This window comes from Bombyx mandarina, chromosome 04 (genome assembly GCF_030267445.1).
Source record: "Bombyx mandarina strain Sakado chromosome 04, ASM3026744v2".
Lineage (NCBI taxonomy): Eukaryota > Metazoa > Arthropoda > Insecta > Lepidoptera > Bombycidae > Bombyx > Bombyx mandarina.
Window position 1 is genome coordinate 12,197,164 of NC_143211.1, and position 288,358 is coordinate 12,485,521.

The 288,358-nt window shown below is 37.0% G+C and overlaps 19 protein-coding genes and 1 long non-coding RNA gene across 32 annotated transcripts in view; 10 read left to right on the forward strand and 10 right to left on the reverse strand.

The window, feature by feature from the left end:
• The first annotated feature begins 19,930 nt into the window (after nt 1-19,930).
• tilB (touch insensitive larva B) lies at nt 19,931-21,428 on the forward strand. Its single transcript, XM_028186205.2, has one exon. It carries the CDS (start codon nt 19,951-19,953, stop codon nt 21,238-21,240), a length of 1,290 nt encoding a protein of 429 aa, XP_028042006.2. The 5' UTR covers nt 19,931-19,950; the 3' UTR covers nt 21,241-21,428.
• A 226-nt stretch (nt 21,429-21,654) lies between these two features.
• Nucleotides 21,655-50,792, reverse strand: LOC114251803 (annulin). Of its 2 annotated transcripts, none has more exons than XM_028186193.2 (12): nt 50,354-50,792; nt 33,975-34,199; nt 31,905-32,183; nt 31,241-31,392; nt 29,185-29,425; nt 28,286-28,446; nt 27,534-27,719; nt 27,039-27,149; nt 24,643-24,822; nt 23,606-23,806; nt 22,651-22,893; nt 21,655-21,984 (listed from the first exon to the last, which is right to left on the reverse strand). In XM_028186193.2, the coding sequence occupies exons 1-12, from the start codon at nt 50,478-50,480 to the stop codon at nt 21,796-21,798; spliced, it is 2,295 nt and encodes a 764-aa protein (XP_028041994.2). In that variant the 5' UTR covers nt 50,481-50,792; the 3' UTR covers nt 21,655-21,795. The 2 variants fall into 2 exon arrangements, with proteins under 2 accessions (XP_028041994.2, XP_028041995.2); XM_028186194.2 differs by lacking the exon at nt 50,354-50,792 and adding an exon at nt 41,055-41,289.
• Nucleotides 50,793-58,811: 8,019 nt separating this feature from the next.
• LOC114251815 (hemocyte protein-glutamine gamma-glutamyltransferase) lies at nt 58,812-63,146 on the reverse strand. The gene is made up of 8 exons (XM_028186213.2): nt 62,420-63,146; nt 61,477-62,324; nt 61,203-61,398; nt 60,630-61,038; nt 60,288-60,552; nt 59,923-60,207; nt 59,721-59,846; nt 58,812-59,644 (listed from the first exon to the last, which is right to left on the reverse strand). Exons 1-8 carry the CDS (start codon nt 63,054-63,056, stop codon nt 59,492-59,494), a joined length of 2,919 nt encoding a protein of 972 aa, XP_028042014.2. The 5' UTR covers nt 63,057-63,146; the 3' UTR covers nt 58,812-59,491.
• A 5,709-nt stretch (nt 63,147-68,855) lies between these two features.
• Nucleotides 68,856-71,120, forward strand: LOC114251808 (transmembrane protein 231). 3 transcript variants are annotated; one of them, XM_089740361.1, is made up of 5 exons: nt 68,856-68,915; nt 69,249-69,418; nt 69,586-69,714; nt 69,852-70,080; nt 70,724-71,120. In XM_089740361.1, the coding sequence occupies exons 1-5, from the start codon at nt 68,867-68,869 to the stop codon at nt 70,981-70,983; spliced, it is 837 nt and encodes a 278-aa protein (XP_089596487.1). In that variant the 5' UTR covers nt 68,856-68,866; the 3' UTR covers nt 70,984-71,120. The 3 variants fall into 3 exon arrangements, with proteins under 3 accessions (XP_089596487.1, XP_028042003.2, XP_089596488.1); XM_028186202.2 differs by having other exon boundaries at nt 68,877-69,073; XM_089740362.1 differs by lacking the exon at nt 68,856-68,915 and adding an exon at nt 69,039-69,151.
• A 176-nt stretch (nt 71,121-71,296) lies between these two features.
• LOC114251806 (mitochondrial import inner membrane translocase subunit Tim21) lies at nt 71,297-72,581 on the reverse strand. The gene is made up of 3 exons (XM_028186200.2): nt 72,090-72,581; nt 71,689-71,871; nt 71,297-71,510 (listed from the first exon to the last, which is right to left on the reverse strand). Exons 1-3 carry the CDS (start codon nt 72,435-72,437, stop codon nt 71,364-71,366), a joined length of 678 nt encoding a protein of 225 aa, XP_028042001.1. The 5' UTR covers nt 72,438-72,581; the 3' UTR covers nt 71,297-71,363.
• Nucleotides 72,582-73,725: 1,144 nt separating this feature from the next.
• LOC114251813 (solute carrier family 66 member 2) lies at nt 73,726-87,663 on the forward strand. Of its 3 annotated transcripts, none has more exons than XM_028186206.2 (6): nt 73,726-74,248; nt 74,339-74,475; nt 74,843-74,968; nt 77,230-77,446; nt 80,378-80,510; nt 82,496-87,663. In XM_028186206.2, the coding sequence occupies exons 1-6, from the start codon at nt 74,046-74,048 to the stop codon at nt 82,550-82,552; spliced, it is 873 nt and encodes a 290-aa protein (XP_028042007.1). In that variant the 5' UTR covers nt 73,726-74,045; the 3' UTR covers nt 82,553-87,663. The 3 variants fall into 3 exon arrangements, with proteins under 3 accessions (XP_028042007.1, XP_028042008.1, XP_028042009.1); XM_028186207.2 differs by having other exon boundaries at nt 74,891-74,968; XM_028186208.2 differs by lacking the exon at nt 74,843-74,968.
• Nucleotides 87,664-90,085: 2,422 nt separating this feature from the next.
• Nucleotides 90,086-123,337, forward strand: LOC114251807 (ubiquitin-conjugating enzyme E2Q-like protein 1). The gene is made up of 6 exons (XM_028186201.2): nt 90,086-90,237; nt 109,346-109,994; nt 118,341-118,533; nt 119,453-119,654; nt 120,223-120,467; nt 122,267-123,337. Exons 2-5 carry the CDS (start codon nt 109,864-109,866, stop codon nt 120,456-120,458), a joined length of 762 nt encoding a protein of 253 aa, XP_028042002.1. The 5' UTR covers nt 90,086-90,237; nt 109,346-109,863; the 3' UTR covers nt 120,459-120,467; nt 122,267-123,337.
• On the reverse strand, nt 122,262-125,556 carry LOC149503151 (uncharacterized). The gene is made up of 2 exons (XM_089740370.1): nt 124,909-125,556; nt 122,262-124,490 (listed from the first exon to the last, which is right to left on the reverse strand). The coding sequence occupies exon 2, from the start codon at nt 123,833-123,835 to the stop codon at nt 123,530-123,532; it is 306 nt and encodes a 101-aa protein (XP_089596496.1). The 5' UTR covers nt 123,836-124,490; nt 124,909-125,556; the 3' UTR covers nt 122,262-123,529.
• Nucleotides 125,557-126,290: 734 nt separating this feature from the next.
• Nedd8 (Nedd8 ubiquitin like modifier) lies at nt 126,291-127,169 on the reverse strand. The gene is made up of 3 exons (XM_028186203.2): nt 127,009-127,169; nt 126,806-126,936; nt 126,291-126,540 (listed from the first exon to the last, which is right to left on the reverse strand). Exons 1-3 carry the CDS (start codon nt 127,024-127,026, stop codon nt 126,456-126,458), a joined length of 234 nt encoding a protein of 77 aa, XP_028042004.1. The 5' UTR covers nt 127,027-127,169; the 3' UTR covers nt 126,291-126,455.
• Nucleotides 127,170-130,618: 3,449 nt separating this feature from the next.
• LOC149503152 (uncharacterized) lies at nt 130,619-136,099 on the reverse strand. The gene is made up of 4 exons (XR_016325810.1): nt 133,042-136,099; nt 132,794-132,865; nt 132,217-132,337; nt 130,619-132,125 (listed from the first exon to the last, which is right to left on the reverse strand). It is a non-coding gene; the product is annotated as an uncharacterized LOC149503152 (long non-coding RNA).
• Nucleotides 136,100-136,214: 115 nt separating this feature from the next.
• On the forward strand, nt 136,215-142,294 carry Tango6 (transport and golgi organization 6). Its single transcript, XM_028186196.2, has 5 exons — nt 136,215-136,454; nt 136,784-138,795; nt 139,019-139,241; nt 140,978-141,129; nt 141,961-142,294. Exons 1-5 carry the CDS (start codon nt 136,403-136,405, stop codon nt 142,273-142,275), a joined length of 2,754 nt encoding a protein of 917 aa, XP_028041997.2. The 5' UTR covers nt 136,215-136,402; the 3' UTR covers nt 142,276-142,294.
• LOC114251805 (uncharacterized) lies at nt 142,284-162,634 on the reverse strand. Its single transcript, XM_028186199.2, has 6 exons — nt 162,410-162,634; nt 148,022-148,176; nt 146,206-146,434; nt 145,218-145,482; nt 144,446-144,648; nt 142,284-143,959 (listed from the first exon to the last, which is right to left on the reverse strand). Exons 1-6 carry the CDS (start codon nt 162,495-162,497, stop codon nt 143,694-143,696), a joined length of 1,206 nt encoding a protein of 401 aa, XP_028042000.2. The 5' UTR covers nt 162,498-162,634; the 3' UTR covers nt 142,284-143,693.
• Nucleotides 162,635-164,486: 1,852 nt separating this feature from the next.
• On the forward strand, nt 164,487-169,326 carry LOC114251810 (tetraspanin-7). Its single transcript, XM_028186204.2, has 5 exons — nt 164,487-164,650; nt 165,300-165,488; nt 165,917-166,078; nt 167,073-167,201; nt 168,866-169,326. The coding sequence occupies exons 1-5, from the start codon at nt 164,573-164,575 to the stop codon at nt 169,019-169,021; spliced, it is 714 nt and encodes a 237-aa protein (XP_028042005.1). The 5' UTR covers nt 164,487-164,572; the 3' UTR covers nt 169,022-169,326.
• Nucleotides 169,327-171,055: 1,729 nt separating this feature from the next.
• TfIIFbeta (transcription factor TFIIFbeta) lies at nt 171,056-174,007 on the reverse strand. The gene is made up of 4 exons (XM_028186212.2): nt 173,317-174,007; nt 172,974-173,185; nt 171,722-171,847; nt 171,056-171,431 (listed from the first exon to the last, which is right to left on the reverse strand). Exons 1-4 carry the CDS (start codon nt 173,591-173,593, stop codon nt 171,258-171,260), a joined length of 789 nt encoding a protein of 262 aa, XP_028042013.1. The 5' UTR covers nt 173,594-174,007; the 3' UTR covers nt 171,056-171,257.
• Nucleotides 174,008-174,758: 751 nt separating this feature from the next.
• Nucleotides 174,759-177,020, forward strand: LOC149503153 (uncharacterized). Its single transcript, XM_089740351.1, has one exon. It carries the CDS (start codon nt 174,926-174,928, stop codon nt 176,429-176,431), a length of 1,506 nt encoding a protein of 501 aa, XP_089596477.1. The 5' UTR covers nt 174,759-174,925; the 3' UTR covers nt 176,432-177,020.
• A 4,613-nt stretch (nt 177,021-181,633) lies between these two features.
• Nucleotides 181,634-190,541, forward strand: LOC114251800 (uncharacterized). Its single transcript, XM_028186191.2, has 7 exons — nt 181,634-181,868; nt 182,547-182,752; nt 183,489-183,717; nt 184,185-184,366; nt 184,871-185,009; nt 186,950-187,080; nt 187,564-190,541. The coding sequence occupies exons 1-7, from the start codon at nt 181,827-181,829 to the stop codon at nt 189,869-189,871; spliced, it is 3,237 nt and encodes a 1,078-aa protein (XP_028041992.2). The 5' UTR covers nt 181,634-181,826; the 3' UTR covers nt 189,872-190,541.
• Nucleotides 190,542-192,928: 2,387 nt separating this feature from the next.
• Nucleotides 192,929-196,709, reverse strand: LOC114248938 (growth hormone-inducible transmembrane protein). 4 transcript variants are annotated; one of them, XM_028182374.2, is made up of 8 exons: nt 196,527-196,709; nt 196,228-196,425; nt 195,496-195,601; nt 194,616-194,757; nt 194,340-194,515; nt 193,679-193,839; nt 193,315-193,447; nt 192,929-193,228 (listed from the first exon to the last, which is right to left on the reverse strand). In XM_028182374.2, exons 2-8 carry the CDS (start codon nt 196,415-196,417, stop codon nt 193,141-193,143), a joined length of 996 nt encoding a protein of 331 aa, XP_028038175.2. In that variant the 5' UTR covers nt 196,418-196,425; nt 196,527-196,709; the 3' UTR covers nt 192,929-193,140. The 4 variants fall into 4 exon arrangements, with proteins under 4 accessions (XP_028038175.2, XP_028038176.2, XP_028038177.2 ...); XM_028182375.2 differs by having other exon boundaries at nt 196,228-196,435; nt 196,527-196,708; XM_028182376.2 differs by having other exon boundaries at nt 196,531-196,693.
• Nucleotides 196,710-197,769: 1,060 nt separating this feature from the next.
• Nucleotides 197,770-203,193, forward strand: Noc2 (Nucleolar complex protein 2). Of its 3 annotated transcripts, none has more exons than XM_089740345.1 (7): nt 197,770-197,937; nt 198,073-198,172; nt 198,273-198,502; nt 199,012-199,198; nt 199,559-200,385; nt 201,211-201,423; nt 201,790-203,193. In XM_089740345.1, the coding sequence occupies exons 2-7, from the start codon at nt 198,115-198,117 to the stop codon at nt 202,333-202,335; spliced, it is 2,061 nt and encodes a 686-aa protein (XP_089596471.1). In that variant the 5' UTR covers nt 197,770-197,937; nt 198,073-198,114; the 3' UTR covers nt 202,336-203,193. The 3 variants fall into 3 exon arrangements, with proteins under 3 accessions (XP_089596471.1, XP_089596472.1, XP_028038168.2); XM_089740346.1 differs by having other exon boundaries at nt 197,803-197,829; XM_028182367.2 differs by having other exon boundaries at nt 197,867-197,982.
• LOC114248929 (axonemal central pair apparatus protein HYDIN) lies at nt 202,857-260,071 on the reverse strand. Its single transcript, XM_089740371.1, has 80 exons — nt 259,851-260,071; nt 259,103-259,312; nt 257,865-258,063; nt 257,311-257,449; nt 257,071-257,195; nt 256,597-256,779; nt 255,702-255,910; nt 255,305-255,542; nt 254,458-254,662; nt 253,287-253,354; nt 252,988-253,208; nt 252,266-252,499; nt 251,489-251,610; nt 250,788-250,974; nt 250,425-250,574; nt 249,544-249,737; nt 248,862-249,127; nt 248,195-248,637; nt 247,934-248,119; nt 247,784-247,859; nt 245,925-246,718; nt 245,670-245,840; nt 245,178-245,360; nt 244,858-245,067; nt 244,644-244,783; nt 244,409-244,550; nt 243,835-244,052; nt 237,459-237,608; nt 236,539-236,595; nt 236,035-236,129; nt 232,672-232,812; nt 232,111-232,320; nt 231,637-231,824; nt 231,328-231,560; nt 231,089-231,250; nt 230,959-230,999; nt 230,805-230,876; nt 230,501-230,700; nt 228,839-229,093; nt 228,635-228,745; nt 228,390-228,507; nt 227,272-227,437; nt 226,678-226,809; nt 226,409-226,532; nt 226,166-226,334; nt 225,869-226,095; nt 225,597-225,796; nt 225,286-225,528; nt 224,540-224,722; nt 224,043-224,334; nt 223,723-223,971; nt 223,316-223,634; nt 223,059-223,201; nt 222,873-222,976; nt 222,426-222,792; nt 221,762-221,868; nt 221,505-221,673; nt 220,606-220,722; nt 220,417-220,516; nt 219,565-219,756; nt 218,646-218,835; nt 217,621-217,789; nt 216,429-216,721; nt 215,521-215,713; nt 214,889-215,110; nt 214,199-214,365; nt 213,922-214,109; nt 213,356-213,599; nt 212,913-213,093; nt 211,385-211,554; nt 210,610-210,742; nt 210,169-210,314; nt 209,273-209,408; nt 208,578-208,730; nt 207,871-208,038; nt 206,059-206,283; nt 204,771-204,992; nt 204,017-204,162; nt 203,216-203,396; nt 202,857-203,085 (listed from the first exon to the last, which is right to left on the reverse strand). Exons 1-80 carry the CDS (start codon nt 259,944-259,946, stop codon nt 202,945-202,947), a joined length of 14,913 nt encoding a protein of 4,970 aa, XP_089596497.1. The 5' UTR covers nt 259,947-260,071; the 3' UTR covers nt 202,857-202,944.
• A 2,565-nt stretch (nt 260,072-262,636) lies between these two features.
• The window catches only part of LOC114240044 (uncharacterized), a 30,961-nt gene continuing 5,239 nt past the window's right edge, over nt 262,637-288,358 (forward strand). Inside the window, exons 1-17 of one of the 3 annotated variants that reach the window (XM_028170494.2) lie at nt 262,637-262,896; nt 264,205-264,447; nt 266,165-266,313; nt 268,815-268,901; nt 269,249-269,608; nt 275,479-275,767; nt 276,286-276,714; nt 276,797-277,308; nt 281,526-281,654; nt 281,734-281,904; nt 282,236-282,589; nt 282,671-282,794; nt 282,890-285,480; nt 285,858-286,055; nt 286,513-286,740; nt 287,150-287,290; nt 288,025-288,176. In XM_028170494.2, coding sequence (XP_028026295.2) covers nt 264,225-264,447; nt 266,165-266,313; nt 268,815-268,901; nt 269,249-269,608; nt 275,479-275,767; nt 276,286-276,714; nt 276,797-277,308; nt 281,526-281,654; nt 281,734-281,904; nt 282,236-282,589; nt 282,671-282,794; nt 282,890-285,480; nt 285,858-286,055; nt 286,513-286,740; nt 287,150-287,290; nt 288,025-288,176 — 6,137 coding nt within the window. In that variant the 5' untranslated portion in view covers nt 262,637-262,896; nt 264,205-264,224. The remainder of the gene's footprint in view (nt 262,897-264,204; nt 264,448-266,164; nt 266,314-268,814; nt 268,902-269,248; nt 269,609-275,478; nt 275,768-276,285; nt 276,715-276,796; nt 277,309-281,525; nt 281,655-281,733; nt 281,905-282,235; nt 282,590-282,670; nt 282,795-282,889; nt 285,481-285,857; nt 286,056-286,512; nt 286,741-287,149; nt 287,291-288,024; nt 288,177-288,358) is intronic. The other 2 variants (XM_028170496.2, XM_028170495.2) reach the window with 2 other exon arrangements.

Genomic DNA, 288,358 nt, shown 5'->3' on the forward strand with positions numbered 1-288,358 from the left:
AGTAATACCTAATTCTCGATGCGCCGTTTGTTCAAGCAAAAGGTCACATAAAAAGTTGCGTATTTACTGGTGGTAGGACCTCTTGTGAGTCCGCACGGTTAGATACCATCACCCTGCCTATTTCTGCCTTGAAGCAGTAATGCGTTTCGGTTTGAAGGGTGGGGTAGCCGCTGTAACTATATCTATTGAGACCTTAGAACTTATATCTCAAGGTGGGTGGCGCATTTACGTTGTAAATGTCTATGGGCTCCAGTAACCACTTAACACCAGGCAGGCTGTGAGCTCGTCCAGCCATCTAAGCAATAAAAAAAAGTCTTCGTTCATATTTCGTGGTGAAAATTCAACTTATTACCGTTGACTCTAGGTCGAGACTATACAGGTATACCTACCTGTATTAACCTAATTATAACTATACAATACCTATAGTTATAATTAGGGATATAAGAAATACTCCTGTATTTTTTTTTTTAGGAAAGCCAGAAATATTCTTCCGTGACTTCCGTGACTACGATAACTCGTATTTAGAACGCCTCACATAATATGATGACAATAAAATAACGCGTAGTCAAATCGCTTAAGTTTTTTCCCTACCTATTCGTTGGTAGCTATTCCTGCTTCTCGCGGACGGTTAGGTGAACTCAAGGGCTCAATCTGAGAGAATTTGCTAACGCTAGCCCTGGTGAGAGCAGTGCTTCGCAGAATCTACCACCGAATCGGAATCGCTACTCACTGTGAAGATCCGATGAGAAACTCAGTGGGTTGTGCCTATGGGTCAGTCGTGTAAGTGGTTTTTAGTATATAGTAATCAATAGCTCGCGAAAACTGAGAAAAAAATCTATTAATAAAAATAATCATTTTTCATTCAAAACATTTGACATAGGCACAATTACGAAAGAGTTCATCGAGAGTAGTTTATTCTAAAGCCACACGAGATGTGTGCCAAAAATGTTCAGTGAAATCTCACGCTAGACGAATATGCAGCGTTACAATATATCGAACGAGTGAGGATAGTGATTCGTACACAGATAGGTCCCGGTCTCTAATAACAATCATACAAATGTTTCATCATCATCAAATCATACAACACTCACGCGCTAGCGTCTATTTGCGCAAAACCTGAAAAATATTGCATACTTAAAAAGCTATAACTCTCCTCGTGAGGCATTAAGGGGCATTATGAGGCACTCGGATGTTTTTCAATTTGGCGAAATGGCGTCTTGTGAAGTTCGACTTTATTGCGGAACTGTCTTGAGAACAATGATTGAACATTACTCTATGTCTGCGAATGGTATTGTCTCCTTTCAAAACGTACTAGTAGATATAATAAGCTTAAAACCAATAAACAATCGTTCAATATGTAAAATGAAATATTAAATTTGAGTTGGTACGACCAAATACTAAATGGTTTTAAGAAAAATGTCAGGTTAATATCGTGCCTTATTTATGACTTGTATAGGTATATATGTACCTACATATAAAAATGCGTGATACACTTCATTTTCAAACCTTCATTAGCAAACTGTCTCTTATTACTGATCATAATGAAAAGGTATTTTTGATAAGCCAACATAATTAATACTATGATTTACTTATCGTTTTTCTTAAAACTGGAATTGTAAAGCAATTAAATAAATTAATTAGTTTCGTACATGATTTACCTAAACTAAAAAAAAGAGTAAAAGAATGGCTTTTATTAATATTTTTTTTATAATTTAAATGCTAAATAGACGGAGAGTCAATTTTTTTTTAAAGATATCATATGCCTTGAAATACTATAGTCATAGTCATAACTAAGCATCAAACTCCATGGTAAATCATTTCAAAACTTCAAGTGATTACATATTATTATTTTATTTACAAGAAGGATGGGCACAATAACAAAAATCATTAAACTACGAATCAGGAGCCAACAAACGCCAAAGAAAATAATTCCTCAGCTCAACTTATTCAAATGACTGTTTAACCTACCCTTGTGCTCACATTCGTCCCGTCGAGCACAAAGAAGATCAATAATAAATCAAACATAATTCGATAATACCGATCACAACAATGCCATGAATGTCGGAACTTATAATTCATTCTCAAAATCAACACTAGAACCTTCGTAAAATTCGAGATATAACATAGAAGAATGAATGTGGTAGAACCAAACATAAAAAAAAGAACACGACTATTGTGTAAATCAAATGTGAAAAATCCGGAACTATTTGCGGTGAAATAGCTAGCGGCGCCCTTTTTTTTATATTTTTTTTCTTCGTATGTCGACTTTAAAATCTTCAGATTCTTTGCAATAGCCACCAAATCTTTGTCGGGAACGGGACCCGCACACATGGTGACGAGCCCACACAGGACGACGCCGATTGACCATCTCGAATGAGTAGCGAACGGACATTTTGAATAACATTCGCGATTCATAATCCACTCTAAAACGACGGAGTCCATAACAAGACTGATACTGTAGGTTGGTCACGCTAAACTTTTGTGATTAGTAATAGCATGTTTTTAATTTACTAAACGTCATCACGGATCCTCCTGATCCATTAACGGTGCTTTTAGGCACTACAAGCACCGATTACCGTCCTGGTCAAACCCGTCGCTTGCGACGAAGGGCTCGACGAGCGAAATAACCCATAGACACAGCCCACTGAATTTCTCGGCGGATCTTCTCAGTGGGTCGCGTTTCCGATCCGGTGGTAGATTCTGTGAAGCACTGCTCTTGCTAGGGTCAGTGTTAGCAACTCTCCGGTTTGAGCCCCGCGAGCTCAACTACTAGTTAAAGTTACGCTGAAATAGCCTCTCAAGGTTATGAGATTAGGTAGGAAAAAAATAATAATTTACTAATCCAATTATTATTTTTCCTTTACTGAAATCGTAAAGTAGCGTTGTTTCGTGTAAAATAAGGGCTATCAAATGCGAGTCGTACCCAAGTACCAAAGTCGCTCAACTCGCGCGTCAACCGTGAAATGAAATGTTCGATTGACAGCTTGTGCGGTTTAAATCAATTCGGAATTCGATTTTCGAACGTGTCGCCTCTAGTATAAACATTTGTTTTCAAGTTTGAGAAATGTCGTAGTTCGAATCTCAAAAGTAATGGACGTGTAATATTTTGCCATCGCTTCTCAAACATTGAAGAGAAAGCGTTTCAGCTATTCGACAAATGCTAAATCGCATACAACCACATAAAAATGGAGGACATCAATCGCATACGTCTTGCTACTTGAACGCTTGACGCGGGTTACCAAAACACGAAAAAATATTTACGTCTGCATTCGTTTACGACGAGCACGAGTAATAAAACGTATTAAAAAAAAAAGGAAAAAAAAAAAAAAATTCATAGTGCGGTTTGAATATTTCAATAAAGAAAGAGTGAAGATAAAAAGGCTGTGTAGTGGCTGGCTGGCGGGGTGAGGCACACAACAAATCGCGCGCATTATAAATGACAAATGTAAGCTGTGCGCGCGCGGTGTCGGGTTGCGCCCACCCGCGCGCCGGATTAGTTTCAGCTTACTTTCCGCTTTGCTCCCTTTGCCCCTGCACAGAAATAGCACTCGCCCTATGCCCCGAGATGTCTGCCTGCTATCAATACTCGACTTTAACCTGGCCTATCTAAAAAAGTGTTCGACATACGAAGCGATTACGAGTAACTAAGCACCGATGAGTTTTTAATTTAGATTATCTCATTGAATGGTTTTATATTGATGCACATAAATTGTTTGGTTAGTAAATTGCTGCTTAGACACTGTTTAGAGTCATTTACCGGATCCCACAAGTATTAATATACCAGTACCCAATTTATTTGTTCAAGCTGTACGCCCTATACCATTAGTAACTACGCAGATGTATAAATTTTTTATATTTGATTTTTTATTACATGAAGTTATTATTTATTCCTTCGTCATTAAAATCGGTGAGTTATTAAAAGTGAAGAAAGAAATTACTTGGAAAATTTTATACAAATGCAAATAAAAATCTCAAACAAACAAATAAAGAAGAAATAATGGATGTAAGTTCTGAAAGGACAATGCGTCAGGAATACAGATAGTGGATTTAATTTCAACAATTGCCTTGTGCTTTCACGGTCGCGGAAGCTAATCCCTTCGAACGATTCTCACTTGAAGGTATTTAAGCTTTTATCGGGGTGCGATCATAAATCGGTGCGCAGACGCAAGTAATCCCGCCCCCGCTGCGCCCTCGCCCTGCGCCGCCAGCTATAAACAGAAGTCAACGTGTTGGACTTATAAATCGTGCTCTTAACTATTGTATCTCACGCCACAATAATGAAGTTAGCTCGTTCAGGAAGAAATACGGTCACCACGTGGGTGGCCGACGTGGTCGGAATAAATCTTTACAGATTATTGCATATACGTATTCGACTAAATATTTTTTTGTGCGCGAGCGACTGTCACCCCTGACCTCGAAACCCGATAGTCAGGAGCGACTTTTTGGCGGGAACGCGAGGTATGAAGTTGTGTGATTTGTTTTATTATGTCTATTTGGTGTTTCTTCAGGTTTAAATGTGTAATAACGGTGACTTATTAACTGTTTCTGTGATCTGAGAAATCTGTGAAACTGCACAAATGTGGGAAAATAAAACAAAGCCGCCGAACGTAGCTTCTCGAGATCCTCTAAAAAGTCCACTGAAAAAGTCTCCGTAAATAGCCACCATTTTACTGAGATTATATTTCATCCCATACCATCCTATCTCATTTCATTTCATTTCATTTCATGCCATGGCATGCCATGTTTCATATTAATCAACTTAATTACATTTCACTACATATTATCATTTTTCATATATATAAAAAAGTTATAGTGCAGATTTCATTAAAATTCAAATAAGACTTGATCTAAAGGTCTTAGTTACCAGGTCATAAAATCGCGAAAAACAAAATATAGGAGAACAAGCAAATATTGTTCAAAAATCGATTTGAAAAATGATCTCATTTTGAATGATTAAATTTCTACACAGATCAATGATTGAATTGCGGCCTGTTCATAAATTATTAATCGCGACTTAAATTTGGGCTGTTCGTGAAGTGAGAAAAGTCGTGACGAATGTTGAGCACAATGCGTGAAGGTCTGCGCGGAGAGGCGTGCGTAATCGGCCCTATAAACAAACACTCGCGGTCAACACTAAAACTGATATATTTCACCGAACTTTTATATCCCTTCGCTCCAACTTTAAAATATATTACTTTTCTTTAGCACCTTTTGTATCTTTTAGTACGTTGTCCCGGCTTTTATGGGCGCAGTCGGTTCGTAAATCATTGTAGTAGAAGTGGTACACTCGTAAACAATACTTCCTGCGGGGAGGGACGACGGTGTAGCGTCGTCGTGCCCTACGAACATTGGGGCGAATTCTTGTCTCCGTGTAATTATTATTAAATTGTACCCATACGAAACATATCCTTACGCTTAGGGGGCGAGCAATTGAATGATTAGCCTTATATCGTTTCGGGACTATAATTTTTTTATTAGGTACAACGATTGGTAACGCACTACACAACTTCCAGCATCTTTAATTTTTTTTTTTTGCAAATCTACATTGCTTTTTTTATAGATTAAATTTTTTTTCGTCATAATCTTAAATTTATCCTTTAGTTTCCTCGTTTTTTATTGTTACCGTCACCAAGTAAAAATCATAAGAGAGCTTACATTAACAAACTGGTGTACAATCTTAATACATTGGTTTTTGATCATGATAAACTAGACCTCACACATCTTTAGCCACTCAGCAAAAATTAAGAGAGCTTGGCTGGGAGGTGTTAATGCATCTGCCGTATAGTCCTAACCTTGGTCCTTCAGATTTCCACCTGTTTCGGTCTCTTCAGAATTATTTAGGCAGTGTCAGGTTACCATCATCAGAGGACTGCCAAAACCAATTGTCGCGGTAATTTGATCAGAAACCTCAAAATTTCTATAGCAATGGGATTATGTCCCTACCTACGAGATGGTAAAAAGTTATCGAACAAAATGATACCTACATAGTTTAGTTAAATGTAAATAAACAATATTAAAAAATGTTGTGAAATTTCTTAAAAAATGCGAAGAAACTTTTTTCCCAACCTATTATTTCTGGATTTATTAGTCCGAAAGCCATCGCCTGAAGAGATGCATACCATAGCATAATTTACCTTGTAATGCAACTTTTACAAAAAAAAATTTTTAATACCCTTTAGATAATTTCGACAATATATTTTTTTTTATACTATTTAACACAGTATCTTATAGATGACGCTTAGCTGTAAAATCTTGCAATTTAAGAATCAGTTCACTGATACATTAGGTGCATCGTAAAGATTGAAATTTCTTAAAATGTGACTATAAAAACAAACGTAAAGGAACATTAAGAAATAAAAATCGTAATAATCGTTAACAAAAGAAATAATTTTCAGTTAAGCTGAATGTGGACATTACATTCCCGATAACCGTTAATCTGGCGACGGACGCGACAGTGTTGTAAATTAAACTTTATATCATTTTTAATGAGTGCTCGAACGAGGTTTTGATTGCGGGAGGCTCGAGGCGTCGACAACTCAACACGACGATAAGGTGACATTTAACGAAACACACACAGCACACACACAAAGCAATAAAAAAAAACACACACAAAAAACAACGTCCAAAACAAATTCGTCTCTCGGCCGATCCGGGTGAGAGAACTCGCAAGAAAGAACACAACCTTCCGAACTAGATAGACCCTATTAAAAAAATATTTTATGTGAATTCCTGCACCGCAAGTGCTTCATTTAACAAACTTAAGGTCAGCTCATATTTACGGGCGTCATCGATAATTGTTGTATATTTATTCGTTAACTAGCTGACCCGGCAAACTTCATAGTGCCTCGATCGATAAATAAAATATCTAAACTTTTGTATAAAATAAACTTAAAACAAACAAAAGGAATCCGTCCGACAGGGGACATCAAAGGAAAAACAAAATTGTTATATTTATTTAATTCCGTGCATTTCATATTTGACTACCTTTTAAGCCTTTTCTGGACTTTAACAAATAATTCAAGACCAAAATTAGCCAAATCGGTCCAGCCGTTCTCGAGTTTTAGCGAGACTAACGAACAGCAATTCATTTATATTTAAATAGATATAGAAGTTAGATAGATTTTTGCCTTTGTAGGCAGACGAGCATACAATGTTATTGTCGCTCATGGCCGTCAGCGATGTTAGAGGTACAGTCAAGTTGCTGTCTACCGCTGAGTACTAACTCTCCATAAGCCTCATTTGAAGAAGGACATGCCATAGCGCTCGGGAAACAACGTTGAAGAGAGTTCATTCCAGAGCCGAATGGTATGTGGTAAAAAAGATATCGCTTAAATGGATATCGCTTAGATGGATATCGATAGCGGTTCTAGATAGTATGGATGAACTCTGCTCCGTCGGCGGGAGGTATTATGGTAAAAAGAAGATGTCGGGACCATCCCGAACAATTCCTCAACGCACTCCCTTTTAAGTGTTTGAGAAACGTTTTTGTTCTATTGGGCTTATTTTTCCCAGACAGCGCTGTAGACGACAATATAAACAATGTAATCATTGCATTTCTTATTCTGAATAGTGCCAAACAATGTGTTGTTTAAGTGATTTTTGTTCGAATTTCGTTTCGTAACTAATTTAACGCTTATTTGTGTTTAAACAGCTAAATAAACCGTGAAACGAGACCACAAAACGCGCTAAGACCATCGAGCGATAACAAAAAGACTGCCATTAATCTCTCATTGTGCCGCGTCGGTGAAACGTACCGTTTTGTTTGCGGACTCGTCCCGATTTACTGACATCACTTCGTTTATAGCTCGGCATTGTCCTTTAACCGACTGGGTGTGATCAGGAACAAAGACCAATGCAAATGGCCCGAGAATAACCAACGATATATCATATCACGGGCACTGTAGATACACAAATCGTAAATTTAATATCGGATTAATACGCGAATACTTGTTTAGGTGTTTGGTTATAGATTTTTTCTTTACCCTGCATTATTAATAAGGGAACGTTTGCCGTGTATAGAAGTCGAATAAGGAAAGGAATTTGTATGAAATTGCTTCGGTTTTGTTAAAGCCGTTTTGATCCCACGAACGCCGGTCCCTTGGGCCGAACCCGCTTCTCGTGCTTCTGGATTGACAGCGCATGACATGTGACGGCCATTGTCGCGCTGACACGTTGACATTGTCAAAACTTGACTTCTGTCCGGATTCGGAATGTAATCGTAAACACGGAAATATTACCCGCTTGGTGTCGCAGCGGACAGCGGGACACAATACAACAACAAATTAAATAATAGAATAATAAAGTGGATTTATCTGTTGCACTGCCGACAGTTAAACAGCTGTCGTTGTGCGAACTATTTATAACAATAATATTATTTTTTAAGGCTGTTTTGGCGCTAATCTGTCTTCGTTCTTATTAGCACAAATGCGTTTTCATATCATGCCGCTAAGTAGGTATACGTCATGAAATTATTTACGAATAATGATTGAAACCTTAAAATATGAGTGCAATACTCACTACGTTAGGCTTTGTGACAGTAATCTGTACCTGTGCGAGAACAATGTACTCATGCTGTAGTATACAATAAAATCTATTAAAAAAGTAGCTGACCCGGCAAACTTCGTAGTGCCTCAATCGATAAATAAAAGACCTAAACTTTTATATAAAATAAACTTAAAACAAACAAAAGGAATCCGTCCGACGGGGGACACATCAAAAGAAAAACAAAATTGTTATTTTTATTTAATTCCGAGAATTTTCATATTTATCTACCTTTTAAACCTTCTCTGGACTTCGACAAATAATTCAATACTAAAATTAGCCAAATCGGTCCAGCCGTTCTCGAGTTTTAGCAAGACTAATGAACAGCAATTCATTTTTATATATATAGATACTATATTTTTTTTTGAAGAATGCTCCATCGACTTTTACTCCATCAATAAACGTGAACATAGCGCACGTCAAATTAGAAAACAGGCTTCACTGAGCATTGCTAACACTCGTAAAGTCGAATAGAAAATATACGTCTGTTGTGGGATTTAAAAGCGATTACAAAGAAAATTAAAGCTTAGAAACAAATGAAGAGTCTTGTCACCCCCCGCTGTCTCGCTGCGAGTTCCTCCAGTTGTCATCCCCGTCTCCTGCGGAGCTTCCACCCCGGTGACAAACAGACAATTTAACTGTTCAACTCTAATGTTGTTTAGGGAATATTCAATGGCCGAACAATCCGCTTTATTTATGGTCTTGTTGTGCGCCCACAAAGAATCGAAAGATAGAGAGAGAAAGATATATTTTAAATAATTTTGAAGCTATACCATTTCCGGACGTAAAACAAATCAAGTTTTTAGAACATATATTATTGTTATGACACAATATAAAATTTGCACAACGTAAGCGTGTCAATTTATATGTGTGTGTGTACACATAGTATATATAATGTTGATTAGGTACCTATATCCGTGTATGTGTGCGTAAATGTAAAAATTTAAACTATGAAATTTTAAATTTTAATGTACTTACTGAAGAAATCAGCATCATCATCCTTTCAGTCTGTTATCGTCCTTTGCTTTCATCAGCGCCACTAGCTTCAATCTTGACCCAATCTTATCCAGTTCTGACCCGCGAGCTGACGAATGTCGACTCATAGACCTGATTCAAAATAGATCAACTTGTCGTTGGAATAAGTAAATGTAATTTAATAACCACAAAAACATTATTGTATCTTAAGCCGAATTAAAAATTTGATTATGTTTTATTCTTTGGACTCCAGTGTGCTTAGTGCGAGTTTTTTAACTTTCTCGATCACGTAAAAGTTAACTCATATTTGTATGGAGAGAGAGAGAGAGAGAGAGAGAGTATTCTTTATTGTACACCAAAAACAAATAAACAATGCGATACATGAAAAACAAAAAAAGTACAATTGGCGGTTGGCGGAGTTGGAACGTTTGTCTATGTTTGCCGCTAGGAGCGCTCTAACTGCATACTGATTTGAGTTAACTTTTACTCTATCGAGAACGTTAAGGAATTCGCACTAAGCACACTAGTCAAAATAGTGGGCCAAAATCAAAACTATATTAAAATTCTCTTATAATTAACTAAATTTTCTCTTTCTATTTGTATTTACTTCAGTAAACAAAACATCGAATTCAATTGTAGTATTACACGAATTAATAACGTTAAGTCTATAATGGTATTCAGTCCTAAACACGTGTTACATACACGTTAGTTGTATAACTGATTGATACCTTCTAGAATTTTCTTCGGTTTCGTGAGTCGTAGACATAATTTAAAACTTTTACAGTTTTTACTGTCGTCATGATATTTTTGTATATCGACGCTTGAAAGGCAAACGTGACTAAGCGACAATGCGTGAACTTTACAGTAGACTAATATAAAGATGAAATACCCGAAAAAAAATTTTTTTTAACGAATCTAGCTGTAGGATTGAAATGATTTTAATAGACCTAGAAATATATATTTTTTGCGCATCGAATATGGTTATTGCCTATCATATAAGTACAAAGCAGTTATTGTCGCTTAGTCACGTTTGCCTTTCAAGCGTCGTCATCATTCTATCTGGTTGTAACTTTAAAGTATTCGCAAAATCGAAACGAAATCGTAAATGTACTTTTAATTGTAAATAGGGTTGCCACCTTTTTTTTGTAGATAAAGTACATTGATTATTTATAAGGAAAAAAAGTACATAGTATTAAATAAAGTATGTACAATTTATTTTTTATTATTATTATATTTAAATACATTTTTTTATTACCATTGAACAAATTAAACAAGAATTTGTGATAATTAATGACAGTGACATTGTTGGCATTTGAGGTTAAATTGCGGTCAGAATATTTAAAAAAAAAACGAGTGCAGTGATGTAGCTTTCGCGAGTGGCCGCATCGATTGAGTAATCGATGTATTTCGCTTAACGAAACAATACATATGACTAAACTTTTCAAAATCCCAGAGAAACCAAATCATGTCAAATAAAGTATTTTCGTGAACTATATTGTTCACATAAAGTATAGAGTACAATTACCTGAAATAACGTACAATACTTTATTATAAAGTACGGGTGGCAACCCTAATTGTAACTGACCTGCCTGCGGGATATGAGCTCCGGCATCGCTCGTCCGAGTTTAACAACGAACTTAGCTCACTGAGTTTCTCGCCGGATCTTCTCAATGGGTCGCGATTCTCTCTCTCTCTCTCTCACTCTCTCTCTTTCTCCCTTCTCTGCTCTTCCTAGGGCTAGTACTAGCAAATTGTCTCAGGTTGAGCCCGTTAGCTCACCTACCGTCCGCGAGAAGCAGGAATAGCCCCTTAACCTACCAGCCAGTAGGTAGGAAAAAAAAACAACGTATTGATCAGACAACAATACAAAACCGATTATAAAACACCACCATACTGGCATTAAAGCTTACTCATAATCTGTTTGAAGTCAAACAATTATTACAGTATCTATTTATAGGGAGACGCCCCTTCTATTAGCCTCAGTTTATCTGTTCCGATAGAGACGAGGGGTCTCCGCACTAATCCTCCGGGGAAGTGGCTAAATATCTTGTGCAAATAAACATTTGGCTTGTCCCATTGTTAGGCCGAGAGCGGAACGAATCGGATTATACGCAGTAAGGTGACGCGACGTGGACACCCTACTTACTTTGTGCAAGAAAGATTTATATCGTTTGCTTCAAATTTCATGCGTTTAATATTCGTTGTATTATTAACTTTATTGTGGTAACACTGCTGTTGCTGTAGACAGACAAAAGAGTTAACGTTCGATCGACTATTCGAGACATACTAATGGTAAACTATAATAATACAGAATCACCAATAACTTGCTAAGATTAATTTATGCTAAGCTTAATCTTACACTTCCAAATAAACAGCTATACCTACTATGGAAGACAACGCCCTCCTAAAACAATTATGATACAATAATAATAAAAATCAAAAAATCGAATTTTAAATTTAAATTTATTAGCTTAAATAGAACATATGATAAACATTTAAGCTACGTATAAAATACATTTAAAATTAAAACTGAAAATTTAAAAACAAGAAGTGAGGTAGTATGTTTTTTTTATCTATTATTAAGAAGAAACAACAACAGTACTATTTAAAAGAACGAAAGGGCCAATGCTTCGCGATAGAGACACATCACATATCTACTTAAATTGCTGTTTCAATAAAATAAACTTGGGTAGAAGTAAATTGTAATTATTGTAAATAATAATTATTGTAATTGTAAAAAATAATTGAAACGTAACAAAATACATTTTATTTTTGCTGAATCATGACAGAATAACAATGAAGCCATTTCGAAGAAAATCCATTTTAAAGTCAATGTTTTGAGTCCACTCTTACTCTTCTACCCACTCTTTTATATAAAAGAAAAAAACCGCAAAGCTAGATAGGCAGGTTAAAACCAATACCTACTGGTGCGGGCACTAAAAACACCCTATTTTCAGTAATTAAGCACATTTATAATTTTTTGTAGGCTTGATTTTATTGCACGATGATATACCATCATCGCGGAAGTCGTTCGTGTACACCTAGTAAGCAAATATTTCCTTATTAAAAATTGCTTATGGGAATTTAATACCCAATACAATTCACAGTCTCATCACCTTTGCTACGACTTCAATTGACAGAATTCGAATAACTGCGAAAAAACACACAAAATGATGAAATAAAACACTTCATATTTATAAAAGTGAGTACTCAAATAAATCAGTAAATTTAACATGCGCTTCGATTATCTAGGAATCCGTGTGCTGTTTTTATTGAACTTTCGACTCTTACATAATTTTAGATAAGTGACTTAAAGAAATCCCCCGAAAATGTTTGCATTATACAATTCGAAATGTCCGATTTGAAAAGCTGACTTTTATCCGATCTTTCGCCTCTAATATCTATAGCTCCAAGTATGACCTAACTAAACATACCAGTCAATATCCGATATATTTACATTTAAGTACCCGAAACGTCACGTTTGAGGATCAAGTGACAAACAATGGCATTATCATAGTGAGGCCGGGAGCAAACGCCAAGAGATAACTCCGCCCATTGCCACTCGTATTTGTGACAAGTAGAATATAAAGTATGGAAATTTAGGAATATTTTCGGTTCGTTGTACGTTCGCTACCCAAAAATATAAAAAAACTAGTCAAGTTCGGGCCAAACTTAATTGGAGGGTTCCGTGATATTCCATAGCGAGGGAGCTTTATGAATTTCGTTTACTACAAACTCACGATTTTTAGACAAGTTTTTATATCCAGTTTTGAAATTATAAAAATGTATACTCATAAAGTTTTCTTCTAATTTGCTCAAAAATATCTCTTAAATCGGAGTCTTTTGTTTACGTTATGATTCTTTGATAAAGTTTTCTAACTTTTAGCAACGTACTAAAATTCATTATAGTTGAGTCAATTGAAACTATATGCCACTAGCCTTATGAACTAAATGACTGGAAAAGAGAATGATCTTAATAATTATTCCATTTTTATTTTTTGTACGGAACCCAAAAATATTAAAAACAAACTGCGCAACAAAATTCCTTACGCTTCGGTACAATAATGTATCGTCTTGTTAATTTAAATCATTTACCAGTTAGGACCGGTATTCCGATGGAACAGAATTATCATTGTAAAAAAAAACTGTTTAAACGTCACAGATATACCATGAGATGTTCCAGAAAAAATACTTTGACTCTAATACTGTAAGATGTCCTTTGAAATACGAATCGCTTCAGTAACACAAGAATTACGTTATCAATCGTAATGTCACGAAGCTTGGTTTTAATACCAGACAGAGTCTGTGTCAAGTACACGTGTAAGAAAAGTGCAAATGCCCTCTTGTGTATACGAATCAATAAATAAAACGTTTCACGTGATTTCGTTTCACTCATCCGTACGACTAACAGATAAAAATGACTGTAACGAACAGTGTGCTTAGTGCTTAGTGCGAGTTTTTTAACGTTCTCGATAGCGTTAAAGTTAACTCAACTTTGTATGCAGTTGGAACAGCACCCCTAACGTAGACAAACGATCCCATTCCATACAATTATGAGCTAACTTTTACGCTATTGAGAACGTTAAAAAACTCTTGCTAAGCACACTGATAGAAAGTCTGCCGGCAAATGCGACGCGCGACCGAAGATGACATAGCGCATTGCGAGGAAAACGTTGCTCGCTGCATGCCTATTCATGAGTAGCGACGCCGCGACGGCTGCGCTCGCGCCCCCGTCTCCCCGCATTTGAATAAATACAATTAACTTGTTTGTTTTACTCGCCCCGACACGCCCCGAACGAACCGACCGCGACCACTTCCCTACATTCTTCGATGTCACATTCTGAATGTAAATACGGACCGCAGTTCGTTCTTGGGGATTTTACGTCGGATTTTTGTATGCGTATTTCTCTCTGAAGCGTGCAAACTAATGGCCCACCTGGTGTTGAGTATTGTTCTATAGTGCAGCGGCTGCCTTACCCTTCAAACCGGAATCAATTACTGCTTCGCAGCAGAAATAGCCAGTGTCGCAGTACCTATCAGCCGAATGACAGAACTCACGTGCTCAGCGCGCCGCATAGACGCGGAAACCTCACATGAGATTCGGCTATCTGCGCGATAAAAAATAAAAACACAAGTGGCAATGCCTACCCGTACGGGCTCACAAGACAAGGCGTCTTGCGGCTACCAGTAAATCCGTACTCTAATAGAAAACTGCTTGACTGTGCCTACGGCATTGCTACGGTGACTCTGTACCATCAGGTAGACCGTTAGCTCGTCTGCCTATTACGACAACAAAGAAAGAATAACTCACAATCGCAATGGTGTGTAACTATTGAAATCACTCATGATTAGCATTTTCTTCGGTTGTCACGAGACATATGTAATTTAAAGAATACTTTATACGACTTAATCTCACCTTTATGTTTATTATAATCATTATTTCCGTGTACTTTTATAGTTATTTGTGGTCACGCATGTCTAAAAGTTTTTTTTATTGTCGTTATACCCAGACGAGCATATGGTCCACATGATGGTGAGTGGTTAGCGTCGCACATGGAGGTCAGCAATGCCAGAGGCGGTACCAAGTAACTGGTTTCGCAGGACCAAGTAGTTGAGTTCACAATACGCCGCTACCGCACATTTGACGACAACTGAATACTGAGCCAACTGAAATTCTTAAAGTAGTTCTAAATATCACTCGTGGTTGCGATCACCGATTACTAAGTCATTGGGTCCAGAAAGTTCTTGAGTGGCGACCGCGTACCGGAAGATGTAGTGTGGGTAGGCCTCCCACAAGATAGACCGACGATCTATTGAGGTTCGCTAAGATTCGCTGGATGCAGACAGCCCAGGACCGGTCTTTGTGGCGAGGCTTAGCTATGTCCAGACGTTAGTGGACGTCTGTGGACTGATGAAAAGAAGTCGATAGTTTGCAATAAATCACAAAATATCTTAATATGTTTTTCCTGTAATTTTTGTAACGACTGCAGTATTCGTGTTTCACAAATCTATACTAATCTATACTTCTATACTAATATTATAAAGAGGAGGAAAGATTAGTTTGTTTCTTTGTATTGAATAGGCTCCGAAACTACTGAACCGATTTGAAAAATTCTTTCACTGTTTGGAAGCTACACTATTCCCGAGTGGCATAGGTTATAATCTTTTTTGAAAAAAATTAGGGATCCTTACTAAAACTCCAATAATGTAACCGAAGGTGTAAAAATATTACCTAAAATATTCTTTACATCACGTGCCCTGCGAAAAGTATTGATGTAAATGTACTACGACTTTGTAGAACACATTATTATTTACAAAAAGTGTCGCGACAGCATGTGTCTAACTATTATAGCTATGCCGCAATAAGTGTTCTTTTATTTAAAAAAACTAGCTTTTGGCTGCGATTTTGTCCGCGTGGAATAAATAGTTCACAAATAATGCTTTATTTTAACAAATTTGGTTAGCAACAAAAACGTTATAGTGAGCCAACCTTAACATATAGACATATGCTGTCGCGGACTTTTTTTTAGATCTTTTAAAGGCAATTCTGTCATACATTATTTTAGCGAAACTTTAACCGTTTCTGCAGCGCACGCAGCGGAAGCTCTCAAAAGGGATTAATACCCCGATTTTGAAACATTCTTTATTGGTGCTCCGCTCACATTGGTCTTAGCGTGTTGTTATATAGCCTTCCTTGATAAATGAACTATCTAACACTGAAAGAATTTTTCAAATCGGATCAGCAGTTCCTGAGATTAGCGCGTTCAAACAAACAACCTCTTCAGCTTACAATATTAGTATAGATAAAGCAACGTCAAATATCGTTAAATTTTTTGTTAAAGACCCGAGCGGAGCCGGAGCAGGACGCTAGTCAAATAATATATGCAAAATTTAAAAAATATATATTGCTAAGGTAATTTTCGGCAGCGGCCAGTACAAAGGCGAAGGCCGGCAGCGGCGCGCTACTCTGTTATTATCTCAACACCATCGCACTCACTTCGCTCATATCATTTCTTTTTCATAGCTTTTATTCTTTCCTCCCCACAGGATGAAGGAGAGCTACACCGATCATCCTAAACTTAGATTCGGGGGCGTATTATTAGCGATTAATCATTTATTTATACAGAATCGCCTGCGGACATTATTCGAAACATGTAAGCAGATGGAATCTGCATTCCTTATTTCATTTTTTTTATATTTACATACTCAGAAACACCCAAGAAACTAGCGTAAAACTTGTGTCGCCATCAATTATTCTAAGGCCGCGCGTTTAAATGATAAATATTTCAATTAATGACTTGCTGCCCTTGCCACTAATTTAATGTAAATTTTAAATAAGAACTAACGAAGGTAGTATTACTCCGATCCCAATCATGAATTGCCAGAGCAACGAAAACTTTGAACAATAGCAGTTAATGTAATTGATTTGTTTGCTTGCGATGCATTTGGAGAAAATTGTCGCGGCCGCGGACATGATTGTGTGAAGAGTATCGGCAAGTCGCCGCGGCGCCTTGTAATTCGATATTGACCGGTAATTATTTACGTGAGAATAGTCGGACGAGGCCGTCTTCGCTGCATCCCTGCTGTATAGCCGGAACGAATCGTTGATTGCGCACACTGAGATGCCGAGGCCTGATTGCCGCTTACGCTCTGTTGAACAACGCACGGAGTCGACGGCTCCTCGAAGCAAACTTCACGTTACATACTCGACACGTCATCGTTCACTCAAACACGGTACCGATAAATAAATAGGTTTTTTTTCCTACCTTGCTGAGAGTCTTGAGAGGCTATTTCAGCGTAACCTTAACTAGTAGGTGAGCTCACGGGGCTCAAACCTGACAACGTTGCTTACACGAACCCTAGCAAGAGCCGTGCTTCGCAGTATCTACCACCGTATCGGAAACGCGACCCACTGAGAAGATCCGGCGAGAAACTCAGTGGGCTGTGTCTGAGGGTTAATTTACTTGTCGAGCACTTCATCGCAAGCGACAGGTTCGACGAGAACGATGACCGGTGCTTGAGGTACCTAAAAGCACCGTTAGTGGATCGGGAGGATCCGAAATAACGTGTTTGGGGCGACGTCGGCTGCTTTCCATTCTGTCCGCAGTATCTGGAATGTGGGAAATGGGACGCTCCTTTTTAATCTCTGTTGTAGCTACACTACGTAGCTTTTTTTTCCTACCTATGCTGATAGCCTTGAGCTGTTGATATCAGCTTCGCCCTAACGTGTAGGTGAGCTCACGGGGCTCAAACCGGAGTGTTGCTAACACTGGCCCTAGCAAGAGCAGTGCTTCGCAGAATCTACCACCGGATCGGAAACGCGACCCACTGAGAAGATCCGGCGAGAAACTCAGTGGGCCTACGTTGCTAATGTCGACAAACGAATTATTTGAATTATTTCCAAATTAAATATGTCACGGTAATGTGTAAAACAAATTTTAATGTTGAATATGTTGACATATTCGCTATAGTCACTAAAAATAACGTAATTTACAGAATATTCATAAATCAAATCACAGCCATAAATTTTGATTATCATACTTCTAGAGAGAGAGAGAGAGAGAGAGAGAGTATGACGTAACGAGAAAAAAGTTGTATTAAACAAACAAATTAAAACCTAGCCCGATACCTAATTTGCCCAATTGACTTTCTTGTGAGAACTCGTAATGCGCAAAATCGACTGGAACTTGAAGCTTATTGGGAGATGAAGTAACCACTTGGACCGGCTTGCTAATGGCCCGGAGGCCTCCCTAGTTTCGCCAGAACGAGCGGCCGAGCACGGACGAACCAGGAGGGGAGAAATTTGGTAACAACCACCCGAGCGCCTCCGAACAAAGTCTCAATGCTCAAGGGTAGTAGCTGTTTGGCGAGTTCATCTATTACTGGATCGAAATCGCGACCCGGTGAGAAGATCCGCCGAGAACCTTCAAGTAAAATTTATAATTCATTATGGACCGTGGTACTTAGGAAATTAGTTTAATAATTCACACTCGTATGTCATACCACTATGCATTTACATTGGGTATTTTTTTATTTTTAACGCAAACATCTACTGCGTTAAATTACAATGATTTTTGAACGTTTTCTGACATTAGAATAATTGTTGTAGGTATTATTAATTGCCTAATTGTTTAACTGATAACAAGTCAACGGACGATAATCGATAGTTTTTTGAATCAAAAAACGATTCAAACTCTATTGTGCTCTAATAACTACCATACATTTAGTTTTAATTTGTTTTGCTCGTAAAATTCGGTAAACGTACAAATAATATAACCAGGCAGTCTGACAATTAAACCAATACAGCGACATCTATCGTCAAAACAAGGGAATCACCGATCAAGGAATGAACTTGAAATACGTATCCCGATTATTTATCAAATAAATCGCTTGTATTAAAATTTAATAACCGACTAGACCACTAAGAGTTTGTTTAAACAACAAAATGTTGAATTAGCTGCTTCCAATAAGCGAGAACGTGGTTGGGTGAGGACCCGGGGAGCCGGCCGCAAGCCCGGTGGCGCCCCGCAGCGCCGGTCCCCTAAACACACACAGACCGCGGGGCGCCGCACCCTACCCGCGCCTCGCACACTAATAACTCCGTCTTTCCCTGTGCCATGCTTTATTTCACTCCCGAGTTTTTTCCTCGACTTTGTTTTTTCGTCCCGTGAAGCTACGTCGGACGTTTACAACAAAACAAGTTCCTGATGATAGCAATCCTTCATCTTCATTGTCTTTTGGCAGTTTCGTCGAATAATATATGTTGTGCTCTGTCGACTTTATATCCGAACGTCATATTATAAATGGCGTCGTTTAAAATATTTTAATACCCTCTACATCAGGGCAATATTAATTTAGTACGGTCGAGTTGAGCGTTCTCGATGCCACCGCTGGTATGTTAAATGACGGATTACCGACCGGCCGAGATCGAAAGATAACCACATCAAATCTTGTACATTTAGTATGAACGCTCTGCTACCCACCTGCCGTGTTCATATAAAAAAAAAATCTGCGTTATTCTTTGCCGTTTCATACTCTCTGTTTTTATTAATCTCGTTGGTCACGACGAGTACGTGACGCTACTATTAACGCCCTACATTTAAACTTGAGGTCGAAATTTCGACTTTTTTGTATAACCGCTTTCTCTTCCTACCAACGCGCATGACACGCGGGATTAGTAGGCAATTTTCGATCACTTCACACACATGCGAGTAAGCCATCTGCTCCATAAGTATTCAGTTCTTTTTGCTTTGCATGTTACGAATTCGTTACCAATAAACAGTTTCCAGGGAAACAGTGACATCGATACTCAATATGGTGTGACATTTTGACACAATTCATTTGTATTTTGTTTAAAAGTGATGATATTCTCTGTTTATAACATTTTTTTAGCAGAGAGAATATACAGAAATCATCACTAAACTCTTGTGGAAAATGGTGAGAATCACTGTTGAATTAGTGCGAAAAAAAGCTGAGCATCACGACTGCCTGCTGGCACCATTAGAAGAAATTGCACTCCATCAAGAAAATATCGAGAAAATTGAATTTCTACAAGATTGGTGCCCTAAATTAAAAATACTGCTAATGCAGAGCAATCTCATAGCAAAAATAGAAAACTTGAACAAACTAAAGAATCTTGTGTACCTTAACTTAGCTTTGAACAACATCGAGATCATAGAAAACTTAGAACGATGCGAATCGCTGCGTAAGTTAGACCTTACACTGAATTTTATTGGTGATATTGTGAGCGTTGAAACACTTATCGGTAACTACAGTCTTGAAAGTTTATATTTAACTGGCAACCCTTGCACCGATTACGATAACTACAAGAACTTTGTTATCGGAACCCTACCCCAGTTGACCAGCCTGGACGGCAAAGATATTGAAAGATCCGAGAGGATCATGGCCTTACAAAACCTTCCCTTCATACGCTCTGATATAGTGTTCGAACAAGAAAATTATCGTCAACAGCGTAGAAAACAAAAATCTCGATTGGAAAAAACTATCAAAGACAAATGGGAAAATGAATATAAAGACATGGACCCGGAGGAAAGAAACAAAAAATTCTGGGCCGAAAAATGTGAACATGCTCCAGAAGTTCGTTACGAAATTGAAAAAATGCGTAAGCTGAAACTAAAGAGCTACGAAACGGAAACAAAACAAGAAGAAAAACGAACTTACAAACTATTCGCTCCAGACGGTAGACCGTTCAATATAAACCAAGCAAAGATCAATTTTGTTTTCGACGACTCTGGCCCAACTTATGTCTTGGATTTAGCAGTTTACAAACACTTAGATACTAGTTTACTCGATGTTGATGTCCAAGCTAATTACGTGAGAGTCACTATAAAGAACAAAATATTCCAAATTCAACTCCCACAAGAAGTGGACATCACTAATTCTTCAGCTCAACGATCTGAAATCACCGGGCATTTGGTGATAACAATGCCAAAAAGTAACGCTTGCATTATAAGTAGAGCGAAAAAAAAGGAAACTGCCGAAAAAGTCCAAGCGAAGTCCAAATCGAAAGTAACTGAATACCTCCGATCCGGACAGACTAAAAGAGAATTTCTTGAAATTGGACCAGCTGACGATGTTTTAGATTTCACAAACATGACCCGACCGAAGTCGACACCGGCTGCCATTGATCCAAGATTGTATGCAAGTGAAAAGAAGCCATCAGCCGATTTTGTTGACAATCCTGAAGTACCACATCTCATTTAAGCTATTGATGCAAGAATTTTCAGGTACGAAATAAAACGTTAGATGTATTTAGCTTAAACATTTATTTTGAAGTATTTTGTCAGCTACATGCATTTCGGTTTGAAGGATGGGGCAGCCGCTGTAACTATACTTGAGACCTTAGAACTTATATCTCAAGGCGCATTTACGTTGTAGATGTCTATGGGCTCTAGTAACCACTTAACACCAGATGAGCTGTGAGCTCGTCCACCCATCTAAGCAATAAAAAAAAAAAAAAAAAATATTTTTTTCACTGTTAATTTTTTTTCAAGTCATTATAAATGTAATATCATTTTCAATGCCAAATCTCTCGCGTTTTTACCATGGTTGACTTTCATACCCATGTAAGTTCATCGAAAATAGCTTATATTGTTTAAGTAATAAAACACATTACCATTGTATAAGTAATTTTGTATTCAATAAAATAACAAACTATAATTAAGTTTTACATGTTAAATAAATGTAAAATAATAAATAAAGAGCTGTTATCATAATTAAAACTATTCATTTAGGTAATAAATGTTTAAAGCTGATAAATTAGATTTGCCTCGTTTCTACAGTTTCAGAAGACACTCCGTTGGTTTCAGGCATTGACACAATAAAAGATAGAAATCCGTCAATATCCCGTATTTCTTTGGATGTGAACTTGGCCGAGATCTGATGTCTGCCTGCCCACGGAGGAGTAAGCTTGAAGTTAGCAGTCGCAAAGCTACCAGGTGCCACGTTCTAAAAAGCAACATTTGGTTTTATTAGATTCAAATAGTGACATCTAGCGGCGAGTGTACTAACTATTTGGAAATAAAATGTAGTTAAAAATTTATTTTTGTGAACGTTTTCATTTTGTTTTAAAAGAGTTACCAAAGATGGCGCTTAAGGTTTTATGTTTCAAACTTATTTTATCCAAACTAAACAAGTGATTATTTAATATTTGAAATGCACTCTCAGCCAGGATGTACTAATAAAATTTCTGACTCTATTCTCTAACTTAAATGTCTAAATTTTTCATGTCCATATTGCCCATCACAAGGTCTGCTGTCCTGATCAAGATTGACTATAGATAAGCCGTCTTTTTTTTAATTTAGTTACCTACTACCAGGAACTTGGAGGGGTTATTCTGTGAATGTATAGCGAGCTCACGGAAATCAGTCTGGGAGATTTTGCTAGCACCGGCCCTAGCAAGAGCAGAGCTTCGCTGAATCTACCATCGGATCGGAATCGCGACCCATTGGGTTGCTCAGGCGACATCCTCAGTGATTTGGTATACTGAGCGGTAATATTACCACAGGGCAAATAAAAAAATGGGAATAGGAACATATTGTCTCCTGATTATCCAAAGTGTACGGGCAATGCGAAGAAGTGTTAAGATTCTATATCATAATTTTTTTTACATACCTCGTCTAATGCAATTCTGAGCTGCTCATCCAAACCTGGACCTTGAATATAAAACTTGCCGTTCTTCAACGGAATAGGCAAGGGATTCTCCACTTTGATGTGAACGGTAAACTCTTGGCGGGAGACCGGTTTGCCGTCAATCGTTATTTTGATGTCAGGATTCCGGACCCGGAAATCGTCCTGAGCGAAGTAGTCGAATTTTCGATCTACGATCGTGACTAGGCATGCGATGTTGAAGGATGCCTGCAAGCACGGTGTTTTTATTTTATTTTGTTACAAATAAAATTGTTTTGAATTACAATATCAATACACAATATTAAGTATATTACTACTACGCGAAAAATTTGACTATCTACGTATCGTAAAATACATAATATCTAGCTGACGGAACGGACGTTGTCCCAATTTCAATGTTTGTTATGATTATTTTAGAAACATTTGAAATTTACGTCCGGTTTTTTTTAAACAAATAATAACCCTAAAAAAATATTATTATTACTTTGATTGAGTATATGAGGCACGATCTTAATCCACACTTAATTCAGTAAGCGATATAACTTAAAATATTCTTTGATAGCGCGAGGGAATTTCATTCAGAAATAGACTCCATGTTGGAAACTCACGAATTTATTAAGTGACCAGGTGAAAACTCAGGGTTCAACCTTTTGTTAGATGTTAACTATATAACTTTTAATTCACAATATTTTAAATGCATAATTTCAAAAATGCACCTATCTATCTTCAACTCAATTCAATTATCAAAAATTTTGCACTTAAAGGTGTCGCGAATTTTTAATGAATCAGTACGTCGCTGAGTAAAAATATTAAGAGCCGCTGTACTAAGCCATTGACTATGGTATTACTTAAACTAACAAAACAATAACATAACAAAACAATCGACTATTTGCCCTGAAGCAAACCACTACTACTCACCACCACTACTACTACTACTGACCTGATCAATAAGCTTTTTAAAGTAATCGTCGAAGGTGACCAGCATCTGCACTTTCTCTTTCTGTTCTGGCTTGAGTTTCATGTCGAATTCATATCGCTTCACACCGTCTCCGGTGACGCCGGCGTACGTCACTGTGTCCACTCTCAACACGCCTTTGACTTGGTGTTCGTTAATTGTCGAACGATTTTTCATGTGCAAGACCTGAGAAGAGAATCAGTGTACTGATTTGATCTAGTAATTTGGAGTAGGTACATTACGCTTAATTGGAAACCTGCTCTATTTCTGAATTACTTTTTTCCCCTCCCTAATCGTGGATAATCTATGCCCTAAGGAGCTATCAAAACTACGCGCGGGTAGGTAAGCGCATGGAAATCAGAAAGCCCTAATAAGAGCTGCGCTTCGCTGAATATACCACCAGATCGGAATCGCGAAGCAAATTCTAATTTTTTCCAAAATATTGTTACATTATGTTATTATTTCATCGTTGGAATCGTTTGGGGACATGTGTTACGTATTACTGTAGAAAAAAATCGTGATTCCATTGGCTTCGGCATATTCGCATAGCTAATCAATATTACTCTTTTACTTTTTTTTTTATTCCTACTTATGCTGATAGCCTTGAGAGGCTATTTCAGCTTGACCCTAACATGTGTAGGTGAGCTCACGGGGCTCAAACCAGAGTGTTGCTAACACTGACCCTAGCAAGAGCAGTGCTTCGCAGAATCTACTACCGGATCGGAAACGCGACCCACTGAGAAAATCCGGCGAGAAACTCAGTGGGCTGTGTCTATGGGTTAATTCGCTCGCAGTGTTTTCAGCGTATATAAATTGATCATGTAAATTATATAACATTATCAATAGAAAACGGTGAACAGGCTTTTGTTTATAATCCTATAATTTTGTTTCGGTGCTTGTTGACGAGATTTGTGTGTTCGAGCTTGCGAAATCGGATTAGCACGTCCAGGTTCGTTTATGGGTAACGTAGTTCAAAGTCTATTGAATCACAGGGTGGATTAAAAAACAAAAAAACAGCGTACCACACTGAAGTCCTGTCCGATCTTAATGTCGTCTCTGAGATCAAACTCGAAGGTGACGTCATTGAAGGCATCGTTCAAATAGTACCGAGCGAAGATGTTCTCTGATTTGCGCAACGCTTTTTCCATTGTCATTCTCTCTTCGCGCGTTCGTTCCGGGTATTTGTATGTGTCGGTGATGTCCTGTAACACAAGTTTAATTATAACTAGCCGACCCGGCAGACTTCGTAGTGCCTCAATCGATAAATAAAAGACCTAAACTTTTGTATAAAGCAAACTTAAAACAAACAAAAGGAATCCGTCCGACGGGGGACACATCAAAGGAAAAACAAAATTGTTATTTTTATTTAATTCCGAGCATTTTCATATTTATTTACCTTTTAAAACTTCTCTGGACTTCCACAAATAATTCAAGACCAAAATTAGCCAAATCGGTCCAGCCGTTCTCGAGTTTTAGCGAGACTAACGAAAAGCAATTCATTTTCATATATAAGTATATAGATAGAAGATAGATATATTTATAATTGAATGTTTTTAAATTGCTCTAGATAAGCTCGCGAGCTTACTGACAGGATAACGTGAATTCCGCCAGCCATTTTGTGACTTGTCATAGAAATCTTATTGTTATTGTATTACAACAGATACGTCCTACACTAATAAGTAGAATAGTGATGTACCCGTGCGTTTCTTTCAGTTGACCATCCCACTAGTAATTACGTAATAATTATGAAGAAAAACAAGCATTTTTTTATTCTTTAGATGGGTTGTAGAAAGCACGGCGCACCTGATGTTAAGTGATTACCGAATCCGATAAACATCAACCGCCACCCACCTTGAGACCTGAGTTCTAAATCTCAGTTTTATAGTAAGAAAGCTGCCCCACCCTTTAAATGCATTACTACTTCGTGGCAAAATTAGGCGGAGTTGTGGTACCTACCCAAGCGAGCACACAAGACGACCTACTACTTATTCCTAGTTACTGTATCTGCATGTTAGAAAATTTACTTTAATTCAAACAAATACAATCATTTTTATTGTGAATAAATCGTATATAATGTTGATGTCATTGTTAATTAATGCCATACAAACAACTCTCTATATAAAAATTATTTCCAGTCGACCTTTCCGTTATGACATCATGACATTTTCATTACCTTCAATGAAATAATTATTTGTTAGATACGTCTCTGATGACTCAAACAACAAATCATATACGATGAAAATGATGCTTGGCAGCTAAGTTTAGATTTGTTTCAACCTGCCATTTAGCCATCACATCATCGTATTGTATAAGATTAAATGTCATCAGATTATTTAGAACAAAACAAAAATATAAACATAATCATCGGACATTCAATTACACAAAAAATTTAAAGTATTTTCTTTACATTTAAAACAAATATAATATACAGAGTTCTTTATAGTTCTTCTTCATTCTTTCCTATACTACCCTCTGCTGGGGTGTAGGGTTCGAATCAAATTCCTCTATTAACTAACTATATTATTTATTTTTATTATTTATAGTTTTATTAATTATATACTCATAGTTGGCTATATTAATATACTGGGTTTTAGAAGACCGCTTCCGAAAACGAAACACAGACTATAGTACTAATGACACCTTTGATGATGGGACGGAAAAAAAATCGATCCTGATTTAAAAAAATAACATATTTTTAAAACGTTTAGCATTATTTACGCTCCATTATGTCAGTATATAAAAATATATTACTTTATTTTAAAAAAAAAACCAGCAATGGAACAGTAAATCAAAAACAGCTGATGCTCGGATCAACGAACGCCCGGGCGCGGCGTTTCTTTTACACGCACACCGGCGCGGCGCTGATACCGCGCTCCCCAAAATTAACAACTTTGTAGGTACAAAAATTTCGTTTTCGGGAACAGTCTCCTTACACCCAGTATAACCAGTGTAATGATTTTTATAATATAACGACACCGCGTTGAACGAACCTCAAGGTCCACCTCGCGGTAAACCGTTTTCGGAGTCCATAGACATCTCTGCATGAAATCCGTAACCCAGACAGGCATTATATATAAATATGCTATTATTTTGTTTCGAATTTACTTCTAAAATTAACTCATTTTAAAATGTAAATGTGCAATAAACCTAGAATACGCAATGGTTTACAATTTAGCGCCATTAATACATACAATGTTTTACTAACAGACACCTACGTATAATAATTTCATTATTTTATAACTATTAGTAATCTATGAATAAATAATCTTTAATTATGTACCTGATATGTAGACTTTATAGAATCAGTGAATAACACGTAAAGTATATAAATAATATAAAAATGTATCAAAATTAAACACATAAATTCAGCTCAGTAGATTTAAATATAGAATTTTTTTAATTGAGTTTTGTAGTTTACCTCTCTTTCCATTCTTCCAATCGCTTTAGTTGAGATATTCTGCCCGATAGAGGTGGTGTCACGTGCCATTAACTTTAGTGGTTGAATTTCCCCAGAATATTTCCATAAAATCTGTCGGTAAATAATTATTGTGTAAATATTTATTTAGATAACTAGACATGGACATTAGCAAAGAATTCAGTTCTCTTTTCCATAGAACAAGCATAATATATATTATGCAATATTACCTCTCTGCAAGTAGATTTTAGCACTTTAAACAAATGAATAAGATAATAAATAAGAAAATTCTTTTACGCCAACTTTGAATTAAATGTCTTACCTATTGCCATATTGATACTCAATTAATCCCAAACCCAAGATGTATGTCAATTTAATTACAAAACCAAACCAAACCAATCTGAATGAACGAAAACAATTCGTCCAGCTAAATTAATAATAATTATTTTTCTTATTAATTCAAACATAACAGTCAAAATTTAAAACAAATCTACTCACTTTATCAGCGTTTACTTGTGCGAATACGTATGTAGCATCATATGGCCGCTGTAATTCCCCGTCTAAAATTGCTTTCAACGAAGCCGGCCCGCACCGGAATTTGTCTTCTGAAGTTTCTTGTGGAGTAGCATCCAGAGCTTGCCAGCCTCCGTATTGGGGGCCCAGATCTGGCCGCTCCATCCATACCTTAATTAATTGAAATGTATATAAGATTCGAGCGCAACCTTCTTCATAGCTTCAAGCTTTAGTCAGAGATTATAAATTATAATTGACTGACTCGGTGATGCAGTATTTAGCGGCCCTGATGAACAGGTTTGTTTGCTCTTTGTTTGTGTGTTTACTACCTATATATATATATATATGTATATATCAGTCTCTAGTGCCCATAAGACAGGGAATCCTAATCGGAGGCCGGATGAGCGTGCGTGATTTGAACCCATTAAAAAAATTATTAAAACTACCACTTTACGGTGGAATTCTTGTCCAAGCAATCTCGCTTTTGCTACCAAAAAACCCGAGATTAAACTATAACAGTAGTTTTAATTGTATCTACGACTCGCGAACACAAAGATAATACAAAATTTTAAGTTCGATCAAAACATGAAATTAATTATATTTAGGTTATAATAATTCGAAATTGAAATTATATTGATTTACGTAGATTTGTTTTGCATCGACAACCCATAAAACTGCTTTTTTTTCTTTATAAATTTAGAATTAATGTTGTCTTTATCATTGCACTTAAAACGTACTTCATTCCAAACGTGGTAGTTCCATACGGAGTCTCGAGTGAATTCGTCCATCGTATTTCCTTCCTCGTCCATGATTATGTCAATCGTGAGGCTTCCTTGACTGTCGTGAGCTGCATCGTAACCAGTTACCGGCCTGCAGGGAATTCCGAGTGCCCGACAAACTGCAACCACAGAAAATGCAAATATAACTTAATGCTTGGAAAGAACTTAACAGTAAGCAATTTTTTTTTAAACCAATCAATAAATCAGCTTTTTAATATAACTTAACGCTTGCAAAAAACTTAACAATAACCTATTTTTTTTAAATCAATTCATAAATCAGCTTTGTAGTTATTTGAACATGGTAATTTAAGCGCAAGGCCAAAGATACAGGTCGTAAAACTAGACGCTAAGTCAAACAAGAACATGGATGTATCTTACAACGTATCCATCAAATGAGATATGGATAAGCAGAAAGTACATTTAAGTAATTTTACCATAGAAGAAGGCTAGTAATATGCAAATTTTTGTGTGAATCATTCCTAATTTGATCCCCTCGTTATTATATTAATACATCCAAATTTCACTTTCGTTCGATCCTCTTTTTTGTGTATTCATTGTCGTGCAAACAAATTTAATGACCTTCATACGTATTTGTATGGGTCTTACAAAAAAAAAACAGTCAGGCTAAATCACTACATAGTATAAAACAAAGTCGCTTTCTCTGTCCCTATGTATGCTTAAATCTTTAAAACTACGCAACGGATTTTGATGCGGTTTTTTTTAATAGATAGAGTGATTGAAGAGGAAGGTTTCTAAGCATAATAACATCCATTAAATAGTGGAGAAATCAATAATAAATTACAGTTTCCGAAGCGAGGCGAGGGCGCGTCGCTAGTATCCAATAAATTCAAACTTACTTGTCGTTAAAATTCCGGCGTATACCCAACATTGGGCGTATTTAACGGGCTTCTTCTTCTCGTAAAACCTCTGTAGGATCGCTAAAGAGCCAACCCACTTCAAGGGATGCGTTCCTCCGTCGTAATCACTCAGCTCTTTGCCCCAATTTCCGAATAGCACCCCGTTGTCGTCTTGCACGTTCACGGCTGCCGAAAGAGCTCGGGCAGTCCGGATGGCGCTACTCCTACCGCTTCCTGTGACCTGTAACGTTCAAAATATTATAGAAATCCGATACTAACAGTAGCCGATGGGACAGAAGGATCCTTGACTGGAGACCACGTACTGACAACCGCAGTGTGAGACGGCCACCTATCAGATGGACCGACGACCTATTAAAAATCGCTAGGTCACGTTGAATGCAGGTGGCAGCAAATAAGACGAAAGTTTTATTAATAGATTGTAGATATAAGAAAAGTAATTTCAAAAAATCTAGAATTAAGATGAACAATAATAACGTTGTAAATAACAAGTAGTACAGACTGTCTAAAGAAGACTGTTTAATTATTTTTATTTTATTATACAGTATTTTTACTGATAATTTATTTATTTTTTATCTAAAAGCGGTAGATGAGTTTAAGATTCGGCTGATGTGCTGCGGTCGCCGCCACTCGTCACTTGTACCTACCCCTTCTTGAAACATAGTAACGTAACATTTCGAACAACTTTTAATAAAAACCATTCCATTCCATCCCGTTCCCTTCTATTGGCGCCAACTACTGCCCCACCGAGTCAGTCAAATCATATCAGTCAATCAAGTCATATTAGTATTACAGCCTAACCCATAGACACTGCCCACTGAGCTTCTCGCCGGATCTTCTCAGTGGGTCGCGATTCCGATCCGGTGGTAGATTCTGCGAAGCACTACTCTTGCTAGGGCTAGTGTTAGCAAATTCTCTCAAGTTGAGCCCTTGAGCTCTCCTACCCGTCCTAGCCTCTTAGCAACCAACGAATAAGCAAAGATAAAAAAAAAATTACAGTTAACTAATACGGGTAACTACTTCATTGCTGTATCAAAATTAAATTGCAACGTTACAACGCTTAGTGAGATCCCATCCGATGAATTTGCCACGGAATTTGTATGCTATAGCCACCTACGCCACTGAACATTAAGTCGATGGCATACGGTTCTAAAACTGTTCCGCAGTAAATATAGGAATACGAGGCTATCTGCAAGCTACCTATGGAGGCGGATAACACACCCTATCCGTAATAACCTTTTTTTTTGCATTATTCTGCGAAGACATAAATAACATATGCAACTATCGTTTAACACAGAACTACTTTTTGTTATTGTAAATACTTGGTTTTTAATAGTACCTAATGAGTAAAAGATTTAAAAGATTTCACACAATCTTCTGACAGTGCAAAAGCGTCTAGTTTAGTACGCTTATTCAATGCGATAAATATGCGAGTAAGGTCGGTGACTATCGACTCGATAATTATTCGATTGATCGTTAGCTTAGTATTGCGGTCGTAAGTCGTTCTCGAGACAGCGAGACTTATTCAAATCATTTTTATCTAAATCAAAACCAAACAAATTAAGATATAGTTACCAGAGACTTATTGAGAGACTTGAGTTAGCAAATTTATCTTTATATTTTTATTTCCGATTTGATTTCAAAATGCTAGCAAATTAATAATAACGGTAAAACATAGTACAAGTTTTTTTTTAAATGACAGTAAGTAAAAACCTTTGAAGATTTCAGTATGTAATGGAACGTTGTGTCTATTGATTAAAACTAGAGATTAAGAGATCTAGAATCTAGAATAACTATTGGATTAAAATTATCTGTTAGCAATTATAGAATAACTTTTCTTTCAAAAAAAATATAAACATTAATCTAAAAGTCTTAATTCAAAAAAAAGGACAATCCACAAAATAGTTTCCTTAAAGGAAAATTCGACTTAATGTCGCTACTATCGAGATTTATCGATTCTGAACGTTTATTACTCATCAATGTATTGTATTAATTGTAGGCTAGGTATTGTATTAATATTGCGTATGCTTCATATTACCTTCCCAACTTCCCTGACTAGATAAAGAGCACAGTCTAAGACATCTTTTTCAAATTGCGCGTAGTTCCACGGTGTCGGCTTAATTATGTTGTACACTCCTCTGAACATAAGTCCTCCTTGTTCCAATACATATTCATCTCTATGACTCTCACCTGAAAATGTTAACGAATATTTCAAGGGTCTAATACTAAATTCTACAAATTTAACTTCGTGTTATTAAACGTGTTTGTTAAATTAAAATGTAAAATCGCTGAAAGAAACTGAAATATATCGAACACTTTTAGACTTTCCTAATAATTAACTCAATAATGGGTTTCAAAAACCTCTAAAATAACCACTGAAACACTCTTATCTGGTTTCTATATTTGTGTATGTAACTAAAATATGATTATGCAACCCAACTGCACCAATGTTACCTGAAGTGTTAATGGTATTTGAAGTTAACTTAATTACTTATTAAATACACGAAAACCCAGTAAAATGGCAAGGCGTACCTATTAATATAAACTTAAAATATTGTTCCACTTTAACTCGTACGTCGGAAATCAATAGAACGTCGAACTCACGATATAAATAGTTTTATCGAAAACAGATGCAGACTTAATATAAACTGTTTTAACAGAGAATTGAAATATTATCAAGAGATATCAAGAGAGAGTAATACCTGGCATGTACACAGAATCGTTCAAACACCAAGGATTGAACAATACGTAGATTGGCAACGGGTGAGTGTAACTCAATGAGCTACCCCCAATGAGCTTTGTGTCAATGTCAACTTTCCAAGCGGCAACGATACAGTCAGCGGCCGCCGTCACCGACACCATGAGGTGAGAGTCCACTTGACTCTCATAGACCGCACTCCACAATCCAACTGTTTCAGAGCCTCTTTCCAATAGAGGCACGGCTGCGGACGTCCCATCTGAAGGGCCACGCTTTTCGATATCTGCCAATCAGAGAATTTCGTATAACGTATGCTTCACGAGGCCAACTGGTGGTAGGACCTCTTGTGAGTCCGCGTGGGTAGGTACCACCGCCCTGCCTATTTCTGCCGTGAAGCAGTAATGCGTTTCGGTTTGAAGGGTACCGTTGTAACTGTTTATATACTTGAGACCTTAGAACTTATATCTCAAGGTGGGTGGCATATTTACGTCGTAGATGCCTATGGGCTCCAGTAACCACTTAACACCAGATGGGCTGTGAACTCGTCCACCCATCTACGCAATAAAAAAAAAGGATCGCAGTAGATGGAGAGCACATGAGAGATTGATGCAGCGGGGGAGTCACGACCCTCAGTAATGAGGAGAGCAAGGAAGAGGAGGAATACCAGACGGACAGCAGCACGTTTTTTTGACAGAAGAAAAAAAGACTACCGGTTATCAAATATATTTGCTGTTTTCTGATTTACTAATTCATTCACTATTATTCAATATTGTTCAAGTTAGTCATGACTGCGTAGGACGATTGTTTACATAACACCGTTTTTTCTTGTAACGACTTCTATATTTTATTTTGCCTTGAGCCAAACATTTAGATGCTTAGACTAGCTAATTGGCAGCTTGTGTCTAAAATATAATATATATATGGGCAGACCAGATCAGAGCTCGCTTGGTATAGCCTGATTTTTACTCGTGGTAGGATGTTTTGTGAGTCCGCACGGGTACCACCACCACCCAGGTACCACCAACCTGCCTATTTCTGCCGTGAAGCAGTAATGCGTTTCAGTTTGAAGAATGGAACAACCGTTATATTACAATTGAGACTCAGACCTTATATTTCAAAGTGGGAGTCGGCATTCACGTAATGATATCTATGGCCTCTTGTAACTGCTCAAGATCAGATGAATCGTGGCTCGTTCACTCGTCTATGCAAATAATAAATTCTCTAATCAAATAGATTAACAACTCGACCGTTGGAAAAGAAGGCATAATAAGCTGCGCCGCAGAAACACAGATGCTACCAAGGCATGAAGGCTCTCGTACTCAAGGTATGTAGTGGGTATGTAACCTAATGTAAATACAGATCAACCATATAGAGTATAATCGTGTGGGGCCTTTAGTCTCAGGCTCTAGATAAGAGGAATTAGTGTAATAATCCGTAACATATTTAGGCGGTGAAGTGTTTATATTTATATACTTTTAATGACCTTTTTTGGTCGGACGATGGATATGAGCGCTACTCTATATGGTGGGCCCTTCGAGAGCTAATAGATACTCGGTGCGATAGAATATCACAAGCTGGCCGCCAAGCGAATAATTACCCTACATATTGTCCTATTTCAGATGAGCTCAATCATATATTTTAGTTCTCTTGGAGTATGTAATTACAATTGATTTTTTTTTCCCACTTATATTAACGTTGTGCTCAAGAACCCCGGTCACAGTCTTGCCTTTTTTTCCTACTTATGCTGATAGCCTTGAGAGCCTATTTCAGCTTCTCCTTGACATGTAGGTGAGCTCACGGGGCTCAAACCAAAGTGCTGCTAACACTGGCCCTAGCAAGAGCAGTGCTTCGCAAAATCTACCACCGGATCGAAAACGCGACCCACTGAGAAGATCCGGTGAGAAACTCAGTGGGCTGTGTCTATGCGTTAATTTACTCGTCGAGTCCTCCGTCGCAAGGGACGGGTTCGACGAGGACGGTGACCGGGCTTGCCTAAAGATATGATCTCTATACAGAAAATCACACGTTTTCAGAAACTGCCTAAAACACAACCGCGGGACAGTGGATTTCTTACCAGACACATAGAAGATGAATGAAATAGCGTCTTTATCTGGATCATATGCCCTATTGAGCAACAGATCAAGCGTGAAGGGCTGTCCTCTGCGGACAACTAAACATTTTTTTTCATCCCTGGTCATCAAATTGTATCTGCTGGTGTGGTGATGTTCTCCATTGATGTCGGTGCAGAAATCAATGTTTTGCACTGATAAGACACCTTGTCTTGTTCCGTCGATCACATCTGTAAATAACGTTTGTTTTAAAATTAATCGCACCAAGATACCAATTCTAATTTTTATTTTTATTTTTTTTATTGCTTAAATGGGTGGACGAGCTCACAGCCCACTTGGTCTTAAGTGGTTACTGGAACCCATAGACATCCACAACGTAAATGCGCCACCCACCTTGAGATATAAGTTCTAAGTTCTCAAGTATAGTTACAACTGCTGCCCCGCCCTTCAAGCCGAAACGCATTACTGCTTCACGGCAGAAATAGGCGGGGTGGTGGTACCTACCCGTGCAGACTCACAAATCCTACCACCAGTAAAAAAATTATAATATGTAACAAAAATGCATATATAATGCGAGCGAGTTACAAATAAATACACTATAACGTACATTAAAGATCCATATGTTACTATACTTTATTACGATAAATACATATTTTATTAACAATTTATCAACAAATAAGAACGATTTCTGAACCTACGTTTCTTATTTCACATTTACTTATAAGTAACACGTTTGATAAATACGATGCCACACTAGATAAAAAACTTTAAAAATACCTGGCCGATACATAACAGTATGTGCATTCATTTATTTATTCAAAACAAATAAAAACTTCGAATACATTTAAGTCGTACGTCAGACACCGTGTGCACATTCCGATAGAGGCACCCGTCACGTGCGGACGTGCTCATCGACCACTCGATTGCCCGGCCTTTGTTCGCCCGGCTTTTGTTAGCCCGGCCATTGTTCGCGCGGCCTGTGTTCGTGGTACATCTGCCGACCAAGTGTTTTTTTCTGGAAGTTTTTAATTGTTTTGTTTCCTTTTGTTATTTCTGTGTTCGTGGTACATCTGCCGACAAACTGTCTTCCTGGAAGTGTTTAATTGTTTTGTTTCTTTTTGTTAATTCCGTTTTGTTGTGTTTTTTTTTCTTTGTACTGTAGTAATCGTGCCGCATCGCCACCTGTGTTCAATAGAACCGCTCAGGTCCGAGAATTTGGGGCCTCGCCGCAAGGCGAGTGTTTTCTAAGACCCAGGGTAGCCCCACCTGGGCACGTAGCCATCATGGACGCTGTATTTGCGGAATTTCTCCGGCTTCGCTACCCAAAGCTCACTTCCGAGTTTCAGGCCTTCAAGGCCGATCACACCGCGAGCCCTCTCGTGGACTCCGCCGAGCTCGCTGCTCCTGCGTCGCCTGTACCTGCGTGCAAAGCTTCTGCATCGAGCACCGCAGCCTCCGTCGTGCCTGCCGTTCCCGCGTCGCCTATACTGGCGAGTAAAACTGCTGCGTCGTCCGCCGTGGTCACCGTTCCAGCAGCGCGATCATCCGCGGCCTCCGTCGCACCCTCCAAAACACCTACTCGTAGGTCACCTGCGCCCGCCTCCTCGTCCTCCGACTCTGACTCGGAGATGGAGGTCGACCTCGCCCCCGCCTCATCGACGGATGGATTCACCCTGGTGCAAAAGGGTAAGAAGCGTGCCGCGGAGTCTCGAGCTCCCGCGGCCGCTAAAATTAGCAAAGCCGCGAACGCGTCGCGCCCCCGCCCTCAGACTCCCGTTGCGCCTCCAGCCCGTGCCACTCCGTCGCCGCGTCCGGTGGCACAAAATAAAACCCAGACCCCTCCCCCGGTAATCCTTCAAGAGAAGGCAGCTTGGGAACGAGTTTCCCTGGCCCTTAAGGCCAAAAATATCAATTTCACGAATGCCCGTAACCTCGCGAACGGCATTCAAATTAAGGTTCGAACACCCGACGACCATAGGGCCCTCTCTTCTTACCTCCGTAAGGAGCGTATAAGTTTCCACACGTATACGCTCCAGGAGGAGCGCGAACTCCGTGCCGTTATACGTGGCATCCCTAAAGAGTTGGATGCCGAGCTCGTTAAGGCCGACCTTCTCGAACAAGGCCTACCGGTTAACTCCGTACACCGCATGCATACAGGCCGCGGAAGGGAGCCATATAATATGGTTCTCGTCGCCCTCCAGCCTACCCCCGAGGGTAAGCAAATATTCAACATCCGAACGGTCTGTAGCCTTTCCGGAATCGCAGTCGAAACCCCACACAAGAAAGGCACACCTAGCCAGTGCCATAACTGCCAATTATACGGGCATTCTTCCCGTAACTGTCACGCGCGCCCCCGATGCGTCAAGTGCTTAGGCGATCACGCCACGGCCCTATGCACTCGCGATCAAAAAACCGCGACGGAACCGCCTAGCTGCGTCCTGTGTCGAACACAGGGTCACCCCGCAAATTACCGCGGATGCCCCCGAGCCCCTAAAATAAATCGACGCGTCGCCCGCCAAAACCGCCTCCGAGCTTCCGGCCCAGACATCAAAGCCTCGGCACCCTCTGTGTCGCAGGCTAAGCCAGCGTTCGTTTCGGCGCCGGTGCCCAGTGTCTCGGCCTGGGCGAAACCGCTGCCGTACACGAACACGGCTACAACTCCCTCCTCCGCGATTCGTCCCGCCCCCGCGACTCGTCCCTCTCCCGCGACTTGCCCTCCGACCGCGTCCGACAATCTCGCTTTAGCGATCGACTTCTTTCAGTCGATCAACTTTGAGCGCGTTAACGCTTTGGGCGACGCCATTCGCGCTGCCTCCACTGCACAACACTTTATCGCCGTTGTGCAAGAATACGCCGACGTATACGCGTCATTAAATACGTACGTCCTCCCCTCACTCCGCCGGTAATCAATGGCGTATATAAGTAGAATAAAGCCCCTATCCGTAACGATAGGATTTTTTTAACGCTTACGGTCTCGCAAATCAACGTGATCAGGTTTCTGACTTTTTGCGTGACCATCAAATTGATATCTTTTTAGTGCAGGAGACCCTACTTAAGCCCGCGCGCCGTGACCCTAAAATCGCGAACTATAACATGGTCAGGAACGACAGGCTCTCTGCTCGTGGTGGTGGTACCGTCATTTACTATAGAAGAGCCCTGCATTGCGTCCCGCTCGATCCTCCCGCGCTCGCTAATATCGAAGCATCAGTGTGCCGAATCTCACTGACGGGACACGCGCCGATCGTTATCGCGTCCGTTTATCTTCCACCGGATAAGATCGTTCTAAGCAGTGATATCGAGGCGCTGCTCGGCATGGGGAGCTCTGTCATTCTGGCGGGCGACCTAAATTGTAAACACATCAGGTGGAACTCACACACTACAACCCCGAATGGCAGGCGGCTTGACGCGTTAGTCGATGATCTCGCCTTCGATATCGTCGCTCCGCTAACCCCGACTCACTACCCGCTAAATATCGCGCATCGCCCGGATATACTCGACATAGCGTTATTAAAAAACGTAACTCTGCGCTTACACTCGATCGAAGTAGTTTCAGAGTTAGATTCAGACCACCGTCCCGTCGTTATGAAGCTCGGTCGCGCTCCCGATTCCGTTCCCGTCACGAGGACTGTGGTGGATTGGCACACGCTGGGCATCAGCCTGGCTGAATCTGATCCACCATCGCTCCCGCTTAACCCAGACTCTACCTCGTCTCCTCAGGATACCGCTGAAGCCATAGACATCTTAACGTCACACATCACCTCGACATTAGATAGGTCATCGAAACAAGTTGTAGCGGAGGACTTCCTTCGCCGCTTCAAATTGTCCGACGATATTAGGGAACTTTTTAGAGCTAAGAACGCCTCGATACGCGCCTACGACAGGTATCCTACCGCGGAAAATCGTATTCGAATGCGTGCCCTACAACGCGACGTAAAGTCTCGCATCGCCGAAGTCCGAGATGCCAGATGGTCTGATTTCTTAGAAAGACTCGCGCCCTCTCAAAGGTCTTACTACCGCTTAGCTCGTACTCTCAAATCGGATACGGTAGTAACTATGCCCCCCTCGTAGGCCCCTCAGGCCGACTCGCGGCGTTCGATGATGATGAAAAAGCAGAGCTGCTGGCCGATACATTGCAAACCCAGTGCACGCCCAGCACTCAATCCGTGGACCCTGTTCATGTAGAATTTGTAGACAGTGAAGTAGAACGCAGAGTCTCCTTGCCACCCTCGGACGCGTTACCACCCGTCACCCCGATGGAAGTTAAAGACTTGATCAAAGACCTACGTCCTCGCAAGGCTCCCGGTTCCGACGGTATATCCAACCGCGTTATTAAACTTCTACCCGTCCAACTCATCGTGATGTTGGCATCTATTTTCAATGCCGCTATGGCGAACTGTATCTTTCCCGCGGTGTGGAAAGAAGCGGACGTTATCGGCATACATAAACCCGGTAAACCAAAAAATCATCCGACGAGCTACCGCCCGATTAGCCTCCTCATGTCTCTAGGCAAACTGTATGAGCGTCTGCTCTACAAACGCCTCAGAGACTTCGTCTCATCCAAGGGCATTCTCATCGATGAACAATTCGGATTCCGTACAAATCACTCATGCGTTCAACAGGTGCACCGCCTCACGGAGCACATTCTTGTGGGGCTTAATCGACCAAAACCGTTATACACGGGAGCTCTCTTCTTCGACGTCGCAAAAGCGTTCGACAAAGTCTGGCACAACGGTTTGATTTTCAAACTATTCAACATGGGCGTGCCGGATAGTCTCGTGCTCATCATACGGGACTTCTTGTCGAACCGCTCTTTTCGATATCGAGTCGAGGGAACCCGCTCCTCCCCACGACCTCTCACAGCTGGAGTCCCGCAAGGCTCTGTCCTCTCACCCCTCCTATTTAGCTTATTCGTTAACGATATTCCCCGGTCGCCGCCGACCCATTTAGCTTTATTCGCCGACGACACGACTGTTTACTATTCCAGTAGAAACAAGTCCCTAATCGCGAAGAAGCTTCAGAGCGCAGCCCTAGCCCTAGGACAGTGGTTCCGAAAATGGCGCATAGACATCAACCCAGCGAAAAGTACTGCGGTGCTATTTCAGAGGGGAAGCTCCACACGGATTTCCTCCCGTATTAGGAGGAGGAATCTCACACCCCCGATTACTCTCTTTAGTCAATCCATACCCTGGGCCAGGAAGGTCAAGTACCTGGGCGTTACCCTGGATGCATCGATGACATTCCGCCCGCATATAAAATCAGTCCGTGACCGTGCCGCGTTTATTCTCGGTAGACTCTACCCCATGATCTGTAAGCGGAGTAAAATGTCCCTTCGGAACAAGGTGACACTTTACAAAACTTGCATAAGGCCCGTCATGACTTACGCGAGTGTGGTGTTCGCTCACGCGGCCCGCACACACATACACACCCTTCAATCTCTACAATCCCGCTTTTGCAGGTTAGCCGTCGGAGCTCCGTGGTTCGTGAGGAACGTTGACCTACACGACGACCTGGGCCTCGAATCTATCCAGAAATACATGAAGTCAGCGTCGGAACGGTACTTCGATAAGGCTATGCGTCATGATAATCGCCTTATCGTAGCCGCCGCTGACTACTCCCCGAATCCTGATCATGCAGGAGCCAGTCACCGTCGACGCCCTAGACACGTCCTTACGGATCCCTCAGATCCAATAACCTTTGCACTAGACGCCTTCAGCTCTAGGAGCAAGCTTAGGGACCTCGGTAACCGTACTCGTCGAACTCGACAAAGAGTTCGCCGTGCAACCTAACCCATGAATCAGCTCGCTGAGTTTCTCGCCGGATCTTCTCAGCGGGTCGCGATTCCGATCCGGTAGTAGATTCATTCGCGAAACAATTGCTCTTGAGTTGTTAGGTCTCCTTCGGAGGCGCTCGGGCAGTTGTTAGCAAATCCCACCCCTCTTGGCTGAGCCTTTGCTCGCCCACCTGTCCTGGTGAAACTGGAAAGGCCTACGGGCCACCAGTAATCCATCAATCATAAAAAAAAAAAAAAAACACCGTGTGCAGCTGTGACAAAAGTCTGAAAACGTTCGTCTAAATAATTTCATCACAAATGCTTGTATTGACTGAAATGTTCGCTAAATTTGTACGGACAATGTTATGTAATAATAGATGTACACTTAAACATATATACTTATGTATGGTTATACAGTAGGCAGCGGCTTGGCTCTACCACTGGCATTGATGACGTCTTTTTTTTTCCTACCTATGCTGATAGCCATCAGTGGCCATATCAGCGTGACCCTAGCGTGTAGATGAGCTGTCGGGGCTCAAACCGGAAGTGTTGCTAACACTGGCCCTAGCAAGAGCAGTGCTTCGCAGAATCTATCACCGGATCGGAAACGCGACCCACTGAGAAGATCCGGCGAGATACTCAGTGGGCTTTGCTGACGTACACGAGCGACTGTAACCACTCACTGTTAGGTGGGTCCATGCTCATCTGCTTTTAAGGGCAATTAAGGAAAGTAATATTGATAATTATTATTTTTTACACATTCGTCAGCCTCGGTCATCAGCTATTCGTCTCTCCAATCGAACCGCTAATAGGTTTTGGCCCGATGCCGAACCATTTCAATAGCCACCTTCCGTCAATATTGATTTCAAATTTATGAATCCTTCAAAACTTACCAAAAATTAAAAGTTAATTGACATTCGGTTATTTCTGAATTCGGAAATGTCTTCAAGGTGTCACTCGAGTAAATTTAGATAGAAAAAAAAAACAATTCCTCAAGAATTTTACTTTTATTCTTGATGAAATGTAGATGACCTGTCTCCTTCTCTCTACCCCTAACAACCATTTCATCCGTTTCAACCATTCATTAAGATGTGAAAACTTAACACACAAACAAACAATCTCATTGTCGCATTTGTAATATTATAAATAAGTATGATGTAAAGTTCTTGAGATTTCATTTGTTTCTTAATTTGAAAAAAATATTTTTTTTCTGCATTCCCAAACAATCAAAGGGCAGCTCTATAATTCTTATAATGTTTTAAATTGACAAAAAAAGTATGTTCTAAAAAGTTTTTACATAAAGTCATTTGTTTACCTGGCTTAAAGGGCACCATAATATATTTACGGCGTCCCCCAAAGTAATATCTCCACCAGTTCTTAAGTGCTTCCATGGTTCAATCTCAATTAAATCCGCATTTAAATATATCGAATAACAAAATCACTATTTCGCGCACAGAACCATACCAGAATATTGTTCGTGTCGTGCTAATTGCTTGTGTATACGTGCAGTTCTCCTAACATGCCGTCATGGACTGCGCTGGTGCCGTGGGACTCCAACACTCCGTGAACAACTTGAGTGCTGATGTCATACAGTCAATAAGAACCGAAAAATCTTTGAATCTTTAGCGAGAAATAAGATCCGTACATTGACGGTACCAAGGTTAGAGCCCATTACTCATTCATTTAACTGTATCCAAAGTATGTCATTCAATAATTTTTATAAGATGACATTATGAGAAACATACAGGAATGTCACTTCATCATATTCATAGGGCACTAGTGACTAAGCTTGGTAATGCTAACAAGCTTACTACATCCAAATCGTTGTAAAATTTTATTAATTATATGTATGTTTTTCTTACGTTAAATAACACCAGAACAGAAGCATTGCTCTAGATCAACAGACTAATTCACGCGGCTTCGTGTTAAGTGGCCATTGAAGCCCGTAGGTATCACAAACCGAATGCGGCCCACCAAAAGCTATTAGATCGAAATTTCGACTCGATTGTGGAGCGGCTGTCCTTTTTTCAAACCCGATTATACTATTTCTTCGTAACAGAAATAGGTAGGGTCATGGTAAGATTATCTATCGGTACAAGCACCCCATGTTTTTTTTTGTTTTTTCCCCTAACTATTCGCTAGTAGCCTAATGGGCTATTCCAGCTACGCTATGACTAATAAATGAGCTCTCGGGGCTCAACCTGAGAGCATGTGCTAACACTACCCCAAACAAGAGCAGTGTTTCGGAGAATCTACCACCGGATCGGAATCGTGACCCGCTGAGAAGATCCCGCGAGAAACTCAGCGGGCTGTGTCTATGGAATTTATTTGTTTACATGATGCTATGCGACGTGGAAATCGTTTTTACTAAGAAAAATGGATACTAGCTAATTTCAGTCATAGTCGCATCAGTCGATACAAACAAATTCTGCGTCTTACCCAATAGACCACAGACGCTAGCATGTCCAACGAGTACTATAATTTTGAGATAAAACGAACGAGCTTCTTACTTTCGCAATTTCTCCCGTTATCGGTTATAAGCTTGTATGCATTGTCTGTAAATAGATTCCAACGCATTCGTGAAGTATGTATGTTTGATAGCGTAAACAACGCAACAGGTTTTGCAAATTGCGGCTGCCTACACGGAATACTGGTTTATCATTGAACCAGACGACGCACAGCGCATCTGGATTTTAAATCATTGTATACTTTTACTTTCGGCATTGGATTCCATTGAAAGGAAAAGTAAAATATTAAATATGCGCGTTTTTTCCGTCTGTTTACTTTAAAATTAAAGAGAGAGAGAGAGAGAGAGAGAGAGAGAGAGAGAGAGAATACACTTTATTGCACACCAAAACACAATTTACATTCAAAAACAATCAAAAAAAGCAGATACATTTGTACAATAGGCGGTCTTATCGCTAAAAGCGATCTCTTCCAGACAACCGTTTAATTTATAGAAATTCTGGAAAATATAAAAAATATAGCAGGTATGTTGCGGTGTACTTTAGATAACACATTATTATAGAAAATATATACATACAATAAACAAAATATATACCGTTTACATATAAATCAGATCATTTCAGTAATAAAACTATTAGTACAAGTTATAAAATTAATTTTGTAACTTATAAAATGAATATCTTGTTAAATGCAATAGTTATCGTAATATATAAAATAGTTATCGTGAACCGCATAATTTTTTACGAATATTTTTCTAATAAAAACAAAAACTGACATTTCAATTTGCTTTATCCGCACGGGTCTATATTATAGATTATTCAAAAATATATTCAAACACTGCAACCAATCTGACCTCGTAAATAATAAAGTTAGTAGCGAACAATCTGTCTGTATACGGGTTAATTGGTGTCAATAGTTCTCTTTCTTATGATGATAACTAAGCTATTTATTGCCTTGCATTTCTTAAGCTACCTTACCTAATGTATCTAATTTTTGTACATGGATGTTCTTTCGTCTTCGATAGATAATTCGATTAATGTATCTTGAATCGTCAACAGGAGAAAGTGAAAAATACAAATAAATGGTATTCTATATGTTTGCCAAAGTCAATTGAATTTTGTTATTTATTAGAAAATCAATTAAATACATATGTACATAAATAGTGGCAAAAGAGCAACTTTAGAAATTTAAACTTTTACGACGTAACCTCGTCGTAAAGCCGTAACCTCGAGACGTAAATAAAGTCGGAGTCAATGAAGTCTAAAATAAAACATAAAAAAAGCGACCAGCCTTCGATACTCCAAAATAAAATGCGTAATTGAAAATATTATATATCACATTAATATATTTAAAAAAAACCGTAGGGCAGCGGTAAATACAGACAATAAGGTAAACACATATTTGCTGTAGTTTTATTAATCAGAGGAAACATGGGAATGCGTTTCTTTGGGCGAAAATAAACGCGCGTATCGTCTTCAATTAGCTCGAATACACTACATTATAATAGTACTAGCGACCCGCCCTCGCTTCGCTTCGGAAACACTAAAACACACATGAAACCAAAAAAATAAATTTTTTTTTTTTTTTAAAAAGTAGCCTATGTTCATCAGGGACAATGTCGGCTTCTAATGGAAAAATAATTTTTCAAATCGGTCCAGTAGTTTCGGAGCCTATTCGAAACAAACAAACAAATCTTTCCTCTTTATAATATTAGTATAGATAACGATTGTAACGCCAATATTAGTCATAGATTTTCTAATGAAACAACTCTGTACCGCTATGATCTCGTCGCCAATTTTAGCCAGTGACCATATGTAATACTTGAACACAATTAATTTCATTGAACAGAAACATTTTCTTACATTTATAGAACTAATTACGAGAGTGGGTGTCTATTACTATACTGGGATAGATCATTGCCGTGGAATATTATGCGTTTAATAGGTTTTTCCCACACACACCGCAAGCAGTCACCGCGTGGGTATTGCGTGGTGTCTTTTCTACACTTTGTGTGCATAAAATGAGCAATCAGCTCGAATACCTTTAAGCGCAACTCACTCAAATGTATTCGCAAATGTATTTGAGTACAACATATGGAAAGCTCGATGATTCAACCAAAACATTTACATGTTATAATCAAAGGCATGTTAAACAAAGCATATTTACGGCACCCGATTAGAGAATTTCTTGGAATACTGTCAAATTATTTTCTCAACTTAAAACAATAATAGAAACGAAGTTAGTTCGTTTGTTTGAGATTCTTTCACGCGCCTTCTGTACAGAGGACCGACGACGATAATTATCGAAGAGTCTTACTATTGATCTCAGTAATTGACAAATGTTATTGCATTTAAGAATTACAAGCTTAAAGAAGAACGTGATTGCGCGGTTCAACTAGTAGAAACTTCTAGAACATTTAATAATCATATATCATGAATTTTTCATCATTATTTATTATTACGAATGTTCACATTGTCCTATGAATATAATGCTTGAACATCAAAGTAGAATGCTTCTGACAATAAACCGAACAGATGATAAACGTAAATTTATTTTTGACGTCTATTTCGACGGATGAATGTAGCTGTTTTAATTCAAGTGAATCTATTGTCTCGTGACCTACTTACCCGAGGGAAAATAATTTAAAAAGTTAGCTTATTTATCGTTTTGGATCTGTGGTTTTTTGGAGCCCGTCTGTCGATGGTACTTATTTGACATTTAACAAATATGTTCAGTGTGCTTAGTGCGAGTTTCTTAACGTTCTCGATAGCGTAAAAGTTAACCAACCATTTGGTATGCAGTTGGAACAACGCCCCTAGTGGCAAACGTACGCAAACGATCACATTCCATACAAATATGAGTTAACTTTTACGCTATCGAGAACGTTAAAAAACTCGCACTAAGCACACTGGTGACATTGAAACCAAAATAAATAATCCGAATTTGGTTGTGGACAGGCAAACGCGAATATTATCGACACGGCCCGTCTGCTCACCGGTTGCTGGTGGTAGATAGCGCAAAACCCACAGACATGAGAGCGAAGTCTTCTTCTTAGTCTAATACTTCATTGCTGAAGGTCGTGTCCCTGAAAGCCCTTTGTGGCTCTTTGTACCATCAGCTTCCATTTGCTTCAGTTTTCGACTTCTCTCAAGGCGTTCGCAACAGAGAGTCCAGAGAGCGCAGGTATCTGATCTGACCAACGGTTTGGTGGCCGGCCGGCGGTTCTTTTCCCTTCTACCTTGCCCACCACAGTCAATCTTTCAAAGTTGTCTGGTGGCCGCCGAGCAATGTGACCAAAGTAACCAAGAACCTTCTGGTAGCAAATCGTCGACGGTCTCGTTTCTATACGAAGTTGCTCGAGGACATATTTGTTTGGTCTTTTGGCAGTCCACGGTATGCGAAACATTCTTCGCCAACACCACATCTCGAACGAGAGAAGTCTTCATTGTAATAGCAATACTCAGAACGCAAGACCCCTCTGCAACAGAATTCTGCCCGGGCCTACAGTGACAACCGTTCTGTAGTGTCATTACGCAAGTTAAATTCATCGCGATGTTTGATTTTCACAACTGAAATGCTTTGAAAGAGATCATACCGAACTACAAAACCCCCCTGTCTGATTTAATTACACTCTAAAGTAAAGACAGTAAATGTTGGATTGATTAAAATCTCGAAAATATTTCCAACTTCTTAATATAAAATGATTCAAGGACGAAATATTAATAAGTGGAACACCTCTCTATTTGGAGTTTGAGAATTGAAAGAAACCATTGTCTTATTGTCACAAAAACTACAAAAATTTAATGGAATACGAAAATAATAATTAGATTAATAAGTAATAAAAGCTTTTAATTAAAAAAAAACCAGCGAGTTCAATGCTCGTTAAGTAATACGTATGTAGTATTCATCATTTTCCCTTGTTTACATGAACTTATTACTCGCCAAAGTGATTCAAATAATATAGTTAATGCTCGCTAATGAACGAACGAATGCAGAGAATTCGATAATTCCTCAATGAACTACTATAAATACGTTCATTTATACCTACGTAATGAAACGTAATATTTTAATTAAAAGTTGTCACTGAACTTCCTGTACGTCTCAGTTTCAGCTGTGACTCATTCGCGTGCACTAAATCAAAATTAAAAACAAAGCGACGGCCTTTCGTTTTGTATTTCTCTCTTCTAGCTTCATTACTTTGAATTAAATAAAATTATAATTTTAATTTTTAAAAAATAACACATCGTTTCTTTGCCGGAAACAGGAAATTCTGTTTTAAGCAATCTCTTGCCATAACTTTTTAATGAAATGTATTGACAAACTTTATGAAATACGATATAAAAACAGCGCTTGAATATTAAGCACAAACTATTATTTCAACGCTAACGCTGTTGGTAGACACTGTTTCATAAATAATTTCGATAATGGTAGATTTAAAAACCAAATTCTTTCAGCCAAGCGAGTAGACCGAGTTCCTTTGAATACTAAAGTATTATAAGGTTGGGGAAAAAGTTCTACGTATTTTTTAAGAAAATTTACATTTTTTAATATAGTTTATTTTCATTTAACTAAAGTATGTAGGTACCATTTTGTTCGATAACTTTATGCTAATATTAAAAACAGTTCATCCGACACGGCTGTTCCAATAATAGACATAGTTTTTTCTGATGCACCTTGGCTCATCTAATTGACTGCCACGGATCTATTTAAGTAACAATACGTATTAAGCAACACAGCTACTATTGTATTACAGTGTACGTACACAAAGAGCTATTATCCGTCTCAACTGCATTCATCAATGATGTTTTGTTAGCATCTCAGCAAATGGTGCGGACACACCGAACCGGTTTGCCTTGAAGAGCGGAAAACCTCCGAGTCAATATGACATGTATGCCATAAAGTTCACACGAAATTATGTCAGGAAAATAAATATTTAAATAGGTGTAGCTCTTTAACAGATTACAAATATTTATGTGCTACGAACCGATGTTTCTAATGCATTTGTTGGCGTCGCAGTAATTTAACTTAGGAAGGTAATTTTGTTTTCTATGGCCCGTGTATATTTCTACTAGAATATATACCTTCTACTATAGTAAATATATTCCATATGTAGTGTAGACCACATTCTTTAACTTAATGTGCCCAAATTTTTACCGCTAGTACCGGCTGCAAACCAGTACCAGTCGCTTGTGTGTGGTCAGCAATATGCTAAGCCGTAGTGGGATTAGCTAATTTTAGAGTTAAGAGCATAAAATATATTCTGCGTGTTTTTCTTCTTATTTTTCCCTACCTATTCTATGGTAGCCTAGGGGACTATTCTAGTTAAGTCCAGACGGGTAGGTGAGCTCACGGGTTCAACCTGAGAGAATTTACTAACACTAGCCCTAGTAAAAGCAATGCGTCGCCAAATCTACCACCGAATCGGAATAGCGACCCATTGAGAATTTGTTTTTTTTTCATAAACGAAGCTATGTCACACAATTAAGATATTTCCGAAACAAACAAAAAACATTACGATTTCCAATTTGTATATTCATTTATTGGTTTCTTTGTGTTTTTTGTCGTAAATGGTAAACAAAACTCAAATATTATAATATCGATTAAATTTATTACAAACTCGTGCGCTACCCACCTAATAGCATAATTTATGATGGTAAGAATGTTTGTAGGAGCCCTAGGACTAATTGAGAAATTACGTCATAGAATTTCAGGTTTGTGCATTAACTATAATTACATTTAACTGTATTTATGAGTTATCAACACTCAATCAACATAATATTATTAAGTTTAGACTTGCCGTAGTCCTGCCAATCGTCGTTAAGACAGCTCAACTGTATGACTAATTATTTAATCAAACAGCTTCTGTGCCCTTTATTATACGTTGCTGATAGTCTATTAGAAATTGTTACGCAGAAGCTAATAACACATTTACAAAATCACCAATCGTGGAGAAAAACAATTGCCGACAAAATTATTTGTTATTTCTATTTAATCAAAATATCCAATTACTTGAACACAAATACTTGGAAGTAATTCTAAATATTATAATAAGTTAATTATATACTCATTGGTCCATTAGTACTACTTCATATCATTATACTAATACAGAAGTGCTAATGCTATTTTATAGGCTTATGGTTTTTATACCCGTTTTAGGCAGACGAGCATATAGCTCACCTGATGCTAAGTAATCACACATGGACATCACCAATAAAAACCGTATCTCATAGAATGAAACTGTCAAAATCAGCGGATTTTTTTTTATTTTTTTTTTTAGCTTATTGCTTAGATGGGTGGACGATCTCACAGCCCACCTGGTGTTAAGTGGTTACTGGAGCCCATAGACATCCACAACGTAAATGCGCCACCCACCTTGAGATATAAGTTCTAAGGTGTCAAGTATAGTTAGAATTACAAAAAGTTAGAATTAAGTTAGAATTACAAAAAGTAGGAGGAAATTGCGTAACAGACGTACGAAAAAGTGTGTGTAGGTACGTCCCGATTCGTAGCGATAGCGCCCTAAGCACGTCATTACGGATCCTCCTGATCCATTAACGGTGCTTTTAGGTACCACAAACACCGGTCACCGTCCTCGCCGAACCCGTTTCTTGCGACGAAGGGCTCGGCGAGTAAATTAACCCATAGACACAGCCCACTGAGTTTCTCGCCGGATCTTCTAAGTGGGTTGCGTTTCCGATCCGGTGGGAAATTCTGCGAAGCACTGCTCTTGCTAAGGTCAGTGTTAGCAACACCTCCGGTTTGAGCCCCGAGAGCTCACCTAAACGCTAGGGTAAAGCTAATATAGCCTCGCATATCAGCATAGGTAGGAAAAAAGTAGCGATAGCTTTAGACTATTTTGAATTTAGATTCCTAAAAACAGTGTTCAAATATCTTCGTTTGAATGTAACACAGTCTTAAAAGTGTTAATCAGATAACAAACAGTAGTAACTTCTGAGACCTCGAAGAGCGTGCAAATGGGTTTACCATTAAAATGTAAAATAAACTACGCTTAGCCTCGCATGCAATGAATTAAGTGCATAGGCATTTTCGTTTTAATTTTGTATTAGTTATCTAGTAACGATACATTGCTAATTTTACAAAAAGTCTACGAAGTAAAATGAGAATATAATCAATTCAATCGTAGTCAATTAAATATGCACTATTAAGGATTTCTCATGAATTAATACTGGTCAGATCTAAATGGAACCACACGAGGAACACTAGCTTTCAAATAAAGAAAGAATGGTTTAAATCTTTGTTTAAATCCAATCTTTTTTCAAAGAAAGAATGAATGATTTAATAAAACTTTTTTGAAGACGTTTAAAAATAAACGTCACCTGTCACCTATTAATTCTTCATTGATAGTGTTTTAACAATAAAATAGTTTACGATCTCGACTGAATAAGAAGCCACCATGTAAAATCTAAATATACCGCTCTATTATAATAACTTGTGCACCTGCGGTATGTTATTTTATAACATACGTGAACCTCCACACCATTATTAAATTGATTGAAAACAGACTGTCCAAACAAAATATGTACATTGCCAGTGAATTACGTTTTTGAACGATAAATTTTTTGCATTTGTTGTTTTGTTTTAACATTCCCATTTGCCATGGCAATACCAATGTCATCAGCAGGCTCTGATACGTAATTAATCATCAAAGAAATCCTCAAATGGTTTGACTGTACCTTTTGTATTCCGCATACATTAAATGATGTATTTGAAAATCGTCTGAGTGGAGCAATAGCATCAAATTTATTTTTAGCTTCAGAAAGGCGATAAATAAAAAAAAAATTTTTTTCTTAAATCTTACACGGCTTTGTGACGTTTTATAGTATGATTTAAAAAAAAAACAAGTTTGATTTCATTTTTCGAAATAGAGCGTAAACAATTTAACATTCTACAGCTGATTAAATACAAATCACAAATTAATATGTTTTTGATGTCGAAACCTCTATCGTGATCATTAAAAATATCGCTAATTACTATTCTCACTATTATTATATCTATGTTTCATTATATCAGTGGAAAGCCTTTAAAAATTTATTACAATAAAATAAATATTTGCGAACATGATGTCACACTGACTTCCAAAATTATCATACATATCATACATCATCATTGAATTTAGCCTTGACCTACCGTTCGAGGAATCCAGTTGCGGCGGACGCGGCAACTCCTTGAGGTCGTACGAGTCTCCCCTGATCCCCCTACAACACGACCATTGCCCGGGATACCACCGTGCAAATTTACTCTTAACAGCACCCATGGCGAGTACACTCAATCCACAACTAAATTCATGTGTACACGAAATCTATTTTAACAGTTTCCGATTCACTTCAAAACCAATTAACGCATTTCTAAACTCCGCGAATATTAATTAGATCAGAAGTGGTTTTTCGAAGCGTTCGAACGGCTAGCCGAAATGTAAACAAAACGATAAGCTCGTATTAGAAAATAAGTGGTTTATGGTTTTAAACAAACAAACACTGCGTGAAGTTACGTGAAAGTTTTGTTATTTTGAGAACGGTACGACGTGGACGCGTGCGTACCTTGACGCGAGATCGGTTCGTCTGAGTTGTAAGCGGTTGTAAGCTAGAGGATACCTTCAGCCGCTCACAGCCCTCTTATCAGTGACACAAACTTCTAATAAATTATTTAATTATTAATTAAAAACTTTTATGACGAGCATAATTTATGATTCACCGTAATGGTTACGTTACTCACATTTAAGGGAATAATGACAATATCTGGAGCACCGACGTCACACGGGAATTTACTGTCATGTAATCGTAAAACAATGAATCGTCAAATACGTAAATCTTGCATTTCTGATGAATTCGATGACGGAAATTTACGTCTTTTCAGAGAAAAGTAAAAGATGCGTTCGCAGTCTTGTGGGGAGTGTGAATCTAAAGCGGTTCTTTTTTTTTAAGAATGAAGAATTACTGATAGCCCGGAAGCCTTCCCAGTTTCAACAAGACAGGTGGGCGAACAAAGGCTCAGCCAGGAGGGGATGGGATTTGCTAACATCTGTTAGCAAATCCCATCCCATCCCATCATTGTTAGGTAGCTGCCTGAGCGCTACCGAAAGAGATCTAACAATTCACGGCAACTGTTTCGCGGGTGAATCTACTACCGGATCGGAATCATTGAAGCGATTCGCAGAGTAAAAGGAGGCTTACGATAAACATTGGAGCATCGTCAAATATCTTTAGTTTAATCGTGAATCCAAGAAAATATTGAGCCACTATTGTCGGTAGTCGCTATTTCTTGAGATTAGTGAAAATTAGTACACTCCCACCCGTTAACTACGATGGGTTAGCTTTACCTATAAGCTCTTCAGTCAAAGATCTTGTATTACACATGGATTCCACATTCCATTCGTGTATCCACATTTTAAGCGTTTATCGAACTTCTACGCGGTTTTTTTCACCTTATGAACCTTATTCTTCTCAAGATAATGATGATGCATTTACAAGCTTTGATCATACTTATAATCGACTGTGGAGTGTGATGTGATGTTTGCTAATTCGACCTAAATGCAAGCCGCCTGGATAAACACGATCGCCTTCCTAACAACTGCTCTCGATTTATCTTTAATCTTTACAAACACTCTAAATAACAAGATAAACGCGTGGTCATAACGTGTTTACTTACCATTCTCGAATATTTTTTCTCCCTACACATTAGTACGGCAAATTACATGCTCTACTACACTTCTTTCTACACTGACATTGACTGAGTCGGTGGTGCAATAATTAGCGCTTCTGAACGTTGCGCCGAGGGTTGTAGGTTCGATTCCCACATCGGCTAACATTCGTGTAATGAACAGGTTTATCTGGGTGCTTATTATCTTTTTATCTTATACCTTTAAACGAGCAATTCTTGTATATTAATATATACTTATATAATCTGAATCTCGGAAACGGCTCCAACGATTTTCATAAAATTTAGGGGGATTTCGGTGTCCATAAATCGATCTAGCTACGATTTATTTTCAGAAAATGTTGTTTTATTCGTGTTTTCAATAATCAACTCTTCCCGACATCTGATTCTATTGGCGAATAATAATACTATTTTTCTTAATTGCGGGCAACTAACCGTTTTAAAGACACAACAAGATGGCGTTATCAAAAAAAAAACGAACAAAGCTCGGTCATCATCTAGTATATTTAAACATAGCATAGCATAGCATATGGAAACAAAAACAAAATTGTTATTTTTATTTAATTCCGAGCATTTTCATATTTATTTACCTTTCAAACCTTCTCTGGACTTCCACAAATTATTCAAGACCAAAATTAACCAAATAGGTCCAGCCGTTTTCGAGTTTTAGCGAGACTAACGAACAGCCATTTTATGTATATTATAGATAGATAGAGATTACTGATATGCGTAGTGGATGCATTTATTTATCCGAAGACTAACAGCATAAGAGCAGCATTATAAAGGTATTCCAGATATAAAATTTAACAAAAGGGGTGCTGCCAATCAGTGCTCGCTGATACCTAGTATTTACATTATACAAACAATTCGTATTTTTATGTGCGTTTATTAATAAATATTTAACGAAATTAATATTTTCATGGTCGAGAAAAATTATATGTGTAAGCAGCTTTTTGGCTCTATGGGCTCGTATTAAACAAATTAATAAAATAAGAGACATGCCAAATCATTCGAGAGAATCGTAATAATGATGAAGTTTAAAGAGCATTAAAGCTTATCTTATTATTTCCATTATATAATAAATTCATACAAAGAATAAATTCTCATCGCTTATAATCTCGATTCTTAAAATTTACTACAGGAGAAAAACCCAATGCAATAGTCATTTGACCTCCGAGTTCGATGAATAATTTACATTGGAATTATATTTTTCCCTAATCCAATAAAAATAAATCACGCATGTTCTAAATATCGCATAAATTAGCGTTTAATTATTACAAAAATTGTCTTTATTATCCTGGCCAGTGTAAAGACCCCCTCCTGCACTCTCATTACACGTTTTTACGGGTCCTCCCGACCATTAACAGTGCTTTTAGGTACCTCAAGCGCCGGTCCCCGTCCTCAAGGCTATCAGAATAGGTAGGAACAAAAAAGAAAAAAAAAACTTCGTTCGATCCCCCCAGGCGGCGGGAACAGTAAGGGGCGGGGTAAGGGGGTCAGAGTAAAGGGCCAAAGTGATCAATTTTTTTGCATTGTTATCGATCGATTGATGTGCATGTAATCATGTCTTCTCACTTGCTCTTCTTCATCCAAACTTAGAATGAATACTACACAGGTAAATATTTTAACCCGTATAATTTTTTGCCAGGACATCGAGATTGAAAATATAATTTGAATTTTTTTAAATAATTCTAGTTTGGTATGCAACTCAGTAAGATTCATGAATGAACAATTAAATTACATTTATTTATTAAGTTTTCCCATTTATTTATTTTATTTAAACCTTTTATGATTGTTTGTCTTTTAACTTTATTATTTGATATTTATTTTCGTTTGCCAAGATACCATTGTACTCTAAGATAGATATATAACTATCTTCATAATGCCACTTGTACTGGCTATGACAAAATCGTTCCCGAAGCCAAGACGCTAATAAACCAATTCTTTGGTTAACACGGAAAGCGACATTCAGACACTCAGTAATTAATTCAACAATCATATACATTAATACCGTTTTCTGCCTCTATTATGATAACTTGCTCCCTTTGGATTCGAAAAATAGAAACTTTAACTATATAATAATAAAACATAATATTTATCTTACCTCCTTTAGAACTGGAAAATGCACTATTTTTTCGAAACCACGCACGAAAACACGAAGCCATTATATAATTATTAAATAACAATTATACTGTTTGTTTTCACGAAAAAACTACGTGTAAACGAATCTGCCCCTTGGCTAAAACTAAAATTAAAATTTGAAACCTATATATTTTATACCAAAGGAATACTAAACCGAAAACGTATTATCCAATGACAGCGAACAAATACCACACATTAAATTAGTAATAAATATGATTTATTTAACGTTAACAATAACGTTACCTTTCCTCTGACCTATTAAAAATCATTCTAATGTGCGTAAGTAATACATGACGTGAATCATTTTTTTTTTTTCGATCAAAATTCATAAAATGTCAGAGACTTCACAGATTTTCATTTACGTAATTTTGATTATTCCAAAACATTCAGTCGGTTAAAAAGATAAGTGAGAATTAATTCAACTGGTCGCACGATTCTAATTTACATATGGAGTTTCTTGCGATATGAGAATAAATCAAAACTTTTTCGACGGGAATAACAATCAGTCTTCTTACGTAGTTTCAGCTTTCATAAAAAAAACATGAACTGACTATACTAGAGTACCTACAATTTAGACAGGCTCGCCATATTCCGCCATAATATTACTACAAGGAAAACATCGTTTTTATCATCAATTCTATTTCCAACGGTCTTGATTTAAATCCTTTGAACGTTATATCCAGCTATCACTTTCAATACTTGCTTCCTGCACTACCTGTCTTACGGAACATCCTAATTAATCTAATGAAAATTTCTTAAGTTTTATGGAACGGTTAAGGGTCTCTAAGTTAGCACGGCGCCGCGGCGCCTAGAGCATGTCATGCGTTCTAATAGTGATAATAAATAAGTAGACGGCCATAATGTTAAGTTTTTTTAATTTTATTTTATTGCTTAGGTAGACGAGCTCACAGCCCACCTGATGTTAAGTGATTACTGAAGCCCATAGACATCCACAACGTAAATGCGCCACCCACCTTGAGATATAAGTTCTAAGGTCTCAAGTATAGTTACAACGGCTGCCCCACCCTTCAAACCGAAACGCATTACTGCTTCACGGCAGAAATAGGCAGGGTAGTGGTACCCATCCGCGCGGACTCACAAGAGGTCCCACCACCAGTAAAAATAAGAAGATGACGGCCCGACTTAACTATGATGAAGTGAGAAATATTCCGTTCTAGCCACGTTTTTGGGGATCGAGCAATGATCGAGCATTATAATGCTGAGTCTTGGCGAAAGGGTCGTGCTGGATTATGGAACTCGTTGACGTTATAACCGATTCCACCACAGCACCTAGCTCGATGCTTTTAAACATTTCTCATCAAAATATATGCATATATGATGTCTAATTTTTTGAAATTATTTTATCTATTGCGTCTGGTTGCAACGCGTTAATGACCCTAAGTACTTATTTCTCTGACAAATAAATTAAAATGCTACACTGGGCTTGTGTAGACAATTTATTGTTTGACATTTTTATAATGACATTACGATTAGTGGTGCTAGGGTGTCTTGTGAGCCCGCCCGGGTAGGTACCACCACCCCTTCTATTTCTGCCGTGAAGCAGTAATGCGTTTTGGTCTGAAGGGTGGGCTAGCCGTTGTAACTATACTGAGACCTTAGAACTTATATCTCAAGGTGGGTGGCGCATTTACGTTGTAGATGTCTATGGGCTTCAGTAACCAATTAACACCAGGTGGGCTGTGAGCTCGTCCATCACCAGTAAGTTGCGTTCGCAATGTGCTGATAATACTCAGAGAATGATGCTGAGCCCACATAGTTTCTTGTGGGATCTACTCAGTGAGTCGTCATTCCGATCCGGTGGTATATTCTGTGAAGTGCTGCTCTTGCTAGGACTAGTCTTAACAAGTTCTCTCAGGTTCAGCCCGTGAGCTCACCCGTCCGGGCGTACCTAGGATAACCCTTTAGGCTACCAGCAAATTGCTGCAAAAAAAGCTGCTGCCTATTCGTCCAATGAAACTCATTCTCACGGCATCCACGGTTGGAGATAGAATGATACTAGGCACCACGCAGCCAATCTGTCCAACCCTCCACTGTGGAAACCCCTTAAACTATTTAGTTCTTGGAAAGATATTGTTAATTCCCTAATACGGGATTCATCACATTCGATTCAAACGAATCATAACAAGGACGGAGTACATTTGCTAAGAGAACAGTCACCGCATATTTCTGATATAACTGAGCTTGACGCCAAACGTTGGCCAAAGCACGTTTCACGTTTTCTTCAAAATAAAGTTCGCTTTGTTTCGCTATTTGCGTTTGGTGAATCGTGTTAAGGTCTTTTTATGAGTCAGAAAGAGAATTTCGGGTAACTTTATAAAATCTGAACCTTAACCCGCATACTCAATCTAAACGCATTCATTTCCTTTTTTTTCTTTCTACCTATGCTGATAGCCTTGAGTGGCTATTTCAGCGTTGCCCTAGCGTGTAGGTGAACTCTCGGGGCTCAAACCGGAGGTGTTGCTAACATTGACCCTAGCAAGAGCAGTGCTTCGCAGAATCTACCACCGGATCAGAAACGTGACCCACTGAGAGAAACTCAGGTCACTGAGGTCACTCTATGGTTTAATATACTCGCCGAACCCTTCGTCGAGCCCTTCGACGGTGACTGGGATCATTTCCTTAAGACAAATAAACGGTATCGCGGTAAAAGCCCGTATGAACTCACAATACTTACGATCTGTCGAACTATATTAATTATACTACTATTCTACAGTTTATCGTAACGTGTAATTATTAAATAACATCGATTGCGCAACATTAGAACTGTTTATAACAAGTTACAATGATTCGATTCCTAAAATAAGGACATGAAATATTTACGCAATTTCTCCAACGTTGTGAAATAATTACGCGCTCATCCTGTTTATAGGTTACTCATTGTTCTTATCTTCAAGCTGTGGCTCCATAAATTCATTATAATATGTTTTGTTCACGTTCGTTTAATGTTCACATTTTTATGAAAGAGCTCAAAAACCCCTTTTGATGTAGAGTGGTTACCAGAGCCCATAGATATCAAATGGTTTTTTTTTTTTATTGCTTAGATGAGTGGACGAGCTCACAGCCCACCTGGTGTTAAGTGGTTACTGGAGCCCATAGACATCTACAACATAAATGCGCCACCCACCTTGAGATATAAGTTCTAAAATCTAAGGTCTCATGTTTTAGTTACAACGGCTACCCCACCCTTCAAACCGAAACGCATTACTGCTTCACGGCAGAAATAGGCAGAGCGGTGGTACCCACCCGCGCGGACTCACCAGAGGTCCTACCACCAATAATTACGCAAATTATAATTTTGCGGGTTTGATTTTTATTACACGATGTTATTCCTTCACCGTGGAAGTCAATCGTGAACATTTGTTGAGTACGTATTTCATTAGAAAAATTGGTATCCGCCTGAGATTCGAACACCGGTGCATCGTTCAGCACGAATGCATCGGAGGTCTTATCCGTTAGGCCACGACGACTTTACTTACTAACAATTACGCTACGTTAACTGATCCCGTGCTGAGATCCTAAAGAACTTGTGTTGCAGGTATCAGATAACGGAAATAAATGTAAGATTTTTATTATACACATACATATCTTTAATATACATCCATAATCCTGGAAAAGACATTTTATATTTATCATACAAATATCATCCCTTGGCGGGATTCGAACCTGCGACCCCCTTGTCTAGTTTTTTTTTTCTACCTAAGCTGATAGCCTTGAGAGGCTATATCAGCGTCGCCTTAACTAGTAGGTGAGCTCACGGGGCTCAAACCTGATGATGTTGCTAACACGAACCCTAGCAAGAGCCGTGCTTCGCAGAATCTGCCACCGGATCGGAAACGCGACCCACTGAGAAGATCCGGCGAGAAACTCAGTGGGCTGTGTCTGAGGATTAATTTATTACTCGTCGAGCCCTCGCCGAGCCGAGCAAGCGACGGGTTCGACGAGAACGATGACCGGTGCTTGAGGTACCTAAAAGCACCGTTAGTGGATCGGGAGGACCCGAAATGACGTGTTTGGGGCGACGTCGACTGCTTTCCATTCTTTCCGCAGGATCGGGAATGTAGTTACCGGCGGCCACGATGAGAGGGTTCTCGTGTCGTGCCGCTTTATCGAAGCGGTTGTCTAGTGACCATGTCAGCTACCACTACACCAAACGGCCGGTTAAAACACACCGCCGGCTTAAGCATGCAGCCAACCACCTAGAGATATTAAGTACAATTGTATTGTGTAAAGGTTGTCAGTCAAACACGACACGGTCACACTTTGAGATGTTAAGTCTATATCTCAATTTAGTTATCTATCCTGCTTTTGAAAGTAGAATGCTTGATAACTTCGCGACAAAATTAGACAGAAACTAGATTTTGAATATGAAATTCGTCCCGTTAAACAGAAAGTTCTATTGAACTTAATATTGAAGAAAATTGTTGATCATGAATTATTACAATTAAAATTTTCACAATCATTAGGGGTTTAAATTTCATTTTAACAAAACGTTTTTGTAACGAATTTTATAGAACGAATATTATGAATGCGAATAATATTGAGGATGTTTGTTAAATTTTTAACGCAACAACTACTGGTAAATTTTGGTTGAAACCATAATGCTAACATATTATTATATACTACGATACGTGGACAGAAATTTATGTTTATTAGCGACACTGTTACGACATTTTTGTCGTTTCATTCGTTTAAAATAAATAAGACATGTTACCAATGTTGAAAATAAGGCAAGATATGTAATGTTTACGTATTAAATAAATGACATAAGTTGCAGTGAATGCATTTTATTTTTGAGATCCCAAAAACACACAAACACCGTGCAAATAATATTATTGTGAGTACATTTGAAATATCAAATACATATTAAATCAATATATAATACCATAAATATATTGATAGTATATATTAAATCAATATATACTATCAATTTAATATTATAAATAAAACTTTAAAATATAATTAAAATCGTATAAATATATGTATATATATATTAAACTTAATTTTATTTAAGACTAAGCTCTTTTCGTCGAAGAGTCGTTATTAAACACAAATGGCACACAAAGCATCGGTTTTACGATATTATAATTAAAAATGCAATAATATTACTATTTTTAAGTTACAAGTCACTCGGTGATAAACGTGATTAACATTTTTTTAGGTTTATTATTTCGTAACGTGCTGGTGAAGTATGATAAACAAAATCCATTAAACAAGCCATGTCGTCGTCATAACATAGTAAAGTAAATATAAAATTAAAATAAGTTAATGCCATTTGTACGTTCGATAACTAAATTAAGCGGATTTAACGATAAGTACTTCTTCCTCCTGAATGTACAAATTTTGTTCAGGCGCTACATATGAGACGAAAGAGCGGTCCATCTGTAGCGCTGGAGGGGAAGCCGGCCCCGGCGAGGCGCGCGGCGAGGGCGCCCGGGGCCCGGGGGCTAGCTAGCCGCGCACGGTCACCGACGTGCATCCGAAGATCTCGTCCATCTGCCGCGACGAGAACGTCACCACAATGCGACGCTCTCCCTGGCGCCGCGGCACAAACTTGTCTTGGTAATTCACGAACTCACCAGGCTTCACGTCACGGAATCGTATCTGTTGAAAGATCATCATTTTTAGTTCAACGCATTCTTTTACTTTACCGAAGCTATGATTGATAATCTAAATTTACCTGTCTTGGCCTTTGAACACCGGGTCCTTCGAATGTGAAGTAACAGTCGGTCAGTTGGACATTCAATGGGTTCTGGAAACTAAAGGTGATTGCGCATTCTTGACCTACGCACGGCTGGCTTCTCACCTAATATTTTAAATCAACATGTATTAACACAAATCTGTTATCTTGTTTTCCTGTTTACTAACGGCATAATTCTTACCTGCACTTGCATGCGTGGCTTGTGCAACGGGAAGTCATCTTCATCAGACCAAGCCTGGCGAGTTTGTTTTACATAAGCCATGGCATGCACCTTCACCATGGAGTGATCTACTAGTTTATCCATGTATTCTTGAGGAGTCACGTGAAGCTTCAATACTTCTCGCTGTCCGGCTCGAACGATGAACTCACCCTGCGCCCTTCGCAGACGCGAAGCGATCGCGCCAGTGTAGTAGCATGAAGATGCTGTTAGAACACACCAAATGGTACGATCTTCGTGAGATTTGTTCTGTAAAAAACCGTAAACACTAGACGTTAGTGGGTAATTGTGTGGAGAAATAAAAAATAGTTTTAGTAATTGAGTGTTACCTGAATGTTCATGGTGCAATCAAATGGTTGTCCGTAAGGCACTATGTCAATATCCATGAGGTCGAAATACACATCCTCAAAGTTGCGGTCTGGGTACTCATAGTACTGTTGCAAGCGTTGGTATCCGCGGCAAGAGGCAATGATAGCGAGACGCTCGGGTGACGAGCTGTCTACAGTCTTATATTCGTGAGTGATCTCCAGCATGTCACTCTCTCCCTCGTCATCATCGCGGCTTGGATTTTTCGTAAGAATCTTGCGTCCGACTCTGAAATAGTAGTCGCAAATTAATATTAATTCAGCATTCCCAGTAAAATGATAGGGTATATTATGTTATATCCTTACTGGTATTGATTAGAGGCCATTCTAATGAATCCCCATTCCGAGTTTTCTTCCTCTTGGAAGTGGCAAAGCTCAGCATTTATTTGGCAGTACATAAATGGCGTGTCATATTGGAAGCCAACTTCACCTCGGCGAACAGCTTCCACACTAGCCGGCCCACAGTGATAAACAGATTCAGACTCCTCCTGAGGTGTCGAATCAATGATCTGCCAGCCACTGTACCCTTGTGGTAAGTCCGGTCTTTGCATCCAAACATCATTCCAAACATGGAAATTCCAGCAAGAATCATAACAGTCTTCGTCCGGACCATTCGGTACCTCATTTCCGTCGCGGTCAAAGTATTTGTCCACCGTGAAGGTCCTGTTGGTATCATGAGCTGATACATAATTCGTTACTGAACGGCAAGGAATACCTGTGAAATGCATAATTTAAAAAAATACCTGTAGAGATGAAAAACAAACAATTTCCTAGCTAGGTGCTAAATCTGTTATTGTAATTCTTCAGTTTATAATAATAATAATAATAATCTAATTGCGACTTAGCCACTAAACCGGCAAAAACAAAACAATTAGTTACCAAGAGCCCTGCAAATAGTCACAACCAAACCGGAGAACACCCAGCATTGGCCGTACTCAACAGGCCGGCCGCCGTCGGACAGGTAGCGTTCCAAAATCGCCACTGAACCTGTCCAAGCATGAGGTGCAACACCATCCTTGTATTCACTATCGTAGCGACCCACCATTAGACCATCATCATCATGGTTGGCATTGATCTGTAATGATTTTTGTTATTAAATTTCGTCAATTTTGATATCATTAGAGGATATTCTAGTGATTTTAATACCACTTACCATTGACGAAATAGCTCTGCAAACACGGACAGGGTTACCACGTTCAGAATGTTCCAAGCCGCTGCGCTCCAATAAGTACATACAGGCAGGCAATACCACATCATCAAACTGTCCATAAATCCATTTGCGACCCTTGGGTTGACGCCAGGTACCACACCAAATTTTGCCTTGCTCATTAAGTACGTACTCCTTTCGTGATGATTCATTATCCATGTAAACGGGATCTTCGCGGCACCACGGGTTGAAAAGAATATAAACATCTTCGTCACATTTGTAATCGTGTCGGTTGTCACGCTGACCAAAACGATTGGTCTGCACCCAGCAGTTCCACACGCCAACGGGAGCAGTAGCGGGAACGTGAACTTGGAAGGTAATCGTATTACCATCTTGACGCTGGATACTAATGTCCCATCGGTCCATATCGTGAGCGAGTGCAGCTAAGTTTTGCATTGACCCGTGACGTGATCCGTGACGTGATCCGTATCCACGTCCAAATGAAGAGTGCTGAGTAGTTCCTCCATAGCGCTCTATCATTGGTCTATCCATGGGTCCATGAGGACTAAGTGGACTATGTTGGAGTGGTAGGGGCTCGTTGCTAAATGAGCTGCGACGTACTCCGTAAGTGGTCGTTTCTCTCATGCCACTCATAGGTCCCATGGAACTCATTGTACCCATGGTACCAATCGTGCCCATTGTTGCCATTCCAGTGCTTGTATCTTGCATACGAGACATACCCAAACCCATGCCCATACCCATCATCTCCCGTGAATGTTGGAAAACGCCCTGTTGTGTGCTCCAGTTTACGGGCAAAACAACTCGAGTACCTTTTGTGACACTGGGCTTTGGACCTGTAAATTAACAATAATTATCGGAAATAGAAAAAGCTCTTATTTTGATGTTACAGGTGTTAATAATATTCGAAATAATTGAATAAATTTCATACCAAAACAGAACACGAGGCGAATCATATCCTGTTGTTTATCATATGTCCTATCAAAGCGAACAGCAAAGAAGAAGTTTTGGCCTCGGCGAAGAACAGGATTTGGAAGAATGTTGTCGTTGACCAGATCATATTGTTCTGTGTGGTGATCTTTGGAGTTATCCCGAGAGTAGAACTCAGTTAACTCCACTTTAAGAGGTTGCTGTGAGTAGTAGCTCTGTGGTATCATTTCTAACGTATCCTGTCGACGACGACGTTCATTCTGATCAGCCATCTTGCAGATCAAATTATGAGTGTATTGAGTGTTAGGGCTGTTTCTCATGGAATGTTTCATGCGATGCAGCGCGCCAGTGCTGTGTGAGCGACCGGGACGATGTTGGGCTGTAGGACCGGCTCGTTGCATCGGCCAGCGACGTGTTTGACCCGGACGCTGGCAAAAGCTCGAAATGTTGTAGTATGCCGACAAGCCAGGAACGTAATTAGATGGCATTCCACCAATTGTCATCGGTTGTTCTCTGGTGCAGCTCATCGTGCTCATTCCTGTTGTTATGCCGGTGATTCCACCAAGACCCATTCCGGTCATGCTGGAGGTCATGCTTGAGGACATTCGGTCCATGCTAGATCTTCGGACCATGGACATCTTGGCGTAAATGCTGTACGTTTAGATAAGTTTGAGTTCTTGTATAGAACCTGACTGTGCTTCGGGACGATTCCCGAGCGAATGGTGCTGTTTGCTTGTTTGGGGCTGCTTATATACTATGGTCAGCAAGTACTAGACAATTTAATGGGAAGGTATCAGTTGTCGGGACGGGCGCCGCACTCAAAGGCTTGTAAGTCTTCTATTGTCTGTGCTTACTCAAATGTGCACTAACAAGAATACCTGAAACTAAGTTTGGCTACTACACAACTAACGCTTACCAAGATATAAGTTACATATTTGATATAACCTGTGAATTACAATAATATTGTTAATTTTAACAATAAGTCATTTTACTTACATTTCCATTTAAAAATAAATATATACAACTGTTTTTCATTACAATTTACAAAAAATCTGTATAACTGTGTTTTAATTTCAATTATAAAAACTCAATGTTTTAGGATTAAAATTGAGTTATTCACACAATCATCTTTTAGATTATAACTATAATTTTTTTTAGCCAAGACTAGAACGGTCGTCAAACCTATTCGTTTTTTGCAAGTCATCATGCGCAGGGACGTCTTAAATTAGGCTGGGGCCCTTGGGCACACAAGAATTTGCGGCCCTTTTGGAAAGTAAAAAAAGATTTTTTTACTGAGTATGACCATTTATTATAGGTAATCAAATACAGTATGATATAATATGTTATTAATGACATAAGAATGCTGCTGGTTTTTTGGTTACGATTTCGATAACGGAAACCGTTATCGTGATCGCTAGATGGTGTACTTAGTAAATTAGGAAGGATGCGTTCGGAAATATTATTACCTAATAGTACAGTAGGAATAGGCGCAGTTATCGATATAATGGCGTAGTATATGCCTTAAAAATACCTTCTGATAAGATTACTGATTTGTGAAAAAAGTGTAATGTGCCCGACAAAAATGTTTTGAGAATAAATGTGTGAGAGAAATTGTCGGTCCTTCGGGGCCCCTGAGAATGGGGGCCCTGGGCACAGGCCCCGTGTGCCCTTATGGTAAAGACGGCGAGAACTCTCGGGGGCGAGTCTCCAAATGGGGTGAATTGAACTTGGTTCAATTCAACCAAAGACACAAGTTTGCGCGTTCACTGCGAATAAGGACCCCTTTGTCATGACGCCGCAATTCCAAGGAGTATCCCTGCAACCTTCTGAGAGTATCGGGATACTTGGGGTTGACATTTCGAGCGATGTCCAGTTTCGGAGTCATTTGGAGAGCAAAGCCAAGTTGGCGTCCAAAATGCTGGGAGTCCTCAACAGAGCAAAGCGGTACTTCACGCCTGGACAAAGGCTTTTGCTTTACAAAGCACAAGTACAGCCTCGCGTGGAGTACTGCTCCCATCTCTGGGCCGGGGCTCCCAAATACCAGTTTCTTCCATTTGACTCCATACAGAGAAGGACCGTTCGGATTGTCGATAATCCCATTCTCACGGATCGGTTGGAACCTCTGGGTCTGCGGAGGGACTTCGGTTCCCTCTGTATTTTGTACCGTATGTTCCATGGGGAGTGCTCTGAGGAATTATTCGAGATGATACCGGCATCTCGTTTTTACCATCGCACCGCCCGCCACCAGAGTAGAGTTCATCCATACTACCTGGAGCCACTGCGGTCATCCACAGTGCGTTTCCAGAGGTCTTTTTTGTCACGTACCATCCGGCTATGGAATGAGCTCCCCTCCACGGTGTTTCCCGAGCGCTATGACATGTCCTTCTTCAAACGAGGCTTGTGCAGAGTATTAAGCGGTAGGCAGCGGTTTGGCTCTGCCCCTGGCATTGCTGAAGTCCATAGGCGACGGTAACCACTCACCATCAGGTGGGCCGTATGCTCGTTTGCCTACAAGGGCAATAAAAAAAATCAATCTGATTCCGTCCGTAGTACATATTTCCAACTACTAGAGTTGAGAGAGCAAACCCTAATTATTTTAAGGCGATCATCAAAAATACAGTTTAAATCTCACATAGAGAAAAATAATACCTATCACGCCATAGCTATAAATGTGAGTACTTTGCAACGAGTGTCGTGCCTATTTATCTATAGGTATATTTTGTTTACATTAAAATGCAAGGAACATCAAAGGTGTCCCCGTCCCTATGTGGAGACGTAAAGAGTTTGTTTGGATTTAAAATAAAATATATTGGGTTTCAACTAAGCCAGATTTACAATCCTGAATATTTTGTATTACAATCCAATATCCAATAATCCAATTAGAATCGTCCAAATATTTTCTAATAAAATAAAAGATTGGGTTGGAAAAAATCGTACTCACGAACGACTTCCATAATAAAAGATAAAATAAAGCCCCAACATAATATAGATTTTCGCAATTTGTGGTATTTCGTAAGGGTAGGTAGGGTAGGAACCTTGTCAGTTGCCCTACCTGTTTTTGCCAAGAATAATTCGTATCGGCTGGCCACCCGTGATACAGAATAAGAAATGTGATTTCGACAGTCCCTCAATATGGGTAGCGGTATCTGCCATAAGCTATAACTATCTGTAAGCCCCTGTATCCACTACATATTAGGTGAACCATAAGCAGGTCCGCCTACCTATAGTAAGTAATAAACAATGTCGAAGGGAAAAAGTTTACTTAAAATTTTTATAAATTATTGAATCAAATTCATCAGAAAAAATTTGATAATTAAATTGTGATTCTCTATTGCTTCATAAAGTATTTTTTTCACTTTAAGTTCAATGCCTATTTTCAAAATATTGTTCATGCAGAAGAACAAGTTAGGAAGTACACGTTCCATAGAATTAAAATGTGTTGCTTTTGTTTTGTGAGAAAACAAAAGAGCGGATGGACAGGCTCGGTTACTGAGCAAGGTTTTATCTCGTTTGTACTTAATTATAGTGGAATTAATTTATTCATTTTAGCAAGTTTATAACTTATTACCTACATATTATTTTACTGTTATTTTTATTTCCGTAAGTTTAAGGAATTTTGTTATTGTCTTCCGCCGAGAAAATGTTTAAAAAAATTGCGTAATAAACAACCGCAAGCCAAAGCGTATTACACTTTTAGTACTAAATCTTATATCGCCCACAAGACTACAATTACATCAGTATTATCTGGATTCAATGATCTTTTACTGGTGGTAGGACCTCTTGTGAGTCCGCACGGGTAGATACTACCACCCTGCCTATTTCTGCCGTGAAGCAGTAATGCGTTTTAGTTTGAAGGGTGGGCAGCCGTTATAACTATACTTGAGACCTTATAACTTATATATCAAGGTGGCTGGCGCATTTATGTCGTAGAAGTCTATGGGCTCCAATAACCACTTAACACCAGGTGGGCTGTGAGCTCGTCCACCCATCAAGCCAATAAAAAAAAAATTAAATGTTTTCAATTTTAAACATTGAAACAAAAAAAACGGCGGCTCAGCAATTAACTGTGCTTGATAATAATTCCAGATATCATTAACGTTCATTAGCTACGAATTTCGTAAAATTTAAGTAGGAGCTACCATCCAAAAATACCTAAATCTATTCGGTTCATTTGTTTACGTAATAGCTAGTTGCGCACGACAAGAAAATCAAGATTTTTTTCGTTTTGTCTATTTTTGTTTATTTCGTAATAATCGCCTCCAAGCAACAACACAGCCTAATCTTTAAATTGGAAAAAATGGCTTCTTTGCGATAATAATAAGTAGGATTTGCATTCCTATCGTACATTTAATAAGGTTATTGATTAAAATAAATCAAAATTTATAATATACGATCATTAAATCCCCACGGATTGCCGAAGACCAGATTGCTATTTCGCAAGATCCATGCAGAGCAGTTGAGATCCTCTTCTTCGATGTCCCTCGCTGGTCTCCAAGTCACCAAAGGGAGGGAACCACAATATATTGGGCACCAGAATTTAGGCGAGATACCTATTATCATAGCATTTCTTGTGTAAAAAGCAATAAATGATTTAATTTTTTGAATATTTAAACATGTAGGCATGCAGTAACAATTATTTTGTTGTCACGACAATTTTTCTTCCTCTATCCCACTGCCATAGATGGTGAATTTAGAATTCTTCAAGACTCGTAATGTTTGTCTTGTTACTTATTATTAAGTATTTTCCATATTAAATTGACCATCTTATTACCCATCATTGAGAGTTAATATTAGAATATTAGTTATTAATACCAATATAAGTTACAGTGAGTAGATGTCAGTGAATTCAAAACATCAAAACGCGGGACTTTCATAGTGCACTTAAATATAAAAAGTACATAAAAGTTCACTAGGGTACCGGAACATTTAGAAAGCTAATAGGTATATATGTATTTAATAGTATATTAAATACTGTATTAGCGGAAAAGCTTAATTCATAGGCACCTTGAAACGAAGTGTCCGTTTGAATGGCCGGCATTATGAACCGCCTCCCTCACTTTGTTTACGCCAGGGCAAGATAGTTCACTTTCGTAGATGAATGAATGAGTTCACGGTTAAACTAATGCCGGCCACTCACATGCGCGCAAATATTCGTACATTGTACGAATGTTTGAGCGCATGTGAAGGGCCGTCAAACATTCATTCGCAAACTTAGCGGCTGTGCAAATGGGTTCGGTACTCAATTTGCGAACCCGTTTGCGCTTCCTCCTACACTTGTTTACGAATGTCTCACGAATTTCTCCTCCTTTTTAATTCGTCAATGGAACATTGAAGAGAAAAAGAGTTTTGAATTCTTTCCCAGACATCATTAACAGCCATGCTGTTTTTATTTGATTTCTTTTGATGAAGATACGCTACGCAGTAGACGTCACGAACTATGAAAATAGCGATACGTCCGTTACCTTCGCAATCGTCGGCGCAACTGGGCAAGCGAATGTGTGGGAGACTACGCGAAGGTTCGAGGTTCGCGCGCTTTGATGTCTGTTAAAAAACCGACACAGCTTGGAAAACCACGAATGCAGCGAAAACTTTGCATAATCATTTGCAAATGTCGTTCTACACTTGCGGGTTTGCGTATTCGTGCGCATGTGAGTGACCGGTGTAAGATTAAATGGTCGTTTCGTCCAATAGACAACACAAATTCCCTCAACCACAACCCTGGGCGTCATAACATTAAGCTATGGTGCATGTAGAAAATTACAATAATAAAATATATATTTTATTCTTTAAAAATAAACGATAAATACCTATTTATTCTGACTCTAGAAGCATAAGGTCGGATGTACATTTTACTGAGTGTCTCCGACAGAAGAGAACTCGTATAAATATTGAAGAAATTTGGACTTCGTTCTCAGAAAAAATCTAAACTTTCATAATTTGGTGAACGTGCTTACGGTTTAGCTGGAGTTGAGTGGTTACGGGAGCCCATAGACATGACGACATTAATAACGTCCCACCTTCCTTGAGATATGAGGTTGATGTCTCAATGTTATAGTATAACGGCTGCCCCATTCTTCAAACTGGAATGCATTATTGCTTCGCGGTAGAAATAGGCAGGGTGATGTAAGTATGGACTCACACGAAGCTCCACGACCAGTAAAGATTTATGATTGTTAAAATGATCATTAACCATACTAGAATCAAAGAGTAGAAAAATGCTATACCTATATGTAAACAAGAGCTATAGCTCGCCTTTTGACCAGTTGATGTTGAATTATATTCTATTATTTTCTATTCTATTTCTTTATATTCCTTAATTTAACGCTTCTAGAGTACATATCTATTTTTGATTCAGGAATTTAAAGTTTGCATTTAATTGTAAAAAAATTCAGAAAAACCCTCTGCCATAAAAAAGTCGTTGCTTAGCAACGGTTTGTTTTGCAGGTCAATGCTAATGATATTTAACATTTTACGCATAATAATACACCGAAAACACTGTAAATTTTATATTTTAAAATGAGCTTGTACAAATTGTTTAGTTCAAATGTCGAAATACAGTATAAAAGTACCTTCCTTTCCAAAGCCATGTTCTTTACTGTTTTTACGTCTATGTTGAATATTATACTGCCTTTTATTATAGCTCAGAAAAGTAGAGGTTAGAACTCCAATTTAGCCTTGCTAAAATTAGCTGAGTGAACCATGTCCAGAAAATACTTAACAGTATACAGAAACGGTTCTATTATCGTTAAAATTAAATTATTTGAAATAGCCAGTAATTACCGAATAGATATCGAAATATAAGATCGTAATACAAATATGTATTTTTACAGGGCTCTGGGTGAAATATCACAGTTTTTATGAACAGCCAACTGTTCATTTTACGTATGAGTATGTATTAATAGTCGAAACTGAGGATCCCAGTAAACCCATACTTTGTACAGAAATTGGATTGTTTGGTAATGATAATGAAGAAACCTCTGAATCATGTGCAGAAATGCAGGTAATGAATTTTTATCGAAAGAATTGTACTGTGTAAATACAAATTACATAACTATATAGACAATGAGTTTGTTATGAAATAAGACTAAAGACACTGTGTAGTACATTTTATACTGATAACATGACCAACTACAGATTTGACAAATTCTTAAAAACATGTATTTCCAGGTTCAAGAAAATGATTTCACTGGAGATGGCAAAAAGGATGAGCTGTATATTAAATTTCACCTAAATATACCACCAGACAGAACCGTGTCTTCTATTTTATTAATTTTATCTCTTGATTTTCAGCTGAAGGTATTTTTAACTATTTTTGACATTTTAGATATTTAATAAAAAGTACTAAATCTTTCCTGTTTATTTATATTTTATAAATAGGTGCTTTAAATATGGAACAAATACTTTAATAGAATCCTTTTGTTTTCTTCTTGCAGACAATATGCCCTTTACAAATGCAGAGCTTGGCATTGATTACCAAAGAGTTTGTAATACCACCATCAGAATTAATTTTTCATGGGGATCTAAATTTTTATCAAACCACTCACTTACCTTGTGAATGGTTTAATCAAGATACGAAATATAACAGATCTTTATTTGAAATTGAAAAATGGGAAAGTTACATGTCTATTGATCATTATCTGTCTGATTATTTTTATAGAGAAGGTAAGATTATTTATTTTTACAAATATACATTTTGTGCTTATTCATATTTTAATATTGGTAACAGCATTGAAGACAAAAATAATGTTGTCCAGCCACAGACAGAAGGCCATAAACCTACAGTAATTTTAACACAAAATTGTAACATTTATCCTGAGTTAATAAAGATTTGATTGTCAATGATAATCCTTCTTTAGTAAGGCAAATAAACTCAAGTTACTTAATAAAAAACATAATGCTCCGCTGTCCATTGGATCAAAAGTAATCAGGTATTCATTCTTTCAACAGCCAGATAATAGGCCAAAGAAAGTTACTTAATAATAGTTTGTCTATTATTTTTCATAATCCATCCACAGTAGATCTACACTTCCTGGTTATCCCTAATTACTATACCATTCGGGCGCATTGAAAGTCCATACCAGTTACAAGTCAGTTATACAGTTCTGCTATTATTTCTGTGGTTCTGCTGCTGCCATTCATTTCAGTTTGAAGTGTGGGTTAGCATTTATTGATACGTCAGCCTAATGTGATCTGCAGAGTAGCATTCAAGTTCTAATGTTACCAGAGTCCAGTAACCACTGATATAAGTAAACCTACAGCATATTTATTCAACTACATTCATAACCAAAAAATAAACTATTTTCAGTTACCACAGAAGTCAGAACGGTAAATTCTAGAACCTACAATGGCCAGACAGATTCTATGACTATTCAAGTTCATCTAAGAATTCCAGAGATGCAAATAAGATACACTCCTAGTATACTACAAGAGTTTAAGTGGGCTTGGCCTCAATATCTCTCTTTTGTAGTCATATTCCATTGGTTCTTCAATAAAGTTAAAGAATTTATATTTACCAATCGACTTCTCATGTCATGGAAAGTACAATCTTGGAAAACATTTGAATGACGAACTTATGTAAGATCTATAAAATTGTACTGCGAAATAATTGATTTGTGCCAATTTCTAGTCTTCACTGTAAAATTCACTTTAATTATTAATAAGGATAAATATGTTTTAATGTTTGCAATAAAATGATATTATAAGCATTAAGTTTCATTGGCTCAAAGAATTTAATTAATAAGATTAATATTCCAAAACTATTCTTATGGTGTCAGAAGAAGGTATAGTATTCTATATATTTTAAAGATTTCAATATGAAAGTGCTTACTATATGTTTATTTTTTAAACTAAAACTACATAATAATATGAAACGAAACAATTTTATTTTGCTAATCATTTATTCGATATCTACTTTACTATTTACATGTTACATGGTTAATTTTATATCACTGAGTGAGAGTTAAGGTTGGAAATGCGATATCAGGTTTGGTATTATCTAATTCAGCTCGGTTGTCCTCAATTATAAATGTTTTTCCACTGTAGTCATCAAGTTGTACAAGCAAATATCTGCACATATAGTTTCCATAATCATTCTGAAAAAACAAATAAGTGTACCGGTGTATTGGAAAGATATTAAATGAATTTATTAAAATAGAAAATTTTAAACAGAGATTATAAGAAATTGATGAGGTGTATACAAAATATTCAGATGCATGGTGTTATTTGAACTTTTAAGTTGTTAAACTACATTTCCATTTAAACAGAACTTACTTGTTTCATATCAAGTTCGACAACACCTTTATTTCTTATCCCTTTAATATAGAATCTCATTCTCATATGTTTCACTCCATCTTTCTCATATACTGCATGACTGACATGGGTACGTCTTCTCCTAGTTGTTTCTTCTCCATAACCTTTTATTGGTGCACCTAGAGCATCTTCTACTCTAGGATCCTGCAATCGACAATAATTTAATAAATACTTGGTAAACAATACTTTATATAGTGTTTGTTTCCCCTGTTCATTACTTACTTTAATACTGACTACTGTACTGCATTCTGCATTATGCAATGCTAATGATTAATTATATAGAAAAATTTGACCTTGTTTATTAAATAATCTGTAAATTTATCATAATGTAAACAAGATTTCTTTCACACAAGGTAATTTACCTGTTTGCACTTCTCAAGAGCTTCTGAGTAAATGCTGTTCGGACTGTTACTTGAGAACAGTTCTCGAAAAACGTAAAAGAAAATCACACCTGTGACTCCGACACCGAGAAGTATTACGCCGGTGTAAGAAACAGTTTTTGTAGTTTCTTTGATTTTTTCTCCTAAGGGTCTTACATCTGTAGATACATGGGAAGCACTTTCCTTGCTTTTGGATTTAGTCAAACCACTTTCTTTCTCAGAAGAGAAGTAACGGGTATTAGTTCTAAATTTAGTTTGTAATATGGCAGGAATCTTTTCAGTGGTGCTACCGTTCCGTAAAAGCGGTAAAAATTTTGATATTAAAGTCATCGTTCACTTTTAAGTGTGCTATTTAACAGAATGGTTAAAAAAAACTCAACCTCCTTATTGTTATTTCATCGTCAAAAATTTCCTATAAAGTTGATAAAAATAACCTTAGTTATTTACTTAATTTTGAAGTTTACGTAGCTATCATTACTATCAATCAAACTATCTTATTTGTTAATTAGTCAGGCAAATGAAACTTAGCGAAACAGCCACTTTTGTTACACGAAAAAGAAAATGTTAAAAACAATAAAAAATATAAAATATTACACTACTTAGAAAATTACTTACTAAAGAAATGAAATAGAATTTAAAGGAGTTCAGATGAGATAAAATAAAATACTCAGTATTTTACTGAACAGTAGAAACGTCATTGGACTTTTCGGAAAAAGCTATGTTAAGCAAATCGATTTCATTTTTCTATATTTGTGCTTTTTCACCGATACTACAAAGCCTATAAGCGACTAATATTGCTCGTTAAAATCTGAAGAAGCATCAAATTAAAAAAAGTAAAACCATTCTCTATTTATAAATGGACATATCCAATAACATAGAGAAAACTCTTCGATTAGCCACTCTATATGTAGTAGGTAACTAATTTATAATATTAATAGACTTTTTGGCGGGAACGCGAAGAGTGAAGTTGTGTGATTTGTTTTATTTTGTCTATTTAGTGTTTCTTCAGGGTTCAATGTGTACGCATCCTTTGGACAGTGCAATCGCCGAATTCCGGGTTCAACAAGATATGCGTCAACAGTTCAATCGCCGAATTCCGGGTGTGAATAGTCCGGAGTTTGGACTCATAACATATATTCTACTATTATGTTTTATTCTTTCTAACACATTTAAAAACTGTACCTAATGAATGGGCCTTCTCTCTCGCACACAAACTTCATGTTAGATGTAGAGAAAATCAGTTTTTTGGATCTGGATCTCGGTTTTTTCGGACAGTGTATTCACCGAATTCCGGGTACAGCAGTTGGCGTCAAAGTCGTCATTTTGAATGTTACTGTGCAAAGTAGCTGTTTAGTATCTGTGAAAGTGCATAAATGTGGGAATCTTCCAAAAGTCCACTGAAAAAGTCGCAGTAAATGACCACCATTTTACTGAGATTATATATCATCCCATATCATCTCATTTGATTTAATTTAATCCCAGTTGATTAATGTTTCAAATTAATCTTCATTTCATTTCATTTCACTCCATATTATCATTTTTCATAAAATAAGAATTTTAATAATAATAAGACATGACTTAAAGATCTTAGTTACCAGGTCAGAAAATTCCTTAAAAAAAAGCGCTGTGTGAATGTCAAAATCTGTTTTTATTTCAATCAGAGATTAAAATCATTTTAGATCACTGGTTTGAACATTGCAAATAAGTTTTTTGTCTTAGTCCGTTGTTAATACGATAACTTGACCATTTACTTAATTTTTTTTAAATATTTGTTCAGAGTTAGGAAACCTTATTTTGATAACTTTTAACATATTATGTTTTCAGAAGTAGTTTAAAAACATAATATGAATTTAACGTTAGCATTATTAACGAGGTGCGTTAAACGGGAGCTTACATAAAACTCACTTAAATTTTATACAAACAAAGTAATTGATAAAAATGGATTGGATTATTTCCGATGAGTTGGGGCTCACTGTGGGCCATCTGGTGGGCTTTGGAGCTGCTGGTGCTATGATAATAGGAGGTGTCGCTCCATATATCCCTCAATATAGACAAATTAAAAAGACGCAAGATGCTGAAGGATTCTCTTTGTATGTGTGTTTAGCTCTTCTAATAGCCAACACTTTGAGGATATTGTTTTGGTATGTGCCTTTAAAGTAAACTATAGTTCAACAATACTTAACTTTAACTTTAATGAATAACAATAAACATGTATAAAATTTGATTTTTAGGTTTGGAAAACGTTATGAATTACCCTTGTTAATTCAAAGCATTGTAATGAATGTGACTATGTTTGTTATGATTCATCTTTGTGTGTCAGTTCGAAAAAAGAACCAGATTATCAGAGCAAGAGAAAGAATATTCACAGGTTAGTACTGGATGTGGCTGAAATTAAACATTAAGTAAAACATGTAGTTAGCAGCTTTGAAAATATTATTTTTTGCTGGTATAATCTAACATAATTTTTTATTTTTTTTCATTTTATTTATGACTCAATATAAATCTGGTATCAAATGTACATAATGTATATGTTTAAAAAAAGGAAACAAATTAAAAATGTACTTACACTTAATTAATACAGTTTACTATATTTTATATTTCAGTCAATTATTTTCTCCTTTATTTATGTATATCACTACTCCATTCATAAGCATATATCTTAATTTTATTTGCTTGTAATTAATTTTATTTTAACATAATTTTATGTTGGTGGCCGGGGTATTGGTGACAATTAGATGCAATATTCATGTTATATATACTATTATGTTGTGTGAATGGACCAGCTCAGCCGGATGAGACAGCACGCTGGCTGAATCAGCGCAGCGGTATCTCTGGTGGAGAGAAACCCCATCGTTTCTATGGTGAGCATAAAATTGTGTACATCATTTGACCATATACTGTCATATAAATAAATACCTTTTCTACATTTTTTTTTTGTTTTGTTTCAGTGACCAATCATCATATCAATTTCATTTGTCAGAGCAATGTCATTTTGTATTATAAAATTATGTGGTATATTTTGTATTTGCTTTTATATAATGCATGGGGAAATGGTGATTATTATACAGGCTTCATCTTTACATCACTCTGAGGTTGACATGGAAATAAACCCTATAAGTTTTCTGACTTTTATTTTGTACATAAAGTATAAACAATTAAATGGATATGTACAAAGCTTCATGAATGTACACACTCAATTAATCTACAGATTACATTGTTGTAACTAACAAAGTTCAATGTTCTGATAACTAAACAATCTTATAAATAAATCTGAATGAATCTGCAATCGGTTCAAATATATGTTACACGCTATCTCTTTATTTTGTTAGCCTTTGCCATTTGTTTCCTAGTTAGTTGTTATGTACTATCATTTTAAATTAATGTTTATTTACTATGATTGATATAGCAAGACAATCTTACAACACAAATATTTTAATGTTTGTACCCAACAAACTTAATATTCCATCATTTTGGTATAGTATGATGCAGCTCAGCTTTCTTATTTTATAGAGAAAATTTTCGACATCGACACTGCTTTATGTAACGATTATTTACATCTGGTACTAACATTACATCAGTGATTTTTGTTATTTGATTGATTGTTATGGTTATTCAAGGAATGATTTTGTAAGGCATTTGTAAATGATAATTTGTTAATTTATATAAGTACTGTATATATAGTACTCATTTAGTAAATAATATTTTGAGTTGATATTTTTAATTTCCTTTTTTACATTCTTCTAGACTGAAATTAAACCGGGCGTTTTAATTACCTGTTGTAGCTGTTTATTAAATATACATTTATAATTATACATTTAATAAACAACTTTGACATTTGTATTTCTGCAATTAAAAAGTGATGACTCTAATATAGTAAATACTGACAGCATAGTTTTTTGTTAATCATAATATGTATAAACATTTCATTTTAAAGTTTTTTTTATCTCAAACATCCAGATAAAAAAATATTATTTTGTTTTATTTAACTTGTGATTAGGATAAGATTAATGTCAATACATCGTTTTACGTTTAGCACGCATTAAAGTTTAACTATATTCTACACATCCACTTATCTATACCTACAGATAACAAAAAAAATCGGTCATCTTCAAACTCAACACATTTTGAAAGAGAATCCTTTTAACGTAACTCGACATTAATAACGGTCCCTAAGCCTACGAATTTCTAAAAATGTCATGACAAATATTTTTAATATAGTTATTCAAAACTTCTTTTTAATTCCCCAAATGACCTTCGAAAATCATTCACAATATCGTCCTTTTTATTTAATATAGCCATTCTATTATGAAACTTGGTTTATACCAAGGTGAAATTGTAAACTCTGAACACAACTTTTTTACTGGTGGTAGGACCTCTTGTGAGTCCTCACGGGTAGGTACCACCACCCTGCCTATTTCTGCCGTGAAGCAGTAATGCGTTTCGGTTTGAAGGATGGAGTAGCCGTTGTAGCTATACTGAGACATCAGAACTTATATTTCAAGGTGCGTGGCGCATTTACGTTGTAGATGTCCATGGGCTCCGGTAACCACTTAACACCAGCCATGAGCTCGCCCACCCACCTAAGCAATAAATAAAACATGACGGTGTAAATAAAAAAAAAGATGATTCCATAAATGTAACTGAGGATTTTAATAAAAAGGTACAATGACTCCTTATATTACATTATGGAATATTTTCAATTACATAATGTTAGCAGTTGAGCGACAAACTTAATGACAACGGTGCGAGCTTTTATAACGTTCTCAATAGTGTAAAAGTTAAGTCAAATTTGTATGCAGTTGAAACAGCGCACCTAGTGGCAAACGTGGGCATACGTTCCAACTCCATACAATTTTGAATTAACTTTAACGCTATCAGAGGAGGGATTTAAACTGAGGTCAGCTATTTAGCTACGTACGTTTCAAATATCTCCCATTACAGCACGTTTGACACCGGCCCTAATCGCTACCTACGATCATAGAAATCTTCCATCCCCCCCCATCTGAATCTTCATAACGTTAAATTAATATAAAATGTTGCAACATATAACATTGATTATAAATGTAAATGATTTGTAGATATTACGCGAATAATACTTACCCAATAATTTCCTCTTCTGCAGATATGGAAAGGAAGTACTTCTGGGCGTGGACAGACTTCCAGAGTTACGTGGACTGCATGCTCGTTTTCTCGGTATTGGGCGCGGCTGTCACATATCTCTTGATAGAGTTCTCTCCGTTCGTGGAGTTGATTGGCTTCATGGCGGTTTTCACTGAGGCTATGCTCGGTGCACCACAAATAGCCAAGAACTTACAGAATAAAAGTACTGAAGGAATGAGGTGAGTTCAAAGTAAATACAGGTTTTATTTAGCAATGTTGCAAGCAAATCTTCATATTCCTTATAAGGGGGAAAAAGTTTTTTGGCATTTTTAAGAAAATTCACAACATTTTTTACTATAGTTTATTTACATTTAACTAAAGTATGTAGGTACCATTTTGTTCGATAACGTGGTGGACATGGTCCCATTGTTATAGAAAATTTAGGACTTCTGATCAAAATACCGCGACAGTTGGTTTTGGCAGTCCTCTCGTGATGTTAACCTGACACTGCCTAAAGAATTCTGAAGAGACCGAAACAGGTAGAAATCTGAAGGTGCAAGGTAACACCTCCCAGCCAAGCTCTCTTAATTTTTGCTGAGTGGCTAAAGATGTGTGAGGTCTAGCGTTATCGTGATGAAAAACCACACCCCTTCTGTTGATTAATTCCGGCCGCTTTCTCTCAACTTCTTGCTTTAATCTCATCAGTTGTTCGCAGTAGAGTTCAGAATCGATGGCACTGCCTGGTGGTAACAGCTCATAATGAATAATGCCCTTCCGATCCCACCACACAGCATCACCTTGTTGCGGTTAACCCGGGTTTCGCCACAGCCTGTGAAGCCTGACCGGCCTTTGACCACGACCTTTTTCGCACGTTCTTGTCGTACGTGATCCACTTTTCATCACCAGTTATCAGCTTCTTCAAAAATGGTTCGGTTTCATTACGTCGTAATAAAGAATCACAAATAAAATAAAATAAATAAATAAATAAATAATTCATTAGGATTCTTTCAGTGAGTTCGTGAGATACCCAAATATTGAGGTTTTTTGTGTACCCAGTTTTTTCAAATGCGCCAAAACTGTTTTGTGGACAATTCCCAGTTCTTCAGCTACGTCGTAACTACAGATATGTCGATCTTGCTGCACTTTTTCAAAAATGGCATCCATTTTATCCGTAATAGGGCGACCAGAGCGACGTGCATCTTAAATCAAAATTTCCGGATTGAAAACGCTTAAACCAAATTTGTGCTACTCTCGCAGACACTGCACTAGATCCATAAACATCCCAATTTTTTTTCGCGGCTAGCGTTGCATTTTTGCCTTTTTTGTAGTAAAATTTTAAAATGTATCGAATTTCTTCATTAGATTCACTCATCTTGACAGTACGAAAAATAAATAAAAATCACACATTTTCCTAATTATCTTCTTTAAAATTTAAACTTTTAATGATACCAAAACCAGCCAGATACAAATAGATTTTATAACAAGTTCATACAAACTATAATGCGAAAAGACTTTTTCCCCAACCTATTATGTATGATTCTTTTCTAATTCCATAGTACAGTCCGGCGTTCTAAGGGAACAATTGATCATTTATTTGGCGGTCAGAGGATCTTATATCAATGGTAGCTTATCTGGTCATTAATCAGAAAATACGGATATCATATCCCAGCCTTTTCGACTTTCTGCTAATTTTTATTTTTATAGCTTACTGGGGGGACGAGCTCACAGCCCACCGGTTGTTAAGTAGTTACTGGAGCCCATAGACATCTACAACGCAAATGCGCCACCCACATTGAGATATAAGTTCTAAGGTCTCAGTATAGTTACTTACCAATAGTAAAATTCCTACCACGAATTCCTTCCTGAGCCTTAAATAGATATAGATCATCAGTAATAAGACCATTCGGTTTGTTTCTCTCAATAGTACAATTTGGTTTTCGGGTTAATCAAATGCATGAATAGTAAATTTATTAACCACCACCTGTGTCATTTCGATTTTAATACAATAAATATGACCTAGTTTATTTTGATGGACTACACTTAAAAGTAATCTTCATTTATAATAACATTAAAAGAATAATTGCTTCGATTAACTGAGTGAATCGGTGGTGCACTAGTTAGCGACCCTGACTGTTGCGGCGAAAGTCGTGGGTTTGATTCCTACATAGTACAAACATTCGGGTGTTTATTATCCATATATGTATTTAAACGTATATAAATATGCATATCACTGTGTGGCTCCTATAACACAGGGAATATCCTAATTTGAGGCTGGATGACCGTGCGTGATTGGTTCCCACTTATTATTTATTTAATTAATAATAGCTTATTAACAATACTACAGATCTACTGTTTACTGTTACTGTCTGGTAACTTTATTTTTTATTGCTTAGATGTGTGGACGAGCTCACAGCCCACCTGGTGTTAAGTGGTTACTGGAGCCCATGGACATCTACAGCGTAAATGCGCCACACACCTTGAGATATAGTTCTAAGGTCTCAGTATAGTTACAACGGCTGCCCCACCCTTCAAACCGAAACGCATTACTGCTTCACGGCAGAAATAGGCGGGGCGGTGGTACGTACCCGTGCGGACTCACAAGAGGTCCTACCACCAGTACTTGAATTGAATGTGTTACGAATACATTGTGGAACCTTTAAAATTTTATTGTAGTTCTCTTGTTGTTGTTATTTCATCATCAAACATCTCAAATGTATTTCTACTGATAATACAGTATTATGATAAAAGAACATGGAAGATTCATTAATGGAAACCTTTTATTAGACAATATTTTTGTTTTGTTTCATTCGATTTGACTTTGTATTTGTAAACTTAGTTTTTTTTTTAAATATATATTATATTAAATTCTTTTTAATACACTATTTCAAATAAACTACCTCAAATATTTAGTACTAAATATCTCATGTATTTAGTACTAAATTTTATTAAATTAATTTAATTAATTAATAATTAATAATAAAATTAATAAAATAATTAATTTTACTAAATATCTCATGTATTTAGTACTAAATTTAGTAGTATTACTTAATATTAAAATACTAATATTTAGTACTAAATATTTCACCAAGAAAATCATAGGGAAGCACATTGGTCACTTGTTTGGTTCATCACTGTTAATATTGCTTAGTTTATATAGTATAATGTTTCAGTGTCAGCATGGTGATAATGTGGACGTGTGGCGACATTTTTAAGACTGCATACTTTATTATTAGAGAGGCTCCAACGCAATTCTGGGTTTGTGGCGGTTTACAAGTCTTCCTTGATGTCGTTATTTTATTCCAAGTAAGTTATAAATACCTAATCTAAGTATTTCTGATCTAGAACATTAAATTCGATGGTACCTTAATGGGAAATTAAGTATGTAAACTTGTATTCATTTTGTGCATGTACGTAAAAGCGTACAAAGCATCAAGACGTTGATTTAATTCACTACAAAAAAACGATGAGCGTGCAACTTGGTGCACGTGAAATGAAGTAAAACTTCTTTTTCGATGTGTAGTATTGTTGTTTTCTTCATTTTTCATCCTTAAATCATATTGCTCTCGTAATAGGGAATGCTGTGTATAAGAGATGCGACATCTTAACATTTATATTATATATACATATTTAGATAGAAAAATAACTATGTATATATATATATATATATATACCTAGTCAGGTCATAAATTCTGTCACATGTTTAATGTAAAATAATTGAAACAAGTTTATTCATTATGTAACCATTCATATACCAAAATGAACTTAACAAAACATAGATTCTTATGACACTAAAGTTTATTCAAAATGACCTCCGTAATTTTGAATACAGGCCTTCAATCTGCGCGGACATTCGTCTATCGCAGCACGAACGAGGTCCATGTCAATATCGGCGGCTGCCTTAATCAAGGATGTCTTGAGTGACTCCAAATTGGGATGAGGCTTTGAGCACGCCTTTTTCTCCAAGTGTTGCCATATCTTGTAATCTAACAGATTCAAATCTGGACTGGAGGAGGGCCAGTCTTCGTGCCGGATGAAGTCGATTTCACGCGCCGCCAGCCAGTCTTGTGTGCTCTTCGCTCTATGAGCTGGCGCCGAATCTTGTTGGAATACCCAGTGCCTGTTATTGAACATGGTATGAGAAACAGGTTCCACAAGGTTCGTCAGGACTGTATTTTGATACACAATTGCATTCGTTTTTACACCTTTCTCACAAAAATGTACCTCTTTTAAGCCCCAATAGGAAACTCCCAACCATACCATGAGCGAGGATGGAAAATGACCTCGTTGGACACGCGGAATACGGTTGCTCGCTTCTTCACTACTGTGTGCGTACACCTTATCATTTTGTTTGTTGTAGCTCTCTTCTACGGTAAAAATTTTTTCATCCGGAAAAAGAATTTCCCGATATTTTTTTCCCGCGTACCGCTTCAGCAAAGCGCGGCATCTCTTCAGTCTCAGGTCCATTAGACGAGCATTCAAACGATGTCCTGTTTTTCTTCGATATGCCTGAAGCCCTAAGTCTTCATTTAACACCCTTTTCACCGTGGTTCTGCTTAACCCCATCTGAAGGGCCAACAGTTTCTGCTTACGTTTGGGATTTCTTTGAATTCACGCCTTCACAGCTTTTATCACTGCTGGAGTCCTAACAGACCGAGGGCGACCACTTCTTGACCTGTTATCTACACTAGAGTCTTCATTGTATCGTTTGATGGTACGATAAACGAATCTTTTGGTTATATTAAAAATTTTCAGTATGTTAAAATTTTGAATTGGCGCGTAACCGCAACGATGCAACGCAATAACTGCAACACGGTCTTCTTTAAGCGTCCACTCCATATTTAAAAATGAGTAAAATTCTAAAAAGTATACATTTTTATTTTCATGAACAATTCGAAATTCGAATTCAATAAACTTTTTTGTGGCCAGCATCCTAAAAGAAAAGTTTTTACTGTGTGACAATACTTATGACCTGACTAGTTATATTAAATGCTTCATTAAAATATTGAGCGCTACTCGTTACTAACGCTCGCGCTGGCCTGTAACAAGTATACTACGCGAATGCGTTCGAGTGCCACGCATTCACTCTCGCTCTGTCTCTTTCTATTCCATGGTAGCGTTAAACGTTTAACGCTACCTTGTTCGAAATCGTATTATGAGTTTCACTTCAAAAATAAAGTCTATTTTATACTGATAAAAAGGCATATGAGTCATTTTAAACAATACTATAATTTCAAGTATTATCATTGCACACGTAGATAGTACGCTGACTTGTATAAATATTATCGCAGGTGTGGTTATACCGTCACAACACGGCGGCGGCTCGAAGGTTGCGGCGAGGCGACTAACAGTGGACCGAGACCGACTTATAGCGCTCGCATCGGTCACCCCTAACGACAAACAGTGTGCTTAGTGCGAGTTTTTTAACGTTCTCGATAGCGTGAAAGTTAACTCAAATTTGTATAGAGTTGGAACAGCGCTCCTAGCGGCAAACGTAGGCAAACGTTCCAACTCCATACAAATTTGTGTTAACTTTTACGCTATCGAGAACGTTAAAAAACTCGCACTAAGCACACTGAACGTATCTTTCAATGAAGCATCAACTGAGATGCTTATGACAAATGATCATGATAACAAGTGTAAAACACATTAAGTATGTAATAATTAGTAACAAGCGACAACCCTAGTGTAAGGGTTGCTAAATCGTATGTTGCTAAATGTAAATAATTATTTGTCATATTTCTTATCCGCGGGAGTATGTTTAAATTTCATGTACAGTGTGTAAGAGAACCGTTCACGTTGCCAAAACTATTGTAGCTCGACATAAATTAAAACTGTACTTTTTTTAATGGAAATATTGTTACTATGTATTTGTATAGGGAATTGCAACGTGATGCTAAGGCTCAAATCCTAAAAGCCATTGAGTATATATGTACCTAACACATGTTCTCGGATGACTTGTTGAATGAATTATATCGTAGAATAAAATTCAAACCGCAAGTTTTATAAAATCTGCAAATTGCTGCTGCTAAAGGTTACTTTATGCCCATATAGGTAGATTTATGGCATTACTGGTGGTAGGACCTCTTGTGAGTCCGCGCGGGTAGGTACCACCGCCCTGCCTATTTCTGCCGTGAAGCAGTAATGCGTTTCGGTTTGAAGGGTGGGGCAGCCGTTGTAACTATACTGAGATCTTAGAAATTATATCAAGGTGGGTGGCGCATTTACGTTGTAGATGTCCATGGGCTCCAGTAACCACTTAACACCAGGTGGGCTGTGAGCTCTTCCACCCATCTAAGCAATAAAATGAAATAAAAAAAACCTATAGCTCTGTCTGCCGCTAAACTGTCGTGCGATCCTGTGGAATAAAGCAAATGAGACCTTATGTCTTAAACTGGATTGTCGTATTCGGCTTGTGTTGCTTATTGGCTTTCATAGCCACTTAACATCAGTAAGCACAACTAAAGATAAAAAATAAGTCTCACAAGCCGGCAATGTAAAGCGTACAAAACTTTTAAACCTTACTTCTACTACTAGAAAAGACAGCTCCAGATAAATAAATACAAATTAATATTCTGAAAGTGATGTTTTTAGCAAAAAATAAATACCACTTTATGTCGAGATGTGTTAAGGTATATAATACGCATTTCGTCTTCGGGAACGTTTCTCTAACACACACACACACTTTATTGTATTTGTTACCTATTGGATCAATGAAGTCTTCTTAAGAAATTGATTTTTGACATACTAACTGAAAATTGTGTACTTCCATTTAACACGGCATGTTTACTTCCAAATTTAAATGATTTTTTTTGTAATGACACAAAGTAATGTTAAAAATAGATGCTTTTCATCTTGTCGCGTATCCGGTTACGGTGCTATAGGTCTGTGCCTAATAATCGAAGAGGTTCATTAAATTCTAATTAAAATGTTTTAGATTTTATTAGTAGACATAATATGTTGACCAATGTTATTCCTTTTTCTTGTTTATAATTAGAAAGAAGAAAAAAAATACTAGTCGTAAGAATTAGACGCGTCGCGATACATAGCTTTAGCTTTTAGAATTCAGTGTCTTCTCTGAGCAATATGATCAATGTGCACACGGAATGACTTGTATCTCTTAAAATAGGTAATGCTATCCAACCGTGGGCAAGAGCGTTAGGTTAATTAAAATTGACGCTAATGTTTTAAATTCAAGAAATCCCTCGAAAATGTAATCGTAATAATGTTGAAAATTAAAAGTTTGCAATGATTTCAATAAATTTACAATGTATAATGATTTAATAACTGATAAGCTTTAATATAATACAAATCAACGTACGTCAGGTGGCGTTCGAGTAGTTTTAATAATATTTTTTTTGTTTTCAATGCAATTATTATAATCAAACTCAACAATATAGTTCAATGCAATAGTTATAGTCAAAGCCGAGTCTAACCTAGTTTAACTGTGGTATATAACTATAGATGTCTTTGAGCGGTCTAAAATAACAGAATACTATAAATGAATAAGTGCTGTATTTCGCATTCAGGTGCAATAAAATTAATTTATTAAAATTAATTATTAGTCTAATTATTAATGAAAGATTATTAATTAAATTCCATAAAATCGTAATGAGATGCATTTGATTGTTTTTACATCTGCCATTTTGACATGGATTATCAATTTACTATCGCCGTATCAGATAAGTCATTTCGTGCCAGTTAGTGCTCACGGTTGGAAGCCTCATTGCTTGGATTAACAATAGCAATAACTGCATTTAAGGTTAGGTTCGCCTAAAAAATAAAATAGGATAGAAAATAAAAACAAATACGTACTTTAGTGACTGCTGTGGAATTGTATGTTGTGAGGGATATTCTGTGGTATATTCGGAGATCTAGTTATGAGATACATTCTAAATGTTGTTCATTGTGATATGGCTGCATGTAAATAACAAGTACAAGTTAATGGTAAACTATTAATTTTAATATTACTCTTTTCTTTTTGTTTTTTAATTATTTTTTTTTTTTTTTGTAACGGTGACCTTCCGAACTTTCGCTGTTTTGTTACGTATTTATCATATTAAAATTGTAATCAAACTAACATCAGCGCATAAACATAAATTAATGTTTCACAAAAAAATAGTAATTGAATAACAGAAACCTCGGTAATTAAAAAAAAGGGTTCCAATCGTTCCCAAAGTCGAAGGTGTTATAGGAATATTTAAAAATTTGAAAAGATAATAATATTTTAAATAAACAAAATATAAGCCACGTTCAATAAGAAGCTATGAGCATATATTATATTCTTTACGTTGCAATACGGCATACAATATAAAATTTGTTTTTTAAAAAGTAAAATTTTGACGCGGAAATAGATGGGGATCATTGATATAATTATTATGGGACCGATTATTTAATCAATTTGTTAACCAATTTAAAATATACCTTACATATGCAAAATGATTTAATAGTTTGATGAAAACTAAAAAAAAACACTTATTTTTAGATATTATGGTCTGGCAACGAGACCTTTTAGCCAAATTTATTTCTTCCTGTATTCCGCTATATAAAAAACAATATGAAACGGAAAGGGATGAAGTTGATTAATTTGAGAATTTAATCAATTGGGATGAAACAAAGTCTCGGTGATGTGGTGGTTACTTATTGACTTTCTCAGGAGACTTCGGAAGAAGCTGCGTCAAGCGGTTTTCCTTCTTTTTCCCGCATGTGTGCACTTTTACAGATGCTAAACAGTTAATAAACCACTGTTAATACACACTTAAACCTGAAGAAACATCAAATTAAAAATAATATAACAATCCAGTCAACTTCGTTCCCGCCAAAAAGTCATAAATTACTAAACGCAAAATATTACTAGCTATTACATCATGTACTTTGACGATTTATTTTATCGAAAACAAAATATTATTTTGTAAATAAATTGATTTAAGAAATGATTTAAAAAGATGAAGTAATAAACTTAGATGTAAGTACAAAACTGTGAGCATACAGTATTATTAAAACATAACATTTCAACCACTGAATTACTTGGATATATTTTCCTGAGATTTTCCACTGTCCATTCGTGAAATAGTTTGGAAATTACAAATTAATTTCACTTTTATATATACATTCCATAATATTTCCATTAATGAGGAATAAAGTACAAAACGAACGAGTGAAACATAAAAAATTGTGATTGTGAACGTAAAAATATGTACTGACGAAAAAAAAAACCAATGATTAAATGAAAATGTCTCTTTACTAAGAAATAATGCAAGTCAATTCTATATGTTTTTGTTGATATCAAAATAACCTATCGACTGTTTTAAGAGGATTTGTAACTATTATAACAATATATCAATTGGCATTTATGGTATTTGGAGCTAAGTGTTGAATATAAATGGGTAATGTTAGCAGTTTCAGTGTTGTGTTTTGTTTATATCGTAGTTGTGAAAGTCTTAACCAATTCCTCAACATAGTCGATCAATTCAACCGATAATCCAAATTCCATTAAAATTTGGGGAGCTCGCAATGCATATTATAAAAAAAAAAATAGATTAACCAAAAAACTAGCTAAACATAAAAGGCAAAGTTTTTACATTTAATATTAATAAATACCTACCCTTTAAACGATGAGGTAAACAGTAATTTGTTCTAATGAACGCAGGCGCCTCGTGTAAGGGTGGTTGACCTCCGATTTCTGTACGGCCCATATTGCGATTTGACGAAATTCTAGTTTTAGAAAAAAATGTACATCCCGCACTCGTGATATCGGCAGTTAATTGTTTTATTTACGTTGAAATAATGCTTTTTTTATTTCAAGACAAGCATAGTCAATGACCCCGGTTTCTATTAATCGTCGATAATTTACTCTTCTGCGATTTATGAAGTGAACTTATTCAAATATCTTTTTGTTTAGCTTTTGTTAAATTTTAAGAAATGCATATATGAGTCGACTAGTATCAAAGCCGGCAATGTAACTTGTGGATAATTATTGGTAAATCAGGAAAACGAATTATTGACTTTGTATTCCATTGGCAGTCACAAAACTCTTCTGAACGACATCTTAGATAAATAACAGGTTAAGTATTAACCTTTATTTAATGCAGGTTTTGAACCGTATTCTTTGAAGGAGACGATTATATTCAAATCAATCTGTATTGAAATATCAATAATTTTTTTTTGTCCAAATGCACAGATTGCCACCTTTGATAATAGACGACTCATATATCTACTGCTAATACAACCACGAAGGAGGGAAAGATGTATAACATGCGACGAAACATATCATTTAATTTATATTAAAGTAATTTTATTTATCATTTAAATTTAAATTTTGATATGTATCGGTCAATTATTGAATATAACTATTAAATTATTGTTGTATGTGTTATTTACCATTTGTATTGACGAAGGTACGTAAAAATGTTGTTATTATAAAAAATATCATAATATGAAATAAAGTTATCGTTTGTTACAGTTTTTATTATTGCAAATATCAATTCCTATTTCAATTAACGTGGTGGTAAATAAACGCATTTGAAATGTGGTGCTGGAGACGAATGCTCCAAATTCCGTGGACGGCCAAGAGGGCAAATAAATCTATCTTGGATCAGCTTCGCATTCGAATCAGGCTCTCAACAATCTGTTACCAGAGGATCCTCAGCTACTTCGGTCATATTGCCCGCCGACAGTCAGATAACTTGGACAAAGTGATTGTGACGGGCAAAGTAGAAGGAAAGAGACCCCGCGGCCGATTACCTAGCCGTTGGTGCGATCAAGTAACCGCTCTAACTGGGTTGCCAGTCGCAACCGCCATTCGAGAAGCTGAGGATCGGACGAGATGGAAACAGCTCACGAGACAGGCTACGGTCAGGTTTCAGGGACACGACAGCAATGAAGAAAGCGACGAAGAAGAAGAAGAACGTTATCTGTTAACAATCTTTGCAAAAAGTTCATAAATATATAAATTCTATTCGAGACCACCACATATACACAATTAAACAAATAAAATTGGCGCGAAAATTAAAATGGGATAACCGTTTAACATTCTCACATGTTCAAAAATGTAATAGTTGTTTAATCGATCTTTCCTACTGTTTCGCGATCACCTCCATCTCAAACTCATTATTGGATGAGGTAGACGGCTGCACATAGATCTAAAGCAACAACGAAGAAAACCGTTAAGCATTTTGTCTTCTCACAATCCGCCTACTTTATACAAACCATACACAGTCTACTCGAACTCGAACGAAGCGCATTCATGTATACGGTTCTATTTAAATTTTTATTTTTTTATGTGACAAATTCTCACTATTTTGCAACAAAGACCTATCCCTAATCTTAAATATTATTAAATTCTTAAACCTATCTCTAGGTTAAAACAACAAACGTATGAAAAACAATTAAAGCAAATTAATTAGTGTAAGAATAAGCACTTTAGGACTTGGAACGATATACCTACATATTCCAGGTAATTGTACAGAGAGAAATTACGAGATGATACATACTACATACAACCTTTAATATTATTCAATTAAGTAATCGTAATAAACCTACTTGGAAATGCGATTAAATGCTACATACTCATACATGAAGAAAAACCTGAGTCAACAACGATCATGTTGTTTGGTGCTTGTATCCATGCAAATTAATCTTAAAAATATTGTATCGTATTTCTTGTTTTCTTTGATAGCTGCCAGTACTAATGCTTAAACCACAAGTTTGTTTATAAATATTTTTTTTATTGTTTAGATGGGTGGGTGAGCTCACAGCCCACCTGGTGTTAAGTGGTTACTGGAGCCCATAGACATCTACAACGTAAATGCCCCACCCACCGTTGCTTTACTATCAGTTCTTGTTCATTATTTGGGGTCGGGTGTCAAAACATTTTTCCTTTTTTTTTTGTTAACGTGTCAAGAGAGACTATTTTTATATGTTCTAAAATTATTAATAAAGAGGTTGGCTGTGAAATTTAATTCAAAAAAAAGAGAACACACTGCGTCGCAAACCAAAGGTAGTTTTTACCGTAATGCTTGTTATTTATAATCGCTGCATTGCTAATCTAAGGCTACATTCCCTTCCAACTGCAAGAAGTTTCAGAACTATGCTACAAATGCACATGCCATAGTTTACGAAGCGTTTCCTACAAGTAGTTGCGACTGAAATAGATGGCAAGTGATGGCGACTCTTGATAGACCTTGCTGGAAATCCAATTTATCGGTCTAGTATCAAATATCTTGTGTTCCTTGATTAAATTGTAATATTTGACTCCGGTAGATATTGGCATCCATTATGATTTACTCCAGATAAACGGGTTCACACCCAGACTCCACACAGCACTTTGAAATCGACAGTGGAAGACCCTGGATAAGTAAGTCTAGAATAACATAACCCCATCTCTTCCCGGGCGGTGTCTTCGAAGGCTGAGAATGATCAACAGTGTTCTCTGAATTCTTCAACCATCACTTAGTTGGCAATCCGGTAAGTATCACCAACTTGCCTATTTCTGCCGCGAAATGTCATGCGTGCCAATTTGAAGAGTGCGTCCCCTGTTTTACAGTACAATGATACTTAGACGTCATGCCTAGAGGTGGCTGGCGGCATTAATGTTTTGGCTTGTGGCGCCTATGGATTCCGATAACCACTTAACGTACCTACGCAATAAGCAAAAACTTTAAATCTACATTTACCATCATACAGAAGTCAGTAAGAATCGTATGAATGCCGTCAAACGTAAATAAGAATATATTATATCATTCACTAAAATAACGCCTGCATTGACAAGGAAAAATAACATTACATAATATAAATGTTAATAAATAAGTCGTAAAATAAATCTCGAACGTAGTAAATCAGCATGATACTTTACGTCATTTGATTTTGAGATTAGTGTTTGTTGTATGACGTAGGAAGGGCGAGGTGTAGGGTGGATCGATGGAGGTGGTGGCGCCCTCGAGCGGCGCGGGCGGGCGTATGCCGGCAGTGTGTGACTCTGTGGGTCGCCGTCCGGCCGCGTCCGGCTCTGCCTGCACTGCACCAGCCGCTTCAGGTCAGTGTCAGACTTCGTAAATTTTACGTCAATCTATACTAATATATTATATACAGTGGTTTTTACGGATGTTCCCCTAAAACTACTGAACCATGCATCCGATTGACTTGAAACTTGGTATCCATGTAGAAAATACATGTACTTAATGGATAGGCTAATATTTATATGAGTGTTGGACTCCTTACACCAGTTGCGGGGGGGGGAGGGGGCACATGATGAGAATCTTTATGGGGGTCAGAAATAATAATGTTAATTTTAAATGCCCAGCGAAGAGGACGGGTACAGCTAGTATTTTTATAATATACTAGCTGACCCGGCAGACTTCGCAGTGTCTCAATCGATAAATAAAAGACCTAAACTTTTGTATAAAATAAACTTAAAGCAAACAAAAGGAACCCGTCCGACGGGGCACACATCAAAGGAAAAACAAAATTGTTATTTTTATTTCATTTCGAGCATTTTCATGTTTATTTACCTTTTAAACCTTCTCTGGACTTCCATAAATAATTCAAGACCAAAATTTGCCAAATCGATCCAGCCATTCTCGAGGTTTTAGCGAGACTAACGAACAGCAATTCATTTATATACTATATATAGATATTAACAAGTCGTTGACATTATTTAAAAGAATATAACCTTTTGAACCCTTTATTATTTTCACTAATTAATCAATTTAACCTATCCAATGTTTCGAATGTTTTTGTTATCAATCAATGTTCATTTTTTATTTATAAAGAGTTACACTGTGCTTAGTTCTATTGTGATTTCAATTAGGGAGAGAATTTTATCTTATCATAGGCTATTTGCAAGGAATAAATAAATCAATAATTTTGCATAATACATAATAAACTATTTGTTTATAATATAGGGTTATCTCATATAGAAATTTATAATAAAAATAGTTATTTACATTGTCTTTGTTTTTATAGGAAAGTAGTTTTATTATTTATTACATAATTTAAGATATTTAACAATTCTGAACTTTCAGCAGAAAAAGTATGATTGGTATCTTATAACCATTTTTGTTAAGTTTGCAACAATTCCTGATCCGATGAATATGTAATGGTAGTAGAAAATAACAAAAATTTTCACGCCCGCAGGTATATATTTTTTTTCCGTACTCAAATCTACAATACTTATGAAACTAGGTACTTGAAACATCTTTGTGACGTCCAGATATCCGTTGCATTCGTATCTAGCGATGCACCGATGTTCGAATCCCGCTATCAAGTACCAATTTTTCTAAAGAAATACTTACTTAACAAACGTTCACGATTGACCTCCACGGTGAAGGAATAACATCGTGCGTAAATTACTGGTGGTAGGACCTCTTGTAAGTCCGCACGGGTAGGTACCACCACTCTGGCTATTTCTGCCGTGAAGCAGTAATGCGTTTCGGTTTGAAGGGTGGGGCAGCCGTTGTAACTGTACTGAGACCTAAAAGTTATATCACAAGGTGGGTGGCAGCATTTGCGTTGTATGTCTATGGGCTCCGGTAACCACTTAACATCAGGTGGTCCGTGAGCTCGTCGACCCACCTAAGCAATAAATATAAAATATAAAACGCATTTATTCATTGTTGCACTTGACATTTCTACAATTATAAGTATCTATCAACAATTTTAAAGAGATGTTTTTTTACAAATATTTTCAATTGTACGTTGATGCGTCTACACAATTATCCTAAAATTTTACTAATACGTTACTTATGTAAAACTTTAAATATTTTATAATATATTGGCTATGTCCCAAACACTGTATGTGTGATAACTTAGCAAAAACAACTAACAAACAAAAAACAAAATTTTATTGTTGAACATAAAACAACTACAATGCGGAATTTTGATGCAGGCATCTGATTATAGCTTCATCATCTGCACAAGGTCTCCGCTCGAGTGTAAAAAGGTTCAGTTAATAAACCTGATCCCTGCAATATTCCTATATAATTATAGCAGATGTCCTTCAAAACAATCTCCCAGAGCTGCGCAAAAACCAACCTTTTATTAAGCATAGACAATATCAGATACTTTAAATAAAATAGAACCTTGGAACTCGTATGTTAAAGTGGTGGCATTAGGACGTCTAGATTCCGATGACCATTTTAACATTGGGTGAGCTGTAAGTTCGTTCACCTGTCAACGCAATAAAAAACGTTGAAAACAATACATTACTGTTTCGTTATTATCGCTCAAAAAACTTAACAAAACTGCTAAGACTTTAACCATTTATGAATGATTTAATTATTTAGGAAGTTCATGTTTGTTAGTTAAAAAAGTGACTATATAACGTATTGTAATTTCATTGTACGATTTTGTTTTTTATTGTACATAACAAATTTCAATATGAAAGCCGCATAATAGCATTATACATTTGTATGTATCAAACAAACAAACAAAACAATGATACTTTTTGTTTTTTGAATATATTTAGTTAGAATATATTTAGTTTCATTTAGTTCCCGGTTCCCGCTGATAGACGGTGTTTATGGCTATAATAACCGGCAAACTTCTTGAGCATTTGTTGACGTAGTGGGGGTAAGTTTGCGCATGGTACACTCACGTGCAAAAACATTATTTACTTTGCGTCATAATGCTATTAAATTATTAAAATCAACATATGTATTTATTTATATATTTATTAGAATATCAACAAAACATATAGGTTAATAATTGTAATAATTTAATCTTGGGGTAAAATAGATATTCCTTCTATTAAGTCAAAACTAGAGCTGTCTTGGTTCAGTTGAAGCGAAGCTGGTATTTGTAATTTTTTTTTCGTTATCATAATCTTGACTATCATCATCATCACTGTTTTCATCACCCGAGTCGCTATCATCGTGATGAGTCGACATAGGGCTCATCGGCGTAGTTTACAACTCGGTCGATTCGGTCTTCTTTTTTGTCTATAATTAATTATTTTTTGAAGATATTCGATTCGTAGTAATCGAATGTTACTTTTTTCAGTTACCAGCTTCCGATTATTTTCTGTTCTTTTTTTCCATCTGAAGCCTAGCTCTTTCATAATTCGTCGTAAGCTTCATTCCGAGCCATTAAAATTTATATCTTCTTTAAATTTTTCGAAGCCTTTCTACGATACGGAGTTTCGCTGCTTGTTACGTAGTTATTATGATTACATCTTTTTATTACAGATTGAACGAAACTATCCATTCCGGTAACTTTCTTCTTCCCTGATCTTTTCTTACCCGGAGTCCGAAACACGGCGAGCAAGCCAGAGCCTTTAGCTTCGTTAATAATGCACCTAACAGTACTCACTGATGTTTTTGTTGCTTCCGAAGTCTGTTTTAATTTTTCCATATCATTCTTCCCCTGTTTTATAATGAAGCAATATACGTCGTACACAAATTTTCTACCCTTTCTTTTAAGTACTACACCAGTTTGTCACGGCATAGTGTATGTTTTATAAAAAATCAACAAACACTCATCAAATAGCAATGGCAACAAAGTCCACAAGCAATTATAACAAATAACTTAACGATTAATAACGATAGACTTTCCACTGTACGCAAGCGTACTTTTGGGAGCAAGCGGAATGAGGGCGCGGTGCGGGACGCAAGGTTCGACTGATCTACCAATAACGCGCTCGATACGATTTCCCCTGCCGTCGCGCCTCACCCTCACCACCAAAGTGATCTAAAATTCGGTTCTGCGCAGTCAAGGTCATTTGCTCAAGAAGTTTGCCGATTACTATACATAGAATTTAGGAGACAATAAAACAATCAGTCAAACACGCTGATTTGTTTCCTCACAACCTCGAAATATTATAACGTTTAACGTTGTGTGTTTGTGTATTTTTTGTGGATATTCCATATTGATATCTAAAAAATATACACAATTCTGTTTTTTTTTTCTTTACCGCACATAAAACATATTATTTGTACTTCATAATTATATTTTTTAGAAGACGTATTTCATAACCACGAACTTTGCAGACCCAAAAAAAAAGACATTGAGAACTGTTCGTTTTATTAAATTAAAGTTACAAGAGTTAAAGATTTAAAGATTGTTTGTAATTAAAAAATTTCTACACAAAATACACAACTATTTAATTTTAAAATTAGGATTTTTTGTTGAGTTATAAGTTTGTATTTATTTATTTATTATTATTTCTTAGATGGATGAACAAGGTCAATGTCCATGTTGAGTAAAGTTACTAACAAAGCCCGCAGTCATCAGAACGGGATTGCCGCCACAGGATACAGAAAGTTGAAGTCTCAATCGCGTTGTATAGGGGCTACTACCAGAACGAGCGACTACTTCGCAATGATGGTACTTACCTACGTACTTACAATACGCTCTACCAATAGTAAATTCCAGTCGCAATACCCTAGTATAATATAATATCAGATAACACTGCTTGCCATTATCCGCTCCCTTGGTTGCCTTTTATGACAACTTCAGGAAAAAATAGGGTGGTGCTATTCTACGCCGAACCCACACAGCCAAAAGCTAGTTACTGAAACACAACCAGAAGCAAAAGCGCCGATTTAATCAAAACTACTTCTACGGCTTTACTGTCGTCCATGACTATTGTAGCCAGGGACGACTTGTAAAGTAAATATTAAATGTCAGTTAATGATAAAAACAAAATTAAATCGTAAAAATAGTCGCAAAAATCGAATATCACATATACATTATTATCTTTATATCGATTATATATCTTTCTTCTGTACGTGTGTTTGTCACAGAACTTCTCCTAAACGGCTGTACGGATTTGAATATTTTTTTTATATCCTTTTGGGTGGCACCCTGGATGGTTTAGATTCACAAATCAGCCCGGTAGAGGGCGCTGCAGTCGGTATCTAGGTTATTTAAATAATTCATATGGCAAAACAACGTTTGCCGGGCCAGCTAGTATTGTTATATATGTAAGCTGTGCTCACTTCCAAAAGGGTGAATTCAATAAACTTATTCCTTTTTTTCTATTTAACTTAAATGTTAATGTGTGTAAATTTTATCCAGTTTTGTGAATGTAACAACTAAAAAAAAAACACGGTATATGACTAATGATTAACGGCTTCGTTGGCGACTGTAATCCGGCCTGTGAGTTACGAGATCAAAATCTCATATTCGCCAGTCATCCGTGACCAAATGGAAACTGTGATAAAGTATTCGAAACGTCGGAAAGAATATACAGTTAAAAAAGTCTTTATTCGTGTTGTATGTGTTCCGTAAATATGCGGCGAATACAGAAACCGTGAATATGGAATGGTAATTTACATATATGCGATTATAGGGGATACGTTCCTAGGCCATAAAATAAAAAACAAGTATATAAAAAATGAATTTTATTGAGACTTTAGACCATATTGATTAATTTATTGATTAATTTAAATTATTACAAAAATAATTTATAAATTTGTTATCAATGTATTTGTACCGATGTACCGATTAGATCAGCGGATAAAGAAATGTTTAGCCGCGAATATAGGAATTGGGTCGCATTTAATCCGCAAATAGTGAAATCGCGAATAAATGAAGAGCAATTAAGGAGCTTTTACTGTACTGACAATAAAAAACGCGAGATCACTCCGTTAAAGTTGTTTTAGTCATAGATACTATATACTACATTTGTTTATTATTTGTTTGTACATCATTTGTTTACTGGCAGACCCACTCCTAAAACGAGAACGTTAAGGCTTTTTTTTTGGTCAGGAGGAAAGCGCCGGACTTCCGCCCTCCACTGGGGATGGCAGGCGGAGCATGTAGCGTCGAACCGACTAAACCCCCTGTCGCTCGACAACCAACGTCAAAACCTCGTATGAGACAGAACTCATGAAAAGGCAAAAGGAGGAAAGTGAAGTGTTTAGTGCGGAGCACATCTCTCCCATCACCCTCCCCCTCGGGACGCAGGACCGGCGGTCGTCGGCGCCACGACCACCAGCCTTCTCGATCGACAGGCTATCCGAAGCCTGCCTAGATGGCGCCGGTTAGAGTGAGTTATCCTACGGAATACCCCGCTGGGTCATACCAGCATGGGTCGAGGATAGCCGGCCTTCCATCAACCGGATGCTCTTGCGTAAACCGCGTGCACAGCAGCTTGCATGTCGTCTTCTTAGGCCCCTCTCGCCGGTCCCCAGGCTGACATGTGAGGGGGACCCGAAACACTTAGAGGGCCAGGGCTTGGGCGAGATCCGCCTCCCTGGCCCGAACGTTAAGGAAATCTATTATCAAGACATTTATACTTACAATCAGTCTTGAAACATTTCAGAGGTAGTTCATTTCATAGATTATGAGATTTGGTATCATATCATTGAATTCAAAACCTTAACTATCATTAGCTTTTTGTATTTTCTCAATTTATAAACCTCCTTTATAGCTGTCGTAAGTATACCATAAAGCCCACACAAATGGTGCCATTTACAAAATGAATATAAAATTATTCATCTCCCAAACACATCGGTCTTGTCCAGAGTCCCGTTACGTTAAAAGCTAGTGAGTTAAATCATGTGGATAATGAACGTCGTGACTGCCGCCATGCCCTGCCGGAGGTTTCACATTTGAATCTACCGACCGCGGTCGGAACACGTTTTAAATTATATCGAGGGGTAAAAGATGGCTTAAGCGACATTTTTGCAACTTTACAGGAGAGCCATTTACACTTTAAAATTTGGAAAAAATAACATAACAAAAAAACTTCCTAATTCCTTCCTAACCTAATTGTAGTTCAATTAAAAACATCAAATTGTTGATACTAATATCAAATAAAACGAACATTTAATTACAAAGATAAATGTTGCGTATCAATCGAAATGTCGCTTAAACCAAATAGCCTTTCGCCCCTAACTCACAGCCCACCTGGTGTTAAGTGGTCACTGGAGCCCATAGACATCTACAACGTAAATGCGCCACCCACCTTGAGATATTAGTTCTAAGGTCTCAGTATATGTAGATACAACGGCTGCCCCACCCTTCAAACCGAAACGCATTACTGCTTCACCGCAGAAATAGGCAGGTCGGTGGTACCTACCCGCGCGGACTCACAAGAGGTCCTACCACCAGTAATTACGCAAATTATAATTATACGGGTTTGATTTTTGTTTGTTTATTATGTTAATATGTTTCTGTATAAACATATTAAAATTTTTCAGGAATAATTTGAAAACACAAAGTAAATTTTCTAATGTCACTTAAAAAATATCCTATCTAAAACAATGCATAATTAAATTTACCCAAGTAATTTATTACTCGTCTGCCGCCGCCTACCCGCTATCTAAAGTTTTTTTTGGCGAGTGTAAATTAATACGCGAACGAATCTAACGACACGTAATAAAAATAAATTGCATGTTCACAAACACGTTGAACAGCGTATATTACATTCCAGGGAAGCGTGTAGCACGTGGTGGCAGACGGGGTGGTGTCCCCGGGATCTCTCGTATTAATACCGAATCCTTCCGATCTACACCATTTGTTCCAGAATAAACTACAACAAACATTATCCTTTTGTTACATAGCGAGTTAAAATATAAACTCATCGGTATGCGTTTTACACGTGTCGTTTATGCCGGAATAAATGAATAAATAAATGAAATGGGTTTATTTTTTCACGGAGAACAAAATTCGTATAGAATTTAAATGTTTGTTAGTTATTTCTCTACTATACGAGATAGCCGATGGTTTAATTGCTGTTTCCGACATTAAATGTTGACCTACTTTAACGACTGTAACTTGACCTGAGAGATTCTGTAATAAAGTATTATTACAGATAATTTTCATTATTGACACCAAATATAAACCACTTTACAAAATCATAGAGTGATAAATACGTGGATATGATTGATTTTTTGTTTAGCCAATACAGAACCAATGCGTAAAAAAAAATTTAACATTTGAACATAGTACTCTTATAGTTCAAAGAAGTAAGCTAGCAAATAAATAAATAAAACAGATCTTCATTTTGTAGTCGTCGTGGCCTAAAGGATAAGACACCCGGTGCATTCGAATCGAGTGATGCGACTGTGCCGGTGTTCGAATCCCGCAGCCAGGACGTCACTGTCAAAAGCACATTCCCGATCCTGCGGAAAGAATGGAAAGCAGTCGACGTCGCCCCAAACACGTCATCTCGGTTCCTCCCGATCCACTAACGGTGCTTTTAGGTACCTCAAGCACCGGTCACCGTTCTCGTCGAACCCGTCGCTTGCGACGAAGGGCTCGACGAGTAAATTAACCCTCAGACACAGCCCACTGAGTTTCTCGCCGGATTTTCTCAGTGGGTCGCGTTTCCGATCCGGTGGTAGATTCTGCGAAGCACGGCTCTTGCTAGGGTTCGTGTTAGCAACGTCGTCAGGTTTGAGCCCCGTGAGCTCACCTACTAGTTAAGGTTACGCTGGAATTGCCTCTCAAGGCTACCAGCTTAGGTAGGAAAAAAAAAATGTCATAAGCTTTTTTTTTTATTTGGCGCCAATTTTAGAATGAATTACCTGCACCATATTGCGTGAGAAAAATTCGCTGCTTTTTGTTGTAACCTTAATTCGCATCATTCTTTGGCTGACTGACTATACGCCACGTTGTGCTGAAATAAGAAATGTTTAATGTATCCTAATATTTGTTTCCCAACTTTTTTGAAAAAATTCGATAGCAGCTTCCTTGTGAAATCCTCTTTCACTAGGAGTACGCATCAACTCACAAAGCCAAATCTTATAGAACGGAATGATGTAATAATGTTAAGTGGACATCTTCTCCCATACACAACAACAATGTAAACGCCACGTACCTAGAAACACGAGTTCTAAGTATTAGTTTTATAGTAAAAACACAGCTTTACCCTTCAAACCGAATGCATTACTGATTCCCGGTAGAAATAGGCAGGGCGGAGGTACCACAAATCATTGGGCAAAATATAATATTTACGGGTTTCATTCTTGTTATACGACATTGTTCCTTCATCGTAATAGTCATTCGTGAACATTTGCTGAGTACGTATTACTTTATATTATAATAATTAGTATGGCTAATGAGCTGGCTGCGAGATTCGAACACCGGCATATAGTCTAGTCGACAAGTTAAAAATGGTGTTAATTCGACATACTACTGCTAAAATTATGTGGTGTAGCTTTCAAATTTCGAAAATATTTATAGTTTACGGACAATAAGCAATAAACGAAACGCTATTTTTTGAAGGTGTTTAATTGTTAATAACTTTTGGAATTTTTTATGTGCTAATTCAATTTTTTAGCACAATGGTCTAGAAATTATTCCGAATCGAATGAGCTAAACCAAATAATCTTAGCAGTATTATGTCGAATTAACACCATTTTTAACTTGTCGACTAGACTAATAGTTTTATCGCTCGATACGAATGCACCGGGCGTATTATCCTGTAGGCTACGACGACTTTTTTATTTATTTATTTTTTATTGCTTAGATGGGACGAGCTCACAGCCCACCTGGTGTTAAGTGGTTACTGGAGCCCATAGACATCTACAACGTAAATGCGCCACCAACCTCGAGATATAAGTTCTAAGGTCTCAAGTATAGTTACAACGGCTGCCCCACCCTTCAAACCGAAACGCATTACTGCTTCACGGCTGAAATAGGCAGGGTGGTGGTACCTACCCGTGCGGACTCACAAGAAGTCCTACCACCAGTAATGAACCACTTCAAAATGAAGATTGCGTTTTTTGTATTGACTAGCTTAGTTAATCTTACAGTGAATATTTTATTAACAGTGAACATGAATACTTTCATACACTACCTTAAATGCATCAATCACATTATAACACAATACTCTTTTCGGGATCGCTCAGATATCATAACGCAAATTTCAAAGTATGAAACACAATCAACTTAGCGGTTCAAGTGATGTTTTGTTCCTGAGAGCTTTACGCGCTATCTCACAACAAAGAGCTTTATAAAGCTTTTTGTTTCATCCCGCACAATTCCCTCGGTGCCTTTAAACGAAATGAATTTTCCATTTAGATTCAAGACGCGCTGTCTCTTTGTCCTCGGAGCACTGAGAGCTTACTTCGCTCGACAAAATTTTGATGCTTTGTTGCCCATTTCTTGCATTCCTTACGCTTAATTTTTAGTTTACTGGTGGTAGGGCCTCTACTGAGTCCGCGCGGGTAGGTACCACCGCCCTGCCTATTTCTGCCGTGAATCAGTAATGCGTTTCGGGTTGAAGGGTAGGGCAGCCGTTGTAACTATACTGAGATCTTAGAACCTATATCTCAAGGTGGGTGGCGCATTTAAGTTGTAGATGTCTATGGGCTCCAGTAACCACTTAACACCAGGTGGGCTGTTAGCTCGTCCACCCATCTATGCAATAAAATAAAAAAAGTTTGGCATTGCATTTGTATATCTTAGTGTGACTTGCGATAGAAATTGAATCTAAATAGTCTTCCTGTTATACACGTTTTTGCAATGATAATATTTTGGAAGTAAAAGTTCCGAATAAATGATTGAGTAATGATTTACTGGAATTTTAAAACATTCTAAATAATGTGTTCTGATTGAACTAGCTGACTTTATTACACTAAAAGTAAATAATTCGTATTAGGTATCTATACAATTTGATTAGTCATTACAGCGTTGTACACTCATAGGCCAATATAAGGCTGCAACGAGATTCCACTGGATCGCTAGTCTTAATAGTAAAGATTTAGATCCGTGAACCTTATTATAATCAAAACCGATATGTCACGTAAGAGAACTCAGTGAATGTATTAAGAACCGATGACTAATCAAGAAACTCTTAGATATGGCCAATATAAGGTAGGTGACGTCATTCTCGTTGTGATGTTGTGGCGGGTAGCCATCATACAACATAAGATATTTGACAGAGGCCTGAATCTCGCTAAAGATATTTTTAAGATAAATTTGCATAGGCATAATAATATACAAGTTCCTAACAACAATATGCGGACCGTCGATCTACCGAGCAATACCCGCACGGTTCGGTACTACCACCCTGCCTATATCTGCCGTGAAGCAATAATGCGTTTCGGTTTGAAGGGTGGGGCAGCCGTTGTAACTATACTAAGACCTTAGAACTCATATCTCAAGGTGGGTGGCGGTATTTACGTTGTAGATGTCTATGGGCTCCGGTAACCTCTTAACACCAGGTGGGCTGTGAGACCGTCAACACATCTATGCACTAAAAAAAAAAAAAAATTACGTCACAAAAAAAGTCAGAAAACAACACTGTCAGCTACAATATTAAGATATATATTGAAAACAATGGATAATACTTGACGTCAGACGCAAAAGGTTAAGTCGCCTTTTTGGAAAAATGGCTACTTTTAAATATGAATTTGTGTTTAATTTCGTTTACATTCTTCATAGAATATCAAACTCTAAACTTTTTATTTAAATAAATTATTTAAAAACAACTAATGCTACAAATATTCGCATCTATAATACTTTAGAAACAATTATAAGATGAAATTAAAATGTTAAGAATTATTTTATAGAGCATTTATAAATCACACAAGATTAAGTCGATGTTCTACGTCATCATTAGTGACATTAAATCCTGTTTCGGAATAACAAGAAACATTTACGTGAATATCTTTATTTCTTTAGCGGGAAACTGACTTGCCTACCTCGAACTGTTACCAATTAAATGATGTTTGTCAGTCGTTATCATTAGATACTTGGATATTATAAACAAATTGAATAATTTTCCTCATTTTCACTATACACCTTATCTTATTGTTATTGTGTATGTATCTCACTTTATCTTATTGTTAGTGTATTATTGCTTCAGCAGGTAGATAATCGTTTATGAAAATCTGCCACCGCCCCCAATAAAGACCGGGAATGGCAATAGAACAACGGCTGCTAGTGTTGATAATGACGCGTAGTAACGCTTAAGAAATAACAGAGCTGATTATTCCAGAGGCTTCGTGTCACTTTCGATACTAAATTTAATCTATATATTAATACATGAAGCAAAAACTTTGTACCACTTTTTACGAAAATTGCGCGGACGGAAGAGTATGAAATTTCCCACACTTATAGAGAATATAGAAAAAAAAGTGCAGAATGTTAATATTTTTTTAATTTATGCATAAAAAATACATTAAAATCAATAAAAAAACATTACACACACTACCATGTATTTGACACATACACGCATGCATACTATTTGTTTATTGTCAAACTAATCTTATTGCTTATAGTCTGTGGTCAAATTGAGAGTAGATTAATTAGTCCTAATAGTGTACAAACTTATAGTTTCAATTAATTATACTCGAATTTCGACTACTGAGGAGCCACTAGTCTCAGTTAACATTGTTATTACCAGAATACGCATTGACCTTTCTTTGTGTACATGGAATTCACGTAATCTCATAAATCAGTGGGCATATTGACCCCAATGTTATTGGCAGGAATGTAACGGTCACGTTTGACTCAGGGCACGGCCGAGGTGAATAAGCTTGTAAACCTGTAAGACGACTGGCTATTCACTTTTATTTGTACATTTAGCTCAGTATAAAAACACAAATAAACCAGCTGAATACACTTGTTGCCGGTCAGCTATTGTCAAAGAATGCACGCGCGACAGTGTACGATTATTAGTTCTTCTAGACTTTGGTTCCCCCACCTGAGATCGTCTGACGCCTGTCATCTTCTATCCCTACAAAGACAAACCCGCAGTTCAGCTGTCCCGAAAAAAATATTTGAATCTCTCCTAAGCAGCATTGTCTTTTTTGAACAATTTTTTTCAAATCATGGTTCTTATTCTTAAGAGTTATATTCTGAGAGGAACTTGGTCTTCAATTTGGTGTTGTAAGCTATTGTACCCGGTATTGATATCTTTTGAAAGGAGTCAACCTTTTCAGAAACGTAGGCACAGAGAACCGCGCTCTGTGTTGCTATAAACAGGTATGAATGGTAAGGAAATGCAAATTAAATTTATATTACTGTCTTTATAGTGACGCTGTGTGCTTTTAGAAAATGTATAAAGAGTAATTTTCCGTACACACAAACATTTAATACTCAGCCCCGACACTGACAACATAAATATTGTAAATGAGAAGTGATGATATCCTACCCGGCAATCTGCGTAAATCGCATCATTAGTGTTCGTTATCCTCAAAATATGCCATCTAAATTCATCTGATGTCGTTATACGAGGCAAGACTCCCTCCCTGTTACGTCATGCAGCCGAGAACCTCCCTCGGACCTTCACACTCATCCCTTTATACGAATCTGGGTTTTCGGCAAATGTTGTTAAATTTTATTTACATAATAGTGATGTGACTTTTCTGTCTATTTCGATCTAGAGCATAGTACTTATCTAAATATTTATTTCGTTTGGCTGTATAATATGTGTAGGTATAGTAGTAAGTTTTATGGGCATTATGGATTTTTATTTTGGCGCTAGTGGATGAATATTATTTCACAGTCCATTTGCTGTTAACTGTAAAATGGTGGTTAACGAATGTTGTGGATCCAGGAGTTTCTTAATGATTGATTACAGTAAAGAATATCGATCGGAAACGAGGTTTTGCATTGATTCGTTATAGTTGAAAAAAAAATGCTATTATGTGTGAAGGAACTCACGGCTCAACTGGTGCTAAATGTTCACCGGAGCCCATTAAAAACGTAAATGCCGCCAACCACCTTGAGACATGAGTTCTAAGTCTCAGCTTTTACAGTACAATGGAAATAATCAAACCCGCAAATAATATAACTTGCGTAATTATTGGTGGTAGGACGTCTTGTGAGTCCGCACGGGAGGGTACCACCACCCTGCCTATTTCTGCCGTGAAGCAGTAATACGTTTCAGTGGTGGCGGCATTTACGTTGTTTATGTCTGTGGGCTCCGGTAACCACGTAACGTCAGTTTGGCCGTGAGCTCGTTCATCCGTCTCAGCAATACATAAAAAGTTAATTGTCCAATTAACCTTAAAAGTAATTCCAATTGGCAATTGCAGTCTCTATCGTTATATATGTACATATCTAAAACATTAAGTAAACATTTCACAAACAACAAAATTACTATCGTAATTAAATACATCGATCGAAAGTTGCTGAAAGCTTTCTGGCACACTAGAAACTTAGGCTCGCTACCCTCTTAGCTTTCTGAAACAGGTATACGTTTGGAAGGTTGCCAGTAATATCACTGCCTACTATATTATTACGTATTGAACGCATGCGAATCCAAGGACAGGGGCAAGGACAAAGAAAGAGAACTATGAACAACACTTATAAAACTAGTTTTATATTAGGTCTTTGCCTATGAAATTTCCGTGTAGTATATACAGAAATACCATGATTTTTAAGGATATATTTTATTTAATAAATTATTTCTCTAAATCAAAATATGCATCCGTAGTATCAAGACATTTCTGTTAACGCAACTGTAATTTTTCAAGGGCCTTCTTGAGGAAGTCAAGGGTGCGGAACTCAACAAATTCTTCAAAGGCATTTTGTACTGCCTTTTTTTTATTGCTTAGATGCGTGGACGAGCTCACAGCCCGCCTGGTGTTAAGTGATTACTGGAGCCCATAGACATCTATAACGTAAATGAGCCACACACCTTGAGATATAAGTTCTAAGGTCTCAAGTATAGTTACAACGGCTGCTCCACCCTTCAAACCGAAACGCATTGCTGCTTCGCGGCAGAAATAGACAAGGTGGTGGTTGGTTCCTACCCGTGCGGACTCTCAAGAGGTCCTACCACCAGTAAAAATGCCTCTCGGGTATTTATTTTTTCCCGGCCAAGAAGACATTCAAACTGTGGTAAAAGTAGATATCTATCGGCGCAAGGTCTGGTGAGGTATTTTTTTAATTGTCCTTGTAGACTAGCAAACGGCCGACCTGATTGTGTGTGGTTACCGTCGTTCATGGACGTCAGCAATATCAGGGGCTGCGAAGCCGTTGCCTACCGTTAAAGTAGTACAGTGGATGACCCCAAATTTTCAACCATAGCTCTAACGCCTTAGAAACTGTCTGTTGTGCCATATGACGTCGAGCGTTGTCGTTAAAAACAACACGGACGAATGATTAAGAGAGGCTGGCCTGAGATTCGCGAGCTTCTCCTTCATTGGGCCCAGTTTCCGTGTCAGCAGTAATGCTGGTGCCATTTAGTTAGAAACTGTAATGAATTATACCGTCACTAGACCACAGTAACTAGTAACCATGATTTTCAGGGCTAAGTTATCGTTTGAGGCCCTGCCTAGGTGCTGAACCGGGGTCTAACGTACTTCTACTAACTCTTCCTCTTGATAATTGTAGGTGGTCATCAGACCGCCATCCAATTATTATTCATCTCAAGTGATAATGCGATTCAAAATCCCTCTGTTTCTGTGTCTATTAAGCAACGGAAAGCATACACGTTCGTCGCGTTGGGGATCGTTCGGTTGGTTAGTGCGGCACCCTATTATCAGGTTTTTTACCTTAACAATTTAACTCAAATTGACAAATATTGTTTTGATGCTAATCGTTGAAAGTTACTGCTAGCTCAGTGGTAGAATTCAAATTCCCTGCGTTTCTGTGTCTGTTAAGGAACGGAAAGCATACGCGTTCGTCGCATTAGCGATCGTTCGGTTGGTTAGTGCGGCACCCTCTTATCAGGCTTTTTACCTTGGCAATTTAACGCAAATTGATAAATATTGTTTTGATGCTAATCGTTGAAAAGTAGTGCTAGCTTAGATTGCAGCAGACAGATGGGAGATTGAATATCGTGAGCAACCACTATCGCTGATTCTTCGTGTTGTCTTTAGTTTTTGAGGGACCACGGGGTTATAATTTTTTAGACCAAAACTTCCATATCGGAAGGGTTCAACCCAATAACGAGTTCTGCGTTCGTTTGTAGCATTCACTCCGTACATGTCATTAATTTTATGAGCCATTTGTACTACCACGACCGAACTCTTTATTTCTTAATTACTCGTGTTTTTATCGTATCCATATATTGATGAAAAATATACGGATATAGTGAAAACAAAATACTAATTAATAAACAAAAACTTAATTTAAAAATTTAATTCTATATTTTGAAATAAAGTTCATTCGAATATAGAATTTATTTGTCGCCAATTTGCCAATCGCCAATTCCAAAACGGAAACTAAGGTAAAGACCTATTATTGTATTTTAATACGCTTTTATTAGCTTCATTTTATTGTGGGCCATGATGATGATGATTAGCTTCAGACATATGTATGTTAGTATGTATGTTTGTAACAGAATCTTTGAACATGGTTTTGACCCCCTTCAAAACGTCAGATTAACTCGAAATTTAGTATACTTATTAAGGACCGAAGACAATAAAATATAAAAAAAAAAAAAAAAAATATGAAAAAATTTAAATTCAACTAAAAAATTAAAAATAAATAATAGTTTAAAAAACTAACACAATATGCTTTTATAGAAAATCCAACTAAAAAACAGAAAATAATTTTAATAAATTTAAATTAAAAATAGTGTAAGAAAAAATGATTTTATTGTAAAAAGTGTATTTTAATTCAAATTTATTACAATTTATTTTGTATTAGCTGAGTAACTCGACTGATGTCGAATATTATCTTCCACCCTTTAAGCCAGAGGGCATAATAATATACCTAATTACAAAGTCCCAAATACTATACATTACTGCTCTTCGATCAATAATTAATCGAAGTTACTGCTAGTTCATTTTTGAAAACAAATCAAAATATTGATTTAAATTTAAATGACTATTGATTTGAATTGCGATAATACTTGTAATTCTGAAGTATTTGACGTAAATCTTCAAAATGAATATTTGCATTAATAAGTCGTTAATTTCTAGAGGTGGGTGACGGTAAACACATTGCTTTACATGGGATCCAGAAACCAGCTAATCTCAGTTGGAAAGCAAGCTTGCCTGCCTGTAAAATAAAATAAAAATTATAATTAAAAGAAGAATAATTTAAAGAAAAGAAAATTATAAGTAAGACCCAAGTCAAAAAACGATTAGTTCGTTCTGTGTAAGATAAATAATAAATTTATATTTTTTTAATTTTACTTTTTATTAAAGTGTCATTATTATTAAGATTTTTTATTGCTTAGATCGTTGGACGACCTCACGGCCCGCGTAGTGTTAAGTGGTTACCGGAGACCGTAGACATCTACAGCGCAAAAGCCGCCATCCATCTCGAGACATAAGTTCTAAGGTCTCAGTTTTTACCGTACAAAGTATTGAAAACGTCAGAAATAACATGAAGAAAAAAAAAAAAACTAAAGCATAAATAGAGGGAGGCAAACTAAAGCATAAAGAGATTAAAGCGTAAAGTACTTAGTTTTAATTAGGTCTACGACTCGCCAAGTCCGAAGAATATATTAAATAAACTACTACGGGAAGCTCTTATTTTATGAAAACATTGCGTTTTTACATTTAACCAAAAAAAAGGTACACAATGCGTTAAAAGTAGATAAAAATAGAAGTAAAATATTCCAGGAAATTCACTCAGACGAGCTTAATTGAATTTCTCGGGACCACCGTAAATTACACTGACCAGTGACCACAGCCACCAGTTTAGCACAGATCCAATTAATAAGAACGGTTCAGGTCCTGGGAAAATAGCGGTCCCAGCGACAAACAAACAAAACGGTTGTATAACCAATTCCATTCAACTCATTAACCGGGTTTGTCCGTAATTAAATATTGAGTTGATGTATAATAAAACAAGACTAGTGTAATGGCCATTATAATTTATTAAAAAATGATTAAAATAAAGTGTTTTATCTCGTTCTCGCACAGGCTATCTTCGTCTAGGTAGTTCTATGTAAATTTTTGTCTCTTTTTAATGTCGCTTACGAGCGCCATTTCCGTTTCATCGAATTTGAATCACAACGTTACCAAATAATTGTTCAGTTTAAAATCTTAGAATGAAGTGACACAATACAGGATTATGCATAACGCGCCGAAATAAAACTAAACTTAAAGATACTCAGTAATAATGTCTCATTTAGATAATCATGGAGTATAGACAACTGAGGTTGTATATAAACAACTTCTTCCAGTTTATTTATTATTTATTTGAAGTCGTCGTGGCCTAAAAGATAAGACGTCCGGTGCATTCGTGTTGAAGCGATGCACCGGTGTTCGAATCCCGCAGGCGGGTACCAATTTTTCTAATGAAACACGTACTCAACAAATGTTCACGATTGACTTCCACGGTGAAGAAATAACATCGTGTAATAAAAGTGAAACCCGCAAAATTATAATTTGCGTAATTACTGGTGGTAGGACCTGTTATAAATCCGCGCGGGTAGGTACCACCGCCCTGCCTATTTCTGCCGTGAAGCAGTAATGCGTTTCGGTTTGAAGGGTGGGGCAGCCGTTGTAACTATACTGAGACCTTACAACTTATATCTCGAGGTGGGTGGCGCATTTACGTTGTAGATATCTATGGGCTCCGGTAACCACTTAACACCAGGTGGGCTGTGAGCTCGTCCATCCATCTAAGCAATAAAAAAAAATTGAGGACTCGCCAGAAATTGTCATCCCATGCTTCGAGGTTTTTCGGGACAAATCTTAAAGGAATCTTAAAGAAAATGTACTGCGTGTGTTTAAACGAGGCATTCCACAAAGCATTAGTAGTTATCGTTTTAAAGAGTTCATATTTGGTGAACCCGCAATCTAAAGAGATAAAGGCAGGCACCTCCAGTATCATAAGATTATTGACCGCGCGCAGTATTGGATTCTGAATTAGGTTACTTTAAATGCGGTGCGAGAAAGGGCAGATTATTAAGAATTTTCTATCCCATTTTTTTCCTTGTGTCGGCGGTAGGTATCCCTAGATGTACATCTAGGTAGAAAATGAAGGTAGTTAGTAAAATAACACGGCATATTATGAGTATTTATACATAACACTATAAATTAAAATAATAAATAAAGTAGTATTTATAATTTACGGCCGAACTATCTCATCGCAATGCCGGTTTTTATCACTAATCCATAAACCCTCAAAGGGAATAATCATCTCTTTGTTAATATTTCAAGGTTCAATTATCTATCTGTAGTTGTAATGTACATTATTATCGTTCTGTTACACAACACGTAAACAATAAATTGTTTATTTCTATTGATAAAATTACATTTTATTTCGCCACCGTAAGTTACATCTACTCGTCAAAGTTTTTACTCGTATTTCAAAATAAACACACTTCTTTTCAGGTGGCGGTGGAGTTGGTAATTAAAGAGACAAAACAAAAATATTAATTGCTCATAATAATAGAAAAAAATTAGTGTCACAATATCGTCACTAGTTGCTATCAAGCGGTTAGTGGAGGAGGACACCTGTTTTCGCGGAGTTGCGTTATATGCGCCGACGCAGTGGGATGTGATTCACTACGACCGCACTGTATAGCAAGCGTACGTCGAGGTGCGATAACCGACCTCCGCAGTCTTGCCAAGTTTTGCTCAACGGACTTCGGAGTGGCTCGCAGCTCTCAGATATACGCTTGTGCTGAAACAGGCAACAGCGCGAGACGTCACGACCGATCTACATACAACTAACACACTGGCCGCAGTTAATAGTTACATAAAAATATTTGTGACACGTTGCGCTGTCAAGCTGCCGTGGGTAAATAAACAAAGTGTGCGCGTGTGATTTGTCATTGACCGAACCGGTGACCCTCATTTAAATTAGAAAATCGAAGCGGATGTTCTAAAAGATTTTTAACCGGATCAAAATGACATCGCGATCAAAAGAAAAAGTGGCAGCTGCATTCCGGAAATTGTTTCGGTCGCCGGATAAACTGGATAACGAAGGCGCCGGTCCGAGTGGCTCTCCAGCCAGGCGCGGCCTACTTCGGCGACACAGGTAACGAATAACTCAATTGAATATGCAATTTCGAAAAGGGCACATTTCTGAAAATGTAAAACTTTCAGGAAATGAAAAAAAACTGATTATTTTCTAAATCAGTGTAAAATTTAAAATATTAACTTTTGAGATATATTTTAGTGTTAATTACCAATTGAAAATTACTGGAATTATTATAAAATGGGTGTAGGTAAACCTCAAAACTACATGTATATGAAAAAACGTATTTGACAAAATATGCGACATGTGCCCTTTTCGAAATTGCATAGGTATTCAATTATTTATAGAGTTGTTATATCTTTCCTTAGAAGTGTTAAATTAGAAATACGTTTTTCTATCTCAAGTCCTTCAATATAATAATCGAAGACGTAATAGTATTCGTGTGATGTTTGATAGCATTCAGATAGCTAGCACTCAGTCGCGAACTTTCAAGTTTGTATGACCAATTCAATTAATATTTGTGCAACCCTCAAATGAAAAAAATAATATAACACCTAACTTATGAATTATGTTACTTATGATAATAATTCAAACTTCCACATGTACGAAAGCTGTATTTTTATTATTTCACATCTGACGTCATTAAAGTAGTATACAAAGAATTCGTAATGACGTATGATAAGTCTATTCAGGAAACATTGAAACGAGACAAGTATGTAAATATACTTTAATGGTCGTCGGTTTGACGACATAGACCTGCTGTAGCTTGGGCTCATTGTGTTTAACGAATAAACACCAATTAAGACTGATACACATTGTTTGTTATGCAACTCATAACTCATAACTTCATTTGTCGCTACATTTAATTTTGTCATCACAATTCTTAACATGTTAATAACATTCTATGTAATTTATTATAATAATGAGACCATCATTTAATAAAGATTCATAATTTGTTAGTATGTATTTTCAAAAACCTATGCTTTGTCCAATTGCCCTTTAAAAATGCTACACTGCCGGTGTAAGCTATAACATAAACAAATTGTTATTGACCTAATAGCCGAAGTCTGTTCAGAAAACTGCATACGTGTTTAGAGCGGTAGTAATTCGATAATAATAATAATAAAAATTACAAAAAAAGAAATCGCGATTTGAACAAAATAAAATGAGAATATCATCAATGTAGTCTACAATTGAAGATATGAGTGGAAAAAGGGATTAAGTACCATTTTTAAGATTTTTTTTGTTTTTGCATTGAATGAAAGTGTTATGTGCCTATAAAACATATTAGACCTTAAAACACCGAGTTTAAAGGCTATTTTTAGAAATTGCATGTAATGAAGGAGATAGGTACGAAAAAAAGTAGGTACAAGTAACAAAAGTTTGTTACTCTGTTTTCTCAAAATTAACAAATTGTATCATATCCCCTTCACCCCCCACTCATGTCTTCAATTGTTGACGATTCATCTAGAAAAAAAGTTCTAAGGTAATTCACAAATAAAATTCAATCGTATTCAGAACCTTCCTCTTTGTAGCCAATTAACGAAACCAACTACTATTGTTGTGAGTTTCCGTGAATTATTAAAAATTAAGATCAAGGTAGCCAATCAACACGCATGCTTCAAATCATAGTTTGATAAGGTCATTGCTAAATAGTCAGGCAAACTCGTACGTATATAAGGGCGTCCAAATATAAAACAATTATAACGCTTTTCAATGTCGTATTCCAGATTTTTTTTCATAGATTTGTCATTGCCACGTACAGCGTTTATGAATATTATGTCGTATACCAAATGAAGAATTTTGGAAAGTTTTTAAGTTGCAATTATTTTCGATAAACACAATTAATATACACCTGTTGTGTATGCATTTAGAACTAGATGTACATATTTATCTTTTTCTTTGTCGTATCACTCTTGTCAGAGCGGTCGTGGTCTTCATTCAGTGTCATTGCTGTGGGTAGATGTTATGCTATAATAATAATCATATATTTTCAAATTTCAAAACGGCAGACGTGGTCAAATGGATTTAAAATTCGTCAAAAATCGATATCTGTCTTATCTGAGCGCTCGACGCGTCCACCACTTTGAGCTTAGTGAGTCCCCACCTCATGCATGGTAGGTATAGGGGGTCTCAATGTACAAAAATTCAGATCTGGTCAACTACATACAGGTAGCCGCCCACGAGCTCTTAGACTAAACATGCACTATATAGAAATTATCCTTTTTGTATCACACTGTCGTTAGTTTATTTATGAAACCCCCTATTCATCGAAATTGCACGGGCTCCCACTATCGTATTTGTTGATATTATGGTAGAAACCTTGTCTCAATCTAAAAACAACTGTACAAGTTTCATAACAATCGGATCAAGCTTCTGTCAAGCACAAATGGTACTATTTCCAACAACATTCTATAGTAGTATCCTGACTGTATTTTTCTGTATTTATGTTGTGTAGTAGATAAGGCGTCTTGTTAGCCCATTTCACGTCATTATGGGTCCTCCCGATCCATAAACGGTGCTTTTAAGTACCACAAGCACCGGTCACCGTCCTCGTCGAGCCCGTCCCATGCGACGAAGGACTCGACGAGCGAACTAACCCATAGACACAGCACACTCAGTTTCTCGTCAGATCTTCTCAGTGGGTCGCGTTTCCGATCCGGTGGTATATTCTGCGAAGCACTGCTCTTGCTAAGGCCAGTGTTAGCAACACTTCCGGTTTGAGCCCCGTGAGCTCACCTACATGTTAGGGTGAAGCTGAAATAGCCTCTCAAGGCTATCAACATAGGTAGGAAAAAAGTTAGCCCTCACAGGGCCTTACTCATAAGCCTTTGGCAATAAAATTGAAACTTCGATCTTATGTTTCAAGGCGAGCACCAGCATTGACTATGAGCCTAAGTATTCTGTGAGCTATAATGAGTGAGAAATAACAATAACAGCGCGTTAAAAGTGATGTGTATTCTTAATATGGTTTCATAGATTTTAGACACCATCAAAAAGAGTGTGCAGTAATAAGTCTAGACCATAAATCTGTTTTTCAGACAAGTTTGTGTTCAGTGTTTCTACAGATTCCAAAAAGTTTAATGCACGAAAACTCGTTAAAACTGCATTAAATAATGAAATAAATTGTGAAATTGGATCCATAAGTACATAAAACGAAAAATGTACGTATTTCATTAGAAAAATTGGTACCCGCCTGAGATTCGAACACCGATGCATCGCTCAACACGAATGCACCAGACATCTTATCCTTTAAGCCACGACAACTTCAAGCCACGACGACTTCTGCCGTGAAGCAGTAATGCGTTTCGGTTTGAAGGGTGGGGCAGCCGTTGTATCTATACTTGAGACCATAGAACTTATATCTCAAGGTGGGTGGCGCATTTACGTTGTAGATGTCTATAGGCTCCAGTAATCACTTAACATCAGGTGGGCTGTGAGCTCGTCCACCCGCCTAAGCAATAAAAAAGAAGTATATACCTACATATATATAAAACGCTATGGCCCGCTTTTCAATCTCTTCTCAAAGTTTTAAGCTATAATCACAAATTAATCAAATCAATTTTGTTTCTATTCAATCATATATAACAGGAAACCGACTTTAATTTATTTGTTTATAGAAGAAACTACATATCCGTATATTTGCAGTTCGATAGATTACCACTGTTGTTGTCCGTGCGATATATTACCACGTACCACCGTGGTAATATATCGATGACAATGGCCGTTAATTTCGTACGAAATTGAAATCTGATGCTGCGTCGTTTCACAATATCTACCTGCAGTCAGTAAACAAAGGCATTGTTTGCCTGCTAGCCGATGCTCTTAGATTGGTTGCATAACGTGCATATATAGCCTATGTGTGTGCGTATTAAATATGCTAAATGTATACCAATACAGATCGAGAGATATACATAGAATATGTGTAATATGTACATTTGAATACAAAAATGTTGAATTACACTAATCGATGTTTTATTGTGAAAATAAAAATAATGTATTGGGAAATTTTTTATATTACTACTACTGTTGCTGCTGCTACTACTACTACTACTACTACTACTGTACCTTATTACTGGTGGTAGGACGTCTTGTGAGTCCGCACGGGTAGGTACCACCACCGTCATTCCGCCGTGCCTATTTCTGCCGTGAAGCAGTAATACGTTTCGGTTTGAAGGGCGAGACAGCTGTGGCTGTTGTACTGTTAAAAGTGAGACCTTAGAACTCATGTCTCAAGGTGGGTGTCGACATTTACATTGTAGATGTCTATGGGCTCCGATAACCACTCAACATCAGGTGGGCCGTGAGCTCGTGCGCCCGTATAAACAATAAAAAATAAAAAAAGATATAGACGTACATTATTCTCGGTCGCAGTTAACTTCTTTGTTAAGTATTCAAGCATTTGCATCTTGTACGTTTTCTTGTATCCAAGGTATATTTGAGAAACTATAATATAGGAGAAAACCCAAGCTTTTGATTGAATATGTAACGATATTACTGCCGCAATTCTGTCTCATGCGTAACGGTATGAAGGGTAACAGACAGTTACACAATAAATTCAGGATCGTCTTATTAAAATAATCGTAATTAAGTGATGCAATCCGGTCCTTGCCGCTTCGGCTCCGGGGCCGACGGACCGCATTGTGATTTTTAATTTATATTTACAATACACATTAGATTTTTTATAGTTGAGCGAGCCATCTGATAAGAGACGTTGAATCATGTGACGAATCTAGTATTCATCGTCATATGTAATAAAGTGCAACAAGGAATTGTTGCACATTACTTTCTTTGTGATAGAACAATTCTTTGTGTTTCTTTGTTCGATTGATTGTTTTTCACGAAACATCCCGCTGCTTTGTTACGTAAGAATAAAAAATAATTCAAAGTTTACAATATATTTTTTTAATATTTAAAATAGTTAACATTAAAACAATAATTGTCAGCGCTTGATGTCTTCTGTTATTTCAATTTAAATCAATTTAAATGCTTTTTTCACTGATTGCTTTATCAAATCTAAAGTATTTCTACACGATGAAGCGAAATGTATCAAAACATGCTATTTTTAGCACAGAAATTACTTAAATTTGATGACTTATTTGTTCTGCGTTTACGTAATTGGGTAATTTGGGTAACTTATTTATATACCTGATACAGAGTCAATGCTCTGTGACACTCACTTTTCAAATTATTTAAAGCGATTACGAAAATAATTAATAAATAATAACTTTTGATTGGCAGTATACTTTACATAAATGTACCCACGCAGATTATTTTGATATCAGCGTATATTGAATTGATAGGTGCTGAATAAAAACAAAGCAAGTATAAGTTTTAATATTTCACTCGTAGTGTACTTACATGAGATTTTTTACAGTGTGAGTTTTTCATTAGTGTATTGTCCTTAAATTTATCTTTTTTTTTTTAAATGAACTCTGAAAATTCTTGTAACGGCTCCAAAATTAACGTGGACGACCTAAATTCAGAAATAAATCATTCGTGTTTGTTTTAATGGGTCGTTCTCACAGGCATTTTAACACAAATATCCTAAATTAATCTTGAGAGCTTTAAACAGTTAGCAATTTATAAACTCACGCTACGAATTAATTTCAATTTTTGTTTTAATTTGCCAAAATATTTTGATATGAAACTGAGTAAAGTTAATCCTGACAAATCCTAAAATTTTAAGGATCCCGTTGATAAGCCGTTATTTTTAGGATTTAATAAAGATATCTAAAAATGTATGACCACTAATTAAGGTAGATACCAAACCTAAAACAATAACAGGCAAAAACTATATGTTGTTTAAGCTCTCTAAAAAAATTAAACTCAATAAATATGTACAAAACGCTGAAATTGTTTCATAAAAAAAGTTTTACGGTTGATACAGCGAACTTGATAGCTCACACAAGTAGGTTCCACGTCCTGGCTACTGCACTAGACTTCGATATAATATGAACGTTAGTGAAAACATTCACACTCTTTATGAGCCCGAGTAACCATAACACCAGTTCGCGAGTGAACTACCATCCACATTCCCGATCCTGCGGACCGAATGGAAAGCACTCGACGTCGCCCAAAACACGTCATTTCGAATCCTCCCGATCCACTAACGGTGCTTTTAGGTACCCCAACCACCGGTCATCGTTCTCGTCGAACCCGTCGCTTGCCTTGAAGGGCTCGGCGAGTAAATTAACCCACAGACACAGTCCGCTGAGTTTCTCGCCGGATCTTCTCAGTGGGTCGCGTTTCTGATCCGGTGGTAGATTCTGCGAAGCACAGCTCTTGCTAGGGTTCGTGTTGGCAATGTCGTCAGGTTTGAGCCCCGTGAGCTCACTTACTATTTCAGCGAATCTAGAATAACCCCTCGAGGTTACTAGAATAGGTAGGGGAAAAAAACCTTCCATCCACACTAATTAAAATTATAACACTAAATCTACGTATTCTGAGACTGTGATATAATCATAACGCACAAATACAAAAACATAACATCCGAATTTATCCAATTGACAAACCTTTGTTTTGTGATTATACGTTATGCGGTCATAACAATCTCGTATTATGATTATATTTGTATGGGAACTTAACATAGTAGCAGCCTTTGTCGTGGGAATTGCAGACCGATAAAATTCCGCACACGTCTGCAGACTCGCGATCCGAGAATATTCAACGGAATTGCGTCTCGAATTGATAGATTGAAACATGCATTGAAATTATTATATTTGCATTACTAGTAGGTATGATCTCGGATTATTTTACAAGTCAATTTGGATAGTCTCTTTGATCTATTGGTTAGGAACTCGTCTATACTGAACTACGGGCGTCCGGATATGACTCTGGGACGAAGTCAGTATTTATCAATACCTCTTCTTTGCCTATAATGATAACAAAAGCGGACAATCAAGCGTCCGTCGAGAAATCGGCTAGTTTGCAGTAGTCGCCTGAAGACTGGTTTTTATTATAAATGATTTTTTTATCCCATGTTGTACATAATACCCACCACAATCATAACATAAAGAAACCTAATTATGATACTAATGAAACTCGATGAAACGAAAAAATGACACTAAATAGATGTAAAAAAAACATCTTTAAGATTTAACCTGCAAACAAATTTCATAAAACACATCTCAATGTTTCTACCGCAAGTGTGAACCACAATCTTGTTTTTTGTTTGTGAAAAATACCTATTAAGCTGAATAAAGCCTTCTTGATTACGTCTTGATTAAAATTTGGTAACATCAAATTGTGTATATTCGAACTAAAGTGGTTAAAACGGTTCCACCCAAAGACGATTTAAATTTAAAAAAAAAAAGATTTCTTAAATATCCTCATACTTAATTATATATATAATTATGAACTTATAAAGGATTTTTATCAACACAGAAATCAAAGAAATGATCGATCAATCAATTGCGCAAATTTAAAAATCTTAGGACTCTTATTAGAATTTTTATTACAAATAATAATATGTATTAATTTGCAATGTTTAACAATATACGAAATTGAAGATGTGTAAATAAAATAACAGACGGTCACAGGTGTTTAAAATTCCGAAACCTCATTATTTACATTGAAATTTTATATCTCAGTTCGTTGTTTAGCATATTATCACGTAATTAATAAGCAAATGTAATTTGATACGTTAGAGTTTCGTTTAAGAAATGCATATTTAGAAAGTGGAACACTCATAATAATGATGTTGACTCAGTGACATATTAAATAAATTAACTTAACAAACCTAGTTTCTGTGAACACTTACGATGAGGTCACAAGTATTCCGTAGGATCATTTGTCTTCGAAGATTTTTTTTTATTGCCCTTGTATGCAGACGACCATACGGCCACCTGATGGTGAGTGGTTACCGTCGCCCATGGACTTTCAACAATGCCAGTGACAGAGCCAGGCCGCTTCCTACCTTAATACGGAGAGTACGAGTATTAACAAGCCTCGTTTGAAGAAGGACATGTAATAGCGCTCGGGAAACACCGTGGAGGGGAGCTTATTCCAAAGCCGGTTGGTACCTTGCAAAAAAGATCTCTGGAAACGCACTGTGAATGACCGCAGTGGCTCCAGGTAGTATGGATGAACTCACTCCGGCGGAGGGCGGTGCGATGGTAAAAACGAGATGATGGAATCATCGCAAACAATTCCTCAGAGCACTCCTCATGGAAAATACGGTACAAAATACAGAGGGAACCGAAATCCCTCCGCAGACCCAAAGGTTCCAAACGATCCGTGAGATAAGAACGCAATCTAACTTTACAACGAAGTCGTTTTATCAATTCAAACTAAATTTAAATATTTAATTTGTATTTTATATGCACTGAGCACTAGGTGTTTAGTGAAGAAAGTATCTGTTCATTTTCCTTCAGTAGTGTCATAATTGCGTTACCCTATTTTCAGAGATGGCGTAGGACCAGCGGAGGCGACCGCTAGCTTGCCGGCGAGTCCGGGAGCATCCTCACTTGTAAAGAAGAAAGTACCGGGAGCCACCGAAGTACGTGATCGGGCAGCTGCAGTGCGTACGAGGCGTCTTATGAAGGAACTGAAGGAAATCAAACGACTGCAGGAGAGCCGACCCGACCCTGTGTTTACGGTTGGTTCGATTTTATTAAACCTCTTTTCTATTTTGATCCGTTGTACCTTGTATCCAATTTTATTTGATTACTTATTGAAAAAAAACCTTTTTTAATTATACTTATTTGGTAATAATATCTTCTTTTTTTACTATTATTGTATAATTTTCTACGCATAGAATAGGTTTTTTTTTTCAGTTTTCGTGGTCACAGATAACTAAGGTGATATTCGATGACTTTTAAATATTGTGCAAGATTCGAATATTCGAAGCATCGATAATAAAATAATAACAATAAAAATACAATTTTAAACCATAACATAGTTTTAAGTTGAATTTGAAAAATAATTAAATATTGTATTGCAATTGCTTACTTTAAGGCTATCTTATCGCGGTTTGAAATGTCTTTTTCAGTTTTCTTGCCAGCCTTGTAAAGTATTTTATAGGGCGCTTAAATAGTATTTCAGGTTTATTGAATTCATCTTAATCTATAAATAAATTTAAATACAAATTACTAGTCATTTATAACGATTAAGCAATAATGTTTTGTGGAGACATTAATAACTACCCTATTGTATTTGAGCGCGAATAATTTCTTCGCCTTTATTCCTTAATATTCTCAGGAATGAGAATCATGATTTTTACGTATAGCATTATCACGGTCTATAGTCATCCTAGTCCTGTTCTGTCCGAAAAGCTGCACATATTGACTGTTATCTGTCTTATTTGTTTATTTACAGTTTTTTAAAGCGCAAATTTTTCTCTCGACCTTTTCTGACAAAAGGTCTGTAGTAATCGAGATTTCTACGAAGGCAAACTTATGCTCTGATCATTTAGATAAGGAAACATATATTTTATATTTAAAACTATATTCACGCTCGTCTCATAAGTACTGTTTAACTTTTGACAGCTAAGGAATTATTGTTTTTCCTGCACTCAGGTGGAGCTTGTCAACGACAATCTTTTCGAGTGGCACGTGAGGCTGCATCAAATCGATCCAGAGAGTGATCTTGCCACCGACCTACGAGAACTGCACATTCCGAACATCCTCTTACACTTAGTGTTCCCAGAGAATTTTCCATTTGCACCGCCGTTTATGCGTGTCATTGAACCGAGAATAGAGAAAGGATTCGTTATGGAAGGTAACAAAATAAAATATATGTATCTATTTTTTTTTAATTAATTACGTAAATTATTATTTTAAAAAAAATGCGTGTACATATTCACAAAATTAAATATCAACTAGCTATTCATTCTTGGTGCGAACAGTCATGCGTTTCAATTTAAAGAGTGGTATGGCCGTTAATCTTTAGGTGATGATTGAGACTTCAAATTAGATGACGGCATTCACGTTAATATGTCTATTGTAACCGGTCTAGACTATATTAACCCTTAGTTCGTCCCACGTTATAGACTGGTAAGAATGAGGAACCGGTACATACATTGATTGATCGTTGATCCGAGCATCAGCTGTTTTCGATTTTGTGTTTCATTGCTAGTTTTTTTCTAGTAAAGTAATGTATTTTTTATTAAGCTATCGTTTCATTTAGCTGTACTAATATGATGGAGCGTAAATAATGCTAACAAAACGTTTTAAAAATATGCTTCTTTTTTTTGCGTTCCATCATCGAAGGCGTCATTAGTACTATCGTTTGTCTTCGCTTTCGGAAGCAGTCTCCTAATACCCAGTATATGTGTATATATTGTCAGGTGGTGCGATATGCATGGAGCTGCTGACGCCTCGCGGCTGGGCGTCCGCGTACACCGTGGAGGCGGTGGTGATGCAGTTCGCGGCGTCGGTGGTGAAGGGGCAGGGCCGGGTGGCGCGGGCGCCGACTCGTCCCTCCTGCGAATTCTCGCGGCGTCGCGCCGAAGAAGCGTTCCGCTCCGTCGTAAAAACTCACGACAAATACGGCTGGGTCACGCCCGCGTTGTCTGATGGCTGAACTGTACAGGTATATAACATTCTTCTTTTTGTCCATAAACAACGAAACAAAATTACTTTTTTATCGGCCATAGACATCACAACTCATCCAATTTTGTAAAAGGAACACGTAGCTACTTCGTGGCGGAAATAAGCAGGATGTTGGACGGTTTTTTTTTTGCATAGATAGATGGACGAGCTCATAGCCCATCTGGTGTTAAGTAGTTACCAGAGCCCATAGACATCTACAACGTAAATGCCGCCATCCACGTTGAGATATGAGTTCTAAGGTCTCAGTATAGTTACACGGCTGCCCCACCCTTCAAACCGAAATGCATTACTGCTTCACGGCAGACGTAGGCCGGGTGGTGGTACCCACCCGTGCGGACTCACAAGAGCTCCTGCCACCAGTACTGTACAAAATAAGTTTAGCGGCCGACCGCCTGTCTGACGAACATTCTTCGAAGTCAGCAGCAAATTTAAGTAGATAAGAGGTTACTTGCTTCTCGTGTCATTCAATCATTCAATTTATATTTTTTTAAACTGTCCCTAATTCGTTTCTTGATCGATGGTTAAGCAGGTTGTGACGTCACACGAGTTGGTGGCTGTTCCTATTCATACGTACATATTATAATCCAATTTATATGGTGAAATATTAGCACTAATTATTATTTAATTTGGAGTCGCAGTTTGATATGATTAGTGCCCGGACTCGTACTATTCGCATATAACATCCTCAGACCTCTTATAGCTAGCTATAATTATAAAAATTCGCAACGGCCATGAAATCGCTTCTCAACGCAACTTTGTTCGTGTACAAATTTAACTAACAAATATGCATTGCTTTTATTTCGTGGAAGTCTTTAGAACCTCAATTTAAAGTTATTTTAACAAAAGCACGATATTTTTATCTACATCGGGAAATTGCACATACTTAACTCATTATTTATTACCCGGCACTAAACCTAAACGATCACGAATCCATGTATGTAGATAGGTATGCGTGAAGTTTTTGTATTTATTCACGGAGCTGCATTGATCGTGTGCCCGCTGCACGCCGCGCCGGTCAGTAACATTGACCTAAATTCATGAAAGTAAAGGAAATCGTTCAGCTACAACCGTCCGGGATATTTCATAACACCATCAATCAATTTAGATGGGCAATTGGCTCAGTTCTCGAATGCTATAATCAAGAGCAGGACGAAATCGTATCAATGCGTTCAACCATTGTGTTTTAAGAAACCTTGACAGATTTGTTCGATCCAAACGTCAGTATGTCACAACAATTTTATTCGAACACTGCTGGCACCGTTTAGATGGAACTTGAATAACCAATGAAATTTTAGAATAAAGGGCACATACACATGTACGTATCGTAATATAGGTGTTAAAAAAATAAGAACGTTTTGTGTTTTTTTTATGGAAATTATTCTGTGAGTAATGCAATTCGAAGATTTTCAGCTGAGCGAATAGCTGATAGTCCAAATCTTATTTTATGCAGTTTTTACGTGGTAAAGCGTTTTGTGCGCACGAACAGGAGCTATTCTCATCCTACATATTTATTCCGTGAAGTTATAATACGTTGTGCTACCCTTCAGGCGGGACTGCCGTTGTAAACCACAGACAACCCTGGTGGGGTGGTTATCTGTGTTGTAAACATACAAAAAAAGTCTTGTGAGACTTCAACGTTAATGTATGTCTGCTGTGTCAATGGACTCCATTAACCACGTGACATCTGATAAGGAAGAAAATCTTCCAAGTAACAGTTTTGGCCGAACTTCAATTTTAGTACATATTTACTTATTAAGAATTCAATTTTTTTCGTTACAGATGGACAGAATCAACCGTAATGCAAAAAGATCTCCCTTAATTATTTCGAAGATAATTTTAAACTTAATTAGTGCAAATTTAAGTAACGCTCTGGTATCGTAAGAGCATTATATTTTCGTTTTGATTCATTAATTGATGGTTATGATATGCGAGCTTTGTAATTATTGCTCTGTGATACAAAATAATAGGTTTACTACTTATTTTTGTGCATTCTAGAATTCATCTATGTTGTAAATGAACCTTTCTAGGAATTGCAAACAAAATGAAATATATTTGAAATGTAGATATGTGTAGAAATTTAAAAGCGTCGTCCATATGTTTGACTAGAAGCTGATGTGTGTAGTTAATGTAAGTTACATTCTCAGTCAGTAGTCATTAAAATGAACCAATATGAATTAAAAACATTAATTGCTGAGTGCTTTTTGTCGACATTATTTTTTAATCATTTTCTATGTGTACAGTAGTTGTAGGTATGTGTCGTGATTTGTGCCAAAAGTACCACCCCCAACCAAGTGTAGAAAAAATAGGTTGCATTTAAATTAGATTATATCATTTTTTATTCAAACAATCACTGGTCGAAAACAAAATAAAAAGAAAATGTTTCCGTCCTTAAGTCACTTAAAATAATTTTCTATAAAATTGTAATAAAAAAAAAAAGTATTAAATTGAATTTAATTCTAAAGTAGATTATCATCTTACATTATTTCACCTGATACTTCAAAGTTATGGTATTTATAAAGTATCAATTTAAAAGAATTTGTATGCTTGTTGTCTTCGATCGTGATCGATGCTTGGTGTCGTATTGTAGCAAAGTCAAATTATAATATACCTACTTGGATTTTAAATTTTTTAATGTATTTTTGAAGCTCAAATTATAGAGTACCTTACGTACTTTTAATTTTAATCTAAAGCCAGGCTTGGTTTAATCTTAATCACGTAAATGTGTAATTTTATAATACAATACCTATAAACCAAAGACATTTTATGTGAACCTCTTCAGTTTAACATATGGTAAAATAAAAATCAATGTACAATACACATTTATAGCTGTATTAAATTACCTGCTCAAAATGCAATTGTTTTATTTAATTTGTCATTTATCCTCAACAAAAACAGCCATATTGTTGTTGAATTAACCTATTTAAGGTAGTAATGGCCCTCAGAATTGAAGAAAAGGAAGTGAAGGGAAGAGCAATGGTTCCTGAGGAAAAATTCACAGGGTGATCACTATCCCAGCTGTCTAAAATATATACCATTTATTTTCTATATATATTCCCAGTCGTGCGCGGTGTTCCACAGGGGTCGGTGCTCGGCCCCGTTTTGTGGAATATCGGGTATGACTGGGTGCTGAGGGGTGCCCTCCTCCCAGGCCTGAGCGTAATCTGTTACGCAGACGATACGTTGGTCGTGGCCCGGGGGGGGAGTTTTACTGAGTCTGCCCGTCTTGCTACCGCTGGGGTGGCGCATGTCGTCGGCAAAATCAGGAGATTGGGCCTCGACGTGGGGCTCAGTAAATCCGAGGCCATGTGGTTCCACAGGCCCTGGAGAGTGCCACCTGTCGATTCCCATATCGTGGTTGGAGGTGTCCGTATCAGGGTTGGGGTACAGTTGAAGTACCTCGGCCCCATTCTGGACAGTTGTTTGGCCTTCCGTGCTCACTTTCAGAACCTGGTTCCTCGTTTGTTGGGGGTGGCCGGCGCTTTAAGCCGGCTTCTGCCTAACGTCGAGGGGCCTGATCAGGTGACGCGCCGCCTCTATACGAGTGTAGTGCGATCAATGGCCCTATACGGGGCGCCGGCCAGTCCCCGGCCGTGGGCCCCCCCAGAAGGCGACGTGCAAGCTGCTCTGCACGCATTTTACGCAAGAGCATCCGGGTGACGGAAGGCCGGCTATCCTCGACCCACGCTGGTTCTGGCCCAGCGGGGTATCCCGTAGGATAAATCACTCTAACCGGCGCCATCTAGACGAGCTTCGGATAGCCTGCCGACCGAGAGGGCTTGTGGTCGTGGCGCCGACGACCGCCGGTCCGGCGTCCCGAGGGGGAGGGTGATGGGAGAGATGTGCTCCGCACTAAACACTTCACTTTCCACCCTTTGCCTTTTCATGAGTTCTGTCGCATGCGAGGTTTGGATACTGGTTGTTGAGCGACAGGTTTTAGTCGGTTCGACTCCGACATGCTCCGCCCACCATCACCAGTGGAGGGCGGAAGTCCGGCGATTTCCTACTGACAAAAAAAATATTATCTATAAATTACTGCCATATAATAAGAAGGTCGTTTATGGCTTTGCGATAGAACTCTGATGATCTAGATTCTACAATCTGTGTGAAAGCATTTTGTACTGAATCCTGGGAAGAAAACTTTTTATCACGTAGGAAATTGTCCAAATCACGAAAAAAATGGTAGTCCGTTGGAGCAAGGCCTAGGGCCTAGCGAATACGGAGGGTGACGAATGGTTTCTAATTGCAGTTCCCGTAGAGTTAAAACGGTTATCATGAAGCAATAATGGATTCATCAGTTGGGGCTGTTTCACTGTAAGTTTTGCTATCATTGTTCGGAGTTCGGCACAGTAGACATCAGCCGTTAATGCTTGACCAGATCGGAGAAAGCTATAGTGCTAAGACCACCAAACAGTTACCCTTACCTTTTTATTGGTAAGCTTTGCTTTAGGACACTGTTACGGCGTTTGGCCTGGGGTCAGCCATTGCATTTTTCGCTCACGGTTATCGTAAAGAATCCACTTTTTGTCACATTTCACAATTCGATCCAATATTCCTTCATTTCAGTATCGATTCTACAAGGCAACACAAGTTTCAACACGCGTTTCTTTCTGCAGATCAGTCAAATCATGAGGTACCCATTTTTTCATATTTTTTTTGTTATTGATTTGACGCAAATGAGTCAATATTGTTGGTAAGGTAACGTTAAACCTTGCCGCAAATTCCTTGGTAGTTTGGCTCGGATCGGCTTCCACTATCTCTTTCAATTCATTGTTATTCACATGTGTGGGTGGTCTTCCACGTGGTTCGTTCTTCAAATAAAATTTCCATCCCAAAAGCGTTGAAACTAAAAGCGCACGGTGCGTTCATGGCAGTCCCCTCCAAACGCAATTGACATTGTAAGCTGTTTCTGCAGCATTAGTTCCGCGTCGGAACTCGTATTCAAAAATCACTTGAATTTTCGAAGTATCCATCTTTTTTTGTCTAAGCGGAATAAAAAATAGAACTGAAAGCAGATAATCGAATGTTGCACATTTTTTAAAAGAAGAACCTCATAGGTACGACTTGAAAAAAAGTTTCACTCAAAAATCTCAAACCATGAAGGTTCTGTGCCAATTAGAAGTACCTATTACAATAAAATGGCAATTTCATAGTTTAACCCTTTTATAAAGTTAGCAATTTATTAATTTTTTCAAAGTATGTTGCTACTATATTATCCTAAGGAACTTTGTTTATAGCTGGTGTCCAATGACACCACTTCTCTTTTTTTTCTTATGATTAATTTGTAATAAATATATAATATAATATAATGCAATAGTAAACTATTTCCCATGTACAAAATATGACAGCAATACAGGCAGTAGAACATCTTGTGAGTCCACTTGGGTAGTTACCACCACCCTGCCTATTTCTGCTGTGAATCAGTAATGCAGTTCAAAGGATGGGGCAGCTGTTGTACTGTAAAAACTGAGATCTTAAACTCATATCTCAAGTTAGGTGGTGGTAGCATTTACGTTGTAAATATCTATAGGCTCCAGTAATCACTTAACACCAGGTAGCCTGTGAGATTGTGAAACCCTCTAAGCAATTAATAAAAAAATGATTGTTGTAATCAACTCAGCAACAAATGTGCATCAATTTTAACATCAACATAAGATCTCAAATCATTTTAAATTAGTCTACAAATTAAATACAATAATTTATAGACTGATTTAAAATGAAGCAAACTCTTTACTAGTTAATTTATAGTTTGGTTTCACAAAATACGCGAAAAATTTAATGATGAATATCTACATAATAATTTCACTATTGTTTAACCATTATATTGAGGTAATAAGTATGTACCTAAGGTCATAAGGTACTTAGGGACACTTCATAAAATGAATGAAAGAATTTTTTACATATTATTTTATATGTAATGAAAAATAAAACTTAATTTTATAAATACAAAGGAAAATTATCACAAGCCAGATCATTCGCCTCCCCTTAAAGCCAAAACAAGATGAAGTACTGAACCTCCCTGAACTTTGTAATCTTGAGCTGTCTTCTCATCATTCCTAAAATAAATCATAATTACAACAATAATGGTAGCTACATAGAACATGATGAACTTGAATAGTTCCATGTCTAACTTAATTTGATAACTGCAATCTAATAGTGATTCTAAAAGTTTTTTTTAAAAGATTAGAGAATTAAAGCAATTGGTCCTGAATGTTAGAGTAAGTTGAAGGTAGGAGTGATATCATAATATGTTTAACATCTTCATTAAAGATCAATGCACCTACGTATTTCGTGGGCGATGATTTTCAAAATTAAACTTACATTTGTTTTCCTGAAAATATGAGACGCTGTTGCTGCGGCGGAATGCCTTCCTTTTCTTCTACTCTTTCTTTGATTCTTTCCACTTTGTCGGTGGGTTCTATATCTATTTCAATTTCTTTACCAGTAAGCGTCTGGAAATCATTTAAATTACAGGTTAGATCGGCTTCTTTATTTATAATACAGTTTGAAAATACGTGACTCACCTTGACTTTAATCAACATTTTAAAAGAGTGTTATAATTATTGATTATGTAGCAAGGAGATAAATTCGAATGACTATGTATAAAATGATACACCAATTACTTTTTTTATTTTCGACCACTTTTCTAATAGGAGAGCAGTGCGCCCCTACAGCGATTGACATAAGTGTATCTATGGCGATTGACAAACACAATGACATAGTGACACTTTGTTAAGATTTGTAGGCAAAAGCATTGAGATTTACTATTCGATTCAGCAAATCAAGTTTTTTTCGTTGTTTAACGATATTCGCATGTAACAAACATCAAATCCAGAAAAAATGTAATATACATAATTTCTGTGGATGGGTCGTTTAGTGAGCTCGCCCGGATTCGCAACCCGGTTCGTTTCTGCCGGCAAGAAGTAATGCGGTTCAGCTTGAAAAACGCGACAATATTTATATAAACTTTCAACTGAAGCCTAGGTTCCAGTACGTGAGAAACGTGGACCTCCACGACCACATGCGCCTAGAGTCCATCAGGAAATATTTACAATCGGCATCAGTGCGCCATTTCGAAAAAGCGGCACAACATAAGAACCCTCTCATTGTGGCCGCCGGTAACTACATTCCTGATGCTGCCAACCGAATGGAAAACAGTCGACATTACCTTAAGCATGTCTTTTCGGATCCTCTCGATCCACTAACGGTGCTTTTAGGTACCTGAAGCACCGGTAATCGTTCTCGTCGAACCTATCATTTGCGACGAAGGGCTCGGTGAGAAAGTAAAGCCACAGACACAACTCACGGAGTTTCTCACCAGTGTGCTTAGTGCGAGTTTTGTAACGTTCTCACTAGCGAGCCAGTTTGCTCAAATTTGTATGCAATTGGAACAGCGCCCCTAGCGGCAAACGTACTCGGTGTTATTTTGTGAGTGCGAGTTCATATTAACGTTGTGATCTCGTAACCGAGTAATTTTACCGAAATGAGTACTACGAATGACATTTGTGCGAGTGCGTGTTACAAATTAGTGGATTTTAACGTTTCGATCGAGTATTTCTTTAGTAGTTTTATTTTTCCAACTAGAGAGGCAAAAGTATCATGCCATAGAGCCTAATCTTTTTTTATGAAAAATGATAATATGGAGTGAAATGGATTTGATTAATTTGAAGCATTAATCAATTGGCATGGAATGAAATGAAATGAGATCAGATAATATGGGATAAAATATAATCTCTGCAAAATGCTGATTATATACTGAGATTTTTTTCAGTGGACCTTTTCGAAGACTTCGAGAAGCTACGTCCAGCGGATTTGTTTATTTTTTTTAAATTTTCGCACTTTCACAGATACTAAACAGTTAATAAACCCACGTTACTTTGTTATTGCACAGATGGGTGGACGAGCTCCCGGCCCACCTAATCTTAAGTGGTTACCGGAGCCCATAGACATCTACAACGCAAATGCCGCCTCCCACCTTGAGATATTAGTTCTAAGGTCTCAGTATAGTTACAACGGTTGTTCCACCCTTCAAACCGAAACGCATTACTGCTTCACGGCAAAAATAGGCAGGGTGGTGATACCTACCCGTGCGGACTCACAAGACGTCCTACCACCAGTAATTACAAAAATTAATTTTGCGGGTTTGATTTTTATTACATGATGCTATTCCTTTACAGTGAAAGTCAATCGTAAACATTTGATAAGTACGTATTTCATTAGAAAAATTGATACCCGCCGGCGGGATTAGAACACCGGTGCATTGCAAGATACGAATACACCGGACGCCTTAACCTTTAGGCCAGGACGGTCTCAAAATTACACTTATACACGAAGAAATATTAAATACGCATTAACTAAGAAACATTAAATAGACAAAATAAAACAATTCACACAATTTAGCTCCTCGCGGTCCCTCCAAAATATCTTTTCATCTTTTTTTCCTAGTTGTTCAATTGTAAATGAATAAATCAAAATCAAATCGAGTTTACGTTCTATACGGTGAAAAATGAAGAATTGTGAGTGTGAGTTGAGATATGCTACTCGCTTCGCAGGGCGTTTATTCACCGAGAGCAGCAATAATATTATTTCTCGTATATTGGTAGCACGTGATGTTTTGGCATTAGACCGTCTAAATGAAATACAACGCATTTTAACAGCATTTTAATGGGAACCAACTACTTTCAAAATTATTCGGGTAATGTCACGTGTTCAATACTATTTTGTACCCTTAGAATTAAAGTGGCTCAACCCAAAATTCTTAGTTTCTGGTAAACTTTAATATTGTAATACAATAATTGTATTTTTTTAGTTTTTCGGTTTAAACACTTTAAGGCATGCCATTTTATTTGAAAAAGACAGAAAGAGTACTTTGTCCTTTTCTAGACTAAAAGAGACTGTTTAATTTTATAAGCTGATAGAATAATATAGAAAAGAATAATAGGATACCCTCTAATCGTCACATTGGAAAAAGGTATGGCTTTATCATTTTATTATTAAATTTTTTTTTTATTGCATTTATAAAACTAATTTAATTTACAGTATGTAAATACATATATCTATAACTAATCCGTACTTGTCAAATTCCTCATAAATTGTCAACATTCTTAATAAAATTCCTATTAATAATATACAAGTGCAAATGTTGAGCTGCTTGCCAGAAATGATATGATAGTGTTTTGTTTTTTTGTTGTTTCCTTGTAGGCTGCCTGTAATAATCTAAATCTGTGTGAAAGGCAATAAATGATTTTATTATTATCTACTAATGGTAGTCCAGTGGTCGAAATTTGACCATAATTTATTTAAATTTTAAGTTTGAACATTATTATAGTTCTATTGTCACCTTTCTATTATCATCATTTCTATAATAATCATTGCTCTATGTCGCCAAGGCTACATTATAGAAAAATAATATTAAAGACAAAAAATATTAATCTATTCTCAATTTGACCACAGATTGATAAATCAATAAACAAAAAAAGTATAAATGCATGTGTGTGTGTGTGTGTGTCAAATACATGGTAATGTGTGTAAGGCTTTTTTATTCATTTAGTTTATTTTTTTATTGTTTATGCACAATTAAAAAAAAAAATTCTCTATATTCTCTATAAGTGTGGGAAATTTCATACTTCTCCGTCCGCGCAATTTTTGTAAAAAGGAGTACAACATTTTTGCTTCACGTATTACCTACTTAAAATGTAGGTTCTTAATAATAATACATAAGTGTTTTGAAATATAAAACTAATCTTAAATTTTTTAGTTATACCACTTCCATTCTAAGGGTGCAATTTCGTAAACAAACTTTGCCGTAATGGCGTAACCATAGATTATACACTTAATATATTTGAGATAGATGCGCAACTCTCATTTTTATTTTTGCTTTAGTTAGAGCCCAGGACAGCAGGCGTCGCTGCTGTCGATTATTAATCTCCCTACCCCCCACCAGGTGGCTTTTTTAGTAATTTTAATATTTTTTATAATTAACTCTCTTTATGAAAAAATCTTATCGTTTAGAATCGCTGAAATTCCCGGTAGTACTTATGAAATATTAAAGAACGTTTGATTGTGTTCAGCATTCTAATCGATAAGACCTTTTCATACAGAGAGAAAACAGTTTTTTTAAATAAAAAGCTGTAATTCTCTGTAAGCTATTTAATTTCCCTATATTACAAACAATTTACTGTTAAAAGATAGTATGAACGTACAATTGTATAAAATTTCGAATAACAATAACTCCTCTAGATTAATCCTACTAGAGTACTTATTAACATTAAATCGAAAGTTATCTAAAAGTTAATTAAGTCTAGATAATCAAATCATTCAATGTCACTTAAGTCATTTGTGCGAAATATAAACATGTCAGCTTTCCATTACAAACATAGTAGACAATTTGAATTAAATTTAATAAATTTGTTTCTTAACTATAGCAGTTCTTGCTTAAAGTTGATCGTGACAGATCATGACCTTGTATGAAAATATTACATCTATAAACACTACCTATGCTTCGTCATACAATAATTGTCATTTATACTAGCATTGTAGAGATAATACACACACTAAAGTGAATACTAAATTATTCTTAGCATTCTTATAAACATTTAGAAATTTAAGAAACGATTAACCCACAATCATGTTCATAACATGTGACATTTTGTTCTGCACAAACGTTTTATTACATGATTTGAAAAACAAAAAATGTTTAAAAAATGTAATGATGATTTAAAGTACTCTTAAATATTGATAGTTTGTACTTAATGACGCTTATAGTAATCTTAGACATGATTACATTAGTTATACTTTTATTCCCTATCTAAATTATTTCTATTCTGACGTTTCTGATGCTTTAGCTTTGGTAATACTAGATGAAACAAACAGCAGATTGAAAGAAAATCATCTTAAAGTTAATTACATTCATTACAAACCATTAGTTTACATTTTGTTAAAAAAGAAACTGGTGTTCGTTACATGCAAATGAATTATAAACATACACATGCAAACATAAAATGTAAATTTATCTTTTAATCCAAATTAAATGTACACTAATATTACATCTAAATAATAGAAAGGGTTTCGAAAATTTTTATTGCACTCAACAGCAGACGAGCACGCAACCCGGCCCGTGATAAGTGGTCACCAGTGCTTATAAACTTCAGCAGTGCCATAGGGGTTGCTGTCTATCACTTAAGTTTTAATAAATTATTAATATACTCAGTCACAAGCATATTGATTTCACATAATGAAAATGTAAGAAACATAATCATGTTTGGGCATTTTCATTTATATCTGCTCATACAGAAAACACAACTTAGCAAATATATTCCACAGTAAATCTAAATAATTGCAAATAATGCTTTTAAAGACCGTTGACTTTTGATCATTAATTAAAATCATCTTCTCGTAGAATTTACAAAAGGTTATTTACAAAAATTTATATCAGTATTTTCATATATTACTAACTTACTAATTACAACTATTCAAACGTAATACTATAACTATAAGAACTAAACAACCTATTTTAAAACAAAATTGGCATCAATTTAGTTCTTATGAACTATTTCAATTATTAATTTATCAATTATAAACATATTTAAAAAAAATTAAGATCCCTTGAGAGTTCACATTCCTTGCTGAATCAGTTTCTCTTCTGAAACGGAGAAACAAAGTATCTTAAGTATGTAACAAATATTGAAAAAATACGACCATGAAAAATTTAGTGTTAATGTAATCTTACTTACAAATTAATATATTACATAACACGTTCTGGTTCAAATATAGTGCATCAATATTTTCATGTTTCAGACATTTTAGTGCTCCTTATAATTTTTCCATAAAATTTTGTCATTATCAAACCTTTGTCTACAAAAATAAAAACATTATTTTATATTGGGTAGAAGGATGAACGTGGTCACAGGCCACTTGGTGTAACTTAGTTATCAAACACCAGGAAACAAAACGTGAATGCCATCATCTAACTTTGGATGTGAGATCAATTGTGCTGTATTTTATTTAAACAGGAAAGCATGACTGATTGATCATTCCAAAAAACTAGTTCGGGCCCACTTGACAATAAGCATATAATACGCTGAGTTGCAAAACATAAATACTTCCACCCACTCGAGACAATTTTATTATCTGAGGTGTGTGTGTGATAGTACGAGACTTAATACCGACTGTTTTGATCAAAACTTAACATATATGATAGCTAGGCAGCAGAAATAGGAAGGACCATTAGTTGGTGCTAATTCATTTAATTATATTATGAATAATAATTATGTTAGCAAATAATATACCGGGAAAATAGTGTCAACTCACCGTTATCAAGGCATCCGAAATAGCATTTCATTTTCGATCTTCGAGGCATGCTGATTTTTAATAATAAACATTCTGTAAGAAATGAAAATAGTTACACAGGCTTACGAAACGCTAACGAAGAAAAAAGTATTGGAGCCAAGTTATGTCTAAAGAGAATTCAAAACAGAGTTTCTCAATGTCTAATCGTCTAATATTCTCATAAAGCTAAAAGTTGCTCTAAATTAATACTACAACGTAAAATAACTCACACCAAGACCAAAAAAAAACGATTTAAAAAATTAAATCGTTACGACATTTTGAAAACTTTTTTTTTTTTTTTGAGATTGTTTTACGGCCCTGGAATTTTGAAAACTTCAAAGCAGTGTTTCCACTTACGTTTTTTTTAACACATTTTACCCTAGTTTCTTTTGAATTTACCCTAAAATTTCCTAGACAACTTTCATAAATCCTTTATATGAGTCGACTATTATCAAAGCCGGCAATCTGACTTTTGGACAATGATTGGTAAATCAGAAAAACGAATTATTGACTTTATATTCCATTGGCAGTCACAAAACTCTTCGGAACGACATCTTAGATAAATAACAGGTTAACTATTAACCTTTATTTAATGCAGGTTTTGAACCGTATTCTTTGAAGGAGACGATTATATTCAAATAAATCTGTATTGACATATCAATAAATTTTTTTTGTCCAAATGCACAGATTGCCACCTTTGATAATAGACGACTCATATAGAAAGCGTAAATAAAATACAGAAAATAAACCACAGCATATTATTTAATGTAGGTATATATAATATAAACGCCCCCAGAAGATCATAGATCTATAGGATTAGAATTTTCAAGGAAGTCGACGCATTGCTTTTATATTCTTTTGCTGCACAACCTAACACTGTTCGGTTCTAAAATTGAGCAATTGTTTGCTGGCAAAGTTGGGAACTTTCTATGAAGCAAGCCGTTCAGGGTTTCATTAGAAAGCCTGTTTCTTTTGTCAGTTTTTAAATTTGAGAACACTGAATAATCTTTCCACCTCAGTCTTTGAAGAAGGAACTGCTAGCAAAAGTGAAATGACAATTACAAGGTTTTCGTAAATGAAATTACCATGATAATCTTTCATGGTACATGAAGTACCTGTATATTACAATACAAGTAAGTTCTGGTGACATCAACGAAAATAGGTAAATAAAAATTTGGCGGATTATACTTATTGGGATTCTGGGGAATCCCTAAGAAAAAGCAGTGGCTTAATCTATGATTTACTTTACTAGAGGGTTACTGTTGAATCAAACCTTTATAGTTTTTATACACAACTCTGTTTTATTCTTTTACTTGTCAACTCGACTTAATGTCATTCTCTCTCCATAAAATAAAATGTTCATTGTTTTACTTTAATTATCGTTTATTTTAAAATTCACAACAGTTACTAGTATAGGCTTTGCTTTTTACCCCGAAATATCCTAAATCCTGGTATTTTTTAAATTGTCTTTATCATCCAAAATATCAGCTATTTTTCCCTAAAAAAGGGAGAATTCCCTAAAAGTGGAAGCACTGCTTCAAAGTACGCTACATTTTTTATTGAGTCAGAACTCATATCTGCCATCTAGTGAGTTTATTAGATCATTAATGCCTAAAAGTTACAAAAATGACGTCGCCACAGGAGTAAGATGACGCTAGTTGTATGTTATTTTCCTTTGTATGGGAGTTGCACCCCCCTGGGCGTAACCTTTAAAATACACGGAAACTGCCCAGCATAAACATATTTTTTTAGTAACTTTAATAGAAGTATTAGAATTAGAAGTTTATTATAGAATTTATTTAATTGTAATTACATATTTAGACATACTTAGCATAATTAATCTTGAAATAGGTAATTATTTCAGCTTTTTTTAATTAAAGAAATTATGTTTTACATAGGTTTAATCATTTACCCGTTGAACGTTTATAAAATGATTGTATTTACGGTAATAGTGTTGATGATCTTCATTAGGTGGCCCAAATATACTAAAATTATTACGAGCATCCATCCTTATTTATAAATGTGTAAAGAAGCAAAATTATTGTTACATTGTTCAAATTTCTATATAATTTATAAATATAAATCTGTACGTATGTACCTCTAAATATGTATATTGCGCGCGCGTGTGTGTGTGTGTGTGCGCGTGTGTATGTGCGTGTGTGTATATATTTCTATAATAGATAGGTACACAGTGTGCAATTCATTTCGAAATTATTCTTGCCCATCTAATGGTTGTCTGGAAGAGATCACTCTTAGCGATAAGACCAAGAAATAATGTTTCACAATATTTATTCATTTTGTGTACAATAAAGAATACTCTTTCACTGGTGGTAGGACCTCTTGTGAGTCCACACGGGTAGGTACCACCACCCCGCCTATTTCCGCCGTGAAGCAGTAATGCGTTTCGGTTCGAAGGGTGGGGTAGCCGTTGTAACTATACTGAGACCTTAGAACTTATATCTCGAGGTGGGTGGCGCATTTACGTTGTAGATGTCTATGGGCTCCAGTAACCACTTAACATCAGGTGGGCTGTGAGCTCGTCCATCCATCTAATCAATAAAAAAAAAACAACTCTATCTCACTCTCTCTCTCTCATCAAACAACTCTTTAAAAAAAAGCAATGATTTAATAAGAATTAAATGAAAAAGCAACGAATTAATATGTATTTACAACTAGCTAGACGTCTATAAAATTTTCTAACCGAAAAAATATACGTGTATAAACCATTAGAATAGATAAAACCTTAAAAAACAACATTATTATTAAAAACGAAAGAAAAAATCTTGATATTGTATTGGTTTCACGGCAAAATTTTTAGTGACTACTTAACTTGCTTGAAAGTGAAGAAATACTCTCAAAATCCATTAATTTGCAACTCGCACTCGCACATACAATAATCGAGAGCCTCACTTCGGTAAAGCTATTCGATACATGAGACAGCAACATAAACAAACCTTCTCTCTCCCACAAAATGAGATTCATAAGCTTACCACTAGGTGGCACTGATACAAACTCACACAAATTAAACATAAAATTAACATCGACTGAGTAATTAAAAAAAACTCGCACTAAGCACAGGTACATTACCCATTACCCGACTAATTATAACTATCGTTAGAAAGCTTGCCATTTCAATTAAACGCCTTAAAAAAAACCTTGCGTGCTACCAATATAAAAGAAAAAATTATTGCTTTATCACGATCACCCCTGCCCTATGTGGCAGGGAGCTTCGTCCCGGGCAGTGGGGATTGCCCCGAGGCCCGTTCCGTGCCCCCGAAAGGGGGTACGAGGACCCTTCTTGCTTCTCAAGATGAATAAACGTCCTGCAAATCGAGTAACTCGCACTCAGAGCTCCGCACGTTTCACCGTGAAGAGCGTCCACTCGATGCGAGTCATTCGATTCGATTTTTGAAACTCGCACTAAGCCTACAGATCTTCTCATTTTAAATTAAAAATTAAAATAAGATATGACTTAAAAGTTTTAGTTACCAGGTTATAAAATCCCTTTAAAAAAAGTTTGATGTGATTGTCATAAATTTGTCTCAATTTAATTATGTATCGTTCTGTGGATTTGATTATTAATATCAAATAATGTCAGAAATAAAACATATATTTACTAAATTGGAAAATTTCCAACAAAAAGGTATTTAAAATATAATGTATTAAAATACTTATCTGCTTTTTTTCATATTCATTAGTTCACAAATGTGTTTAGGAATAGTTTTGTTTCTGTAAAATACTTCTATGATCAGTATACACGCCTGAATTTTAAGCAAAAGGAAGCGAAGGCGAGGTCTAGGAGCTTACCTGATTATAATTGATTTTGGACACTGAATTAAATCAGCGATGAATATTTCTAAACAGTTGTCTTCCTTGACGATTTTGTTTTTATTTATTCTTTAATACGTATAAAGTAAAATGCAAATTAATTCATTAATTCAATTTATAATGAACTATAAATTTAAATTTCAGATGGTCCTAATACATTCATATCAATGTTCATTAATGAGCATACTAAAAACCAAGATAAAAGTAAAGGAGAACCTGATTTTGACAACTATGTTCTATTGAAAGATCTTTTACATAAAATATTCGAGGGAATAGATGAGCTAGCGATAGAAATAAGAAAGGATGATACCCTATTGATAAGTGTTAAACAACAGAAAGTTCTAAGAACATGCTTCCAGTTGGTAGCATCGCTTGGTGTTTCAACATGCCTTATACCTGGACTAGGAATTTCAATTTCAAAAAGATGCTCGTTTTCAAATACAATTCCTTCCTTTAATTTAACTCAAGAACAAAAATATTCAATATTAGTTGATTGTACAGATTTTATTCACAGGTCATACGAAATACCTGTCTATAAAAACATAATAATGACCTTACATTTGTCTGACTACTTAGCAGCTCTAATACAATTGTCGTTTGCTCCGTTAAAGAAACCAGGAACATATAAGGACTTTGTCATGACTGAAGAAATGTACAAAACATTGACTAATGATAGACAAAAGTATCTAAAAATCTATGATAATTTAGTAAGTACCTGTTTCCAGCCTACACTCATGAAAGAGTTGCTTGTATTACAGAGTATAACAGATCCGACACCTCCGGCCTTTCTTCAGAGGGTAATTTCAAATGAGATGAGTAAAAGATTGTTGGCCTCAGGTGGATTGTTAAGTTTGATAAGATGCTTCATTGAAAGCTATAATGCTGATACTGGTTGTGAATGGAAAAAAATTGATATGATCTGCAGGATAGTATCAGTTGTGCATAAAGGTTACTCTAAAACTGATTACTTAAAAAACATGTGTTCACAGTTGAAACAAGTTTTATCCTTAAACAATAGACAGTACTCATCAACTGGTATAGCATGTTTACTTACACTATATGACAAGTACAAAGATGATATATCTGTTTCTGACTTGGTCAAAGGAACATTCAACACATTAAACTATGAAACTATGATTTCTAACTCTAAGCTACCTGGCACTGTTATTTTTTCTCCACAAGAAATAGAACAAAAAATCAATATTCTACATTCATGTACATATTTGAAGATAGATTGGCCTGCGGAATTAATAAAACCTAATATTTATGTATTATTCTTAATTGGAGCAAAGTGTACAAAGAATGTAGATATGCAAACAAAAGTAAAAGAGCTACTATTGAGATGTATGGAACAATTAAATAAAGAGGAAGTTTCAAGTATAATATATAAAATTTTAATTGAACAAGATCATCTACAGTCAGCAGATATATTGGTTGAAGAATATGATGCTGGAGTCACTATAAAAGCAATTTCAGAGAGAGCTGTGTTAAAGAAAGACCAATTACTTATTTATTTCTTGAAACTATTTAAAGCTTCAGGTGATAGTTTGTTTGTGGCCAATGTCTTTGAGGTCTCCTTATTGATAGCTACAGAGTTAAATATACAGAGGCAAAAAAAGCCAAATAAAGATATGCTGTTGGTAGAAGATGATGATCCAGTATTGATTGATAAAATTGATGAGCAATATGCCTTAATATTGCAGTTACTCTCTGAGATATCCAACACACCCAAAATAACTAGCACATTAAAAAAGAACCCTCTCATTGTAGTTCAATTTATAGAATATTTCATTGTCCAAAATTACAATTCAGAAGAAGAATGCTCCACAGTCGCGTTAGTTCTTTTGAATGTAATTTTGTCAAATCCTATAAAGGGGGACAGTTTGCAAAGTACATTGGATCGACTGAAACCTGTGTTGGACAAAATATCAAAAGATTACTCTAATTATAACCATTTGCTTGCCAAAGAAGCCCTGTCCTTCATCAACACTGGTAATTGTGAGAAAATAAATTCCAAATATGAAAAAGCTGTGGCAGATGTACTTGACATCTTATTACCTGTCAGAGCTCATGGACTCATTGAACTGACAAAGCTAATAGATTCTGCTGATCCTGAGACTATTTCTAAAAAGCATTACATATTCTGCATATTTCAGGTATCTAAATTAATTCTATACCTATATTCTAACTGAAATTAATATACTCAGAGAGTGAATTGCAAAATTATTCACATAGTATTGACCTTTCATCATATAATCATCATATAAACGTCATCATATAATAATAGTCATCATATAATCGTTTGAATGTGCAATAGATATTGATCTAAATTTTAACCATGAATATATGTACTATACAATTATATTAATTTAATTTCAGGAACTACTCAAAGACAATGACTCTTACATTTATCTATCAGCTATAAATGGCTTAGCTTCACTGTGTATCCATTGTACTGAAGACGTCCTGCATGTACTATGTAAAGAATTCCTAAAACAAGTTTCAGAACAGAATCAAATAGTCACTCAAGAAGTCGAAAACGAAATAGCAGAATTGAGAATGAAAATCGGTGATGTTATTGTTCAAGTAACAAAAAGGCTAGGTAAGAAACTAGTGTATATTAATATAGTAAAAGTATACATTTTTCTTAGCCAAATTCGGAGCCATGAGCTAATTAATTACATAACGTATCATTAAACGTTTGTAGGTATACGACAAAGGGAGCATCTTTCACCGAGCGTGTGCTTGGTAGACAAACGGGCCAAATGTTGTTGCTTTTTTTCCTACCTGTAGTGATGGTCTTGAGAGGCCATTTCAATGTAACCCTAACAAGTAGGTGAGCTCACGAGGGTTCAAACCTGACGACGTTTCTAACACTAACCCTAGCAAGAGCAGTGCTTCGCAGAATCTACCACTGGATCGGAAATGCGACCCACTGAGAAGATCCAGCGAGAAACTCAGTGAGCTGTGTCTGTGGGTTAATTTACTCGCCGAGCCATTCGTTGCAAGCAACGGGTTCGACGAGAACGATGACCGGGGCTTGAGATACCTAAAATCACCGTTAGTGGATCGGGAGGATCCGAAATGACGTGTTCTGGCTGACGTCGACTGTTTACCATTCGGTCCGCAGGATCGGGAATGAACTTACCGGCGGCCACTATGAGAGGGTTCTCGTGTCGTGCCGCTTTGTCGAAGTGGCGCATTGATGCCGACTGTAGATACTTACTGATGGACTCTAGGTCCAGGTCATCATGCAGGTTCCTGACGAACCACGGGGCTCCGGCGGCTGTCCTGCAAAAACGGGATTGAATAACTTGGAGTGGTTTTAAATTAGTGCGAGCCGCGTGAGCGAACACTACACTTGTATAGGTCATGACGGGGCGTATGCAAGTTTTGTAGAGTGTCACCTTATTTCTAAGAGACAATTTACTTCACTTGCAAATTATCCGATAGAGGCGTCCTAGTATGAAGGCGGCCCAGTCGCGTACCGTCTTTAAGTGGGGGCGGCATGTCATCCCTCTGTCGAGGGTGACGCCTAAGTATTTGACCTTCGGGGCCCGCGGTATGGATTGGGTGGAGACGGAGGTTTTAACGCGTCTAGTCGGGAGTGGGATGCTCAAAGTGGTATTCGGAAGGCGACCCTTTTTGAAGAGCACCGCTGTGCTTTTCCTGGGGTTGATGTCGATACACCACTTCCGGAACCACTATCCCATGGTGGTACCTGCGGTCTGGAATCGCCGATGCAATAACGACTTCTTCCTACACGAGTAGTAGATATCCGTGTCATCGGCGAAGAGCGCCAAATGGGTCTCCGAAAACCGGGGTATATCATTGATATACAAACTGAACAGTAACGGGGAGAGGGCGGAGCATTGCGGGACTCCGGCTGTTACGTGACGGGGGCGGGAGCGCGTTCCCTCGACTCGATATCGGAACGAACGGTTCGACAAGAAGTATCGTATGATGAGCACGAGTCTGTCTGGCACTCCCATGTTATACAGTTTGTATATCAAACCGTTGTGCCAGACTGTCGAACGCCTTGGCTATATCGAAGAAGAGGGCTCCTGTCGGGATGGTGTGACAGTAATACAACTGTCACGGCATTGACATATACTGGAACAATCAGAACAACTAACAGTTAAGCTGTATAGAGGATTGCTGCTGTGTATTTAGTCACTCATTCTTCCAAAACGAAAAATAAAGAAATCCGTAAATATACTAAATAAGAGCTCCTTCCTAATATCATATGTTGAGAAGTAAATTCTTTTGAAATTATAGACAAGCGCTAATGACCAAACATTGTCTTAAAAAAAAACAATAAAAAATATTTTTTTGCAGGTGATATGGCAATAGTGCATAAAACGGTACTCCTCAATACAATGCTGTGTGGATGTCGAGATGATGATCCACTAATCAGAACATCTGCTATCTCCAATTTAGCTGAAATAGCGAGAGTCCTGCACTATAAGATGGGTACTATTATTTATGAGGTATGTATACTTAATTATAATAAAATTTACAGTTAAATGGGCTTAATGTGTTTAAGTCCCGCAACCAGATACAATTTGTTCTAATTTTAACTGTATTTAAATTGTGTCCATTAATGGCTTCCACAATGACGGTTTAACACTGTTTTTTTTATTTTATTTTTATTGCTTAGATGTGTGGACGAGCTCACAGCCCACCTGGTGTTAAGTGGTTACTGGAGCCCATAGACATCTACAACGTAAATGCGCCACACACCTTGAGATATAAGTTCTAAGGTCTCAGTATAGTTACAACGGCTGCCCCACCCTTCAAACCGAAACGCATTACTGCTTCAAGGCAGAAATAGGTGGGGCGGTGGTACCTACCCGTGTGGACTCACAAGAGGTCCTACCACCAGTAATTACGCAAATTATAATTTTGCGGGTTTGATTTTTATTACACGATGTTATTCCTTCACCGTGGAAGTCAATCGTGAACATTTGTTAAGTACGTATTTCATTAGAAAAATTGGTACCCGACTGCGGGTTTCGAACACCGGTACAACACAAGATACGAATGCACCGGACGTCTTATCCTTTAGGCCACGACGACTTCGAATATAATTATAATTTGCCTAATTGCCTGTGTAATATAATTATAATTTGCCTAATTACTTAACAGTATGGCGGCATTTATGTTCTGACGTCTGTGGGCTTTGAGAACCACTTAACACCAGGTGGGCCGCAAGCTTGTTCAAACTTGAACCCTTGAAACTTGACAGAGTAGAAAAGACATGATTAAACTATTTCTTATTTATATAAAGATAATCTATAAGTAATGTTGTTCGTTTTTAGGTTTTACTCTGTATTTGGAATATCATAGGAACTGACAACGCAGTCGAATGCAGACGAGGCGCCGTCATGGTGATCGCCAATTTAATAAAGGGCCTCGGAAAAGAAACGCTACTTGAACTCAAAGACAATTTACTACCGATTTATAGGACATTGAAAAATGTATACAGAGACGAAAATGAGGATCCGGTTTTGAGGCTCCACGCTCAGCTGGCCTTGGAAGAACTGAACGATGTCGTTAAAGATTTTCTATTTCCAGAAATAAAAATGGAAAAACAAATATTTGTTATCGATCGACCGGACGTTGTGTATAAATAAAAAACCAATTTTGTACATGTTTCTTGTATTTTAAATCAAAACTTTTTTAACCTCACATTTAGTGCTTGCTATGTAAAACGTTACAATACCATTACATATCTAAACTATTATAATAAGATAATTACCTACACTATAAATCTAAAATTATATTAATCAATCAAGTATACAAAAACCTCAATAGAATGTTCAAACAAACTATTCAAGATTCGACTACCCAAAATAAGTCTTATCCATTTGAAAATAGTCCCCTTATCCAGTTTACCTATGGCAAATTTGTAACAAAACAATACTTAATTCAGTGCATCACAAATACTAACTAATACAGTAGAGTTAAACAGCAAACACAAAACCCAAAAAATTAAAGGGACTATTTAAGAGAGCCATCCCTTGTTGACTCTTATCTCGACACCTACATATATACTGCGAGAAAATATAACGTATTCCCCGGTTTCCTGGATAATGACATATTTTTTTTTGCAATATGTGCTATGCTTCTCTGCGAAATTGTTTGAGATTATCCCATCATCTTGATTTACCATAGCACCGGCAGCAGAGTTCATAAAGCGTTTCTAAAATAAATTCTCTATGGTTTATCTTGAATTTTATGATTTGTCTTTGAAATGATGTTTGATTCTTATCAAACTTCATTTGCGTATCATCTTGTGTGATAGGCAGCAACTTGGCATTGCCGACGTACATGAGCTACGGTGATCAATAATCTTTCGATGGGCCGTATGTCTACAAATGTATGAAAATATCTATCACCATGATTTGCTCGTCTTTTGCGATTTACAGACTTTCAGCAAACGAAATTTATGTTGAAAAAATTAAACGACACAGCCTTTCGTAAATTATTTTTTGTAAAATAATATTTAAATGTGTTTGTTGTGCCGTGGCTGTTGGGAAGCAGGAAGCTGGGCAATACAAAATTACGATTTTTGCTTCATAGCTACTTTTATGCCTAAGACAAGAGACTCCATTATATAATCTAAACCTAAAATTGAAATCTGATTACGCGCCATAGTGGCTATCTGTCTTACGTTGAGGGTAGGTATAATACCATACCAGGCATAATAAATAATAAAATAATTTCTTGGAGTTCATCGAGACTCCTCGAGTTTCTTGACACTTGAATGAATAGTTTAGGAACACAGTAGAATATTTCATTTTTACAGGCTATTAATTCTAATATAGATAAAGTCTATGAATTTGAAAAATTCCGTTCGCGTCAATTTGTTTTAAATCTTCTTACATTACATGCAACCTGAAAGACTATTGAAATAAATAAGGCAAAAATCACTGACGATACCGCCTGTCGTACCCGGTATAATTAATTACGTGACACCCAGTCAGTGTAGTATTAAACATTTAATGTAATTTAGAGAATGTTATTAGTTCGTATTATTAGTTATTTCCTTTCACGCTTCTGAAGTATTGTCAGCTTCGGTCGGCTTCTTCACTACCGCATCTTTATCTGATAACGTGATTGAGTAAATAGAACCGTGGTCTGAAAATCTATCTCTGTTTCGCCTGTTAAATATACTGGTAGGAGATAAAGAGGATATTGTCGATGCAGAAGCGTTGTCTTTGGCGCTTTGTGGGACAACTTTCCAGATTAATAAAGCTATTCCCCCGAAAGCAGCTACAACCAAAAACATTACCAAAGTGATCTCACTATAACCACCTGAAAGAGAAGAAGATAGCGATTAGAGAATTTGAGTGATCATTTTATTTCCAGAAGTAGCGGTTCCAACATGTCTAGAGATCAATGGGTTGTTTTCTACGGACATGGCGAACATGAGAAATCATGAATTTAAATATAAGTAGATCTCTCTGCCCACTTTCTATTAAGTGCTGACTGCTCTTGAGTTATGAAGCTTAAAATTGAATTGTACTAGGTATGTAGTGGACATCCCACCATTCAAAGTACAATGCGAGACTGCTTCGCGGCAAAAATAGGTAGGATGACGATGGAAATTCCGTCAATTGTCTTGACACATGAGGCGGAATTCTTAATTGTTTTGTAAATCGACTCTTGGTACAATACGCCGTATACGATAACTTCATTGAAAAATTTTGCATTCGAAGCCTAGTTTGTGACTAAGATTGGGGAAGGGGAGGGTAAAGATTCTTCTGTCTTCTGTATACTAATATTTTTGTAAATTTTAACCTGATTTAGTTTCTTCCTTTATGGCTTCAAGTCTCGCTGGTCGGAGTTCATTATAGTCCATATCTTGATTCTCAAAAGGCTCCACATCGCCTGTGTGATGAGAATTGAAACTATTCAGGACATCTCCGGGGCTGGACTTAGGTAAATTAATGCCTGCTCGCACTGTCAACGTCTCCGGCTTATACGTGCATATTACAAGGAAACTGAAAAGAAACGAAAACTCACTAATCACTGTATACAATATATGTACTACGCTTAAACATATACAAATAGATAACAGTTTGGTTTTAGGTAGGGCACTTTATGAACTAACCATGGTAAAACATTTATATAACCAGCAATTAACGCTTGTAGAGATTTTTTGGCCCACTAAGTTTCTCGCCGGATCTTTTCAGTGGGTCGCGTTTCCGATCCGTGGCTGATTCTGCGAAGCACTGCTCTTGCTAGGGTCAGTGTTAGCAACACTCCGGTTTGAGCCCCGTGAGCTCACTTACACGTTAGGGTGAAGCTGAAATAGCCTCTCAAGGCTATCAGCATAGGTAGTAAGAAAAAAAAGGAGAGATTTCTTCTTCATCTTAGAGGTTGGAAATTGTTATTTCAAACATTTTAGGTATGAGGTAACATTAATGTAAATAAATAAACTGATAATGACGCATTTGCGGGAAAACAGGAAGGCTGAGCAAGTTACTTCAATAGAAAACTTCACGGGAGCGTAATCTAATGTGTAGTATCTTCACACGAAAAAAGGGGTTTTATTATTAAAAGTAGTTACCGTCGTGTGCTATGGGTTAGAATAGGCAGGTTCTCTTGAACGATAACGTATGTAGCAACGGTTGTCTCGTTCACGTCGGACCCGCACTCGTCGTGATGGATGCGTAAAATGTATGCGTCTTGTGCGCTGTTCGGATTGCCTCGTATGGAGCACCGCTCTGGGCCGCCGTCCGCTGCCTCGACGGCTATGCGACCGCCAAAATAAGGTCCCGTCGACACTTCGACTTCGCTCGCGTGGGGTAAGCACTGGATAGCTCGGGCTGAAACTGTTCCGAAAGCGTAATTTTGTGAACTTAGTAAGTAAGGCTTTGTTACAGTAAATGTCAGGACGTATGGTGCGTCTAACGGTTCCGGTAACCTTTTAACACCGGTATGCTTAGTGCGAGTTTTTTTTTTACTTTCTCGATAGCGTAAAAGTTAGCCCAATTTTGTATGCAGTTGGAACAGCGCCCCTAGCGGCAAATGTAGGCAGACGATCCCATTCCATACAAATATGAACTAACTTTTACGCTATCGTGAACTTTAAAAAACTCGCACTAAGCACACTGATAGGCATTAAGCACGTTTGCTTATTAAACCTATCGAAGAACATTTTAGCTTGCATTTCTGCTGGTATAGATTAGTAGACGAAAAGTTTAAGGCGTAAAGCAAAGTATTACGAATATTCATATTCCCATCTGGAAATACGAGTTCAAATTTAAAATTGATTTGGCATAACGACCTACCCTTTAAGTTAAAATACAACTTTGCTTCAAAGCAGGAAAAATAATTTACTATGAAACAATATTTTTTGATATTCTATAATTGTGAATCCTTAGCTACTCTTCCTGATCAATTTCTTTATTAAAAACGAGTATTCAATATTCGCTTTTGCATGTACAGATTTCTGTATTGATATATCTAAGTCTCCAGCAGCGGCATTTTATATACTTGTATCTTACCGATCAAATTGATATTTAAAAAAGCATAATACATTATAAATTACTAACATCCTCTTGTGGGCACAATGATGATTTTCGATCCAATCGACTGCGGGTCGGCGAGGTCGCGTGCGTCTCGCCTCACAGGACGCACTTCGAATGAGTATGTGGTGGCCATGCGCAGACCGGTGATGCGTGTGCTGTATGCACGACCGCGGCGCGCAACCGGACCCGATGTCGTTGTTGATGTATCTATTGTACTACTCGTGGACATCTCCTCCACCAAGTTATCTATGACCTAGGATGTTTATAAATTTAGATTTAACAACACGTCTTTTAAGATCAAATTCGACAACTGCACTTATTAATTGTTTTTCGAAATCTTCTTTATATATAAAAATGAATTGCTGTTCGTTAGTCTCGCTAAAACTCGAGAACGGCTGGACCGATCTGGCTAATTTTGGTCTTGAATTATTTGTAGTAGTCCAGAGAAGGTTTAAAAGGTTTAGATAAATATGAAAATGCTCGGAATTAAATAAAAATAACAAATTTGTTTTTGCTTTGATGTGTCCCCCGTCGGACGGATTCCTTTTGTTTGTTTTAAGTTTATTTTATACAAAACTTTAGGTCTTTTACTTATCGATTGAGACACTACGAAGTCTGTCGGGTCAGCTAGTTTATAATAAATAGTTGGACCGGTCAACGAAACGGCATTACGTACTGCGAAAATAGCACAGCTGACGGAAAATTTAAATCGTTTTCGTGTAATACCTAAGTCACATTTTAGTTCTTTACGAAGCTAGTCGTAGCTCAGAAGAGAAGTCCGAATAAACGGTTTTATCCGTAACCGGTAAGCGTGTTCCTTGTCGCACAACATTCACGGCTCGCGAACTCCACCACTATTATCTCCCGTTTGGAGTACTGGCTCATTATATGAGGCACACAATGTAGAAGGATAGGTAACTAACTGCTTTTGCGTCGATGTTCTTTTACACATAAATTGAAACGAAACATAAATAAACAGCTTCAAGGCTTGCCCACTCATTAATATATTTATGAAATCAAGTTTAAAAGAAGAAATGCTGAGCTGTATTATATTTTTTTAATAATTATTTAAAAAATAAATGAACATGCAATATTAAGCGAATAACTAATTGGTGGTTTTACAAATAATTACATGTCTTATTTATCACTACATAGTATAAAACAAAGTCGCTTTCTCTGTTCCTATATCTGTCTGTCCCTATGTATGCTTAAATCTTTAAAACTACGCAACGGATTTTGATGCGGTTTTTAATAGATAGAGTGATTGAAGAGGAAGATTTATATGTATAATAACTTCCATTAAATAGTGGAGAAATTAATAATAAATTACAGTTTCCGAAGCGAAGCGAGGGCGGGTCGCTAGTTCATAATAACTATAAGTATACGAGTACATATATCGTTAATATAATGAATACGCGCACTTTGTATGGACTGCTTTCATAAGACTAAGATTACTACCAATTTTGAACATTTTTCCCTTAAAAGAAGCTATTCCAGCTTCGGTGTAACTGTTAGGTGAGCTCACGGGGATCAACCTGAGAGAATTTGCTAATACTGATCCTAGCAAGAGCAGTGCTTCGCAGAATCTATCACCGGATCGAAATCGCGACCTATTGAGAAGATCGGGTAAGATACTCAGTTAGTTGTGTCTATGGGTTATTTCGCTCGTCGAATTCTTCGTAATCGACAAGTTTGACGAGGACGGTGACCAGTGCTTAAAGAGTCTAAAAGCATGTGTACCTATTCGAGGGATCTGACAAGATATGTTTTGGGCGACAGCAGCTTTGCTTTGCCCCGTCATCTGGAACGGATATAATGAACTATATTACTGCACGCGTACCTTCGTACGACATCGGGAATGTCCCCAAGCTTGAAGTTCACAGTAGTGTACTTGAAACGCTAGAAGTTTCGGCTTATCTTTCTCATCAACTTTGCCATATTCCCAACGGAGCCGCACATCTCGAAAGTCCGGCTCTCCTATTAAATGCAGCACATCTGAAACAAATATGACACACATTAACTTTATTCGTAATATTCTTATACCTTTAAACGAGCAATTCTTGTATATATATATATATAATCTGAATCTCGGAAACGGCTCCAACGATTTTAATAAAATTTAGTATACAAGGGATTTCGGGGGCGATAAATCCATCTAGCTACGATTTATTTTCAGAAAATGTTGTTTTATTCGTGTTCAATAATCAACTTTATCGATAATCAACTTTATGACTCTTCCCGACATCTATTGGCGAATAATAATACTATTTTTCTTAATTGAGGGCAACTAACCGCTTTAAAGACACAACAAGAGGGCGTTATCAAACAAAAAAAACCCAGGCAAAGCTCGGTCATCATCTAGTTCTGAATTAAATCACGGTGTTGGATGATGTATTGTTACTATTTGACACGCTTTTATTACTGTAAAATAATTCGATCTGTATCTATATCTGTAACGAAACCTTTCAAAGAAGTTTTACCAACTCCAAGACATCCGATTAATTTCGAAATTTGCACACGTATTTTGAATTTCACATATTATTATTACATACACATATGTTGTACATGTTGTGTAAATATTTTATTAATTTTTAGTTCGGTTTCTTATTAATGCGTATTTGAAGCTATAGATATTTCGCATTTTAAGCTATACTTAGATATTTTATTTGTTGCGTAAATTAGCATATAGATATTTGGTCTAAAGTCAATACCTTAAACGCAAACTATTAATGAAAACAAGGCATTTTCCTGATTTTTTGTTTTTCTGACATTAATTTACAATGAATTTTGAATCTAGAATTTTTAATATTGCTATTTAATATTTCTGCTATTCTCAGATATACATCTAAAACATTTAATGAATAAAACAAAAGATTTTTCTGTTTTTGTGTAAGGAAACATTTGAATTTTTTACACGGATATTTTAAATCCGGTTTGTAATTGTCCCTTTCGTGGTTTACTATAGAATTTTGGATGTTCTTCCTGGTGTCTTCTACGGTAATACAATTTTTATTCATAAAATGTCTCGACACCCATGTTTTCCTTTACGCCGGGTATCCAAATGTTAGATAATCCAAAGATACCACACTGCTAATACCGCTCTTTAACTTGGAACAATAAAGCAGACTTGCATTATTTAACTCCCTTCAAACCCAAAACGCAATACTGTTTCGAGGCAGAAAAAATCATAATGCTAATTGAGATACCTGCCTGGACTTATATTATTGCACGATACTATTCCTTCGTCGTGAAAGTCGTTCGAAAACTTGTTAAGTTATTTTTGTCTGATAAATAGCCGGATATATTATAATAACAAGTACAATCCCGTGGTCTAGTTGTATCCTAATGACTACTGTACTGGGAATAACTAGTCTATCTCGAAGTCTACGTCCTGTGGGTATCTTCAAATGTTAAAGAGAGAACGTTGACTCAATTTACATAGAAACTGTCCTAGACCTTTGATGGCCGCGGTCGTCTCACGCATGGATGACAACAGAGCGGTTCGAGCGAACCACTCACCTAATGACTTGCTCACTGGCCCGAACTTGCTTTAGATAATTATGTGTTACTTTCGCGCATATGTATGTAATAAGATCCTATAGTCGCTATAACGAAAGTACGGGTTTTGAAAGTGCCGCGAACCGATTGGTAATAAGCAATAATTAAAACAGTACCTGTATAAGAAGGTCTATGAAGCGCATAAGTGAAATTGAGCAAATCGTAATACTCGTGAGCTTGTGGTAGCTTAGTCATTCTTACCTATAGACGTGTTTAATATTTATACAAATTATTTTCGGTCATTAAAATTAAATTGATATAAATTTACTATTCACGTGTCTGAATACCTCCAAGTACGTAGTCACGGAAACGTCTAGGGCACTCTAATCTATCAAACCGTAACAAACCTTTCGCTGAATGGCGGCATTTATTTACCTTGGTCATGTGAAGAATATCAATAAACTTTATAATATGTGTGCTTACTTTACAGTTATTACGAAAAGCTTAAACTAAACTGCATTGGTGACCTTAAAACAAGTTAAAGCACTTCTTATTTATCTTTACATCTTAAGACTTTTGAAGAACCATTTTTTTTGAATTGTCTCATTAATTTTTTTTATGAGTCAGTGTATCTAAGCTGCGGACATCTCATCATTTTGTAAAAGTGGAGCATGTTTTTAAAATGATGACAGGGCACATTTAAGACAATTTCCTCTAAAATGCAATCTAAATTTCGGAATATTCCAAATTACAACCTCTGCAGTTCATTATTTCTTAGTTTCTTATTAAAACGAACGTGATGAACAAAAAATATTTTAAGAACATACGTAAATTTAGTCATGTGATGAATATCGTAATGCCATAAATGTCCTGACCTAAACAACGAAACCAGTAATGCGCCAAAAACGAAATATATAAAAACAAAAATAACATTTTACCGCAGACTAGGTACTGTTGGTTTCCAAAACAAACGTGACCTCGGACCAAGTAATGAGGAAGCTTCACTCTACCGCTTGCTAAGTTTAAACGTTATTTATTTGAAATAACTATGCAGATTAGAATAATATATAACAACCTGCAATAAAGTATATTTTGAAAATATTAATTAAATCCCATTTTGCTAAATTTAATTTTTGATACAAAATTAAAGTATTTTTACTAACAAAAAAACAAATTATAATTATTTGGATTATTTACTCTCATAACGGTTTTATCGTATCAAGGATTTGTCGTTTTTCCATCTGATTTTAAACGGCTATTGGAACTTATTGACAGTCCCTATTTGAATGCCATTGCCCACCTTGAGACCGAAACCTTAATTGCATTGAAACATCGATTCTAATTATTTCACTCCCTTTTTCTCCTTCAAAATTAACGAACGTCTCAATTACTTGGAAAATGATCTTTTTTTATTGCTTAGATGGGTGGACGAGCCCACAGCCCACCCGGTGTTAAGTGGTTACTGGAGCCCATAGACATCCACAACGTAAATGCGCCACCCACCTTGAGATTAAGTTCTAAGGTCACAAGTATAGTTACAACGACTGCCCCACCCTTCAAACCGAAACGCATTACTGCTTCACGGCAGAAATAGCCGGGGTGTGGTAGCTACCCGCGCGGACTCACAAGAGGTCCTACCACCAGTAAAATCAGCGTGTTAAAGTAAAATATTACATTTTTATTACTCAGTATTTGCCAACTGACATTATTAGTACCGGAGCCAGCTATTATATTACTGTAGCAGCGGTATAAATGGCACAGATTGGCACGGGTATGACGGATGCTCGGGCATGACCTGACGACTGAACCGCGACGCCCATTGTAATCACCGGTATTGTTTAATAGCCAGGGCCATACAATTATTAGTACTATCTGTGTAATCAAAATAAAGAATCTAATGTATGTAATACTGTTTATTTTAAATTCAGTTCACAATTCACATAAGTAGAGAGGGTGGATAGCCAGGAGAGTAGGAATTTTTTAATTGCCGTTGTAGACAGAGGAGCGTATGGTCTACCTGGTGGTAAATAGTCATCGTCGTTCATAAGCGTCAGCAATGTCACGGGCAAATGCAAGCCGCTGCCTACTGATCTTACTCTTCAAAACAGTTGCTTTTAGCTTTGTTGCAATGTACGTGTCAGACAAAATAAAACTTTTTGAAGCGAAAACTTGTTTTTCTTTTTTTTCCTACCTATGCCGATAGCTTTGGGAGGCTATTTCAGCTTCGCCTTAACGTGTAGGTGAGCTCACGGGGTTCAAACCGGAAATGTTGCTAACACTGGCCCTAGCAAGAGCAGTGCATCTTCCACCGGATGGAAAACGCGACTCACTGAGAAGATCCGGCAAGAAACTCATTGGGCTGTGTGGGTTAATTTACTCGTCGAGGCCTTCGTCGCAAGCAACGGGTTCGGCCAGGACGGTGAACAAGACTTCTTTAGTGTTCAGTGTCATTTAAACCTCAACAAAAGAAAAAAGCGAAATTAAAATTAGAAAAATATCTACAAGATTTAGCCTGCGAAATAAAAGAATTCCATTGAAGGTTTCACTACTACCGCGTTTGAAACGGGCGTATTTTTTTTTTATTGCCGTCGAAGGGAATCTAACTAAAGTTAACTAAACCTATTAGCTATATACGAATAGTATTCGTAACCTTCAAAGAATTTACCAGAACCATTGAAATCACAATCACATTAACGTACTTTTAAAATTATAGTTACATTAAATTCGTGAATACACAATTTTATGACAAATGTTTCATCCGTATTATGCGGAGCGAGTGGCGCGAAACGACACAGCCAAACAATAGGGCTTCACGCGTTCTTCCTGTCCTGGCATTATTGGCCCATCAAATTCTATAGTGTCACCGGACTATTGTTCATATAGATTTACGATCTACACTATAGTATGCCACTTCGATAAAGCGGCACGACATGAGAATCCTCTCGTCGTGGCCGCCGGTAACTACATTCCCGATCCTGCGGATAGAATGGAAAGCAGTCGACGTCGCCCCAAACACGTCACTTCGGATCCTCCCGATCCACTAACGGTGCTTCTAGCTACCTCAAGCACCGGTCATCGTTCTCGTCGAACCCTCCACGAGTAAATTAACCCTCACACACAGCCGTTTCTCGGAGTTTCTCGCCGGATCTTCTCAGTGGGTCACGCTTCCGATCCAGTGGTAGATTCTGCGAAGCACGGCTCTTGCTCTTGTTCGTGTTAGCAACGTCGTCAGGTTTGAGCACCGTGAGCTCACCTACTTGTTAAGGTTATGCTGAAATATCCTCTCAAGGTCGTCGTCCTCTCAAGCTAGGTAGGAAAAAAAAACTATATTATAAACTTTATTAAAACATCGCGCCTAGTATTAGTTACCCACCTCGATACCTAATTCAGACCACAATTGACTTTAATCGCGCAGGTCCAACCTCCATTGCACTTTATAGTAATCTGTAGTAAAATTAAATATAAGGAGGTCGATGATATGCACGGATGCCCTCACGTCGAGAACTCAAAGATCTGATTGTTTTAGGCTTGACAACAGCGACGTCATAACGGACTCACTATGCCTCTCGCTTAGTATTGGGGTTGCGTCACCTGGGGTACTTACCTGATTTGAAAACAAATGACCATTTCTATTGTACCCTTTGACATCAAGAAGACATTTTGCATCATTAAAGTTTTATTAAAACGAATACCAAACACTTACACGGTAAGCTGGGATATTTTGTGCTAATTTAAGATCGCAGTGAGACTATAGGCAAGTGCTACAAAGTAAGTACTTACTAAGAGTAGACCCAGTGTATTTTTTATTATTTTTTTTGCTTATATGGGTGGATGAGCTCACAGCCCACCTGGTGTTAAGTGGTTACTGGAGCCCATAGACATTTACAACGCAAATACGCCACCCACCTTGAGATATAAGTTCTAAGGTCTCAGAATAGTTACAAACAACGGCTGCCCCACCCTTCAAGCCGAAACGCATTACTGCTTCACGGCAGAAATAGGCGGGTTGGTGGTACCTACCCGTGCAGAATCACATGAGGTCCTACCACCAGTAAAATGTTAATGTGTTAATGTCCTGAAGTGACATTTCTTAACAATTACATTAATTTAGTCGCTATTAAGAAATTTTTTTTAAACAAAAAATATGTTTTTTTCATTTTAGAGATATCAAATGTGAGTAGGTGGTATGCAAATAGTTTGAATTCTAAATAATATATAGTATGTTCTTCGATTTTCATGGGGCGTAGAGATAATTACTTTAACATAAATCTTCCGTCACCACCAAAATTTTAAAGTATTCAAAACTTCAGAAACAGCTTAATGACAATTAAACTGTAAAAGTCTATTTAATTATTCCAAATATCGACTGCAAGTATTGATTCTTGAAATCTAACTGCCAAATGCTGATTCATTTGAATGCGGCTGCCGGCTATGGCTCCTAACGAGCCGGTACAGCTAAACAAGAGCGAACGCGATCTAAACTAGGTATATTCAATTGTTGGCCGTGCGTGTATAATAACAGTATTACCGAATTCAATTAAAAGTGACCCACTGTCGACCGCTCGCGTACAGAACAAAGCAGACAACTCCGTACGCCTCGCAAAACATAACAAGTCCGTAACTTTGTCACAATACTGTTTGGCCACTAAAGAAAATGGGGTCGGTCAGACGCAACCGAAAAAGAGTTGGATAGATTAATTTTAACAATCACCTAACTGTACCGAAGTAAATGCTATTTTTTATACTAAATTCACCTTATAAGTAGATTACTGTTTTAAATTGCAAAGCTTACAACATTTGAACAGCGCTAAATCGGAGCTTTCAGGTATTTTAAGATGTCCCGTTCAGTTCGCTGAATTCGTATCGCTCATTGTCGGATTAGATTTTTTAATTCGTTTTTTTTATTTTATTTTTAATTGCTACATTCGTCCCGTAATTTAAGCAACCGATTTCAGCAGTAGTAGGTATACACCAACAATACACAGCAGCCACTTTATGAAAATTGTTGAAAACAGACTAATCAAGACAATACAAGAGCTATATATTGGATATGGTGTTGTTATTTTTAAAAAAGTTTTTGGTAATTAAAACATTAGCATTACCAGAGCTTTTAATTTATACACTAAAAAAATACTTGTTTTAAACTTTCGTTTTTATCTACATTAAAAATACTATTATGTAACAGCTTAGAGTTGATTTTTTTGTTTAAAGTTAATTATATTTTTATCGGGAGAAGACTATCGATATTAAAACGTCAAAGTTAAAAAAAATTTTCATTTCGATTGAAACAATAAATACCATATAAATAGTCGCCAATTGCTGTGGACTTCTCAAAAAAATCTTCTGATCATTACGAACACAAAAAAGAACTCAGCCCATTCGATCGGCTCGTTCTAAGATAATGTTACATCGTATCTGCATGTGGCCTTTTTTTTTTAATAGACAAAACAGGCAAAAGATTGTACAGCAAAAGCTTAAAAATTTTGTGCTGCTACTTATTAATTTGGCTATCGATCCAACAGAAATTTGTACATGTAAAATTTAGTCGATGGTGTAGTAAATAGGGTCCCTGGTCCTGGTCCAAGGGTTATGAGCTCGATTCCCACTTCATGCAAACATTCGTATATGATGAATATGTTTATTATGATATATATTTAAAGGTACAACGGATTGGTCTATGGTTCCCATGGTACAAGAATCCTAGTTTCGAACCAGAAGGCAGTGTGTGATGTGTGCAGTTATTTAAAAAAAGGTATGATCTCACATCACACACTACAATGATCTCACCCTAAAATAACAAAGTTCGTATTTGTCATTGCCCATCTCGCTTCTCCATATCTGCAAGTATTGTAGGCGGTTGATGGACTTTTTACCAATTTTCATCAGTACTTTAAAAAATAAATAAATATTTCTACAACGCTTAAAAGATATACAGAGTTTCATATTTGGAAATCCGTGTATTGAAATTAAGAAATATTATACGGCGCTATCACGCCTTATTTACTTTATTCGAGGTCTGCCCCAAAAGTCACAATCTTAGTAAACGATCAGGGGATTTTAATTCTATCAGGGAATCCCCTACAGTCCGAAAGGGATGGCGTATGTCGTATATATGTCTTCTCGTTGAAATACGGTAAACGTATTCATCCAAAGTTCAAAGTTTACTTGTTTCTACCTTAAATTAACCATAATAATATACTAGACTGAACTAGATTTATCGTGTTAGGCCTACCGGCTATGCATCCGTGCAACGGTAAATGCTTAGGTACAACTAACCACTATAAATAGTTGATAGCAACGTATTTTCTTAAGGTTACATGAGTGGTGGACATGATTAGATATTCAAGATATTCGAATCTACGAATAACTATTTTTTTGTGTCTCAAATAAATAAGCGAAACGAGTTTTTAATTAGTTTTAACATTCCAAGTTTATAAATGTCTTGATTAATTATTTACCTTAATAGATTTTAAAACAATAATTGAAGGGTGTGTCTACAAGCCCGCAGCGGAAGTCAAGTTACGTTAGTAACGTAACATGAATGTTACGAGAAAAGCTGTTCACAGTTGTTGAGGTGTATTCACACAACACATTATTTATTTAGTAAGCTTATTATAAATTTATCGTTATACTTAGTATGAGTTATATGAGTAAGTGCATATTTCTGGAACGGGAAGAAAACAACCATTACTATTTAGACGGTAAGCTGTGTACGTCAGCTGATTTTTAATTGTAAGAATTGATTATATTTAGAATGGGTTTGTTAGTTGTGTGAATGTTTGGATGTTTATTACTTAACCACCTAAAAATATTGATAATATTGATAAAAATTTCGATTAAAAACAATGTTTATCCTGGACAGGATAATTCCATATTATTATATGGGTATATTTCTTAAAATAAATACGAAAGGTGGTCATTGATTCACAGGTTCAAAATGATACTTACCAATGGATATAGAAATTAACTGGGCCGCCATGGACTCTTTATACCGGGAAAACTCAACGTAACAACGACAAGTCTAATACAATCCTTTTTTTCGTACGTAATTTTTTTTAAGGAATGGCTACGAAATACTTGACAAGAAAATTGTACTGTAGTACTGTACTTTAACGCGTTTAATTAAGATTTTCATTAATATTAAATAATGTAAACAGGCCAAAAAACATTTCTCTGTATAAACTTAAACCCCATTACTAAGTTTACGATTAAATCTCTAGCTCTACTATGCAACTACATGTCTATAATTTATTCCGCAAAGCCGTGCATTAAGCATCTATTCAAAGCCACTTATGAATGGATACTATTGACAGCTCGTAGATTTTCGTTGAAAATGTATTATTAGGTTGGTTATTAAATTATTTATTAACCGCATTTTCATAGACAGTTGAATTGAAATCGACTAGTGCATGCATGTCCATTGTTATTTATACCAAAGAACTATTGAAATATCAATTGCTTAATAGAATTGTAAACGGTGTTAATACGTGCGATATGTAGGCTACTAGGTATGCTCCGTGAATTTAACACATCACTCGATCAGATAAATCGACCGTATACATTCTAATTTGAATCAAACATGCACGACAATAAGTCTCTTGTATCGGAAGATCGGAAACGTAATTATCAGCTAATTAATGCGACATCCAGTCAAACATGTTCGGCTCAGTGAAAGTAGTTTCACACATGACCGCTTTGTGGTAGCTGCTAATATAAAATAAGTTTAATAAAAAAAAAACAATATCAACTTCATTTTCGAACCTTCAACCTATGCCAGGGTCAAGGTCACATTTGAACTTGAATACGAAAAAGCTTACAATTACATCCCAAAAAAACCTCCTCTGTATTTTTTAAGCATTCAATTACATTATTTATTAGACTTACGTTTTTGTTTTAGTGAAAGTAATCATACAAAATGATTCTTACAGAGAAATTTTACTGGTGGTAGAACTTCTTGTGAGTCAGCACGGGTAGGTACCTCCACCTTGCCTATTTTAGCGGTGAAGCGGTAATGTATGTCGATTTGAAAGGTCGGGCAGCCGTTGTTATGTAAAAACTAAAAAACTGAGTCTTAGAACTCCTTTCTCAAGATACCCATCTTGGTAGATGGTACTTACATTGTTGATGTCTATGGGCTGCACTTAACCACTTAACACCAGGTGCGCCGTAAGCGCGTCCACCCATCAAAGCGATAAAAAGAAAATTGAGCAGCGTACGAATCGCAAACGTAATATGAAGTATTTACCGCTAGTCAATTGTTTTAAAATACCTTAAAATAATATAGCATTGTTTTAAATAATAAGTTTTTTTTATATAATAAATGATAAAAATGTTTTCAACGCATCCGTGTTCTTGTGGGTTTGTGGTCGAATAAACAATTAATATCTGAGGTGACGATGAATTTACGGTTAAAAAATATATATATTTCTTTCTTTCTTTCTTATTATATCTTCTTAATCTACTAACGAATGATTATCGAGACAGAAATATAGAGAAATAAGACATTGTATCAACTTAGGATAATGTTGTGTATTTCATTTTGTATCAATCGCATTCTTCTAACGGTCGAATAATATGTGGATATTTTGTAAATTAGTGACAATATTTTATGAATTTTAAGTAGTTTGAGATAACACTGCACAAAAATGTAATTCAGTATAACGCATTTACATGCGGATTCATTTTACGCCGCATATGCGCATCTCAATTAGCAACAGAATGTGGTTTTCAATTTCTATCCAGGGTTCCCGTTTTGACTCCGGATACTAATTTAATTGCATTTAATTAAATTTTTATTTAAAACTTGCTGACCCAGCAGACTTCGTAGTGCCCCAATCGATAAATAAAAGACCTAAACTTTTGTATAAAATAAACTTAAAACTAACAAAAGGAATCCGTCCGACGTGGGACACTTCAAAGGTAAAACAAAATTGTTATTTTTATTTAATTCCGAGCATTTTCATATTTATCTACCTTTTAAACCTTCTCAGGACTTCCACAAATAATTCAAGACCAAAATTAGCCAAATCGGTCCAGCCGCTCTCGAGTTTTAGCGAGACTAACGAACAGCAATTCATTTTTATAAATATAGATAGAAGATAGATAAAACAACCCAAATAAAATGCACCCGCATCGCTTTCTTGTGTATTGTCCCTTAATGCGAGATCCCAAAGTAATTTATTTAATTACTTAAAATCACTTTCATGTCAATCATAAACGTCATAATTTATGCCGTGTCATCAACTATAGTGGTGATATTGAATTGCTGTGTTGTTTAATTCGTTTAGAGATATGACTATAAGACAATAAAGGTCATATTAAGTGTGACTTTACCCAAAACGGTACATGACTTCCAATTCGCTACGAGTACTCAACAATTGCCCGACCCAGATATAAAATGTTAAAGGTTTGGTAACGATCAAACCGAGACGGATCGAATCATGTCATGTAAACAATGAAATATTTGATACAAATGATAGAGATAGCAAACAGACCGTTCACACTGGACATCACGTAAAATTATTGTGTTGGGAATAAAAGTTTTTCCGTAATGCGCATTTAATTCGGTCGGTGATCTTAGAATGATACCGAGATAAACTACTGCAGATGGATTCGCGTTCCCGCCGCAACCGCGATCCGTGACACAGATAACACTAGATGAACATTTCCTGCTGTCGTAAATATGTCACAGGCGCCTCGGGACTCGAATGCAGTAGCGATGCCTTCCGTGAGATACCGCTATCAGAGTAGACGCGACGCAATGTCCTCTTTAATCCGTCGATGCCTTAGTACAAAATCAGAAGGAACATTCCATTTAACTTAAATGACATAATACCGTTAAGGTTGTGGCGCGATGTGAGAAAAGTGTAAAATATCGACAGTTTGCGGTAAGCCCGCATTGTCGGGAGCGGGACTATGTCGGAATATCGTTGCGTGAACTTAGCATGCGACAACATTAAATACCGCATCAAGTTTCCTTTGAAGGTAACAGTAATTTTAAAAACGTGACTTAACAGTTTTGCTTTGGATGTTACACGAAAAGTGTAATGTTTCGTAATATTGTATTCAGGTAAAGTTTTATCGTGACTCGATAGCGAACGAAAAAACTTTGAATCCGATGCTTAAGAACATCTTGAAGTCAACAAGCCGCTCCCTACCACAGATTAAACTCTGTAAATCATTTTTGTTGAAAAATCTCTACGGTAAAACTAATATATAAAAATAAGTCGTTGTAATAATATTATTGGGACAAATTCATTACTAAAATATAATAACCTAACGACAATCATCACAATTCGGCATCTGCAAATCGTATCACCGAATTTTTTGTAATATATAATTATTTTTTTTCTAGTTCGTTATTCCACCCAAATTTAGACAGGCATTCGGATGTTTTGCACTACATATGTAAATGTGTGTATCTAATATGATAATTTAATAAAGTATAGCTCGATTTTGTGTATTTGTTTTCGTTTTTTGTGCGTTCGCCCATCGTTTGTTTAGTTAATACAATTTTGACGGTTGTCATTGGCATTTTAGCCACGGTTTCTGTCACTGTGCCATTAACTAGCTGATAATAACGATGCAACAAATTTTTAATACGCTTTTATTAGCTTCAGACGCATGTATGTATGTTTGTAAGGGAATCTTTGGACATGATTTTGACCCCCTTCAAAACGTCGGATAATTCGAAATCTGGTATACTTATTAAGGACCGAAGACAATCAATATTTAAAAAAAATTGAAAAAAAAATTGAAGGAATTGTTTTACAATAAAATCATTTTTCTTACACTATTTTTAATTCAAATTTATTAAAATTTATTTCCGCTAGATAAACAACTATAACTTTCTATGTATATTATTATATTATATTACATCTAGTTCATACGTGTCCTAAAGAGTAGCGATTCTATAAAATTTAGTTTAATAGAAGATGCCTTAGAGAAACAGTCCCAATAAACATTATCTGAATTTAAAATAGGTCGGTAGTGTTTTACTATCGTACGAATTTCTTGGGATAACATCACCCCCTCCATTGGAATAATGTTCGATCAGAGAAAACGATATAAATTAAATAGTGGTATTAAATAAACTAAATACTTAGTAAATTCGTTTCTGCTTTAAGTCTTGTCTTTACATTAAATGTTAATCTAGAACCATTCTTTCAAAGATTTCAAATTGATTAAATCACTATCTGAAACGTTTCTAATTTTTTTTTCTTATTGCTTTGATTAATGGTTAATGATCTCAATGAGTGTTTGTAGTCGTAGCAATGAGAAACTATTATATAATATAAAAAAATTTAAAAAGCAAAATATGCTGACTCGCCTTAATTTTCAACCTGCCTAAAGCCATTACTTGAACAGGTAAATTAGAATAAGTACAGCCCACGTAACAATTAATGTAAAATTCGAACATTAACTACTGTACGCTTTAAAGAAATAATAGTATTTATTTATTTATTTTTGCATTGCCAATGTAGCTTAAAAACAACCTGGATATAAATGTGAAATTTGAGAGACACGAAAATTGGCTTGAAACAAAACGAAGTACCATGACCATTTAGGCACTTTTATTGTAAACTTTACGTGAGTAACAAACATTTGCGATGTAATTCAGAGCAAAAAGGTAGTTATTCTACTTACATGTCGACACTCACTACCAGTTTTTAGGTCGGCACCTGCTCCATCGGTCGTTTTAATAAGCACCATTTTGAAAAATAGAGTAACTGTCAATTTATTGTTAATTTTCATAAATTAATTGTGTGAATATTTGTGAATAAACCTTAAGTTTAGTGTTTTTGGTTCGACTCAATCCCAAAGATCGCTTCGTAATTTCTATGGGTTCCGGTAAAATAATTAGTGAATTTGTCACAGAATTAAAACGTGAATTATTTGAATTTACATAGGAAAATTGAATTTAGAATAATTGTAACTAACAATACATTTATTGTTAATTGGTGCAGTTAATAAACAAAATATACCTCCTTAGAGTTTGAGCTTGTTCCGAAATTAACGGTTTTTTTACGTCCGTCTGTTCGTTTGTACTGCTGCTACTGTCGCGATTTTAGGAACATGGCAATTTTAAAGTGAGCTCCAAATTCGAAACAGCCTCGTAATTATTAAACCTAGGATAGCTATTTGATTTTCGGGAAGCAGCGATACATCCAGTTAAATTTTCTGTGTTTTTTTTTAGTTCAAAAAGTATTGAAATTATTCTGAACGAAAAATCGGGTAACGTACAAAAAATATCATACGCAATTCGGTAATTAAAAACCCTAACGTCTGTGCAGTCAGATAAAATTTACGTAATTAAAAGTCACGTTAGAATTTTATTTGTAATAAGCGGTGTTGTGATTGAAATTCACCAAGTAAGTTCAGTCATAAGTAGGTATGCGCTACCTTAATTACTAAAATTCAATGACAATATACTGAAACTTTCACTAATTGCGAATAATGGTCTGCGGGTTTAGCTTTGAAATGTTTTAGACGTCTTTTAAGAGAATGTTGAGTAAGATAGAATAGCTTATAATAATAACAGGTCATCGGCGTCAGAGACGGAAAATTGAAAGTGACAGAATTTTTAATAGGTAGGTATGTAGGTAGTTCTTATCAATGCGATCAGTTTAAAAAAAATACATTTACGCGTTTCCAAACAATACAACTATAACTATACAATCTTAAATCATAATGCCAATTTTTTATTAAATATAATGAGGATATTACTCACCTTCATTGTCGTCAATTTCGGGAATCGGAGAACCAGATGTTATTAAATAAAAAAATCCAACTATAATAATATTCAAATAATTTGACATAGTGTCTTCGTTCAAAAATTTACATTCGATTTTTTTTTTTAAATCAACGCGTGTCGTGTTTTATATCGCTGTTGGTTCACTACCCAGAGACGTAGGAAACGTGCGTTCGTCGTTCAAACGCCGTAGAACGACTGACAAACTGACAAGCGAGTCACCGGCCGTCCACCATTAGTAGGATACAAACGCTTTTGGATACGGACAGTTATTTGTGGCATTTGTGGTTGAAAGGATTTAAAAACAGAATTTAGCATGAGCAAAATAGTTTGGTTAGATTTTAATGTTGATAGACAATGTATTGAGTCCGTCGGACGCCCACCTGACTATTTAAGCTAGCAGATCCAAAGCAAAGCATTCGTTTACTTAGTTTTAAAAATACACAGATATATATATATATAACCGTTAATAAGGTAGTTAGGACTTCGACCTCATGTCAAGAATGTGGTTGGTGACATGGTCCAAAGCTTTTGAAATCGTCGTGGCCTAAAGGATAACACGTCCGGTGCATTCGTGTTGAGCGATGCACCGGCGTCGAATCCCAGGTGGGTACCAATTTTTCTGATGAAATACATACTCAACAAATGTTCACGATTGACTTCCACGGTGAAGAAATTACATAGTAATAAAAATCAAACCCGCAAAATTATAATTTGCGTAATTACTGGTGGTAGGACCACTTGTGAGTCCGCGCTCGCAGGTACCACCACTCTGCCTATTTCTGCCGTAAAGCAGTAATGCGTTTTGGTTTGAAGGGTGTGTAGCTATACTTGAGACCTTAGAACTTATATCTTAAGATGGGTAGCGCATTTACGTTGTAGATGTCTATGGGCTCCAGTAACCACTTAACACCAGGTGGGCTGTGAGCTCGTCCACCCATCAAATCAATAAAAAAAGAAAGCTTTCCGTTAAAAAAAACCGTTTAACGCCAGAAACGGTGGTTTACTTATCTACGCAAAATAATTCTTCAATAAAATTCGGAAAAACCTAGAATATGTAATTAGTATACATATTATTTTCTTTTTTATTGCCCTTGTAGGCAAACGAGCATACGGCCCACCTGATGGTGAGTGGTTACGATCGCCCACGGACTTCAGCAATGCTATGGGAGAGCCAAACCGCCGCCTACCGTTAAGTAATCTCCACAAGCCTCGTTTGAAGAAGGACATGTCATAGCGCTCAGGAAAAACCGTGAAGGGCAGCTCATTCCAAAGCCGGATGGTACTTGGCAAAAAAGATCTCTGGAAACGGACTATGTATGAACACAGTGGATCAAGGTAGTATGGATGAACTCTACACCGGTTGCGGGCGGAATAATGGAACCATCTCAAACAATTCCTCAGAGCACTCTCTATGGAACATACGGTACAGAATACAGAGGGAAGCGAAGTCCCTCCGCAGACCCAGAGACTCCAAACGATTTTCTTATTTGTTATGGGGTGAAATAATCGATGGTTCATCAAATGTTAAATGTTTACCGGAGCCCATGGATATTACGGGGACATCATCGTCAGGCTGAAATTTTGTAGACGTCTTTCTTTACTCTTGAAAACTGAAACGCATGACTGCTTCGCAGTAGAAATAGGGTGGATGGTGTTACCTACCAATGTGGGCTTACAGTGCCCTCTATCACCAGTAAAATGTAGGTACATCTGCGCGCGTTTAATATCTAATACTATGAAGCATTTATTTAGGTATAAAACTTATTTAAAATAAGACCAACCATTGGTAGACCGTATTTTCATGTTATGTTTTATAGGTATAGCTGTTTATGGACTTGTGAAAAAAACAATCATTCCTTGTACGCTTTCAGCGTAATTTAATCATCATTTAGCTAACAATAATGTATTTTTGTAACTTATTATACTTATTACCTTAGTAGTAAATGATGATTCATAAGAGCAATAAAACTAAATAGGCATCTCATATTTACAAACAGAGACGCCGATTATATGACGCATGCGCCTTGAAAGCTCCGAACCCACCCTTGCGATAGACCACAGCTTCCATTGCATTGCCCTCGTTACTGTGCGTCTAACTAGTCAACAAAAAGAATGTACTGTAACAGTATAATATGAAAAATGGGAAATCAATTTAAGAACGTGGCGGTCATCGCCTGCTTGAAGACTTTTCTTTTTGTTTTCAATGTTGTGTTTTGGGTAAGCCATAGATTTTAATTCTAACTTTGATCCACGTCACCTTTGAAGCTGGTATTGCGCTTTGTGATGACGTGTTAAGTCTATTAACGTATTAAATAAGATACAATTCGGAATCTCTAATTATTTTTGCAACTTTATTGATCGACACAATGTTATGAAGCCTTCTTTAGTGGGCAAACTCGCAACAAGTGGCAATGGTATTTTATACCCAATCATATCGACGATAAAGATCGTTCCCTCTTGTAGCATTTGAAAAGTGTTGACAAGTGGCTACCATAATTTAAAGTATAAAGTAGTGTAGTACTGGAGGAGTTTAAGTAGGAAAGCGGAACCTGGTGCTAGACCAGCAACACGCTAGGAAGAAAAAGAAGAAAGTAATTTAAATTATTTTGGTTTTGCACTTTCTCTTTTGTATTAATAACTGTTATTTTGTTTGCTTTACGTATAATATGTTTAGAAGTCACAACTCACTATATTACCTGAGAGCATAGATATGTGCACGCGACCAGCTATCTTAGGATACGAGGTTAAAGTCTCAATCAGGATGTATAACGCCCACGTCACATTTTGAACCGGAATGCATTTTTGCTTCGCGCCAGAAACAGGAAGGACATTTAGATATTTACAAAGAGAAAATATAATTTTGCAGTTAACTGGGCTACTACTGTTGGTGGTAGGACTATGGGCAGAGTTCGATCTACATAAATACCTGGAACTCTCACCGGAGTTCTCCGGGACAGCTCCTCATGTCATGATCGGAATCGCCGGCTTAATCGTACTGATCAGTTCCGTGGCCTTTTCCTGTATCATCAAAGGACAACCCGTCTTGCTTTACATCGTAAGTATCATTCGTATTTAATATTTAAGCACATTTAAGCCTCGTTAGTAAACTCTGGAAGCAGACTATTAAGGGTTTTTTTTATTTAATTTTTATTTGCAACTTTACGAAAAACGATCTCAAACCAGTTTATTCACCTGTTACTCAATTTTAGAAACGTGGCAGTTTATCCAAAACTTATAAATAAATGTGATTCACTCATAAGTGTACCAAATTCACTTTTAGTTTAGTTAAACCCCACCCACTTTACTGACCAATCTTTATTTTGACTCTGATCCAATCAGTTACCAAACTTGAAATTATCACTAGGTATCTATTATAGCCAATCTGAAGATGTTCTCGAAATCGGTTTAGTTATACCGGATTATATAAGGTACATACACAAATCGACTTTTATATATCTAGAAATATATATTACCCATTTCCAGTACGGTGGTTTCTTGGCATGCATATTTATGATGGAAGCCGGCGTTGGAGCTTCTGTAGCATGTTACCGCGACACCTTCGCTAAGGGTCTTCGCGACGGACTTACCGAAACAATTACTCACTACAACCCACAGAAAGCAAACTTTGATTTCGCGCAAACCAAGGTATTGAATTATTATTATTATTAAAACTTTATTTTAGTTTTAAAAAAAACCATAACATTTTATTAGTAAGAATTACTTATACGAGTAATCTATGTTGGTAACTTAAAAACCTACCACATAACTATAGGTATCAGACATACATTATATATCATTACAATTTTTTCCTTCCAAGTTCCTGCTGCAAAGGCTATTAATGAGCAGTCCCCTTAAAAACGTAGGTACTTTATTTTCAGACTTACAAATTAACGAAAATTACATCATTAAGCACTTCCTTCGAAATCTATATAATATTTAATAGTAAAAGACTCGGCGGGGCAGTAGTTAGCGTCCCTGACTGTTGCGCCGATGGTCGTGGGTTCGATTACGACATCGGACAAACATTCGTGTGATTCACAGGTTTATTTGCTCTGTGTTGGGTTTTTATTGTACATATATGTATATATTCAAAGACAGAGCGAAGTGGAGAAGTAAAGTAAGGTAAGCTGACCCCACCGCCAGGTAGGATACATAGCTGGGCAGAGATAGAGAGAGAGAGAGAGAGTATATATTTAAACATATTTAATTATGAATGTCGGTCTCCAGTACCTATAACATAGGGAATCCTAATTTAGGGGCGGATGACCGTGGGCTGATTTGTTCCGATTGTTGTTTGTTTAAAAACAAAAAAGTTTAATTTAAATAGTAAACACAAATTTTTTTTTAAAGTAGTAAAAACAAAAAAGTTTAGTTTAAATAGTAAATAAGAAAAGCGTTACCGAAAGCTTACGAGAAACTTTTTTTATTTAACTTGTTATCACTTATTGTTTTTGGGCCATAAACGACGTAAAAGTATGCGTAAACCACGCATACTTTTACGTCGAAGACAAAACTGTACCAGTTCATTCATTATAATAAATTATTTTAGTAAAATATATTTATATAAATACATATTATATATTATATACTACCCATTGAAAATCTTGTTTTAACATAAACGTTATAATAACATTAACAGTTGCATTGCTGTGGCGTAAATAACTACACGGACTGGATGAGGATGTCGCCACAGCGCGTGATCCCTATCTCCTGCTGCGTAGACGCTAATAACTGCGTCACGGCCAATTACAGCGAAGTCCATCAAAAGGTACACTGCTTTAGCGCAAAATACTGAAATAAGCAAAGAAATTGTAGCCCTATTTTATTGTTATTTTTTTAAATGTTTAACGTTTCTTTCAGATTGTCGGTTCTCAATTTTAATTGGTTATAACAACATGAACTCGATCAGGGCTGTCCAAACTACATACCTTTGCGGGCTAATTAAATGGCAAATTGAAAGCTGGAGGGCCGCAGAAAAATATATTTCCAAAAACAAAATACTTTCTAGTAAAAGATAGCTTCACTTTTGAATGATATCATGGGAATGGAATGTTACAAGCATAAAGATAAATTATACCAAATATTGATATATGTTTTTACAAAGAATTATATTATCCTAACTATTTTCTAATTAAAACGTGCGTCGCGGGCCGCATGAAAACAAGCCGCAGGCCGTTGTCTGGACAGCCCTGAATTAGATGAATTATGCTAATAATAGCAATTTACGCGTAGGGCTTCCACTTAAGTGTTGTACCCGCACCTATGGAAGAACTATCTCTATTTCTGTGGCAAAAAAAACACTTAGAGCCGGTTCCTGAAGAATTTATTTTGCACCTCGTATGATTGACCTTTTTTCCCTACCTATTCGCTGATAGCTTAAGAGGCTATTCCAGCTACGCTCGGACGAGTAGGTGAGCTCATGGATTCAACCTGAGAGAATTTGCTAACACTAGTGACAGTGAGTGAGGACAGTGACCGGTGCTTGAGTGGTCTAAAAGCACTGAGAGTGGATCCCGGGGGATCCAACAAGACATGTTTCGGACGACGCCGGCTTTGCGCTGCCCCGTTGCGGTCGTTTGAGTAATTAGCGGCGACCACGATAAGAGGGTTTTCGTGTCGCGCCGTTTTGTCAAAGTAACGTTCTGGCGCTTCCTTAAGGTACCTACGTATCGGTACTAATTTAGGTCTTCGTGAGGACCTCCATTCCTCACAGATCATGGTGCTCCGACGGCTATCCTGCAGAAACGGGATTGGATGACCTAGAGAGAGTTCATGTGTGTACGGGCCGCGTGAGCCAACACTACACTTGCATAGGTCATGACAAAACGTATGCAAGTTTTGAAGAGTGACACCTTGTTACGAAGGGACAATTTACTTCGCTTGCAGATCATTGTCATCTCGGATCCTCCCGATCCACTAACGGTGCTTTTAGGTACTTCAAGCACCGGTCACCGTTCCCGTCGAACCCGTCGCTTGCGACGAAGGGCTCGACGAGTAAATTAACTCTCAGACACAGCCCACTGAGTTTCTCGCCGGATCTTCTCAGTGGGTCGCGTTTCCGATCCGGTGGTAGATTCTGCGAAGCACGGCTCTTGCTAGGGTTCGTGTTAGCAACGTCATCAGGATTGAGCCCCGTGAGCTCACCTACAAACGTTAGGGTTACGCTGAAATAGCCCCTAAGGCTATCAGCTTAGGTAGAAAAAAAAAAAAAAAAAAAAAAGCAGATCATGGTGCAGAGTCGACCATTAGTAACGCGGCTCGTTCGCGTGACTTAAATGAATTCCCTTCGATGAAAATCTCGATTAATTGTTTATTGTAAACTTTGGAAACCAAATTCAATTTTCAGATTACGGTATAGTCTAGCCTGACGAAACTAGAAATATAATAAGAACTTTGGTACCTATTTTTTAAGTCTTTCGAATTTTCTTTCAGGGTTGTTACGAGGTAATTGCAGAATATATTGAAAGCAATATGGACATTTTAATCGGAATCGCGATCGGGACAGCTTTACTACCTCTCCTTGGGACTATATTATCATGTTGTCTTGCCAATTACATCAAGAAATCTAAATATGACGTCATGAACTGAAATAAAATTGGCTTTATGATACGACTTCTCAAACTTTAACTTTTGACTGATTTATCTTGAATTATAATTTTAGGACTAGCGCATTATATTACTAGTCTCTAAATTTTATCTACTGTTAATCTATGTATTAAAATATTTAAAGATCTTCTGGAGTACCTATTCAAATAAACATAATAAAATTAAATGATTATTTGATAAAGTTGTTATCGAGCTATGTAAGTATGCATTGTTATTATAAACTTAATCTATGATGTTTATTAAATTATACTATATTTTAAACTGTTAATAAATCTCGAGCATTTAAAGGTTGTTTTATTTAAATGAAAACTTTTTTACGTGCCGTCAATAGTCAGGAAGGTGCACGTATTATTTTTGACAAGTAGGTTTTAAGTTTACCATAGAGTATCATAATTAACCTACAAACTACAAACGTCCACTGCTGGACATGCCTGCTTAAAGGGGATTGCCCACTCTCCATAGTGTGCTAGGCCCAAGATGGACATCAAATATTACTATAAAAATGTACTGATTCAAATTCTTAAATGTATTGGATATCTAAAAAATATATTGAAATTGACGCCACTATTATAAAAAATATAATAAAAATAAAAACTCGTTTTGAGGTTAATTTTCTATATAAATAAGTGTCGGATTGTGAGATACTTCAAGAACTTTTCTTTTCTTAATGTTTAAGATGTTCCTAATTTATTTTTATCCAATAGGGTATAAAAACACACTTAATTCTTTAAATATATATATTTTCTTCATCTTCATACACAATTAGTATCATCTAAAAATAGCAAAGGAGAGCATATACACGGTTTTAAATCTCGGTCAGGGTAAAACCACAATTCACACAATGTTTTTTAGTCGTAGTATAAAACGTTATTGATAAAAGTAAAATAAATCGAAGAAAAATCAAAACACATCCGTTTTGTACGCAAGCACAACACCACAAGCAGCAAGCGAAGTGTCAGTCAGTCAGATTAAATTCAGTGTTGTCAGTATAAAGAAAAATAATTACATGAAATTCATATATCGATTATTTTTTTAAATAACCGATAATTGATTTATATCTTAATCTTTTTTTACGAGTACACATTATTTTTTATGTTTTTGTTTTAGTTGTACATATTTAAATAACAATACTAGTAAAGTTTTTTTTATTGCTTAGATGGGTGGGCGAGTTCACAGCCACCCTGGTGTTGCTAAGTGGTTACTCGAGCCCACATACATCTACAACGTAAATGAGCCACCCACCTTGAGATATAAGTTCTAAGGTCTCAAGTATAGTTACAAGTTAAAGTCCAATGGGTATGTCTTCGATGTTATTTTATGTGCATAAAATCCATTAAAATCGTTTGATTAATGATAATACTTAAAATGATTTATTTATATGCTTTATTTATATACTCAAAATATTTACTTCATACGTAAAAGGATTTGAAGCTGGCAATATTTTTCCCGCAAAAATAAAAATCCTTGTTTTTTCAATAGAGTTACTTTTTTTAAACTACTTATTGTAAACTATAGTGGCGCTTATTTGCAAGAAAGTAAATGCATATTTATTTATGACAAAATTAATGCACTAAGTATTTTTTCTATAATCTATTGTCCGCTTTGGGCCGAAAATGGGCCATCCCCTTTGCCAAGATGGTCGATTCTTCGCTGCCGACATTCTGCGGATTCCCACGACTTTTAACGTTTCGTCAGTCCACCTTATGGGAGGCTTATCCACACAGCGGTCTCCGATCCGCGATCGCTAGTCGATCCTACTTTTCCCACTTCCCCTTCAACCTTGCAATGTGTCAGGCTATATCGCACAATGTACAACCCCGTACGCTAAGGGGCTCCTCTGTTGGAGGCGGCCTTCCTCAGCAGCCCGGTTCGTGGCGTGACGAGATCGAGACTGCACAGATAAACCAATAACTTGTGAAGCTGAAAAGATGAGCAATCTCTCCATCCTAACAAAATCATCTCCCTTTTTTCTACTGAGACATTTGTAAGAGGATTCTGACCAAGAATACACAATAATTATTATTTTTAAAATCTTTACATTATTTCGAGTATACACCCAAGATTGATCACATAATATTACAGGTAATAATGAAAAATTCACATTCTTAACACATCTTATAATATAAGTTATTGAAAAATACATAAAAACTTTGCTTCTGTCGAGGATTCTCTGACATCCATATTTATGTATATTTGTATAATTAATACAAATTTCAGTCTATTCAGTATCAGAATTACTGTTCTTATCCTCCTTTGTTTCAACAGGAACATCTTGTTTGTAATGCCTATATTCTGGTTTTAACTCCCACATATTCTTGTGAGGATTTCTTAAATTGTAATTACAGACCTCTTTCAGAATTTCTTTCAAATATACTATTGGCTGTCTGGTGATCTGAAATTACAATAAAATAATATACTTAAATCGTTATGTCTATTATTATACTGATTTAATGAATTATATATAATTATACTAATTTTAAATTCAAAGTCACTACTATTCTCAGTTTCAAAGTATGAACATTATTATCAAAATTAGAATATAATATATACAGTGAAACAATTTCTTTTGGCCTTTAATTTTCTTATTAGGACAATGATAATTTTTTTTGTTTAATAATGTGTTAATCATTTTATCTCTTTATATCTTTACAAATATAAAATCATCAGAATAGTATTTATTACCTTTTGAAGATCCTTAATATTGTAATACTGATGTTTCTCAAATGCTGCAAACAGCATATTGAGCACTGCTTCTTTATCATCACGAGCCTTTTTCCCTTCAGCCTTCTTCCTTTCTTGGTAGTCAATCTAAATATTTTACGAAATTTTAATATACAAAATTAAAAAAAGCATGATTAACATAATGAAATGAAATAAACTTAATAGAATACAAAAAGTAAAACAACTTAAGAATATTTTAAAACCTGTTGTTATTCATTGTGTCACTTGTGAAAAGTTTTCTGGTTGGTTTAAGAGCTCATAGAAAGTAAAAATATACAGAGCCATTTGTTTTTATTTACTGATGTTTATAATTTAATTTACTATATAGATGAGTGAAGAACCCCGTGGTCCACCCAGTGTAAAGTGGTTACCTCACTAGTCATCATAACATGAATAGTACCAACAACCTTGAGAAGTCGAAATCTCAATTCTATTGTATGAGGTTTTCGTTCAAACCAATGTGCTTAGTGTGAACTTTTTAACTTCTCGATCAGAGTTGGAACAGCACCCCAAGCAGCAAATGCAGGGGCGCTATTCCAACTTCATACAAATTTGAGTTATTTTTTAAATGATCAAGAAGTTAAAAACTCACACTAAGCACACAATGATTTGCTGTAAACATAAGCAGGAGCAATATCTACACACACCCTACTATCTGTACCAATACCACACATATATGAATGCGCCCACCCATCATCAGATAAAAGGTGGAAGTACCTATTTATTTTATACCAGCTCAAGATGCAAATTTTACAGTCTTGGCCATCCCAAGCTACTAAACATTCCCTATTTACTGTTCCACCATTCCAATTATATCAATCACTACTTATGTCCCATTAATTCCTAACCTATGGAGGACTGTTATCAGATAAGTAGCTATCAATAACTACTCAATTTATAATTTTTTATATTGATCAATCATGTTTTTATTTTCGAGTTTGTCTAAATGATAACTTTGCTATACAATGGGAGCAGACATTGCTGCAACCTGTATTTTAATACTTCTAGTAGAATTTATATGAAGCATTTCATTCAACAACATATCCAAAGAGTATTGAACTGCATCTGGAGATCTCAGAGCTCTACACATGCTCTATTTAAAACTTTTTAATCATCTCTAGTTTGACTTCCAATGCAGTCAGGGGCATGTTTTAATGATCAGTTGCTGAAAAATACAGTAAATCAATCCTTTAGATTTCAACAGTAAACATACATTATGTCGATGGTCAGATACTGGTTTGAAGTTCTGAACAATCCTGTCAAGCTGTTGCACTTGTCGCTGAGGCATGGATGCTTTCTTTATTGATTCAGATTTAAGCTTATAGTATGTCACATCATCATTTGGTCTGCATTCCAATTTCTGTACTATCCTACCCTCCATGTAAAGGTTTTCCGTCTCTGGTACAACAGAGTCCGTATTTGTCGCTAAAATGGTTATATTATGAATAAACACGAATAATTTAATATCGAACTTTAGACATGAAATTAATTTTATCATTGAGTTCAACAGGACATGTTAGGAGGCGGTAAATATAGATAATTATGAGACTACTTACGGGCAATATGCGAAAATACACCTAGAGATTGAGTATTAACGTTTGAAACATCAAGCTTATGTTCTTTTGGTATGCTTTGTTCACCAGGGTCCTTTAAACATAGCACTGCTTCTGACAAGGATAACTGCACTTTAGCTCTCGTTCCTGGTACTCTGGAGATCTTTAGTTTTCCTACCTCAATGTTTCCAGGAGCTTTTTCCCATTTGTTTGCTATATATTTAGGTACTTTTACCAACCATACTCCTCTACCAGTATTTGATAAGTCCAATTCGGTCATTGTTGTGGAATATAAAATCTATTAGCGGTCGATAACGGACAGTATTTCAACGGCCTTTAAAAGTATAAAGTCTTAAAGATTTCCTTTATCTATAACCAAATCTTAGAAAGTTTACTTGCACTTCCACAAAAGACCTACGTGACAGCTCTCGAAAATATAATATAATTTATGTGTATAATCTCTGGTGACAGCTTAATCACAGATTAATATAATAAATACTACGTCACAGGAGCTTTAGGTATATTAACTATTTTGACTCTTACATAGATTTTAAACTTAAAAAGAATAATAAGAGGAGAATTACGGCACCTTAGATTTTGTTTAAATTTTGTTAACCCGTTATAGAATATAGAGTTACTAAGTGTTTTTTTAAGAGAATTTATGACCTGGTAGCTAAGCCCTTTAGGTCAAGGTCAGTCAAGCTGAGAGAGAGACATTTACTGTATAATCTATGAATATCACAGATCAAGATATCGTCCTTATCTATTAATAGGTTCTGTAGTTTTTTTTCTAACTAATAGTTGGTAGTCTAAGGGGCTATTCCAATTACCCGCAGACCGGTAGGTGAGCTCACGGGCTCAACCTGCAAGAATTTCTAATACTAACTTTAATAAGATCAACGCTTCGCTGAACCTACTACCAGATTGGAATCGCGACCTTCTGAGAAAATCAGGCGAGAAAGTTAGTAGTAAGAAAAACTAAATTTTAAAATAAAACAATTCACAAAACTTCACTCCTCGCGTTCCCATTAAAGGTCAACCTTCAATTGACTGATTCACTTGACTTCTTATTTTTTTCCCTTAAGCAACAAACAATAAAAAACGTGAAACTTCTTTAGGCGCATGAGGGTAAAAATTTTACAGTACGTCACGTAGGTATGCAACGGAAGTGACGTCAAACTACTATTGAAATTAAGTACTTGTCAAATGTCAGTAGTAGTAGTAGTTGTATTTTTCCAACTGGAAAGGCAAATGTATACCGTACAGCCTAATATTTTATAATTTTTTTGTGAAAAATGTTAATAGGAATTGAAATGAAATGAAAAGAATTTGGAACATTAATCAAATAGCATGAAATTAAATTAGTCAATTCAATTGGCAAAATATTAGTCATTTACAATTTATAAATCTAAACATAATGTGACTGTCGAAAAAAAGCGCGGGAAACGTTCGAACTTGGCGGGCGCGGTTTTTAAATTTTTTTCAAATTAAATTGTAGATTTATTGTAATTAGTAATCAGAATAGTTCTAAGTTGTGAATTTTAGATTAGTGTTATTCCTATATTTATTATTTATCTTTTCTACGTAGGGTAAGTTTTTTCTGAATACTTTTATGAACGAGCCGCCAGACCCAGGGGGCACAGTGCCCCCTGTGGGAGCATTTGTTACAATTTCAAACGAATCTGGAATGGATTCCGACTGTTCGTCGGTATCCAAACGAAAATTAAAACGAAATTATCTTCATAGGATATGCAAGCAATGTAATAAGAGGAAAAGGAAACATAATAATGATGCATTAAAAAACACTGATTGTCATTGTAATGATGAGTTTATAAAGGTCCCCATGAATAATTTACCATCTTCTACTCCAGATAACGTAAATTCTCCTTCCCACGCTCCCACACAAATAGGCAGGACTAATTATGATTGCAATGATCGTGGCCCTTACATTGTGCATGTTCATAAAATACAGTCTGCGGAAGACGACGGCACCAATCTGCACCCTATTGTGTTCGGCAGGTTTTTAAAAAAAAATTCTTTTAAAAAAATTGTAAATGGCAGTTTGAAAAGGATAGGAAGAAACAAAATGTCTCTTTCTTTTCATAATTATTTAGACGCCAACAGCTTTCTCCAGTCAAATTGTTTATCTGAAAATAAGTTGAAAGCATATATACCCACCTTTAATATTACTAGAATGGGATTAGTAAGGGGAGTTCCAACTGAGTGGTCTCCCGAAGATATAAAGGAAAATACTAATATGCCTATGGGATGTGGTGATATAATTAAAGTCAGACGTTTAAATTATAAGGTAATTGTAAATAATGAACCAACTTGGAAACCCTCTCAAACAGTTGTATTGACATTTGACGGCCAAGTATTACCTAAACGTGTTTTTATGTGTTTTAACTCTTTACCTGTACAACTATATACTTACCCAACTATACAGTGCTATAACTGTTGTCATTTTGGCCACACAAAAACAAAATGCAGGTCCAAACCAAGATGCTATAAATGTGGACAAGGTCACACCGGTGATAGCTGTAATATTGAGGAAGATCAGGGCTCTTGCTGCTTATGTTCTGGGCTACATTTTGCGTCAAGCAAAAAATGCCCAGAATATTTTAGGCAAAAAGAAATAAAAACTACCATGGCTGAAAACAACCTATCATACATGGAAGCATCAAAACTTCACCCAATAATAAATAAAACATATGCTGATATCTTAACATCCATTCCAAATAAAACTTTACAAACAGACAATACTATTGTACCCGGCTCACCCCCATCACGCATATTATCGTATAAAAAAACTGTTGTTACTAAACCACGAACCCCACCTAAACCTAATAAAGGTTATGACAGTGAAGCTCACAATTCAATTGTAAAGGATTACAACATGCCCGCACCCTCTAATGGTTGTGTATTACAAACCTCACCCAATGCTGACAAACAGAGTGAACAGAACTTAATAGACTTAATTACAACTTTAATTAAATTGTTATCTCAATCAAATTTAACCATACCGACCAACGCTGCTACTTTATTCAACCCTAACAATAATAATAATAGTCATAATGGACAGGATAGTTCAATGGAACTGCAGAAGTATCATAAGTAAAAAACATGAACTTGTACATATTGTAAATACTTTTAAACCTTTTATTCTTTCTTTATCTGAAACCTGGCTTAAGCCGAATTATACATTTAAAATCCCTGGCTACTCCTGTTTAAGGAATGACAGGGCTGATGGGTATGGCGGTGTGTGCCTTCTTGTCAGAAACTCTCATCTTATATCTCCTCTTCCTCTTCCTTCACACAGTGATGATTTTTCTATCATTGCTGCTATTGTTAATAATATTTGTTATGTTTCCGTTTATATTCCACATCCTTCTTTAAGAGTCTTTAGTGAAATTAGAAATATAATTTCACTTCTTCCTCATCCTTTCATGATTTTGGGTGATTTTAACTCTCATCACACATCTTGGGGTAGTTCCTTTTCTAATTGTTATGGACATGAATTGTTGGATATTTTAGACTCATATGATCTGTGTATCTTAAATACCGGATCCCCTACCCGGCTCACTAGGCCTGATGAAGCAATCAGTGCTATAGACCTGTCTATTTGTACTTCTAATTTAGCATCTTTATTAACTTGGTCTACTTTGTCATCCACATTCAATAGTGATCACTATCCCATTGTTATTTCCTTTCCCTATAATAAACAAAATGAAGCATTAACATCAAAGCCGCGATTAAAACATAAAATCATTGATTCTCATTGGGACAAATATACTACATTAGTAGAAGAAACATTTCTTCAAGATACAAATACTTGTGATACGGACTATTTTAAATCTGTTTTATTACAAGCTGCTGATACTGTTTTTCCTAAGCGAAAGCCGCGCCATAATAAATTGTCATCACCACCATGGTGGGATGAAGAATGCACTAATGCTATATCTAGCCGGAGACTTGCTGAGAGGAACTATCGCATTAACATGTCATTGGAGAATTATGATGCACTGTTGGAGATAATGAAAGAGACAAGGAAGTTGTTTAAGAAAAAGAAGTTTGAGGGTTGGAGGAATTTTTGCAGTTCCTTGTCTCCTGAAACACATTCGTCAGTTCTTTGGCGAAACATCAAGAGATTTAGAACCGCTATAAATCCTTCGAGTGCGCTTCTCCTTCCTATTGTATTAGCCGATCAATTCCTCGACCGTTTGGCTCCTGCTTCTGTACCACACCAAGATTTAATTATCCGTTCCCTACCCGTTAAAACCAATAGCTTTTCTTCTTTAAATCTTCCTATTACTATGATCGAGCTGAAAGGAGTGTTAAACCACGTAAAGGACAGTGCTCCTGGGGAAGACAGGATACCATATTCCTTTTTATCACACATTGGTGAAAATGGCTTAAGTCACTTTTTAAATTTAATAAACAAAGTAGTTTTGTCAGGTGACATTCCTTTATCTTGGCGAAGGCAAATAGTGCTGCCCTTTTTGAAACCAAATAAAACACAGTCTAATGTTGAGTCTTTTCGCCCAATAGTTTTATCATCGGTAATTACTAAAGTAGTTGAACATGTTATTAAAAATCGTCTTGAATGGTTCATTGAGAATAGTGAGCATCTCTCTCAGACACAGTTTGGTTTTAGAAAGGGGAAAAGTGTGGCAGATAGCTTGGGGATTTTTACTACTGATATACGTAATGCATTTTTAGACAAAAAATCCACAGTCGCTGCTTTCTTGGATATTAATTCTGCATACGATAACATTTTACTCCCCATTCTTAAACAAAAGCTGAATAATTTAAATGTCCCACACCTTTTAACTAACTTTATTTTTAATCTTTTTTCCGAGAGACAAATTATTCTGGACGTTGGAGTCCCGTATACACCAAGTAGATTGGTCTGGAAGGGGTTGCCGCAAGGTTCTGTACTAAGCCCTTTATTGTACAACATATATACACACGACTTAGAAAGGTCTGTTGGTGACAATGTTAGTATCCTACAGTATGCGGACGACTTGGTCATTTACGCCTCTGATGAATCTGTGACAAATGCTTGTGAGCATATTTCTTCATCTTTATCTTCTTTAAAAACTTGGATGGATACTAATGGCCTAGATTTATCTCCGTCAAAGAGTAGCTGCGTTATTTTTACCAAATCTCGAAATCCTCCCACACCTACTATTACTTATGATAATACACCTTTACCAAGCAAAAATCAAGTAAAGTTTTTAGGGGTTGTACTTGATGCAAAACTAACAGGTCTAGCCCATTGTGAGCTTGTAGTTTCAAAATGTGAACGGAATTTGAATATGCTCAGATGCCTACGTGGTGTCTGGTGGGGTGCTCATCCAGCTACTATGAAGTTGGTTTATAACGCCGCTATTAGAAGTATTTTAGATTTTGGTACTTTCTTTTTAGATCCTGGGAATGTGACAGGTTTTAAGAAATTGGACCTGATTCATTCTAAGGCATTAAGACTCATTACAGGTGCAATGAAATCCACTCCCGTTAATGCACTTCAAATAGAATGTTGCGATCCCCCTTTAAGATTTAGACGCCAGTATCTCTCTGACAGATTTATTTTCCGAATTGTTCAATTTTATAATCATCCTTTACCTTCCAAACTTGAATTATTGTCAGAGAAATTGTCTTCTACTAATAAGCCCTTTCCATGCCTAGTAAAAAGTTTTCAGAAATATAAATCGTTACAAGCTCCTACACATTCCTTTAAAGTCCTTCCTTTATTTAAAACTTCATATGATTCTCTTCTTTTCTCTCCTACTATTTGTTTTTCTCTCAACATAGATAGGTCCGATTGTAATGTAAACACTACTTTTAACCATATTGTAAATACTAAATGGCCAAATTGGCATTACATATATACTGATGCATCCAAACATCCCACAGGGTGTGTTGGAGTAGGTGTATTTCATAACCAATATAATATAGTCCAAAAAATAAAATTACCACCAGAAACATCTATATTTACGGGAGAATGCTTCGGTCTTCTGAAAGCAATAGAATATGTTATAATTTTTAAACTCAATAAAAGTGTTATATTTACAGATTCACTTAGTTCTTTACAAAGCTTAGAAAAATTTTCCTTAAAACTGAATCCTTTCTTCCACATAACATTTGAATGTAAGAGAAAGTTGTTGCATTGCCAATTAAACAACTACACAGTCACTTTCTGCTGGATACCTAGCCACTGTGGCATCATAGGAAATGTGAGAGCTGACAGTTTGGCAAACGAGGCAACTGTGAGTGGCGATTTATACCCATACACGATTTTCGGACACGACCTGAATGCTTTACCTAGCATATATCTCCGTGATACATGGGATTTGAGCTGGAGAGAGAGCAGTCAGGTCAAGGGTCGCTTCCTCTACGCTATACAACCTTTAATCCCAAGAAAACCATGGTTTGCCAAACTATGTTTTAATAAAACTGCCACTTCGTCTTTAATCCGCATGCGTCTTGGACATATTTGCCTTCCGGTACATCTGCATAAACTTGGCATAGTATCTAGTGCTGCCTGTGAATGTGGTGAGAGTTACTGCGATATGAATCATGTTTTCTTTTCCTGTCCTTTATATGACCACTCTTTCCTATATGAATCTCTAATATCTCTCTCTATTCCTCTTCCTTCTAATATTTACTTACTTCTTAGAGATAATAGACCCTGTGTATATAGTGCATTAAATAAATTTATTATAAATAACAAGATTAAATTGTAGTTTAATATTATTTGTTTTCTTTTCTTATATATATTTTTTAGATATGAAATTATTCTGATTTGTTTTTGTATAATTCCCGGTACGATTTAATTATTTTAATTCGCGTTATACGTTTCCCTCGCTTTGTTGACAAAATGTAAAATACTTGACACTGGCCAAATGCACGAATGGTGCCGAGCCAAAATTAAGAAGAAGAAGAAGAAGAATGTGACTGTCAACCATCTGTCAACACTGAGGTTTGAGATTGACATTTGACAGACTTTTGGCGGGAACATATCTTCCTTTTTCCCTTCCTCTAAGTCTCGGAAATCTAAAGTTTTAGATTTGTATAAATTAAGCAAGACTTATAAATTAGTTCGCCAAAAAGTTTCACTTCTGACATGTGTACTTTGTACGCACGCACTTTTTTATGTATTCTAAATATTTTCATTAGCTTTTACATTAGATATCTCTGATAACCACTTAACGCCAGATGTGCCGTGAGCTCGTGTATTCTTTCATCTATTAAAACATATATCTCATGATTATAACATTAATTTATTTGTAAGATACTGTAAATGAATTCTTTTTAGAGGTTTTATAATTAAGGGTGTTTATTGATATTGTTAGAAAGTCGACATGAATGGAAAATAAATACACTAATATAACTAAATGACAGGTATGCTCAATGTAACTGTTGCGTGATATGTTTTACAAATACAAATTATGCTTAGATTTCTAAGGTTAAATGATGAAACTTGAATAAATTTTAAATTTAAAAATAACCATTTTGTAGGACGAAATGAGTGATTCGTAATTATTTTGTTAAATATCTTCGAATCCACACGACTAATAAACGTTCTAGTTGTTTATTATTCTGCTAATAATTTATTCTGAAACTGCTTTATATATTTCTAAATGAAAATTTAGATTCAAAAGAAAATCTTCGCCAATTGAATGAAAAATGCTGACGTATATAACCATAAAATATAAAAGCTAATAATTTCTGTAAATCATCTACAGCATGTATAATTAATTTGAGTTAATAAGTTATATGAGTATACCAATATATCATTTAAAATATCAGGTTTTAGGACGTTGACACCATGTTTCGTATGCCACTATCAAACAAAACACCTCTAATCTATGAAGCATCAAAATACCAAACACAAAAATCTTTTTGGCGGGAACGTGAGGAGTGAAGTTGTGTGATTTGTTTTATTTTGTCATTTAGTGTTTCTTCAGGTTTAAATGTGTGATAACGGTGGTTTATTAACTGTTTAATATCTGTGAAAGTGCGCAAATGTGGGAAAATGAAACAAAGCCACTGGACGTGATTTCTCGATATCCTCCAAAAAGTCCACTGAAAAAATCTCAGTAACAGACCATCATTTTACTGAGATTATATTTCATCCCATATCATCTCGTCTCATCTCATTTCATTTCATTTCATGCCATGTTTCATAATAATCAACTTCATTTCATTTCATAATATTATTTTTCATATACCTAAAAAAGTTATCATTAAAATTAAAATAAGACTTGACCTAAAGGTCTTAGTTACCAGGTCATATAATCCCTTTACAAAAATCAAACACAAAAGAATTTGAAAGAATGTGTTATGGTAAAGGTGTTAAAGGTGTATCTATTCATATAATGTTTAAAAAATTATAGATATGGATAGTATGGATAATATACAGAGACTTCCTTTGCATTGTTCATAACTATAGCCATTAAAAATGAATTTAGAGTGAAATTAACAGACTTAGTAATAGAAAATGCGCAAATATGTTTGGATATAGCAAAGAAGCAGTCAGAGTGAAAGTTAAGGTATGTACATACAATACGGAATTAAAAAAATATTGTTTTTTTAAATGTGGGTTCATGAAACTCAAAGTGAAACAAAACACCAAAAAGATATATGCTTATTGAGTATTAAACACCTTTAATAAAAATTAGTGAAGAATTTATTATGTTCAATACAATAATTGAAGTTTTCAATGTGCTTTAGTCTCTTGAGCAGAGCTGCTAAATCGTGTTGTATTAGATGTGAAGAGCGGTATCATATGTATACAATTTGTAAAGTGTCTTTTATAACTGGATAGAGAAATAAATAAATTCAATATACCATTTGAGGGAGTCAACTCCAAAAATTAAAGTTATAGCAAATGAATCTTATTTTATTCTGAAATAATTATGAGTTAACTATACATAACATAACAAACATATATATAATGTTGTGGCTATACCAAACTTTCATTTAATGTTTTGATGTGAAAGGTTGTTTGGTTCACTGACCATCTGTGTTACATTACTCAATTCTTTTAATGACCATTCTGTAACTCATTAACAGTATTTAAAACATAATAAATTTAAAGAAACTTTACCTATCAAAGGCAGAGATGGAAATTCAAGCCTTAGGTTATGAAAAATGGGATGCTTATAGTTTCCTCCCAGTGAAGTCTGCCTTTGACTTCACTTTAAAATGTATCTATTTATTCTTCACAGAAATGTGAGGGTAAACTCCAGCCAGAGCTGAGGAAGTTCTCAGTTGATCCTCAAATAACATCTTTGGAGGTCTTACAGAGCATTTTAGTTAAGGCATTTGATATTAAATCTGACTTCACCTTATCATACAGAAGTGTTGATGATTATGGACAAGAAATATATTTACCGCTATTATCAGACTGGGACCTGGATGCAGCATTTCTTAAGTAAGTTCCTAATATCCTATACAATGAAGATTTTTTTGGTTTTTTAAGTACTTAAATAAGTCCGAAGGCATTAAAGTTTCACATTTTCTCAAAAGATATCTACACAATAAGAGGTCTTACTTAATTGATGAGTGCCAATAATAGGCTCCATTTAGCCTTCGTCTTGATCGTTTGCACTGTTTTAATTTTTTTTTTTTAAGAGATTTTATGACCTGGTAACTAAGACTAAGTCATGTCTTATTTTACTTTATATTCTTAATTTTATGAAAAATGATAATATGGAGTGAAATGAAATTGATTAATTTGAGACATTAATCAACTGGGATGAAATTTAATGAAATGAAATGATATGGGATGAAATATAATCGCAGTAAAATGGTGGTCATTTACTGAGATTTTTTCAGTTGACTTTTTGGAGGAACCCGAGAAGTTACATCCAGCAGCTTTGATTTATTTTCCCACATTTGTGCACTTTCGCAGATATTAAACAGTTAATAAACCACCATTACTACACATTTAAACCTGAAGAAACACTAAATAGACAAAATAAAACAAATCACACAACTTCATTTCTCGCGTTCCCGCCAAAAAGTCTGCACTGTTTTAAGTTTTGAAGTTGTAAAAGAAGAAAAATGAGAACAAAGGAAATGTATACTGTACCTTTAAGAATAGTTTTAGTTTACAATTGTGCTGCATATATTAAAAAAATATAATATTAATTAATTGTTTATTATAGGGCTCATAATATAGCTCTTGGGTTAAGAACAGAACCATGTGTTCTATTGAAAGTCGATATGAAACCTTTCTCGGAAGCCTCTGAAGATTGGGAGCCCCCACCTGCTTCTCCAACACCAATAGCAAATCACGGTTACAAGGAACAACCTACAATTGCACCAGTACAGTTGCACCATCAAACAGAGAAACAAGAATCTCAAACTGGTTTTCAAGGACTAATTATGAATCAGGTAAATGAAGTTCAATAAAAAAAACTTTATTTTTCAATAAATTGAGGAAATATTTCAGTCATTATATAGTATTTTGATACAATTATTTTCATTCATCTCATATACAAGTCTCTATGTAAGAAGAGAGAACTGTGGGGGAGTGCTTTTGATTGCAATATCCTCATAATTCAAAATATAATACTAAAAAATGTATTTAATGTCTAATGGTTTCTCACCAATGCAAATATATATTAGGCCTAGATCTTGCCACTGTAAACATCAGAGACATTAGAAAAGGCTGAAAATGAAAATCCTAATTAATTGGCTATTAAATTGATAACACAAAACTAAGTGGATAAAATGACAGGATATTGTAATATAAATGTATTATAATATGAATATATACCATATTGATAAGGAGCTGTTAGCCTCAACATATTTAAACGATAATGTTTCACTAACATACAAATGTTCTTGTCTCATTTTAGGTTGAGAAAACATTCAACATGGTTTCAAGAGCTTTAAATCTATATGAAGACCCTAGCACTCCACCAAGACCACCTCTGAGTGACAACGAGTTTAGAGCTTTCTTAGATGCAGTTGGCCAGATTACTAATCCAACAAAACTAAGAGAAGTAATATACTGCGGAGGTATTGATCCCAGTTTGAGGTATACAAAAATAGTTTTTTTTTAGTAAAGTAATTTTACAATATTATAGTATTCAGTATTCCAGACTAAAAGTGATTTTGAAAATTAGTTATTTATAAAGATACTTTTGCTGTTGTCCATGATCGATGGTTACTATCTACAATCAACTAGGTATGCTAGATAGCTGCCTACAATGGCTACTGAAAAATATGACAATTATGAAGTGCACTAAACAACTTTTTCCGGTTGGCCGATTCCCACAGACAGAAATCTCGAAAAGAATAATCTAGTTTTGTCACATCTCTTGAACCACTTTGGCCTCAGTATAATAATTTATTGAACTTAACTTCTATTATTAGATGCTAAACTATATCTGGTATAATATTTCCATAAGTTTTTATTCTGAAGAGTTACCGATTTAAACGAGGGCTCGTTGCGTGCGTACAATCGATGATACCAGCTTATAATATTGTGTATTATATTTTCATTTTTCTGTTCACTTATTGTGCCTGCATATATTTTAAGGAAAGTTGTTTGGAAACATATTTTGAATGTATATCCCGAAGGAATGACAGGAAAAGAAAGAATGGACTACATTAAAATGAAAGCTAATGAATATTATTCTCTGAGAACGCGATGGAAAGATTGTATTCAAAAAGGCATGGTAAGGGATCATAATATAATCACATCGCCTTTAGAATTATAAAGACCCATTTCGAAAATTTTAGATTTCGACTTTAATTAAAAAATTTACCTAGAACGACCCTTTTCAGCGACTCTTAATAATCAAATGACTAAAAGTAGATTATAAAGGGACAAACTTATCCATCGGTCTCTTTCACTACGTTCCCTTCCTCTACGTCTTTTCGGTTTGAAAACCTCATTTAATGTTTTAAAAAAAAGACATTTTTTTTTTATTTGGGTCTCTATAGTTCTATAGGCGCGACGTCATGTTCTTATGAACTAGATACATATATGAAATATATTTTTTTATATATCAAACATACTACGGAAAACATCCTTCTTCATAAACGCCACTCTTTTGTTTCAACTTATTTGTTTGTAGTCTATGGATGAATTCCAGATTAATAACGAAAAAAAAAAAAATGTTACAAACAATTGTAATGTTTTACACATACTTAACATTTTTTTCTCACAATACTCTCAATATAAAGGGATACAATAAATTCTTCAACCTCATATGTCAGGTTCCATTAATGTATCAAGACTCTGATAAACATTTCACACTGAATAGAATGAGAGCTTGTTTGCCCATCTAAATCAATATAAATGATATGCTATCCTTCTTTTCATCTAAGTTAAGTTAAGTTTGAAGTCGTCGTGGCCTAAAGGATAAGACGTCCGGTGCATTCGTTGTTGCGATGCACCGTTGTTCGAATCCCGCAGACGGGTACCAATTTTTCGAATGAAATACGTACTTAACAAATGTTCACGATTGACTTCCACGGTGAAGGAATAACATCGTGTAATAAAAATCAAACCCGCAAAATTATAATTTGCGTAATCACTGTTGGTAGGACTTCTTGTGAGTCCGCACGGGTAGGTACCACCGCCCTGCCTATTTCTGCCGTGAAGCAGTAATGTGTTTCGGTTTGAAGGGTGGGGCAGCCGTTGTAACTATACTGAGACCTTAGAACTTATATCTCAAGGTGGGTGGCGCATTTACGTTGTAGATGTCTATGGGCTCCAGTAACCACGTAACACCAGGTGGGCTGTGGGCTCGTCCACCAATCTAAGCAATAAAAAAATTAATAAAAAAAAGTTAGTCAAATTATTATGTGCAATTAATGAAATGTTTTTATTATTAATTTACAAAACAATTTAGCAGCTTTCGTTAATACATGCATTTCAAAGCTTAGAAATTTAAGTTTGCCAGTTCTATTAGAGTTAAAGGTTAAAGTTAAAGTTACATTGGAAGATAGAGATTAGACAAAATTATCAACTTTGTCACTATAATGATGTGGGATTGATCTAGTTTCTTGTAAAGTCGCAAAACTGTGATTGAAAAAAAAAAGAAACGGTGATTATTACCATGGTGTGTATTACACTAAACTGTTGCGTCACAATTTATCAAATAACTAAATGTAGCGTTTTCTTTGTATTTAAATTCATTCAGGTATACTTAATTGTCTTACGTAAATACTACTTTCATTGTAAATTCCAAATGTGAAATATTTTTTGAGAAATTTCCATGTTTTTGGAACCTCTGGGTCTGTATTTTATACTGTATGTTCCACGGGGAGTGCTTTTAGGAATTGTTTGAGATGGTACCTTTATTTCGTTTTTACCATCGCACATGGTTTTTACCACATACTACCTGGAGCCACTGCGGTCATCCACAGTGCGTTTCCAGAGATCATTTTTGCCACGTACCATCCGGCTTTGGAATAAGCTCCCCTCCATGGTGTTTCCCGAGCATTATGACATGCCCTTCTTCAAACGATGCTTGTGTAGAGTATTGAACGGTAGGCAGCGGCTTGGTTCTGCTCCTGGCATTGCTGACGTTATGACCGACGGTAACCACTCACCATCGGTGGGCCGTATGCTCTATACGGCAATAAAATGTAATGTTTTATTTTGCAGGTAAATGCAGATCTAGCGTACGTTACAAGTATGGTCCGAAAGGACGTTCTTCGGACCGACAGACATCACACATTTTATGCCGGCAGCGACGACAATCAAAACATTGCTTCATTATTTAATATCTTGACAACGTAAGTTTTTTATATATTTATACTGGTAACTAGCTGACCCGGCAGACTTCGTAGTGCCTCAATCGATAAATAAAATACCTAAACCTTTGTATAAAATAAACTTACAACAAACAAAAAGAATCCGTCCGACGGGGGACACATCAAAGGAAAAACAAAATTGTTATTTTTATTTCATTCCGAGCATTTTCATATTTATCTACCTTTTAAACCTTCTCTGGACTTCCACAAATAATTCAAGACCAAAATTAGCCAAATCGGTCCAGCCGTTCTCGAGTTTTAGCGAGACTAACGAACAGCATTCATTTTTATGTATATAGATTTATAACAAACATATATAACATATACGGCGAAATATTTTATTATTATTATTGTTATTATTCTATATTATCTCAAATGAAAAGGATTTGTGCATGGTGACTACTTAATTTAAAATATATTAACAAAAGAATGAAGTGTTTTGAAATGGTCAATGTATTGTTTCAGTTATGCTTTGAATCATCCAACCGTAAGTTATTGTCAAGGCATGTCGGATCTCGCGTCCCCTCTCCTAGTTACAATGGGCGACGAAGCTCACGCGTATATCTGCCTGTGTGCGCTCATGACGCGTCTATATCCCAACTTCCTTCTCGACGGGGAAGCTATGACCCTAAAATTTTCGCATCTCACCGAATCCCTGCAGGTTTACGATCCGGATTTCTATAATTATTTAAAATTACAACAAGCTGACGATCTTCTATTCTGTTACCGATGGCTGTTACTGGAAATGAAACGTGAATTTGCCTTCGATGACGCACTAAGAATGCTCGAGGTGCTGTGGGCGTCTTTACCCCAGAAAATTCCAGGTCTCGAATTGTCGTTGAAAGAAAAGGAATTCGATCCAGTAGACGATCTCGCCGATGAGCCGCCGCCATCGAGCCCTCTACTGAAAACACCTCGTGAAAACGCATACACCAAAGTGTGTGCCATCCGAAGGCAAAGTTCCAGTTTCAGTTTAGCAAATGTAAAAGCCCCAAAGCTCGCTACAAGTAATCAAATGAATCATAGTTTAGACGAGAACGTAACCCGTAAAGTTTTTGTTAATTCTTCGCTAAAACATTCCAAAGAGTTCCAAAGTTTAGATGATGCAGCGCTACACATGCAAAACGCCAAATTCGACCGCCACGATGAGTACGCGACTAAAGAGAACGGATTGTCCCCGAAAGATAGTAAAGGTCAAACGAGACGAAGTATGAAAAGTGTTCCGGAAAATACAAAGGCTGAAATCCAAGATACACTGTCGACTGCGTGGTCGAGTACAGGAAATCTAATGAATGGATCTCCTCACGCAGACCCTTGCAAAGAGACACCGCTGGGAAATCAAATAAGAATATTGAGAAATAAAATATCGGTGCATAACAGTAAATTCTTTTCGTCGTTAGAAAAACTGAATGACACCGAGAATTCGGAATTTCCAGAAAAACCCAAAATTAAAATGATCAAAAACCTAAATGAATTCCTTAACTTTGCAACGGGAAGTAAAATCAATACGCAGCACGCCCAATTACAACGAACTAAATCGGCCGTCGACAACGCTTCCTATCTGGATTGTCCAAGAATAACGTTAACGAAAACCGATAATAAAAAGAGATCTTTTAAAGAAGATTCGCTGAAGATGAATATAAACAAGAACACTTGTCCGGAAACCAATGAAGGCAGCAGTCCCGACGATTCTCAGGAATATTATCCAATGAATACTTCCATGACGAGGGAGCTAAGACTAGAACTAGAACATTTAGATCGGCAAGTTTTCGGACCATCGTACATTAATCGGCGCAGTATGTTATGCGATTCGCCTTCCGATTCGTTTAGCGTCGACGATAAATTAAGTATCAATCAATTTAAAGAAGTCAAACCGGAATTTAGAACTAGCGATGTTTTAGATCCGCACATAGAAGTTACAGAAGTAAAAGAAATGGTAAAGAAGTCGCCGCTACTCGAAACAGGAAAGTCGAACGCGAGAAGCGCTGAAGATATATATTTATGGGAAAACCCGTTACACAGGAACACACCAACGACGAGGACATCGGCCAGCTGTCCTCAAACTCCTGACGAACAAGCCGATCTCGACTTCGACGGTGATACAGGAGAAATAATCGAAGAACATTTCGGAAAAAAGTCTGTTACACCAATCAAATTATTAAGAAAAATTCAATCGGCTGATGCTCACGACTCCTTTAAGATAACTAAACAAAGTGATGTTAACTCGAGTAATTCTGACGTGTCCGACAAAAACGTGACGCAATTAGAAGAAATACAATCAATGAACAATCAACAAGAGATATCGAACAATTCGAGATCACAGAATTTCTTCTCTAGTATGTCACAAGAATTGGAGAATGCAAGAAAAAATTGCGAATCGTTGTTGAGCGTGAGGCAGCCCAATTTGCATAGCGTCGCATCAACTATCAACAATTTCCAGAAGAAGTACGAAGTTTTGAAGCCGCCCCCGCAAAGAAATACTAACGTACCTCCGATCGTTGGCGACGCTTCAACAAAAACTAGTATAAGTAGTCTTCCACCTCCCGCTGTGTTCGGAGGAGGAAATCCATTTTTGATGTTCCTATGCCTAACGGTCCTGCTACAACACAGGGACTACATAATGAGAAACCGTATGGACTATAACGAGCTAGCGATGCATTTTGACAAAATGGTTCGTAAACATAATGTAAACAGGGTGTTGAACCAGGCTCGGCAAATGTATGCGATCTATTTAAAACATCAAGCACATAAAATCGCCGATGTTGCTACGTAACATAATATTTTTATTATTCTCATCGTATTCGTCGACTTCTTCTATGATTTAGTAGTATTGCTCACTATTATTATAGGTATATGAGAATTGTCCTTGTTTGTGCTTAGACGATAAGTAAATACTAAGACTTAATTCTGTACACAAACACAATTGGGTGTTTTTTTTAAATGATCTCTCTTACGATTACTATTTTTTTAAAGTCCCGGTGTATAACCATCCCATCCCGGTATATTACCTATTATATAACCAAAATTTGTGTTTGTTCGTCTAATCCCAGTTTTAATCTTGCGAAATTGCTAAAAACAAATATTAACGACGTTATTGCATATTAAATAAAAATTATTTTTACTGTCATTCCAATTCTTCATGAATAACATAAACTTAAGAATTTATTGTGATATTTTATTTAGAGGTAAATTATGATAATATAATTTAAGTAACTTACTTATTTAAGTACCTAAATAGCACAATGATTGCTCTCAGTATTATTACTTTCACAAATTAAGAGTCGTAATATTTAAAAAATTGTCTCCGAAATCATGAAATTAATATTTTTACTATATGCTTTATTAGCTGGCCTATAATGTATCCAAATAATCAGATTATGTATTACAAGCCTATCTGCAAGAAGAATGTACTATGAACTCCGTAAATAAAGTACTTGAATTAACGTTTTACCTTATTACCTGCCTGTATATTGACTTTAAAACAGTTTGTTAGATATTATTTTGGTTATATCAATTTTATAAAAGAAATATCCCTTGTCGACTCAATGATGAATGAAAAAATGGAGATTTTCGCACCGTCGCACACTGTATTATTATCGAGATCTAGCAGAACTTAATTAAAAATAATACTCTTCTAAATATTCTTAAAACTCTCTTTATTACACAGGTGTATAACTAAATAACCGATATTAAAAAAAAAAATAAGTGTGTAACACCATATAACACAGGAGAAGTCTCGAAACATAGCTTATGCGTACTAGCACGAGTGTATTGTTTAGTTTTGCTTTATTGCAGAATGCGAACAGGTCTGTTCTTGTCGTTTAAAGTGCTATAATTGGTCATTTTTATCGTTTGTTATATCATCGAGGATACGTTAAGGTAAGTTTGAATCTTATAATATTGAAATGTTATTAATTAATAACGTTTTTGCTGTAGTCCTTGACAAAAAAAATTCTTTTTGTATTAGTGTTGACTTTTAAAAATGTATGCAAGTGTATACACCGGGAAATCACTGTTATAGCATTCTACGGTTAATGTTCTTTGAAATTTAGTTGGAATCCCTTGCTCCTATTTGCCCCGCTCATAAATTTTTTTTTGTTTTCAGCGCAATGAAAAGGCGAGATATTTTTAATATATGGTTTCCAAGTAATAAAAAAAAGGTCAAAATAACCTTATAATTGAAAAAATACTACAATATTATGACATAGAGGACTGTAGAAACCCTCCACGATCACTTCAAATGTTAATAAGTAGTCTTACAGCAAAAATACAATCTAAATGGGAGAAATGTAAGCGAAAATAACAGGGATCAATCTGGATTTAATCAAACATTTCTGTTATCTTGGAGGCACAAGACATATGCCGAAGAGACAAGAAAACTTTATTTAGTACATTGTTCCTGGTACTACATGCCTTCTAGTATACACAAAATCCTCTCACACTCAATAGAAGTAATTGAAACATGCGTTTTACCTTTGGACCAATTAGCAGAAGAAGCTCAAGAAGCGAACAATAAGGAATATAGGAGGAATCGCGAGTATTTCAGCAGGAAAACAAGCAGAATTAACACCAATCGAGACGTACTTAACCGATTTTTGATAGGTTCAGGTCCACTTCTATCTTCCAAATCAACAGTGCAAAATAGAACACGGGAGAAGAAACTTACTCGACGGAGGAAGATGGGTAGAAGGTTATCGAATTTTTTTTGTCTTTTGAATATATTTAGGGGTGTAAAATATATTTCTTGTGTATTTAGAACAAAGTTGCAGTATTAAAAATAATATTTTTAAAGAAAATAAAGAAATAAATGATTTTTATTAATAATTAATGTTATTTATTTATTTATAAATACGAAATAACATCTAATATTAACATTTTATGACACGTAAAATTAAAAAAAGATAAATTCACGCAAGATTGAATTAAGTTCTGCTAGATCTCGATAATAATACAGTGTGCGTCGCCCGACCCTTCTGTTCTAATTTGTTTTAATTCTCTGATCTGATTTTCAATATCACAGTGAGAAACATTGGGTTATAGAAGCATAGGTTCCATCTATACAAATAAATAAAATTGGAGTGTCTGTTTGTAATAATAATATGACCACTTTTTACTAAATGCGTATGCATACCACAGTAACATAGTAATATACCAAAAGTTTTTATTTTTGTCTGTCTGTCTGTTTGTTCCGGCTAATCTCTGGAACGGCTGGACCGATTTTGACGAGACTCACTGATAGGTAGCTGATGATATAAGGAGTAACTTAGGCTCCTTTTTTTAGACTAGCTTCGCCTCGCAGCGTCACCCGCGGTGTGACAATAACCGCGGGTATCAGCTAAATAGTTAATATAAAATGGATATATTTATTTGAAATAGTCCTAGAAAAAAAGTCTGCGACAAAATCGACAATCTATCTTTTATGTGAAGTAATTATCGCCAAAATAGTGAACTATGAAGAATTTTTTGTTTTGTTACGTTCTTTTTTTATTGTTTGTTATTGCCAGGTTTGTATAAAAGAAATTTCAATAAGATCATTAATAAACTGAGGTTGCCGAAGCGAAGCGAAGCGAGGGCGGGTCGCTAGTTATTAATAAACTTTTTGCAGAAAACGCGAATTAATAATAACGGCTCACGAAATTGATGAAACATCCCTTGATCCCGCGATAACTGACTATATAATTTTGAGCTAAACTTAACTTAAACTGCTTAGCTGTGCATTTAACACAGTTGTTATTAAACATTTAAACAAGCAATTATCGCAAAACATATCGGGCCACTGTAATAAGAATTGGGGCCACACGATGATACAAATAAAAAATAAAAGAAAAAATGCACTTTTTAATTTATTAAACCATAATATATTTTACAACCTTAGTCTACACAAACATTATCACATGAAATCGAGTAGGAAGCAGAAAATACAGAAATTTTTCACATATTATATAGTTTTACAAATATGTTTGGTATCACTACATTTTCAGTATGTCTAGTAATACTAGAGATGGCCAACATAATGCCTCTAATCCAATAGTTATTTTTCGTTTACTTCCTCCTGTTGCCACCAGCTCCAGACAAGATCATGGCAATTCTCATGAATATATTCAGAACATCCAGATAAACAGATATGGCCCTAAAAGTTTTCAATTATTTAGGTTCTTTTTAATGTTTAAATATTGAGCAATTATTATGAAATATTCTGTTATTAAAATTACTTACGAATTGATTGGGTCATATGGTTTGAATCCGTAGGGTGGATGCATCTCGGCGCGTTTAATAATAGATTGCGTATCGTATAACAAAAATCCGCCAAATACAATTAAGCCACCATACAAACTTAGTGAATACAATCCTGTAAACATAATGTAATTTTTATTAAAGAAATAGTTAATTCATAACTGGCACCTTTAGGTTTTTAACTTGTATCAATAAATTAGAGGTTCAATTTTTTCTCTCAAGGCAGGCCACGGCAATCGCGATGCAGTGCGATTGGATCCAAGTAACAGTTTTTAACATCAGGTAGTCATTAAGCCCTCCTACATAGCTTGGCTAGTACTTTCCTATTTTTTTAAGTGATTCTTACCTGCACCAAGAGCACTAGTAGGTGGTAGGAACATCCCAGCCAGAGAGGCAGCAAACACAGCTCCTAGACCCATAGCAAGCGGAGCACGCATGTTCAAGAACTCTCCAGATGGTGCACACACCGCAATTGTACTCAGACCACCAACTACACCAGCAGTGTACCTGAAACAAGATGCCATTCAATCCACATTAAAAATGTTCAATTTGATACAACTTTACAAATCATTGATATGACGAGACAGGCCTAGAATTCACATTAGATTATCTGATTATTTTTTTATTATATCGCACAATGAAATACTGCATTGCAATTGCGATTTTATTATGTTCTGCATATTGAAAAAAGGTTAATATCACAATTGCAAAGAGAACAATGCGACCTTCAAAATTTTTATCATTGACCAGTGTTCCCTGGTATAATTCTTAGCTGCACAAGGGCCGATGGAATGCTTATCTGTATGAGTTGGCAGTAACTTATCTGTGCCTCTGTCATTGGTGGGTAATTTCCCATTATTCATGGACAGTTTCACTCACTCTCTCACAATCAATAGGGAGTATGTTTATTTGCCTGTTATATTGCTATGGCAATATAAGTACGAAGTTTTTGGATTGAGGTGACTAAACAGTAATATAAAATCCTAGTTATTTATTGTTCTTCTTACCAAGCTGCACGCATCAGGATTGGGCCACCAAGGAAGCAAATTGGAGCAATGACAGCTCCCATAATACCAGTGTGCGCCATCCATGCTAATTGTTTAGCCCCAAATCCAGGTGTGTACTCCATTCCTCTTACTACCATGCCAGAACCAATCATCAGACCCAATGTTACAATAATGGACTGAAATTTTAATACACAATTTAGTAGATTTTCATCTAGAAACAAACCAGGTTGCTTATGCTTGTGTTACTTTAAATTAGTTACATTTAGTGGTTCTTACCATCCATCCATTTCTTGCTACCAAATTTAGAAGTGCGGGTGTTCTGAAAACAGCAACTGCACTACCAGCAGTCAGCACCAAAGAACCCGCGATGTATCCATATGTTGTTTTAATACGATCTTTCACATATTGTGGCCAAAGGCTGAAATTTTTACATTTACATGTTATGTGTTACCCTTAAGACGTTTACATTTGTGTTTGCACTTTGTGTGCAGTGTGGATAGGTGAAAGAAACTCATATTTAAATTAAATACCTATAACAAAAAAAATATAGCTAGGAACACTACATATTGCTATGGTAACAGAAGTCTGGATTGCATTAAAAATACTGGTTTGCAGTAGATTTTTCTCACTTAGCACATATGATTATTTCGACACATAACCTCTATGAGTAAGAAACAATACTGAGAAAAAATAAGGCCAACAGTGTTAGAATCTGTCCCAAGTTTTCAAAGGTTTCATTGTAGGAACTGGAGTCAGTGGGGCCTATTGTGGTAGGAAATAATCATATATTGTAGTTTAAAAGATAGAAGAGACATATTAGTAATGATACTATTGAAATTTCTTATATATTCAGGTTGGTTTCTTAAGGTTCTACAATCTATTTGAAAACAGGTGGAACATTGTTTGGTAGTCAACAACAACAAAAATCACCAATAAAAATTTAAGGCAGATCCAACTTGTATTTTTAGATTGTCCATTGAAGAAAATGTTTTAAAACACCCTAAAGTTAGCAATTAATATCAGAATGCTATTGATATCATATTTGGTATCTTCTGCATAAACATTTTAAAATAACAATGGAATCTACTAAAATAATTTTATCATAATCAATCATGTCTTATCTGTCAAATCTTTTACATTATAAAATTTTACTCACTGAGATTCCTGAAGAGTACCTGGTTTTACCCCAGAGCCATAGTAGCACAGAGCAACTAGTCCAACTGCAGAGGCTCCAGCTAATGCACCCTTGCCCAAGCTGAATGCTAAAATATATATTATTACAATGTATGTAATTGTAGTACTAATATTGAATTTTAATAAACTTAATTTTTTTTATGATTAAAATCAGTTATACATGTTTTACTGTGGCTTTGTGGTGTCATCCTAGGGTAGCACTAGCAATTTGTTTGTCTGGGAATTATAAAAGGCAACGACGCATTTCACTAGAGACCGAGGAGCATCTTTTTCTATAGTACATTGTGCACCAAGGGAGAAAAGTACGACATTTCCTGCCACGTGTAAAATTGCCACCCGAGCTGAGGGTGGCAAACACGCGCGATGATATGTCCTACTTTTTCCCGCGGTGCACATACTATTTTTTCTCCTACCAGGCCGAAAGTTTGTGGAGTATCGAGTCAGAGACCAGGGGCGAAGCCGTGGCGGGGGTGGGGGGGCGGAGCCCCCCATACTCATCACATCTAATTAACAATAATAATAGATGTGATAACTATAATCAAAAGTATTCCTAAATTAGATAATTACAAACAAAGTCATTAGATAGTTTGTATTAACGGCAAACTCTTCTAAATGATTGAAGTACAAGCATACACTGATTTTACTGTATTTATTAAACAATATTTGGAACTAATTAAATGAATCTGTAACTCACCATTTGGTCCAGCAGGTGCCATGAGTCTCTCCCGAAGTGTGGGTTGTGAGCGTGTAGCGACCCTGGTTCGAGGTTCTCGTGCATAATTTCTGACCACATAGTTTCTCGGTACAAAATTTTGTGGTACTGGCGATTTTAGACTCTGCGTTACATTTAACGCCGAGCGACCGATACACATTCGTGATAACATAATTAATTCTGAAAACGACTATTATTATTCGGATTTTAGGTAGTTATATTTTCATGAATTATTGCGTATTCACAAATATTTGGTACCAATGCAAATAAAGTATACTTACATACGTTTATTTCAACAGGATTTAATTTTTTTCTCTTTGATACAGCTTGAATTATTGCTTATTAATTTATTGTCGTCTTGGTTCGTATTATCATTTGAAATTTATGTTACTGGCTGATGTCTGACAGAACCTAGCTGATGAAAACTTTGCGTAATTTGATTTTTCCAGAAATGTCAATTTTTGACACATTAATGTTGCCAATGTTGCCCTTGCTTGCCGATATATCATATAGATTTTGAAATAAATAGGTAGGTAATTTAAGTCATTTTGTCAAAATCCTTAATTAATTTTAACAAATATTTTAATTCAACTTAACCATTATTTTTTTTCGGGCCGAGGGCCGAACCTCCTACGAGGTCCTCGCACCTAGGGGGCGCGCGGGGTATGTGAGACTCAACGATCTGCAGGTGTTGAGAGCAGACCGCGGGCCCAAGGAATTTTAGGGCCCACCCACTAAACGACTCCCCTGCACTCTTACACCCGTCGTCCGTTCTCCGTCCGGGGTCAAAACCCGGTCAGAGTAGGGGGGTTCCCGCGGTCAACACTACAACCAGACACGTGGTGCCACTCCGAGGACGCCCGACCGACGGGTCGTCGAGGCGATAGTCGACGACCAACGACGTCGGTCTCCGCTGTACGGCGGCCTTGCCAGGCCGCCAGGGCGATGCCGCTAGTGTTCCGGGATACCCCGCTGGGCCAGAACCAGCCTGCCAGGTCGGAACGCGATACACCGCCGACCGGGTTGCTCTTCCACAGTATGTTCGGTGAAGACAGCGCCGACGAAAATGCAGACCACATCGCAGTCCGCAGCCGACGACGCGTCCTCCCATCCTCCTGGTGCCAGCGCGCTAGAGTGACGGTAGCGTGCGGCGCAGCCTCAACCCCCTTAGGTCGCCCCGTGACCATCACCGGGAGGAGACTGCCTCCTCATAGGGGCCGGAGCTGGACAAACGCCCTCCGCCGACCCCCGGAATTCAACTTAACCAAACCTAACATGAATTACGAAATCGTTCACACACTATAAATAAAATTAAATTAAAATCATTTATTTCAGAAACCAATACATTGTAAACATAAAATCATTGAATTTTATTAAAATAACCACTCTTATATCATTAATTAAAACCATAAATGTGTTATTTATGATTTGTTCGAAGGTACCTACCATTGCCTTCCGGCAAATAATCCTAACTTGTCGGACGAACAATTATGCACAATATGCGGTCAAGCTGAAAAAAATAGACAAACCATCAATAAATCAATACCTACTTGACATACCTGAAACATAAATAGTATTTTAGTGGTATTTTATCTAAACATATTTAACATAGATTATACACTTAATATTGATAATATTTATCATACACATGTCACATACCTACAAGTTGATTGTAGAATTTGTAGACTCGTGGTGGGTTCCGCGTTTTCCGGCATTTATGAGGAAACTTAACTACGGGTCATACGAAATACATTAAAAACTAGAGATAAAATCAAATAAAATACAATTTAAACTATATAATAATATAAATCTATCTTTGGTTCTAAGGTCCCACGTGCAAACAGTGCTCTGAATATTTTTTTATTTATAATGAAAAAAGCAACTGTACAAATCAAATCCCAATCAATGCAGGTGCAGGATTCATCAGGTACTTAATGATCATAAAAATATGTGTTAGTTTCTAGGCATTTTCTCGGATTAAATCATTTAAAATCAACATTTCTACACAAAAATTTGTACATTTTCAGACTCTGATGAAGAGCCAAATCCTGAGAGTCATAAAAAATCTTTGGAAAAATTGAAGAAGACAGATCCAGACTTCTATAATTTTCTTGAAGAGAATGACGAGAATTTGCTGAACTTTGAAGCAGCCAGTGATGATCAGGAATCTGACAGACAGAGTGACAGTAATGAAGATGATGAGAAAATACACACACCAGGAGCCTTGCAGGCTGATAGTGATGACAGTGACTTCGAGGTATGTATCTTCTCCTCCGATGTATTCTGAACTGGGCGATCCATATTCAAACAGTATTTGAAAATAGTCTGCTGCAGAAGGTGGTTGATTGCGTTCTGGGCATTAAGATGATGTACATGATTGATGAGTATTCACCATTTAAAGGGCCATAGGCCTATGGAGAAAAAGAAAAGTATGTTATTCACCTGCCCCATATTTACAAAAGTGATTCTAAAAATTGAATTTTAAAATTGAAATTTAAAGCTATTAGTTTAAAGTGGTAAACTTGTAGCATAAAATTAAGATAACTAGACATTTAGTTTATGCTGTCAAAGTGGGTCCGAGAAGTATACTAGTAAAATCTCTTTATAACATACTAAAAGACTTTGGTTGGTCAAGAACTTCTGTAAATTCTATACTGGAACTGGTTTTATTGTTTGTAAGCAAAGGTTTTGAAAAAAAAAAAAAAAATCTAGCTTAGAATGTAAGGTGGATCCAGCATGTCAATTGCTAATATATATGTTTTACAGAATGACAATTATAAATTGGACAATACTAAAGTCACTCTTAAAATGGTTTCGGAATGGCAAGCAGAGTTGCAAAGTGAAGGCAAGATTAAACTGTCCACATTAATCACGGTTATAAAAGCATTTAATGCAGCTATGCTTCGAGTTAGTAGTGATGATGGAACTTCACAAGGAGAAATGAAAGTGGAGGGTATGAATTTAAAAATTATCAAATAATTACAATTAATTAATTTTACATACACACAATGTCAACAATTAGATCCTATCAAATATGAAATTTTTTCTGGCTATTCTTAGCAATTTTATCAATGATAGCTGTTTTTTTTTTAATGGCATAAATGGCTTAAGAATGACACTTCATGATAAGTGGTTACCGGAGCCCATAGACACATAAACCTAAAAGTAAAAACTCACCAAGAAATAGGAGCCATAGACTCGGGTTGTGTTGTATGATGCTATTAGTTCCTGACTACAAACAGATGTGCTTGAAAACACATATTATCGATAGAACATATTTAAGAAAAATAATGTTTACAATGTTTTTTTACAGGATCATCTGTTTTCAATGCTGTCATTCAATTATGTGTTGTTAATCTACCCGGTGCAGTAAAAAAGTATTTGGGTGTGGAACAGTCAGGCAAGGAACCACAAAAATGCAAGCATTTCTCCAAAATCAGAGGTCCTCTGATGTCGTATTTAGTTGATCTGATGAAACTGCTCTTAAGTATTTCATCTGAGAATATTTTGGGAGTACTGCTAAAGCATTTGCACCAAATGTGCACTTTCATTGCTTGTTTCCCAAGAATTGCTAAAATGGCATTAAGAAAACTTATTTTACTGTGGAGCACTAGTGAAGAAACTGTGAGAGTGTTAGCTTTTCTCTGCATTTTAAGAATAACCAGGAACCAACAAGCACTTCTTCTAGATCCTGTTCTGAAAGTAATGTACATGACTTATGTAAAAAACTGCAAATTTGTGAGTCCATCAACATGGCCAGGAATAAACTTTATGAGGAGATCCCTTGTTGAAATGTACTCTTTAGATTTGGATGTTGCCTATCGACATGTCTTTCTTTATATCAGGCAACTAGCTATTCACTTGAGGAATGCTATAGTAGTACAGAAAATTGAGAACAGACAGGCTGTATACAACTGGCAATTTGTGAACTCTCTGCGCTTATGGGGAGATCTACTGGCCGTCAACAACAGGCCACCGTTACATCCACTAATTTACCCACTTGTGATGGTAACTATAAACACAATCAAACTTGTGCCAACTCATCAATATTACCCACTGAGATTTCACTGTGTGGAGATACTGATGAACTTATCTAAGGAAACTGAAACTTTCATTCCTGTACTGCCCTTCTTAACAGAAGTAAGTAATGCTTTTAAGTCATAACGTCATCAACATCATCATCTTGAAAAACATTTTTCACTGGGAAAATATAAAATTGATATTTTATTTTTTAACTTATTAAACCAAGCACAGAGAATGGATCTGTAGATGGAATTAACCCTTTACGCTCGAGAGTATCACTCACCACATGATTTAATTACATAAAATGATCAATGCATTTGGGGTTACCAATGATTCAAATGACCCTCTTCTATAAAAGTAGCAGCATACCCCATCCCAGAGGAATATTTTTTATTTTTATTTTTTGATGTGAAACATCTATAGCCGCACGTAAAACCGATTTCTGACGTGGCGACGCGTCGCGATGCACAATCGACTGTGCAATTCTCTCGCACTCCATCCGGCGTTAAGCTATCTCTCTCGCTACACTGAGCTCAGATACCTATAGTGTATACTCCGTAGTGTATACTGTGTTGTTTACTACAGTACACATAACCTGTGTTTTACTTGAAAACAAATTATTTTTTCGTAATATTTTATTTTATCATTATGACATATTTAGTTCCTATCACAATCTGTTCTTTTATGCATATTACTTTTACAAAATAATGTCGATGTTTCACATCTGCCAGGCGTCCCGTGACGGCTCACATTTTTTTTTATTGCTTAAATAGGTCTGACAAGAGGTTCTACCACCAGTACTTAAATCTAATCTACATTTAACCATATTTTTAAATAAATATTTAAAAAAGAAATTTAATGTGATAGATATTTATTGAAGTGTTTGTAACAAAACTTGACTTATGAAATTATTATGATCCTATCACTATTTAAAATTTTTAGATTCTGGCCTATGACTTCAATAAAAAACACAAAAAAGTTTCAATGAAACCTCTAGATTTTTCATGCATATTGAGATTGGCTAAGTCTCAACTGATGGAAAATGGATTCAAAGATGCTGTAATAGATAAACTGTATGCCCTCATGTTGGAGTACACAGCTAATGAATCTCATACATTTGCTTTTCCTGATACCATTTTACTAGCAGTTATTCAGGTAAGACTATCAACTAAAAAAAATACTATTTGGCTCTAAAATCCAGAATTGAATGGATGAAAAAGTAAATCAGACCAAATACATTAGGCTCACAAAATAATGTATATGAATCTGTTCAAGGCAAGTAAATGATAAAGTTAAAATTATTTTCTTTTATATTACCTAGAGAGCTTGAACTGAGTAATTAGATTAAAAATAAAATAACCCCCTTGAACTCTAAACACAAATAAAGCATACTTCCTTGGTCAGTTTGTGTGTCAATCACCATTAACAAGCATTATAGAGATAATTTTAATAAAAAAATATATATCAAGTAAAACTAATATGTTTTCATAATAAATAATGCTTAACATAACTTTATTTTAGCTAAAACAGTTCTTAAAATCATGCTCAGTGGCCAATTACACAAAGAGATTCCGCCAGCTATTGGAAAAAATTGAAGAAAACGCAAGATTCATTGAGCAAGAACGTATAAAGTCAACCGTTGCCTTGGACGACGAAAGCTCAATAATGGCGTGGGAGACGAGCATGAAGGCAAAGGGAACACCCCTAAAATTATTCTTCGAGAACTGGAACAGGATTAATCAGTTACAGAAACGTAAGAAGGTAACGAACAATGATGAAATAGCTGGACAGATGCCGGTCATCAAACGACGTAAAATCACCGAACAACAAGTACAGCGGCCGGAGAGCAAGGGACCTCTCGTTCTGTTCCCCTCAGACAGTGAAGACGACGAGAGACCAAACTTTGAGGCGGACGAAGATGAGGAACCACCACGCGCTCCCAAAGTTAAGAAGCAAAAGAAGAAGAAGACGCAAAGGAAAATCGCAAAAAGAAATTCACCTCCAGTAGAAAGAGATACCATTGATAAAGGCGATATTGTTCAAGATCTCAGTGTAGGAGATTGGTAATTAATAGATAATCCTAAGAGAATGTTTTTAAGGTGCGTATTCACTACGAGCATTTGTCTGTCAGAAATTAGAAAACTGAGCGAGCGTTCATGGGGTTGACAACACTTTTTTTTTTCTGGCCGGGTGCCGAACCTCCGCGCCTAGGGGGCGCGCGGGCCTCAATGTGGGACTCCAACGATCTGCAAGGTGTTGGAAGCAGACCGCGGGCCCATGGAATTTTAGGGCCCACCCACTAAACGACTCCCCTGCACTCTTACACCCGACGTCCGATCTCCGTTCGGGGTCAAAACCCGGTCAGAGTAGGGGGTTCCTGCGGTCTACACTACAACCAGACACGCGGCACCAGGGGGTTGACAACACTTCTAACCAACCAAGAGAAGCCAACCAATCAATTAACCCGATTGAGAAGCATTTATCAAGTTATTTAAGGCTTCACGCTCTAGCTAATTAATGCACCAGATACTCGAATGCTCGCAGCGACACGCACCTATATAAATGTCGTTAAAATTCTGAATACGCAATTTAATCTATTCAATTTATTCAATAACCAAATATATTTAAACCATTCACATTATAATATTGATTATTATAGAAATTAACGTTTTGAATCTACTGTTTTCCCTGTAGAAAATAAGTCCAGTGTACTTTAGGTTCAACTGGTTCGTGTGTCTCTATAGTTAAACATCCAGTAGGTACTTCTGTCCAGCCTTGTGCGGGCTTGTCATTCAGATAAACAGATATTCTCAGGTCCTGCGAACATGTAGAATTTATTCTCGAACATAATGCAATACTACTATCGTTTGATTATTATAAATGTCGTTTTCGTGTAATACATATTATTAAAAAATAAAAAAGTAACGTGTTATTTTATTGTCATTACCTTCTTTGGTTTTATAGTTTCAAACATAGTTTTAACGTAAAACTCCTCACGGTCTATGTATATTTTGAACATTCTCGATGAATCAAAGACATTTTTAAATTTAATAGATGTAAATCCACCAGCCTTAACTTCGTACGGGCCCTGCGGCTTGGGTTCCGTCGCTATTCCTTTAATATTAAATCTATAAAATCATCAAAATTCTTAATTAAAAAATATTCGTAAGTCGCAGTTTTCACAAAAAAAAATCTGGGACTATTAGAAAAGATTCCACTTTCGCCGCTACCCGAACAGAGTTCTTCCATACTATCCAGAACCAAAGCGTTAATCCCAAGTACATTATCATAATACTGACAATCAGACTGGGATACGTTCAGTTACAGGGTATTTCCCACGCGTTTTGATATTTTCCTCTTTTTTGGAGTCTTATTCAACTTTGAAATAGTCTTTAAAGGATTAACTTTTTTTTATTGCTTAAATTGGTGGACGAGCTCACAGCCCACCTGGTGTTAAGTGGTTACTGGAGCCCATAGACATCTACAACCCCACCTTGAGATATAAGTTCTAAGATCTCAGTATAGTTACAACTGCTGCCCTACCCTTCAGACCGAAACGCTTTACTGCTTCACGGCAGAAATAGACAGGGTGGTGGTACCTACCCGTGCGGACTCACAAGAAGTCCTACCACCAGTAAACTGTAATATTTTTAAAGCCGTTGTCGATAAATTTAGTAATAACCAACCACCATAGATGAGTACCTATGGCAATTAACGTAATATAGCTAAAAATAGTAGTGGAACTAACACAAATTCACCAGCGAGCTCCGATTTGAAGGACACTTTACAATTCTGCACTCCCAATTGTGTTGGTTCAAACCACACTAAAATCTTTCCTTTTTCTAATGGTCCCAAGCAACATTCTTTATCTATTTGAATTGAAGAATGAGATACCTAAAAATTAAACATTACACCTGTTCGTAACATTGTACTTGTCGTTAATATAGTAACGATTGTTAGACGCTTTTAATCCATGTATTTTAAAAGATCGGTACCTTTTTTATTGCTTAGGTGGGTGGGCGAGCTCACGGCCCTTCTGGTGTTAAGTGGTTACCAGAGCCCATAGACACCTACGACGTAAATGCTTCCACCTACCTCGAGACATAAGTCTTAAGTCTCAGTTTTAACAGTACAACAGCTGCCCTACCCTTCAATTCGAAACGCATTACTGCTTCACGGCAGAAATAGGCAGGGTGGTGTTACCTACCCGCGCAGACTCAAGATGTCCTACCACCAGTAAATATAGACAAACACGATTTGAACCCTAGCATAATCGCGTCATTCAAAACACGAATACAGGTCCTTAGCCCATGTCTTCTACATAAACACGAAAAACAAAAGTTTCCTCAAAAACTTTGAAGCAAGTATTGCTGTACCTATATCGTCACTAAAACAAACTAGTCGATTTTTATTCAACATGAACTTATTCACATAAATCCCCTAAAAATCTTAGTTATGTTTTGGCAGTGTGCTTATGGTTAATATTAGAGTAGGTACATTACCTCACTTATGAAATCTGTTTTCACATCGGTTTTATTCTGTATCCGAAGCCGTAAAGGTATACAAGTACCAAAACTTGTCGTAAATTCAAGATTCTTCTCTTTGCCCGGGAGACACTTAAGCTTCACTCTGTATATGTAAGTGCCAACTAAGTTATTGTAGATTTCCAACGTATCCTCCCTCTCGCCGACCACTAATGGCGAGTACGACATCAGTAAAACACTCTGTAACAATTTCGTATGTCGTATCACTCTTGTCAAAATCGTGGTCATCACCCAGCATCATTGCTGTGGGCAGATGTTATGCGCCTCATGAGCAATCGCCACTCCTTCCGGTTTGTGGTGAGCCTGGTACACTCATGCAAACAGCCGCCAACTGCCGACTTGGTCTGGTCTGGTAGGCGTTTTTTTTTAATTGCATAGTGTTGTGAACGAGATTAAGGCCTACCCGGTGCAAAATGATTACCAGTACCAATAAACATCGCAACTTAAATACCGCCACCAACTTTGAGACGTTATATTGAAGTTTCAGTGTAATTTAGAACTAGGTATTGACCATTCATGGAAAACATGGCTTCGCAACAGAAATAGGCAGAATGATGGATCTTACTAATGTGGGCGTACGCCCTTCCTCCAGTAAATGTTGATCGACGATCGCCATACGATAGTATGGATACTCTGAGAACCCTGCTGCCAATTCACCGGTGACATTCATAGCTGCTTTTTACGACATTCTTTTATTAATTTTTTTATTGCTTAGGTGGGTGGACGAGCTCACCGCCCACCTGGTGTTAAGTGGTTACCGGAGCCCATAGACATCTACAACGTAATTGCCGCCACCTACCTTGATATATAAGTTCTAAGGTCTCAGTATAGTTACAACGGCTGCCCCACCCTTCAAACCGAAACGCATTACTGTTTCACGGCAGAAATAGGCAGGGTGGTGGTACCTACCCGTGTGGACTCAAGAAGTCTTGCCACCAGTAATTACGCAAATTATAATTTTGCAGGTTTGATCTTTATTACATAATGTCATTCCTTCAATCGTGAACATTTGTTAAGTACGTATTTCATTAGAAAAATTGGTACCCCGCCTGCGGGATTCGAACACTGGTGCATCGTTAGAAACGAATGCACCAGACGTCTTATTCTTTAGGCCACGACGACTTACAACAGGCTCTCAACAGGCTTACAGGCTCCCGTAGGAAATCGAATAAGGCCTGTGTTTACTGGATATTGCATTTTTTAATGATTTAATAACTAAAATAAACTTGTTATACGCGATCGTTACCTCTGAATTTCGACTAATTTTCATAATTTCCGGACAGTGTAACGTTTCGCATTTCACCCGGAACTCTGCGTCTTGCGACAATGGGTTTGAAACGATCAGTTCTCGTTGTATCGTTTCGCGAGCTGGGCATTCGAAGAACAGGGTGTCGACAATTTGACTCTGGGTGACCGTTGCGATCATGTTATAAAACTGATATTCTCGTGTTACCTCATTCACGAACATCACCTATGACAGTATTAAGGTTTCGTTTTAAAACGGTAATAAAGGAAACCAAGTACGAAAGAAAGTAGTGTAGAAGGCATGCAGAAAATAATACCTAAAAGATTAGGTTAGGTTAGGTTAGGATATCAATTTCTAAATTTTATCAAGAAATCGTTTTTGCTGCTGACTTAAGCAGACAAGCATACGTTCCAACTGATGATAAGTAGCCACCGTCGCCCATGGACATACACACAGCAATAACAGCAACGAAACCTAAGTCGTTACGTACTGGTAAATTACCAGCATCCTTTTGCTGAAGCTTTCATCGTGAAGCCTTCAATATGTCTCCAATACACTATGATTTACTAATATACTAATAACACCTTGCTGCATCTTGAATGAATATTAAATCACTTTTTAGACATGTCTTCCTGATATTAATGCATTGCAATAAATTTTATCATACGCTTCGAACCGGAACATGTGTTTTATGTACATTTAAGCAAGATGGTGAAAAGAAACCGTACGAGCTCAAAATTCGCAATCCCATCAGGAGAAATCTTTGAGAGAGCTAGGCAATAAAATAAGGCGGTCTTTTTTCCTACCCAAGCTGATAGCATTGAGACGCTATTTCAGTGTAAGCTTAACTAGTAGGTGAGCTCACAGGGCTTAAACCGGAGTGATGCTAACACTGGCCCTAGCAAGAGCAGTGCTTCGCAGAATCTACCACCGGATCGGAAACGCGACCCACTGAGAAGATCCGGCGAGAAACTCAGTGGGCAATAAGGCGGGTATACTACTGCTAGTATTGGACGATAAGAAAGAATTAGCTGTTTAACAAAGAGGCCCGGGTCGCAGTATCGTAGAAGATTATCTATGTTGCCGTATTTCAATTGGTCTAATACAGGGACTCCCAACCATTTTTGTCAAGAGATCCCTTTTCCAAAATGAACTGATACATTAGACCCTACAATCAGATTACCTCCTTTTGGAATCCCTAGTCTAACATATAGTCATCTAAATTTTCTGATTAGCGATGTCTTAGCATGTAAACACCTTATATGTCGAGATTCCAAATCAATTTACTCTAGTTTAAGCCAAATGTAATAGATAGCTGACACCGATTTGCTGCGCTTACAAATAATTTAATCTAAATATAGTCCGGTCAATTTAGACAAAAAAATGAGAGTGAAGGTACATAAAATCCCACCAAGCGGAAAATCAGTAAAATTTTTGTAAGTAAAACTTTTATAACTTTTTGAATCGTCATATCTCAGAAACGGTGGCTCGTAGGAAAAAAAGTATTGATACATTTTTTATAGATCTACCTACATGATCTACATCTAGATTATAATCTACAATTTTTGTCTAAGGTACTTTTATGATAAAACTTACCGTTTTGCTGAAAATCGCGAAATACTCATTTTCTTGACTTTTGACCTTGAATAAAAAAAATCCATACACGAGAATGATGGGGAACTTTGAAATATTATTTATAATTATGTTTTGAACATTTTTACTGATTTTCAGCTTGTTGGGATTTTATGCATCTTTGAATGTTTAAATTAACCGGACTAATAAGATAGTTACGACAATTTAATACTGACTAACTTTCAGTTGCATTTCGCATGCTTCGTAACAGACAAATATCCACCTGCACGTCGCCGCGGCTTCCCCCCAAACTTTGATAGTTTCAGGATGTTTTATTTCGTAGTAACCATCAAACTTATCCGGAATTATCTTTACTAACTCTGTTGAAACTGAATAAGATTCTGGAAACTACCATAGGTAACATCACGTTAAGATTCATCATTTTAATATATTATTAATTTAGTAAATCGTACATTGTGGTTGTAACTAATTTGTGTAGGTTATACGTATTTACAATTTTATCTGAAGTAATAAATATCATAAATTTTTTATTTTTATTACATTAACATTATTTAATTTTAGTTAACGTAGGTGTTATGATTGTTATACTTTTTTAAAAACATGTCTATGTATTGAAAAAAATTTAAATTTATTTTAAAATAATAAACGTAATTTTTTGTTTTTTTGCTTAGATGGGTGGACGACAGCCCACCAGGTGTCAAGTGGTTACTGGAGCCCATAGACATCTACAACGTAAATGCGCCACCTATCTTGAGATATAAGTTCAAAGTCTCAGTATAGTTACAACGGCTGCCCCAACCTTCAAACCGAAATTCATTACTGCTTCACGGCAGAAATAGGCAAGGTGGTGGTACCTACCCGTGCGGACTCACAAGAGGTGCTACCACCAGTAAATTTTCATTGAAATATTTAAATAGCCAAAAAACCTCAGTAATATTATAAACGAGTAATTCTTCCATGTGCGAATCTTTAGCAGCCACTGTTATCTTTATTGTTCCATTCGGATTAGGGTGTGTTGCTGCTCCCACCAAACTGACGAACAAAGCGCTTTCACCTAGAGGCGAGAACACAACCTGGCCCTGCCAAGGTGATAATGATGGATTAATTAAGCTGCTTAACACTTTTTGAATTTTTCTATGGCTATCCTTAGCAATGGCGTGGCGGAGGGAGGGGTGAGGTTGGGGGTCAAGGTCATCAATTGCAAGGGCATCATGCCCCGGGATCTACTCACAAAAGTGCACCAAATGGTTCGCAAAAAACAAGGATTGCTTAAAAAAATTTAATTTGTAGATAATATTTTTTACATTTAGTGCTGGTGTAATACAATAAATGTTAATTCGTAAATAAAAAGGTAGGGGGTGGTAAAAAGGTGTTGTAACCTCGGGCGCGAGTTTAGATCCTTATGCCACTGACCCTTAGGTGTATACTTCTCTAAATTATCAGTCTGATTTGTTACAAATTTCGTTAATGGGAGCTTTATTGACGCAGAAGAATAAATATGAATGTGTTAAATACACAACATGATATTTCTTACATAGGTGAAATGCTGTCTATTCTATTGTTAGCGCGTTAAATAATATATTTTAGTTATTTGCTTAAGCATAGATTATTAATATCAAACCTCATGTTTTCCAATAGCCTTTGGTTTGAAATGTACCGGTATTTCAAAGGTTGAATTGGGTTCAACATTGAATTGCTTTAGAGTTTCAAATGGGCCACCAGATAGTTCCGACAAAACTAGCCACAGATCATCAGAACTAAAAGATACAAGACGTGTATGATTTAAAATTTTACAACCTTTACTTACATGTATTCTGAATTTTCATAGATTTGTAATACCGGCCCCACTATCTTAGAGCGAGAAAATCGATATTACTTTTACAACTCTGTAATCGTAATATCGATTTTATAATATCGATATTAATACTATCGATGTATCGAATATTTTCGGCTGTGTGCTCCAATAAACGGTACCGTACAGTACATGGCCCGTGAGCTCGAGTGCACAGATAAGAATAAGAATAGTTTAACTAAATTTTATTTGCAAAAACAAAGTCCTATTAAATTGCAAATAAAAAAACAGTTACTTTATGTATGTACAGTGTCAAAGAACGTAGGACGAGGACAAGTTACATAAAGTACTGCTGTAGTTTAATGAGGAATCAGTTTTCCTTTTAAAATTCAGGTAAATATTTATTCCCGGCTCAATTTTTGAAACAGTATTTTATCATGTTGTTTATATTGTTTTGGGTGGTATTGTTTAAGTTTATCAACCTCAAATACTTGAAATTTGAATATCTACATAAATCTTTCACGGCAGAAATATGCGATGCGTACTGTTTTACGAAAGTCGAATTGAATATTTGAAAATCTACAATGTTTTGTCTTTAAAAAAATGTAAGACAAATTTAAGACAGTAGCTGCGTATCTTTAATTATTGAGTGCAATTTAATGTTAAAATACAGCAATTAAAAATAAAAATTGTTTTTATGTGTAATCAATAAACGCCGAACTCACGGATTAGTGACCACCACATATTCAGTCTGTAGCTCACGTACGGGACATTCCAAGTAAAGCGACTTGTTTTGAACATTCCCTATATCAACACAAGTCGCGTACAGTGCCAACTCTAGTGGCATGAAGTTTTCAATGTTACAGCTTGCCTAAAATTAACATAAAAAATGTAAACAGTAAGATATTCTGACAGAATTATGTAACTCACACAGAAAAGTTGGGGATTCCGTCATTTCGTTCCGTCCGTTTTAGAGACGTAAAAAAAAATATTCTCAAACACGTAGAATCGTAGTGTACCTATTTTTATTTAACATATTCAGAATTAAAAGTTTTACGTTATACGTAATATTGTTTAATAAAGGCAGACTTCAATAAATATGAATATAATAAGAATATAATATGAATAATAAGAACAAATATAATATAATATGAATATAGACATACCCAAACTTTGATGAACGGATTGTGGTTGAGCGGTCTAAAAGTTATAGTGAATGTTACGTTTGTATGGGCCGCGATGTTTCCTTTTTGGGGGGAAATAGTAAATTCGTCAGACGTCAAAGGCTGCCACCAAAATCTAGAATAAGAAATTTTATATTATGTGTGTTTTTTACTTTGATGACTCCATAGAGGGCCTTGCCGTTCAGGGCAAAGTAGAAGGCACCAGACCGCGCGGAAGGCTGCCGATGCGATGGACCAACCAGGTCAAGTCGTCAGTTGGCGCAGCTGTTTGCATGAGTGTATCGGGCTCATCACAAACCGGGAGGAGTGGTGATTGCTCTTGAGGCGCATAACATCTGCCCACAGCCATGATGCTGATTGACGACCACGACCGCTCTGACAAGAGTGATACGACAATGGCAAAATAATAGTTATGATGTTAAATGTGCAATTATACACTATTAGAACGAATTAGGAAACAAAAAAACTCCTTAATATTTAAAAGCCTCGGACCGAGAATAAGCATGTTGTTGCTTCCTCTCTGGTTTTAAGGAATTTTGGTAAAAACCTTTTGCATTGCAATTTTTAAGTTTCAAGCAATCAACATATAGTACGAGTGTATATATTTTTTTAATTTTGCCTCTATCTAGTTTTTGATAAACCATAAACCACATGTTGCGATGGTTAGGTACGCAAATAAATTAATGTTTAGTTGCAACATAATATATGTAGTAGTAGGTGTAATTCAGTGGTACCTTCCCTTCCATGTAAATCTTACCTAGCACCAAAGTCTCCTTTATTCAACAGCATCACTTTCAATACTTTACAGCCTCGTTTACGTACTCGTCCAAATTGTAATGAACTTTGGCTCAAACAAAGACTCATGCCCGTTGCGCTTCCGCTGAGTCGCACTAGGGGCTTTTCGAATTCAAGAACTTTCATGTTCAACTGAAGCAGAAATGGCTTTTTAATACGCTTTTATTAGCTTCAGACGTATGTATGTAACGGAATCTTTGAACATGACTTTGACCCCCTTCAAAATGTCGGATTAACTCGATATTTGGTATACTTATTAAGGACCGATGACAATTTAATACAAAAAAAGGCGAAAAAGAATTGAAAATTTTTAAATTCAACTAAAAAATTAAAAATAATAGTTTAAAAAAACTAACAAAATACGTTTTTATAGAAAATCCAACTAAAAAGTAGAAAATAAATTGTAATAAATTTGAATTAAAAATAGTGTAAGAAAAAAATATTTTATTGTAAAAAAGCGTGGGGTGCATGGTATCAGTAGTTAGTTATAAATATTTTATGAACAGATATGAGTAGAAGGGTTATTTTGATAATACCCTGAAAAGCACCCCACGCTTTTTTCCAATAAAATCATTTTTTCTTACACTATTTTTAGTTCAATTTATTAAAATTTATTTTCTATTTTTTAGTTGGATTTTCTATAAAAGCGTATTTTGTTAGTTTTTTTAAACTATTGTTTATTATGAACTGAAGATTAAATTAAAACTAAATTTAGAAAAGGGGTGTAATAGCCTATTATAATAAAGTGGAAATCAGATGAAAATGGTTGTTTTATCAAGTGGGAACAAGATACATATTTTATGTGGCCAGTGTCTAATTTTTATTGATTCGTACGAGGCTCTTTCTAATATCAATAATATGTATAAAAGATGATATATAGCCTATATAGCTATTAAATGACGAGTGACTAAAATAAAAATAAAAAACCCATCAGACATCATAAATATCAAAAATAGTATACATAAATTAATACTTAGGTATATACGTTTAACACAATTATTTAAGTTACTTTTTAGGTAATGTAGGTATTATTATAAAGAAATTTAACAATTAATAATAATGTAGTCAAATATGTAAGCAAATGACTGTTTTTTTTGTTGTAATTTTATAAAAATGAAAACATTAAGGCTGTTATTAAAGAGAACAGTCTAGACATAAATAACGTAATTTGAATTTAGCGTCAATAATTCTCATGAATTGTTCATTCTGATTTTTGGGTTAATATATTTCAAATATTCTCGTGAAATATTCGTGTGATATAAAGTGGGGTAAAGTGATATAGATATAAATTTCTACGATAGCATAAGATAAGGTAGCTAAACGCGGTATAGAGCTAAGCGCGGTTTTAGTACATTATAAATTACCTTCATATTTTAAACATAAAGCTTCCTTTGTAACAACATTTATAGCAAAACTACGAGGTTAGTAGACACGTGCAATGTAGTATGTGTGTATGTATTATGTAACTACGTATTTATTTAAGCACAAACCTGGACGCTTAATGAACTAATCATTCCAAGTGGCTTAAATTGAATCTTGAGAGGTATTTTCCGATACGGCATTATTTTGCATTTATTTGGTATAACTTTTAAAGAAGATAAAGCATTTTGTATGTCCATAGCAATTTGATTGGTAACAATGTCATTTTTGTGGTCCTGAAGCATCTTTCCTCTAAATTTTTAAACAAAATATACGTAAGTTGGTTGTAAGGATTTAATTTAATGTGAATCATTCAATACAGTGGTAATAATCCAAACAAATCAATATCCAGCAATGTCAACAAATGGTTTACAAAACTGATTTTTTATTAATTTCGAATCAAATAATAAAAGTGTATTGGATCGTTTGAATTATTATCACAATGAGGAAATAACATCATTAATGTATTCTCATTAGTGTTTAAATGTTGCAGTTAAATAATTTGAATTAATACCTAGATGGGCCCGCATCTGCCTGAATATTCGTGTTACTGGGACTAAGGCATACGCTAGTTATCTGAGAGATCGTCGTGTCATCCACAACGGGATACATATCTCTGAATATAAAACTGGCATCGATCGGGATTTTACTGTGGTTCATTACTTCTATTCTACGAATTATTTTCTCCCCAAGCTTAACCGGTCCAAGATCGAAACTCTTTTGGCACCCTTCGTAGAGATCGAATAATAAAGGCACACCTACGAAAAGGAACATTTAAATATTGTTACAAATCAAGTACCTAGTAATGAATTTACGATCCGCCATGACCCACCCACAACCGTCGGGCCAGTAGTCAAGGGCATTAACCCCAATGCAATCCAGTCAATCAACAAATGGATAAAGAACACATGTTTTATAAACTTTTAAAAATAAAATCATTCCAGTCTTAACTAAAACTATACAAAGTTACAACTCAATCGACGTATTGCAGACGAGCGCACAAATTCCGAACCCAAACATTTGCCATATTCAATTTCGATGAAAATAACACAAATATATGTGTTCAAATTAAATATTCACCTTCTCCTTTAATGGTAACGACTTCTTCAACGAGAGAATTTACCCAGAATTGTAATTTAAACTCATATTCTCTGACTTGTTTCGGTCTGAAGAAAATGGCTATCTTTAATCTTTGATTTGCTTCAACGCAAGACACTTTGGGATAATCGACGTATAACTCCGGTAAATTGTTGAAATTCAAATCAATGCTGTCATTAAAATAATAAGAAATGAACTAAACAAATCGTACAAAAATAAAATAATTATTTGAATACGGATAACATATTAATTTACATACGTCAAAGGGGTTTTATCGTTGTTACAAAAGGCTATATTTTTCTTGTATGTACTGTCTGGTGCATTCGCAAAACACTTTCCAAAATCGTAATCCATACACGTGAAATGGTACAAGGGTTTCTCGATTTCAGCGTATAAAAATATATTATATTCTGGACCATCAGAAATCTGTAAACAAATCAATTGATCTGATATTTGAGCCGTATTTCAACTACAATTATTTTTTTCTAACATCACTTAAATCAACGACGAGCTCCCAGACAGACATAGTAACAGGAATGCTACCCCAATGAGATTAATATTTTTTTATTAAACTCTTAGTTACATTCTTAATGGACAAAAAAAAATCCCTTAAAACCGTATTAAAAGGACACGGTAGGAAAGGTAACACGGTTGTTTCGCAACAAAACTAGGCAGATTGGTTATACCAATAGAAACCATATTTCATACCATACTCTTTACCCTTATGCCAATACGAAGGCTTTTGAGTAGCCTAACGTACTAGGGGTGTCGATACGGAGCCGGTATTCAGTAAAATAGTTCGTGAAGATAATCCTTTATGTTCCCGGCATGCCTTCGAAAAAGTGATAGCCTACGTCAATGGCTTCGCTAGCCACTAACATTCCTTAAAAAAATTACTTTCAGTTATTGCAAAAATCAACATATCAATAATAAAATTAGTTTCACTAACAAATAATGTAACAGGGAACGCCTGAACCGGGACTTGTTTTAGTGTGAAGTACAGGACGCACTCAACCTCGCCACTCGGAGTTACGTGACCACACTTAGGTTCTACGGTGACTTGTAGATACTTCTTGACAGCCCTCGTATCATAACGCCAATCGAAAAAGAAAGTTGCGGAGCCATCATTTTTTATAGTAAACGGTACTGTTCTTTCATACGTCGACGCAGTCTACGAAGATAATGGTATACGGCTACATTATAAATGGAATGGTAAAAAAAATGTCAAATTTAGACTCGGTTGATTTTTTTTTATTGCTTAGATAGGTGGACGAGCTCACAGTCCACCTGGTGTTTTTTTTTAACTGCCTAGATATGTGCGCGAGCTCACAGCCCACCTAGTGTTAAGTGGTTACTGGAGCCCATAGACATCTACAACGTAAATGCGCCACCCACCTTGAGATATAAGTTCTAAGGTCTCAGTATAGTTACAACGGCTGCCCCGCCCTTCAAACCGAAACGCATTACTGCTTCACGGCAGAAATAGGCAGGGTGGTGGTACCTACCCGTGCGGACTCACAAGAGGTCCTACCACCAGTAACAATATCAACCATCGTTATGATGACGTAAATAGGTGATTACCTGATCCAAATATATTTTAGTTAACGCATCATTGTTCAAAATGTGTTCGTTCCCAATCAAATAATACGTTACTTTAGGTTTTATTTCATAGCTCAGCGCATTCACGCACAAAGTCAAAAACTTTTTCAAGTGAGTTACGCTACAAAATAGCTTGAACGATAACGGACCGTCCAATATCGGAGTGTAGATTATTCTGTAAAATAAACGATGAGCAATATCAAAGGTCTATCCGTCTTAAATTAGGCTGGGGCCCTTGGGCACACAAGAATTTGAGGCCCTTTTGGAAAGTAAAAAAAGCGAATTATAATAACATTTTTTTACTGAGTATGACCATTTATTATAGGTAATCAAATACGGTATGATATAATATGTCATTAATGATATTAGAATGCTGCTGGTTTTTTGGTTACGATCACGATAACGGAAACCGAATAAATGTGTGAGAGAAATTGACGGTCCTTAGGGGCCCCCTGAGAATGGGGGCCCTGGGCACGGGCCCCGTGTGCCCTTATGGTAAAGACGGTATTGGGTCTATCTATCTATCTCTAAGTAGATAAAAGGACATGGCCACTCTCCATACATTGCACGTCCCACTAAACGAAGTTCAAGGACAGTAATGAAATTAAGTTTAAATAACAGCTTATATATCCCTTTTATTATAAACAAATTAAAATCAATATTGTTCATGGGGATACAGAGTTATTTAAGAAATAAGATAAGATTTTTAGGTTACCTATATCATATGATTTGCTGTCAATAGACTTATACTTTAACATTATCATCAGCTTAAATATTATTTATATTACTATACTTTGTAACACAGACATACATTCGTGTCCTTGAGAGCACTAGTAGCTGGGCCGAAAATGGCCCATGTCCTTTGTCGCATAGATTATTGTTCTACTTACTTAATAGGAGTTTCGGACATTGGTTTCATGATCCCGCACGCGGGTTCAACGACAACTGGTGTTTTCCCAGAGTCGTTGCACAATGAATCACCTTTAAATTCGAATTTCAGACTTTCGTTTTCATTGTTTTGTAATATCACAACGTCGGTTTTCGTGAAGCCAACCAGTGAATTTTTAATGACCAGAATCGTGGGTACAAATACAACGTCTGGTTCTCTGACAGTGCCGACTATGAGTAAGTTCATGACGAGATTTCGTGACGGTATCAAGAATTTCCATTGTGATTCATAAACCTTAAAATGTGAAATAAACATTTCAAATATTGTGTTATTTAGATAGGGATTAATGAACTATTCGAAATTGGGTATCCATGATACGAACAATATATTTATAGTAACAATAAATCTACGATTGGAAATCATTTCGGAACATGCCTAAACATCAAATCATTCTCTTCTATACTAATATTATAAAGAGGAAAGATTTGTTTGTTTGTTTGTTTCGAATAGGCTCCGAAACTACTGGACCAATTTGAAAAATTCTTTTTCCATTAGAAGCCGACATTGTCCCTGATGAACATAGGCTACATTTTTTAATTTTTTTTTTTTTTTGGTTTCATGTTTGTTTTAATGTTTCCGAAGCGAAGCGAGGGCGGGTCGCTAGTGATATTATAAAATAGTTCAGGATGCACGATCAGAGTTCTACAGAAGTCAGATTACAAAACTCGGGAAATGTATCGTTTGAACATAATATTGTCACTTTTATTCAATTCATGAATTTCAGTTTAATTTTTGTCTATTAATTTTCTATATTTGTGTATCTGAAGTAAAGTTGTTGTATTTTTTGTACGAGGAGCACTGCTGCTTGTGATACACGTTTTATCACCGAGTTCAATCACAGATGCAAATTATGATTGTGTTTCTACTTCTATGTTAAAAATAAATTAATAAAAATTAAAATAAATAAAATCACTTGTTCACAATATACCTAAAACTTATTTCTCATTTACAACATTGCCGATGTCCGATATCATGAAATAAATACATAGGGTTTTCTTAACTTGGTACTTAGATGATCGAACTTAACTTTTTTATTTTAGAATTGATTTAAAATAACATGAAGTTTAAAAATAATAGTGCAGTGCATTAAATAGTTAGGTTACAACTGTGTTATAAAGTTAGTTGATAGTTACCCCCGGCTCTGTTGGTGAAAATGTAAACGTCACGTCTGCTAGTGTACCACCCTCGATGTATCCTTTTAATTTATTGCAGTGAACGGGGACGAGTTCTGCGCTGTCAGACTGAACCATTTCAAATATAAACTCGTAAGGTTCATTCGTTGGATTAATTACGTTGAACGATCTAGGACATTCAGATTATTACCTCCGTATTCTTTATAAAAAAAAACAATAGTTTAAAAAAACTATCAAAATACGGATTTATAGAAAATCCAACTAAAAAATAGAAAATATTTTTTAATAAATTAGAATAAAAAATAGTGTAAGAAAAAATGATTTTATTGTAAAAAAAAAAGCGTGGGGTGCATGGTATTTATTTTTCATTTTTTAGTTGTATTTCAATTTTTTTATTTTTTTTTACGTTTTTTTAAATATTGAATTGTCATCGTTCCTTAATAAGTATACCAAATTTCGAGTTAATCCGACGTTTTGAAGGGAGTTATCATGTTCAAAGATTCCGTTACATACTCACATACATACGTCTGAAGCTAATAAAAGCGTATTAAAAATCTAAGTATGTTCCGTCTAATATTTAACTTAAGAGGGTTTTACTTTTTTCTTGATAGCAAAAACGAAAATGGTGATTCGAGTTTTGTCCTAAATTATTACGTTACATTTTCATTTTAACGCTTACGTGCAAGTCCCATAAGTGGTAAAAGTGCCAAATTAACATATTCTACGACCATAGAGCCTACCCGACCCCCCTAGAGACTGTTAAGCAGTAAGAGATGACACTACTATTACGGGCTCAAAGTAACCACCAGTGTCACATGCAAACTTTACGAGTAATAGCCGGAGGATTATGTAAAAATCTCTGACCACAAATAACACTTTACATGTGACCAGCGCTTGTCATGAAAAAATTTTGACATTGAGATACTGCATTGGCGTCGTTACTGATTTGCCTGAACATGAGCTCATGAAAATCTGCACTTGTCTTGCTTAATTGATAGAACAAACTATTTAAAACTTGCGAATACTTTTTATAACATCCGGATCCTAGTACATTAAATTCCAGTACGGCTGTATGTGGAGGCAGTACAACGCTACCCGGTCTCCTTCTGTCTGATGTTAAATAGTTACTTTCTTCTATGTCGAGATGACAAAACGGTACCAGTGAATCGGCTACGATCTTGCAAGACACGTTCTGGTCGTATGGATCCAAATTATCTATTAAAAATATAATTATTATTAATTATTAAGCCACTCTAATGTAAGCCAGAAGTGATATTATCTACACTGGTGGTAGGACCTCTTGGGAGTCCGCACCGCCTATTTCCTCCGTGAAGCAGTAATGCGTTTCGGTTCCAAGGGTGGGATAGCCGTTGTAACTATACTGAGACCTTAGAACTTATATCTCAAGGTGGGTGGCGCATTTACGTTGTAGACGTCTATGGGCTCCAGTAACCACTTAAAATCAGGTGGGCTGTGAACTCGTCCATCCATCTAAGCAATAAAAAAAAAGGTGGTCGAGCTTACGTTCAGCGGCTTTTGAATTTAAAAACATGCCACAGCGTGACATTGAGCTATCACGCAAAAGAGCCGGCATGCACGTCAAATCGCAGAGAACTTCTAACCTTTTAAGATATACCTAACTTAATTGGCATTCTCCAATGGATGTCTAATAAGAAATGCGTTGAAGAAACTTGCGTTTCTCTATGCAAAATTTTGCAAAATATTGCATAGATCCGATTGCGTTAGAAATAGCCAGGTTTGAAGTAAGAAGTTAGGTAGGAAAATAACTGAAAGTGCTGCTACTACTAATGAGTGATAGGAAAGTAGCTGTCCGGAAGTTGAGAACGCGTGTCTGTATCTTCTAATTAACAACAGATGATAATAATAATAATTAAATATAATATTTATTTCTTATTTTTAGTACATTTAGCTTAAAATATTTACCAATTGTACTCCTTAACCTCACTTTGTACTTAAAAGCTTCAAAAGGAGAAAATGTAATTCTGAACTGCCTTATCTCATTCGGCTTCAAACATTCCTTATCAGGTTCGACTTTAAACGGTAAATCTACTTCAAACCAGGTGTCCACGCTTTGTCTGTCGTCATTTTTACTAAACAATGTCTCTTTACTTGGCACTGAAAATAGGTAATTTGTAGTGTCTATGGTAATTTGTAGTGTAGTAGTGTCTATAGGCGACAGTGATCATTTGCCAACAGGTTCACTGCAGGCCTATCTACCTGCTTAGGTAACAAACCGGATAACCGGACAATGTCTCTTTATTTATCATTAACGGCTTTATATGATAAACGGAAAAATAATGGAGCTATGGTACAATAGTGAAAAGCATACAGTATAATACGTTATTTTGAAAGTGAAACTTTTATTATTACATCGTTTCAAACTTTTCCCTCTATGTGTTGCATGTCGCGTGACGGTCGGCCGCGGAGTAGGGATAAAATGAAAGGCGCTCGTCAGAGCAGCCAAGGCCAATATGGCGGCGCCTATAATTCGCAGCAGCTGACCGTGTAGTGTATAGACTATTACTCATTTGTGCTAGTCCTCCATGCTATTTTGTTTTTGTTTTTGTCAGTGTTTAATGTAAATGTTGTTTGTCAGAGTTAAATGTCTATAATGTGAAAAAAGTTTCACTTTTACCGTGGTTTCATATAACCAGTGGTTACCGTTCCTCGTGGACGTCAGCAATGCCAGGGGCAGAGCCAAGCCACTGCTTACCGCTAAATATCAATATACATAACTATCAAGGTATATTTCCATCATTATTTTAAAACACTTACATTTTTCTTGGTCTATATTAGGTAGTTCGTTTCTGTTCATTGCATTGTACTCATTAAAACTATCATCGACACTAACATTGTTTGTATCTTCTTCAATTATCTAAAATTTCAGATTATAATAATTTCAATGTTAAAATAAATAAAAAATCAATAAATCATTAAAGATCATAAAACTATAACAGATTTTACCGATCCGCACACATTATCGAAAACTCTTAATGGAAATTCATCGTCAATTTGAAAGGTCCAAGCTATCTTCATAGGTACATTCCCTACATTTTCAACCTCGAAGTCTATGGTTCTGTTCTAAAAATATATATATGTAAATACATTAACAAGTTAAAATGTACAATTTTAATATTACAATCTTAGCTCTTCATATTTTTAACTCTCGTCTCGCTTCGGTTTCTTTAATGCAGAGGGTCGTAACCACCTCCTCGCAACAACAATTAATTGTGGACCACTCTACGCTAAGATTTTTTTTAACTGCTTCTATGGATGAACGAGTTTACGGCCGAACTGGTGTTAAGTAGTTACCGGAGCCTATAGATATCTACAACGTAAATGCGGCCACCCACCTTAAGACATGAGTTGTAAGGTCTCACTTTTAACAGTACAACGGCTGCCCCGCCCTTCAAACCGAAACGCATTACTGCTTCACGGCAGAAATAGGCAGGGTGGTGCTACATACCCGTGCGGTCTCAGAAGACGTCCTACCACCAGTAATTACGAAAACTATAATTTTGCGGGTTAGATTTTTATTACACACGATGTTATTCCTTAACCGTGGAAGTCAATCGCGAACATTTGTTAAGTACGTATTTCATTGGAAAAATTGTTACCTGCCGGCGGGATTTGAACACCGGTGCATCGCTACATACGAATGTACCGGACGTCTTATCCTTTGGGCCACGACGAATTTGTCCCTATCTGCCGTCGAGTGTAGAGCATCGTGGACTGTGATGTCGAGAGTAGTGCGAATCTAGTCAGTCCAACGTGTTCAGCTTCCACCTAGTGGTCTTTTCCTACCACTTTTTAACTATACCTTTATTAATGTAATTTAATCGTCGATAATAATAAAGTCGTACTTGGTATATGAAGGTATCCGGTAAAATATATTCTTCATTCAATGAACATGCATATTTCGTATATTCAGTGACCGCTGAATAAATAACTACCATATTTATTTCAGAAAAATAGTCACTAGTTAAGGTTGGCTGTTCTTCTAAAACGACTTCTAGTCTTTCATTGACGCTTCTAAAATTATACCAATCAAATTAATATTTGCAATTACTAATGAAAGTTTTTAGATAAAAAAATAACTAGATATTAGTTAGGAACGCACATATTTTGGTCAAACAATGTTATAGTTTGGCGGTTATCCCATGTGGCACCGTTTAGATCACCTAGTGTATCATCGCTTATCACTGTCAGGGTACAATGGAAGACTTCCTGCAATAAGCAAGTTGACATTTTTGACATAAAAATAGACCGTGATTCATCATGACTCGTAATAAATAAATAAATATTGCTTAGGTGGGTGGACGAGCTCACAGCCCACCCGATGTTATGTGGTTACTGGAGCCCATAGACATCTACAACGTAAGTAAGGTGTTGAGTATAAGTTCTAAGATCTCAGTATAGTAACAAAGGCTGCCCTACCCTTCAGACCTGATATGATTGGAAACAAAAAATAAGAACACGGAAGTAATGTATACTGTTTTTAATTTTACGCTAGATGAGAGGGCACTGCTTTAAATTATCGTGACGATTAGCATGCGCATTTCTAAAATTCAGTTCGGGCAAAAGGGATAGAACGTGTTTTTTGAATTCCTATCCAAAAGTTATAATATTTACTTTTATTTCCATCAGTTTTATTTTTTGTTATCTTGGTTCTTTGATTGAACTTGATTACTCAACAAACGATTTTAATAAAGACAGTATTCAACTCCCCTATTTTTAGTTTTACTTTAACGTAATTTACACAGAATCTCAATTCCTTCTCTTACCTTTTTAATAACAACTGGTTGTCCAGCAAAGAAAATTATTTCCAAATCTTTCTCTTCGCCAGGCGAAATATAACCAACTGATGGATTTACTACAATATAATCTACTTTATCCCAAATAAATTTATAAACTTTTTCCGAATTGTTTATCATGATGATGGATCTCTTTTGTAATGAACACAATTCACATCCACCAAAATCTAAGACATACTTTAGACATGCGTTTTGTAAGCTACATTCACTTTGCTTCGTAGAGCCTACTGACACTCTTTTAGTTTTTCGTGTTTCTAGCTGTTTAGATTTCTTTTTATCGACAGGAGCACTGCGGCTTTTTTTTCGACTATCCATAGTGGATACTGTTGACATTGTCCTGGCGATTAAATGCGAGTTTTAACTTTAAATCCCAAAATAGTTTGTGAAATTATAAAAATTAATAACATGAAATTTTACCCGTCACCGGAATATCGATAAGTTTCTAAATCTGTATCCATCGGCAGCATTTCTATGCCCATTAGTATTACGTCTTCCATAAAGGATTCACCTTCACATAAGACCTAAACGAATTTAATTAACAACAGACTTGAAATAAAAATTATGTACACTATGTTAGCGGTGAAAAACAAATTTACAAATTACCGTGAAATATTCATAAGGATTGTCTACAATAGTCAGTTTCACGTCGCAACTAATCTTGCCTTTTTTTAGTGGGTTATAATTAACGTTAATTGTAGCAATTTCTTCAGGTTTCAATGTTATAATCATTGTTAGATTCGATTTGTCTAAAATTATTATTAACACAGGTATAGATTATATGTATTAAAAGAAGGTAGACATTAATTAGCTTTTGATTGCATACTAAATTTAAAAAAAAATTGGCAACAACTGCTCTTTACCGTAATTTTCAATCACATCGATTTCTTGATCTGCTGCAGTCGATAACCAGAACACTGGTCGTAGGTCATGCTGTTGTTCTATGATCTTCAAAACAACAACGCTTATTACAGTGCTAACATTTTTAAAACGAATGACTTTAGTATTAATCGACCCTAGACAGGTAACTGGAAATGTTAAGAGCGCAAGCCTGTTTTGCCTTAACAACGGTGCTACAATTTTTATTCTGGGTATAATCCCTTCGCCTATCAAACAAATCCGAAACGATTGTTCTTGGCTTTCTAACAGTTTAAGTTTTATCTCTAATACTGCTCGGTATTCCTAAAAAATAAATATGAAAACGATAAATCGACGAATATAAGGAAGCGAATAAAAAATATTTCACAAATAACAATAAATCTCACAATACCTGAAGAGCTTTCGGCCTAAATATTATACCAAGCTTTTTATGAGTCAATGGTTCGATGTGGGTTTCATATTTATCTAAGGAGAATATCGTATTGTCCGTATTCGACTGGTATTGTAATTTCATTGTTAACGCACAAGCAACTAGACCACTGTTAGACAAATCTAATGCAGCAGTGAAACTAGTATTCACTGTTACACTGAAGAAGTGTAATGTTACTGAATTTTCGACAAACACACAATGCGCTGTATACTGAAAAGAAGAAAAGGAAAGATAAAACATTTTATGTATTCAACTTACCACATAGTACCTCATGTGCATACCTCGGGAACTTTATATTCCGATAAATCTCTTACAATTAAATGTTCTCTAAAAGTAGTCTCTATATTCCAGATATCTAAAGTCGGCATTGCTCCAGTCCCAACTAGTTTTAATGGCACTCCCTGTGCCTCTGCTGGACAAGTATCGCTGATTATAAAACTAATGGTTTCTTCGAATTTTTTGGCTGCAGTCGCCAAAAATTGTATTTGAATCGTTTTACTTGTACCGGGTGCAAGAAGATTGTCGTCGTTCATTATCAGAAAATTTCCACATTTCATTGGAGGATTTTTTATTCTGATCAAAAATTAAATTTATGTTATTCTGTTTCTTAGAAGTAAATAAGATCTCCAATGGGAACAAACACATAACAATAGGTTATACAACTCTTAATGTTATCTAAAACATGATTTGTAATACTGATGTAAAGTAGTAAATGCTTATGAAAGAATTATGAGATACAACTAGTAACATGAACAAAAGTGTCGTTTTGAAATCATACTTGTTGTCTTTGCCTTTTGTTGGAAGTTGCTGGACTGCGGGATCCACCTGGTACTGAGATGGCAGCACGATTTCATACGTAAAGGGACATTTACTGGTATTGTTCAATATTACTTCTCTCACAACGCCACTGCCAACTGGTATTATGTGGAAATTTAACTCACCCAGTGGAAACAAAGTGAATCTAAAATATAAACGAAACTAATTTGTAGAAAGACGATGAGAAGTTGCTTGTAATAACTGAATATCATGAGAGGTACATATTCAGGATTATTAAGTAACTAACGGCCCGCTCCGGCTCCGCTCGGGTCTTTAACAAACATTTCGACGATATTTGACGTAGTTTTATTTTTTTAAATAATAGATCATAACGGCATAACTATAATAGTTAGACATGCCGCGACGCTTTTTGTAAATAATAATGTGTTCTACAAAGTCGTAGTACATTATTTTATACTATCATCAATAGTTTTCGCAGGGCACGCGATGTAAAGAATATTTTAGGTATTTTTTTTACACCTTGGGTTACATTAGTGGAGTTTTAGTAATGATACCAAATTTTTTCAAAAAAGGTTATAGTCTATATCACTCGGGAATAGTGTAGCTTCCAAACAGTTAAAGAATTTTTCAAATCGGTTCAGTAGTTTCGGAGCCTATTCAATACAAACAAACAAACAAACAAATCTTTCCTCTTTATAATATTAGTATAGAAGTATAGATATAACAGAGTAGGGATAGAATGCTTACGTGTTGTAAAACGATGCGATAGTAACACAAACTGGAAACTTGGCAACAACGACTTGGCTTTTACTGCTATCAAGTAGCGTGCAGATGTACGCGGGCTCTTTTACAAGATTTACAGAAGTTGTAGGGGTACATTCAAATTCTAATGAAATAAGCTTTAAAGTTGGTGGAATAACGCCACATTCCGGCTCGACTTCGAACGACCGCAGCAAAGAAGGTTCCGGAAAATTCTTGACCTTCTTAAGTCTTAAAAGAAATTTAATTCATTAATAAGAATCGCCACGATTGAATTTAAATTTATATAAGAGACATACTTGTAATAAATACTATATTTTCCGCGATTCAACAGATACATTTCTCTCACGACAGTCGAATTGACTTTTACGTTGCCGTAGTTTAGGAAATTCTCTGAAGGATTTTCGTAAGCGCAATCCACCATTACGTCATAGCATTCGGCCGATAAATATATGCTATCCACTATCATGGGTTCTCCGCGACCTTCTTCATCGTAAATCTGAAATATATTGCTATGTGCAAAAACAGTCATTTTTCAGAATGTACCTGAAGCGTGAAAATTGTAACTCACATCGATTATTAGTTGTTTGTGTGAAATGACGCCAACACTACAAGCTATATACGTCACCGGCACAACTTGGTTATCTTGCCTGGCGATTATACCGGATGTACGTGCTATAATGAAATCTTTTAAAAACTCTTGTGCGTTTCGTATCTTCCACATTATAGGCAAAATAGAATCGTTTCTTACAATAAACCTGTCATCTTCACGCCGATACAGTAAATGTTTTCCGTATTCTAGAACAGTTGAAGGATATGTGTTAATTTGTTTCAACTGCATAAATTTGACGTTTTACTTTAAACTTACCAATTAATTTATTCAGTGGCAATATTTCAACGGAAGGCAAAACACCACTACACGATATGTTTACTGCTATCACTTCAGGGTTATCTTTGATGCAAAATAGCAGTACACTGTTATATGTTCCTACTTCATTGGGAGCCGCTGAAATAATCACAGTTTCGCGACATCCAGGCTATAAATAAAATAAAAAGTGAAACAAACTTAAAACTTTCCAGAAACAATTTGAGCAAGATATTAATATTGTACCTCTAATCGAATAAATTGTTTGTTTATTTGAAAAACACTAGTTTCTTCCAAAAATTCTATATCCACGTCAGCGGTGATTAATGATGAATTTCGGAGACAAATTGTGTATTCTTCTTCGTAAATTCTGTTTGGAAATATTTTTTGTTGTTTAAATAAGCTATGTAAATAATTGTTATTCATGTTTAATAAATAATACTACTATACATTAAACTGTGACAATAATTTGACACCTAAGAACATCAACTAATATTTTATATACTGAATTGTACCTATTATTTCCAATGAAAATTGGTCCAAATTGGAACATTTTAAGGTCATCCAAATAAGTCTTTTTATAGATTGTATCGTCCATAGTTCTACGAATAAAATTTTGGAACATCTTTTTAGGTCTTGTATCTAGTCTGAAAACCAAAACGAACGTAGGTGAATTAAAATCAATGAAATCGAATCCTATTGTTGTTTCACTATATTCATGTGCTCACAAAAACAAGACTTAGATTTTATTACCCCGTTATTCATAAACGATCTACTGATAACTATTTCTAGATTAAAACGCAATTCGTCTCTTTCTCGTATTTGAAGCTATTTGAAATGGAAAATACAACATTCTTTCCATATAATAATACCATGTTTGTATAAAATCGTCGTAGCCTCAATTACTCAATACAATGAAATGACATCGTGTCACAAAAATCAAACGTGCAAAATTTGCAAATTTGTGGAATTACTTGTTTGTTCTAGATCGTATTGTAGCCTACATGGGTAAGTATCACCATACAAATATATCTTCATAATTCACTTAAAAGAAAAGTAATATTTTAACTGTTTTAGTTATGAATGAACAGCACTCGTTTTGAAGTTACCTAGGCAAATCGCATATTCCTCGAACTTTGATCGTTACCCTCGATTCAGGCCACCCGCTTACTTCGACGAAGCGTTTCACGCTAAAATTACCTTCTACGTGTGGACTGAACGAGTATTTGCATCTAACTAGGTCACCGGGCTGCAGAACTAGACGCCCGCCAGGCGCTGCGAAAACAATATCAGCTCAAACAATAAAATTCTCACTGATCCATATCCATCCAATAGCATTATAAAATTTTAATAATGTGCTATACACAAAATTTTACTACGAACATCATCATTCTCCTGCCCTTCTCCCAGTCACCTGGGGGCGACACAACATGTTATCTCTTTCCATACTCCTCTATCATATACCATTTCTTCGCTCACTCCCCTCTTACACATATCATCTTTCACGCAATCCATCCATTTCTCCTTAGCCTTCCACATGCGTAATAACACTCTCTTACCGACCTTATTGTCGTTTCGTCTCTTCACATGTACATACCATCCCTCTATATACAGCTTATATTGATAATTAACACACTACCTTTTTTAAATTTATATTAGAATTCTCGATTTTTTTATAAAATTCTATTATTCTTTTTAAATAAACAAACAAGCTCTTAGTTACTTTGGTGTGAAGTTGCTACAATTGACACCAATACAATGTGTATGCATTCGCTCACCGAGATCGAGGAGGTGATTTATTTTTCCTTTGACAGATGAACGAGTTCATGGATCACCCGGTGTTAACTGGTTACCGGAGCACAGACATCAATAAGGTTAATGCCGTTACACATCTTGAAACATGAGTTCTAAGTCTCTGTTCTATAGTACAACGCTGTACAAGTGCTTTACGGCAGAAATAGGCGGGGTAGTGGTACCTAAGTACCCGTGCGGGTTCATATGACGCACTACCACCGATGAATCTCTGCTAAGCTGCCCTTCAGATGGCAATTCATGAATACTATACGGTCCGAATTAGTAGGTCTGTGTCACTGGCTCACAACGAGCATACCAGTATTCACTAACTCGCACTCAAAAAATTGCTTTGAACCGATTCTGACAAATTGAAATGGCCCTCGTTTTAATGTGTAGAACTTTACCGACTGTTAAAAAAGCCTCTATACCTTACCGTGACAGGATTTTACGCTACGTAGTGGTAATGGATAAAACGTATCAGATTCGCTACTCTCTGTTTTCTCTATGGAAGCGGACGGTATCTCACTGGTTGAAGTTTGTGCTGATGTTACCTTCAAATAATACTTTTAATCAATAATTTATAATCGATGATTTACATTAGCGCCAACGATATTATTCAAGAGAATTAAATTAATAAATCTTTACTAATAATTTTAATAAAATAATAATGGAGTTTACCTTTTTACCACAAATACAATGCCACTTCGTTAAAATGTTTAACACGTTATCTTGAGTAGCATCGTCCAGTAAATTGAGATCATTTATGGGATTACATTCACATTTCTTAATCTGAAAAGATGTAAAAAGTCATTGACCTTACGAGTTTCTTGTTATATTTACTAAGTTTACATTTATAAATCTTATTATGAATTAAAAAAATACCGGTGCTTCATCTAAAAAATGCCATCCTAGAGAATCTTCGTGTAATAGCTTAGGAAATGTTTTTGGCAATAGCACTGTGAACTCTTTGCGAGTCACTGGACTGGTTAATATATCAAAATCTTGCTCGCTTTTCAAAGTATCTTGCACCAGTTGGGATTTTGAAAACATGCTCACTACGGCCTCTTTATATCGTAGACACGGGCACGTAATTAATGTTAATGGAAATCCTCTTTCTGCGATGCTTACTTCAGATACCTTTAATTAAACAAACAATATTATGTGGTAGTTCAAAAATCTGTCTACATAAATACGGTTAGTGCACTTTTAGTATTATGGTGTTTGTATCAAAGTAGTAGTATTGTATTAGTATCATTTTGATATGCTTATAAAACCTCCTTTATTCTTTTTGCCTTTTTATAGTACAACAGCATATTGGTAACTAAACATTTTATAGTATATCACATACCTAATTTTAATGTATTTAAACCAAACATATTAAATGCTGAAAACAATCAGATCATTTAGGCTATAAAACGTAACTTTTACAATATTTTCCCACTTTTTACATTTATTCCAAGTCTTACAATAAACCTTAGTCATTACTCCCCACTCTGCAGTCAACATCTATTAACTCAGATTTTGAAATTATGGATAGCGTAGTTATAATAAAAAATAAACACAATGGGTACCACTTCATATTATTTTTAAGCACACATAGAGAAGAAAGAAGAAAGAAAGAAAGAAATCATTTATTCGCCAAGCATAGTGAAAATGAGTTATTACATAAATTAAAAGCAGCGTGTATGCTTTGTCATTATTTGACATGCGAATTTTAGTGCAGTGCATAGTTATAATATTATATAATTTACCATTCATTCATCCATAATTCAACTAATAATTAAAAATCCATTTATTTTCAATGTCATCCCTAAGAAAATCATTTATGTGATAATAATTTTCACTAATAAGATTACCTTTTAGGTTTTTTTTAAAATTAAAATCATCTAAGTCTCTTGATTTCTTCGGTAGTTTATTAAATATCCTAACGCTCATACCTAGTATACTATTATTCTTTAATGTAGTTTTGGTTTTTGGAAAACATAGCTTATCGTCGCGTCGATTTCTGTTTGCCACATTAGACATCTTAGTGAATCTATTGGGACAAGTTTTAACAAAAGATGCAACTTCGTATATATATAGACAAGGAAGGGTAAAAAGTTTATGCTTTGCAAAATATGGCTTGCAGCTGTCATATAAAATTATATTTCTTTATTGCGTTTTGCTGTTTTGGTTTAGCTAATTATTAATTGTTCCCGTTTTCTTTATTCTGAAGGCTAACATAGTGGTTTTATTTTAGATGAGAGTATTTAGATTATAATTAATTTGTTCCAATTTGGGATCCAAGTTTTATTGATGTATGTTTTACCCCCATTGTGCTTAGTGTTTACATAGTTCTATTTTCCGTGAATTCTGTGTTTTCTCTAATTGAAACAGTCCACAACCTAAGAACACTTAATTACCTATTATTTTAACAATATTAACAGTACTAGCAAGTTAGCAAAATTAGCAGCAGTAACATTAGTGTACCTATATATCATTTGTTGGAATCCCAGAATAAATAAATAAAATGTATTAAATGCAAAATACAATTGTTAGAATTACCTGTATCTGAACTTCAGATTTCTTTTTAGTTTTTTTCTGAGCTGAACCAACGACTTGCCCGTTTAATCCTATTAAAGGAGTTCCAACATCACAGTCCACCACAATCCAATTGTTGGCGATGTTAATGAGGTTCTCGTACGTATTTTTATAATATTCGTTATATTTTGTGTTCATTGCTAAATATTCGCTTGTTGGTTTCGCTACGGAATCCGAATGGTATTTTTGGTTTTTAATAATTATCTTGTTACGAAATTAAAAGCCGTTATTTTTTTGACAGACGTAACTAATATATAATTAATTATACCTTTGACATCGTCCTTTTTGATTTTTTTCCTGGACTCTGAACCTTCAACCGCCAAAAGTGATTTGCTATGTTCTAATCGACATTAAAAATAAATTCTTAAAATTTTTAATAAAAATCGCATTAAAACTAAAACGAACTAGTTCAAGAAAAATACCTTTGGCAAATTTTTCCTTCTTAATTGTTTCATTAATAGGTCTAAAATGAAAATAAAAATCATGCTATAAACACACAAAATTAAAAAAAGTTTAATACATCTTAAACACATTCGTTAAAATAATACTGACTTTACTATTATATTGTACTTTTTTCTTCGTTCCTCTAAGCCGTACGTCTGATAAATCGATCGTAGTTCTGGTGGTGCATTTTCATATTCCTCCGCTGTCATATCTTCTACAGTTTCAATGATATTTTTAATTTCGCTTTCTTCGTACACTTTAGAAATATTCCTGAAATAATTTGCATAAAGATATCATATAATTACCGAAGTCTATCCCGGGCAGAGGTCTGGTACCACAATACTAACTCAGCAAGAAGATCTGTTTCTCTCTGTGACTCGTCATGCGCTTGAGCCCACTTATTAAAATCCGACTGACACAATACGAGGTGAATGTTCCATATTGAATGTTTGCATTTCAAAACCGTTGTCAAAACTAAAACTGGATTGTTAAATATTGTACTAGACAAAGAGTCCATTACGAAACCTTTATTAAACTTAGGTAGCTCGAAAAATTCTGACAGTAGCTCTTGTATTAAGTCCTACAAAAAGTTAATATTGTTATTTTATAGATTTAATATATTAAAAATTAGCGCTACACGATCAAAGGCACGATACCATATTGAACATAGTCGTGGAGCCAAGTGCCCCTAATGCTGAATGCGATGTCATTGAGGAGTTCGGAGATTTCTTCTTCTTTTTTTCACTACCTTTAGATCTTGGCGTCGGTACGTTTTTATTTATAACTAGATATTGCAATTTCCGAAGTATCATGTCGAATTCGTCTTCATTGTCTATCAGAATCTCTATAAAAAGACCGTTCGATAATGCAAGTACAATTAAAAATAGCCTAAAAATGTAAGTTTATAAGCTAAGACAAACAGCAGAGAAATTCAAATAATTTTTTTAATTATAATTATCATTTAATAAATACTTGAACATTCCACAGAAACAAAAACGAGGAATGTTTATATTTCTATAATCCGTTTAGTTTTATGATAGTGTTATCGTATAGATGTGTCTTGTATTTTATTACATACTCTGATTAGTTTTATTGCAATATAATATAAAATAAAATAGCCTATTTGTAACCATCATTAGCGGCATCGTTTTCGTTATCGGCGAAATGATCAGTGGTGCGTTTCCGAAACATTTCGTAGCACTCATTAAGGGCATTCATTATAAGCGTTTTTGCTGAACATTCAAGAATGCACAATGCTTCAACAATACACAAATCTATATTTATAGTTGGAATTTTTAATTTTTTCCCAATTGAGTACGCAATTTCTTGACATTGTATTTCTGAAATATCATAAAGTCATAGATTTTGGCGAGAATTTCATTTGGAGGAGATACTTAATTTGATCAAAACAAATTTACACTATTCTTATCTACATTTATTTTAAAATGTGATTTAATAACACTATAGGTATCGGGAGCTAGACCTAGATAAATTTACATGCAAATAATTAGTGAAAACCTAAGAACACAACTCGAAAAGTTCATGTTTTTTTTTTTTTTCAAAAATACATCATAATCAATCAGTTTCAATTTGTTGAAATTATGAACATGATTAGTTCAAAGAGTTTTGAATGACACAGAAATATGCTTACGAATTTAATAACCTTAATAATCTATTATTAGCTTCAATACCTTCACATGGAGATCCGTGTACAAAGATAATAATGCCCTTCGAATGTTTATCGAATTCAGTAACTGTTGATAAATTTTCAAAGACATGCAAACATTCTTTCAAAGGATCAACCTGGCGGTCTTTCATTGCTATTATTTCATCTGAAAATAAATGCAATAACGAATTAACATCTTGAGACTTATTTTATTTCACGGAAATGGGCATCTCCGTGAAATAAATTAGGTTACAAGGATCTTTAAGTATAGTATTAAATAGGTCTTTAAGTATAGTTTTGAATTGTTCTAAATATATTTCAGATAAATGTCATCTTATAATACGCTTTCAGAGTTATTTGTTGGTGGGTTTATTTCAGAGTTTATGGCGTTTGTCACATTTCTACATTCATTATAAGAATAAAAGATTAACATTATCATTTACACAAAATCGGACAGTGTTAGTTAATCATAAATATTGACATATGCACTAAAAACGTTCAAGAGTCGATTAGAAAAAACCATAATGCTCCCACATTATCATGTTCATTTAAAAGTTCAAAACCGCTTTTTATTATATTTTCGTTTAAATAGGGTAAGCTAATATTATATTTTTAGCAACGGCTTAATAATTTAAATAAATAAAAAAAATACAAAAGTGGGTAGGAACGATCGACACAGAATATTAAATCTAAGACAAGTGAACGCTGCGCGCGCTTCTAGCAAAAGTGATCCGAGGTGGCGTGATGTCCCCGCTGGTCGGTCGGTTGCCCCTCACGAGTCCACGTGAGTGCTCGTCGTCAATGGCTCCGCCCATCGACTTTGACTTAAGAGGGAGTCGCCTCTAATACGGCCTCTCCTGACTGGTGGACGTCCACGTTCACCTGGATGTCATGACCGTCTTCAATCTCTGACGATGCAGGACTCACTCTGTGCACAGCGTTGCTATCGGGGTGTTCTATGATATCGTCATAGAAATAGATTGTTTGCATTACAATCATGATTTTGGTACCATGAACCATTAGTAAAAGTTAGTAGTTTTTGTGAGCATTTTACATCACATTTCAGTGTGTTCATGTATAGTAGGCTCTTGTTGAGTTACGTTAGATGTACTGACGACACGACACTGTTACCATATCGGGTGTATAATATACTGTGAGAGTAAAGTCTGGTTGACATGGCCAAGTTAACATGTCAAGCTAATACACTCGTAACGTGAACTGCGTTACCACGTCACACCTTTACGTGAACTTTGTTACCACGTCACAACATATACGTGAACTATGTTACCACGGTACAACATCTACGTGAACTATGTTACCACGTAAATCTCTGCGTGAACTATGTTACCACGTTACAACATCTACGTGAACTATGTTACCACGTAAATCTCTGCGTGAACTATGTTACCACGTTACAACATCTACGTGAACTATGTTACCACGTAAATCTCTGCGTGAACTATGTTACCACGTTACAACATCTACGTGAACTATGTTACCACGTAAATCTCTGCGTGAACTATGTTACCACGTTACAACATCTACGTGAACTATGTTACCACGTAAATCTCTGCGTGAACTATGTTACCACGTTACAACATCTACGTGAACTATGTTACCACGTAAATCTCTGCGTGAACTATGTTACCACGTTACAACATCTACATGAACTATGTTACCACGTAAATCTCTGGAAGCATGCAGTCAACCCCAAGAATGTTTGACATTACGCGTCACTGGTGACTCAACTAGTGCCTGAACCCTACGAGGACTCGGCCTAACCTGACCTCCACCAAAAATTAAATCAAATCGTGAATCTGTAGACTAGCGTTCGCGAGTCAACCAGAGGGCCCATTATGCCCCGTATCATTATTAAAGTTCCGAGTTTGTCAGTCAGAACTCTGACCATCTTAAGACAGAGCAACGATCTCCTGGCGCACTCGACGTATGAGGCAAAGCAATCTGATGCTAATTGCATAGCATTATAAAGAATATTGGCATACTCTAACTTTCGCGGACACAACGGCTTAAAGTCTTTTACGAAGTTACCCCACGTCCGGTCACTAGACAATCACACGTGTAACCAAGTACGCTCATCACTCTTAAGACAGCCCAAAACTCGTGACAAATACTCAGTGCCTTCCCAGTTAAGGATCTAGCCCATTCTACTTCCTTACACATTGTGTCTATCTATTGCACGGCAGGGTAAAACTTAGAAATAAGGTAACCATGAGCTCGATCTGAATTTACGAATCTAATGGATTCGGTTAACTTCCGTGCTGATGTGGTAGTTGCCTTTTTATTGTCACAACGCGTGGTGGAACTATTTTACATCTATTCTCAAACGCGGGTACAATCGACACGGCGATGGAACAACACGGCGTCCCGTTTGCATGATCACCGACCTGGACAGTCGGACTGTTGTCTAATTGACGTATTGATGGAGTTTGCCGACTAGTAACATTTTGAACCCTTCGAATGCTATTTCCACCCACCGAAACTGAGCATTCAGTCTCGAGCATGTTCTATCGCGTCAATAAAAATAGACCGTAAGGTCGGTTGTGATAAAGTCGTTGAGCTAGTTACTTGGTGATTTATTACATTTCATAAGAGGGTATCCGACAAAAAAAATCTACTTCGCACCAAGGATCGATATCATTAACGCTGGGGTCAAAATTAGAAATATAAAAATGGTTCGACCTTACTTTGGACAGTGCACTTAATGCTCCGATGATCCTGTCTGTAGCGTCGTACGCGCGGGACTCTGACGGCGGCGGTGATGTGATTCCCAACGCCACCACGGGTCCGGCGCCACCACCGTCCGCGGTCGAGGGACGTGCGTCTTCTATCTGCGACCCTAGCGGGCTCGACTCACGCGCAACGTTCACATTTGAGTTTTAAGCAATTAAACGCGCCAATATTATTCTCCAATATTGGTCTCGAACATTCGGCGAATGCGAGCGTCCTCCTACCCTGCTTCCAGTTACACGTATATCGGTCATTACTTTGTTAATTTAATGCAAATTTTAAAAATAAACTGTACGCCAGGATAACCCAAAAGCGGATAGGGCACAAGCCCTATCCCACTTCTGATTTTAGCAACGGCTTAATAATTTAAATAAATAAAAAAAATACAAAAGTGGGTAGGAACGATCGACACAGAATATTAAATCTAAGACAAGTGAACGCTGCGCGCGCTTCCAGCAAAAGTGATCCGAGGTGGCGTGATGTCCCCGCTGGTCGGTCGGTTGCCCCTCCAGATGACGTCACGAGTCCACGTGAGTGCTCGTCGTCAATGGCTCCGCCCATCGACTTTGACTTAAGAGGGAGTCGCCTCTAATAATATAGTATTTGGTCATGATTAATAATTCCGGATCGAAATAAAAACCTGCGATAATTTCAGCTTCCGTTCTGAAAATCCTCGGACTAGATTCTTTAGGTGTTGTTGACTTGGTTGTAGATTTAGGATTTTTTCCGGGTTTTCTGAAATGGCAAAAAAGGAAATAATAATGATCAATATTGTATATTATTTATAAACGTTTTGAAATAGTAAAGTTATTTATTTTCTTCGTATCTACATGGCTGATTGGGTACCGATCCATCCAGATCGATAGGTCGATAGGGTTATCATCGCTCATGGACATCAGCAATAACAAATAACAAAAGATTCTTTTTTTCTCTTTCATTAAAAATTTTTTTTAACTGCATAATATTTTATAAAAAAAAACAAAAATAACTATTACTAAAGAAACTGACGTCTCTAATAACTTATAAAAATATTCATTCATTTAAAAATAGTATTATTACTTAAGCTCATTTATATTTTATCATTTATTATTTTTAATATGTGTATCAAATATTTAAAATATAGTAATTGGAAAAATCATCATACTTTAATGGCGTCTTGAGGTTTGCGGCTGTTGCAGCGGAAGCTTCGTCATCCTTAATCCTGTTTCATTAAAAATATGTACATAGCACGTGTAGTAGAATTTAACTAAATGGGATAACTGAGAATAAATCGCGCATGACCATCAGGCCTCAAAATAGAATTACCTGTGTAATGGCTACCAGAAACTGACAAACATAAGTTTTAAGATATACATATCGACGCTTGAAAGGCAAACGTGACTAAGCTACAATGCGTGAACTTTACAGTAGACTAATTTAAAGTTGAAATACCTGAAAAAAATCTATTTTAACGAATCTAGCTGTAGGATTGAAATGATTTTAATAGACCTAGAAATATATATTTTTTGCGCATCGAATATGGCTATTGCCTATCATTTATGTATAAAGCAGTTATTGTCGCTTAGTCACGTTTGCCTTCAAAGCGTCGATATATAGATAATAAACACCCAGACGAAGAGCAAACAAACCTATTCTTCACACGAATGTTTGCCCGATGTGGAAATCGAACCGACGACCCTGAGTGCAACAGTCAGGACCGTTAACCACTGCACCATCGAATCAGTCAAGTAACGTATAATGATTAATCTCATGTGTCTTCGAATGGTGTGATAGCTTTTATTCGATGCAATAGAAACATCGGTATCTAGCATCGAGCTGTCAAAAATTACACGTCACTTTCCCGTACTCACAGCTATTTTCAAAACAAAATTAATGAATGTTAAATGAGATCACGTAGTTGTCAGTTTTGCGATGCCCACACGGCTATGTACCATAATCCTGGCTATTTCTGACGTGAGGCAATCATGCGTTTCGCTGGTTGAAGGGTGGTATCATTCAAGTTGTTATCTCTTTATTTGGAACTGATTAAACGCCCATTGAAAGCCATATAGAACATAAACTTACTTCCTAACTTGCTCCGTAAACTTTTTGTAGAAATTGACAACCTCCGGTGGGAAGCCGATACCGGGTTTGATAGCAGGAACCAACATTTCATCGGGCTTGCTGTAATACTTGTGTAATAATTGGTATATCTCATCTTCTTCCTTCCATTTTCTATTATAAATTGAAAATCACAGTAACTCAATTAATTTATTTATGAAATTAAGGTTTAAGGCGACGCTAAAATCCGGTAAGGTTATTAAAAAGAATAATCAGTTTATTTTGGAATACCCTATAGGCTTATATCTTATACTGTTATGTATCATTGAAATTATTTTTTATTTATAAACTAGCTGACCCGGCAGACTTCGTAGTGCCTCAAATAAAAGGAATCCGTCCGACGGGGCACACATCAAAGGAAAAACAAAATAGTTATTTTTATTTAATACCGAGCATTTTCATATTTATTTAACTTTTAAACCTTCTCTGGACTTCCACAAATAATTCAAGAACAAAATTAGCCAAATCGGTCCAGCCGTTCTCGAGTTTTAGCGAGACTAACGAACAGCAATTCATTTTTATATATAAGAAGAAGATTATTTTTTACTACTACTATTTATACGATTTTTTGTAGTTTTTAATCTATATTATTTAGTTTTTATTTTGTTGAGTCGGAGCCTCACGCAGCAACACCCAGTATACTCTTATCATTCCGATAGAGGCACCCGTCACGTGCGGACGTGCTCATCGACCACTCGATCGCCCGGTCTTTGTTCGCCCGGCTTTTGTTAGCCCGGCCATTGTTCGCGCGGCCTGTGTTCGTGATACATCTGCCGACCAAGTGTGTTTCCTGGAAGCTTTTATTTGTTTTGTTTTAGTTATTTTTGTGTTCGTGGAACATTTGCCGACAAAGTGTTTTCCTGCTAGTATTTATTTGTTTTGTTTCTTTTTGTAATTTCTGTTTTGTTGTGCTTTTTCTTTGTCCTGTGGTAATCGCGCCGCATTGCCACCTGTGTTCAATAGAACCGCTCAGGTCCGTGAAGTTGGGGCCCCGCAAGGCGAGTGTTTTCAAGACCCGGGGCCGCCCCACCTGGGTACTCAGCGATCATGGACGCTGTATTCGCGGAATTCCTCCGACTTCGCCACCCACAGCTCGCCTCAGAGTTTCTGGCCTTCAAGGCCAATCACACTGCGAGCCCTCTCGAGGACTTCGCCGCGCTCGCTGCTCCTGCGTCGCCTGTACCTGCGTGCAAAGCTTCTGCATTGAGCACCGCAGCCTCTGTCGTGCCTACCGCTCCCGTGTCGCCTATACTGGCGAGTAAAGCTGCTGCGTCGTCCGCCGTGACCATCGTTTCAGCTGAGCGATCATCCGCGGCCTCCGTCGCGCCCTCTAAAACACCTACACTTGCTCGTAGGTCGCCTGCACTCGCCTCCTCGTGCTCCGACTCTGACTCGGACATGACCCTGGTACAGAAGGGTAAGAAGCGTGCCGCGGAGTCTCGAGCTCCCGCGGCCGCTAAAATTAGCAAAGCCGTGAACGCGTCGCGCCCCCGCCCTCAGACTCCCGTTGCGCCCCCAGCCCGTGCCACTCCGTCGTCACGTCCGATGGCACAAAATAAAACCCAGACCCCTCCCCCGGTTATCCTTCAGGAGAAGGCAGCTTGGGATCGAGTTTGCCTGGCCCTTAAGGCCAAAAATATAAATTTCACGAATGCCCGTAACCTCGCGAACGGCATTCAAATTAAGGTTCAAACACCCGACGACCATAGGGCCCTCTCTTCTTACCTCCGTAAGGAACGTATAAGTTTCCATACTTATACGCTCCAGGAGGAGTGCGAACTCCGCGTTGTAATACGCGGAATCCCTAAAGAGTTAGATGTAGAGCTCGTCAAGGCCGATCTGTTAGAACAGGGCTTTCCAGTGAATTCTGTGCACCGTATGCACACCGGTCGCGGTAGGGAGCCATATAATATGGTTCTAGTCACCCTCCAGCCTACCCCCGAGAGTAAGAAAATCTTCAACACACAGACCGTCTGTAGGCTCTCCGGTATCGCCGTCGAAGCCCCCCATAAAAAAGGCACTCCTAGCCAGTGCCATAACTGTCAATTGTACGGGCACTCTTCCCGTAACTGTCACGCGCGCCCCCGATGTGTTAAGTGTTTGGGCGATCATGCCACGGCCCTCTGCGCTCGCGACCAAAAAACCGCGACGGAACCGCCTAGCTGCGTCCTGTGTCGAACACAGGGTCACCCCGCGAATTACCGTGGTTGCCCCCGAGCCTCTAAAATAAATCGCCGCGTCGCCCGTCAAAACCGCCTCCGAGCTTCCGGCCCAGACATCAAAGCCTCGGCACCCTCTGTGTCGCAGGCTAAGCCAGCGTTCGTTCCGGCGCCGGTGCCCAGTGTCTCGGCCTGGGCGAAACCGCTGCCGTACATGAACACGGCTATAACTCCCTCCTCCGCGATTCGTCCCGCCCCCGCGACTCGTCCCGCCCCCGCGACTCGTCCCTCTCCCGCGACTTGCCCTCCGACCGCGTCCGACAATCTCGCTTTAGCGATCGACTTCTTTCAGTCGATCAACTTTGAGCGCGTTAACGCTTTGGGCGACGCCATTCGCGCTGCCTCCACCGCACAACACTTTATCGCCGTTGTGCAAGAATACGCCGACGTATACGCGTCATTAAATACGTACGTCCTCCCCTCACTCCGCCGGTAATCAATGGCGTATATAAGTAGAGTAAAGCCCCTATCCGTAACGATAGGATTTTTTAACGCTTACGGTCTCGCAAATCAACGTGATCAGGTTTCTGACTTTTTGCGTGACCATCAAATTGATATATTTTTAGTGCAGTAGACCCTACTTAAGCCCGCGCGCCGTGACCCTAAAATCGCGAATTATAACATGGTCAGGAACGACAGGCTCTCTGCTCGTGGTGGTGGTACCGTCATTTACTATAGAAGAGTCCTGCATTGCGTCCCGCTCGATCCTCCCGCGCTCGCTAATATCGAAGCATCAGTGTGCCGAATCTCACTGACGGGACACGCGCCGATCGTTATCGCGTCCGTTTATCTTACACCGGATAAGATCGTTTTAAGCAGTGATATCGAGGCGCTGCTCGGCATGGGGAGCTCTGTCATTCTGGCGGGCGACCTAAATTGTAAACACATCAGGTGGAACTCACACACCACAACCCCGAATGGCAGGCGGCTTGACAAGTTAGTCGATGATCTCGCCTTCGATATCGTCGCTCCGCTAACCCCGACTCACTACCCGCTAAATATCGCGCATCGCCCGGATATACTCGACATAGCGTTATTAAAAAACGTAACTCTGCGCTTACACTCGATCGAAGTAGTTTCAGAGTTAGATTCAGACCACCGTCCCGTCGTTATGAAGCTCGGTCGCGCTCCCGATTCCGTTCCCGTCACGAGGACTGTGGTGGATTGGCACACGCTGGGCATCAGCCTGGCTGAATCTGATCCACCATCGCTCCCGTTTAACCCGGACTCTACCCCGTCTCCTCAGGATACCGCTGAAGCCATAGACATCTTAACGTCACACATCACCTCGACATTAGATAGGTCATCGAAACAAGTTGTAGCGGAGGACTTCCTTCACCGCTTCAAATTGTCCGACGATATTAGGGAACTCCTTAGAGCTAAGAACGCCTCGATACGCGCCTACGACAGGTATCCTACCGCGGAAAATCGTATTCGAATGCGTGCCCTACAACGCGACGTAAAGTCTCGCATCGCCGAAGTCCGAGATGCCAGATGGTCTGATTTCTTAGAAGGACTCGCGCCCTCCCAAAGGTCTTACTACCGCTTAGCTCGTACTCTCAAATCGGATACGGTAGTAACTATGCCCCCCCTCGTAGGCCCCTCAGGCCGACTCGCGGCCTTTGATGATGACGAAAAAGCAGAGCTGCTGGCCGATACATTGCAAACCCAGTGCACGCCCAGCACTCAATCCGTGGACCCTGTTCATGTAGAATTAGTAGACAGTGAGGTAGAACGCAGAGCCTCCTTGCCACCCTCGGATGCGTTACCACCCGTCACCCCGATGGAAGTTAAAGACTTGATCAAAGACCTACGTCCTCGCAAGGCTCCCGGTTCCGACGGTATATCCAACCGCGTTATTAAACTTCTACCCGTCCAACTCATCGTGATGTTGGCATCTATTTTCAATGCCGCTATGGCGAACTGTATCTTTCCCGCGGTGTGGAAAGAAGCGGACGTTATCGGCATACATAAACCCGGTAAACCAAAAAATCATCCGACGAGCTACCGCCCGATTAGCCTCCTCATGTCTCTAGGCAAACTGTATGAGCGTCTGCTCTACAAACGCCTCAGAGACTTCGTCTCATCCAAGGGCATTCTCATCGATGAACAATTCGGATTCCGTACAAATCACTCATGCGTTCAACAGGTGCACCGCCTCACGGAGCACATTCTTGTGGGGCTTAATCGACCAAAACCGTTATACACGGGAGCTCTCTTCTTCGACGTCGCAAAAGCGTTCGACAAAGTCTGGCACAATGGTTTGATTTTCAAACTATTCAACATGGGCGTGCCGGATAGTCTCGTGCTCATCATACGGGACTTCTTGTCGAACCGCTCTTTTCGATATCGAGTCGAGGGAACCCGCTCCTCCCCACGATCTCTCACAGCTGGAGTCCCGCAAGGCTCTGTCCTCTCACCCCTCCTATTTAGCTTATTCGTTAACGATATTCCCCGGTCGCCGCCGACCCATTTAGCTTTATTCGCCGACGATACGACTGTTTACTATTCCAGTAGAAACAAGTCCCTAATCGCGAAGAAGCTTCAGAGCGCAGCCCTAGCCCTAGGACAGTGGTTCCGAATATGGCGCATAGACATCAACCCAGCGAAAAGTACTGCGGTGCTATTTCAGAGGGGAAGCTCCACACGGATTTCCTCCCGGATTAGGAGGAGGAATCTCACACCCCCGATTACTCTCTTTAGACAACCCATACCCTGGGCCAGGAAGGTCAAGTACCTGGGCGTTACCCTGGATGCATCGATGACATTCCGCCCGCATATAAAATCAGTCCGTGACCGTGCTGCGTTTATTCTCGGTAGACTCTACCCCATGATCTGTAAGCGGAGTAAAATGTCCCTTCGGAACAAGGTGACACTTTACAAAACTTGCATTGGGCCCGTCATGACTTACGCGAGTGTGGTGTTCGCTCACGCGGCCCGCACACACATAGACACCCTCCAATCTTTACAATCCCGCTTTTGCAGGTTAGCCGTCGGAGCTCCGTGGTTCGTGAGGAACGTTGACCTACACGACGACCTGGGCCTCGAATCTATCCAGAAATACATGAAGTCAGCGTCGGAACGGTACTTCGATAAGGCTATGCGTCATGATAATCGCCTTATCGTTGCCGCCGCTGACTACTCCCCGAATCTTGATCACGCAGGAGCCAGTCACCGTCGACGCCCTAGACACGTCCTTACGGATTCATCAGATCCAATAACCTTTGCATTAGACGCCTTTAGCTCTAACACTAGGAGCAGGCTTAGGGACCTCGGTAACCGTACTCGTCGAACTCGACAAAGAGTTCGCCGTGCAACCTAACCCATGAATCAGCTCTCTGAGTTTCTCGCCGGATCTTCTCAGCGGGTCGCGATTCCGATCCGGTAGTAGATTCATTCGCGAAGCAGCTACTCTTGAGCTGTTAGGTCTCCTTCGGAGGCGCTCGGGTAGCTGTTAGCAAATCCCACCTCTCCTGGCTGAGCCTTTGCTCGCCCACGTGTCCTGGTGAAACTGGAAAGGCCTCCGGGCCACCAGTAATCTTTCAATCATAAAAAAAAAATACTCTTATCAAGCGATGCGACTATACCAGTTCCAAATCCCAATGAAAGGGACGATTTTTTTTAAATGAAATACATTTCCAATACGCGTTCACGAACGACTTTCATGATGAGGGAACAAAGTCGTGTAATAAAAATTACTGGTGGTTGGGCATTTAGTAAGTCCGAACGATAGGTTTGGTACCGCCCTACTGATCGTTTCCGCCGCGAAGCAGTCATGCACTTCGGCTTAAAGGGTGGAACAACTCTAGTCCTATTACAACTTAGACTTCATGTCTCGAAGTGTTGGCATTCAAGTTTCAATGTCTATATGTGGAACCCATTTAACATTGACACTCAAGTTTCAATGCATATATGTGGAGCTCACTTAACACCAGGTGGGTCATGAGCTCATTAAGCCATTATTCAAAAAAGCAAAAAGTTAGCATCGGTTACAATTGAAGTACGAAGGTTTAGGTTTTTTTCCTACCGGACACTACCTTAGGAAGTGTTGTCTTAAAATACAAAATTCAAATTATACAGCCTTACTGACATTTGTCAATACTGCATTTAAATAAACTTACTCATCACTATGTGCGATTATAATTTCGATCGGGAACGAGCAAGGATTTGTAATCCCGAAATATAGATAATTCGTTTCAGCCCATGGCAGAGTCGGTGGGAAATCAACATTTGGGCCAATCACGTGAACATGAGGCACGACGCCTTTACCATACAGCGGGATCGTCATTCGATTGGGATTCATATGGAATCTAAATATCAAGATTCCTTCATATGTCATCTACAATGTAAAAGGGATTAATAGTAAGAAATCCTGAACCCTCCGGGATAATAGAAAATGGGATATTGAGCAATACGGCTATTTGACGGTAGTTTTTTTTTAGATAGTAGATAGACATTTTTTTAAATGAAATATGCATGTACCTAACAGATGTGCACGAGCAACTTCGAATATGACATATTCATACAGCATATGTCTGGTGAGAAGCAGTCATGCGTCCCAGATGGAACTGGTAGTTTAACCTGATTGACTTGTGACAGGTTGTGATATTTATGGACTCCTGCGATCACTTAACAGCAGGTATACCAGGCTAAATTGTCTGCATTTAATACTATAATATAAAAGTTTGTGAAAACCTCTAGAGTAGGCTTGAAAGCGATGCTCAGCCAACCTCCTTCGCCAGGTTCATACTTTCCTGAACTATCCAAAATCATCATGGGATTCGGTCCAGATGTTTTAAGCTTTAATGTCACATACCAAATACAGGTCGGCTTACCGCTGTTGACAATATATGTATAAAAAATTAATAAACATGATTTTCTTGACAATAACTAAAATAGAATTTTATTTTCAGAAATAGTATTTACTCACATATTCTTCAATGGTATGGAACAAATAATCTTGTCGCCGCATCGGACAGATCCAAAATGAATTTCTTTCACGCTCGATACTAAATACGGTACGGCACAAATAGATTTTACTTTAATCGGTATCGTAACACCGAATGGTACCTGAATTGGAAATGAGTTAACAAATGTGACTTAATTTTTTCGATAAAGCCCTTCTGAAATACCTTATACCGTACCTCTGAATAAATACAAGTGTCTACTGTATCTTCTAACTCCGGGAAATCGTCAGATGATGGGGAGAAGACAACTTCCAGTTTTCCCGTATCGCCAGGATTTAATTTACCACACAGCTTCATAGTCAGCCAAGTAGGGAATTGGGTACCTTTTGCGAAATGTAATTTCGTAGGAACCGGTCCATAATTGATTACTTCTATAATTCGGTGAATCTACAATGAATTCATTGCCCATCACTTTAAAATTAAAAACTTCATCAAACCTCTCGATCGAAGGATAGACAAGATCTTTTCCTACATTGTTTTATTTTAAATTCTCTTACCGTAGTACCCGTTATTACAACACCGAAATCAATGACGTAAGGTGTCGTACTGAATCCAGTAATCGAGTTATTTTTATTACTTGTTGAATATGCCCTCAAAATTTCTGGTCTCTGTTTCAAGTGGTACACTACTAATTTCCTTTCTATTGCTAATTCAATATCCATTTTAGAAGGAAAGTAATCCTGAAAAATATATTGAATATATTGATTGAAGTTCTAAAGAAATGAGGTCTAAAACAATTAAAACACAAATGTATTAAACACGTATGTTTAAGTTTTATTTTTGTATTCATTTCTATGTTTGAAGTCACGTATCGGTTGTTGTTGACGCCCAGACCACCTGGCCTAGCTATGAATATACTCTCGGAGGGATTTCTATGTATGTGCAAAATCAACGATATTTAAAGAGTATTGAATCAACAGGCGTCGTTTTTCTATTTCTTACTATAATTAAGAAATCCTAAATAGTTTTTAAAACGTTCCATACAGTACCCAAGGTGAACAAATATGCCAATCACATTGGAAAAATGGATCTTCAAAACATTTTTCAACTAGCGGAGTGTTCAAATGTTCTGAATTATTTTTGTGGAAAATTTCACCAACTGCTTCTAAGTACTCCAAAGTTAATGTAGAAATTGCTTCATAGCCGAACTCTACGTTTAGCTGCAAATCGATTAGACGCGCTTAGTCGATTTAAATTCATTTTAAAATAGTTCTGATCTGATGTCGATCATTAAGATTACTAACTTGACAAATATCTGGTCTCGGTAACACGATATAAACTTGAGGAATAACCCCCCAGCCGCATACTTCAATCGGAAAATATGGTAAATGACCTATTTCTAACAGAAAATTTCTATTGAAACATCCTGTCACTCCAGGATATACCAGTATATTAATATCTGCTATTTCTTCGGGCTCCAATACCTGCTGTTGTGGTATTAAATCGATTATAAGTGCATCAAATACATTTTCATTCATTGGTTCGTTTAAATAAGTTTTAAGTTCAAACGGCAGCTGTGCTACATTTGATATCGACAGTTTTAAAGACGCCTTCTCGTAAAAAGATCTTATTCCAAAATTTACTCTCTTCGCATCAATGTTATACCTCAAATCTGAACTCTGACCGGTGACTAATACACTTTCAGGCGGACCTCCTAAAACTTCACATTCTAAAATAGCGCGAACGCTAACATTGGGAGGTGGCCTAAATATTACATGTATATATTGTATTTCATTCGGTTTCAAAATTCCTCGATGTGGTATCACCTGACATATTTGGTTTATCTCGAATTTATTGTCCTTACACTTCTTTGGAAACTTTGAAACCCAACAGAAATTTTCATCATATTCTGGATATAGCATAGGTGTTAATATTTGTAATATATTTGATTTCATTTCCTCGGAACTTGTTATGTCACTAGTCGTATGGCCGTTAACGAGCGCTTCTGTATTCATTGATTTCGGATAGTTATCAAAGTCTTTATTAAAATTTGAAATAACGGATGCCCGACATTCTATCATTTCATTGGCGCTGGTAACTAAAAGAAAACAATTTGTGTTTTAGCGTTGATTTAATATTAGAAATTAAGTATTTAGATGTTTGTTTAATCGTATCTTACGAGTTTACTCTTATACTTCAAACGACTGAGTTTGTTTTAGCAAAAAATGCTCGCACTTCGAAGAAATCGTTACGCAAATATTTCATATATTCAACGAAACCGGAGTGAAACGTGGTCGGAATTCACTAGTGGTTCACTTTTATTTCATGATTAGTAATACTAATTCCAAAGCAAATAATTCTGGATTATTTTAATCTTGAGTTTGGTCGTCTCGGGTTGTAATATAATGTCTTTGCAAACACAAAAGTACACAAAGAAAGTTTTTATTTAAGACGAACACAAATATAAAGAAAGAAGGAGAAAGTAACAAGAAACAGATAGTCCAAGCAACACAAGCAGTACACGAAACAAAAAGCAAAAATTATAAAAAGGCGTAGAACAGAAAAGATAATACGGGATGCGCGCTCGCAAGTCAGATTTCGACTGGTGGCGGTGGATCGGTAAAAATGCGACCGATTTACTAGCGAAATATATCCCCGCCGCTATACTGCAGTTATCGCCTGACTTTGCTTGTGAATTTTATTTTGTTTAGTGTAAATAATGTTTTGTATGATTGTGTGATAAATGAATGTGTTGATATAAAATAAAATATGTATGTGTTGTTGTGTAGTGTAATTATAATAAAATATTATAAAATAAATAAATACATGTGAGTCACCCACATTGAGATATTGCTAACATACAATATTTATGCAAGCCTGTTTTGGAAATCCAATATCAAGCGCCGATTCCAATAAAATAAAAATAGCAGTTACTCTATTTAATTACATATGCTACGCTACACGTTCCAAATATAAGTTTAACTGTGCGTTCCATTTTTCTACTATTATATTATTATTTGTGTTTTTTACTTTGACGTCATTATTTAAAAAAATGCATTTAAGATTAATTAAAAGTATATTAATTACTACCACTTACCATATAATGGTAAGTAGTTCGTCGGTCTATTATCATAATAGGCAAAAACGGTTTAAAAATACAAACCATTAGATTCAGTCTCGTCACTTTGCGTCTTGATATCACTTGCATAACTAGAACGCTTAAAAGTATTTGGTTGTGGCTATAACAAAGGAATTAGCTTTTATTTTCGCTGATGGTAGATCGGTTATTACTAATAAATGACTTGCAACTCACCTCCGCTCCGTTGGAAACTACATATTTTTTCCAATGTAGCATGTAGCAAACTAAGAGGGGAGTCACGTTTTGTATTTTTATTGTTTTGCTGATTACGCTCTCATTAAGTATGGACTGGAAGTCCACTTTTGGGGATAAAACCAACAGATTAGGAAAATTTACTGTTCCAATCAGTTTAATAGCATCCTAAAAACATATTTTTTAAAAGACGTAAAACTCATACAAACACACACACAAACAAAATACAAACAAACCAGCAACCTTATTTTTGTGGCCTTTAAATTTTATTTTCATCAAATCCGAGTAAACTTTGGATTTTAAACTCGAATGTTTTGTTGTATCAAACAAAATTTGAAGTTTCATAATTTCTTCATCTTCCAAGCGTTCCTCAACAGAGTGGGTTAATGTAAATGCCTTTTTTATTTTATGTATATCTTCAAAGAACTTAAGTGGTCCTAAGCGTAGAGGCTCGACCGGTTTCAAAGTCAAGAAGTCGATTAGTTCCTGTGATTTTCTAGGCCCATATTCACTGTTAATACTTGGCAAATTCAAGTCATTCTCATTGTAACGAATGCAACAACATAGATTTTCTTCATGAGGTTGAATTTTGTAAGTGTTTTGCTTCTGAATTATAGCAAATGGCGGTTTCACTGTAATATCCAAATCTAACGGTAATTTCGCCACATTTTTGATACTTATAATATCTGGAATAAAGAGAGTATTCTTTATTGTACACCAAAAAACAAATAAACAGTGCGATACATTAAAAAAAAACAAATAAGTACAATTGGCGGTCTTATCGCTAAGTGCGATCTCTTCCAGACAACCATCAGGTGGACAAGAATCATTTTCATTCATTAAAACAAATTATTTCAATCTCATAGAGCAAAAATGTAATAGTTAAAGATTACTTTTTTTTTTAATTTACCAGTTAATTTATAATATTCGCTATACGGCCCATGATCGTACTGTAGTTCTACGACAGGCGATGAAATTTCTATATTTGGATCTACGAATTCTGCTGTGATTTGACATTCCAGTAATAGCTCTTTTTTATTAACACCTTCAATACTGCCTATGAGGTACCAGGTTTCCTTTACCGTTGTAATTTTCGAAGACGTTCCGCTCACTGCTAATTCCATTCTTTCTCCTGAGCCCATCTTGAATGCTTTAGGCTCAAGAGTAAAGAAGCTCCTAACAGAACAAGATAAATTATGAACAACTTAAAAATGAGCCATCGCAGAAAGAATGGCAGATGTGAAACATTAATATTATTTTGTAGAGATACAGATGCATAAAACGATAGTTTAAGACAGGGAATACATGTAGCATTGTGAAAAATAAAATATTAATATTAAGAAATCATCGCTTGCGCATGGCGACGCTTCGCCACGCCAGCAATCGGTTTTATGTGCGGCTATCAAAATAGAATATAGATATAGAATTTATTTTTTATTGCCCTTGTAGACAGACGAGCGTACGGCCCACCTGATGGTGAGCGGTTACCGTCGCCCATGAACTTCAGCAATGCCACGAGCAGAGCCAAGCCGCTGCCTACCGCTTAATACTCTTATAGTTAATTATTTGATAATAGTAATTAAAATACGTACACAGTGGGTTGTTTATTTTTTGGCGCTTTGTAATGCTCACTCCACTCTAATGCGTGTAAGCGGGTGCCAAAGTTTTCCATGATCACTTTGCAGGTAAACGGAACTCTTGTGAAATGTCGTCCGAGTACGATATGGTCCTGGAGCTCCCCGACTACAATACTTGTACCGATTCCCGTAGCCGAGAGCGGCACTAACTGATATAATGCAAGTTTTTCACAATTAAATATTTATATTTTTTTAAATAAGACAACCTATTTTGATGCTTAACACGCTTTTATTCGTTCAATATCTGTGTATCAATGGTTTATGTTTTTTTATTGCTTAGATGTTTGGACGAGCTCACAGCCCACCTGGTGTTAAGTGGTTACCGGAGCCCATAGACATCTACAACGTAAATGCGCCACCCACCTTGAGATGTAAGTTCTAAGGTCTCAATATAGTTATTAACGGCTGCCCCAACCTTCAAACCGAAACGAATTTATGCTTCACGGCAGAAATAGGCACGGTGGTAGTACCTACCCGTGTGGACTCACAAGATGTCCTATCACCAGTAAGTAGTAAGTATATAACTTTGAATGTCATTTTTACCAATTTCAAGACGTCCGCTTAACTTGAAAATTTGAATACTCATCAAAGACCGTTGACAATACAATCATTGCATAACTTAGCTCTAATATTCTGACCAGTATCAGTAGGATCAAAAATGTTGAAATTAATTTAAGTTCGGCTTGTTATTTAAACGTTTTTTTTTCGTACCATGTTTGTATTGTTTGATGTTATGGTACTCAAACTCAAACCATTGAGTCGATTTGCTATTAAGATTCAAATCTAACGTTTAAATATTAAAGCTTATTGCTTATGGCCAACAAATAGAAACTTACAATTTCCTTAACTTTTTCGAGTTGAATCACAGCTTTGTTCGTATATAAATCGGCGTCGATTAAAAAAAGTGTAAAAAATAAATCTGTTTCGGACTCAGGGTCAATGTAGCCTTCAGAAGGACGAATACTCCAGTGACTATCCTTATTCAACTATAGTAAAGGAAATAGGAAACTGAATTTTAAAAAGAATTTACATTAAATCAGTGAAAAATCTAAATAAATAGCTTTAAGGCTACCTATAATTATAAAAACTGGATGCACTTTATCCAAATTGATGTAATGTACTTCTAATTAATTATGTCACTATTTTGGTCAAACTAAAGTATTTTCATTAATGTCAATAATTATTAAAATGTATCTTACCAAAGATGCCCTAAAAATAACAGTCACTGGGGAGTCATTGCATAGCGTTAAGACTTTTTGAGATTTAGTCAACAATTTAACCTGACCCCAATGCAGAGCCATCGGGGAACATGTGACGATAGGTCGCACACCACAGCCCGTAATACGGCATATGTCAATAGGCTTCGTTAAACCGAAAAGATGCAATCTGTTAAGGTAAAATAATAATATGTTATTCCAGATACTCACTGACCGCTAGGTGAGCTCACGGCCTCTACCTGAGTTCAGTAGAATTTTGCTCTCTTATTAACACAATACTACATCGGATTGGTTAGTGATAGTGTTAAATGTTTTAAATATTAAATATGTATTTGTATAAATATGATATTTAGCGTCATTTGAAAACTGTATTAATGTAATAGCAAGGTACCGAGTGTACTTGGGAAAACGCGATTATCTTGTAATTCGATTCCAAAGTAGATACTAGGACTTCGAGGTTTTTAGCAGTATTATGTATTTATCTTGTGTAAGAGAATGACTTACACGATGAGGGATCAAAATTGTATATTAAAACTAAATCCGTGAAACTTCAAGTGATTAATGTACAAGTTTAGAAATGTCATACTGTGGGGATTGGTACTATTAACATGTATTATCACTTCATAAAGTATTATCGCCCTCGACGACAAAAAAGGACATGAATTTTTGTTAAAGTTTTTTACCGCACAATGAATTCCTGTTCTCCAAGTACACTTGTTTTTATCGTTACCGGTAAACATATTGTGCTGTTGGGTTCGATCAAGCATTCTTTAACGGCGAAATCAACTTCTAACGTGGATTGTTCCTTAAATTTGCAAACAAAAACAAATCATTTCCATGCTTTTTTTATACCCTTTTTGTCATCCGATTATCTGTTTTTTGTGTCATAACTACTGCGACATTTAAGTGCTTGCAATCAAAATATAAAATTTCTAAACAATTATTTTCGTACATCATCATTATCCTGCCCTTTTCCCAGTCACCCGGGGTCGGCGCAACATGTTTTCTCTTTCCATACTCCTCTATCATATACCATTTCTTCGCTCACTCCCCTCTTACCCATATCGTCTTTCACGCAATCCATCAATTACTTCTTAGGTCTACCTCTTCCTCTATATCCTTCCACATTCATAGTTAACATTTTCCTACCAATATCATTTTCATTTACGTACATTAAAAAAAAAACCAGTAGCAAAATAAAAAGAGAATGCAATACTGAATCTAAAACTTGTGGTATCAATAATTATGGTCGAATTTCGACCAGTGGGCTAGCACTGGTATAACTAATACGCCACAATAATTACTCAAATAAAAAATTCAAAATGATATAGGCCATCATTGGAAACCATTGAACCATTGAGACCTTGAAGTTAAATTTTAAAGTTAGGCTGAAATTTTTCTGACACAAAATAAAAAGTATGATATTTCAAACATTTAAAAATAATTAAAAAAAAACCTACCTTACTTTCGTCGACCGTAAAATAACCCCAAAATTGATTAGAAGTTATTTTTATTTCGTGTTGGTATGGAAAATCTATGAAACACGCTCGTAGTTTGATATCTTGGGCTGGTACTATCTCCGGGACTACAGCACTAAAAACTACAGGCAAAACGATGGGAGCGCTGTCCGATTTTTCAAGTTCTATTTCTAAAGAAGTTTGATTTGTTCTAATCAAATTTGCTGTTAACGTTATCTGAAAGAAGCATGTTTATTGGCTGAAATAATATAAGATTATTTCCTAGAATTCTGACCGGTCTAGACTAGGTTTGTCTTCTTTCGTATCGTACCTTTATGGCACCAACAATACAACAGAAAATCCTACTTTTAAGTTTAAAAAAAAAGTGCGCGTACAACCTGGTGCACGTGAAGGAAATGAAACTTCTTTTGCGGTATGTAATATTGTGGTTTTTTCATTTTTCATCCTTAAATCAAATACCTCTTGTAGCAATAGGGAATGCTGTATATAAGAGAAACGACCTAGCTCGCTTTGTCCTTTCCCTCTCTCCACAGTCGAGTGGTTCGCAAGACGCTCTGTCTATTTTCTCACTCTCTCTCTCTTTCTAAATGATATCTTTTCTTTCTAGCCGTAACGAATCTTTCGCGAGATAAATTTTACTCTTAACGCGCCTAAAAAAGTTTCACTTCAAAATTTATTGCATGCTTTATACTACTGATATATACCCTCAGAGTGATTCTAGATTCAGGTCCCATGTCAATGTTGCTAGGTTCAATATTGAACTCTCTCGGCCATTGGGGTACATTGGGCTTAGGTTTTGATGCTACAGCGTAATCGGTTAATGTTATACTGCTAATTTCCGGTCCATCCGAGGAAATCTTAACCGACGCCCGGACCTGAACAACGGATTCGTTTATCACATCCAGTTCTAGCGTTTTTGGTACTCCTGTAAAATAAATGAAATAATATCTGGACTTAAATCTGACATTCAATTATTTCATGGTAGTTCGAAACGTCAACTCACCTAAACTTACAAGCCCAAAATCCAAACAAGGCAAACTGAACGTTAGTGAGGGATATATTACTTCACCCCTGGAATGCAATAAATCTTATTATTTTGCAGACGAATTTCATACTTTTCCCTTATTTGATAAAAAATGATAGTAAAAAAATTGTCCGAGACAATCTAAGCCCAAACTAGGATTCCCTGATTTTTATCCTACCTAATCACGGGTACCTAAGGGGCTATTCCAGTTTCCCGCAGACTGTAAGAGGGGCTCCCGGGCTCAACCTAAAAGAATTTGGCAACACATTGCCCTAACAAGAGCAGTGCTTCGCTGAATCTACTGCCGGATCAGACCCGACCCACTGAGAAGATCCGATAAGAAACTCAGTGGGTTCTCTGTACTATAGGAGCTAGAGACCGTTGAAAACTTATATATATGTAATACATTTATAAAAATATGTAGATGAATCTGACACCCAGACTAAAAGCAAACTAACTTTTTAAGGGTAGGCAGCGGCTTGGCTCTGCCCCTGGCATTGCTAAAGTCTATGGGCGACGGTAACCACTCGGTGGGCCGTATGCTCTCTACCTACAAGGGAAATTAAAAATTAAAAATAGCCTGAGGCTATTACTGTAGCAGGACACCTTGTGGCTTTGAAGTTTGAGACAGCCACTGTACTGTAAAAAGAAACTTAGAACACATGTCTCAAGGCAGGTGGCGCTATTTAAGTTTATGATTTCTATGAGCTCCGTTAGCCAATTAAGACCAGGTGGACAGTGAGCTCACCCACCCATATAAGCTATTAATAAAAAAACTTGTTAATCATATCAATGTATGCCCGATGTAGAAATCGAATCCGCGACCTTCGGCCTAACAGTCAAGGGCGCTAACTAGGGTATCACGGACTCAGTTTATTCATTAATTTATCAGAATAAAACATAAAAAGTTGTTATAATCAAACAGACAAAAATATAATAGGGCATGTAACTTGTAAAAAATTTTGGATTCACGCAACCATGTATTTTCTTTAATAAGTCTTAAAGGTGGTGATAGGATTAAAAAAACAATATTGCATTAAATTTGTTATTTATCGAAATAGTTATTGAGACACGCGTTAACATATACGTATGTACTTGAGCCCTTCAAATTATTGAACTTTCATTTAGTATAATATTAATAAAACCTTACTTTAGGTACAGCTTGAGAACAATATCAGTGTCTCTTATTGTGAAGTTGACTTCTTCGAAATATGGTCCTTGATTCGAATTACAAAATGATACGATGAACGTCTCCTTATCTCCGGCTCTCAAGCAATGATGTTTTGGTATACAATTTATGACACTTCCAAATAGGGGTGGTATTTCTTTATACTCTATCACTCCATTTATATGTCCTGATAAAATTCAAACATGAGTTCGTGAATTCTAAGCATTCTTTTCAAACCAAAATAAAAACAACCAGATAAAAAGCATACATATTGGTGGTAATTGACAAATCTAAAATGTTACGTATTTCGAGACATTTACAAAAATTTAAAAATCACACTATGATCGTAAATAAACTAACTATTAGGTAACTGTCTATATTTATTATTTATACAGAACACCTATAACTATTCTTATTTCAAACAAAATAAGATTATTTATAAATGTGAACGAGTATAATATGTATGTACTTATTTTACAAAGCAATGGGTAGATGGTTTTTTGGAGGCAATTCACGACCTGGTGACCTGGTGAGATTTTTTCTCTATTGCGGTCCAAGATAAGCCGGCATGTGGCTCACTTAACATTAAATGGTTTCTCCACCCATGATCACCCCCACCGGGCAGCATGTAACCGTATTTTTTTTCTTAAAAGTAGTTTAAACAGAGAGATATCAAAGAACTGAAAAACTCGATTTTTGAGAATTCATTCCAGAGCCTTCCAAGCTTCATTATTTTAGAGTTGAACTACATCCAATAGTAGCATTCGGCACGAACGCATAGAGTGGTTACATTTAAAATGCTCAGTTTCAAAATCCCAAAACTACGAACCTCTGTTAATAGCGACAACTTCGTAGTTATAAGTCTTGTTAATATACACACGATCCATATTGAGTGTCTCTAAGTTTAAATTTATTAGGGGAGGCATAGATGTTCCGACCATTGTCAACGGTACGCGATCCGCAACGCCTTCAATGTCTAAATACAAAGATGCATTTATTTCACCTAGTTCCTTAGGTGCAAACGTGACAGTTAGGTCTGTTGACTCATTGGGCCAAAGCTTTCCTTTCTGTAACACAAGTTAATTCGAATACATAAAACGCTTACCGCTTGATCTGAATTAATTAATAGTAATTTAATAAATTATAAAAATTAATAAAAATTATTAAATTAATTTAATAATAATAAAAAATTCATAGTAAGTTATTTATACAAATAAATAACTAACAATTGGATTAATAGTGAAATGCATGTTTTGAAAGAACAATTTTTCGTCAACTACAAGTGCCTGTACTTCATCGAAAAATATCCTCGTGTAAACTCTTTCGTGTTCCTCGCAGCTCATGACCCCGTATTGTACTAATTTAGCAGACCTTGCGGATTCGGTGTCTTTTAAATTGTAAAATATTTTAGCGAGCTTCACTTTTTCTTCAAAATCTGAAATGATAAACACAAACTTTGATGTATTATGATAGAACATTAGAAACATTCTTGTTGACGGAGTGGACGGAGCTCAAAAACAATACCACATCAAAGTGCCCCCGAACCCGAGATCGAAGTCTTAATTTCATAGAACACTTAGCGGCAGAAACAGCCCAGATCGGTCGCATACATACGGGCTTACATTACGCCATGCCACACCAAATATGCTTTCCAGTTTCATAAGGTCAGGTGGGCTAGCAAAGGCTCACCCAGAAAGAGTGGGATTAGCTAACAGTTGTCCGAGCGCCACCGAAGGAGACCTAAGAACTCGAGAGCAGCCGCGTCGCGGATGAATCTACTACCGGATCGGAATTCTCAAGCTACTGACCTATAAGTGATATATTACTAAATTATAATCATATCCTTGATGTTCGCAAATTTACTACTTCTTAAAAAAAATCCACTGCTTAAATTAAGAAACCAATATTTAGGTTAAACTTATGTTTCTTTTGGCTTTCGCATGCTATTAAGAATTTTTTCGCTGTCGTGGAATATAACTGGACTAGAAACATCAATCTAATCTGCAAGACTTTTGGTCAATGTTTTTAATGTAGCTCTTGTAAAGCCAATAAAAAAAAATTAAAATAAGAATCATTAATTACAAATTAATAAATTTTTCAAAATTCAAATAGACAACTAACCATGATACACTGATTCATTTTTCATACACATATACGTAAGTAAATGATTGGATTTGTTAATAATTTTCAAAGTTTGTTGACGAACCATAGTGTTGTATGTATCTGGGAAGCGAATTATTTGTTTCTCCAATTCAACGGAAGCAATTTGACTGGTTCCATTTAGTTGAATTCTAAAACGTTCACCTAAAGAAAAAGTACAATTACTCTTTTCGTAAATATAACATAAAAATTATGTTTGTAGTTTCATTTGTTTATGTCTTGTGTATTGGCGTTTAAAATATCATGTAAATAAATTGAGTTTCAACTTTGTAAGTGTTGGTTATCGGAAGGTTAATTTATTTACATGATATTTTAAACGCCAATACATATTTTCACGACGGGTGGCGCGTTATTTGTAACAAAAGATTACATTTGATTTATACAGCGATGGTGAAGCGAAATATGGTCAGAGATCAGGAGGTTATACACACATACCGGTCTCAAAGCTTGCATAAAGCGTGCCAGAAGTTTGACCCAAATTTAATGACTTGAATTTTACTTCGACGTCTACTCTTTCATTGGGCTTCAAATAGAATGACTCCGGTCGAATTGAAAACGGGCTGTGACATATGAAATGCATCACTTTAGTCTAATGTAGTTGTTAATATAAACAGTAGCAAGTAATTTTTAAATATTTCCGATTTATTAAACTGTCTGCAACGTATTCGTGTCTACCTTTTCGTGCTCAGAGTAAAGCCCGTGGACATACTTCCGATGTTTTTCACTGACATTAGCGCATGACTTTCTGTTTTCACCGGTACAGGTGGAATCGACAATTTATCAGGAAAATTCAGTAGAGGTCTCGGTCCCATGGCTAGAAGAGAAATAATATCTTCAACGTTACCTTTTTTTAGCCTACTGATGTATTTTAAACTAGTTCCTATAGACTGTCCCGGTCACCGAGGGGCCGACCAGTAAATTAACCCATAGACACAGCCCACTGAATTTCTCGCCGGTTCTTCTCAGTGGGTCGCGTTTCCCATCCGGTGGTTCTGCGAAGCACTGTTCTTGCTAGGGCCAATGTTAGCAACAATCCGGTTTGAGCCTCGTGAGCTCACCTACACGTCAAGGAGAAGCTTAAATAGCCTCTCAAGGCTATTAGCATGGGTAGGGGAAAAATAGACCTTAAGTTATTTTTATCGACCATTTATACTTCTAACGTGAGCTTTAAAGAAAGACACAATTTACAATGTTAAGCTAGCCAAAATATCTATTTAAACTTAACTCACCTATTAAAGGCAAGAAGTACTGATCATTTTCAGTAAAAAAACTTATTTTATGAGCGTAATCTTCGTATTGTAAAGGCACAAAGGTTACAATAAATTTGACACTAATCCCAGGAGCCAGTCTGGAAATCATCTGACCACTACATGGTTTCACAAAAAAATATGAAGATTCTTTGAATGCCATATTCAGGAATACGGGTGCCTGAAGAAATTAAGTACATAAGTATTAATAATATATATAATTATAAATGTATAATATTTATATGTAGAAATAAAGGGTAATGATGCTGTTTCTCTTTTGGGTTTCATTCTTCGTTTATAATAATAATAATAATAATAGCCTTTTTATTCCTAAACATAGGGTTACAAGAGGTCCCTAAGTTCGGTGTGCCTTTTGGCATAGGCCTCCTCCAATTCCTTCCAATGGGTCCTATCCCTTGCTACTCTCAGCCAGAATGGTCCCGCTGTCTGCTTCAAGTCATCTATTCTTCGTTTATACTTGTAAAGAAAATGTGCTGCTCTTAAAACTTCTGCACTGCTGCGCTCCTTCGTCCATTTATGTCAATAACGATGATCGTACTTTTCATTTTTTTCATGATCAAGATATTATGACAAAATGGGGGCACTTATGAGTTCTAAATTATTACTTTTGTTTATTCACATTGAAAAGTATTTATTGGGCACAATTCAGAAGATTAAATACAAATTTGCTTTATGGAAAGTATAAAACTAGTTTTCTTTTTTAGGGACGAGGGTGTGCTCTCTAGCAAGACTAATTTGCTCACTAAGACTCGTAGGCATATACGAGCTTAGCCAGGATGAGTTTTATATTAACAGCTGTCCAAGCGCCTAGATCCACTAGGATGTGTCAAGGCTGTCAACGATGGTTGGTTGCTGCGTGAACCGTATCAGGGGTGTAGTTAGCGACTGTCACGATAAGAGGGTGTCGTGTCGTGGCGCTGTCGCGAATTATCGTTCCAAAACTGACTTCATAACTTACATATAGAATCGAGCCCTAGATCATGGTGTAAATATATATCTCTCATATATCATTGTGTCACATACGTAGCTACCAATAACAATTTACAATATAGTGAAATTTACACAAGGGACACGGTAGCCTTGAAGACTAAGCGAAAAGACCCCCTATTGCGGCACATATTTACGTTATTCCCATACATATTATATTATTATGTTTATGTTTGTCGTTTACGTTCAAAGAAAGTATTCTATTTGATTACCTTGCTAACGTTTTTAATTGAAAACTTTGCTGTTAGTTTCTCGTTAGGCTTAAAATTTTGAAACAAGATAATGCTAGGTAGAAACGATAATACTTTCTGTGCTAGTATATTCCCACTTGCCAGTAAATTATTAATTTCGATATTATTGAGATTCTGTAATCTCTTTTGACTATCCATCATCATTTCTGTCATATACTCCGAAGGGATGATCTATAAAAAACGCAGTTGACCTAATAAATAATCAACACAATATCTACTGAAAATTTTAACAAAAAAATTCGTCAAACAAAAAAAACATTAACATTTTTAATCACAATTTACGTGATAAGTACACATAAAACTTTTAGTCGGGAATTATGAAACAAAATATATTTATTTCTCCGATAATGTTAGATCTGCTGAATAAATGGGAGACGAAATAATTATTTTATGATCATCAAATGTCAAAATGTTTCATGATTAATTTCCCTCACTAAGCATGTTTAAGAACATAATAATCTGTTATGTTTGGATCGTACACTAAAATAAAAATTAATTATGGAGGTATTCAAAACTGAATTACGATGAATACACTTCCACTTACTTATTGATGACCTACAACTCATTTTTAAACGATGAAGGCTTAGGAATTCTTAGAGGGAGCTGTCTCGATCTTCGAATACGATCGAAAGTGGCTGGGCACAGCATAAAATGGAATCATTTACATTGCGTTTAATATTGAAAGAGTAGAGGGTATAAAAAATCTTACTGTTTCCGAAGGATCGACCGTTTTTTTCGAGTGTAACAAGTGGTACAGTTCAGCGGTAAAGTACCCATTCTGCTTAAACCCGTACAAAATATCCATACAGGTTTTTTTCCACAAAACAAATTCGTTCCACTGTTGTTACAATATCGTTGACAACAATAATAATTGTAACATCAAGTATGACAGGACCATAAACAGTCTCTTTAAAATTGACGTGCACATCTTAAACCAAAAAAGAGATTTCAACATTTTGAGGATCTTCAGCCGCCTTCGAACTAAAAATTTATAAGAATCTATTTAAACTATACTATTTATTTGTCACTATACTGAGACCTTAGAACTTATATCTCAGGGTTTTTTTATTATATTTTTTATAGCTTAGATGGATGGACGAGCTCACAGCCCACCTGGTGTTAAGTGGTTACTGGAGCCCATAGACATCTACAAAGTAAATGCGCCACCCACCTTGAGATATAAGTTCTAAGATCTCAGTATAGTTACAACGGCTACCCCACCCTTCGAACCGAAACGCATTACTGCTTCACGGCGGAAATAGGCGGGGTGGTGGTACCTACCCGTGCGGACTCCCAAGAGGTCCTACCACCAGTGAAAAGGTGGGTGGCAGTGTTTACGTTGTAGAAGTCTATCGGCTCCGGAAACCACTTAACACCAGGTGAGCTGTGAGCTCGTCCAATGTGTGATGTATGACCAATCTATGCAATAAAAAAATATATATTTAAAAGCCAATTCCGAAAACAAAATTCATTTGTGTAAACATAAATGCTTGTCGTTAGTATATTTCGTGACTATATCCGCACTCAAGTTAGATAGTGTTGACTTTTCATTAATGTTTGGGGTCAGCAATAGATGAGGGCCAGTCTTCAGCTCTTATAAAGTCTGGCACGTTAGTTACAAGCCAGGCTTGGGCAGTCCGTGCCTTGCGACCAGGTGCAGAGTCCTGCTAGAAAGTCCACGATATATTTTTAAAAAGTGTATTGTTGAGAGGTTGCGCAACATGATCCAAGACTGTCTCTTGATACACTTTGGCTGAAGTTTTCGCTCCTTTTTCACAAAAATGTAGTTTTGTGACTCCTTGATAAGACACGCCGCACCAATCCATCACTGATGCAGGATGGTGACCATGTTGTACCTTTCCGACCACTTGAGTAGTTTCTTTATAACTGTGAACATACACTTTAACATTTTGCTTATTGTAGTATACTTCAATCGTGAAATTTTTTTCATCGGTAAAGAGGATATTTCTGTGCCTTTCACCTGCGTATCGCGACAGAAAGCGTTTTGATCGATCCACTCTCTTTAATTGAATTCAGAAGTCGTCCTGGCCTAACGGATAAGACGTCCGGTGCATTCGTGTTGAGCGATGCACCGGTGTCCGAATCTCAGGCGGGTACAAATTTTTCTAATGAAATACGTACTCAACAAATGATCAGAAAAATAAAAAATAAAAAAAAATTGTTAAGATTGATTTAGGGCATGTCCTGTATATCGACGATAAGCGCCGAGCTTCAGGTCTTGTTTTATAATACGCGACAGAGCCCTAGCGGGAATCTTCATTTCTCGCGATAAGATTTTTTACTTCCTAATGGGGTTTCAAGGAATTCTGGCTTTAACAGCATTAACAGTTTGTAACAGCCTTTGTAGTTCTAACAGCATGCGGCCGCCCCGTTCTTTTTGGTCTTCGACAGACGAAGTGTTGTTGTATCTGTTGATAGTACGATATACGAACATACGGCTGATAACAAGCTTTTGAAGTGTCTGGAATATGAACGACGGCTCCGTACCCACAAGGCGATCATTGCAATCCTATTTTCTTTTACAGCCCATTCCATATTGTAATATGATAATGAACGTGAAAAAATATGGGAAATGGCGTAAAATCGAAAGAAATTAAAAAAAACTTTTCTACAATATTGTCTCTTTCTATTCGGTGTGAACTAAGTAAGCTGTTTTTGTCGGTAATTTCGTGTGATTATAATTCGGTTTTCTTATTTCATCATCAAAAACCAAGTTTGATATTTATTTTCTTTACTCTTTTTATAAGTAATTGATATTTAAATACCAATAACATAGAAAACCGTAAAAGAGAAAGTCCGAATACTGTATATAGTTACTGTGATTATAAATCAAATATTGTATAACACAAAGAAAAAATAAAATAAACAGATACATGTTTTCCACAGAGAGCTTCGACAACAGCATCGGCAATAATAACTTTAAAATTGTTATACTGGCTATTTGATTGCTGGTTATTGTTATACTAGCTTTAAGTTTTTTTCTGGTTTTTACACTAAACATTTTTAATTTTAATTTAATTTTTTTAAGAACATTTTTTCTAAAATATGAGAAATGTATGTATTATTTTATAGCCGCAGAGCTATCCATCTTTTATTCAATTTTTTTCAATCATCTTGTTTACCGAGTTCATTAACTCCTATAAAATATCTGGGTGGCGTTGACATTATCTCAGCAACACACGTTTTAAAAATAACAATACCTCTCAATTAAATTGCACATACGAACGATTCAAATACAAGAAACACTTCACAATTCATTGTGATATAAATTAATTAAATTTGATTAAAAATATAAGTTGTTAATATCAAATATGAGTTCGCGAAGTATTTGACTCCGAAGAGTGGGCGCAACGGGGTGAGAGTGCGGAAATAGCAACGCGTCGTAATTTTAGTAAAATCGGGGCAACACAGCCGCGTACTGAAATAGAGGCGAGTCGCACACACGCGTCTACGTGCTGTCAATTTCGTCCAGTTAGGGAGCACGATTATCAGCTACCAGGTCCACCGACTCTAACGAAGAGTAGGTCGAGTGTCGCGCTCGTGCTAGCAGACGTGTGACCAGAGCTACTCCGCCGGCACAGTGGCTCTTCTAAGTGGGTCGCAAGTGACCAGACACAGTGCAGTGAAATGAACTTTATGTCCAGAGTTGCATAATTCAGAACCATGAATAGATTCCAAAAAAAAACAGTGCTCCTTTGTTTATTCTTGTGCAACATCTTGAAATAAACAAACAGGTACGATCTGATTAATTATAACTTAATGTACGCAATTGAACTGCCGATTTTTCATTTGTAAATTCTTCTGATGTTTCGTTGAAAATAATAACACACTTTAAAATCTGACAATTTATTTTAAAAATTTTTTTTTGTCGTTATCGTTTATTAATTATTCAATTATAGTGTACTCACTAACCTAACTGAATTTTAATTTTATTCATAGAGTACGAACATCGTTTTGGATATTTTGGGATATGAGTGGCGGTAAATGGGTCGACAAGGCGTCGGCGACGCGGCAACGCCCGCACTATCCCGGTCACAGCTGCCATTTGCACATGATAATAAATACAAAAAACTTAACAATAATGCCGATGTACCTACTTGCGAATTTGGTAGCAAATCTACATAACGCTGTTTAAATTATTTTCAACATCTTATGTACCGGTCATAATTTAATATCTATCAAAACAGTCTTAAGCAAACGCGCTAAATCTGACGCAAAGTATTTGAAATAAATAGAAATTATTTTTTCCGAAATTTGTAAATAACATTTTCGAATAAAAAATTTTTGATTTGTTTTTCAAGTAAATGTTCATTTTTCTAATTTGCCAGATACACGGCATCGCAACGTATATTATTATAATACAAGCTGCGCCCGCGGCTTCGCGCGCAACAATATGTAATTTTATATTAAAACATAAAAGCCATGAAACGATGCAAAAAGATAATTTTAGGTGAACATACATACATTATTTCATATACATAAATTAAGTATGTGTGTCTAAACATACTTTTCAATGATTTTATAAATCTTGTTTGACATAGTTTCAACCCCATTTCTGTTTACTAGCTGAAAAGAATATTTTCTTTTAAGTATGGGGCCCGTCTCACATCTGAGTTAATACTGTCACAGCATACCTACCGTTAAGCGGGTACTCGCAGCCATTGGACGAACGGTAGTCCACCAATTGATAAAGTCGAGTTCTCCATTAAGGCAGTCAATGGTTATCTGGAAAACAATAGTTTCTCATGAAAAGTCTCCTGATTGTATAATACATTTCAATAACTCAATCCCAAAATATTTTAACATGAACGATCAGTATGAGGGATTGTGCCATTAACTTTTAAATACAATTTTCAAAGAAAAGCAGTCGATGAACAAGTTCATTTTAATTACTATAATATCAAATTTTTTTTCTGTTTAAAGATCTGCGCCCTTGCGATATTAATGTAGTTATGTCATAGATACGATCAGAAAACTAGTGTTAGATAAAACGTGATTTTAACAACTAAAAACATTTCATCAGATTTACGATTTTTCCGCAGTAAATTAACAAACATAAAGGATGCTGAAGGGTCGAGGACGCGACCCAAGGGGCGCCGTCCCTCCAACGCCGACGATGTCTAGATCTATACACTCCGGATCCCATCATCCGTTCACACAACCAATGCAACGTGCACCGCTAACAAAACCGGAACCTGACTACGAAGTCGTCGAGTTTCCCAGTGATCAATATGTCAACGCTAAATTGAATCCACCGCCGCCGCCTCCTCCTCGACCACCTACAGGTACTGTTTTAAAAATTACTAGCGGTAGGCTCCGGTTCCGCTCGGATCTTTAAGAAATATTTCAACGAATTTGTTTGATTTAAAAAAATAAAAGAACACTTATTGCGGCATAACTATAATAGTTAGACATATGCTGTCGCGACACTTTTTGTAAATAATGATGTGTTCTACAAAGTCATACTACATTACTTTATTCTGCACGCGATGTAAAGAATATTTTAAGTAATTTTTTTACACCTTGGGTTACATTATTGGAGTTTTAATAAGGGTTCCTAATTTTTTTCAAAAAAGATAGCCTATGTCACTCGGGAATAGTGAAGCTTCCAAACAGTGAAAGAATTTTTCAAATCGGTTCAGTAGTTTCGGAGCCTATTCAATACAAACAAACAAACAAATCTAATCTTATTTAGGGCTCTCTAGCTAAAGAGCAAGAAATATAACTCAAATGTTCGATCAGCTCTTTTAGGTGCTAAAAAAATATCTTCGTGTTTTAAGGCTTTTCGTCGGAGTCGTTGTTTCTTTTCTCTTAACATCTTCTTTGGGATCAGGTTTTAGGATGCAGCATATGCCCTTGAACAAACTTGGTCCTTTTAATCGCGATTATATCTCTTGTTTCATATCTTCTGTTGTTGTGAGTCGAATTATTTCTTCTTTTATTATATTTTTTTTTTTTTTTTATTGCTTAGCTGTGTGGACGAGCTCACAGCCCACCTGATGTTAAGTGGTTACTGGAGCCACTGGAGCCCATAGACATCTACAACGTAAATGCGCCACACACCTTGAGATATAGTTCTAAGGTCTCAGTATAGTCACAACGGCTGCCCCACCCTTCAAACCGAAACGCATTACTGCTTCACGGCAGAAATAGGCGGGGCGGTGGTACCTACCCGTGCGGACTCACAAGAGGTCCTACCACCAGTAATTTTAATTAATAAATAAGCAAATTTTTAATTTTATAAGTCGCATCATCTTTACCACTTATATTTACGCGGACATAACAGAACGGCTTATTATATGGAATATTTTAGTTTTATTAATTCCACTGGTTGTTCCCAATGAAGACGCTATACTTATTTTTATTGAGAAAAAGAAAAAACTTACAACCACACCACACCAAGACTTTTTGATAACTATTCCATACAAGATTATATGGTGCTCTATAAATATAAAATAAAAACAACATGCAAATATAGGGAGTATCATAAAATCGATTAGACGATTTTAAAATAAAATTTGTACGCATAATTCCTAGAGATTTTGGTTTTATGTCAAATAACTGCTAGAAGTTATTTTCGAACTGCGTCTAATAAAGATGAATATAAATATCAATTATTATTATTATTATTATTTTATTGCTTGGTGATGATTATTATTATTATATATTTTTTTTCAATTATTTATATATTATTTTTCAATTATTATTATATTTTTTTTATTGCTTGAGATGGGTGGACGAGCTCACAGCCCACCTAGTGTTAAGTGGTCACTGGAGCCCATAGACATCTACAACGTAAATGCGCCACACACCTTGAGATATAAGTTCTAAGGTCTCAAGTATGGTTACAACGGCTGCCCCACCCTTCAAACCGAAACGCATTACTGCTTCACGGCAGAAATAGGCAGGGTGGTGGTACCCACCCGCGCGGACTCACAAGATGTCCTACCACCAGTAAAAATCATAAGTATCGAATATTTTGTTTTTTTTTGTCACGTGCAGGTCACCCTGTAGATGCTGATGCGTCATGCGGACTGTGCGGAGGCGGAGGAGCCCGGGTCCGCTGTGCGGAATGCGGCCGCCGCGCTCTATGCGCCTCCTGCGACGACATGTACCATCGACACCCCAAACGCAGACACCACCAGCGTCAGGTCAATGCCTTACTTAACACCTATCTAAAAGCAATCGATAAATGTTTTTTGGATAAGTTATTAATTAGTATTAACGTTTACCAACAGATAAATAGCAAAGTTTTATCAACAGTACTCTTGTTACGTAGGTCTTGAAGTCGTCGTAGCCAAAAAGATAAAACGGCTTACTCGTATCAAGCGATGCAACTATACTGTTGTTCAAATTTGATTTCATGGTTACTACAATTACGGGTGTATTGTAAGCTCACATAGGTATATACTTCCATTCTGACTATTTCTGCCGCGAAACATGCACTCCGATGTGGGACAGCCGTTATGCAACAGAATTGAAACTCCGGTTATGAGATCGAAGGTGGATGCATGCATTCATGTAGGATTGGTAAGAACGGAACGTATGAAAAGAGTGTGGAACGGAGCGTTAAGATGTGAGTGAGAGAAAACGGAAAGAAAGGGAGAAGAGAATGACAGACAAAATGACGGAGAAAGGAAGATGGCGAAGACGGTTAAAAAATGAGCAAAGCGTAATAAAAGTGTTAATTTGAGAAGATTTTGGAACAGTGGAAGTATATGCGCTGCGATCCCTATTCTACATTCATATTATAAGTCTTTGACCTCCTGACCCAATGAAATTATAAAATGTATAAACATTAAAATATAGTACAGATAACGGCGATCTCTTCCAAACAATCACATAAACCAGTTGAAATGTGTTATGCATACATAACCTTACCTAAATCAATTTAAATACGCAATAGTTATTTGGCACAATACGTTCCTTTCTTCGATAGTCATTTTTCATATTATAGTTTTGGCGTTGCGCCCTGTACGAATCATTTAAATTAAATAAAGAAATACTATAATATTAGTACCTGTTTGTTACACGAGATATGTGTCCTTATAATCATTCTAATCAATCAATAAATTATACAGATTCAATTTTGTTCCATAAATACTTATTTGTACAATTTTTACTTCTACTCGTATAGACATAAACCTAAATTGAATCGTAGCCCAAACTATTGACATTATTAACAAACTTATGATAAAATATATTTAAAAAAAAAAGTCGTTATAAAGAACTCTTCTTCCTATTCGTACACTCTTGACAGAGTGGTCGTGGTCATGCATTAGTCGGATCCTGCGATAGGGATGCTCTCGCGATACGACACCATGGGGCACGGTGTTTCGCAGAGTGAGAGCAATCGTTTATGTTGGAGTGAGTCACAGATTTTATGAGGTCGGTCCATCGTGTTGGATCGCCCGCGAGATCTTTTGCCCTCGACTTTCCCTTGCACCACCAACCGCTCAATGGAGTCCTCATTCTGAGAGATGTGCCCGAAGAACTTGAGGATTCGTATTTGGACTGTTGACGGATAGTATCTCCTTGATGTTGAGCTCCTTCTGGATCGAAACGTTGGTACGGTGCGCGGTCCACGGAATTCTAAGGAGACGTCTCCAACGCCACATTTCCAGTGCGTCAATCTTACGACGGTCTTGCATCCTCAGCGTCCACGTCTCAGCCCCATACAGAAAGATTGGAAAGACCAGGCATCTCATTAACCGAACTTTTGTGTTTTTGGTTATTCTGCGGTCTCTCCAAATCTTTGTTAGCCTCTCAACTGAGGATATGGTCACAGCGCAACGTCTTCGGATCTCATCTTCGCAGCCTCTAGCGTTGGTGAATGTGGAGCCTAGTTAACGAACTCGAATATTCAAGACCAAATAAACTGGTAAAACGCGTGACACCGCTGTGCCACGTATGGTTTTGATACATACTTCAATAATTTCTCAGAACTATGTACTCGTAATTCATACCCACACAGAATTACTGTTTACGCACCTGATATGAATACACGTGTATGACTTCGAAAGTGTTCTTACTTGTAATTTATTAGCTGTGGATGCAAATCGCACGATCTATCTATTAAGTGGTTACCTGTGTTTAAAGGCACCGTAACGGAAATAACAGCTTTACTACAATATTATATACGAGTACTATAATACTATACTATAATCGCAATATCCTCTATATCTATTCGTGATAAAAGTGATTTTAATCCTCTTTCCACTATCATGTCGACAATAGTAATTAACCTATTACACTGCCCAGCAGTTATGCATGCCGATTTGAAAGATGGGACCGCAACACAGTTGCGACTCCGGTACCTACGTAATGAGCTCATCGCCTATCATCAAGTGCAATAAAATGCAAAGGCTATTTCTTTGGACACCCTTTTTTACCATGTGTAATAATAGCTGATACGACGCTAAAAGTGAAGGTTTTTTATTTAGGTACGCCCCTGTAGTATCATATGGGCACGGAATTCAACAAAATGTTTTCATTAATTTATGAGCACTTCAGCAGTGTCCGATAAAAATCTATCTAGTTATTTGAATATCATCAGAACTCTTTCTGTTCTGATTTAAATAGAATGGTTCGGGCAGATATGCGTGATATCTATACGTATATAGCTTATGTAATATACTAATCCTTTTATTAGGCTCTGTCGACTGCCCAACTACGAGAAGAACGACCTCCATTACCACCAAAAGTTGCACCGCCCGTGCCGCCTCCGCGACGACACAAGGTATTTTCGTTAATACTCCAAAGAATATATTTCACTCTCCAAATGACGTTGGTGTATTGCACAAAAACGCGATATTAGGTGTTCCCCAAGAATTCTACATCAACTTGCTGAAGCGAAACTTTTTTACATTCATTCGTCGGTTTGGTGACTCGGGCGAAATTCAATGATTTCATTATCGCTGTGACCGCCATTTTCTCTCCCCTTATTTTTAGAACAAAACAAATTAATGAAATATTTAATGTAATTTAAAGTTCGTAATTTCGCGTTACAACGAATATCAAAAATACTTACTTTTTTTTTTCTTTTTTGGCCATCACATATTTAATGCTATTGTTATTTTTTTATAGCTGAGCGGAGACAGACTAAGCGCCAGTCCTAAGCCCATGATGGATCAAAGACGTGCAACACTAGGTCATTTGTCCGCTGGCATAGCCCAAGTTTCACGTGGAAGCACAGGAACTACCCCCATCAACAATCACGTTGCACCACATCCCCATTCGCAAATGCCGATCCACGTTCAAGCCAAGATGACCACAATACCAACCTCTAGCCATATCGGCAGTATGCCGTATCTACCCACATCAATGCCGCATTCAAATATGCCCCAGTTAACAAGCATGCAACCACAAGGACACCATACTCTTGGCCACCTCAATCCAGCTTGGGCGAGACAAAGAGGATCTCTTCAGGGATTTAATATGCATCAAGTAGGTATTAAAGACATTTGAAGTATCTTTTAGCACCCTCAGTAACGATTTTTTTTTAAATCGCTTTTATTAGCCTATCCTCAATCTATGTAATGGATTCTTTCAACAATGTTCTTCGAATTCAAGACGTTCGATTAACTTCAAAATTCGTCCACAAATCAAGCACCTATAACAATACAATAATTTTATCATTTTGCCCTTTTTTTTTTTTTTTTTTTTTATGATTGAAAGTTTACTGGTGGCCCGAAGGCCTTTCCAGTTTCACCAGGACACGTGGGCGAGCAAAGGCTCAGCCAGGAGAGGTGGGATTTGCTAACAGCTACCCGAGCGCCTCCGAAGGAGACCTAACAGCTCAAGAGTAGCTGCTTCGCGAATGAATCTACTACCGGATCGGAATCGCGACCCGCTGAGAAGATCCGGCGAGAAACTCAGCGGGCTGATGCATGGGTTAGGTTGCACGTCGACCTCTTTGTCGAGTTCGACGAGTACGGTTACCGGGGTCCCTAAGCCTGCCCCTAGTATTAGAGCTGAAGGCATCTAATGCAAAGGTTATTGGATCTGATGGATCCGTAAGGACGTGTCTAGGGCGTCGACGGTGACTGACTCCTGCATGATCAGGATTCGGGGAGTAGTCAGCGGCGGCAACGATAAGGCGATTATCATGACGCATAGCCTTATCGAAGTATCGTTCCGACGCTGACTTCATGTATTTCCGAATTGATTCGAGGCCCAGGTCGTCGTGTAGGTCAACGTTCCTCACGAACCACGGAGCCCCGACAGCTAACCTGCAAAAGCGGGATTGTAGGGATTGGAGGGTGTCTATGTGTGTGCGGGCCGCGTGAGCGAACACCACACTCGCGTAAGTCATGACGGGCCTTATGCAAGTTTTGTAAAGTGTCACCTTGTTCCGAAGGGACATTTTACTCCGCTTACAGATCATGGGGTAGAGTCTACCGAGAATAAACGCGGCACGGTCACGGACTGATTTTATATGCGGGCGGAATGTCATCGATGCATCCAGGGTAACGCCCAGGTACTTGACCTTCCTGGCCCAGGGTATGGGTTGTCTAAAGAGAGTAATCGGGGGTGTGAGATTCCTCCTCCTAATCCGGGAGGAAATCCGTGTGGAGCTTCCCCTCTGAAATAGCACCGCAGTACTTTTCGCTGGGTTGATGTCTATGCGCCATTTTCGGAACCACTGTCCTAGGGCTAGGGCTGCGCTCTGAAGCTTCTTCGCGATTAGGGACTTATTTCTACTAGAATAGTAAACAGTGGTGTCGTCGGCGAATAAAGCTAAATGGGTCGGCGGCGACCGGGGAATATCGTTGACGAATAAGCTAAATAGGAGGGGTGAGAGGACAGAGCCTTGCGGGACTCCAGCTGTGAGAGGTCGTGGGGAGGAGCGGGTTCCCTCGACTCGATATCGAAAAGAGCGGTTCGACAAGAAGTCTCGTATGATGAGCACGAGACTATCCGGCACGCCCATGTTGAATAGTTTGAAAATCAAACCATTGTGCCAGACTTTGTCGAACGCTTTTGCGACGTCGAAGAAGAGAGCTCCCGTGTATAACGGTTTTGGTCGATTAAGCCCCACAAGAATGTGCTCCGTGAGGCGGTGCACCTGTTGAACGCATGAGTGATTTGTACGGAATCCGAATTGTTCATCGATGAGAATGCCCTTGGATGAGACGAAATCTCTGAGGCGCTTGTAGAGCAGACGCTCATACAGCTTGCCTAGAGACATGAGGAGGCTAATCGGGCGGTAGCTCGTCGGATGATTTTTTTGTTTACCGGGTTTATGTATGCCGATAACGTCCGCTTCTTTCCACACCGCGGGAAAGATACAGTTCGCCATAGCGGCATTGAAAATAGATGCCAACATCACGATGAGTTGGACGGGTAGAAGTTTAATAACGCGGTTAGATATACCGTCGGAACCGGGAGCCTTGCGAGGACGTAGGTCTTTGATCAAGTCTTTAACTTCCATCGAGGTGACGGGTGGTAACGCATCCGAGGGTGGCAAGGAGGCTCTGCGTTCTACCTCACTGTCTACTAATTCTACATGAACAGGGTCCACGGATTGAGTGCTGGGCGTGCACTGGGTTTGCAATGTATCGGCCAGCAGCTCTGCTTTTTCGTCATCATCAAAGGCCGCGAGTCGGCCTGAGGGGCCTACGAGAGGGGGCATAGTTACTACCGTATCCGATTTGAGAGTACGAGCTAAGCGGTAGTAAGACCTTTGGGAGGGCGCGAGTCCTTCTAAGAAATCAGACCATCTGGCATCTCGGACTTCGGCGATGCGAGACTTTACGTCGCGTTGTAGGGCACGCATTCGAGTACGATTATCCGCGGTAGGATACCTGTCGTAGGCCCGTATCGAGGCGTTCTTAGCTCTAAGGAGTTCCCTAATAGCGTCGGACAATTTGAAGCGGTGAAGGAAGTCCTCCGCTACAACTTGTTTCGATGACCTATCTAATGTCGAGGTGATGTGTGATGTTAAGATGTCTATGGCTTCAGCGGTATCCTGAGGAGACGGGGTACAGTCCGGGTTAAACGGGAGTGATGGTGGATCAGATTCAGCCAGGCTGATGCCCAGCGTGTGCCAATCCACCACAGTCCTCGTGACGGGAACGGAATCGGGAGCGCGACCGAGCTTCATAACGACGGGACGGTGGTCTGAATCTAACTCTGAAACTACTTCGATCGAGTGTAAGCGCAGAGTTACGTTTTTTAATAACGCTATGTCGAGTATATCCGGGCGATGCGCGATATTTAGCGGGTAGTGAGTCGGGGTTAACGGAGCGACGATATCGAAGGCGAGATCATCGACTAACGCGTCAAGCCGCCTGCCATTCGGGGTTGTGGTGTGTGAGTTCCACCTGATGTGTTTACAATTTAGGTCGCCCGCCAGAATGACAGAGCTCCCCATACCGAGCAGCGCCTCGATATCACTGCTTAGAACGATCTTATCCGGTGGAAGATAAACGGACGCGATAACGATCGGCGCGTGTCCCGTCAGTGAGATACGGCACACTGATGCTTCGATATTAGCGAGCGCGGGAGGATCGAGCGGGACGCAATGCAGGGCTCTTCTATAGTAAATGACGGTACCACCACCACGGGCAGAGAGCCGGTCGTTCCTGACCATGTTGTAGTTCGCGATTTTAGGGTCACGGCGCGCGGGCTTAAGTAGGGTCTCCTGCACTAAAAAGATATCAATTTGATGGTCACGCAAAAAGTCAGAAACCTGATCACGTTGATTTGCGAGACCGTAAGCGTTAAAAAATCCTATCGTTACGGATAGGGGCTTTATTCTACTTATATACGCCATTGATTACCGGCGGAGTGAGGGGAGGACGTACGTATTTAATGACGCGTATACGTCGGCGTATTCTTGCACAACGGCGATAAAGTGTTGTGCAGTGGAGGCAGCGCGAATGGCGTCGCCCAAAGCGTTAACGCGCTCAAAGTTGATCGACTGAAAGAAGTCGATCGCTAAAGCGAGATTGTCGGACGCGGTCGGAGGGCAAGTCGCGGGAGAGGGACGAGTTGCGGGGGCGGGACGAATCGCGGAGGAGGGAGTTGTAACCGTGTTCGTGTACGGCAGCGGTTTCGCCCAAGCCGAGACACTGGGCACCGGCGCCGGAACGAACGCTGGCTTAGCCTGCGACACAGAGGGTGCCGAGGCTTTGATGTCTGGGCCGGAAGCTCGGAGGCGGTTTTGGCGGGCGACGCGGCGATTTATTTTCGGGGCTCGGGGGCATCCGCGGTAATTTGCGGGGTGACCCTGTGTACGACACAGGACGCAGCTAGGCGGTTCCGTCGCGGTTTTTTGATCGCGAGTGCAGAGGGCCGTGGCGTGATCTCCTAAACACTTGACGCATCGGGGGCGCGCGTGACAGTTACGGGAAGAATGCCCGTATAATTGGCAGTTATGGCACTGGCTAGGTGTGCCTTTCTTGTGTGGGGTTTCGACGGCGATTCCGGAAAGGCTACAGACCGTTCGGATGTTGAATATTTGCTTACCCTCGGGGGTAGGCTGGAGGGCGACGAGAACCATGTTATATGGCTCCCTTCCGCGACCTGTGTGCATGCGGTGTACGGAGTTAACCGGTAGGCCTTGTTCGAGAAGGTCGGCCTTGACTAGCTCGGCATCCAACTCTTTAGGGATGCCACGTATGACGGCACGGAGTTCGCGCTCCTCCTGGAGCGTATACGTGTGGAAACTTATACGCTCCTTACGGAGGTAAGAAGAGAGGGCCCTATGGTCGTCGGGTGTTCGAACCTTAATTTGAATGCCGTTCGCGAGGTTACGGGCATTCGTGAAGTTGATATTTTTGGCCTTAAGGGCCAGGGAAACTCGATCCCAAGCTGCCTTCTCTTGGAGGATTACTGGGGGAGGGGTCGGGGTTTTATTTTGTGCCACCGGACGCGGCGACGGAGTGGCACGGGCTGGAGGCGCAACGGGAGTCTGAGGGCGGGGGCGCGACGCGTTCGCGGCTTTGCTAATTTTAGCGGCCGCGGGAGCTCGAGACTCCGCGGCACGCTTCTTACCCTTTTGTACCAGGGTGAATCCATCCGTCGATGAGACGGGAGCGAGGTCGACCTCCATCTCCGAGTCAGAGTCGGAGGACGAGGAGGCGGGCGCAGGTGACCTACGAGCAGGTGTTTTGGAGGGCACGACGGAGGCTGCGGATGATCGCGCTGCTGGAACGGTGGCCACGGCGGACGACGCAGCAGTTTTACTCGCCAGTATAGGCGACGCGGGAACGGCAGGCACGACGGAGGCTGCGGTGCTCGATGCAGAAGCTTTGCACGCAGGTACAGGCGACGCAGGAGCAGCGAGCTCGGCGGAGTCCACGAGAGGGCTCGCGGTGTGATCGGCCTTGAAGGCCAGAAACTCTGAGGCGAGCTGTGGGTGGCGAAGTCGGAGGAATTCCGCGAATACAGCGTCCATGATCGCTGAGTGCCCAGGTGGGGCGGCCCCGGGTCTTGAAAACACTCGCCTTGCGGCGAGGCCCCAACTTCTCGGACCTGAGCGGGTCTATTCAACACAGGTGGCGATGCGGCACGATTACTACAGGACAAAGAAAAAACACAACAAGACGGAAATAACAAAAAGAAACAGAACAATTAAACACTTCCAGGAAAACAGTTTGTCGGCAGATGTACCACGAACACAGAAACAACAAAAGGAAACAAAACAAATAAAAACTTCCAGGAAGAGCACTTAGTCGGCAGATGTACCACAAACACAGGCCGCGCGAACAATGGCCGGGCTAACAAAAGCCAGACGAACAAAGACCGGGCGATCGAGTGGTCGATGAGCACGTCCGCACGTGACGGGTGCCTCTATCGGAATCATTTTGCCCTAACATCCTAATGGGGATACAAAACGCATTATTTTATATTTAAGCGCAGTTTTTAGTTTTCATTCTATGTTATTTATTATTGACTAGCTCACGGAATAAAAATCCGAACCCATAAAAATCTTAATATTAATGCCGTCATCTACATTGACAAAATCAAATTTTACAAATAGAATATCACGATTGCTTTGCGGTAGAAATAGTCGAATGGTGATGGTAATTATAATCGTGAAATCTCACACCAGAAAATTGACAATTATAAATTTTAATATACGGGGTTAAAATTAACAATTTTAATTATATTTTTTGTCCACTAAAGGTCCTACCACCAAATTTATTATTAGTATTAGTATTTACTAAGAAACAAAGTAGTTGCCGTAGCCGTCGTAGGATTTGTAGTCCGGAATAGTAGCAATAAAAGGAGGTTACAAACACTTTCCTTTACAAGCTGCCTGCTTGTTTTGAATAAAAACTGTTTTAATTTTCGGTTTTTAAATACAGAATGTGCCACCGGAGTCTTGGGAGCCAGAGAACGTTTCGCATGTACAGAATTGGAACCGGCCCTTGCGGCGTGGTGCGTCAGTATTAGAACTAGGTGTCGGTGGCGGAGCGACGTGCGGAGGATGCGCGCAATGTGCAGGCTCGGGCTGGAGATACGGCAGCTGTGCGAGCCTCGACCATCCGTGGCAGGGCGCCTGGCAGCCCCCACCCTGCTGTCTCCCACCGCACGACCCTCGGTTGCACGCGCATACGCATCATGTTTCCCATACGCCACAACCACATCGTAGAGGTTGGTATTTTAAAAGTTGAATTTTAGAGTACGGTTCTCACATTCCACCTCTTCCGAAAACCGAAGAAACTTTTATTGTTTCCGACGTTTCGCATACAGTACAGTTTAAAAACATGACATTAAAAAACTGTTATAGATAAGTAAATCGCCGATGAAATGTCAACTATTTTTGTCTCCAAGTACTTTAGTATTTTATAATACACTAAAAAATAAATGTGTCTATGAAATGTTTTAAGTTTTCGCCGCTATCGACATTATAAATACGGAACTTAAATTATTTTAGAATAGTCCTGTTCACGGCGACTCCCCTGGTATTGAGTGGATTATCGGACCACATAGATGAGAATGACGTCCAAAAATCTATTGTATAGTATATCACATATATCACGGGCTTATAATACCACCAGTGAAATTGTAAATTAAAAGAGACTACACACATTCAATCAATACTAATATAACAAAATCAGTACATAACGTAAAAATCAAATTAATAATAAAAACTGTTTCGTTTGTTGTAGTGGAAACGCGCACTATGTCCCGCGCCGCGTCCCGTGCCGGGTCTAGAGCTCCATCGCCGGCCGCGAGTGTTAGATCGCGTGCCTCCCGCCGCACCAAGCATCGGACCCCTTCCCCACCACTGCCCTCCAGCGACGCCGACACGGAAAGCGAAGGAGAAAGTATCACTGTCCCTCCAAGCAGCATCCACGAAAACAACGATAACTCCTTAGGACCCGCACCTCCCCCGCCGGAAATCAATTGGCAATGCGAGCACTGCACGTTCGTCAATGAGCCCGGTGTTAGAGTGTGTGCAGTCTGTTGTCGCACTCCAACCGTAGCTCCGAAAATCCTTGTATCAGGCGTAAAAGAAGAGATGGATAAATTAAAAATTGAAACAAAAAAATCAACACTGACAACTGCCACCCATGATGATTCACCAACTAAACAAAGTGAGAAAATACAATCTTAATGAATCTCCGATTGAATTGTTTAATTAATGTCTAATAACATACGTGTTTGCTTTTTTTCCAGACGGGGTGCGATGCAGTCCTAAAATTAGCAAAGAGCGAAAGTCTACTGGTTGTGGCCCGTCACCTCCTAGAGAAGAATTCATTTCAATGCAAATAGTACACAGCCAATCGCCCGTTATTGAACAAAACAAACACAACTTTGTTGAAAGAAGTACAAAAGGACATGACATTGCCGTGGGTCCGTCACCACCTCGCGACATGCGTCATCCCCAGCAAAATAGAAATATTACGTCATCTCCTCAAATCGACAACAGGGTCCAGGACTCCCCACGTCGGAGCGTTAAGGATTCTCCTGTTAAAGATCAACCAAAACTACACAGCATTTCAGTTGGTCCATCACCTCCACGTGAAAACAGTCGTGTATCTATCGAACCTGAGAAACAGGTTCAAAAAAAGTCCACTGGGACGTCGCCATCGCGCGACGTCATCGTCAGAGCAAGTAGTTTCAGATCGAATAAAACAAACGTTTCGAACACCGGGACTTCTCCACCACCACAAAGCATTTCTACACAGGTAAATTTTAATTTAAACATGACGTAGCTTATCTACAGTAAATTTACAAATTTTTAGGAAAATCCATTGACTTGTCCGGGACACTTTTTACGATGAAGGAATAACATCGTAAAGAAACGAAATTAGTCTTCTTATAAATCTATGATACCGGCATCTCGTTTTTACCATCGCACCGCCCGCCACCGGAGTAGAGTTCATCCATACTACCTGGAGCCACTGCGGTCATCGACAGTGCGTTTCCAGAGGTCTTTTTTGCCACGTACCATCCGGCTATGGAATGAGCTCCCCTCCACGGTGTTTCCCGAGCGCTATGACATGTCCTTCTTTAAAAGAGGCTTGTGGAGAGTATTAAGCGGTAGGCAGCGGCTTGGCTCTGCCCCTGGCATTGCTGAAGTCCATGGGCGACGGTAACCACTCACCATCAGGTGGGCCGTATGCTGCTCGTCTGCCTACAAGGGCAATAAAAAAAAAAAATCTAAGTACCTACTGGTGTTTGAGCGTATTGCACTGAAGTAGGAAACCTATGGAAATGAAACGTCAACAAAAAATTCGTGCCACTGTGACGTCATCTGGCCACAAAACATGGCGGTTTTAGTGCTGCCCAGAAGATTTTAATGTTAGTAGGTTTTATCGATAAACGTTCTTGGCTCATTTTATTTTAAATATTGTTGAGTGAATGTATTTGTAGAATTTATACTTTAATAGGAAGTAAGTATATTGTTATGTGCAAAGATGATGTGATTTAGATATTATGTGAAATCTAAGACGAGTTCGTGCTTCAAATTTGCCAAGTAAACGATATGACGATTTTTAAAATTTGCTACACTGATTTTATAAAGTTGTCGTTTGCCTAAAACATAAAGATATGGCGTAGTACAGTGCCATCTGCCCATTTCTAGCATGCTGAATGTTATCGTATTTTGAGTACGTGTTTTTCTCAGACTATTACAATCTATTTTAATTGTTTTGCTGACTCTAAAGTCCGTAACACACTACCGCAGCGCACCTCAAGGAAGGTACGCCACAACATTTGAATCACTCTCACTTGAGAGTGATTCAAATTTTAAACTTATCAAGGGACCGCCTGATAAAAAAAAACACCTACAGAACATTTGTTCGCTAATAAAATTACAAACGTCATTCCTTGCGACTTCCTCTCTAAAATCACTTAATTAAATATTTAACGAGTTGACAATAGTGTTTTACTCACTGCGGAATAAAACTATTTTATTTAAATAGTTCCGAAGAGATTTTGTCGGTAGCCTTTTTCCTGAAATATCTAAACAGAATGTCTAAATATGTTTTGATGACATATTTTAAAGAGGTATTTATGATTAGTGTCATGATCAATAGATTCCGACCGAAAAAGTCCGATTTTTCGGATGAGGTCTCCATAATGAATTTAAATATATATATGTCGGTGCACGCCAGGGATGGCTGAGCGGTAGTTTCGTCATCGCTCGTATTCGATTGAACTCAGTTTAGTCAATAAAACTTTTCAATAATAATTATTGAAACTCAACACACACAACAATGACAGGATAAACCGACAGTTTCGTTGCACATACCGACAGACCGACTGACTGACTGACTGACTGTCAGAGACTCACTGCTGAGACGGACGGAATCACTGTCTGACACGAATGCCACGACTCTGTCCACGTACCGCCATTTTATACTGTGGCGTTACGGAGTCTACCCTTCATTTTGTGATATTTATCAAAACAACATTTCATCCTTTAAAATAATAATCAAAACCACCGTCTTAATATTACTAAAAGTCGTTGTCCACGACAACTAAAAGTCGTTATACACGACATATAGATAATAGTTTTGGGGCATCGACTTTCTTGAGATCCTATAAAATATGTTTTAATTATTATTTTTGTATGTTTTAAGCATGATAAAATAATAAATTTTATATAAGCAATCATATTAAATCGATATCAAAGTCAATAAATAATGTACAACCCAAAACCACTGAAGTAGGAAACCTATGGAAATGAAACGTCAACAAAAATTCGTGCCACTGTGACGTCATCTGGCCACAAAACATGGCGGTTTTAGTGCTGCCCAGAAGATTTTAATGTTAGTAGGTTATCGATAAACGTTCTTGGCTCATTTTATTTTAAATATTGTTGAGTGAATGTATTTGTAGAATTTATACTTTAATAGGAAGTAAGTATATTGTTATGTGCAAAGATGATGTGATTTAGATATTATGTGAAATCTAAGACGAGTTCGTGCTTCAAATTTGCCAAGTAAACGATAAGACGATTTAAAAAATTTGCTACCCTGATTTTATAAAGTTGTCCTTTGCCGCAAAACATAAAGATATGGCGTAGTACAGTGCCATCTGCCCATTTCTAGCATGCTGAATGTTATCGTATTTTGAGTACGTGTTTTTCTTAGACTATTACAATCTATTTTAATTGTTTTGCTGACTCTAAAGTCCGTAACACACTACCGCAGCGCACCTCAAGGAAGGTACGCTGCACCATTTGAATCACTCTCACTTGAGAGTGATTCAAATTTTAAACTTATCAAGGGACCGCCTGATAAAAAAAACACCTACAGAACATTTATTCGTTAATAAAATTACAAACGTCATTCCTCCTTGTGACTTCCTCTCTAAAATCACTTATGTTGTAACCTTCTTTTCCATATTCCATTATTTGAAATATACTTCGAACACATTGTCATTTTTACCATCTATCATTATTATATTTTATGCTATGGCTTGAAAACATTATTTTATTATAAACATTGTTTTATTACAACAATTAACGAAAGGCTAACTAAAAACAAGAATTCGGCAGCAGTACCATCACCTACACCGCAGTCACCTACAAATGGACAAATTTCTCTAAATTCACCTTCACAGCATTCGAAGTTATACTCCTCACCTGCTCCGGTCTCCACTCCTGTGCCATTTGCTCCGCGTCGAAGTAATCGACGTATACAGGCACCCCGCCGTCTGATCAACGAGATGTAGATGGGGAGGAATGTTGTAACCTTCTTTTCCATATTCCATTATTTGAAATATACTTCGAACACATTGTCATTTTTACCATCTATCATTATTATATTTTATGCTATGTCTTGAAAACATTGTTTTATTATAACTTAATTATTAAATATTTAACGAGTTGACAATAGTGTTATAAAACTATTTTATTTAAATAGTTCCGACGACTTTCTTGAGATCCTATAAAATATGTTTTAATTATTATTTTTGTATGTTTTAAGCATGATAAAATAAGAAATTTTATATAAGCAATCATATTAAATCGATATCAAAGTCAATAAATAATGTACAACCCAAAACAGACGGCCGAACTGACGTGACAATGACGTTTGGCGCGCTAAACATGGCGGATTTTCGGCCTCATTAGACGGAGACGGAGACATTTACGTATATTCATGTTTCATTTTATGTACGCACTGAAATACTGTTATATTGTTTTCCTGCGAGTTAAAGTGCTGAGTAAGAACGAGATAGATATATGTTTATGTATGTGCTTTCAAAATGGGTGCTATTTATATAAGCAATTGTACGTATAGAACAATATGTCGTGTCCCTACTATATAGGTCTATGCCCAAAACAGACGGCCGAACTGACGTGACAATGACATTTGGCGCGCTAATCATGGCGGATTTTCGGCCTCATTAGACGGAGACGGAGACATTTACGTATATTCATGTTTCATTTTATGTACGCACTGAAATACTGTTATATTGTTTTACTGCGAGTTAAAGTGCTGAGTAAGAACGAGATAGATATATGTTTATGTATGTGCCTTCAAAATGGGTGCTATTTATATAAGCAATTGTACGTATAGAACAATATGTCGTGTCCCTACTATATAGGTCTATGGCGTATTGTGACGAACGGATTAATGTCAAGGTCAATATCCTGCTCGTTTCTGCCGTAAAAATGCTTATACGTTCTGAGTGGAAAGACCTACCGTGCCGGCAGTTATTATAAGTTTGATATTCAAATTTCAATTTCTCATCGCTTTCGACTTCCTGTCTAAGTATAGCAATAATTATTACAAAAAAATTTGAAGCAAATTAGCACTCTTTGAGACAATTACATAAATTACGTAGATTATATTACATGTTTAAGAATTTTATTCAATTTAAAGTTCGTTATACTTAAATTTTAAATTAAATTATAAAAGTACTGGTATAAAGATAACTAATTCCAAAACAGACCTACGAAGTACCTAAACAATGGGAACGCGCCCCATCGGCATCTCGATCGCGACCAAGACGCCGGTTCCGGGACGAAAGTCGACGTGAACGATCTCATAGCAGACACTCGCTGTCCAGCGACACCCGTGTAAGCTAACTGTGTATGCTCCACAATTTTTTTATCCAAAACATCGATAACCGTGCTTTAATAGATACTTTAATCTCAGGAGAGCGACCGCAGTGTCCGCACGTTGGGAACAGCCAACCGGTGGGAGTGGCGTGAAGAGGACAGCAGTCCGGGAGGTGACTGGGACCATGGAAACATGTCGCGTAGAGCTTCACATTTAGATCTACGGAGACCAAGGTCGCATCGTCGATCTGGATTTTATGGCTCAGAGGTAGTTAAGTTTCCATTACAATAATTGTTGCCCGATCTGTTTAAATCTCTATATTTGTCGGTGGTGTTATTTAGTCCCATTTGTCGCCAATTGTTGCATTTCCATAAATATATTTTTAATTTAATATTACTTTTTGTTATATTTTAGATTTATTATTTTGGATGTTTACATTATATTAATTCAGATGATCTGATGATAATATTTTGTACTTTATGTCATTTAAAATAGCAAGCAATAGAAAGTTTAAAGTAGGTGCGTGTCACATGAGTATACTCGTAGAATCGTCTTCGCCGTCGCAATATAAACAATTCAACTGTTTGTTTTGACAAAGGCCGCTTCACCCGAGCCGACGGGAGCCACACGCGCCACTTCACTAGAAGCTTTATCCGGCGCAGGCCGACGAGAAACAGAACGCGGCCTCGAGCTCGCCAAGCTCATGACGGAAGCCGAACGCCTGGGCTTCAGTGCCGCGGAAGTGCAAGCTGCATTAGCACAAAGTCCGGCAGCACCACTCGCATGGTTGCGCTCGCGGTGGCCGAGCTTGTGCGCGGGCGTACGAGCAGCCGCTGCACGACTCGCGCCTGACGCTGTCATCTCCGAACTAGAAGCACGAGCGTCACTCGCACGGCATCGAGGCGCTATGTGGCCTGCGGTTACAGAATGTGTTGAACGACATCGTCGACAGGTGAGTAATAGACAATGTTGCCAACTTCATATATTTTGTCCCAATTTAAACTCACAATTCAATGATGAATCTACATTTCAGGCAGGATCAACTGAAATGGGCGAAGAAGGACGAGTCCGAGGGCGTGTCTGGGGCTCGCCAGCCGGTGCAGATGATGACGCAGCTCCACCGCGGTTCGCATCGCGCCGCTCGTCACGCGCGCGCGGTAATCTTCAACGCCCTCTGAATCCTTGACGTACCGTTACGTATAAGATCGTGACGTCATCGTACATCGTCATAACCGTCACGTTTACGTTTCAGCAGAAGATAGTTCAGATGAATTTGAAGCACCGACGCGACCGGTGTTTCGAGACGACGATTGGATGTTTCTACCGTTGGACGTGAATGTTAAAGATGAATACGAGACGAACCAGAATCTTAATTCCTGGAATAAACATTCGTACGATGTCCCGCATGACGACAGAGATGACGTAACTGTAACGTTAAATATTCTTAAAAATAACACAGACGAAGAAAACTTCTTACGTAGTTTATTAGAAAATACACAATTAAAGTTGGAAGAGAGTACTATAACTGACAGAAACAGAACAAATTTCAATGATTTAATCCAATCTGAAAATGATTTTATTGACGCGTATAATGCCTTAACAAAGGCAAGTCCACTACCTAACATAAATGACGTCATTTTGGAACCGAACAGCAAATCTTTCCCGACAGACATAATACACGACAATATTAAACTTCAAAATAATAAAAATGTAAAATCACTGATTAAAGGACAAAATATATCTGACAGAAAATCTACAAAAAACGTATTAGTGGATGAAAAAAAAGATAACTTAATAGCCCTTAAAGTAGTTTCTAAAACTGAAGAACAAAAATCAAAAGCCTCAACAATAAAAAACGATAACAACATATTCCCAAACAATGAAGCAATCAAACAACAAACAGAAGCTCAAAGTAACAAACAAACTTACTATAGGGATGTATTAGAGAAAAAACAGCCTGAAAATAAAATACAAAATTCTTATGATGATAAATCACAGAACTTGAATGATATAGTCGATAATACTCAAAAACTAATACAACAAATGAGAGAAGAACTTGACTCCGACATGCACTCTTTTAAAAATAATAGCACTTCGCATAGTGAACACGAAAGTTCGTCCAACGAGGAACAGTTAACCAGTTATAGTGATACAGACCATGAAACAGAAGAATCAGAAAACATTACTTCAGATGAAGATGGAAACAGCAAGGACACACAGAACGTCAGAATCAAAACTAACAATTCGGTACGACAGAGTGAAGCTTCTAATAGAACAAGTTCTGAAGACAATGAACAATTTGAAGAAGCAATGGATCATATCGAAAACCAAGTAGATGACTTTAAAAATACTAACATGGCAATACTAGATTCAATTGCTCGAAGTCTACAAGAAGAGCATATTGTTACTGTAGAAGAAAATAAACCAACAATTCCCGTGAAAAAAGAAGATTCAAATAATAATTTGTACGTAGCCGTTAACTCTTTTGAAGAAATATATGCCCAATTAAATAGTACTAAAATGCAACAGAAAATAGTTTCTGAGAGTGAAAATATTTTACAAACGAATACATTGCCAGATATAACAGTAATAGAAAAACACGCTATTACAGTATCTGAATATCGACCATCGGCGTCTTTTCAGTTAATAATATCGGAAAACCAGCAACCTAAATTAAAAGGAAAGCTAAATACAATTGAACCAACTCATGAAAATTTGGTTAATGAACCATCTCCTGATAATTTAGTAAATGTTTTTAAAAATACAGAAAACCATTACGAATCTAATAAAATAGAAGTATTAAATACTACACAGCCATTTCCACCACTCGAACGCACTAGAGAAAATAATATTGAACGAACAAATAATGATCAAATTGAACAAGAACAAACAATAAATTTTGGTGAAACTAATGCAACTCAAGATGAACCCGAACGGAACGATCTAGAATTTGGAGCCATAAATATAGAAATAAAACAAAATACGGAAAACACTGAGCTACAAATACAATTAGACAATATTTCACAACTGCTACCGGCGGAGGAATCGGATAATCGAAATACTAATGTGCAACTACAAACTATACAAAGGGAAATAGAAGGAATAGACATTTTCAATAAGGTTGACCAAAACGAACGTAATGGAAATACAAATCAAATACAATTGGAACCTATAAATATCATTAAAGAAACTTCGTTACAGCATCAAGTCCAAACTTCAATTAGTACCGAAAACAGTGCATCGATCACCGAAAAGACTTATTCTAAAAATCCAGCATCAAAATCAAATATACCTAAATTAATTAAAAATGTATTTGGTACAAAGACTAAATTAGAAAAAAATGGCCCAAAATTTTTAGCCTCTAAGGTACCCATTCGCAGAGCATCGATCAAACAATATCCTGCACCTGCGCCCCCTAAATCACAATTTGGGCATATACAAAGCGGTCATGTAAAACAATTGCAAACGAGACTATTTGATACAAGACCTAAAAATTCAAATACTGATAAGGAATCTAACATATCAGAACCGGAACCTTCAACGTCTACAATGAGTAAAAAAAAGCCAGCACCACCTCCACCTATAGAACATAAAAATGAACAAGCCACAGCAATGCAAGTACAGCCAACAATGGAAAAGAAAAATAATTACTTTCGTGAAACTTGTCGAACTGAGGACGAATGGACTGAAAGCGATTCCGAAAGTTCTGAAACGCCAATAAAGAAACCGGTAGAAGAAATAAATTACAATCCTCCTTCACCGCCTCCACCTCTCACATTACGTCGTGTCTCAGGGCAATTAGTTGATTTGGCGAAAATACGTTTACCTGAAGGATCACCAGAGGTAATTTGTTTTTCAAATGAATCTACTATGCGTAGGTTTCTGAACTAATCGTACTCGTCGAACTCGACAAAGAGTTCGACGCGCAACCTAACCCATGCATCAGCTCGCTGAGTTTCTCGCCGGATCTTCTCAGCGGGTCGCGATTCCGATCCGGTAGTAGATTCATTCGCGAAGCAGCTGCTCTTGAGTTGTTAGGTCTCCTTCGGAGGCGCTCGAGCTGCTGTTAGCAACTCCCGCTATCCTGGCTGACCCTTGTTCGCCCACCTGTCCTGATGAAACTAGAAATGCTTCCGGGCCACCAGTAATCCTTCAATCCTAAAAAAAAGGTTTCTGTATTATTGATCATAATACAAGAAATGAAAATATGTTGATTACAGAGACAAGCCCGTATGTTATTAGCAGAAGGGGCGACAGAAACGTGGGAACAAGCGCAACTTGCAGTAGAGTTAATTTCACGTGGAATTGAATCGTCAGCTGCACTTTTAGCAGCTCTTGAGTGTACAGATATAACAGGTGCACTTGTGTATTTGCATCAAGATTGCGAACTTTGTGCATCTAGACTGCCTGAACATGAAGTTAGTACCAATATTGCTACATATTAGTCATCAAATTGTTTATTACACTAGATTTTAATATTATAATGATTGACACTAAATTTAAACACATAAATGTATGTAAATAATGCAGTATCTGGTTTCCATAGTAAAAGAATCGTAGTTTGGGGTCAGATGATTTTGTATTATGCGCGATTGTCCGCGCGGGTGGGTACCACCACCCTGCCTATTTCTGCCGTGAAGCAGTAATGCGTTTCGGTTTGAAGGGTGGGGCAGCCGTTGTAACTATACTTGAGACCTTAGAACTTGTATCTCAAGGTGGGTGGCGCATTTACGTTGTGGATATCTATGGGCTCCAGTAACCACTTAACACCAGGTGGGCTGTGAGCTCGTCCACCCATCCAAGCAATAAAAAATAAAATTATGAATATTATTTAGGTGTAGAAGTTTAAAAATTAAAATTTTCTTTTACGCACAGATGGTATCGATGTTACGTTGCACTCACCGATGCTGTCGAGAATGCGCCCGACACTACTTCACAGTTCAAATCACGGAAAGGAGCATAGCAGACTGCGTGTGCCCATACTGCAAAGTTCCAGATTTAGAAAATCTTCCCGAAGACGCCTGGTTAGATTATTTCGCACATTTGGATATTCTACTTAAGACGTTACTCGAAACCGAAGTGCACGAATTATTCCAAAGAAAGGTAATTATTCAACATTTAATGTAATAGAGTACATTAAATTTCAACAATCTTTAATCAAGTCCAATAATCGCTGTAACGAAAACTAGAATTTGATGTGCGCTGAAATTAATAAACATTTCAACATTAGACATCGACAACACGGCGTATTTTTTCAAAAACGCCTATTGATGCACTAATTTGTGTGTTTGTTGTAATTAAAACAATTAAAATGACAATTGGTCCCTCCGGATTCCGGTTACTGCACTGTTGAAGGTTAAGGTCTCGGCTGTAATTTCTTGAACCTCTTCTTGGTCGTATAGATATCTCTATAGCTGTAAGTTCTTTTCGCTAATCGATTTAGAAATAATTATATTTAAGTTTGTGTGGTTTCATAAGTAGAAACATTTGAATGAGTTTTTCTTTGTTTTAGTTGCGTGACCGTACTCTGGCTCGAGACCCCAATTTTAGATGGTGCATGGAATGTGCTTCGGGATTCTTTGTTCATCCAAAACAAAAGAAATTACGTTGCCCAGAGTGTCGCTCAGTTAGCTGCGCATCATGCAGGAAGCCTGTAAGAATAAGTAAAACTGCTACTACAATGTACAAGTTTACATGCGTTTCGGTTTGAAGGGCGGGGCAGCCGTCTCGTACTGTAAAAAATGAGACCTTAGAACTCATGTCTCAAGGTGGATGGCGGCATTTACGTTGTAGATGTCTATGGGCTCCGATAACCACTTAACACCAGGTGGGCTGTGAACTCGGCCATCCAACTAAGCAATAAAAAAAAAACTAATAAACAAATCAATCCACGTTTTTGCAACACAGTGTATGTTTCGACTTCATGTCTTAAGATGGGTGGTGACATTCGCGATGTAATGTCTATGAGCTCGGGTTGCCACTTAACAGCAAGCGGGTAGTGAGTGTAGTAACGCTAGACGTGTGCTGTGTAGTAGGTAACTGCATCTCTACGTGTGCTACTATCTATTCCATGAACAGGGCTTCGAAATATAATACCCATATCATCTATCTACTACGCTCTACAGAAATAAATTTCACCTATATTACCTGAAACAACTTAACTTCTAAGAGCAGCGGCTCTGGCATTGCCGATGTTCATGAGTAGCAGTCACCACTTAACATCTAGTGAACATCTAATGAAAATATTTAATCTAAAAACAGTGGGACTGGCTTGGTACGTGTCCGATCTCGAACCAGCCACCTGACACGTATTAACTAAGTATTTGACATCTGTTAAACTTTCTAATTTCCATTTAAAATTAATTTAATAAAATAATTATTTTCAAGTGGACGGCTAATCACGAAGGTATGACATGTGAACAATATGCTACTTGGTTGGATGACAACGATCCTGAAAGGTCATTGACCGCGATACAACAACACCTAAGAGACAATGGCCTCGAATGTCCACGATGTCGCTTCAAATATTCCCTGTCAAGGTACGATATGATAAAACATACACACCATGTATAATAGTCATATATTTCCTGAACTGCTCGCAGGCATCTTACTTATAGATAACTAACTTATAGATAACTTAATAATTTAGTTTTCTACAGTCTCCGAGTCTCTCTACACACCGAGTCCACGTCTTCAATCCCTTTCAAAAAAAAAGTTTTGT

Coding starts and splice junctions, on each gene's coding strand:
- LOC114248938 (XM_028182374.2), bottom strand. CDS start 196,417: ATGTTATCACGAATGTGTATCGGTCGCTCGGCGTTAAATGTAACGCAG. Junction 193,840..194,339: donor ATCCTGATGCGTGCAGCTTG/GTAAGAAGAACA, acceptor ATCTTGTTTCAG/GTACACTGCTGGTGTAGTTG. Junction 193,229..193,314: donor CCATATGACCCAATCAATTC/GTAAGTAATTTT, acceptor GAAAACTTTTAG/GGCCATATCTGTTTATCTGG.
- LOC149503151 (XM_089740370.1), bottom strand. CDS start 123,835: ATGGGAATCGACAGGTGGCACTCTCCAGGGCCTGTGGAACCACATGGC.
- LOC114248929 (XM_089740371.1), bottom strand. CDS start 259,946: ATGGATATTTTGTACGGGTTTAAGCAGAATGGGTACTTTACCGCTGAA. Junction 231,251..231,327: donor GAAACAGATCTTCTTGCTGA/GTTAGTATTGTG, acceptor AAATTATTTCAG/GAATATTTCTAAAGTGTACG. Junction 203,086..203,215: donor AAACTATAAAACCAAAGAAG/GTAATGACAATA, acceptor ACATGTTCGCAG/GACCTGAGAATATCTGTTTA.
- LOC114251813 (XM_028186206.2), top strand. CDS start 74,046: ATGGATTGGATTATTTCCGATGAGTTGGGGCTCACTGTGGGCCATCTG. Junction 74,249..74,338: donor ACTTTGAGGATATTGTTTTG/GTATGTGCCTTT, acceptor TTTGATTTTTAG/GTTTGGAAAACGTTATGAAT. Junction 80,511..82,495: donor ATGTCGTTATTTTATTCCAA/GTAAGTTATAAA, acceptor ATATTATCGCAG/GTGTGGTTATACCGTCACAA.
- Noc2 (XM_089740345.1), top strand. CDS start 198,115: ATGAAAAAAGCAACTGTACAAATCAAATCCCAATCAATGCAGGTGCAG. Junction 198,173..198,272: donor GCAGGTGCAGGATTCATCAG/GTACTTAATGAT, acceptor GTACATTTTCAG/ACTCTGATGAAGAGCCAAAT. Junction 198,503..199,011: donor GTGATGACAGTGACTTCGAG/GTATGTATCTTC, acceptor TATGTTTTACAG/AATGACAATTATAAATTGGA.
- LOC149503153 (XM_089740351.1), top strand. CDS start 174,926: ATGAACGAGCCGCCAGACCCAGGGGGCACAGTGCCCCCTGTGGGAGCA.
- Tango6 (XM_028186196.2), top strand. CDS start 136,403: ATGTCAGAAATAAAACATATATTTACTAAATTGGAAAATTTCCAACAA. Junction 136,455..136,783: donor GGAAAATTTCCAACAAAAAG/GTATTTAAAATA, acceptor TTTAAATTTCAG/ATGGTCCTAATACATTCATA. Junction 139,242..140,977: donor TCAAGTAACAAAAAGGCTAG/GTAAGAAACTAG, acceptor ATTTTTTTGCAG/GTGATATGGCAATAGTGCAT.
- LOC114251800 (XM_028186191.2), top strand. CDS start 181,827: ATGTTTGGATATAGCAAAGAAGCAGTCAGAGTGAAAGTTAAG. Junction 181,869..182,546: donor CAGTCAGAGTGAAAGTTAAG/GTATGTACATAC, acceptor TATTCTTCACAG/AAATGTGAGGGTAAACTCCA. Junction 185,010..186,949: donor ATTGTATTCAAAAAGGCATG/GTAAGGGATCAT, acceptor TTTATTTTGCAG/GTAAATGCAGATCTAGCGTA.
- TfIIFbeta (XM_028186212.2), bottom strand. CDS start 173,593: ATGACCGAATTGGACTTATCAAATACTGGTAGAGGAGTATGGTTGGTA. Junction 173,186..173,316: donor TGTATTTTCGCATATTGCCC/GTAAGTAGTCTC, acceptor TAACCATTTTAG/CGACAAATACGGACTCTGTT. Junction 171,848..172,973: donor TATCTGACCATCGACATAAT/GTATGTTTACTG, acceptor TAAAATATTTAG/ATTGACTACCAAGAAAGGAA.
- LOC114251815 (XM_028186213.2), bottom strand. CDS start 63,056: ATGTCCATGGTCCGAAGATCTAGCATGGACCGAATGTCCTCAAGCATG. Junction 60,553..60,629: donor ATGGCCTCTAATCAATACCA/GTAAGGATATAA, acceptor CTACTATTTCAG/AGTCGGACGCAAGATTCTTA. Junction 59,847..59,922: donor AGCCACGCATGCAAGTGCAG/GTAAGAATTATG, acceptor TTAAAATATTAG/GTGAGAAGCCAGCCGTGCGT.
- LOC114251810 (XM_028186204.2), top strand. CDS start 164,573: ATGGGAAATCAATTTAAGAACGTGGCGGTCATCGCCTGCTTGAAGACT. Junction 166,079..167,072: donor TTGATTTCGCGCAAACCAAG/GTATTGAATTAT, acceptor TAACATTAACAG/TTGCATTGCTGTGGCGTAAA. Junction 167,202..168,865: donor ACAGCGAAGTCCATCAAAAG/GTACACTGCTTT, acceptor ATTTTCTTTCAG/GGTTGTTACGAGGTAATTGC.
- Nedd8 (XM_028186203.2), bottom strand. Junction 126,541..126,805: donor ATATTTTCAGGAAAACAAAT/GTAAGTTTAATT, acceptor GATTTATTTTAG/GAATGATGAGAAGACAGCTC.
- LOC114251806 (XM_028186200.2), bottom strand. CDS start 72,437: ATGACTTTAATATCAAAATTTTTACCGCTTTTACGGAACGGTAGCACC. Junction 71,872..72,089: donor CTCTTGAGAAGTGCAAACAG/GTAAATTACCTT, acceptor TGTCGATTGCAG/GATCCTAGAGTAGAAGATGC. Junction 71,511..71,688: donor TCGAACTTGATATGAAACAA/GTAAGTTCTGTT, acceptor TTGTTTTTTCAG/AATGATTATGGAAACTATAT.
- tilB (XM_028186205.2), top strand. CDS start 19,951: ATGGTGAGAATCACTGTTGAATTAGTGCGAAAAAAAGCTGAGCATCAC.
- LOC114251807 (XM_028186201.2), top strand. CDS start 109,864: ATGACATCGCGATCAAAAGAAAAAGTGGCAGCTGCATTCCGGAAATTG. Junction 118,534..119,452: donor GACCCGACCCTGTGTTTACG/GTTGGTTCGATT, acceptor TCCTGCACTCAG/GTGGAGCTTGTCAACGACAA. Junction 119,655..120,222: donor GAAAGGATTCGTTATGGAAG/GTAACAAAATAA, acceptor ATATATTGTCAG/GTGGTGCGATATGCATGGAG.
- LOC114251805 (XM_028186199.2), bottom strand. CDS start 162,497: ATGTCAAATTATTTGAATATTATTATAGTTGGATTTTTTTATTTAATA. Junction 146,435..148,021: donor ATTCCCGATGTCGTACGAAG/GTACGCGTGCAG, acceptor TAAACATCCTAG/GTCATAGATAACTTGGTGGA. Junction 143,960..144,445: donor AAAGGAAGAAACTAAATCAG/GTTAAAATTTAC, acceptor CTTCTCTTTCAG/GTGGTTATAGTGAGATCACT.
- LOC114251808 (XM_028186202.2), top strand. CDS start 68,935: ATGAGCTTGTACAAATTGTTTAGTTCAAATGTCGAAATACAGTATAAA. Junction 69,074..69,248: donor TATAGCTCAGAAAAGTAGAG/GTTAGAACTCCA, acceptor GTATTTTTACAG/GGCTCTGGGTGAAATATCAC. Junction 69,715..69,851: donor CTCTTGATTTTCAGCTGAAG/GTATTTTTAACT, acceptor TTCTTCTTGCAG/ACAATATGCCCTTTACAAAT.
- LOC114251803 (XM_028186193.2), bottom strand. CDS start 50,480: ATGGGTGCTGTTAAGAGTAAATTTGCACGGTGGTATCCCGGGCAATGG. Junction 24,823..27,038: donor TTGGAAGAATGGAAAGAGAG/GTAAACTACAAA, acceptor CTTGTGTTACAG/GACATCACCGACACATACAA. Junction 21,985..22,650: donor TCAGAATTGCATTAGACGAG/GTATGTAAAAAA, acceptor GTTGCTTTTTAG/AACGTGGCACCTGGTAGCTT.